At 38.5% G+C, this 288,358-nt stretch overlaps 3 protein-coding genes across 13 annotated transcripts in view; 2 read left to right on the top strand and 1 right to left on the bottom strand.

The window, feature by feature from the left end:
- Positions 1 to 63,690: 63,690 nt before the first annotated feature.
- On the bottom strand, positions 63,691 to 114,062 carry mettl25 (methyltransferase like 25). Its single transcript, XM_003221139.4, has 12 exons — positions 113,774 to 114,062; positions 108,395 to 108,553; positions 104,959 to 105,065; positions 100,011 to 100,649; positions 97,724 to 97,868; positions 90,687 to 90,781; positions 85,760 to 85,789; positions 83,478 to 83,551; positions 76,334 to 76,427; positions 71,910 to 71,984; positions 70,985 to 71,056; positions 63,691 to 66,232 (listed from the first exon to the last, which is right to left on the bottom strand). The coding sequence occupies exons 1-12, from the start codon at positions 114,060 to 114,062 to the stop codon at positions 66,119 to 66,121; spliced, it is 1,893 nt and encodes a 630-aa protein (XP_003221187.2). The 3' UTR covers positions 63,691 to 66,118.
- Positions 114,063 to 114,248: 186 nt separating this feature from the next.
- On the top strand, positions 114,249 to 176,432 carry ccdc59 (coiled-coil domain containing 59). 6 transcript variants are annotated; one of them, XR_010006768.1, is made up of 5 exons: positions 114,249 to 114,384; positions 119,073 to 119,295; positions 120,662 to 120,761; positions 163,463 to 166,260; positions 172,684 to 176,432. XR_010006768.1 is itself a non-coding variant. In XM_062982686.1 (4 exons), the coding sequence occupies exons 1-4, from the start codon at positions 114,249 to 114,251 to the stop codon at positions 163,523 to 163,525; spliced, it is 522 nt and encodes a 173-aa protein (XP_062838756.1). In that variant the 3' UTR covers positions 163,526 to 167,501. The 6 variants fall into 6 exon arrangements, 5 of the variants coding, with proteins under 5 accessions (XP_062838756.1, XP_062838759.1, XP_062838757.1 ...); XM_062982686.1 differs by lacking the exon at positions 172,684 to 176,432 and having other exon boundaries at positions 163,463 to 167,501; XM_062982689.1 differs by lacking the exons at positions 163,463 to 166,260; positions 172,684 to 176,432 and adding an exon at positions 137,695 to 138,265.
- A 44,707-nt stretch (positions 176,433 to 221,139) lies between these two features.
- Positions 221,140 to 288,358, top strand: part of ppfia2 (PTPRF interacting protein alpha 2) — a 341,653-nt gene continuing 274,434 nt past the window's right edge. For 3 of the 6 annotated variants that reach the window (XM_062982680.1, XM_062982675.1, XM_062982674.1), the window contains exons 1-2: positions 260,950 to 261,012; positions 269,210 to 269,460. In XM_062982680.1, the coding sequence (XP_062838750.1) occupies positions 269,212 to 269,460 (249 nt within the window). In that variant the 5' untranslated portion in view covers positions 260,950 to 261,012; positions 269,210 to 269,211. Of the gene's footprint in view, positions 221,160 to 257,276; positions 257,622 to 260,949; positions 261,013 to 269,209; positions 269,461 to 288,358 lie in introns of those variants that run through there. The other 3 variants (XM_062982678.1, XM_008110919.3, XM_062982677.1) reach the window with 3 other exon arrangements.

The following is a 288,358-nucleotide window of genomic DNA, read 5'->3' as shown; positions in this document are numbered from 1 at the left end:
TTATCCTTTTGGTTAGGGGTGGAGAAGTCATCCTGGTTTCTGTCTCCTAGATTTGAGATTTCATCTTGCCTACGATAAAAGTTTCAAATGTTCATAAATTCCTTTTTAAAATGCACTGAAATAAAATCCTCTCCTGCCTGCACCATTCATATTAGCACAGCTCTTTCCAGTTTGGAGAACGTTGCATCTGTTTGCCATATGGTGTCAATGAGGAGGCGGCTCTCAGGGGAAAAAGAGGTGATGATCCTAAATCAGTGGCACAAATGGAGTTGAAATCGCAGAGATCAAAATCCAAACTTTGAAGGGACGCTTATACAAAGGTTTGTTCCTCAATCAAGAAATCTATCAGGTGGAAATTCTCTCAACTTCAATAGCCCCTTTCATTCTGAATATGAAGAAAATATGCAGGTTTTGGTAAATTCTTATCAAAGACAAATAAGACCAAAATTCTCATCTATCTATAATTTCCTGGGGCTATTACCAAAATGCCAGTGTAGGACCGTTTGTTTATATAACATTTTTCTTTATCTGCTGTCTTCTCTCTGTCTAGAAAACATGTTATTCAGTGATGTTGCCAAGTTCACACACTATGCAACCACCAAACTGCTGATCTTCTCACTTATCACTTGAGAGACAATTTCAGGATATATGTCCTAAGTTTCCTTTCTATCTTTCTATTTTTTTTATTACTGTATTTTATTTTTGTTTGTTTTCAGTCCAAGACAGCTTACAACCACCAAACAGTTCTATTCATTAAGCCAGCTTCAAAACCATGGCCAAAAGAAAACTAAACCCATTCCTTGAAGTTCACTGACAGCATTTACTGCTTAAATAACACTGTAGCAATAAGAACAGCTTTTATAATACACCTTATTCTTATGTATTGCCAGTTCACAAAATGCATAATTATTGTCATACGGTATGTAGCACATAATGGGTTGGCATTCAGTATAGTTAGTGTAATATACAAGTGGGCATAAAAATTAAGATGCAGGTATCAAATCGGTAACTATAACAGGGCATGCTGATCTGTAATTCACTACAAACACAAAATAAGTGCTTCTAAAATCATAGGAACAATAATGTGTTTGCCACTGATAAAAGCCACCAACTAAAGCTTGAAATCTTCCACACTTTGCTGTAGGTAATTCTCACTGAATACAGTTCTGAAAAGGATACCATGGGAGCACAATGCATAACAATATGAAGAGTTGGTGAAAAAATATTTTGTCATTGGCTCTTTAACCATTAGGTTAAATTTATCTGGACATGTGTTTCTCTTGCGGACCATTCATGTATATGGCTCTGATTAAATCAAGTATTTATAGTCTGCATTTGAGTTTCAAAGCAATAATTTTACATTTTCCCCCTCCCCTGAAATTTAATCAAACAATTCAAAAGATGCCAGGGATTTACCTCTGAGACTTTATGCATGCAAAGCATGTGCTGGGATATGCTTTGGCAACTGTTCCCAATGATAAGTTATAGGTCTATAAGCTGGCCATTTATTTAGAGAAAAATATCAGGTGAAGGGGAGGAAATCCATGTTTCATTTCTGGAGCCTCGCTTTAAATCACAGAGGGTTTCGTAGGAATGAGGTTGCTCAAAAGCAATCATCTGAGGCCATCTTCGGGAGGTTTAGCAGCTGGCTTCCAGCCACAGTGTCATATATGTAAAAACTCATTCATTCTCAAGAGGGCTCAGCACCACAGCATTTCTTCATTCCTGCATGATTTACTCTGAAATAGGAAACCATTGTATCCAAGGCAAATCCATTTCACAATAATAAAATCCGTGCTGTGCCATTTAACTTTCTTGTTTCCTAGGGCCCCAACGAGAAAATGGATTTGGGCAAGCCACAATTTCCACAAGGAAAACAATTACAATGCAAACGAAGTTCAGAAAGAATCTGTGGATAGAATAAGTCTTATAATGGCTTCTTTCTAGGAAGGACCACTTCCTAATTTCGATCAGTCAGTGGAGCTAGAGGATAGCAGCAATACTAAACATGCTGGAGAAAAAGAAATCCAGGTTAGTCAAAAGCCTTTTAAATGCTGCAGTTTCTTCTTTTCGTGTCTGGCACACGCCACCTATGTATGAAAGACCATAATTCAAGAGCAAAGTACATGCTTTGGATATTTAAGATAGAGAAACAATTTCTACACCTCTGGATTAAAAACAAATTGACATGGCAAGCATTTATTTATCATATCAGAAGTGAACTGAAGGAACAAGTTTGCTATTGCCTTCTTATTAGGCTAAGAGAGTGTTATTTGCCCTAAGACATTCATTGGGTTTCCGTAGCAAAGCAGAGATTCGAATCCTTGACTAAGTATCCCAATTCAACATTCAGTAGAATATGCTGCCTTGGAATGTGGGAAGTCTTGAGGTGTTTAAACAGAGATTGGATGGCAATCTATAGGGTGTGTATTCCTGCATGATGGGACTGCATTTAATAGCCTTTATGTTCTTTTAAATTCTGTGATCTAAACCACTACATTCTGTCTCTTTCATAATGAGTCAAGAAAAGCCCTGTTATAATACCGTATATTGTACAGTCAGCATACTCTTCTGTAAAATAAAATAAAAAAGGTTTCATCTGTCAAAATACACATGTTTTGCTTTCATACTAATTGTAAGTACTAAGACAATCTGGATATGTCTCCCGACTGTAAGAAATGTGTGCAAGACATTTCCAGGGGCCAGAATTCCTCTGGGTACAAGCATAATTGTTTGTAACATTGTATAGGTCCAGAGGTTAGCAAAACCCATCCTAGGAAACGATTTGCAAAAGCAAAATTAAATTCCCCCTGCCTTGCTAAAACATGCTTGCTTTGCTTTCCCCCACCTTTTTAAACCATGATTCCTTAATCCTTCTTTTAGTCTAAAGGTAACCTATAATAAAAATGAGGCTGAACTCCAGATCCTGCCTTAAGATTAGTTTAGCTATCAGTTTACATGAGATCAGCTCATTATACCTTAAGAACAATCTCCACATGAAATCGCCATTCCTGGGAGGTTTCGTATTTCATAGGGCCACATTTTGCTCTGGTTTGTGTGGCCGGAAAAGATTTCTTTGATCACAGCTGCAGAAGGGAGGAAAAGAACCAGTAAATGTACAGTATCTGGTGTTTTTCTGTATCCCATTTAGACTGGCAAGCAGGAAACAAAGGGTGTGGCATAGCCATGGCCTAAGCAGCATGGTGGAGATAGATAGATAGATAGATAGATAGATAGATAGATAGATAGATAGATAGATAGATAGATATCTCCTTTTACAATTACTTTCACATATGTCTCTGGAGATTGAACCCAAAGTGGATGAAACATGTTCCTTAAAAAATTTATATATCTCTCTATTAGAAATCCTAATAGTCATGAATATGCTTCTGGTCTAACTCCTGCTGTGCAGCTCCTACATTCTGTAGCCTTACTGGCATGTTTATCTATCCAGTTTTCTTCATAATATTCTGCTGCCTTGTCAAGCTATGTATTTCAGCAATCTAAAGCTTTGAAGGATAAAGTGAAGTATATACAATTTTTCAGACAAAGAATACAAACGTGTTGCACTTCATGAATGAAGTGAACACTAAACAGCCATTCTCTGTTGCAAGACACATTGAAATCCACAATGAGGATTATTCTATTCGGAAATAAACAATGTGTCTTTTTGACAGAAAATGTAAATTACAAATTGGTGATTTAACACAGGCACACACAAACGCAAATGCATTTTGCAGTGTTCCTTAATGCATACGGTTTTGTTAGCAATTTCCATTCAATTATTGCATTTTGTATGTTTCATTTGATAAATATACTTTATAACCCCCTGCTATGAATACTCAAATATGATTGTGCTTTCATCTATTTATTGCAAGGGTGGGAATCATGCAGTCCTCCAGGTGTTGGACTGCAACTTGTCCCAGAGTCCTATTAAGGCATGGATCGTGAAATGTTTCCCATATGACCATGTGCATCAGTAACCTGGCCAGTTATTGTGATGTCCAAGAACATCCAAAGTGGTTTTACTGCCTGATATAAAAGTAGTGTCAAGCTGCATTAATTCTAGGTGTGGTGAACATACTCCATTTCACAAGGTGAAATAACCCATTTGTCCCATTGAAAAAAAGGCAGATTCTGCTTAACAATGCCCCCCCCACACACACACAATAAGAGTTATATATCTCCTAACATTTGTAATATACAGTTCCCGAGCTACAAGCATCCAACTTACCTATGGCTCCTAGTGATAAATATGGGAGGTGGCATTACCAGGTGGACCTTGGAGCAGGCATGCCAGCTATCTGCATGAAGTGATTCTTTGGCCGTATTTGAAAATATTTAAGCATTTATATGCACAGGTAAAAAAAAGTAAGTTGTTAAGACAAACATCTGTCCAAGTTGCATTCAAAGTAGAACATGTATTTTATTAGTTTTGGTTATTATGGTGTGATGTTAGAGCTATTGTGAGATTTTTACTGATGTTTGTATCCTCATTAGAAAGATTTTGGACTCCATCAGATGGTTTTGCTCCTCCATTTCTACACACTTCAAAGACAGTTCAAAGGCGGACTCCCACGGAGCCTAGCAAATGACACAGGACTGCTTCTGGTGGTTGCTCATCTCCCCAACGTGGGACTCCACCTCCGTAACATGTATAAATGGGAGAATTTCTAAGCCAGACACAAATCCACTCCACTGCATTTGCATAGAAATGTCTAAAATTGGATATCTGTCTATGGGATAGGAAGTGGTGAATTTCTCCGTTTCATGACATGCCCCTCCATGATCCTTCTTCTGTGCATTAATGGTTTAAATACAATGTGGGTCCCATTGAAAGAAATGTTTAAAAAAGGGTGCTTGTCTCCTCTAGAGTGAGGGGCTTGAGAGGTAAAGGATCTCATAGAAGTGATGCCTTAAGAACAATGCCTTGTCGCCTTTAAGCAGATGTTTGACCTAGAAGCTGGAGGAGATGATCCTATGTGATTGAGATAAGTAAATACTCTGTCTTCATGAAAGATGTACCCCATGAAACACCACACAAAGAAGAAGTTTCCCTCCACTTTCCCCCTTTGTGGGATGAAGCCCCAAATCTCACTTCCTATCTCTGAGACACAGGAAGTGAGAGTAAATCTACCCCTAGGAAGGGAAATTCACTCCTGTAAGAGTTATCATGGAAAAAAGGTGTCTCCACTGAAGCTTTATCACCAATCCCTGTTTCCATGACAACCCAAAAATTTCAAAATTCAGTTGTCACAGGAACAGAAAGTGGAGTAAAATCTTCCAAAGAGGAGCACACATAGTAAAACAAATATTACAGGGGTGTTAACCTTCCCTAATGCGATACAAAACTAAAAAATGACACTTAAAAATACACCTGTTTTGATTTACATACAAATTCAATTTGAAAACAGACCCATAAAACTTGTCTTGTTCATAACCTGGGGGCTGTCTGTAATGCAATAGAAGGGAGATGAGTTTATGTTTTTATTTGGAGAAATAAATATAAATGTTTAATGCCCTTCAGACTGTTAACTTGAGCAGCTAATTTCATTGATTTAGATTCGCCATTCTATCTTATTTATGGATTTTGAGCCATTCACGTAAAAGCAGTACAAGTTCCAGAATTAAAATGCATAGCAGAACAATATTTAAAACATCTTAAAATAAACATACAACATAGCAATTCCAGGACAAAAGTAGGACTATTCAAGATGCACAAACCTGCTCCTCCCATGCATCTTGAATAGTCCCACTTTTGTCCTGGAACTGCTATGTTGTATGCTTATTTTAAGATGTTTTAAATATTGTTCTGTTATGCATTTTAAGTCTGTAATTTGTACTGTTTTTGCTTGTATGCTTGTTCTCAGGGCTTCATCCCCATGTAAGCCACCCTGAGTCCCTTAGGGGAGATGGAGGCGGGTTATAAGAACTATATTATTATTATTATTATTATTATTATTATTATTATTATTATTATTTTATTATGACACAGCAAACAAGATAGATATGCTGGATTTCATATCACAAAATCACAAGTCGAACACTTCCCAAGTGTCTAGGACTGTGTGATGTATTTTCGGATGATCCGCGCAGATCCCAGTAGGGTGGCCTTTTGCAGTTGGCAGATCATGATTTTGTCAATGTCTATTGTTTCCAAATGCCGGCTGAGATCTTTTGGCACGGCACCCAATGTGCCAATCACCACCAGGACCACCTGCATTGGTTTCTGCCAGAGTCTTTGAAGTTCAATCTTGAGGTTGAGTTTTTCCTGTTGTTTTTCGTCAATGCGACTGTCACCTGGGATGGCGACATCAATGATCCAAACCTTTTTCTTTTCCACAACAGTGATGTCTGGTGTGTTGTGTTCCAGAACTTTGTCAGTCTGGATTCGGAAGTCCCACAGTATCTTTGCGTGCTTATTACTATTATTATTATTATTATTATTATTATTATTATTATTATTATTATTATTATTCATTCTTGATGTGTATCTGTGCACATGATCTATGTTGCTTGCAGGAATATTAATCCCATACTTTATAATTAAATAACATGTTTCTTTTAACACAACACATGTATGGTCAAACTAAATATTATATGCAATTTACACTTTTATTGATGACTGCAAAGCCACCTACAAAGATGATTCTTTTGCTGTAGTGCAAAATTTCCCTCTGCCATGTGCTCTCTAACTCTCCACCCCCTCAATTGAGACAGTGTATCATTTGAACCCCATCAGTCTTTTTCACCATTACTGATTTTTAATTTATAAAAACACCCCAGGAAGTTCTTTATATATAAAAATGTAACATCTAGCTTAGTCCTAATACAAAGCAAAGAGGGAGTTGGCTGGAATTAAATAAATTCATATGAAATGAAGTTCTGCATGTCAAACATATATATAAAGGAAACTGTAGTCCGCTGTCTGGAATTTGTGCAGGTGGAGAGAGGACACGGCTGCATGCGTGGTGTATGCATCATATCCTGTCTTTCATCATTTCTTGGCAGATACATTGTTCACTAAATGAAAAGGCTTTAGCAACAACTGAAATCTGTTTCTTCTCATCTCAATTCCCACTGAATACAGCGAGCTATCTCATTGCCCATCAGTCATCTATTTTCACTGGAGCTGGACTAGTAAAATCTCCATGATAAGGCAGATGTTAATAGATGGCTTCATTCCATAGTGAGTTTGTATTGCACTCTATCTGTCATCTGAATTTGAGCCCAGGAGCAGGGAAACAGTTGACTTTCATAGTTCCATTCATCTTGTGAAATAATAAAAATAAAAATCCAGTATTTCACCAAAGAATAAATGAAGCACGTCCATCTGGAATCCTCAAAAAATTTTCTTCATAGGAAAATTGGTTCAGTCTCTTGATCGTTTTGGTTTCCCTTTTCCAAACCTTATTTAGATAAACATAACAGAGGTAATTCAGGCAATATACAGGTGAAGTAAAATAACCAGCAGCATAAAAGGACCAGTGAAGTTGAGTTATGGAGAATAAATAGATCTTAAACACAGTAAAGCTGCTCACAGAATCAGAATTTGTCAGTGGCATATCTTAAAAGTTATATTTCAGTGGCATATGTGATCTACATGAGTGGGAATAATAAACACTACGTGTCTCAATTTGCAAGAGGTTGCTGCTTTTGCTGTGAGCCTTCAAGTAGTTTCTGACTTACGGAATTTTTTGGCAAAATTTGGTTAGAGGGGGCTTGCCTTGCCTCTCTCTGAGGCTGTAATTTGCCAACAGTTATCCAGTTGAGTTTCATGGCTGAGCAGGGATGTGAACTCTAGTCTCAAGAGTCATAGCCCAAACCACACCATGCTGGCTTTCACTTAGGCGACATTATTTTCAAAATATTTGTGAATCATATACTAGAAGCTTCTAACAAGATCACCATTCTTGTTTCCAGACTCACTTACTTGGAAGTCCTCAAGTCACAACCATGTGGGAATTGCTGCTTGAAATGTTTGGTTCCCCATGGGAAAAAAAAATATCCAATTTTCTCTACTCAGGATAGAAGAAGGAACAGATGGTTGTTCCAAGGTATAGTTAGCATGACATGAGCAAATTTTCTTTCACTCATCAAATTTACATCACTGTAGAAAGGGAGACACTGAAAACTGTTCACACCTAGAACTCATATATTTTCTGTACAGGCAATCTCCAAGTTACAAAGAAGATAGGTTCAATAGGTTTGTTCTTAAGTTGAATTTGTATGTAAGTTGGCTTGGAACAGGTACATTTTAAGTGTAACTCCAGCCATATATATCGGTTTTGGATACCATAGGGAAGGGTGGACAACCCTGTGGGGTTTGTTTTGCTGCCTGTGGCCCTGTTCAGAAGATTTCACCTCACTTTCTGCCTCTATGATAATTGGATTTTGAAAAATTTGGCTTGTTGTGGAAACAAGGATTGGTGAGAAAGCTCCAGTTGAGCCACCCTTTCACCATGATAACTCTTTTGGGAGTGAATTTCCTTTCTGAGAGGTAGATTTCTCTCATTTCCTATTGTCTCTGCCCATTCTTAACTATGAGTTGTTTGTATGTTGGATGTTTGTAACTTGGGGACTGTCTGTATTTGCATTCTATTGATAACACTGCCTGTTCCTTCCTAAACTCATTTCTAAATAGGCAAGTGAAGTTTCAAGTTGCTGCAGTGCTAGAAATTTAGGGACCAGATGAAAATATCACTTACGCTGAATTCTGATGTGTGTGTGAAAGCCTTCATTCCTCTCCTTTCCGCAACTACATCCTTAATCATAAGAAATCACTCCTTATGTTTTCACCTTACATTTCCCCATGGAGATATGCCTACATATAAACTAATTTGTCACAGTTTTCCCAAGACCTTGGACTACTAAATGGGGATATTGTAGATCAAGGAAGTAGAAAAGAGATTTTTGGATCACAACTTTCCAAGCTCTGTGGACTGACTGAGAATGAAGGAGGTAGAACATGCACCAGATGGCCCTGACAATACAATCTTTGCCTACACAACACTGTTTTGTCTTTCGAATGAAGCAGGCATCACTACTCCACGTGGGCAAAATTGTAGAAGTAAATAACATGAAACATCAACGTTTCAAATTGCCTTTCCCATAATTCCTGACCATTTGCTGATCCTGATGGGAGCCACATGGCCTACAACATCTCGAGAACAGCATTGCCAACCCTGGCATAGACAAATGCTACACACTCTCATTAAAGGAAAACACACGGGCCTGTTTCTGCTTTCTTAGGAAGTGATATGAACACAGTGCATACTGTGCTGGTTTTTGCTCTTACCAAATTAACATTTCCACATAAAAATTGTGTAATATCTCCCAGTTCCTTTAATTCAATTGATTTCCCAATTGTTTATGAAACTCTGTGTGTTTACTGTTTACCTTCCAGTATGCTAAGAGTCATTTTGTGTGACAATGCCAACAGCCAAGTTTCCCTATCTCCCTCCTCTCCCTCCCTCCCTCCCTCTCTCTCTTCTCCCATGTTGTCCTCTCCTTTGTGTGCTTGAACTGACTGCCAATCCAGAATACAAAAGCCATTTCATATGAGCTGTCCAGGTGAACATTTCTTACATGAATGTGCTCAATTGTGCACAAATGCCTAGTTTCAATGAATAACAAGAGCTTCTCAAACACTCTTGCAAACAGGACTCAGGAATACAAATATTTGATATATGGTAACAAGGATGAAGATGCCAAAGCTGCAACTGACATAAGCTGCAGTGGCTGACTTGAATTAAATGGACTGACGCCGACAGTTTCTGCCATTGCACAAACTGGCCCATCACATTTGCAAATACTCTTCTTCTCTCGTTGTGGGCTGCCAATATTTGTCCAGCTTTTGTGAGCAGCATTTTTTTCTAATTATTATTTCAAGAAAGGAATGCACATTTTTAATGCAGTTTGCTGGCAGATTATCTCAGAACCTTGGGAAACATTCTCATGTTTTTAATGAAGTGCAGCTTCAGTGCAAACATTTGGAACAAAGAAGATGCAAAAATAAATGCTGCTCAGACAAAAAATAAACTGTCCTACTTATCAAAGAGACATGCCTGTCTGGCTCACATTCATTTCACAGCAATTGCTTCCACTGAAGCTCCCCCCCCCCCCCCATTTAATCGCAAGTTGTCACAGAAGCTTAAAGAATTATCTGGAGCGGCTTTTGACTTGGTAATTTTGCGATCAATAGGCATATTGAGACATAGGAAAAATATCACACAAGATATCTCACAACCCATTTAAGTAAAGAATATGAGAACTTAGAAAATCCAAAGAAAGTAAACCCTTGAAGAATAACAGCAAGAAAATAATTTTTATAATCAGTGCACATTGGTTTGAGAATTAGTTCACTGTTGTTTTGCAAATAATCAACACTCACCAATAAAATTGTTTGTTCTTGTGTACCTTCAAGCCAATCGAAAGTGCTGGCTTTGGCCTATGAATCCCTAAATGATTATGGTCCAGATTACCTGTCCGAACGCATCTCCCTCTATGAGCCAGTTAGAGCACTAAGATAGGCTGGGGAGGCCCTGCTCTTGGTCCCACCACCCTCGCAGGTGCAATTGGCAGGGACAAGAGACAGGGCCTTCTCGGTGGTGGCCCCTAGGCTGTGGAACTCCCTTCCCAGTGAAATTAGATTGGCCCCCTCCCTCCTGGCATTTAGAAAACAACACAAACCTTGGCAATTCAAGCAAGCATTCGGGGAGTGAGTGCAACAATGAAGTGTTAAATGACATCCTCAGGATTAGTACAATGTTTAAAATGTTTTATGTTTATGTCTATGACTGATATTTTATAGTTTTATGATTTTAATCCACAGTGATGTTATTTTAAGATATGTGATATATTTCTACATTTATGTGAGGCATTGAATTTTGTCATTTACTACGTTGTAAACTGCTTTGAGTCCCCTCAGGGGTGAGAAAAGCCGTATAGAAATGTAACAAACAAGCAAACAAACAAACAAGCAAATTCATGGCCACCATATGAAAGCATTTACCAACACCTAAAGCATTACCAACCAACCAATCCAATAAGCCTTTAGCCTAAAGGCTTCTTGGATTAGTTAAAATAAGATGCAATCAAACTCTTAACTATTTACCTAAAGCTTTACACCATGCTGTCTTCTATATATAAACGTAGTACTTCAGAATTTTACTCCTTGTGCTTCCATGGTTGATTTAACCAGAGTCCATTGGACAGGTTTTGATAACATACTAGGGCCATTGGTAAAGAGCAGAAAAAGCCAAGTTGTCAAGACTTGGGCAATTTCATACAGTCCTTTAAACAGAATCAGGGTTCATGTAATTTCTGTGCTACAGCATCTGGAACACTATTGAGACAAAGTATGTAACAGCAATGATATTGAAACTAAAACCCCTAAAGGCACCAGGAATGAACTGGAAAAACCCTATTAAGTTTAGACAGTGACTTGAAGGCACAAATTCACACACGAGTGCTAGTGACAGTGGTGTTTTAAGCACCTTAAAGACACCAGCTCTCATGCGGACTTGGAAGTTAATCAGGATCACTCAACTTAATACTTGGATGATAGACCAACAACAACAGGTGACTTAAAGGCACGCACACAAGCACAATAGTGATAGTAGTGGTAATACATTGTTACAGCAAACATATTCCAGTGATATTTTTGCCATTCTGGAGTGAAAGTATTTGGATCAAGAAAACAAGTGGAGGAGATAATGGTGGTCTGTCGCAGGTGCTAGATTATATGATTCCAAATCTCTGTAGAAATGTTGTATTTTTAAAAAAATATCTTGGCTGGAATTACTCTGCTAATGCAAAGATTCAAAACGCTTTAGAAAATTACCGGTATCCCCTGATTTTAACTGCTATCCATATTTTCCTCTTTTTAGATCTACTGCAATTTGTATATGGTACTGCAATTTCTTCAATTGTGCACTGCTTTATCTTGGTCCAAATTACCATTGATTTCTTTCCTTAAGCAGGAAAAAATCAATTTCCCATTATATTTGTTAATCGGCCATGGCTGAGGTTAAAGAGTACTTGGTATTGCAAGCAAATCAGTTAATGATTATTTCGCATTTAGGATGGTGGATACTCTGTGTGTGTGTATGAGAGAGAGAGTGTGTTGGACCATAGACAGAGACAATTCAAATTTGATTTTTACAGCAGACTTATTTCAATTTAATATATGTCAAGTTGACTCAACCTGATCTGTCTTGGGGAAAAAAGGGAGGCGGCATTATTACATGAGGCTCATGTGTTATAGTTTGATTCTGCCTTAATACCAGTTTTGGATGGTAACTGCTTTGGTTATTTTGGTTGTTTTGGTTGCTTTGCATATGGCAAAGGTGATGAGGTTAGGAAAAGAGGCAGAGATTTCACTTTCAATGATGGGTCTTCTCTTGAGTTTCCACCTCTCCTCTCCCATCTTGTTATAATGAATAAACTCAATGCCTCTTCTTCTCCCCCAACCAAATCAAGTATTATCGGTTTTGCTTTTCAACAGTCCAGGAAGGAAGATGGGTGAAGTCATTAGACAAGCTCCTTTTGATCTGTAAATATTGTCCTCTCTTCTTGCCCTCATTTCATTTGTATTCACAAAAATATATATGCAGAAACAGTGATACGTTTGAGAGAACCAGAGAGGCTGGCAGAGCTTTAGTGCAGTGGATGAGGATGGGCAATCTTTTATTATGAACACACATACAGCCCAGGTTCTCAACTGGGACTTTGATTTTTTTTTCCTTTAGAGGTATTCCCCCAAAAAGTGCTTCTTGGTGTGTTTTTTAAAATAATTCATTTCAAGAGAATTGACTTCTACCCTCTCAATTTTGGATCACCCCAAAGGAGATGATTATACAGATCCCCTCACCCCCACCACCCAAAAAGCAGAAGGCTGGATAAATAAATGCCTTTTCAAACGAAGACGTTTTCATCTACATTTCTCTATATAAAAGAGGTGGGTGTGAGTTTCCATGCCTTACATTAAAGGAAACAATTCTAATCAGAAAGAGGGCAGATGAGAGCAACCTTCTGGGAAACAAAGCCAGATTAGGAAAAGGGACAGGGATAAGAGCTACTAGGTGGACTGTCCCCAATATTGTGTTTGCTAAGCTTGGAATCCTGGAAAGTTCCCCAAGGTGCAATAGGGAAAAGAACAATCTGGACTGCATAGGGTTTTTAGCAACAATGCTACTTTAGCTGAAGAACCTTGTGTGAAAAAGCCCATAATTAAAGCTATCCTACTTATTTTTATTTTTGTATGGTTTTGCTTTCTAAGGATGATTGTATATTCAGCCTCACTATTTTTCTGCCATCACCACAAAGGTCATTTCACTCAAGGTGCAACAGGGAAAAGAACAATCTGGACTGCATAGCATTTTTAGCAACAATGCTACTTTAGCGGAAGAACCTTGTGTGATAAAGCCCATAATTAAAGCTATCATGTTTATTTTTATTTTTGTATGGTTTTGCTTTCCAGGGATGATTGTATGTTCAGCCTCACTATTTTCCTGCTATCACCACAAAGGCCATTTCACCAAGTTTGCCATCTTTACCTTTCTTCCTGGCATAATTCAGAAGAATGACACTCAATTGTGTGGGAATGGATCAGACTGATGGAACCATATGTTTCAGTAACATAATAATAAATAAATAATTCACTTTATTTATATTCTGCTTTATCTCCTCAGAGGGACTCAGAGCAGATTAGTATACATATAAGGCAAACATTCAATACATTTTTAAACAGTGAACAATGACACACAAAAGACAGACAAAGGTAAAGGCTTCCCTTTTTCATCTCCGGTGTCTGGAGGCGATGCTCAACTCCGGCCATGAGGAGGTGCTCTTGTTTCATTTTTCCAAGCTGAAGAGCCTGGTTTTTGTCTGTAGACTTCTCTGATGTAACATGTATTTATTTAGACAATAGAAAGCTGATTTTGACTCAGAACAACTTGCTATCCAGACCTAGTGCTTTTAAAATCACCTTAAAAAACAGATCTATTTCATATGACAGAGCCCTCTCCTGTGCAGAAAACCCCAAAATGAAGAGAAACAATATGGCTAATTTTTTGCAGATGTTCATTCAGAAAGAAACAGTATTTCAAAGATTTTATTCCTGCTTTATTGTCAGTTTGGCCTTATTGGACTGAGAAATTTTACAACATTTTTACTCAGATAAATAAGTTCAAATATTCAGTACTTGCCTCTCTAGTCTATTATTCATGTCTTTCTCTGTACAACAAGCTATGACAGCAGTGGAGAAAGCTACATTTTAAAACTATAACTCCCAAAATCCCCCAAATCCTGGCTGGGCATCACAGGAGCTGTGGATAAAAAAATCTGTTTTTTGGATTTACACTCAAGAGCAACCGCAGACCAGGCTTCTTGATAGATTCACACAGATGTGGAGCAAATCCAATGCATGTCTCATGCTTCTGGGCAGGGGAGGAAGATAGTCACAAGGTTAATACAAGGCTGTGATTGTGGTGTAAATCATGGAAAGAGCAGTGCAGAAAGTTAACATAACTTTTCACTGCATAAAAGGTTAATATAGCAAAACAGCAGCTTCACAGCCCCGTGAGAAGCAAAAGATTGTGATTGCCCCATTAATCACACTTTTTACACTTCATCACATTCTAGTATAAAATATTGATCGATGGCACTCTCAATCACTCATGTTCCATAGTGCTAGTCAGGGGCCCATACAAATTTCTCACAGACTAAATGACCTCCATGCACTCACTCAGTTCTAGGAGTAACCCCTCTAAGTCATTGTCAGGGCACACTTGTGGGGTAAGAAGAAGACAGTTTTAGTGCTGCTGTTTCTGTTACATACACAAAGACAATCTGCCACTCATGTCACAAGCAGAACATGTATTTCATATATTTATCAAATGTCTAGAAAGGAAATGATGCTATGGCAAGGAGAAGCCTGCTTCACTGGAAGCAACAGAAAAATCACTGCACTGAAATATATCCTTGAGCCAAGGAGAAAGGATAATCTGTAGAAGCAATGGGGAATCTTTAAACTATAATTCCCACTGTCCCTTATCATTTGCCAACTAGATGGGGTTGATAAGAGCAGTGAGCCAAAACAGATAGAATGGAAAAGGTTCCCCACCCTTATCTATTCTAAAATGTTAACAATTTTTGCTGGCTTATGGATGCACACTATACAATATGGAATTGCTTGTTGACCTTTCTAGATATCCTACAAGTGAAATCTTATGCTTGGAAATTTGTGCTTTTATTTTATTATGGGCATAACAATTGAATTCCATATGATCTGTTCAATCCATTCTATACCTTCACAACAGAAGACATGTCACAAGTAGATAACAGACAGGTCAGCAAATATTGAGGAGTCTAAAACTCATCAGGATTCATGAACCTGGGTGCTTTTAAAGCTACACAAATGTTTCCTGCAGGAAGCACCATCTTTTTCTAATGGATGGAACAAGGTGATGAAGCCCCAAATATTTACAGAGTGAATCAGGTTAATAACAATTACCAGACCACTCAGAGGTACATGTCTGCCATTAATAATTCTGCCCCAATGCTATATTGTTCCCGCAGAGTTGAACATTGTGAATCCCCTTCCACCCAAAAAATCCAACAAATCCCCGACAGAGTTAACTAATGTTTACCGCATGGGAAGGAGGGATGGAATGTATTGTTTCCCTAAAACATGTTCCACATTGCTTTGAAAAAAATCATAAGCTGAATAACTCATTCTATAATCAATAGTGTCTTGGAATACAAATTGCAGCTTTCTCCCTTGCATTAGGAATGTGCCACCCAATTGCAGATGATAAGTGAGAGGAAAATCCAGGATAGTGAATTAAAGAACACATGCAAGGAACTGCTGGAACAAGCCAAAAATTGCATCATCTTCAATCATTCCCATTTCTCTATTCCATCCATAGACATGCAGAATCTACAACACCTTCATCTATATAGTTCCTTGTTACACATATCTTTATATCTTGATGGCTGCTCCAGGACTTTGGAACTTCCCCCTAGAGGGGTCAAGATGGCCTCATCCTTGTTTTTCTTCCTTTGGCAAGTCAAAACCATTTTGTGCCATCACAAAATCATTTTGTGCTATCAAACCAATTAACATTGGACTTTTAATGTTGTGCTGTCATGACATTAAATATAGCTGCAATATCGTTTTTAAAAATGCATTGTAATATTTTAATGTTTAATTTATTAACCTAAAATGCTATAAATGAAAAAAAAACCCACACTTGGTTAACTCTCAGATAAGTGTTACAAGACTGCACTCTTAAAACAGCTAAGTAAATAATTGGAATCAGAATCAATCATATAGCCATTTCTCAGACAGTGGAAAGGCAAGACATTTTTCTCTGTTTCTAGACAGAAGATGCCAATACTACATTGGAAAAAGATGGAGTTCAGAGCTGCTTTCTCTGACAGTTTATTAAGCTCAATGGGAGATTAGATTATCATATAGAAAAGGTTGATCCATGCGATATTCCCTATAGCTTTACATGTTAAAACATGGAACATTTCATTGGGACTATATATATATATATAGATAGAGAGAGAGAGAGAGAGAGAGAGAGAGAGAGAGAGAGAGAGAGAGAGAGAGGTAGTAAATGCACATAATTGTATCAGGGTGTAATTGTCATTCAAAATTGATTTATTTTATATGCTTGTTTCTTCTTTTGGTAATTAGAATGCCATGGTTATTTTGCAACCATTTATCTTCTTTGTTTTCTATTATTATGTGACATTTTTAAATCAATAATTATTCAAACTCATAGTGCTGGCTTTTTTTTTTCAGGGACACCAAAACAACCATGCCAAAGCTACAACAGATTTGGTGTGCAATTTTACTGAAAAACATTTGGTGTTGTTCTTTTGGAAGGAAAATAATATATAGTCAATTTCCATGTTCAATGTGGGAGTACCTATTTATGGGAGAACAAAAAGCCTCCCACAAATCCTGAGGCAGAACTTGGTAAACTAATTAATCAGACATTTAAAAATACGCATTGGTCTGAGTCATTTTTCACATCAATTTACACATAAAAATAAACCCCATTATCTACTTTTCTGTCTTTGGGATATACTACAACAGACATGAGAAACATATAAGGACAGTGCGTAAAATAACATTCATTAGTGTTGGAAAAATAAAGTATCTCCCATTATATTGTTCTAAAGCAGAGGTATGGACTCATCTAGCACTTTGCATGTTTTCGGACTACACTGGAGAGTGTTAAAGTTGCAATCCAACAATATCTGGTGAATCACACATTTTCTGTCTCTGCTCTCACTTATCATCAATTATAGATCCTAAGAGCAATTTCCAAGAAATTAGAGGCAATAGTCATTTTGTTGGATAAAGTTCAGATCTATTAAAATTTGTGTTGGAACACAAGTACAGCAGTTTCATTTTCAATGAAAAGTTGTTGTGAAAAGTGATCCAACTCCTCACTGAAGTAAGGAAATACACTAGCATATTAAAAGGTTATTGTGAATAGACTTGGATGTCCTGCTGATTATCATTGTAAGATAATCCAAAACCTGGGAAATAACTATCCAAACATGAAATAGACAATAAAATTACTAAGTTATTTTTCTTGTTCCAATTTGAAGACTATAATTTTTTTAGAAGCTGTCCCAGTTAACACGGAGCATCATTCTATGGAGAAGGGGCTTCCATCCAATATAAATTTATGACAGACCATGGGGAAGATAGATATCTCTGTGTTACAAAATTCAAGATGACACATAGTAATGCATGCATGGAGGCTGGTCCTCCTCTTTATTCATTTCAAAGATGTATATTTAATCCTTTATCAACATTTTATTTCAGGTTTTATCAAAAAGAAAGTAAAAAAAAGGAATGCATTCTGTGTGGGTAAGCACAAAGGAGATGCACAGAAAATCAGTAAAACAAATATGCAAAGACTAATGTTTAGTCAGAGAATATGCATAAATGAAAACTATAGGTTTATATTTCAAGTATTGTTTAATAACTAACTGATAGTGTTAACCTCAAGCATGGATTGGATAGCTGTGTGCATAAGTTAACTATAGAACATGTTGGGCTTGGTAGTTTAAGCTGAGTGGGAATGGCCTAACACCCACCAGGTCTCTGAACAAGTTGCTATTTCTCATGGTAGCTCATAAATTATAAAACACCTCAGTGAACAGGCAAGTTGTAGCAAAACCATGGATCCTTTTGTCACCCTCCTCCCACAGAAGTATCTGGCAGATGGATGGTATGGATACAATAGACAAAATGGGAAGACAAAAAGAAGCATGTAGCGGCTCTTTCTTTCTTGGTCTTGATCTTTCACTGTTAGAAACAATTTCAGATTTTACTATACAGCTCAGAACACTGAATAGTTATTTTCTTGGATTTCAAGTCGCAGAATTCATCCTGCCAGCATGGCCTCTGTCTACACCAAAAGTCCTAAAAGCACAAACCCCCTAGATGATTTAGGTCTCTTCCAGACAGGCCCTATATGTCAGAATCTGATCCCAGGTTTTATGCTTTAAACTGGATTATATGAGTCCCCAATGCCAGAACAGAAAACCTGGGATCAGATCCTGGGATATAGGGCCTGTCTGGGAGGGCCCTTAGACTTCAGTTCCCAGAATCCTTGACCATTGGCTATGTTAGCTGGGAGATGAAGGCCAAAGCATCTGGCAGAATGCCAGAGCTCCCTGTCAGTCGTCACCGCCCCCAGTTCCTTCAAGGTCAACCCAGTCACTTCAAGGATACCGTCCATCCATCTTGCCCTTGGTCGGCCTCTCTTCCTTTTTCCTTCCATTTCCCCCAGTATCGTGATCTTTTCCAAGCTTTCTTGTCTCCTCATGATGTGGCCAAAATACTTCAGCTTTGCCTCTAATATCCTTCCCTCCAGTGAGCAGCCGGGCATTATTTCCTGGAGGATGGACTGGTTGGATCTTCTTGCGGTCCAAGGCACTCTCAAGATTTTCCTCCAGCACCAGAGTTCCAAAGCATCTATCTTCCTTCACTCAGCCTTCCTTATGGTCTAGCTCTCGCATCCATTAAGACAGGGTGTGAGAAATCTAGCCCACCAGATATTATTGAACTGTAACTCCCAGATTGCCTCACTATTAGCTATGCCAAGTAGGCCTGTTGGGAGACAAAGACATAATATCTAGAAGAGATAGACCTTACTGACTCCTGCTATAGAAAACCATGTCAACATCCTCATCTATGTAAAACCAAGAGTTCCAATGACAAAGAAGGATAGCCCTAACAACAAGCTTTATCAGGAAAGTGATATGAGAGTTGGAGAAGTGGGAAGTGTTTTTGATTTTAACTCCTGAGATGGCAACTAAATTGGATCTAGAGTACCATCTAGGTCCCACCGCTCAGTAGTGAATAGCTTCAAGATTATATTAATTCATTTCAAAAGCAGCTTTCCAAGCTGATCCTGAGAGTAAACACTCTTGAACTCAGTGGAACTTTATTTCTGAATATGCTGTTTCTGTAAAATAGATGCCTGCGTTCTCTAGTCCGAATCCCTTCACTTTTTTTCCTCCAGATATTTTCCACTCAACAACTGCCATTAGCCACAATCATTAAGGTAGCATAATCAATGGCCAGGGATGGTGGGAATTCTCAATAAAAGCATCCAGAAAAACTCAAGTTGGGGAAGGCTTCCAGAAAAGCCAAAGGAATCTCTGTGTTCAATCTGAATAGCAGATACTACCCGTAGTCAATAGGCCTATTGCAATAGTGCTCTCTGTGTGTGCCTAAAAGCATCCAGGCCATCTCTCTTGGAAATAAGATGCTGGTATGTTCTTCTTCTCTTTAAGAATCAAGAATTCAGAATATAGACAAAGAAACATTAACCACGAAACAATTTCTTTCTACATCTGAGGCAATGCAGCTCAGATATTTCAGATGAAAAATAACAGCTGGAGTTACTGAATGCCATAATAAATTGACCCTTCTGTAGAGATTTCCAAGAGCTTTCTATCTGTCAGCATGAGGAAGGTGTATGTCAGTTAGCTGCACCCGGCGTGCATCTTTTATTAAGCTATCACATCACTTTACACTGTCAGGTGGAATTGTTAGGTTGAATTAACCTTGGAGCTGACTGTGATCTAAAATAGTATTAATTACACTGTGCTGATGTATATTGTTCCTTTGGTGTTCATAACTATAATTTTTTTCTTTCTTTGGCATGCATGTACATGTTTCCTTTTAAAGATGCAGGCTGGAATTAAACATCTCAGTTTATAGTTGTATAATATAACTGTATAGCTATATACAGTGTTTAAATGCTGAGTTTTATATAAATCACGCTATTTCAAAGATGTGATCTTTCTATAACAAGCTGTGTTTTCCTACCTATCCCACCCAGAGAGCTAAGTAAAGTTTCATCCTCTACTTGGAAGTGAAAACCAGAACTTGGTTAGGTTTACTTTGTTACATTCTCAGCCAAATGTGACCTCAATTGAAATGAAGTTACAACCCTTCCCCGCACCCCGGGTCTGGAAATTTCATTCTTGAGCTTGAACCAAGCTATCAGTCTGTGGTGTAGTGAGAATTTAAATGGGGATTCATGGGCTCAGATATCTAACATGGAGAACCTCAGATCAAGTATCAACACTAAAGAGTTTAGCTGGGGCTACTTTAGTGGACCTTGGATATCACGCAAGAGAGATTCTTGAATTATATCTATATCAATTGCAAAAATTTGAAGTAATGAGCTATCTGACTTCAACAGAACTGATCGTATCAGCAAAATTGTGGAAGGCATAATTATTATCACCTACAAAACTACACTCTCCAAAAGTTTCAGTTTATTAATGTCTCCACAAAAGCTATTATACGAAGTTCAAAATAATGAGTAAGTCGGGACAGACATTAAAGAAAATTGCATTATACTCTTCCTGACCAACTATGAATTTGTTCTTTGCCAGGATAGTTTCTGGGCAAAGTGACAGATGTCTTTGTCTTATAGAAGAGATTTGTGAACTCCAAGAAGCTATTAGAGAAATCAAGAAATTGCTGAGGCTACAATGAAGTCCACAATGTACGTACTATTAGAGTCATGAGGGTGACTGGTGTATAGCAATAGTAAGGAATCTCCACAGTATCTAAATAATATCAGGAAGCATACATGCAGAAATCTCATCCTAAACTATACCCATCTATGTCAATTACTAGAGGATTGTTTACATCAGCCCTAAAATCTGAAGTGGACCAGAAGTTGCTCCTAGATGTCCAAACAACATAGAAGAACTTCTAGTCTTTAATTCAGAGTAACTGGGGTGAACTGGTTTAACCCTGCATTAAGCAAAGTCAGGGAAAGTCCAGATATTTCCCCTATCCAGTCTTATCTTCATGTAGGCTAACCATGCCACTTTATTACTACAGTTGGTGGCTGGGTTGCTCCAAAGAGTTTCACTGAATTTATATGAATATTGCATCTGGCCTCAACATTTATTACTCTTTATTCTCTCTTCATCCAGCAGTAGACTAGAGCCTTTATGCTTGAAAGATTCCCACAGGTAAATGCTCTCATTGCAACTACTGACCAAACATTTATGGGCAACATTATTTTGCCCTTCGCCATTCTAAAAATGTAGGGAGTTGTAGTATGTCTTCCTCACCTTCTCCTTCCTCCTCAACACTTGACCCCAAATCCATAAGTGCTATCTCTTCAGCCTCCGGTTCTACTTCTTCCTCAGAAGCAGAAGAGTAGTCCACAACAACCGGCAGGGGATACAAGAAGGCTGATGAGAGGATAATTTATTTGTTTATCATGTCAGAAGTGAACCGAGGGTACAAGTTGTAATGTATTTGCAAACACAAACAAAGTTTTAAAAACTTTGCATTATACTAAATGTCCTTTGACCAGTAGCTGGTCACTTGGAGTGCCTCTGATGTTGCTGTAAGAAGGTCCTCCATTGCGCATGTGGCAGGGCTCAGACTGCACTGTAATAGGTGGTCTGTGGGAGGATATAAGCAATGCAGAAAAGAAGGGGAAGATGCATTTAGGCCAATCAGAGAAAAGAGCAGAAGTGATGGATTATCTGTATGGTTTGCCATGTGAGGAGCTGACCATTCAAAAAGACTGGACAGCTCCTGCAAAAATGACACTATTCAACATAGAATTTCTATTGCCCTATGAGGGAGTCTCCCCAACTTTCTGAGTATGAACTTGTATCTATTCAAAATGACATTTGTTTCATCAGCCCAAATCTCCTCCTGTAATCTCTAACATTTACAACTGGCTTTTTGGGTTGGATGTGAGGTAACAGACCAATGTGGTGGGAGGCATTTCACTTATGACACAGTCCTTAACTGATTGCCACTAGAACTGCTGTGAGTCCAGTTATCATTCTTTTACAAAACTTATTTATTTGCTACATCTTTCCCAACTGTTTGTAGGATCAGTATATACAGGGAAACTAGAATTGGAGGAGCTAAAGTTGGTGCATGCACTGATAACCTCAAGGTTGGTCTTTTCTTGTGCACTTTACATTGGGCTGCTTTTGTGCCAAGTTCATAAACTTCAGTTAGTTCAAACACAGCAGCCAGATTAGTTACAGGGACATCTAGAAGTGCTCAGGTGATCACTTGTGGCTGAGTATGACTGTCTTCCAAGGGTAGAGTCTTGGCATTGGGTCCATCGGTGACTATGGAGATCTATTCTGAATCCGTATGGTTTTTCACAATGAAGACATAGATTTCCAAATTGAAGACAGTCCTGACCTTCATCCTCTATTAGTACCTCTTCAAAATCTTACCATTTTTGGTAACAGCTGTCATCCAGTTAGAATACTTGAGGGCCAGAGCTTCCCAGTTCTCAGTGTTTATTCCACATTTTAAGGTTAGCTTTAAGCCTATCTTTCAATCCCTTTTGCTGTCCACCAATGTTCCGTTTTCCGTTATTAAATTGAGACTAAAGTAACTACTTTGGGAGATGGTGATCGGGCATGTGGACAACATGGCTGGTCCAGTGAAGTTGATGGCAGAAGATCATCGCTTCACTGCTGGTGGTATTTGTTTTGAATTTCTGACACCAGTGGTTCTCAACCTGTGGGCCGCGAGAATGAAAATCTGGTCCGTGAGCCTCCTTCCTCTTTATTTATTTATTTATTTATTTATTTATTAAATTATTTTTTTCTGCTCCTTTCCACAGAGCTGACCATTGCATTGGATAGACCACATCAGCTCTAGATTATTAAATATGGTATTCTAAGGGCAAGCAGATGGCAACTACTGGATGGCATATGTTCTTTATCAGAAACTAAAGCTGATGTTGTCTATCCAATGCAATTTTCTGAATCAGCACTCCAAATAACCAAACCAAATCTGAAGTTGATCAAAACTGATTCACAACCTTTTTGGTACTAATGTTGAAGACTGGTCCCTGGTCGAAGTGGTCCCTGGTCAAAGTGGGCCTTTGTCAAAGTGGTCCCTGGTCAAGTGTGCCCTAGTCAAAAAAAGGTTGGGAACTACTGACTTACACCAATCTTCCCATCTATATTATTCTCTATCTTCTCTTTCTTAAATATACACTTTGTTCTAGATATTTCATTCTATTGAAGGGCAAAGTAGTCTCTTCGATATGCATCACAATATATCAGGCTGGAGGGTCAAATGTACAAAACAACACTTTTAAATTATCTATTTTTCTTTGTACAGCCTATTTTTTTCTCAGTGAAATTTTGAACCAGCTGTATACTTTTATGTTATTCTGTGCTTTGATTATTCTGTTTGTTATAATTTAAAACCAATGAATATATTTATTAAAAATTATAATTCTCCAGTCCTGAATGATTTGCCTTCACCAGGCTATAGACTAGAAGTCTGTAACAGCCAATCAATCATTTTGTCTTAATCCCTGAACCTTCTGACCTGAAGATAGGGTATTCTGATTTGACAGATAGCTGTCCAAATTGTCCTGAAAATATAAGGAAGATTTCACATCTGGCTTTAGTGAAACTTGGAACTAGTTGTACTACTGAGAATTTTCCAATGCAACCTGATATCAAGGTAAAATATTTTGAAGCACAGTTTTACATACCTTATGTATGTCTTTTTGGAAGTAGAACTATTTCTTTGAAATGTTCACTTTCTCACAACAATAAATAGTAAAAAGATGAAAATGGTTCATATTACATGAATCTTTATTACAATAAATACTTGAAATTTCATAAAGTAATGTTAGCAATGTCTAAATAGAAACTAATTGTTTCAGGAATGTAATTACAGGAAATCAGAATGATGATATTGCTCCCCCAAGTAAGAATTCTGTCATTCACAGGAATTTCCCCTAATATTCTAAATTTCCAGTGTTATAGTAATTTAAAACTTTAGTGGGGCATTTAGAAATATAGTTTGAGTGGCCAAAAAAAAGGCAGGCAAAATTACCAAAGGAATTACCAATATGAACACAACAAATACAGGAGTTCTCAGTGTAAAATATTTATAGTGTTTAACTCTCTCTAGTAATAGAAATTTGGGGAATGGAAGAACATTTCATTTAGGAGTCAAAATTCTTATTTGGAGGGAGAAATGCCTTCACAACTACCACCACACCTCACCATTGCTGAATTCCAGATGACTTGTTTTTTATCAATTCTATTTAAACAGATTTAACTATGGCTATATGAGGCTTTCAAAAGTGAATGCAAGTATCACCCCATTACAGAATAAGAATAATTTTGCTTCAGACTTATGAACATGCATTGATTGGCAGCATATTGTTATAGCCCTCTTTATCAAGTGAGCATGCATTCAACAGCAGAATCTTATTTTTGCCAGCTAAAAAGAAATCAATACTTTTAATGGTTAAAAGGCTGTGTAAAAGATTGCACCTGGCATCATAGAATCAAAGGAAATAAGTCAACAACAGAATTATACAACAACCATTGCACATGATCTTATATTTCCAATAGTCATCCTTGATATCAAAACAATTGATAGAAGCCACAGCATTAATTTCTCTGAGACCAGTTCACCTGGCAACCGGTATTCATAAACCATTGTATTGATAAAAGGTAATAAAAGAACCTGTAAATTACAAACATGACCCAAAGAAGCTGGTACTTAAAAGACTGGATTTCTGGATTGTTTTCTTCATGCTGAACAGCCAAGCACTGTTATATTACTGTGTCATTGTTCACCATTATTCATGTGATAATACAAACAATTTTTGTTAAAATATCTTTTTAGTATTTCAGATTATATTAGTTTTACATGAAAATTGAAAGGTATCGAGATCTTCAATTTCCTAAGAAACCCTTGAAAATTGTGTTAGGACCATCAGCAAAAGACCTTTTTGGTTTTTGCACACTCAGAAATATTAAAAATCATTATCTATGAGAGGCTTTTTCTTGGCCATGCAGTTTTAATCCCCTAACACAATATGGATTGACCAAATGGCCAATGAATAAACAATTGTACCTTATAGCAGGGGTTATATCAAGAGTGCTAATTAGCCAAATTATTCCTGAGTGCATTGCTGCTGAAGCATTCAGGCAGTTATGGTGTGCTTCAAGATGTCTGAGTGATGAAGCTACCAAAGTTTTTTGTTGTTTTTTTAAAAAAAATAATTCTCACACCAGTCAACAGATCAGTGGATTTAAAGGGTAATGAATCACTAACCTTTAGGCCCTGCCAATCTGCTGCTTTAAGGTAGCAAAAATCACTTTTGGAAGACAGATTGTTTGCCTAGGCAATTTGCTTTTGCTGGCTCAAAGGACTGGAATGTTTGCCTGCATTTCTAAAGAGATGGAGAACAGATGAGGCAATCAAAATAAAGATAAGGTCATTGAGCACATAGCTTCCCTCTATGCCACCTCTTTTGAACACATTCACTATGTCAACATGCATGAAATACCAGAGATTACTTAAAAGAGCCTAAACACTGAAGATCTCATTTAGAATCCCATTCTATTAGGGTTGCCTTTGAAACAGGATTGGTCTCAGTCCAGTCCCAGAGCTTCTAAGAAGATGTCACATGTTCCTTACCAACCTGAGTTTCTTGGATAAAAGAACAATGGGATGAAGTTTCCCTGTCTTAAGAGATTCTGCACCCATGACACTTGACTGATGCTCTGACCTCTACGCTATAGACAGACAAAGGGTAAAAGATGGACAAACACTATTAAGACACCATTCTCTCCATACCAAATCTTCAGCTGAGATTTAGATTGAGTTTTTCACCTGAGGAACTTTCCACTGAGCCTTAAATAGAAAGTCAAACAGACCATTGGTGGTATATGTATTCCTCATTTTGAATGGAGAAAATTGGAACAGGTAAGGAAAGGCCCTTGAGCTAAGCCTAAGTTTCCTCTTTATTACATTTTCTTCTAATGATGGAAAAATCATACCAATACCTTGCACAAAACAGCACCCATACACAACTCCCTTGGCACTCATGAGGAACCCCACACACAACTGTTCTGAGTTGGCAGGGACTCCCAATGAATTCTTGGTTGTTCCACTTTTTGGCTGCTTTTAAAATGCCCTTGTTTCTCTCTCTTCCTCCACTTTGCCCTTTTGTCTTCAGTTTACTTCTATTGCTGCAAAATAAGTTCAAAGTTTGCAGTAAATTAATTCAGCAGATAAGAAAGAAGAGGAATATATTGACTGATAACAGTTGAGAAGCTGGATATGGATACAATCTTGTAGGTTTACCAGAAGGGAAGTTTTTCTGACAGTCTTGAAAACAACAGGCTTTACTATCTCATATCTCTGTTTTGAAAATTCAGCTGTTGTTTATGACATTTTAGGCCAATGACTTACTACTTGTCTCTTGACTAGATATTGTTCTCAGCATACATCTTTCACCTCTTTTCCTGAGGTTATTTCTGACTTGCAGGTAGATGGCTCACCTTCCTCAACTTCTGCTCACACACCCCTGGTTCCAGACAGCTGGTTTCTGCTATGTCTGTGATATAACACATGAAATATAAACAGTGGAGAATGGTGATTCCAATGTTAATTTTGCAGTGATGTTCTCCATCTTTTAATCTGAGCTATCCAGAGTGCTGAACTTTGTACCTAAAATAGCTTCAGCACCTTTGATAGTTCATTGAAATTCAAATTAAAACTATGTGTTGGCGCACTAAAATCAAAATTAGCAGCCTCCATTAAATAGAAAACAAGGATTCTACATGTAGGATTTCAATCGGATAAATATAGTTATCAAAAAGGTCAAGATGGTTTTGTGCAATTCAGTGATCAAACTAAGCTAAAAATGAACATATTTTCATATTTTGTTTAATGGGTGGCTATGTTGAGGCTCAGTAATTTTGGTTAGATCCCAGGACACTTCACCCCCCCCCCCCAGTTGCCTTATTCTATTTATTGTTGCTGTGTGCTTTCGAGTCATTTTTAATTTATGGTGGCCAACAATGGGGTTTTCTTGGCAAGATCTGTTCAGAGGCTGAGTGAGTGTGGGTTTCCATGATCAAGCAGGAATTCAAACCCTGTTCGCCTGGATTTTAGTCCAATGCTCAAACCACTAGACCATGCTGGCTAATTTCCAGTCATCAAGAAAAAATTTCTTCTTCTTCTGTACTTGCAATCATGCTAGAGAGGAGAATGAGAGCATGCACATATTATTTTTCTATTAGAAACCAACCAAACCACATCTATGTTTCTGTAGAAGTTTTCATTTCCTCTAGTCTGTGAAGAATGGACGTAAATAACTTAACAATGCATTTCAGAGAAAGATGTAAAATACATCTTCAGTTCAATTAGCTGGCATACTATACCTTGTGGCTACACATAGAGAGAGAATTTTAATTACTTGTATCTTCCCAGCCCCCTAATTTTTGTGCTATCATGCTCGACAAAGTTTTCTGGATAAACCCACAAAGCCATGCCACTTTTAGTAACATTTTAGTGGTCTAATAAGAGGTAATATATCCAACTGTACTTTTCGTTTTTACTTCTAAACAATATAACTATTTGAGTTTGTTTTTAAAATGTATCCAAATCTAAACACTTTCTTAATAAAAGATGTTGCTTGAATCACAGTGCCTCAGCTTTTAGAAATTAAGTATGGCATTCATTCAAGTATTTTGGCATTCTCAATTCCTGTTCCACAGAAAACATATTATTAATTAACACAGGAGAGAAAAGTGGGAGGAAACAGACAACCACAGATATGTTTAAAATTATGTCTGTCATGGAGTGAAAATAATAGAGAGGTTTTTGATTGGTTGTTATAATTTAATTTTGTTTATCTGTGATAATTTTTAATTCTGTTATAGTTGTGAATTTTCTTTTGGGAACTGGGGGTTGTTTATTTATCTTTGTTAGTACATTCTGGCATTGAATATTTGCCTTTTTTTTTGTTAGAAACCACCCTGAGTCCCTTTGGGGAGATAGGGCAGTATATAAAGTTGTGTATTATTACTATTATTATTTTGTCACTATTATAATACCAGAAATGAAGTTAATTTGTGGAATATTCGGGGCAGTCAAAAAAAGATTTCAATACTGTATAGTTAAATGTTGTAATCTGAGTTATTACAAATTGAAGTGGTAGTTGGCAATTTTGCTACAAATTTTCAAATATGCCAGAATATTAACTCAATTTTTGTTTGGCATCCTAGTTGTGAGTATGATGACAAAAGAAACTTAATTTCTTGTCACGGCAGAGGTCAGAATTCAATAGCAATCATGCAGTGACCAAACTCCCTCCAGCAGAACCCACTTCTTCTTTGCTATGGTTCTATCTTTGCCATTTTGTAGTGGATTAATTCAGTTTCACATGGGCTGAAATCATGTTGTTGTATCATTTAGATTGCAGCCAATGAATCAATTGGATGTATTCATATATTGACTCATCATTCAGCAATGGATTCAATGGATCTACTCTAATTGGAAAACATAAACTGGATTCCAGTCATAAAAGTTTTTTTTACCTTACTTATTTATTAAATGTATTTACCACCTATCTCCCAAAATGAGAGTTGAGGCAACTTACCATAATGTATAAAGATCAAACTAAAACATTAATTTACAAATGTTAAAACAGAATTAAACAAAAATGAATAAATGATTAAAAACAGTTACATGTATTTCAAAAATAATTTCCAATAAAGATGAAAGCACAACACTTTACATTGTTTATGCCTGTCTGGAAAAATACATCTTTGTATTCTTGAATGCATGGCTATTTGTCAGTTCTTAAAATACACCACTTTATTCATTGGGATTGCAGAAACAGTCTGCATACAATTCTCACTGAACAATGGGACAATAAGCGGGGACCTTTGCAAGCAGTACTTAATGTCATGTTCAGTATAAGGATGGGGTAAGAGCAGTGTTTCTTTAGCTATCTGAAGTGGAGGACCAGCAGAAGGGGGAAAGTTCCATCTATATGCCATAGATTGGCACAATATTTATGCACATTGACTACCAGTTTCTTTCCTGGAACTTTCCTTGAGCCTGCAGTCAATGGCCCAGATATTGGCAGTCAAAGGACTACCAATTGGAGTAGCACTGGTGTAGAAGAGGTCTTCTTAAACTTTTTCCACTCATGACCCCTTTCTAAGAAGAAATGCTTATGCAACATCAGTATATCGGTATATAAAATAGATATTAAAAATCAAACATTTACTGATAATAAATCATTTTGCAAGGCTTGCTAAACTGGCTGATTTTCTCTTTATGAAGTACAGGTAAAGCATTTTCTGAAGAATCCACTGTAAACACTCATATTATTGCTAATACTGTATATTCATGTAATTGTCTAAACTAGGTCAAAAAAGTTTACTGTTGCAATTTTTATCAGGACTCCAACATTGAATTAAGGGAACTCCATTTGCGGCCAGGATTCACAATTTAAGAAGCAGTGGTGTAGGGGACCATAGTATAACTATGTAAGCGCAGATTAACATTACACAAGCACAATGTAGGATCTTAGCTTATAGTTTCCCAGTTCGATCAAAACTACTCAGAAAAGGGTAACTTGTCCAACTTCAGTTTCATAATATTTGAATCAAAGATCACTCAATGAAGTAAATTTATGATGTAATGCAGACAAAATGGAATATCTCTTTTCACACCATGTTGCTAAACTATGGGATTTGCTACTGAAAGATGTAGGAGCAGCAACCAACCTGGATTGTTTAAAGAATATTCATCAAATGCATGCCTTTCATTAGATGGCTACATCTAACCAAAGCCAAAGATACAATGGTTAACAGTATCGGAAGATTAACATTCGGAATAATTTTTAAGCATTGTTGTTGCCAAATGTATAACATTTAAGGGGAACACTGTGTTTGAACGGAAGCAAACAAAAGGAAAAGCTTCCCGTCCAGATGTACTTCAAAAGGTTGTGATTTTCTCACAGTATAGGACAAAATTGATGTTAGCCACCCACCACACCATTTGTATGTTGTTCTCCTTTCACTCCTACCCTTCATCTGTGCTCCATATTTAGGGAATAATTTCTACAGAGATTCAATAGTTATTTTTCCTTCATCTGTATCCCATTCATTTAGACTGCACACATAGTAAAAAAACACAGCACATTCTCTGTAAGAGCATTGTATAAATATATCTCTTCTTTTATGTGAACATAATAAGGTATAGGAGAAACTTATACTCTGTGATAGACGTTGTCTAAGATTCTCACATTTGATTTCCAAATAGTTAGAATTTTCTGAAACCCCAACATCTGTTTGGTTTTGTTTTATAAAAAAGGAAGTTTTTAGCTCTTGCAATTTCAGAGAAAAGTATCAAAAAGTACTATTTGCCAAGCAGAAGTACACATGAAAACAAGTCAGTTTCCAAACTCTTTCTTCTACTCTTTGGTAAAGGAAAAATTGGAATGGAAAATGGTGATTCAAAGGATGACCTGATGCTAGTAGCTCTGACTCTGCCTTGCTTTGTGAGTTCAGGTGCAGGATATATAAAGAAACCAACGTTTGGAATAAATACCAAATACAGTTCTAAGTAAAAGGCAATGGTGTTTCTTATAGGATCTACATCTGGAAATAGATAGATAAGATTGGGATTCCATGTGCCTTGGAGTGAAAGAGTTCACACTGACAGCACAAGGAAATGAAATCATCCTGAGAATATCAGCCTGGGTAAGGATTAGACACAGAGAATGAGAGGAACATAGCTAGTGATGCTGTTTTACTATTATTTTCTCCAGTAGATGCATAAGTCTTAGTGTAGGTATGATTGCATCCTATATACAAGAGTGGGCAAGTCAGTAGTATATATTTACCCAAAAACCTTGGCTCTGGCAGTGACCAATCAAAAACCTCTGGGCAATTTACAAGAAGAACATAAGAACAGCAGCCTTCATAAATGTTTTTCTGTCTACAGTTCATGTTCATATACCATATATCCTGGCCATTTGCCTGTGGCACTGGCAGCTAATGTCTTTTATGCCAATGGAGTGGTGCTCTGAATTTTTGTCTAAATTTCACATTTCAGACTAAAAATCATAATGGATTCAAGACACCAGCTATCATTGAACTGTGGACTGTTTCATTCAGGTATTTTGCCTGAAAGTTAGGTGGGCGGAGCCCAGAAAAGTTATAAAGATGCTATATAAATAGATGCCTATTGAAGGTCGTCCAGCAATTTTTAGATCTCATCTATAGGAAGATGTTAGCTACTTTTCCTTTTGGATCCAGCCTGGAAAACACTCAATTCCATTTCATAGTCCCTCAAACATATAATTAGTTTAAAAACAAATGAGGTCTGATTCATGGCATCCTACAACAGATTTTAATCATTGACTTATGCTTCCATACATATAGTATTGTACTTACCCACTTTCCTAAAAATATTCCCCCTGGAAATGCCCACTTACCCACTTTCCTGAAAATATCTCCCCTGGAAATGTTTGTGGGCCTCTCTAGGTCCTCCAGCGATTGCATTATATGCTTCTGACTTAGGCATAGTCACACAATAGGACTTGTTCTTATCTGTGGTTTCAGGATAATAGGGAGTGTACTATACACACACATATCACTTGCAATTCAATAGATTGGGGGGGGGGTCTGCATAAATGTGTGCCCTAGCCTTGCAAATTGTTTTGAATATGCCCTGATATTGACTTTGATATATTATAAAGCAGAAGATAATGAACCAAATTTCAGAGCTTGGAAACCACTCTTCACAGTTCTTACTTGTAATAAATATCCTCAGAAAAGTGCTTATGGTACATGTTAGCATACTAAACAGAGCACCAACATGGGCATTACCTCTTACTGGCTCTGCAATTGTTTAGCTATAACAAGACTGATGTGCTCATTGAAAGTGTAATTGGATTACTTCTGTTTAAACTGACATTATGAATTCATCAATCGTGAAGTAGGTTGATGGGTATTCATTTTGGTAAATGCTATCATCCATTTGTTATATTAAAAGAAAAGATTTTATTTTGAAAGTGCTGCCTGCATCTTAGCATAATTTGTCATCATTAACAAATTACACTTTTGAAAGATAATATGTAAACTAGAGAGAATATTAATCCAGTCATGTTTAGTTTGGTTTATTGTCATGGGCATATTCAGAATGGATATTTAAATCATAACAGCAAAAAAGGTAATAGTAAACAGATGTTTTTGACAGAACAAACCAAAAGCATTTTGCCACAAGGCAGACTAGATCTGATGTGTCTTTAGCAGTGGGAAATATACTATTGAATTTTTCCCATAGCTGATGTAGTGTCATATGAATTCCCGAACAAGCCATGTGTGCTAGTGGACAAGATGGTGTCAAGCAACTGTATGTATAAATTACATATCCTCAGCTGTGTTTATATGTGTTTATCCAAATGCTAAGAAGAAAAGGATAAGGGTTTTTTTTTCTAAAAAAAGAATTTAACTTTAAAAAGTTAATATGATAATAAAATGTATCAAGATAGGCACCCACTTTTCTTGCTGTCTATGGGATTATAAAGTTAGTTTTTGTGGTCTTTTAAATTGATTACAAATTGCAGATATCAACTGATTGACATAAAATGAATTCACCAGCAAATCCTACATATTAGTTGCTTTAGCTTTTTTTAAAAAAAGTATTGTTGCAATTACTTCACCATTAAAAAAGCCTTAAAATCTAATTCAATTACATTTACAATGGAAGGTGGGAAGTAGCCATAAACCTTATGTTAACTTGCCATTTAAAGTGAAGTTAAATGCCTGCACTAAAAGCTTTGCAAAAACAAAGCTCGGAAATGTCATGAGTTTTTGAAAACTGAATTTCTCTCCTTTTTAAAATTAATTTTTCAAAAATGTAACTTAATTAAAGCAAACTGAAAAAATAAAAATACTAAAAAATGCAAATACAATCCCAGAACATTCCCTCTCCATAACTTCCCTAACCCATGTGTTAGTGTTTCAAGAAAATAAGCCATGTAATGTACTCTGGGCAATGCCTGCTGAAGCCCAAGAAACCCTGGAAAGTATGGATGTTGTAAGGAGATGAGGGAAGAGCAATTGCAGTGTAGTAGTTAGGGTATATGACTCTGGAGGCCAGGGTTTGACCCCCTCTTGGCTGTGGAAACCCACTGGATGGCCTTGGGCAAATTAACAGATAAACTCTATCCTCCTCTAAAAAATAAACAAATAAATAAAAGACATTTTAAAAACTCACTTCTTAACCAAAATATCAAAATATCTTCTGTTGCTTTCACGTTTTTGTCTCCATTATAATCCCATCTCCCTGCCCTCTCCTTTTCATTACCTTACTGATTCCTACATAAATCCTAGCTCTTAACCTTAGGGTTATGAACTTCAAAATTGGTTTTCTCTGATGTCCAGAAGACCACCTAGATCCAAAAAAAAAAAAGACATACACATTACTTTTTGGCCTACATGTGATCTATATCTTGCAAATTTACAACAACAAAGCAATAGGAGAAGTAATTTAACAATAATACCAGAGAACTAGCCTTTGGGACAAAGAACCTACTGGGAAATACACAATCTGTTAGTTCTTTGGCATTGTTTCTCCATTTCTTTTTCATTAAATTCATTAATAAGCTAATAGCTGTATAATTATATTCATGCAGCAATTCCCTTTTAGATAACTCATTTCAGTTAAAATAGATTAAACAAATTTCTGCTTTCATTTTAAAAGATCTCACTTAATTGCTTCTAACAAGGTTGTTCCTATCCCTGGAGTTGTACAAGCAAAAATCCATCGGTCCTCCTTCAACATAAGCATGGCTCAGAACTAGGCGTGTACTACTACTATGTTACTCCCATTAGTGGAATTAAATAATTGTCAATCAAGCAAGTTTTTTTCTCCCAATTGAGCTATTTTAAAACAAAACATTCTGAAAAATAAAAAGTGTTAAAGGAGGAGGGCTTTCCTATGGCCCTCCAGCAGAACATGGTAGAGTTAACTTTTTTACTATAGCTCCCAGTGGCTATGTTGGCTGGGAGGATTCTGGTTGTTATAATCCAAAAACATTTTTCCCCAAACCTTTTCCTGAAGTAAATGGGTTCAGAGTATGGCTTTTTGTGGATTACAACTGGCAGCTGCTAGGTGTAAGATTTTACAGTTTACTGTGGAAGGGATTTTGTGGTAATCTCTTCTTTCTCTTTTAATCTTGCTTACTTGAGAAAGAAAATCCCTGTAGATTTTACATAGGGTAAGGTAGACACGGGCATCTGAGTACTTGTATCTTTTATATAAACAGTACAGCTCAACAACTGAATGAGCATAGAAAGTTTGTTTTCAAGAACTGATGCAAAGTTATATGTAGAGTTACTTCCACTATTACAGAACAGACTGGATGCTGTGTCCTTTTGATCATTGTGACAAAAACAAAGTATAATCAGGACTGAGAACCAGAAGTCATTGCCTCCAGTCAATATTATTTATCACAGTAGTATGGTAGATTAGATTGGCATTACTGGATAGATAAGAGACTTCAAAAGAGAAAGAGTTTCATAATCCTTCTTGTACAGTAAGAGATCCCAAACAGCCTTTAAAAAACTAGGTTTTCTCTGACAAGAGCTGGTCATTGACCGTAATAAAGTGAACTTGAACTTGAACTTTGACAAGACTTCTACTTCTACTGTGAGACTTCTACTGTGTCTCTATGGACCTCACCAGACAGAAGTCCTCATTCCAGGGAAAAGCGGGGACATTTGTGGGGCAGCAGGGAAAATCTGGCAGGCAGTGGAGAAAACTGTCACTCCGTGCCCCACATACTTTCCTCATTTTTCTATGTGAACATGGGAAGCCTCCTATATTCTCATACCTGTGTTGTAGGATGTTTCCAGGACACTGGGAGGACAGAATCCTGCTGAAAGTAGCTGTGCATTTTCTGATGGGGTCCAGCAAGCTCCATACTCCCAGCATCCTGGAAGCATCCTAGGATACTGAAAAAGTCAAATGTGATGACGTCCTATAAGAACATGTTAATTGACAAATACCTTGGTCAAGAAAATATTGCCAAGACACAAAAGGTACTGACTAGGCAAAGTGGTTCTATACTAAAATTAATGTAGCTTGATACTACTTTAACTGCCAGGCCTGCATGCCATGGAATCCTGGGATTTGTAGTTTGGTGAGGCACCAGCACTCTTTGTCAGACAAGGCTAAAGACCTTGTAAAATGACACCTCCATGATTCCATGACATTGGGCCATGGCAGTTAAAGAGGTGTCAAACTGCATTAATTCTATACTGTAGATGCAGATGCCGAGACAAAATTTGCAACACCATTCTGGACTTTCAACCTAATAAAAGTAATGTTCTCTGTCTCTCTGTCTATCCCCATCCCTTCTTACACATAGTCTTTTGGAACCAAAGTACATACTATGCTAAACATACAAGCCTGAATCCTGCTGGTCACCAAAAGCTAGAGTTGACTTATTGAATCAATTATTGAATGAGGAGATAAAACCTACATAAGTCCCATTGATTTAACAGCATGCCCTCCAGTATGTCACAGATGAAAATCTGGACACGTGGAGCCAAACAACATCTGAGTGTAGTCGAGATGCCAAAAATTATTAATGAAGAAAAACAGATAGTTCATGCCCAAGCCTAGCAGAAAGGGCAATGTTCATTTCAAGCTCTCTCCTGCTGAATTAATTGAATGCAAACTACTTTTTTACTTTGAACTCAAGCTTGCAGCAATTAGTGTAAACTAAGTATAAAGCAGGGAAGTGGAAGGCAGAGAGAAAAACTGGGATATTGTAAAAGCAGCTGAAAAAGGTGGTTGACCAAGATCAATTGAGACTGCTCTTAATAAATCATAACAGTTGACGGGTTTGAAAGAGGTATACTCCAGTTGGGACTACAAATTAAAATCAGGATATTGTGTAGCTTGACATTACATTTCTTTGTAATTACAAGTCAATATGTGATTCTCTGGAATGTGGTGGCATCAGTTTATGTGATCTCATATCAAAGAAATCATTTCCTTTTAGTCCTTGTGTGTGTGTTTTTTTTAGCATGCAGATATGGGGGATGTGAGAAAAGCCAAGTTTCTTTCCAAGTCTCTTCTTTCCACACTTATTTTTAAGTCAAAAAGAAAGATTAACTGAGCAGCATGCTATATATTTAGTAATGCATGCCATTCAGTTCTCAAGCAGGCCACCAACCATTTCCCAATTGTTTCTATTGTGGTCCTGCTTTCACACACCCACTGCCCAACCAGGGAAAACTGGTTTTCAGTTCCCTCCCAAGTGACCAACATTCCAAGTAACATTAGATAAAGAACAGTGAACTAGAAAACCTACAATGAATTGATAATACAATAGAACAAAGTGTGTGCAATGTACATATTTTGCAAGCATGGCTTAACAGTAGTGGGTGAGAATAGAAACAGGACTGGGATAATTTGCCTGTACATCATGCTGAAGGCATTTTGGCCACCATGGCATGTATATGCATTTATATGTGTAATATGAATTGAAAACATGTGCGTAGGATTGTAAGATTATTATGATGGTGAAATTGTGCAATAAACTCTGCATTCCACATTCCAGATAAACACAATAAACATGAATTCCAGAAAATTAGGAACATGCTGTGTAGGGAAGTTGCAGAATCTCACTTGGAGGTCAAGAAGAGATGATGATCAAGCCTCACCCAAAGGGCAGCAGGGAAGAATGTTAATATTAAGGACAGTATCATCCAGTGATAGCTTAATGGTTCCTTTGACTTGAATGATTCTGTAATGGTAGCCACATTTCAAATATGAAGCATCTTAAAATGATACACTACTAGTATACTAGTATAGGGGGCAGAATATGTGGTCTGTCAATATGAAACAAAATTCAGACTTAGGCTGAGTCTACACTGCCCTATTGTGATGACTTATGGGCCATGTAGTCCCGTTCCTAGTACTGTTGTGACAGATGAGGAGGAAAACTTGGGTTTCCCACCGTTTCTGCCAGATTTGGAGCCTTTGCAGCTGCAGGATGTTTGTCCACAAGAAGTCAGCCAAACAAGCCTTGTGGAAAAATCTCCCCCATTTTCTCGCCGCCTTTATTATAATCAAGATAGGCACGCTCGGGAGGCGACTCGCCGAAGCGCCCGGATAGCTGCCAGACAATTAGATGATTAAGTCTATTTCCCTTGGGAAAGTTTAAGGAGTCTCGCATCTGGACAGTATAGGTTTCGGTTCTTGTTCCCCAGAGAAAGTGTGCTTTGGCGGGAAAACAAGATCCTATATAGATGTTGGCCACAAAGGATTCCTTGCGGAGTCAATTCGTCAGCTTCGGGAGTAGATTCTGTGTGGACTACGCTACTCCAGTTTCCAGGACCTTGCTCTCGTTCCAGCCCTGCCTTGTTCCCCGGACCTCGCCACGGATTTCGCCACGGACCCTGTTCTTGCTCCTCGCTTCTTGTTGCCTTGAATCAAGCCTCGTTTGCCAAGAATCTAGTTTGCTTCCTAGCCTTGCATTAAGCTCCATGGACTAAAGGACCTTGTCATCTCCCCTCACTTTGCTTGGCAAAGTGTGTGTTTCGGTTATTGGATTACAACTTTGGACCTTAATATTTCATATTGGACATTGTTTTCTTGGACTAATTTTGACCCTTCCTGAAAGGTCTACTTCTGAACTATTTTCTACACTTGCTTTTATTAACCTTATATATTTCCTCAATAAAGATATTAGATAGATTCTGGCCTCTGTGTATGGTTATTGGTGCTCTGCAGCCTGGGTCCTGACACCTATATCCCAGGATCTGATCACAGATTATCTTATTTGAACTGGATTAGATGAGTCTACATTGCCAGATAATCAGGGATAAGCAGAACGTGTGGATCAGATCCTGGGATATAGGGCAGTGTAGATCCAGCCATAGATTTGGCAGTGGAAGAGAATAGGTTTTTCTTGTATTGATCCATACCATAAGTAGCAGTTCACACTCTAAATTACATAAGGAGTATGCAATCGTTTCAGAAGAGGTAAGAGAAAAATCCATGGAAGGACTCTGATACTAGGGTTAAGCCAAAAGTGTCTACTAAAAGATCCATGAGTCTGTATCCCAAGATCCTCCCCATGGGAAAGAGCAGGCCATGAGATGTTGTGCCTTTTTGTAAGGTGCTCTGAGTCTCCTTTGGGGTGAGAAGGATGGGGTATAAATACAGTAAATAAATAAAATAAATAAATGAGATTGAGGTATTACCATCAACCAGAGCGAGGAAACTGACTATGCTGGAGAGCAGTGATGGATTCTTCAGGCTGCTCTTTCGCCGAGTTTCCAATGTATTACATTGTTGGACAATCAAAGTCATGCATGCCGTACCACTTGTCTTGGTTTCCTTAAAGTAGCATTGTTTCTCAGCTGTGTTAGGCGACATAAACCCATCATCATTGTTCAAGTTAAGAGTCAATTGTTAGTACAACCGGTTTTGACATGTGGACTGGAGATAAGGTGCCATTTTGTTCTTTGGCAATAAAATGACTTGCCCATGCTTCTTGTGGGCTCAGAACAATCATCCTACTTTAGCAGACCTGATTTATCAATTTAAAAAATGGCTTCCATTAGTTTTGTTTATCCAAGATAGATTTACTTGTATTAAAAGCTTTGCTGTAGTCATGAGCAGATGGCAATTTAGTAAGATAGCAAAAAGTGCTTTAAAAAGGGAGAGGGTTTCCATAGCTGATAAATGAATCACTAGCATTATTAAAATTATTAAAATATTCCATCCATTCTTATGTGTAGTGCTAAGAAAATATAATATATAATATTTATTGTAAAAAATATAATATATTAAGTATTACTACAAAGAGTAATAACTTGAACTAACAAGTTATTGAAATAGGCCCAGCCAGTAGCTGTGATTTTGTTTATCCACATCTGACAAAGTATATCCTCTCTAGGCAGTTTCTAGGACCTCCAGCATTACTCTATGACAGGCATGGACAAACTTCATCTCTCCATGTAAAAACCAGTAAGATTAACTGATTTTAATTGGCCTTCTCTAAGGCCCCTTCTCTAAGGATAATTCACATTATCTGATTTGAACTGGATTATATGAGTCTACATTGCCATATAATCCAGTTCAAAGCAGATAATCTAGATTTTATATGGCCGTGTAGATCCTGCCTGAGCATTCCTTGCCTAAGAAAACTCTGTGAAATTCATGAGGTTGCCATAAGTCGACAGGCAGCCTGACAGGCAACACATACTTGTATGAATGGACTACAAAGGAATCCCAGAACACTCTTTAAATCTCATTTGGATCACTATAAACCTCAGCCTTGCATTAAAGTTTTAAGACTGTTTTTTCATCTTGGGGACAAAAATAATTTCTTTCAAAATACATGAAAGGTGAAAGGTTTTAAGTAAAATAGCTTTTACCTACATATGATATCTAAATATATGTAAAAATCCATTTGAAGTCATTAAAAGCATCATTTAATAAAAAGCATCATTAAAATGTGATCATATTTTCCAACTAATGATGATAAAAAATTAACTGCCACTTATGACTAAGGCTCTTACATTATCTGGCTCAGTATCTCCATGTACACTTAATATTATTCCGTTTATTCTTGCTATGATTATCAGCATTACACCATAGTTATAAATTGCCATTAGAAACCTGCTAGGCTTGAGCAGGAAAGATAAAATCAAAACTACATCCCACACAGAAAATCAGAAGGAAAATGTGCATCCCATTCATTTAATGCTGAATGCAATTTAATGGTTTGGGGTAGAAAATTGTATTTCTTTCACAGTTTTATACAAATGAGTCATGTGCCTCTCCGGAGAGTATATTTCTTTGATACTAATATTTCCTGGGATATGGCAGGCATTCAATATAGGCTGGTGATCATGATAAAATAGACAAACTCATCAAAATATAACCACTGTTGGCAGGTGTAGTACCCTGATCCACAGTATGCCAAGCAGAATAATTATGGATGACAGTTTTAAAACCTTAAATTGCAGTCTTCAGAATGGCTTCTCTCCATTACTCACAGCAAAAACTGAAATTTTTTTGGGAGAAAAGGAAGAGTTTGACATTAATGTCAAATGTTTCTACCCAATATAAGCTGCGGAATTGTATATTTGTTATGTTATTATTTAATTCTTGTTGATCTGTGGTTACTTTTGATGTAGATGTGGTTTGTTTTGAGTTAGGGTGGGGTGGATTGTTTTGTCTCGGTCTAGTTTTTATGGTATTGAATATTTGCCTATATTTGTTGTTAACTGTCCTGAATCCCCTCAGGGAGATAGGGCAGGATATAAATAAAGTTTTATTATTATTTATTATTATATTAATAATTCCCGGAGAGAAATGTATGCAGTTAGTGACTGCATCACAAATAAAGGCTGGTTTCTATATAGCACAGTCGTTCCTTATGAGGAATTAAGTTGCAGCGATCCATTAACTAGGAGTCGCGATGGCGCACTGGGTTAAGCCGCTAAGCTACAGAATTTGCTGACCAGGAGGTCGGCGGTTCGAATCCGCAGGATGGGGTGAGCTCCCACTGTTAGTTTCAGCTTCTGCCAACCTATCAGTTTGAAAACATGCAAATGTGAGTAGATCTATAGATACCACTTTTGTGTGAAGGTAATGGCACTCCATAATAAAATAATAAATAATAAACTTTATTTTTATATCCCGCCCCATTTCCCCGAAGGGACTCGGGACGGCTCACAACAGGGACAAGCCCGAAACAACAACACAACATATTTGACAAAAACTTAAAACATTCCAACGATACACAAAATAATGCAGTCATGACGGCCACATGACCTAAGGGTGTCTACGGACAACGCCAGCTCTTCAGCTTAGAAATGGAGATGAGCACCACCTCCCAGAGTTGGACTCGACTAAACTTAATGTCAAGGGGAAATCTTTACCTTTACCTTTATTCATTAACTAGCCCACCAACTTATTGAAGAATGGCTGCAACCATACATACCCTGCTATTCCATGCTTGATAAAAAAAAACACGGGTGCAGAGAAAGGTCTGGCTATATCCTCCAGAGGTTTCTGCAGATGATGCTATTATCTTGTGTCTGATTATGCACACATAGCTAGATGCTCCTTTGCCCTCCTCTCCCCTAGCTTCCCATCAGGCATGGAATGGCCATGGAGAGAAGACGCAGTTGCTCTACAATAAACCATGGGGGAGCCTTGGATGGAGTAAGGAAATACTAAACTTGGCTCAATAAAAATATAAAGACATACACAAGCATACAAAAACTGCAAGTTGCTTCTGGTATGAGATAATTGGCCATCTGCAAGGACATTACCCAGGGGACGCCTGAATGTTTTGATGATTTTACCATCCTTGTGGGAGGTTTCTCTCATGTCCCCACATGGAACTGGAGCTGACAGAGGGTTGGATTCGAACTGGCAACCTTCAAGTCCCCGGGTTGTATTCAAACTGGCAACCTTCAGGTCAGCAACCCAACCTTCAAGTCAGCAGTCCTGCCAGCACAAGAGTTTAACCCACTGCGCCACCAGGGGCTCCTAACCAGATGACAAAAAGTGTTACTGACCACAGAATTCAGCATCCTGTTTCTCTTCCTTTTGTCTACCTTTTTAGTGTTTCAAGAAGATAAGCCTTGCAATGTACTCTGGGCAATGCCTGCTGAAGCCCAAGAAGCCCTGGAAGGTAAGGATATTGTCAGGAGATGTGGGGAGAGCAATTGTGGTGTAGTAGTTTGAGTATATGACTCTGGAGGCCAGGGTCCCTCTTGGCTGTGGAAACCCACTGGATGCCCTTGGGCAAATACCATTCTCTCAGTCTCACAGGAAGGCAAACCCACTTCTGAAAAATACGTAGCAACAAAAACCCATGAAAGGGTTGTTTTAGTGTTGCCATAAGACAGAAACTACATGGTGGCTCACAACAGCAACAAGGGGGAAATGGGGCCATATATGTGTTGTATTTCTCTCACCCATATATATTTGGAGATGGGTTACCCAGAATACCACTCAAGGCAGCTGGCTGTAAGCACACTGTATGCTGAATTATCTTCTCAGCACTTAAAATAATAGGAATACTGTAAATAACTTGAAGATGTGTAATTGCATTAGTGCAGATAGTGTCTCCACTGGTGCATAATTTAAGTTACTGTCAAAGACACATCAGTTTTCCACTCATTAGTGCTTAATTGTGTGTAACTGTAATCCACTGAAAGACACCTGTTTATGACATAAACCCTACTCTATATACATAAGACACTTATCTTTTTAAAAATGAAGACAAGAGGAGGAGATATTGTGGGCATGCTTAAATTGACATTTATGTGTGTCCCTCTTTAGAATTTCAAGCTGTATTATCTCCTGTGAACTCACGGAATAAATCAGGTTAACATCCCACCCCGTAATTGGGACCTTAAAATGGTTTTATTTGATTCACATTGTCCCAAGTGTGGGTATTCCTTGCCACAGTGCAGCAGATGTTAGCTCCAAGGCTTCTTGGGTGAGACAGATTGTCTAAATGCATACATAGAGAAAAATCATGTATGGTACAAATGAAGATAGTGATGATGATGATGATGATGATGATGATGATGATGATGATGATGATGATTCAATCTGGTTTCAGGCCTGGATATAGGATGGGAAACAGTTTGATAGCCTTGAAGGGGAAACTATGCTGGGAATTGGACAAGTTTCTGTTTGATCTGATAGAGCCCCCAACAACTCTCAGTATTTGTGTGGGGTTTTGGAACAGTGAACTCAGCATTAATATGATTTATTTTCAATTTACATACAGTATTCATAAAAAACAGTGAAACAAATCTATATACATGTATATATGCATGAACCAATACAATACTTCCTAATATCTATACAATATTCATATTTGATTTCCCATTCCTTGGATTGCAGACATTCATATATAATTTCATTCATCCTTTCTATTACAATGTTTTTCTATTCTTTTTTCTGGCCTGATATTTACAATTTACCTACACATATTCTAACAGAGCCCCTGGTGATGCAATGGGTTAAATCCTTGTACTAGCAGGACTACTGACCTCAAGGTTGGGTTGCTGACCTGAAGGTTGCCAGTTCGAATCCAGGAAGAGCACGGATGAGCTCCATCTGTCAGCTCCAACTTCCCATGTGGGGAGATGAGAGAAGCCTCCCACAAGGATCATAAAACATAAACATCTGGGCGTCCCCTGAGCAATGTCCTTGCAGACAGCCAATTCTGTCACACCAGAAGCGACTTGCAGTTTCTCAAGCAATCTGTAGAACTGGCTCAAGAAAAATCATAGTAATTGAATGGAGCAAGCTTGGCAGAAAGCTAGTCTCTCCATTCGTATTTTCAGGTTCTGCAAGGGTTAGCCATCAAATTGCTCCCCGAGGCAGCACCAGAATCCTTTTTAATCCGCTGGAAGTGACCATAAGAACTCAGAAAGCAACTCTTCCACCACATCTCTCTTTATGTATCTATCCATCTCTGCCTATCTATAATCTAATAATTCACAATATTTATACTTCACCCTTAAACTAAAAAGGCTTCTGTGGTAGGTTACAAATTAAAACAGCTCTTTACCTTCAGACATATAGTTTACCATATACTCATGTATCAGTTGAGGACAAGTTTTTGGGTCCAAAATGACAAGGAGGTCAAGATTTAAATCCCTCCACAGCCATGAGGTTGAATGACTTGATTTGGGCTTTTCATATCAGCTTTGGGCGTTCAGTGAGAAGATAACATGGAAGATGGAATATCATCCCAAACTTCATAGAATAAGGGAAATGTTAAAAGAACATTTCCTAAAAGATATAAGACAGTGGTTCTCTACCTGGGGTGCCCAGATGTTTTTTGGCCTGAAACTCCCAGAAATCCCAGCCAGTTTACCAGCTGTTAGGATTTCTGGGAGTTGAAGGCCAAAAACATCTCGGGACCTAGGTTGAGAACCACTGATGTTAAGAGGACGGAGAGCTCCTCAAGTCAAAGAGAAAGGAAAATCATGTTGCTCAAGCTGAAGTTTATTTGCATCAAGTTGGATTTTACCCTTAGGGCCCTTCCACACAGCCATATAACTCAGGATATCAAGGCAAATAATCCACAATATCTGCTTTGAACTGGGTTATCTGAGTTCACACTGCCATATAATCAATTTCAATGTGGATTTTATACAGCTGTGTGGAAGGGGCCTTAAGTCTTCAGAGAGGATAGAGAAATTCAGGAAGGTAGGGAAAGAGGGAGTGATTCCTCAGGAGAGAAACTTCTGTAGTTAATAATAGTTCTATTTCAGATTTCCAACTAAAACAACAGTATACATTTCTTAATGCCGATGTTTTCATTCCCCCCCCATCACCCATACTACTTTTCCAATTTTTTAATTTACAGAATATTGGGCATGGTAAATGGTGACCTCTACTGGCTTTCTTTTTTTAGCAATGTTAACTTCGGTCTTTTGTTCATTAAATCATAATTGTATTAACAAAATACCCCTTTTGGAAGTCAAATACTGACTAACATAAGTAAGAAACACCTTTGTATTTAGCCAGTTCCTACAGTGACAATAATACCTCCACCAAAATACTGTCACTCTAATGCATAATATGTATGCATACACGCGTGAAATCTCTAACAGTAGGAAAACTAATATTGACATATATATCAGTGAATGTCATGCCGGGTCAGTGTTCTGAAAAGTGATGTTGCCAAAAGTCATAATTACCTGTCTTGGAAAATGAATGCTGTCAAACGTAAACGCTTCAGTGTCTCAGAAACTGAGCATCATTTTACTAAGAAATTCTTCTGCATCTTGGAACATTACACAAAAAATGGTGCAAGCACAATCAGTATTCAGGAGACCAGATACTCAAAGTCAGTCACTTCATAATTGCCTGTGTAGATGTTCTTTGGCTTCTTATCTGATAAATTCACATTGAACGATACAAAACTAAAGCAACATAAATCTGTTTAAAACATTTATTAGAATGTGCTTTTACAGTATGAGGCAAAATAGTTTCGCTATGACAACAGGAAAAGAAGCAACTAATAGCTGGCTATAATATTTAACCTTTTTATACTTTTTGAAACACTTTGCTAATTGCTAATCTCAATATCAAAGGAAATCTAATTAAGTCACACATTTTAAAAAAATGAAATGTCTTGATGAAGTTCCTTTCCAATTTGTGTGTCTGTTTAGAAAGATATAGCCCATACCTGTAGTTTCAACTAAATACAGAAATATGTGCTTTGTCTCTTTAATGCCCACAGTGAACTTTCTAAGAGATTTCACATACTTGTAGTATTTATTCATGCACCTTCTATACAAAAACTCCTGAAAGAATGCTTTTAAAACTATCTATCAGCCAGTCAACTGTAGCTTAAAGTAGTCCTTGCTTTGGTAAATGAGAACCTTCACTAAACAGGGATGCCTAGACAACACTTTGAATGTGCAAAGTTTCACCTCTCTAAGTACATTAACAAGAATAACCTATTATCCAGAATGCTTATTAGTAAGCCATAATTAGTTCAGGGCTTTCCTAATGAGTCTTTGCTAGTGTTAGATTTAGGGCCTTTCAGACAAAGGTCCTTTGCCTTAGGAGCAAAGCTTCTTTCCCTTGAATCTTTCTGATACAAGTCAAAACAAACAATAACCAAGTCCATGTAGAAGAGAAGACCGAAGGGGTACTCCTACTTAATGAAAAATAAAGAGGAATTGCATTTGTTTAAAAATGTGTGTGTACATAAGGAGGCCTGTAGCGAGGGGAGGGGGTTTAGGGGTTCAACCCCCCCCAAAAACATTTTTCAGGTTATAAAAAAACCCTGGTTTACTCATGAATTTTAACTGGTTAACCAAATCCCCATGCTAAGTCTATGAGACGCAAAACTTTAAGAGTCCCTCCAGGCACTATCTCAAGCAGATATTGACAGGTTTGTAGCGGGGGGGGGGGGTGTTAGGGGTTCAACCCCCCCCCCCCCAATTTTCAAAACCCCTCCCGAAATTTTTTTCTGGCTACGGCCCTGTACATAAGATTGATGGATGGGATGAGTTACGTGCTGGGGAAGGAGACTGAAGGGAGGTGTGTCAAAGGGAATATATGGGTTAGTTGTTCTGCATGGTGTGAGCAGGGGCAGGATTGATGACAGCTATGGTCAGTCATTGCAGAACATATACAGTAGAGTCTCACTTATCCAACATAAATGGGCTGGCAGAATGTTGGATAAGCAAAAATATTGGATAATAAGGAGGGATTAAAGAAAAGCCTATTAAACATCAAATTATGTTATGCTTTTACAAATCAAACACCAAAACATCATGTTTTGCAATAAATCGACAGAAAAAGCAGTTCAATAAATGGTAACGTTATGTAGTAATTACTGTATTTACAAATTTAGCACCAAAACATCACAGTGTATTGAAAACATTGACTACAAAAACACTGGCTACTAATAAATTGACTACAAATAAAGATATAATTGTATAAAATGAACTTACAGTAACAACATTGTCAACATTAAATCCATAAAAAGTTCAGTCCTTGCTGCCTAGAGAAACAGCGGTGGATCCCGACAGGAGGCAGACAGCATTGGATAATCCAGAACGCTGGAAAAGCGAATGTTAGATAAGTGAGACTCTACTGTATATCATATAATCTCTACTGATTAGGTTTAGGAATCATGTGATTCTCCAAGCACTTCCAGTATTCTTCACCATTGGAAATGTTGGCTAGAGTTACTGAAAAATGAGAACTATATTGTAATGCCTCATTGGGATGGACCAATTCTATCTAGGATTAGTTGCAAGCTTCCATTCAAGGCATCTGCTTTGTCTATTCACAACGCTTCTGTCTCGCCTAGTTTGATTCTTTTTGTTCAAACAAATAAAAGAAAATATCCACACAGTGCTTCAAGAACTCTACAGCTTCTCTGGCATGACTAGATGGAAATTAAATGTAGACCTCAATGCAATCAACATACTGATAACATCTCAGCTCAACTTTCTGGATGACATCCCTGAGAGATTTTAGATAGATATTTAAAATCTTATAAAGTTATTTCAATAATTACAATGGTGTTGTTTGGAAAAAGCTTTTTAAAATTATTACAGCATCTAGACTCCCACTGAGAACAGTCATGCTAGCTGGGAAATTTTGAGTCCTGTAGTCCAAAAAAGGTGACTTTCCAACCATGGTTGATATGCTGTAAATGTGTTTATAAAAAAGTATTAGTGTAAAAAAAAACCTGTGGAAATTGTGGGGAGAAGAACAAGGCCCATAGAAATGCTGTTATTTCTGAGACTCCAAGCCCACCCTCTCTCTGCAGTTCATTATCTTCCACTATGAATGTAAGAATATGAAATGCCTAGCTATGGAAAAATGTACTATTCTATTTCTACTTTTATCACATAAAATTATTTTCCCATGAAAAGAAACAGAGGGAGAAGAATGATTCATTACTGAGAGAGTCTGCCTTCAAAATTCTAATTTAATCCTGCTTTATTTAGGTCAGATAGGACAATTTTCCATGTCATGATTTTTTATAATATGTCAGAATAGTATATATTGCAAATTAGTGCTAAAGTTCAAATACATTAAGACTGGCTGAAAGGGGATTTGTTTCACCTGCATAAAACATTCAGAAAACTCCCTACAAAAAGAAGTCGTATATCTTAAGTACTATACGAAACAAGTATTCTAACAGATACATCATGTGTTGTTGTGTAGTTCAGATAATGAAAGAATTAGATTCTGTTGAATGTGTGGAAAACTGAAACAAATTATGTCTTGGAACAGTAGAGACATTGTACATGGGGTCTCATGTGGTTAAAAAAAATCATGAATTTTATCCCAAAAGTTGCATTTTAGAAATAGGTTGTGTGTGTTGCTATTTTGCTCTTCCAAGAAAGCACAGCCCTAAAACTGACAAGCCCATGGAGTGTGCAAGAAACATCATACAGGGGCTTAAATGATTTCTTAAGCACATAATTTGTAGCCAAGGGTATTTTTTTATAAGAAAACCAAATTTTGGTTGAGAATATATAAGATTTTACCCTGTGGGAGTTAGTGTGGTACAATGATATAAATGTGGCACGTAGAAGGACTCAATTCAATCTCCCACTCAGCTTTCAAACTCTTGCATGACCTTGAGCCAGCATCTCTATATTATTGGTAAAAGGATGAAAACAGTAAGCAAGAAACCAAAACTTGAGCAGTCTTATTCCAGAAGTGCTTAACTATGGATTAATATTATGTGTGGAACGAGCTTTTGTCTCCTCCATTGGCTACAGGCACCATTTTTGTTCTCAGGAGGATGGGGTTGCTTACTTTTTGTTGTTGTTTATTTCCCTATCAAAATAAGGTAACATTTGTGTCTTTTTCACACAAAAAAGCACCCCAGTCGATTTTTCATCCACAAAGAGAAAAAAAATTGAAACCTCTGACCTACTTTCTCTTTTTCTTTACTTTTTAAAAGGTAACATTTTCTCTGTGTAAAAATGCAATACTGTCTCCTGAGAACTAGTGCCTAGTCTTAGCCTGGAAAAGGTGCCTACATTAAATGCTAATTGGCTTAATTAAGTGCAAGTCATAGCTCTAACAAAGCACTCCCTATCTCGTCAGCTTAGCCATTAAAAAGTGATTTGCATTTGCATTCTGAGCAATAGGTACTTAGTCTGTGAAAAGGACTAATGAACCATGGGTTTTGTGCTCGCAAATCAGGTACTGGTGGTATGCAGAGACAACACAGAACCCTGCACAAGGAGAAAAAAAAGATTTTGTGGTTGCTGGCATTTCCAAGAGGAGCATTTATTAGTCACCAACTTCTTATTAAACCTTGACTAATTTTTGACAAAATGCAATAACTGCAATTTCAAAGAAAACTATAGGAATTTTATTGTTACTGCATTTTTTGCTTAACATACTAATGCCGTTTGGAGACAACTCTGGGGAGCATCAATTTGTTTTATATCTTTACTTTCTTAGAAAACCAAACTTGTCAACTGACCATTTTTTTATCCCCCACATTTTATTCTAGAGTCTCCTAAAATGATTTACAATGGTAATTTAAATGGAATTAAAGAAGCTGATGTTGAGATTCAGAGTAGAAGTTCTTGGTGGGTCAACTCCTTTGTCATGCTAAGAGCATTCAGTATAATACAGGGAAGTGCTATTGCTTCTCCCCAGCATTTTAATGCAACTTCCATTATCCTCAACAATTCAGCCACTGGTCAAGGCTTATGAGAGTTGTAACCTCAAACAATTAGAAGGCCCAAAATTGCCTGTTCCTTTAGCATGTTAATAGGAAACTAATTCCCTTATTGTGGATTTATATGCAATCAAAATAGCGCCATTCATGTACAAAAGGTATATAGGCATGCATTGGTAAACCGTATGGTTTGTAGATCTCCAGCCATTTTAAAGGGAAAATCCCTAGAGGGTAATGATAGGAAGTTGACATAGACTAATGTAGACCAAGTGTGCTTTGTGTTTACAAGATGGTGGCTTGATTCCTGCAGGATATTGATATAGTAGGGCATCCCACAAGAGGGGATGTCTGTATGAAACTGTGGGCAAGCACAGTCCATGTTGTGAATGAGTCTTCTGAGGCTGTTAGTACTAATGGGGGATCAGGAGGGGAAGAAAGACGTCTTGCGAGGAAGGCTCACTGGAAGATTTACACAGGAAAAGGATCAGGGAAATACTTGAGGAATCCTGAGATGAGGATTCATTCGGGGATCTGGAAGGGGATCCTGAGGTGGGAAAGACTGTTGAAGATCCGGTGGTGGTGGAAGAGGTTGGCATGGACTGGACACGGGCTCTGGAGGATCTTGGGGAGGAAGCTGGGTCCATGGATGCTGAGGATGCAGGAGAAGCTTGGGCTCCTTCAGAAGCAGCCCCCACATGGTCTGCCTGGAGGAATGAGGGTAATTCCACAGGTGTGGACAGGGTTGGGTGTAGGCAGGGCGATTCTGGCTCTGATGAGGAACTTTGGACGCCTGATCCTAGGGCATTGGTTGTTTGGAGCTTGGATTCTGATGAGGAGTTTGGGACACTTGATCCTAAGGCGTTGGTTGTTTGGACGCCCAAGGAAACCTAAATAAATTAGGGGCTTTTGGCCATTGTTCTTTGCGTGTGGCAAGGTGTTGTTGGGCGCCATTGGGTTTCTTGTACGTGACTCCGAAGACTGGCTTGGGACTTTGCAACCGATGTAAGTTAATCTGGGTTATTCTATGACAGAGGGCTAGAACTGTGTGGGTTTTCTCTTGGACTGCATTGTTATTACTATTTTGCATTAGCTGCTGCTCGCCTCCGTCGTTTTGGCTCTTTGTGTTATCCTGCGATGTGGACCTTGCTGTGATGACTTCACCCTTTGGACCTTGGACCGGAACTCGACTTGGCATATCTCTTCGCTCTTAAACTCAGCTTGGCATCATTCCCGTGTTTGTGGCTGACTTCTGTTGCTGACCGCTGGCTTCACCTTCGACTCCGACACTGTTCTCCAATCCTGACTCCAGACCGGTTTGACTTCACTACGACGTTTCGTTCCCTTGACATCTGGCTTGGCTTTCGACTCCGCAGCAGCTTGTCGCTATTGCCTCAGCGTTTTCCAGCTTTGTTTGCCTGCGCCGTTTTTGGCGAAGAACTTTAGCCCGGTTTGGGCTTTCTCTTTAGTTTTGGGCTTTTTGCTGTACTTTTGGGTTTTGGGGAGGTTTTGAGCCTTTGGGATTTCTTGCCCTTGTTTGTTTTGCTGTTTTGACTCTGCTTTGCAATTCTGAGCTGTTTTCAAGCACTTTGGTTTTAATCCAGATTATATCTCCGGATAATCCGGATTATATTCCGGTTTACATTTTTGAGGTTTCTTTGCTCTGAACTGTTTAATCACACTGAAGTTAAAGTGTTGTTAGCTCTCTGGACTTTGTGCTGAGCTTTTTTGAGTTATTTTTGAATAAACTATATTTATCTAACTGGCTGGCGTCTGACCTTTGACAGTCCATTAGCCAATACTTTGTTAGTGATATGATCTGACACTTTCATCACTTGTCCCAGCTCATAGTTATGTTTTCTAAACTTGTTTCAATTTTGTTGTGCAATAGATGTACACAGAACCTTTTTTTCTGCCTTTCTGCTATACAGGGATTTCTTAATTCCCCCCTGAATCACTTGCTGGGGCCATTTGCCATTCTTCCTCCATGGTATAAATGGTGTAGTTACTTAGCAATATTCTAAATGTTATAGATTGTTTTATACATCAATACTATATTTCTATTTATCCTTCCCCTGCTAAAATTATTTCTTGATAGAAGATTTGACTAGTTCATCTTCCTATAAAAAAAGGTAAAGGTTTTCCCTGACGTTACGTCCAGTCATGTCTGACTCTGGGGGTTGGTGCTCATCTCCATTTCTAAGCCGAAGAGCCGGCATTGTCCATAGACACCTCCAAGGTCATGTGGCCGGCATGACTGCATGGAGCGTCGTTACCTTCTCGCCGGAACAGTACCTATTGATCTACTCACATTGGCATGTTTTCGAACTGCTAGGTTGGCAGGAGCTGGAGCTAACAGTGGCCGCTCACGCCGCTCCCGGGGTTTGAACCTGGGACCTTTTGGTCTCCAGCTCAGTGCTTTAACGCACTTCACTACCGGGGCTCCTATCTTCCCATATTAACTTTGAAAGCTGTAAACATATCTTTGGTGATCCTCTACTTACCTATCAGAAGTCACATGACCCCTGAGTATTTATAACACTTTAATTTAGCTTCATTAGTTTTTATGTATGGACTTTTAGCAATAATTCTACTGTAGCCCAATTAGGAGAAGTTTCTATCCACCAAAGGGGTAACAGCTTCCTGAGTAAGTCACTTGCTTTTTATCTAAATAGGGTAGTTTATACTCTGCTCCACTCCCACAATAATAATTCATGCCCTATTACTGCTATGGCTGAACAATGTCTTGAATGCCCACTATATATTAGTATACAAAGGGATCCTGTTGTACATTTCAGATTCTGAGAAAGAAGTTAGTAGCATAAGCTTTCATAAGACTTAATTCTACTTCATTGGGTGCATGGAGTGAAATGTTTAAGAGCAGACCTTTATAAGCGGGCTATGAGCAATTAAATGGCAAAATTTATAGGTATGGTGATGAAGTGACATGTGTGTGGCAAAGTCAGGAGAAAAGATTTTGCCTAATACTGATCCAGACTAACATAGTTATTAGGAATGTGTGACCCATTAAAAATGGTTCAAAAATATTACAAAACTGGGGGTGCTGGTGTTTTGTTTCTAAAGTGTTTCTAAAGTATAGTGAAAAATGTGTTACTTTAAGAAGATTAACAAAATTTCATTATTATTTTGTTGTACATAATTACAATAATTGGGGAAACTTACTTTCTCCCTCATTTTTACAGCTATTGGGGTGAAACTCTCTACAATGGTACAGCACATTTACCACTCTTAGCCCACCAAATTTCAGAACGTTTCACTTATCCTTGGATTTTTGGGGAATTTTCAAAGTTTTTATAGACAACATTTTTTAATAATAAAGAAAATGTTCCTAGTTTGAAAGTATTATTTCCTGTTTAATTGTGTAGTCCTTACTTTGAAAATAGTGGTCCTACTCCAGGAACTTTGATTTTGCGCCAAAAACTTTGTTAAATGGGTGGATTACGATGTTAAATTGGTGGACTGGAGACTACAGCAAAATGTGCTTTAACACAATGTCCCTCATGTAAAGACTAAGTTTTTGCAGTTTAATAAACTTTTGCCATGTTTTTATGAAAGAACCAATTAGGAAGTGACATTTATAACCCAGGATCAAAAATCATAATTTATTGGAACTCTGGCTGGTTACGGAGGGGCAAATCTCTCTGATGCTGAGCAATGCACTGCATTCTGTGAAATAAAGTTTAGGGCAGGGACTTTTGAACCCTCTGGCATAGGGCTCCTCCCTTTCCAAACAACATTTCCCAGAGTTCTGTGCTGTTCCCAGAAAACACTGCTCCCTCTTTTTTCCTTCTCCTAATAGTGAAGAGCCATTAATTTACAGAGGAAAGTCAAGGCAGGCACTAAGGCAGCTTTTTTGGCTCTGCTTTTTCAGCTTTACTTTCTTGCACTGAATATGAAACTGACTTTGGAAGCCTTTCGAGATTTACAAAACAAAAAAGTATGGGGTAACTTTTGATGCTTACATTTTTGGTGCAGGCCATGCCCACATATCATATATTGCATTGTAAGTACAAATTTAACTAATCTAATCCAAATTACGAGGACTAATAACTGGGGCGAGTTACAGGGAAAGATCAACTCCCTTGTTCAAGGAGCTCCACTGGCTGCCATTTATTTTCTGGTCCCAATTCAAGGTCCAGACCATCACCTATAAAGCCCTAAACGATTTGGGACCCACCTACCTTTGTGACTGTATCTCCTATCATAAACCTGCCTGATCCCTTCGATCATCAGGGGAGGCTTTCCTGTCGCCTCTCCCGATATCTCAGGCCCGCCTTGTGGGAACAAGGGAGAGGGCCTTCTCTGCTGTGGCCCCCCGATTGTGGAACTCACTGCCCACTGAGATTAGGCAAGCCCCCACATTAGCAGCCTTTAAGAAAGATTTGAAAACATGGCTCTTCCGTTGTGCTTCTGGAGAGTAATTACTGCATACATCCCTTCTGTTACTCTCCTCCAATATCTGTCCTCCAGATTGCACCACTACTTTATGACCGTTTTCTGCGGTTTATTCCTATTCCCTTTCTCACCTCGAGTTTTTAACCTAGTGTTCATGTGGCCCGCCCTTGGTTTTATTGTTCCATGGATTTTGCTTAATGTAGTGTACATTATCTTTTATTGTATTGTTTAATGTGTTATGATTTGTTGTTTTATTTATATTCTGTGATATTGTATTGTTCTGGGCATGGCCCCATGTAAGCCGCCCCGAGTCCCCGTTGGGGAGATGGTGGAGGGGTATAAATAAAGATTATTATTATTATTATTATTATTATTATTATTATTATTATTATTATTATTAAATATGCACACCTCTAATAGTTATATCTTTGAATTCTACCACTGTACTTAGAAATAAGCTCTACTTTTAAAATCTCTCTTATGTAAAGTGTATGCAGTGCTGTTCTCATTTGAAAACAATCCTGTTTTCAGAATAAATAAATCTACCATCTGTTGCTAAATTGACACAGCTATTAAAGGGCATGCTGCATGGAACACCCAAGAAAACTCTATATTAGGAAAAGTTGTAGTAAACATGCAATGTAACCCTCAGTATCTAAGGAAGGCATTAGGGTATTTCCCCCCTCGGTTATTAGATAACATAAAAACACAGTACATGTGTGAAGTTAGTAACCAACATTCATTAACTGTTAATGATTATAATCCTTATGCTTTCTCCCCACAATAAACAGTTGGTGTGGTCAGTGCTGACATTTTTCCCCAATGGCTGTCACCTGGTTTCCATTAATTATATTGGCCTTGCTATTGTTTTCTGCTCATTAGATTGAGTGTAGTTGTTTTTCCATAACATGTTTCAGTACATAGACATTCTGGGTCGGGCTATTTTTAAAGTATGTGGAAATATTTAGGCATCTTTGACAACTTCCCTGCATCTGCATCACTCTGCTTCTACCACATGACATTAAGTTACATTTATTGAAGTTACAATTATAGGTAGGCATACTCCTTCGCCCAATTTTTCATTGGCAGCATATCTTTTTTGTTTAAAAATAGAGTTACAGAAAGTATATGTTTCACTCTTTCATTCTAGAGAATTACCTGGAGTTGGATTAAATAAGACTGCAGTATTTCTGTAATTGGGCAATTTAACAACTATCTTGAACTCAGATGCAAGAGTTCTGACTGATGTAAAGAAATTCACTAAATGGGGGAGGAAATAAATTTGCAGTGGAGAAAGAAGATGTATTTATCCAATGAGCTCAACAATTCATGTGTGCATTACCATACATGTCCAGATTTAGCTGTTGCACTGAAAGGAATGAGGATTCGTTCAGGAAAAAAAAACACTTGTGCACATCCAACTGTACATAAAATGCTGTGTCAAGACAGCTAATTCTAAAACCTTTTAAAAATATATATTTAAAAAACCATTTTCCTTGGGGACTGTAGTTTCTTGTTTTTGTTCATTAAAATGAAAGTGACATTCCTCTTTAATCAAATCAGATCAGTTACAGCAGAAATGAAGAGTCAAAGACATACTGAATAAATGGAAGATTGATATGGATGGAATATAGTAGGAAAGGAAGAACATATGGTTGGCCATAGAAACAGAGAAGATAAAATTCTTAAGTAGATCATTTTGACCATCAGTGACCATTTTAAAAGGTGCTTGGAGCCACATACATGATTTCTTTGATTGTAATTTCAGTACCACCAACAGAATGTGTGTGTGTGTTTACTGTGTGTGCGTGTCTGTCTGTCTGTCTGTCTGTCTGTCTGTAAGATTTAAAATTAGTATAGGAGCTGTTGTAAAAAATCATTATGATTTATAGACCATGTGAAATCTTTACAAGTTGTGAAATATCACAATAGAGAATAAAAGTACAGAGGAAATGCAAACACTGTGCTTGTTTCAATAGACAGGTAGATACATTTCTGCATTGTTGTACATTCTGCTACAACATTCTAATCTTTCTGTGTTGACTTAATGCAGGCAGATGAACCTTAAAGATGATCACAGAAAGAAGCATAAGAAGCTATTGGCAGACATATCTCTTCCCAGTTACTTCCATCACGTGATAGCTTTATGTATTATGTATTATAATTGCTAAATGAATGATGATACTAGATTTGAAAGTAGATTTATCCTTGTATTATCATGAAATATAAAAGCAAGAAATGAAGGTACCATCACCAGGGACTTTGAGGGAAGGGGCAGTGTTTGATTTCCTTGCTGCCCCTTGCTAAGCTCCTGGGGACTCACTTTGGTTGCTTAGTGCTGCCAGACTCCATCTTGACCAGCCTCCATTTTGGCATCCTGGCATTTGTTTCTTCCGGCCATGGTCCTTGATTCACCTGGGCCCTCTCGAGTGAATGATGCCACCGCGATCCCAGTTTTGTGTCTCATTCCTCCCCTAATGGAACATCTGCTCCATTAAAACTATGTTTTAATCTGTTTTATTGTATTTATATGTTTTAACTGTTTTATAATTTGATATGTTATATTTATTATTGGTTGTATAATGCGGCATTGAATTTTGCCATAATCTGTAAGCCGCTCTGAGTCCCCTTCGGGGCTGAGAAGAGTGGGGTATAAATATAGCAAATAAATAAATCCCAAGAAAGGAATGAGGAAGGGCTATAGCCCACACTTATCATGAAAACATGTTCTACTTATAGGTAAAAGTCATAGGTCCAGGGCCTGTCTATATGGACAAAGAAAAACATAGCTGCCTTAACCCTGATACATGATACACAGCCCCTTTAGAGACTTCTTGCTCCACAGTTTGGTCTGTTGCTATGTTTTGCTACATGTCCACAATCTAGATCAAGGTGGCTTTGGGGAAAAGAGTTGGGACATATTGCTGAGTTGGTAAGCATCACCATTTTAAAAAATGTCCAATGCTACTTTTTCGAGTGTATGTTCTGTAACGTGCAGATTCTTTCAATTCTTTGTGAAAAACAGAATCTTTATTCAGGGTGGGGGTGAGAGTTGGTTAGATGGTTTACTCATATACAGAGGATCACCTCCCTCCCCTTTCGTTATAGTGACAATGGCATCTCCAGCTTCCCAGAAAGGCAGAGGAGAGAAGCATGCCATCATGGCCAAAGCTGGATAGGGAGCAGGCTTAAGCAATGGGGTGAGGGAGAGGGTAAACCTCTTACTCCTGATTAAACTATTCACTCCCGAGTAAACTCCTAAAACTCGTGCTGATTAAAATTTAGGATGTTAACAGTACTTCAGTTTCATCATAGTATAATTCAGATAGGTGTGGCACTAACAGGGTGAATTTGGAGGAACACTGAAATTGAATAATTTGAATTACAAGTAGGTTATCTTGGTGATATAGACAAGCTCTCAGGTCACCTCCACACAGCCCTTTAAGGAATTCAATTGGGTGCAGATTAAAGTCCACACACCACCTGCGAACACCCACATTTTCCTGGGGTATGTGTGTGTCCAGATGTCCTTCCCAATCTTCCATTAGGGCACCCAGACACCAACCCCCCCCCCCCCCCCCCCAGAAAAGCCTTAAAAACTAAAAATTACTTACCCGGCTACCATTACCTGCTGCAAGCCCTCTCCTGGCACATAGAAATTACACGCCAGGAGAAGGGGGAGAAGAGCAATACCTTTCCCTTTTTATGGTCTTTTAAAGGGTTTTAAAAGGGGGTGCGGGTTGTCTTGGGTTTTCCAAGCACCAGGAGCCCAGAAATCCGGAGACAGCTGTATGGATTGGGCCCAGATGTTGCACAACGCAATCCCCAGGCCCAATTCATACAGGGCCAACACCTGGAAAGCCCTGGATCATTCCACGTGTCAAATTAATTCGGCACAAAGCAGGGTTTTCCTGCTTTGTGCCAAATGAATTCACTTTTATCTCGGGCATCATTTGGAGGCCTCAGGTAAAAGCACAGGAACATGCACGTTTTGCAAGCTGTGTGGATGCGTCTTCCATCTCTGACATTTCAAGGCAGAGAATATTCGCTCTCTCAAACTCTGAAGAACTGCTGCTACTAGTCGGCATTGACCACACTGATTTAGATGGATTAGAGCTTTCACAGCTTTCTACAGGCTTTTTTAAAAAAGTGTCTTATTTGCCATCATCAGCATTTTAGTGAAAGCAAATTGAGCAAATGTCAAAAGGGAGCATGCATTAGAGCTCTTTCAAGACCCACCCCAGCCCTTTAAATGCAACCTGATCTGCCTACCTTGGCTTGAATAACACTATCAGTGAAATTATTCTATTATCCTGCTTCTCCATCTATGATATCTATGTTACAGAACTAGGTTGGCATAGAAACTGAGAATTACTTTGATTTCATATGCAACTCTCTAAGCTATTTAATGGAGAATGGAACATTGAAATGATGCTTCAGACTGACTGAAGAGAAAAAGGTCTCAGTGCTCACATATCCTAGGCTGCATTTTACCAAAAAAATACATACTAAACGGCTGAAATAAAGGGTCAGCATTTGGAAAACAAATACAGAATACCTTTGTGCACATCCTGCACTGAATTTATTAATGACAATAAAAATGCATCAATGTAATAGAGGTGTCCTAGTCGTGACACTCTGAAATGTTGTTTTTAGACATTTTTTCTAACATATGTCTCTAGTTCATGACTTTCAAATCTCAATGGAAACAGTTTTCAATGTAACAATCTTTCAAAAATATTTTCCATGGCAATCTCTTCTGAGCAATACCATCTAAAATGAAAATGTAAAATCAATCAAAATGTATGGCTCATATTCTACATTTATGAGTTATGGACTGAATTTTTGAAAAGTACATAAATGCATTTATTTAATGCATTTTCTTTTATAAACAATAACAACAATATATAGGATTATATTTCTAACCACTGACAACAGCAATTACTAAAGGTACAAAACACAGCACTGATTTAAACTGAGGCTCAGTTCTGTTTTATGTTTGATAATATGTCTGCTAGACACAGTACAAACAGTATGAAAAGAAGCCTGGCAAAAGGAAAAGAATTATTATTTTGAGTAGTAGAAGTTGTCTTTGAAAACCTGACTAAAACAGAGACTGAATTGTGAAGATTTTTTGTTGTAATCCACTAGTCCAAGGGTTTTTCTGAGTTCAATAGTTCAGTAGGTACCTTGCCGTTAAGTTACTACAAATTCAGTGATGCAAGCAGGACCATATCCAGGAAATAATCTTCTTCTAAGTGGTATATATTATCAATCATTAATGAAACCCACATCCATGTAGGAACAAGTTAAGCAAAAGCAACCTGTGTTAAGCATTTTAAACATCTGTGAACCTTCTTGATGACTTCAGTCCTTCAAAATTAAGGCAAGTGAATTCATGATTTATGGTGGAAAGACTCCTGTGAATTGTGGGCTTGTCAACTTTCATTCATTATTCCAAGAATATGCAAGGCCCTGGCCAACATAGATTTCCCATGTACATTTCAATTACTGTTCTCTATGATTTAATAAACCAGAAGGCATCGGCACTGCTCCTGCTGTTTTAAAATTTCCTCTCAAGGGTGTCTGACACTACTAAGTTATGCTCTGAGCAGGTGACTATTCTCTTTTCATCTTAGGCCTCTGTAGCAGTTGGCAGCTTGTGAATTAAGGCACTTTGAGCATCAGTCTAACCATCTGGGCTGTAGCCAAGTGGATTTATCATGTCTTGTTTTTCTTGATAAATTCCATGTAGAGCTCAAAAGCAGCTGTTCCTAACAACACCTTTATCAACATGAATGCAAACTGCACTATCTTGGATTTAAAGACTCCTCTTTAAAGAAGGGATTACTTCGTTCTTTGTTCATTATTTCCTGTCTATCTGAGATACTTGAAATTTGAAGTCTTCCAAACTGTGATATCTTGCATTAATTTATTACCCCACTATGCCTTTATTTTCTACATAGGAAGTAATATATGGCCAGATTTTCTGAAACAATAGCAAAGGCAACAATACTGTGTCTGCATGTGGGAGCTGTTGATGTGACTGAATGGCCTTCTATACAAGGAACAAAGAAGACATGATATTTCAGATATTGTAGGATTGCAACTCCCATTATCCATCAACAGTGGATATGGCTGATGGAAGTTGCAGCACAACAACATTGAGGTGCCCACTTGTTCTCGATCTTGCTTTATTAAAATAGTTATATGTATGATGATGATTGTCATTATACTCATTATTCTCAGGGAGAAGCCAAGTCTTCTTTCTAGCATGTGATTTTTATAAATGTGCAAGAAATTATGTTTTGAAGGGTAATTCATCATGATGCTTCCCGTCTGCTTTCAGAAGTAGTACAGCTCAGACATTAAAAAGTTTATCCGTGGTCTGAGCATGAAGCCTAACATACGACGTTTCACTTCGTGCTTATTACCTCCATGCAGTGCTTATGATCTGTTGACTGATGTGAAGCAAAATAGAAGCTCTCTACGTGTGGCCTGTTCACATATGCAAAACTTCACCTAATGCTTAGTATTTACACTCCCTACTCTTAGATCAGTAAGTGTTAGACAATGTCAAAGTTTCACTACAATTCGATGTCATGCTGATATGATATTGGCTTGTTAAGAATAGCATGTGATTTTCTGTCTCAGTTCACTTGAGATACAGCACTTGCTCCCTCTTTTACACCCAAAACAATCAATGTTATCCTATCGATTAGATTCCTCCCACTCACCTATTGCTACTAAATACTTCTGTAATAGCTTCACAGCACAATCTATGTGTGCCTACTCACAAGTATCAGAGATTGCATTATATGTTTGCAAAGTGTTTGAGAAGCTTTGATTGCTTTACTCTTGCAGCTTTAACTTTAGGCACAATATTGTGTTAACAAATTATCAGGATAGCCCTTAAAATGTAGAACAAGTTAAAAAGAATAAGATAAAGAAAACAATATAAATTAACTAACTCAAGATCACCATAAACTAAAATCTGTATTTTAGTAATATAATGCATTTTCAACCTGTTCGTTTTGATTGCCTTTGTTTCAGACAAGTCTGGGAACATTCAAGTGTATGAAGATACAGTTCCCAGAATTGGATATGGCCACCATCCTGTTATCATCTTCACCAGAGACCTCATCACATTGAGGCCAAGAAACCAGGGGACAGCCGGGGAAACAATGGGGCAGCATCACACTGAGTTCCCTTATCATTGGGGGTCGTGGTATCCCTTCCCATGATGTTTTCCTGCTGTCTCCCGCTTCTTCACCTTCTCCAGCTTTTTTCTATGAGGAGTCGAATACATGCTGCTGGCATGGAGCCGTGCCATATGATGGGCTTGGGGGAAGCGAGGAGATGACACTTCTCGGCCTCAATGGGATGAGGTCCTATGCCTCTTCCAATGCAGGAAAAAAAATCTTCTTACCAGTCAGTTACAGTGATGAAAGAGTTTCCATGCTCAGACTCAAAAACATTTCCTTTTCCAGTGTTGACCTGGGAAATAACTCCCTTCTCAAACAATCTGAGTAAAGATAATTGCATGTTCAAGCAGGGTAAATTCTTCATCATGAATTTTCCAAAGCCTTGACATTTATACATTTCTTTGTATAATCTGTTCTTTGTGACCTATAAAACTCTATCTGGCTAACGTCCATGCTATCTGAAGGATTACATCTTCCCAAATGAACCTATTCAAGTTCTAATATCTTCAGGGAGGCCATTTATCCATCTGACCACCCTGAAAGGGATTTTTTGTGGAAATGTAAGAGAGACCCTTCTTTGTGGCTGCTCCCAGGCTACACTTTTGTTCTGTTAATATGTTAAGACCTGTTAAATCTAATAGGCTTCTGGGACCTGTTTTACAGAGGACTTTATAAGTGTACTGTACTATATTTATCTTTCATGTTTCTAATATATATGGGTTTGATGGTTTTTAATCTTATGCATAGTTTAATTGCACTTTAAACATAACTATGTGGATGTTTCCTTTTATATGTGTTTTTACTAGAATTTGTTTTATTTTCTAAGTCACCTGGATTTTCAGTTCTAAAAAACACTCCAGCTATAGCATTTAATGCCTGATTTCAGGCTACTGCTATCTTGACATTCTCCTGAATAAGAGATATGGCAAGGAACAGAAAGCGAATAATCCTCACCTCTTATGGCAACAGTCACTGTTGCGGCTTACTTAGTTTTTAAGCTTGGATAAGCATGCACATTTTTCCTCATGGTTCACTACTTCTAACTTTTTTTTAAAAAAAATCAAAAAGTTTCCAGCGACACAGAAGGATTGTTAAAACCTCAAGCTGAGCAAGTTTCTTAGCATCAGTATAATTTAATCTTTATTATGCATACATTACCTATAATTATCTGTATTTGATCAAGCATTTGTAAAGAAACATATTATTTTACACTATTATTCATTTTTAGCAAATGGTCATTTATATACATGTTAATATTTTGCAATCATATTGCATTTATATTAGTTGTTACAATTGATCTCAACATGTCGTTATGAAAATGAAATAAACCCAATTTTACAACCCAATTTTTATAATACTGAGAGAATTCCTGATCTGCCCCTTTAAAAAATGATCTGACTTGCAACAGAACTCAATCATTTATTCCTTACTGAACTGACAGAATATGTACAGGTCTAGTGAAATCACATTTAAAATAAACACATCAACAAATCAATTCCTATCCCTCTAGCCCAGTAGTTCTCAACCTGTGGGTCCCCAGGTGTTTTGGCCTACAACTCCCAGAAATCCCAGCCAGTTTACCAACTGGGTGATTTCTGGGAGCTGACGGCCGAAAACATCTGGGGACCCACAGTTTGAGAACCACTGCTCTAGCCAATAACATCAATAATGAACTACTGGTTACAAAATCTAATGAAACTTTTCAGCTTTGCCGTTGGACTACATTTTTTGTATTGCACCCTTAATGTGAACTTTCAATATGCTCTGATTGTTAACATGTGGAATATGCCATAAAAGCCACAAGGCTGATTTATAAGGTTCAAAATTCTTCAGGAAGAGGACCTCTGTGAAAAGAACTGCATAAAGGACACTGGACCTGGTCAATCTGTGCCACCAGTACAGGAAGAAGAAAGCCTTTAGGTGATAATATACAACACCAAGTCTCCTATCTTCTGTCTTTCACAGTTCATTGCATTTTTTTTTGCTTCTTTCTCCTTGACACTATATTTCTAATTTATTTCACTTTCCACAACATGATTGGGTAGGTAGATAGACTGCAAGCTGTTACAGTCAGCATTGCTGGCTTGGGATATCCACTGTACAATTTCTGGTGCAACTGTATTAGTAGAGATTTTATTTTTATTGACATTGTATCAGATCTGGGCCACAGTATGAGGCAGTGTAATCATGAGGTCAATACCATGTTTCCCAATAGTTCACGGATTCACAGAAACCTTCATTTGAATGCACTGTAACCTGAAAACAATGGGGTCAAATAAGGTCAAATGGTACTTTCTACACATGGCCGCTCCATGTGAAAGATTTAAGTGTATGAGCAATCATTCGCTGAGATCTTGCTAAATGAAAGTCCTTGTGATTAATTCTTTTCAGCAGGAGTTATATTAGAAGTATTCCCAGCAAATTTATGTGTATTTTTTCTGTCTGTCTGTATATGAAATCCTCTATTACAAGATAAATGATCACACAAATACATTTTATTCATTTACTATCCAACAGCACTGACCTAAATCCAGGCTGTCCAGCAGCACTGACCTAAATCCAGTTGTTAGCCCCCAGTAAAGTATACCTACTGAATCAATGCTATTTATTTAACTATCGACTTATCACATTTACACTGTAGGCCTGTACCAATTAGTACTAACATTTGGATATAACTTTTCTTGTTGCTACTCTCCTATTCATTACTGGAGCAGTACAGAAAGGCTAACTACAGCTGTTTTTAGGAACAATTTTCTCCCCAAAGCAAAGGGGGGAGGGGGAGGAAGTGGATGAAATTGTGCTTTTAAAAAAAGAATATTACACAGTGTATCCCCATGTATTCAAAAGGTAAACTACTGATCCCCGACATTTTCAGAAAGCGCCCTTCACTCTTTCTCAGGAGAGTTAAAAAAGGTGAATGGATGCAACATTAGTCCTAGGGAGTAGTGTAATTACAAATGTGCGCTTTAGATGTCTTTATTGAGAATGTCTGAAAGATCATTCATACAAATATGTTATGAAAAAAAAATTTAAAATATAAAATATAATATAAAACTTTAAAATCTTCTATACACTTAATAAAAGTGAAAAATGTGTATATGTGTATGTGGAGGAGGTGTCCACTTGCACAAACAGCCTCCCACCTCCACAAACAGCTATAGTTCTCACTGAGCAGGAGACACCCATAGCTTTCCCTCCACTGACATGCATGATATAGTGACCAACATGATCATGTAGCCCAAACCCTGCCAGTGTCCTCCACCGGGTCCCCAAGGTAGTATAATATAAAAACATCAGATATTATTTCTACCACTTTGAGTTACCCCCTTAGTTCTTCAAGGTAACATATTCACAAATTAAATTTAAAAACCCAAACAGGCATACCGTTGTTAATGAAGCCTCTGACAAAGCAGCTTCCTTTTATAAAGTTTTTTTTTTTTTTTTTACCAGAGCCCAGTCCAGCATCCCTTTTCTTACTTTCTGTCTGGTGGAAATTCATTGTTTCTGTGCTAAAACATGTTGAACAGGTCTTCTTTCCATGTTATTTCTACTTCTGGTACCAAAGTTTCTGTTAAAGAAGCAAATCCCAGGAACACATCTCCATCGTTAACTGAGCTATACCCATGTTACACCATTACATCTGATTAAATTATTATATAGTGCATTTTAAACACTGGTCAATCAATATGGGTGTATTCAGTGAAGAGAAAAACTGGAGAACTTAGGTCTTCAAGAGTTATGTTTTAGTGTATACAAACATACATGAACACAAACACTTTGCAGGCTGCTAATATATACCACTGTGGAAGGGGAGCATATACCAAAAAACTGGGGCTTGGCCATAGCTCCCTAACAAATATAAATACTTTGGGGAAAATTATTGTTGCAACTAAGTGTTAAACTTGTCCTTGTTAGCTACATATAATTCAATTTTCACAAAAACCCTATGAGGTATGGATATGTAAGGAGAAGATCAAATAGCAATGAAGCACTAATAACTATTTACTAGGCAAACAACCCGAGGCGGCATTAAGTAAGTAGGCACTGACTCTGATGAGAAGCAAAGAATGAGGATGAGACAACAGATTCCCTGACCATGTGCAACTCTTTTAAGCATGGACAGGCAACTACACAGGAGTCAGGGGACAATTTCTCCCAAACTGCCACATGGGCCACACCAATAGTGCTCTATTTTCTATTGTCTTCAGATTCCTTTAGAAATGGTGAAACTTTAAGGATTTCTGTGAAAATAGAAATTTTAGGAATACTTCTATAGCTTTTGGGAATTTTCTGAGCATCATTCAGGCAAAAATGCCCTCAAATTGTGCTGAAACTTAAAAAAAAGTTGAGGGTTTTTTTTTGGGGGGGGGGGCTTTGGGATTGCAAAAATGAGATTTGATGGCTGGAAGGAAGGAAATTATCCAACTTTCTGCTAGCCCATACTTATACTGGTTATAATTATTAAACAGTGCCACTAAAGAAGTTGCCAAGAGTAATTTCTGGGGATAAAGTGGTTGGGGGAGATTAATCTGAACAAAATGTGTGAGAAAAGGCTAAATAGAAACAGACACAGCTAACTTAACATTTTTAATTGGGAGATCTGTTTATGGACAATCTGTAATATGTGTTTTCTGGCCTACAGTTTGCTTATTTTTCATAGAGAAATGAAGCATCCCCATGACATATAAAGCTAGGATAAAGTTTCACGTTTCCTGTTTTATTAATAATTTAGAATAATCAGGCATACAAAATAGATTTATTTTATTTTTCTAATGATGAATTTATCATAAATATACCAAACATTTAAAAAAAGCAACAGATTTTAAAAATAATTTTAGAACAACTGTAGAAAACAAACTGAACTCAAAATACAACAGTAATACCAGTTACGAAGTCTGGATCAATTTAGCCGTTTGCTTGCATGTGAAACGCCCGTTTCTTCAGAGACACAACTGCATAGCATCTGGGGGATTTTATGGGATCAAAAAGCTTTACCAGTCCAGACCAGGCAATGTTGTCCTGTAAAATGATATTTGATCAAACTATATCAAGAAGACATTTGACTTTGAAAACTCAGATATAGCAATACATTCATATTTAAGACATTAAACAAATTCTGTAATGCCAACTATGAACAACAGTTAATCCCCCAGTATCGTTTCCCAGGCACTTTTAGTGCTAATAACTACAGTTTTAAATCCTTTGCTTTTAAAAAGACCTTTATCTTATCTTGACCATTTTATTGTGAATTCACAACACAATCCACATGAAGAATTTTTTGTTCATCCTTGTTAATCCATCAGACCAAGAATTTACCAGATGTCTACAGAAGTCAAACATTTTTCTCATTGTCCAGCTTTACAAGCTTTTGTTGGGCTACTATCAGGAGCTGGTGTGTGTGTGTGTGTGTGTGTGTGTGTGTGTGTGACATAAGGATAAGGAGTTCACAGTAGCACCTTCTATGAACAAGGTAGGCAGGTATATGTTTGACTAATACATTAGAGGTGTATTATTTCATGCTTTCCTTCTTAAAAATCCCTTTCCTTTTAAAAAATCTTGAATATTGCTGTGAAGTTCAGCAGTAGAAAATGCTTTGTATTGTGTGGGATCTCTTTCTCACAGGTCCACATGTGTTGCACTTCATGAGTTTTTTTAAAAAAACCAAAATGATAGAAGAAGAATCAGAACTCTGGGTCTGCTCACAAATCCTGCATCTTAAAAAAGGTCCCTGGCACCGTAGGTATAATTTAAAACTTGTTGGCTCTTGGGGGAAAAGCTACATCATTATTTAGATATCTCAGCACTCTCTCTAAAAATAGCCACTAAAAGCAAAACCATACTTTTATTAGAAATCAGTCGTTCCAAGTAGTACACTGTAGACTAAATTAAAAAAAATTAAAATATTAGGATAAAAATCTTCAAAGTACTTGTTCGTAGGGAAAAAAAGCCCAGAGCAGTTCACATGGATGCTTTCCTAATACGAAAAAGATTGCAAAACATCAACCACAGTCCAAAGTTAGGGCTGTAAAACCATAGTGCCCATGTATATATGTATGCTCACATGCACGTGTGCATGGAAACACAAACAAAAACAAAATCTTTTATTAATACAAAACAGTCTTCATTGTTCATCCCTTCTTTCATTATGTGCAAAATGTTCAGCCTTCTTACATAAATTTCACTGCACATTTAAAACTGAAGTACTATTTACAGGTGGTCCAGGTTGAAGAACTAGAAAAATGGATTTACTACTAATGTGGTAATGCCTAACCACTGGCCATATTTAAACCATTAACGGATCCTATTAAGAAGCAACAATTTAGCCCATGGGATGACAGCTACTTTGTTCCTTGCTTTGGGCAAGTGGAAAATAAACCCCACAGTGAAGTTTTTCGCTAATCATGGTTTCCTGTTTTTTTCTGAACTAGAAAACTATAGCTTCCATCTTCAGAAGAAGTCATCATATTAAATATTTGGCTTGTTTAGAGGCCACTAACTAGAGTCACCTGGACAAATGAAAAACTAAGGTTAATAAAGGCTTTCTGGTTTGTGCAAAAGGAAGAGTGAAGCAACTGCTTGCACCTGTAAGTGCTTCTTCATCAATACAATGCACTGGCAGTCCCTGAGTTACAAATATTTGATTTCCATACAACTCCAAGATACAAATGGAGGTGAGACAGTAGGAACAGAGAGGAAAACTACCCTTAGGAAATTCACTCCTGTAAGATTTATCATGAGGAAAGGTGTCTCCATGAAAGCTTTATCACCAATCCTTGTTTCTACGACAAGCTAACATTTTCAAAATCCAATTGTCACAAGGTAAGAAAATGAGGTGAAATCTACTGATCTGGGATACAGACAGGAAAACAAACATGATAGGGATGTCAACCCTTCCCTATACTATCCAAAACTACAAAAACGAGTTACCTTTAAAAATATACCTGTTCTGACTTATATACAAACACAACTTAAGAACAAACCTACACATCCTCTCTTGTTGTACAAGTGATGGGGACATGTGCAGAAAGCTTTCTCTTTCCATTTAACAACTGGAAATCTCTCCTGTCCACAGTATTAAAGTAGAAAGGCTGCAAGGACAGATAGCATTGATCTCCATACACAGGAGTCTCCTGCATGTATCTAAAGTGAACCTTGTCTCCACTTCCATGGCAAGTTCCATTACAGTACAACAACCATCTGTTTTCAGAATCAAGATAAAAAAGTGTAGAGACAGTTTTCCTTCTCTTCTCCAAACAAATCTACTCCCTATTGTTCTTCCTTCACTGGAGCAGCGCCCCCCCCCCCCCCCCGCCTCCAGTCTGCTTCTATGGTTGGCTTCAAGAACACAAAACGAAAAGAATGCTTCCCCTCGTTTTTTTTTTTTGGGGGGGGGGGAAGAAGAGAATGAAAGAAACAAGGTGCAAGTGAGGCTTGACAAAGGAGAAATGATACAAAGTCAGAGACACAAAGAAGAACAAGCAGTTTTGATACTGCCTCATGCCTTCTCCTTCTAGTCAATTAAGGCATCAAAACAAAACAAAGCAACTACAGTAGAATCTCACTTATCCAACCTTCACTCATCCAATGTTTTGTATTATCCAACACTGTCTGCCTTTTAGCAGTCAATGTTTTTGTAGTCAATATTTTCAATGTATTGCGATGTTTTGGTGATAAATTTGTAAATACAGTAATTACTACATAACGTTACTATGTATTGAACTGCTTTTTCTGTCGATTTGTTGTAAAACACGATGTTTTGGTGTTTAATTTGTAAAAATCATAACGTAATTTGACATTTAATAGGCTTTTCCTTAATCCCTCCTTATTGTCCAACATTCTGCCGGCCCGTTTGTGTTGGATAAGCAAGACTCTGCTGTACCTGCAAAGAGAATCAAGTGGCAGTATTTTCTTGCCTAGGAAGAAATACATTTTCAATGTAAGGGCTAAATGTGCAGGGCTACAAAGGGTTGTTTTTAAAGCAATTTCTGCTGAATTCCAAGAAAAGGTTAGTGCTGGGGGAATAGAGATTGAAAGGGAAAAGTGGCTCTGCACCTGGAGAGGTAGAGAAACTATATACCAGAATAACTATATTATCAACTGTAGCAGAGTGTGTGTGAGAGAAAGAGTGAAAATAGTGAGGTAAGCACCCCCAACTATCACTCCACAAATCAAAGCAAAGAAAAGGGGGAGAAAACCCTTGAATTTACTACTTAGAAAACAGGTAAGTTACAAAAAAAATCTGTTTCTTTTGGTTGCTTAATGTAGCTGCTGTAACACAACAAGGTCTGTCTGAATTTCTGCTGGTTTTTTTTCTTTTTGGTTTTTGCTTGCATAGTCTATGACTTTCTTGTCCCAGACAGTTGATGAGGGTTTTTCTGAAGCCAAGGTTATGTAGCTGTGGTGACTACATGAACCTGTAGCTCCATGCAGCTCTTACTAATGGCCATATATTTGGAGTGTTTCCAAAAGGTGCCAAATTCATGTGAACAAATTGTACACGAATCGAAAAAAATGCTGAAGATGTGCATTCTTTTGCTATAAAATGCAATTTTCCAAGCCCTGTACCAAAGTGATTTGATACATTTTGATAGTTTTGATCTCTACATAATATTCTACTCCCAGCCAACAATGTGCTGCTACCTATAACTCATTTCTCAATATTCTTTTTTTGATTTGATGCCTTTTGGAACCCCACAGTGTCATGTTGTTGCAGGAAACTGCATGAGGGCTGATGAACATATATGATGGAAGTTATGAAATGACCTATGAGCGATATCACCAAACATCTTCCTTCTAAAGATTATAATGGGTAATCATTTGCTAGAGCACAGAATGGAAAAGTACCCTTTTGCTCAAGTATACAGATGTCACTCTTCTTTGGATGCTACATAAGTGAAGCAGTTGTAGTCATGGAAAAATTCTCAGGAATTACGGAGCACTGCCACAGTGATAGGACTATTGTCTATATATCTAAGAAAAACTGATTTAAGGAACTGACATGCTACTTCTGCAGGCTATATAGCATCCAGTTATGTGGTTAATGCAGAGGGTGAAGTTGCAAAATGATGTTGCCAAGTCACCATTCTGGATACCATGCATGACTTCTGTTTGAGTGGCGACATCATAACCCTAGCTGCACAAGTGGGGGATATATGTAACATCTAGAATCACGGTACAACTATGCTGCTAGAAGTAACATGTATTCTGAGTGAAACATTTCCACATTAGTATATTAGTATGTGTGGCACAACAGAGACTGGTTGAATGAACCAGTGTCAAAAAGTATGCTATTTATCCCTAAACTCACTCATAATTATTTTTGCAGCAGACAACTCCATTTTGAACCTAATACCCGAGATGATTTTTATGAAAATTATCCCAGATAATCCACAATGTGCATGGATTTTAAAAATATGAATACAACACCTGACACTAACAGTAGCATGCACCAAGTAAAAACTGTTCAGCAGAGCAACTATTAACAATTAAAATATCCACTTAGGCAATGCTTTTTCTTTATTATTAGTAATTTACTAAGCAATTAAGAAAAGATAAAAACATAACTGCCACAGATTGTGCCAAAGCAAAAACAGTTGCGAGGCAATGTTTGGAGTGACTGATTGAACATCTAAAAGTTTGGCAAATATGTGAAAACCACATGGTTTGTTCTTTTTTCAATACGAAAAATATTTACTCTGCTGCTATTTTAGTAATTCAAAGAGGCCCAATATGGTTCATAAAACTACTCCTGCAGGTCATATGTCTAATTACCTGTTCCTGAAGGTAACAGAGACGATCTAGAAGGATCAGTACTTCTATGCAAGGTCCCAGGACAACTTTCAGCTGAAAGAATTAAATGCCAACTTAGCTAACAAATATTTATTATATATTTTATTTTTTTCAATGGGATTTTCATTATTTTAAAGGCAATATGAGCAGCTATTCAGCTCCAATGATAAAAGTAGGCATTTTCAAAACAGGATTTGGCCATGATGAATTAATAGACATTCAAAATACAAAAGCATATAAATTGTGTTACTAATATACTCTTACCTAACTAAAATCCTTTGCCTCCTAATAAGTTTTCAAAATAGTCCTCAGTACTGTGCCTGTGTTACCAAACAGATTTTTTAAAAACTCATTTCTTACCAAAATAATTAAAGGCCAAGTTCTCTTGAGAAAATGCAGTACAACTCCTACTTTGCCAATTCTATTCTGCCGGACATCTTTGGAATATCAGTGCAGTAAAGATCAAAGCTTGTCAAATGTATTAGGCATGGCATCAATTGATTTCGTAGCTTTGAGGTATAACTCAGCATAAAAAAAAAACTTCAAGTGGCAGGAATCTCATTAAAAGGAGAACCAACAATGAAATGTACTAAAAGGAATGCACAGAGACTAATATGGGTTCAAAAGGAAACTGGCGTTTTTCACATTTATTATACTTCAAAAAGAATATCCATATGTTCTTGTTATTGTTTTACTGACACCTAATATATTTTTGGAAGAGAGCATGCTCCCTGTTAAGGGGCGACTTTCCCCCCCCCATTATTCTATGGTATCATAACACAAATGGATCCACCCTATTGTAAAGTTTCATACAAATCAACTGTAGCCTAGTGTAAACCTAAAAAACAACTTTCTCCAGCCCGGAAAACTCACAGCAACCCAACTTCTCCAATACTGTTATTTTTACCATATTAAAAGCTTCCATCTCATTCATTCTGTGCTTGTATTTTTCAAAGTACTCCATTACGCGGCTGTCTGAAATCTGCAATAGGAAGAAAATTGATGACAGCAATTAAAGCTTACCTGAAGCAGATGCTAACATTATTTTCTCTAATTAAGAATACTTCAGAACCAAGAAAAATTTCATTTTACAATCAATATTTTTCTAACCTGCTATAATGACTTTCCTCTGCTACTCTTCTGCTTTCCAGGTTGTTTATGCCTGAGTTACCTGCAATACGCCTTACACAATACTGTAGAATTGTAACTATACCTAGATTTTTAAAAGATGAAAATACCTCTAAGTCTGCCATTCTGAACATACCTACACTATGGAACATATCCCACTAAATTCTGTGGGGTGTCAATTTGGAGTTAACAAATATGACAAGTTCTGTAAGTTTCTGTCAAAATCTGATAAAAGAACAAGCTTGGAAGCTTTGAGTTGGATCCATATGGGCTCTTCTACTAACAGAAAGAGACTTGGATCCAATTATTTCAACAGATGAGTCTAGTATTCATGTAAAGCAGAATTTTAAGGAGCACCAAACTGGAATGAAGATATTGGAAAAAATGGACCCTCAGTGTCTGCATGTGTGGTGTATTCCAGACATCTTTCTATTGTATAATTGTGATCCACAAAATTAACATTAAAAAAGAACTGAGGAAAGGAAAAGGAATATGTTAGCCTAGTTAAGACATAAATATTAAAACATGTTTTGACAACCATGAAGCAGCTTGTTTTATTTTCAACTTCTGTTCATACTTTCTAGTTCTGCTTTCATAGAAAAACTATTGTTTGCATACAACATAGTTTGCATAACTTCAGACATTATCATATAACAATAATTTGGTGAATTATCATATGCTAAAACCAAGAATAGAGAGCACAAATCAGACGGTGCAAAGAAAAGGAGATTGGGTGTTTGAAGCCAATTTGTAATATTGAAATCATTGGGATTTTTAAATTCTGCCTGAAGGAGGCAAAGGAGAAAATCAAGGTAAGTAACTTTTCCTGAAACTCTTATATACGTATCTTATTTCATATGCAAAATACAAATAAAAGGTATATACTGTAGGCTATCTTCATTAAGGCTACACTGTACAAATGCTCACATGAAAGGGGTCAACTCTCCCTGACACTGATGAAATGCCTTTAATGAAATCCCATACATATTTGACTGGGAACCCTTATCGGCAGACTTCTACCACTTCTTCCAGCACCTTATTAATGTAGGGGCTTTCCTGTTTGCTTATATTAAGTTGAAGTCTGGTTTGTTAGGTGATTTCTGTAGATATTACTGCTATTAAAACTCTTTGTCAGATTAAACTGGAATTTGGCACTGGCATCATGTAGATTACATTTTGGTTTATATATAAAATACAGCTAGCTTTGCAGCAGAGCAGAAATATACATTTTAACACAGCTACCATATTGGCCTTTCATAATCCCCTTGAAGTACACATGCTGATCTATATCTGTTTTGTAACAATTGGCTGTTGAATATTCTTATTGAAGTTTTTATTACAGATGAGATTACCTATTTACATTATAATTCAAGTTAACAAGATATGGACTGCTGAACCCCAAATGTGGGCAAGCTTGAAACTTCAGAATAAATGTTACTGATCTTGACAATATCTACTTCTGGATAAATACATGAAAGATTCTGCTACTCATATCTGAGAGCTTTGTTGATACAAATGGAAACTCTCAAATCTGCAAATCTATTGCTGGTTCATCAATTTTGGTAAGGCACATGGCAGATTGTGTTTTCTGAAATATATGACAGAACCTCTGCCTATACAAAAGAGAATTATTCTAAATAGCTACATGTACTTCTCTATCTTTGCTAAAGGTGAAGTTAGTTACTCATGTGTCCTGTAATGGCAACTTTGAAAGAAGTGACTGCAAATAAATCCTTGTGGATTTACTCAATTACTTGAATGCTCTTTTTTAGATTTGCAGTGTAATGGCCCAGGAGCTTCTATGGTTAACGTGTCAGACACTGATATCGCAGAGAACAAGTATCTTGCAAAAGGAGGACATCACTCCAAATTCTAGAGAATGGGTCACTTGAGGAGGCCTCCAAAGGATTGGAGGGCTTCCAATAGCTAGTATTACTTTTAAACTTAAAGGTGCCCCCAAACCAGAGATCAAAATTTGAAAATAAGATGTAGTTTTTTTAAAGGGCAGGGACAGAGTTAACAGCATGAGGAGGCAACTTCATATTTGCTTTTAGTTTAACAAGACTCGTTCTTGCATTTTTTATATAAAAAAAATAAATTCAGAACAGTTTGAAACAATAAATTATGTTAAAACAATATGAAATGCAGAGGCACATCTCTGTCCACTAAAGTTTCATTTAGCTACCATGAGTAATAGATGTTAATTCATACAAACATGATGCTATGGTGGAAAAGGCTGTCCAGAAGCCATTTTAGTTCTCCCACAAAAATCTGCAGACCATACCTCAACCTGTGATGCTCAATCTTACAACACTAAGCAGGGGGTTTAATATTTATTTACTTACTGGCTTAGGCACCTGACGATGCCTGGTTTAGGTCTTTTGTAAAGATAACTATTATAAATAGTCTTTGTTTGGTTTTGGATTTAATTGATGGACCCAATGGAACATTCATAAGGATATGGGTAAACTACTGTTATCATCTGTCATTGTTCCTGCCAGTATTTCAAGTTGGTCGTGATGGGTATATGTGCCAAATCTGATACAGATCCATCATTGGTGGGATTCACAGTGCTACCTGGATGTTGGGTGAACTGTAACTCCTATAATCCCAGACCAATCCCCCACCCCCAAAAAAACCCCTCCAGTATTTTCTGTTGATCATGGGGGAGGGGGGAGAGTGGGTCTGTGTGCCAAATTCAGTCCAGATCTGTCACTGCTGGGAGTCTCAAGACGCTTCCAGAAAGCACCAAAACGCAGAATTAATATGCTGGATAAAGAAACCCAGGACCACAGAGAAGGTCCCCATAAAGACCTGCCATCCTCACAGCCCTTCTGTGTCTTGGGATAAAATCTCCTGGGTTTTTTTTTAATTCTCAATTATGCACTGATGTGAATATCCTAATAAAAACATGGAGAGACTCCTATGTGTGCATAAAAACATCAGCATATAACATTAGGAATTTCTTTGAAAGCTGCTGAATTTCCCTCTTTCCACAATTGCTTATTCACGATCTATTTAATATTTTAAAGGTTAAAATAAACACTTTAAGAGACCTCTAATGGCTCTCTACTTCTTCTCTCTTGAAACCAGCCGGCTCTCTGTGGGATCAGCTGTTTCAGGCTTTTAAAAATCTCCACGGACGGGAAGCAAACTCCACAGAGGGTAAAGAGGGAAATCCTGAACTACACATGACTGCCGGGCTACACAGTCATGGGAAAATTCACTTTTTTCACCCGGAACTGGGATAAAGCAGGACCTTTTTGTATCAGGTTGAGAGCACATTTAGCACAAACATCCCCCTTTAGCCTGTTATCTCCTGTTTCTTTTGTCCTGTGTGGAAGGTCTCTTAGTGCTCTCTGGAAGTGCGAACTGTCTTGGAAATCACACACACACATAACCACCCACCCACATGTATACAAACAAATTTACACTATAAATAATATATAGATAGATTTCATTTCTATGCTGCCTTTTTGCCAAAAGTGGGAACCAAGGTAGCCAAAAACAATAAATTAAAACAATTTAACAATACAATACAAATTTTAAAATAATTTCTGAAACTCATATTAATTAGCATAAAATCATTTAAAAGACATGCAAATATTAAAAAAATAAATAAAACACCCATCATAATAAGAAATTTCCCTGTCCACATAAGAGCCTACTTAAACAGAAATGTCTTTGCCTGATGGTAAAAGGAAAGCAGAGAGGGTGTCAGTCTAGTCTTCCACATAAGGCAATTTCAGAGGGTGGGAGCAGCCACTGAACTGCATTACAGAACATATTTTGACATCAATAATACTATTGACTTGACATTGAAGATACTCTTCAGCTAATACAGGTCCAATACGAAAATAACCTCAAATTAAATTGGTTTCTCTACAGATTACGACAGTTCCGTTTATGTTTGCTGTTTTGCATCTGCTTTAAATTAAACAATTTTACAAGCGGATAACTTTTTCAAAAATATTTATTATAGATAATGAAACAATTGTAGGAAGATACTAATCTTTTTCAAAACAATATTCAGCTCGCAGTAATTTGGCATTGGTCTGTAACTTACATTTACAATAGACCTGAATTTCATTATCCAAAAAACAGAATTGGATTTCAAAAGAACCATCTAGCAAACAAAGGAATCATCTAGCAAACAACACATCTGAATTAATAAATGAGAAATACATATAATTGTCAGCTTACCTTTGACTCATCAAGTTCAAGCTTTTTTAAAGATTTCCTGACATAATCCAGGAAGGAAGATGTTTTGGAATATACTTTTCCAATATTACGATCACTGAAACAATAAAAAAATATTTATTTTGTTGTATTAAGAGGCTGCTTATTGTAACTCCCCAAAGAACACACACACACACATCAACCATAGGCATCCATGTAACATCTAAATCAAAAAATAATATTTTTATTACTTCAATATGCAGTGTTCCCTCACTTATCGCTGGGGTTAGGTTCCAGGACCACCCACAATTTATTTATTTACTACATTTATATCCTGCTCTTCTCACCCCGAAGGGGACTCAGAGCAGCTTACAAATCAAACGAACATATAATGTATTATTAGCATAGCACAATATAAGCATTAAATTACTATATTGTACTATATCATTATATGGTAATATTAGTAATATTACATTTAATATATAATATATAGTTAATATTATTATATTGTATTAGTAGTATAATATTGTATTCCATTATAATATTATTATCAATATTATATATATATATATATACAATATATTATATATTTATAAATTATATATATATGTATATAAAATTAGCATAGCATGTTGCTATGGCACAGGAGACAAGATGGAACTATCTTCCTGGCTCTCACGTTGGTATAATGTCTTCCTGGCCCCCCATTCTTCACTCTGACCCCAGAGTGGCAGTTATTCCTTGGGGGGAGGGGCTCCCAACTGATGACACAGGATACAGGTTGGTATGATGTCTTCCTGGCCCCCTGGCAATAAGTGAAAATCCGCAAAGTAGGGACACTATATTTATTTTAATATTTATACATTATTTTAGTTAGTTATACAGTTTTAAGTCTTTATCAACCAATTGTGTGCTGATAAGTCACCTCCTTCTCCTCCCGTTGCCGCTTGGGCTTCTTTTCTCTCCCTTTGGCTTCTCATCCCTCCTTTCCTTAGGCTGTAAATTGTATTTTTTTAAGATTTATAATACTCTTTTAGAGTCTATTGAAAAACCATAAAATAGTGAATCTGCAAAAAGTGAACTGCAAAGTAGTGAGGGAACACTGTAATTACTTTCAGAAAAAGGGAAGGTTTTGCTATATTTGCTTAACTCAGTGTCTTTTTTTTGTTCTATTATACTCCATGTATCCTTTCTACTTACGTTTTTCCAGTTTCCTTTGTGTATTTAAAATAATGTTATAGTTATATTGGACCATATCCAATGGAATTGTAGGAGAGACCTATCTATATAGAGGGTACTTATATGGGCCCCTAAACACAGCATAAGCTTCATCTGAAAGGATACTATAGTGTGTTTTGGAGCTCTGGTGACGAATAATCTTGATGTTGCCACCTTAGTCCTTTGTTACTAAGGAGTCATTCAACCTTACTGCCCTTTCAACTAATATCTTAAGGGAGCTGTGGCGGTGCAGTAGGTTAAACCGTTGTGCCGGCCGAACTGCTGACCTGAAGGTCGGAAGCGCCCCCTGGGCAAGGCCGATTCTCTCACACCAGAAATGGCTTGCAGTATGTTCTCAATTCACTTCTGACACAAATAAAAAACCTAGTATCTTGTCACTTAATCTCACTTTGCTTGGGAAGAATTGGGAAGCAAGTGTTTTAGATCTTCTAGTGTAGAGAAGCTGCTATTTGTCCTTGCTGACCTTAAATTAGTTAATTATTAGGAAGAAATCTTACCAGACAAGTTATATGGTTATAACCATTTAAAAGCCTATAAAATGTAAGGATTCCCTGTGTTCACCTATTCACTAATCTAATCGAGATAAACAATATTTAAGTTATGGGCTCCACTCTGGCTTCAAGTTGTTTCTGACTTATGGTGACCCTAGGGTGAACTTATAATGGCAAGGCTTCTTCAACAGGGAATTGCCTTTGCCTAAATTGCCCAAGGTTACGCTGTGGGTTCTCACTGCAGACCAAGTGTTTGAACCCTGGTTTCCAGAGTCCAGTTATCAAACCACTACACCACACTGGCTTTCTCATAGTATGCATCATTACTTATTCCTTCATTTAACTTTGCCTGCTTTTCAAGCAGACACTGCATGCGCTGTCTTCATTCCAAAAAGCTAGGTTTGCCAACTTTAGTGCAGAAAAAGCACCATGTAATTCACTAGCTTCTTGCCATGAATTGATTTAATGGGAAGAGACTTGAAAGTGTGAGCTAGTTTGCAACAGAATATACCAAGACAGATGATGATGATTATTATTATTACTATTTATACCCCACTTTATCTCCCCCAAATGGGGCTCAAAGCAGCTTAACACAAAAGCATCAGTATAACCATTTAAAATATACTAATATACGAACATTAAAATAGGATAAAATATAAACAATATTTTAAAATTTCCAATTAAAATCATTAAAACAAATTCAGTCAAAAACCACAGCACCCCCTGAAGTGATCTTTAGAAACTTAATCTTTAAAAGCCTGTATAAATATAAAGGTTTTAGACTGCTGCTGTAAGGACAGCAAGGAGGGGGCCATTTCGGCATCTCTGGACAGGGTGTTCCGGAGTTGAGGGGTAGCCATGGAAAAAGCCTGTTCTCTCAGTCCCACCAATCATGTTTAAGGTGGAGGTGGAATTGAGAGAAGAGCTCTCTTGAAGATCTCAGGGCCTGGGCAGGTTTGTACAAGTGGATGCAGTCAGCCAAATTGTCCTGTTTTGTCTTTCAAGAACAGCCTTAAGACACTGTGGTAAGTAAATGAAAACTGCTTTACTTCAGCAAAACATAAAGTACAGTACACTCAGTGAAATAATGCAAAAGAAAGCCAGGAAGCCTTGCTTCAGACAAAGAAACAGGCATAAATCCAGATGCAGACTTGGAACAGGCACACAGAGAGTAAAGGCATTAGAGTCAGTTTGTTACCAGCAAGAGTTGGCTGCACCTGCTTCGGCTTTTATAGCCCTGGGTCCCCACACAGCAGCTAGGGCAGTTCCTAATTACGCAGCTGCATTTCTGGCAGCTAATCTAGCTGAACGACGTCTCTGCTCTGTTTCCTTTCACCTCTCCTGGAATGAGGGTACTAGCAAAGTCTCATCCTGATGGATCCAGATGGATTCTTGAGGTCTCTTGGGGATCTTCCTGTCATGGAGGCTGACGATCCTGTCGATGCTTTGGTAGATCGCTACAATAGCGAGATGTCCAGGGCAATTGACATGATCGCCCCCGAACGTCCCCTCTCATTGCGAAGAGTCACTTCGGCTCCCTGGTTCACGGAGGAGCTGGCAGTGATGAAGCGCTCGAGGAGGGGACTAGAGTGCCACTGGCGGAAAACTCGTAGCGTTTCTGACCGAGCACGGGCTAGAGCCGCTATTAGGGCCTACTCCGCGGCTTTGCGGGCAGCCAGGAAGACCTTCACGACTGCCCGCATAGCGTCTGCAACTAACAGACCATCGGAGTTGTTTCGGGTCGTCGGGGAGCTCCTTCACCCTCCTGAGGGGGGAGGGGCACCCGAAGACTCGGCAACTCGGTGCAGCGAGTTCGCGCACCACTTTGCAGACAAAGTCGCTCAGACTCGCTTCGACTTGGATGCTAGTTTTGTTGCAGTGCCAAAAGAGGTAACTGAGGCACCTGTCTGTTCGAACTTGTGGGATTCGTTTCAGCTTGTTCGCCCGGATGACGTGGACAGGATCCTTGGGGCGGTGAGAGCGACCACTTGCTCTGCAGACCCTTGCCCCTCGTGGCTAATTAAATCGGCCAGAGGAGGGTTGGTAGAGTGGTTTGTGATGATAATTAATGCCTCTTTGGATCAAGGCAAATTTCCATCTGTCCTCAAACAGGCCATAGTGAGGCCTATATTGAAGAAGGCCTCCCTTGATTCGGCCATTCTAAACAACTACAGACCAATCTCGAACCTCCCTTTCTTGGGCAAGGTCCTGGAGCGGGTGGTTGCCTCGCAGCTCCAGGGTTTCCTGGATGACACCGATTTTCTGGACCCATCGCAGTCTGGCTTTAGACCTGGGCACAGTACTGAGACGGCTTTGGTCGCCTTGGTGGATGACCTCCGCAGGGAGCTGGACAGGGGGAGTGTGACCCTGCTGGTTCTCTTGGACATCTCAGCGGCTTTCGATACCATCGACCATGGTATCCTTCTGGGACGGCTCTCCGGGATGGGCCTTGGGGGCATGGCTCTGTCGTGGCTTCAGTCCTTCCTGGAGGGCCGTTCCCAGTTGGTGAAGCTGGGGGACACCTGCTCAGACCCCTGGCCTTTGACCTGTGGGGTCCCGCAAGGTTCCATTCTGTCCCCCATGCTTTTTAACATCTACATGAAACCGCTGGGAGAGGTCATCTGGAGTTTTGGAGTTCGGTGCCATCTCTACGCAGATGACACTCAACTCTACTACTCCTTTCCATCGAACTCCAAGGAAGCCCCCCAGATACTGAACCAGTGCTTGGCAGCTGTGATGGGCTGGATGAGGGCGAATAAGCTGAAGCTTAATCCCGACAAGACAGAGGTCCTCCAGGTCAGTCGTATGTCCGATCGGGGTATTGGGTGGCTACCTGTGCTTGACGGGGTCGCACTCCCCCTGAAGGTGCAGGTCCGCAGTTTGGGGGTCCTCCTGGACTCAGCACTGACACTTGATGCTCAGGTGTCGGCCGTGGCCGGGAGGGCCTTTGCACAATTAAAACTTGTGCGCCAACTGCGACCTTACCTCGTGAAGTCTGATCTGACCACGGTGGTCCATGCCTTAGTTACCTCTAGACTGGACTATTGCAATGCACTCTACGTGGGGCTGCCCTTGAAGACGGCCCGGAAACTCCAACTAGTTCAACGTTCGGCAGCCTTGCTTCTAACTGGAGCAAATTATAGGGAGCGGTCAACCCTCCTGCTTAAGGAGCTCCACTGGCTGCCGTTCACCTTCCGGACCCAATTCAAGGTGCACGTGATCACCTACAAAGCCCTGAACGGTTTGGGACCCTCCTACCTTAGGGATCGCCTCTCCCCCTACGAACCTGCACGATCTCTTCGTTCGTCGGGGGAGGCCCTCCTCTCGCTCCCACCTCCGTCACAAGCACGGTTGGTGGGGACGAGAGAGAGGGCCTTCTCCGTGGTGGCCCCCCGGCTCTGGAACTCGCTCCCCAGGGAAATCAGGCAAGCCCCCACCCTGGTAGCATTCAGAAAGAGCTTGAAAACCTGGCTCTTTACTCAAGCCTTTAGATAAAGATTGCTCATCCAGAAGCAATCTGAATCTGTGACCATTCTTGTACCGGTTTGCACCTTTTACCTTTGTCAACTCGATATAGACACAGGGTCTATTCCCATCCCAATTTGCGCTTCCAGAATTTGCAGCACTTTATCAGTCACCTTGTGTCTACAATATTTATATGGTGCACTTTACCCAGTCTACTTTTACAATCTCTCAGTTTTAATTCATGTTTTTATTAGTTCTTGTTTTTTATTGGCTAATGTTTTATTTTTATTTTTTTATTTTTTTTATTGTGCAAGTTGTTGTCTATTGCTGTGTTTTATACTGCTACTGTTTTTATTCGGGCTTGGCCCCATGTAAGCCGCCCTGAGTCCCCTTCGGGGAGATAGAGGCGGGGTATAAAAATAAAGTTATTATTATTATTATTATTATTATCCTCAGACTCCAACTCACCCTCACATTCATGACCACTTTCCTGCTCCCCTTCCTCTTCTGAAGAAGAGGAATCCCTAACACAAATAGCCTGGACTCTCAACCCAAACTGTCTAGGGCTTTAAAGGTCATAATCAGAACTTTGAATTGTGCCCGAAAACAGATTGGCAGCCAGTGGAGCTTCTGCAACAGGGGGGTTGCCTATTCCCTGTAGCCAGCCCCAGTTAGTAACCTGGCTGCAATTCTTTGGACCAACTAAAGTTTCCATGCACTCTTCAGAGGCAGCCCCTCATAGAGAGTGTTACAGTAAGCCAGATGGGATGTAACTAAGTCATATACCACTGTGGCCAGATCTGACTTCTCAAGGAAGGGGTGCAGTTGGTGCACAAGTTTTAATTGTGCAAAGGCCCTCCTGGCCACTGCTGATACCTGGACCTCCAAGTTCAATGACAAGTCCAGGACAACCCTCAAACTTTGAACCTGTGTCTTTGGGGGGGGGTGTAACCTCATCCAACACAGGCAGTATACTTATTCCTGGGTCTGTCTTCCACCTGACCAGGAGCACCTCTGTCTTGTCGGGATCAAGTTTCAAATTGTTAGCCCTAATCCAGTCCACTACTAATGACAGGCATTGGGTCAGGACAGCTTTCTTGGTCTTAGGTGGAAAGGAATATTAGAGCTGGGTGTCATCCACATATATGTGGCACCATATTCCAAAATTCCTATGATCTCTCCCAGCAGTTTCATGTATATGTAAACAGCATGGGGGTCAAAACGGAACCATGAGGAACCCCACAGGTTAACAGCCAGGAGTTCGAACAGGAGTCTCCCAGCACCACCTTCTGGGTATGGCCTCCAGAAAGGATCGGAGCAACTGCAAAACATTGCCTCCCAGTCCCATCCCAAAGATGGCCCAGGAGGATACAATGGTCAATGATATTGAAAGCCGCTGAAAGATCCAAGAGAACCAACAGGGACACACTCCCCCTATCTAGATCCTTTTGCAGGTCATCCACCAAGGTGACCAAAGCTATCTCTGTTCCATAGCCAGGCCTGAAACCAGATTGAAATGGATCTAGATAACCCGTTTTATCCAGAAATCCTTGGATTTGGGAGGCTGCCACATGCTCCAGAACCTTGCTCAGAAATGGAAGGCTGATCGTTGTCCATAGTGTTGAGATGGCTTTTTAAATAGAGGCAAGTTGGAACTTTGCCTTGTTCCAAGGCAGCATTGACCACCACCTTCACCCACTCTGCCAGTCCCCCTCTGGCCTGTTTGACCAGCCAGGAAGGACAAAGATCTAGAATACATGTGGTAGCTCTCACTTCTCTAAGGATCCTGTCCACATCTTCAGGCTGCACCAATTGAAAAGTATCAATCAACACTGAAGAATAATAATAATAAAAAAACACTTTAAGCCAACTGGGATATTAAATGTTTGCTGCACATTACTTTCACTGATATCATGAATAAAAAGAGGGAAGGTTGTCTTTCCTTAATGATATGTGAAGTTATAACATACTACCTTCTTTTGACTCCATATTCTTCTACTACAATAACCTGCAGTACAGCTCGATAAAACAATGATTCAGTAGGCAGCTGCAAGGAATCAACAACAAGAAGTTTAACTGTATGCAGATACCACAACCAGAACAGTAAAAATAATTGGCTGTCTTTAACTAATTACTAGTTACTGTACATTCCTCCTAATGTTGCTAGCAAGTTTCCTATTTCCATGTTAAATTGTTGTTCTTTAGAAACATAATGATATAACCATAATTACTGGAAAAAACAAAATTCAACAAAAAACATTGAGAGGAACTGAGAAAAGAGAAAGCTATAAAGACCTACAGGCAAAAGTAGTCCCTGTTATGTGTTTTACAGCATAAATGTACTCATTTAGTATAATATTTTTCAAATGTTAGAGGCAAAACATTTTTGAAAAGAATTTTATGAGCTCCCTTCCACTTACTTCACAAGAACTTAAAAACAATGTAATTTTTCAAGGACTTCTTGCTGTTAAGAATGACCAATTATTCAATCAATGATCATCTTCCACCTCTGAAAATGTACGGCAAATTAATCCCTTATGTAATCTTCTGCATCAATGAGCTGACTGACATGTAAATACACTGACATGTAAATCTGATGGGCTAAGCAACCATGTCCTTTGTCTATATATACCATAGAGGTTGGTATGTGGCACAGCAATTACTTGAAGTAGCCACAGAAAGAATTTTGATGGGGATTTGTAAACAAAGAATATTGAGAGTCCTGCCAAAACCAAACATTTGCAATAAATTAAAAGGAAATCCTTGCTGTACTCTCCCCCTTTTATATCTTTATTTCTGTAGGACCTACAGAATATTGTAGGTAATATTGACCTACTTAATATTGAGACAAATATTCCCAGATTGTTCATTGGTTCATTTTGGCAAGATTTTAGATCTGACCACTATGTTCCTGGTTAAATGGCAGAAAATTATTTTTATGATGCACAATATGGCTTTACTTTCTCCCAATATTGGGCTATAAACTGAGAAATAACATTTCAGCAACTAGCAAGTCTTGTGGAAAGATCTGAACTTGCAGCGATGAGAAAACACAGCTACCCAACTATAAAAATGAAAAGAGAAGGGTGTGCTTTCTTCTTTTAAAATGTAGTTTTATGGACTCTGATTACATTACTCAGAAAGCACGCAAGATGAAGGGAAAAAAATCCATCTTGTAAGATGCCCAACTAAGGAAAAAATCACTTTATTCTAGGGAGCAACAGAAATCCATTCACCTCTGAACACAAACAGCCAAATCCCCTCTAACATACCCCAAACATGTGCATTTATGTGAAAAAAGCTGCAACTTGAAGCAACTCAAACTTGAGTGATGGAAGTTGAGTGCCTAAAACAGGGCTTCTGCTTGCTTTTTCCATGTGCTATGGATCAACTAAAACAGGCAACTGGAAGAATCTACTTCATACTTCATTATATGGTAACAATGAAATGTGACTCATGTATTTCATGAATTTTATATCCTATTTTCAGGCTTCCACAATCATAAAGCGATTTTCTGTACATCTTGTGTTCTTTACAAAGTCATGCTGTATATTTTAGGGAATGAAGTGGAGGTCCATGGCAGTCACTGACTGACACAAGAAAGACTTGTGTCTGCAACAGTCAATGGAAGCAAGATCACTATAGGGACAGAAAGCTCAAAAAGGCCATTCATCCGGTTTAAGTCGTATCCAAACAAACTCTTGGAAAAAACAGAAGTGAATTGAACATGGATTCCAACTAGGTCACATACTTTAATGAGATTTTCTTTGCTAGATTCTCAGAAGAAGAAAATTACCATGTTTTCACTAATATATCTTTAGACTCAGAAAATGTGTTTTTATTTTCAATTTACAGGTGGAACTACAAAAACATACTTTACAACAAGCTCCAATGCAGTTATTCAGTAGCATCCAATAATTTCTCTTCTTTAAAGAAAGCTATGACAATAAATAAAGTTAAGACTGAACTGAAAGATATGCAGAGTACTTTTAATGTATGCTCTTTCTATTTCAGTCACTGTTAATTAGCTGAAGAAAATTACATTTTATCTTTGCTTCACGAAGAGCAGAAAACAGAAGTGTAATTTCATGGTGTTGATGCAGAATATCAATCTGCCTCAGATGCAAGCTTTACTATTGCCCAACTCTTTGATTCCAGCAAACCACAAGTTCAGCACAAGGTCATGCATTCAAAGTATTCAAAGAGAGAAGACTGGCTTTGTCATTAGAAGGGTTAAATACACAACATTACTCACCATTTGGCCAACTGCAACTCGCTCCAAAGCCTTTAAACAGAAAAGAAAGAGTATTGTGAGGTTTGTATACAGAGTTCATAAAGAAAAGAATAACCCATTAACAGATGATGTGATATAAAAATATGTCTGTTGGCTGAAATGTGTTATCATCACCACATGTTATTTAAGACTGCAATCTAGAATGTACAATTATAATGAAATGTATATATCTACTTCTGCAAAGAAATAAAATAATACTAGACTGTATATTTTGAAGTATATTTTCTCAATCTAATAACCAGTGTTGGTCTCCAGTGAGTTTCTAGTTCACATTCAATAATGTACATAAAATTGAAAATGTAGGCCTTCACACAAAACACAATCTCAGCAGTGTATTTATTAATAAAATAATACGGGGGAGGAGATGGAATGATAGTAAATTGTTACTTATATTTGCAAACCTTGAAGACCCATAAGTGCTGCTGCTATTGTTTTGTTTAAACAGAAGTGTGATCTAGACTGAAATACTAGGTTGGTTTTAACCATTTCTAGAGTTAATCTTTGAAATGCTTTGGGTTTTTATTTCTTAGATTCAAGGTTCCTGTTTCTTTTTTAAAAAAAATAATTACTGTATATACTTGAGTATAAGCCGACCTGAATATAAGCTGAGGCACCTAATTTTGCCACAAAAAACTGGGAAAACTTATTGACTCGAGTATAAGCCGAGGGTGGGAAATGCGACAGATACTGGTAAATTTCAAAATAAAAAATAGATACTGTAACGGAAAACATTATTTTAATGGGAGATGGGGCGGGGTATAAAAATAATGTTGGTTTAATAGTAAAGGTAGGCAGGAGTTAGCTACTTCTGATTGGCTGTGTGTCGCCATGGTAACGTAACTACTGCTGTAGAAATGTAACTATTTGGAGACGCTAGCAAGAAAGGGGCAGAGCTAGCCGAAAGGACAAAGGAAGGAACTTTTTAGAGGTTAGTTCAGTTCAGGTTCTAGCTAGGGAGCTAGAAGGAAGACTTCTGTATGTTGAGGTTCTAGCTAGGGAGCTAGAAGGAAGACTTCTGTATGTTGAGGTTCTAGCTAGGGAGCTAGAAGGAAGACTTCTGTATGTTGAGGTTCTAGCTAGGGAGCTAGAAGGAAGACTTCTGTATGTTGAGGTTCTAGCTAGGGAGCTAGAAGGAAGACTTCTGTATGTTGAGGTTCTAGCTAGGGAGCTAGAAGGAAGACTTCTGTATGTTGAGGTTCTAGCTAGGGAGCTAGAAGGAAGACTTCTGTATGTTGAGGTTCTAGCTAGGGAGCTAGAAGGAAGACTTCTGTATGTTGAGGTTCTAGCTAGGGAGCTAGAAGGAAGACTTCTGTATGTTGAGGTTCTAGCTAGGGAGCTAGAAGGAAGACTTCTGTATGTTGAGGTTCTAGCTAGGGAGCTAGAAGGAAGACATCTGTATGTTGAGGTTCTAGCTAGGGAGCTAGAAGGAAAACTTCTGTATGTTGAGGTTCTAGCTAGGGAGCTAGAAGGAATACTTCTGTATGTTGAGGTTCTAGCTAGGAAGCTAGAAGGAAGACTTCTGTATGTTGAGGTTCTAGCTAGGGAGCTAGAAGGAAGACATCTGTATGTTGAGGTTCTAGCTAGGGAGCTAGAAGGAAGACTTCTGTATGTTGAGGTTCTAGCTAGGGAGCTAGATGGAAGACATCTGTGTTTCAGTTTTCTAGCCAGTGAGCTAGAAGGAAGATATGTGTGTTCATGTTATGGCTTCAAATGTTATATTGAAGTAATAAGAGACTAATTTAAGTCTGGTTCTCAGTTAGGTAGAACTGAGAGGAATAAGGAGTCTGTTGAGACCAGGTTTCAGTCAATTTGACTATAGTGAAGAGTAACTTTGAGTTTTAAGTGCCCAACTAGTCAGAAAGGCTGTGGAGAAATATATTTCTGAAAGGAAAGATAGTGCCTCAACAAGTTGAACTAAGTTTAAGTGTTTGGAAAGTTATATATCTATCAACAGCTTTGTGTAACCAAGTGAGTGCAAGACAATATATGTTATAACACCCAAGTGGAACTGAAAAAAAGAACCTTTGTAACAAGATATGCTTTATGTGCCAAAGAACTTATAAATAAACATTTCTTTGTTTTCAATAAAGATAATGTCTTTGAGCTGTGAACTGCACTACACAGAGTCTGCCAGGATTCGTCCCTCATTCTCTCCTCAGTATCACATCACCTCACATGCACTGGCCTTTCCTAATATCCAAGACAGCCTTCTTAATATAGCCCTTGCAATATCCAAGATGGCTCACTGCTACAGAATCTTGGGAGGTGTAGTTTGGTATGGTAGCATTATTTGGCTGAGAAAGCTAAGCTGTAAGAGTTAAAATCCAATAATTTATCCTCCCTACAGAATCTATCTTATATGCACTTTTAACTATGATTTATTTGCTATTTTATTGGGTTGTGTTTTTATGATTGTATATGGCATTGAATATTTGCCTTTCCATTTGGAAGCTGCCCTGAGTCCTTTCGGGGAGAGATGGCAGGTTAGACATAAAATATAATAATAATAATAATAATAATAATAATAATAATAATAATAATAATAATAATACCTGGAGAGCTGAAGTTTGCCCATACCTGTTCTATACTGCACTTTCCAGACCTTTCCCATCACAATTTGCTATTGAGCTTGATGCACGATTAAGACATTATTTCCAGCTTACTGAATTTGGCTGTATATGTTGTGGCTGAGGGGGCAAAAATTACCTTACAGCCATCTTGTGTAACTTCCAAAACCCAACGCTTGAGAACATTTTGCACTATAGTCAGATATTTCCAAGGTCGTACACAAAGGGCTTGGCTAATATACCCTTTTTGAGATGGATCTAAATCAGGCATGGGCAAACTTTGCTGACCAAAAGAAAACCTTGTTTTGGGGGCCACTGGAAATGTAATCCCAAAAACAGTCTGGGATGTGATGGGGCAAAATCATTGCTGTGTCCATGCAGGTATTGTCATGTTGTGGTTGTATATGTATACTATGTTTTAACTGTATATTGACCATGTTTTTAACAAGGACATCAATAAGAACAGAGTGGGCCAATATGATTTGGGGGGGGGGGTGCAGCCCTCTCTTCATAGTGAAACATGGAGAACTAAAATGCAAGATAAGCAAAACCCATCAGAATGCATTTTTGTGGAATTATGAAAGTTAAAACAAAGGACGAACATGTCAAGGGGCCACAGACAGAAGTATATAAGAGGATCAGATGAAGATTAAATAAGCATTTAATTCAAAGAGAAGATGTGTGTTACAAGACTAGGATAGCACTGCAGCCAGGAACAGCAGAGCAGCTCTAATACTCTGATCAGCTTAACACTTGGCAGACGCTGCCAGCCCATTTTCATTCATAGATAGCATCTGTCAAAATATAACAAATCACATAGATTTAAATTGAGAGGAGAGTGATGGATTAACAAAGTAGCCTCCCAATGTAAATATTCTTAGAATTCTAAATGCATATCAAGACAGCAAGGTTGGAAATAACAAAACATTCCATTTAAAGGTATCTGGTTAAAAACAAACGTTTTAACTTTGCAAATAGACAGGCTATTTTGTCCCATGAGCTTAGGATGATCAGAAGATACTTGCAAAATCAATGAGAAGACTGGGCAGAAATGAACTTGCCTTCTTTTAGGCCCCTTCTACATTGTTGAATAAAATCCCACATTTTCTGCTTTGAACTGGCATATATGGCAGTGTGGACTCAGATAACCCATTTCAAAGAAGATATTGTGGGATTTTCTGCCTTGATATTCTGGGTTATATGGCTGTATGGAAGGGCCCTTAGACCATGGCAAGGAATTAGCCTTTATCTGATTTAATCTAACTAATCTGTGGTCAAAATTTAATTATTTCTTACCCATAACAGTATCAGAATATGAGTAGCTGGATTATGAAAATTGATTGAAAGTGAGCATTAATACACCATTAATAACATAATCTCAAAGCAGCAGTGGAACTCATGAAGCCTTCAACCATGTTGTTGGACTGCAGCTGCCAACATTCCTTCCAACTGGTTATCCAGACCTGGGGTCGCTGAGCATATAGTCAACATTATCTAGATCAGGGGTCCTCAAACTTTTAAAGCAGAGGGCCGGTCCACAATCCTTCAGACTGTTGAGGGGCCAAATTATCATTTGAAAAAAAAATCCAACAAATTCCTATGCACACTGCAAATGTCTTATTTGTAATGCAAAACAACAACAACAACAACAATGAAAGAACAATACAATATTTAAAAATGAAAACAATTTTAACCAACATAAGCCTATCAGGATTTCAATGGGAAGTGTGAGCCTGCTTCTAGCCAATGAGATAGTCAAGTTAATTAGGATTGTTGTTGTTGTTGTGTGCGTTCAAGTCATATCAGACTTTGAGCGAGCCTAAGTCAAAAATTATTTATTTATTCATTTACTACATTTATTTACTACATTTATATCCCGCCCTTCTCACCCTGAAGGGGACTCAGAGAAGCTGTATGTACATAGAATATATTATATTATTAACAAAGCACAATATTAGCATTATATATCATCATATTAAACTATACCACTATACTGTAGTATTATATGTAATATATAACATATTATTAATATTATTATATGGTATTATTAGTACAGTATTATATTGTATAACATGATATTATCAATATTATATGTATATACAATATATTATATTATTAAAACTGATATAAAAATATTATATTATAAAACTGAGGGCAGGGGCCAGGTAAATGACCTTGGAGGGCCGCATCCGGCCCCCAGGCCTTAGTTTGGGAACCCCTGATCTAGATGGTCAAATGATGACCATCTCTGCTTATTAGTGTATTTAGGACACAATTCTAGGTTTGCAAATGAAAAGGAAAGAGGTTTGAGGAAACTGTACCAAACAGGCTGCCATTCTGGCGTTACGTCCACAGAACCAACCTTCTTCTTTTAAATATTGGCACAAGGGGAAACCCCATACTCTATGAGTACCATCTGCAGAGAAAAGAACAATGTGCAATTTTTTTGGAAAAAATTAAATCACTTGGGACAACAAAACATTACAACTTTCTAAAATGTTATTAGGCTTAATACTACAAAAGAACAGTATGGAAAAATGTTTTATCTGACAAAAAGCATTTGTCTAAGGGACTGCACTGTATTGGAAACAATTATCAACATTGTTTAATATACAGTTTACAATATTGTTTCAACACATTAGCAGGCAGCTGTGACTTAATACATTACGGTGTTTTTGCGTTCTTAACACACTTATGGATCAAGCCCAAACATTCCTGGCAGCCATTTAAAGAGAACCATATTGAAGAGACCAATCAGTAAACATCAAACAAACACTAAAAGTTTGTTTCAATTTAATCGCCTTTATAAAATCAAATGTACTTAGTTTTTTCCTAGACTCTTAAATCCTATCGCTTGTCTGCGCTGCAATAAAATACCTTTTCTAACATTGTCACCTCAAAGACTTTCAAATAACAGAGAAAATGCTAGATTGTAACTCAAGAACTGTCTGGGAAATGGACTTCTACAAATGGATGCTGCAACATCTGTTCCTCTCCCCTGCTTCTTTATCATTTTTCACAGGTTTAATTCTAAGTTAGAAATCAAAGAATATCTTCAATATAAGATTGATTGCAAGATATAATAATCACTGATGAAAGAAACACTAACATTAACATTTCCTTCCTTAGTGAGTACAGGAGTACAGGAAAATCTCTATTATAGTAGTACCCCATGCCAATGTTTCTGAACAAAATCAAATGAGTTAAAAGGCCATCTATACCATGGAACATCCAATTTAGAGGCAGTGACCCTGATTTCAACTGATTTCATTTTTGGTTTATGTTTTTTTCCACAAAAGTCAAACTACATGTTTGTGGTGAATACAAATGGAGTGAAGCATCCTTTTAAAACTTCATTTTTAAAATATTTGTAGCAGAGAGTCTGTATGTACAACTTCTTTCTATGGCTCCCTCTACACTGCCATATAGTCCAGATCATCAAAGCAGATAACCCATATTATCCACTTTGAACTGGATTATATGAGTCTGCAATGCCATATAATCCAGCTCAAAGCAGATAATCTGGATTTTATCTGGTAGTGTAGAAGGGGCCTAAGGGCCCTTCTGAACAGGACCTATATTCCAGGATCTGATCCCAGATTTTCTATTTATCCCAGATTATATGGCAGTGCGGACTCATATAATCCAGTTTAAAGCAGAAAACGTGGGATCAGTTACTGGGATAGAGGGCCTTCCCCAGGTCCTTTCCCCCTTGCATTCCTTGCTTCTAAACCCCTGTTTCCCTCCCACTGCTCAGGGGATGCTTTTATTGTGCTTTCCTTGCATGGAAGAAGAGAGTGGACAGCATGGCCTCTGGAGTTTCTGCTATTATTATTATTATTATTATTGATTGGCCATCTGTTGGGAGTGTTTTGGTTTGTGCTTTTCCTGCATGGCAGAAGGGTGTTGGATTAGATGGTCCCTTGAGTTGTCCACTGAAATACTGTTAAATTTATGTTGGTTAAAATTATTCTTCATTTTAAACTTTCTTTCTTTCTTTTTTGTACTACAAACGAGAGATGTGCAGTGTGCCTAGGAATTTGTTCATGTATTTTTCAAGAAGTTCACACAAACACTCTACATCCATCTGCCACTGGCCTGGCCCATCTGTCAAATTTTATGTGGCCCCTGTGTCCAAAAGTTTGCCCATGTCATTCATATATATATATATATATATATATATATATATATATATATATATATATATATACACACACACACACACACACACACACACACACACACACACACACATATTATATTTAATATATTGTATATAATATATATATATATATACACACACACACACACACACACACACACACACACACACACATTTCTTTGGGCTACACAAGAAACTTTTCCTTCAAAAAGGACTCTGCATTTGAAAAAGTTTGAGAATTCCTGGATTAGGGTAATAGTTCCAATAGCACTCTGTCCATCCCACAAATTGGGATGCTCTTTGGAAAGCTGAGCCAATCTGGTTTTGTTTTTTTGTTTTTTTTTTTGTTGTTTTTTTAAAGGGGAGTCATGACTAATTGATATAGAAGAGGAATGGAACTGATTAGCCACACCAAAATGTGCAAAATACATTATGCTACCATTTAATGTTCAGCTGGTTTCTTCATCAGGCAAAGATGTTGAAAACCATACTGGAGAAGAAAAGTGACAGTCTTGACATCACTATTCTGTGTCTTGTTTGAGATGTTTGCTCACGCTGGTATTTAAGTTGGCCTTGAGAGAGGACTGATGCAGGTAAAAGCCATATCTATTTCTCAGTCACAAGGCGATTGATGACAAGGGCAGGCAAAGCCAGACAATATAATTTATTTCTCCATTAAGAGCAACCAAGTAACTTTAACTGAAGTCTGGGCCATCTCTGAACTATGCAAGCCTGAAAGCTATTCTACAAGTTGATTATAGTGAGTCTCATTCTTTGCACTGTTACATATAGAAATACGTTTAGGAACTATAACAGGTAAAAACTTTTCAATAAAATTCAAATTCAGCTTTGTTGGAGGTTAAAAAGTTTTAGAGAATAAATCTGAGATAGAAAGTAGCAACAGTATGTTTCTTTTTTCTCATTACCTCATTTATGTCAAGAGGGTTGTGTGCCCATGGAAAACATGTCTGGAATATTGTGCTTTTGTATAATGCCAAAATTAGGTCATAAAAATAATTCATATCTTTCTAAAACAAAGTCTCACTGCCTTTTACAAAGCAATAAACACATAAATAAATCGTGGTCACAAGCTAATTACAATGCAAATCAATACGCTGGCCACAATACCCAAGGGAGAGGCAACTTTTAAAGTATTAGTTCAATATATATTGACATTTACAAATTTAACATTCAGGAAACCTTCTGAAAATAGATTTTTATGGAATAACAGAAAATTATAAAATCTCCTTTAGTCTATAGCTCACAAATGATACATTAATGAGTTTTAAAGTGCCACACTACTTGTTATTATTGAACGAAGACTGTCAACATGCATATTTATTAAAATGATACCAATCAAGAATAACTCAAAATGACTCACAATATTTTTCTTAAGGAATCAATACAAACCAAAAAAAGTAAGTAATCATTTTAGGGAGGAAAAATCCTATGTATGGCCTAGTACCTACATCAATTGTTTCAAGATCTAATCTGCATGTAAATCCATACAAAACTACTTACTGCTTCCTATATTGGAGTTGATTAATAAATGCATATAATTCAAAGAATGTGATGCAAAGGGTTGAATGTTGAACTAGGACACTAGGATACAAGAGTTCAAATCCTTGCTTAGTCATGGAAATGCAGAGGGTAATCTTGAACAAGTCACACACTCTCAGCCTCAGAGGAAGGCAAAGGAAAACCCTTTCTTGCTAAAAAAACCCTATGATAAGTTTGCTCTTAGGATCATCATAAGTCAAAAATAACTTCAATGCACACAACACATTTCCATATGCCTCCAAAATTAATAGTAGTTTGAAACTTTGTAAAAAGTAAATATTCAGCAGCAAATATGTGCAATTTGGAGTAAAAAGAAACTGCAAAATATTAGTTTGTATTCAACATGAAGTCCAGTATTCATGATCTAAAAACATACATAAGTAAATCAGTAAGTTCTAAGATATTTTCCATCTTGTCAATACAAAACCATTGCAGATGAAAATAAAAATGCTGTCACTGGTCTTGGAGAAACATTTCTTATCTCATTTTCAAAGTTAGCCAAAATTTCATTTTAGCTTGCAGCCCAGTTGATTTTTTTCATATATTAAAGTCCCATTGTGCATAGATGTATCCAGACTTTTTATTCACCATAAGAATGTTTAACAACAACAAGAAGAAGAATTGAAAGCATATTCAGACTTCATTTCTAATCACTTCTGGGAAATGATGGAATGCCTCAAGGCAAAACATGAAATTTGTGCAAAACCTGCCAAAATATATACAATTGACTGAAGATCATATGCAGCTGCCAGTGTAAATTACCCAAGGCCTGCCAAAAACATCAAAAACCTCTGTATTAATCATAAACTTATTAGCAGGGATGCAGGCCATAGATAAATAGTGAAGGAAAATCACATGGAACCTATATCTCATAAGCATCTGAATCCACAAGGAAGGCAATGACATTTATAAGTTGTTTAATTATAAAGATTACTAAACTGGGGTAACTACCCAAAATTGTGTTTATGCTTGAGTTGTCCATGGTATATTAGTGACAAAGTTTTAATCTTCATGCAAAAAGAGCAAAAACCTTGCATTAAGTGACCTCTCAAGTATTTTCTTTTTTTGGGGACTGAAATTCACTGTTGGGTACTAAAAATGGTCCATGTCCACAGGAGTGTTTATGGGTGCAAAATCAAAAATATCCCACAATACCCTTAATGCCCAAAAGCTAGAAATCACACATTCACAGGAATATTGTTTATTTTGATTAGCTATCACCCATTCCCTCTGGTCCTTTAGCAAAAATAAACAAGCAACAAACACAGCACAATTTAAAAAAATGTTACCACTGTTATCTTCAATTCAAAATACAGAAAAGCTTGTATCAAAGTTTAAAACTAAGGAAAGATAATTTATTCTGAAAGAAAACAGCTGATATTAATTGTACAAAGACCTAATATTATCATGGGGCACTTTTAAACACTGGAAACAAAAGTTTTCGCCAAGGGAAATGCACCTCCAGCTTGTGCCCTAAACATGAGAACAAAAGAAAATTGAGGATGGCCGTTTTTCTGGGAAGGGGAGGATGTCATCTTTTAATGCTCAATAGTGAAAAGGGCAGTTCAGGGGAGTTCTGTGCCTCAAGCTATTGCATATGGCACCAAGAGGACACTTCACCTTTCCCTGGTCTACTGAATCACTGTTATAGATACACTTGTTGAGATAATCGTTATTTTTCATATTTAACTATATCTCTACAAAGTTGTTTTCTACTAATTTGCCCAAAACAGGAAGAAATGGATTGGCATGTTATATTCCTGGATTCTCTCACCCACAGAACTAGTGCTGTGATGGATGCTTCACAGTTCTCTGGTAAAAAGGCCAACTTTAAAGACGTTGCTTGTTAAAAGATCAGCAATTTAACAACGGAGATATTGGACCAGGTTATTTGTTTAATTTTAATTTCTTAACAAGATCTAGAATGATATATCATAGTAAACAGGGGAGCACACAATCAAGTACAGTTCCCATTGCTCATTGGAGAACAAATGAGTTAATATGGGTTCTTACACCTTTTCATAGCATGACCGAAATATTTCCATTTAAGCAACAAAGGGAAACCATTCTGCTTTTTGTGCTTCAAAGGGGAAATAACACAGATTAAAACCACAATTTTTAGTTTCTTCTATATATTTTTTTCAATAAAAGAATCTAAGTTTAATTCGTCACTTAGTGGGGGAGACTATCAGAGAAACACAAAACTGTCAGTGAAATTTAGTAAGACAATGGTTTCAACATTTGTGTTGGTTAAAAACATCTGTTATATCCTTTAACACCATGTGTCAGATATTTCACGAATTCATTCACACACTACAGCCTTGTTTCCCCATATAGCTTTATTTAGAGATGGTATGGAAATGAATTCAAGTACTTTGATCTTTTCTTTGGATAAATTGCCATGGCACCAAAGGGGTTGTTTTTTCTACCAATATTATGGGGGACAGAAAAATAAATTCATTGCACTAAGAGGATCAGACAGAGAACATTCATGTTCTCCAAGATACACCATCAATAAAGAAAGGTTTAGGCTCTTTGTATGTCCACAGAACACAAGTGAGCCCCTTTAAATAAGTAAAGAACTCTAATGTAAAGTGAAGCATGTTGAATTTGACTAAAATCAATGGGCTTGAGTGTGTTCAACACTGTTGGACTGTGGCCAGGGAATCTTTCAAAAAAGTATCTCCATGCACTTACGCAAACTTTTGTCTTTTATCTGTTTTTGTCACAATATATTAACAAAGCTAGACCTACAAAATGTGTATGCATGATTGTCTACACTCCACATTAATCAAAACAAAGATGTAGCCCCCATCTACACTGCTATATAATGAAGTTACATAAAGTAAATTATCTGCATTGGACTGTATTATATCGGTCTACACTGCAATATAATGCAGATAAATGCAGTTAAAACTGCATTCTGAAACTGATTTATACGGCAGTGTAGATGGGCCTTTAGAAATAAAAGCAAAAGTAGTTTTTCCATATCTTAGTAATGAATAATTTTTGCAGTAAATTGCAAGACAATTCTGAATACATTAAGACCCCTATTAAGCATCTAGAATGAAGTCTTATAAAATTATGAACTCCATTATTCAATATTTATGTTATCTACAAACTATTTATACCTTTGCACATGTGCATATATGAACTCATTTCCCAATGGAGTAAATCAGTTTGCTTATTCATTTTTGCAGTCACGTGAACTTAAAACAATTCCTTTAAATTTAAGTTATTTTTATGAAGAAAGGGTTGTAAACAGCACTATAATGATGTACAACTTTCTGTATTATAAATTAGGGAGCATGTAATATAAACATGTAATGTTTATATCAGATATTCCCCTGTACAAGAATGGAAATATAATGATGAACAAAACACATATTTTGTATATAGAGGTAGAATAAAAACAACTGCTTTTGTAGCCACATTAAAGCATTTTATATTAATAAGCCTATGATCAGAAAATATCATATGAAAAGAGAGACAAAACAGAAAAGCCACAGAGCATTCAGAAGTTGAGTTCCCTTCAAAAATAATTAAACCAGTGAGAAAGGAGCCAGCAAGGAGAACAAAAATTATTTATTAATTAGAACACATTTTAAACCAAAAAAAAAAACTTGATTAAGGTACCTTTCTCAATTTCATGTTCTTCTGATAGCAGATGGTAGCAGCAACCCACACTACAAACTGCCTTGATTTCAGGCTTAGCATTAAAAAGCCGTAGGGTGCTTGGTGCAAGATCACCACAAGTATGAAGGCCCACAAGCATACAGTCCTGGAACAAAGACAAAAATGCATGTTCTGAACTGAGCAATCAATACGATAGACACTCTAAGAGAAAAATACAATCATATGCAAAATATACTGTAGCAATTTTGGACAGAGGTCAACAAATGATGATCTGTGTGTAAATTCTAGCCTTAAGTGCATGATACAGCAGAATTCATTGGCAATGTTGCTACTTCTGCACCAAATATAGAGGAAAATAGAGAATTATAGTAGTAGGGAACAACTTGGTGGGACAGGATGGTGATGGAACATCAACCACAGAGGCCGAGATGGAAGGATGATCAACTCCTAATATAGTATGTAGGAATGGGACTTTGACTAGCAAAAGCTAGTCCAATGACAGCTATGGAAAACCAACCAGAACAACTAAGCAACTAAATAGCAACTAACAAAAACATAAAAATACTGTATTATTCTAAGTTTATCTCTATGTAAATTGTTATTGTCATCCAAGTTTCCAATTTTAAAATGGTAATTTTAATTAGAAAATTAATCAGATTTAGGAGCATCTACATTATGGAATTAATGCAGGTTGATAACACTTTAACTTCCATTGCTCAATGCTATGGGATCCTGGGATTTATAGTTTTACCTCTTTTTTAACCTTCTCTGCCCACGAGTCCTGGTGCCTCAGCAAACCACAACTCCAAGGATTCCATAGCATTGAGCCATGGCAGTTAAAGTAGTGTCATCCTGAACAAATTTCACAATGTAGATGCATTCTTAGAAGAGACAAGGAAGTGGGGAGTCATTGAAAATTGCCCTTATCCTGTTTTCTTAGAAAAGTCCATTCAAGGCTCATTCATGAAATGCTGATCTTTCAACATAGTAACTTTCAATATATTCTTGTATTTTTATGTGATGTGAAGGATTTGTGTAAGAGGAATAAGAAGCTGAGTTGTATATAAATCTTTCCAACATTTTGTACCTTCAACATGTATGACTGATTTATAGACTTAACTTCTGAAGTGTGCTGTAGTCTCCAACAACAAGAAAAGTTTATTTTCATCATCGGCATTTCTCCATGTTTTTGAATTTTTAAACCCTGGAACTTCAGATTGGTACAGAAATGTAAAACTAGATTTTGTTTAGTTTTATTATGTCAAAGCTCAGTTCCATTCATACTCTTTTCCTCTACTTACTTTTGATTTTAAGTTCCAGTTTGGAATCTATTTTTGCTTTTATTGGCCTTACATGCTCTATAAACGGAAAATGTTGTAAAGTAATTACAAATGTAAAATAAGGTTTAATATTATAACATCTGTATTATCATATAACATAAGAAGTTATTTAAAAATAGTGGTCACCAAGGGCATTGTAAATAAACTACTGAATTAATTGGGGATGTCAAAATGTTTCTGAATTTAAAGTAATGGTACTTCATATAGGCATGACTTTCTATACAAGGAAAAATGATTACATTTGTCACAGGGTGAAAATGTAAAAAAAATTTTAAAGAACTGGATGGTAAAATGAATTATATCTAAAACACACAACAACAGCAGGAATAGTGTTTGCTCAAACTTGGAAATAGACTGAAGAATCAGTTATTGAAGAAAAGATTGCTAAAGTTGCTGAGTTAGGCTGAATTACCAAATTAACATGGATTCTAAAGGATATGCCAACTGAAGACTTTCTGAAAGATTGGAAACCATTTATTAAGTCTTAGAGAAATAAGAAATCTGATACTATAATCTGCAGTTATGGTTCTTAGGCATTACTAGGATTATTAAATTGGGTCCAATGTAATGATAGAATAACATACTTTTTTAGGAATTGAGGAGTTAGAGCCCTGCCATGCTTTAGTCATATGTTTCTTTTTTATTTCCTCTCTTTTCTTTTTCTGATTTTTTTATGAATTTATTTTAGCTGTAAAAATAAACAAACAAGCAAACCTATGGCCATAAAATAGCAATTATGAATCAAACTCCACCTGGCTAAAATTGTATTTCTGATTGGTATTTCTGAAATCACAACAATGCTGTCACTGTATTCTAGACTCCACACTGTATATTTCCCTTACGTTAAAAAAGAATACTACATTATTGATTTGTGAATTTTAGCTTACATTCTAGCAACAACAACAAAAGGGGGGTTGATTAAAATATTATGTATCCAACAAAATAACCTCCAGATCTTGAACAATATCGCGGAGTTCTGTGTTTGCCGTGATGTATGAAGTTAATGGAGAATATACATTGGCTTCTTTTGACCTGCTTGCTTTGGCTTTAAGGGAAGCCATTTTTCTCCGTTCTTTCTCCTCTTCACAGAGCTCCCTGCAATTACTTCTGGGTGAAGAGTCAGCTTCTACGGCATCAGCAGGCAGAATATTAAGAAACACATTTTCTGGAGTGTTGCTCTCATCAGACTGCAGCTGGGCCCCAGAATGAAGTTCATACTGTTTGTTAGTAATACATATATTAGAGTCTGTGAAAACATCAGCTGTTTGAGAAAGAATGGAATCTGGAGCAGCCACCTGGGCCTGACTTTGAAGACTGTTATTAGTACTTAAGAGATTTTCACTGCTATTTGCTTTACATTTCTCTTTATCTTGCTCTGGCCTTTCCTTTTTCTCTTCCAGTACGTGGCCTCTGACATTGGCTCTTGCCCTTCTTTGATAGGCTGTCCAGTGTTTCTTCAATTTCCTGTTTCTTTCATTAGCTCCATGGGTGTTTGTATTTGAGGAATCAATTCCATAAACCTTCAAACCATACTGCAGTGACAGGAAGGAGCTCAGGTAGCCTTTACCAGAGCCCAGGTCAATAACCTAGAGACAACAAGAAGATTTGTTAAAATAGTGCACAGTGGTACAAGCAACAAAAAAGTGGAAACCCATCATAAAATAATTACAAAATCAACTATAGTTGCATAATTTGAAGCAAATTATCTCCAAAATTTGACAGCCTTATTTGAATAATCAGCTCTCATATGAACAAAACTCCTCCATCTATCTGCGTGTGGGAACACTACGTGTATGCATACCTCAGTTTATTAAACCAAGATTGTTCAAATGAAGATTGTCCACAGGAAGACAATTCAAAATAATCAGAAATATAAAAATTCTATTATAAAATAAGCATCTAGCATGCCATTCCCCCAATCTAATATAATAAAAGCCATCAGCTGCCATGCATAAGTAACGTATCCCCTGGCCGATGAAAAACACCATAAATGGGCCTTGAGATTCTTCCACGATGAGAAGAAGTCAGCAAACAAACTGGCAAGATCCTGAATTCAAACAAGTCCCAGGCATTTATACAGCACATTTTAGCTGTTCTAGTGCTACACACATTAATTCACAATGTAGGACAGCAATAAAATCATACATATTACTGCAGTTAGCCCTTACGTTACTACCAACTCTCTAGTCTTGCCCTCTACATTATCTACGTTTTTTGAGAAGAGAGAAAAATAACTCTTTCTTGGTTGAACTCTTGTTGAATGAATATCAGTTTAAAAGATTATTTTATTCCTGCCTTCATATATTACCTGACCTCAGGGTTTCAAGAACCTTAGCAACCAAGCCTGTGGCTCTAGGAAACGGAATTCATTTTTAGGAAGTGCATTTGCATCTATATATATATCCTGCTTTTATTGAGATGCATTAATAATCTGTCCTTGTCATAGTCAAATCTTTAATGTCATTATAATCAATCAAAGTGAATTAAAACCTGCTGCATAAGCAGTACAGATATTTTTTCCAGTTATTATGACACTGCACATTGCATACACATTTTGGGAAGAGATTAATCCAACTAACGTTTGGTCTAGCTTCCACTCATGCTGTACAAAGTCACTCAGAGATGTCATAGGTCTCCAAGACATATATGCATACATATGAACATGTTTTAAAATGCTTTTTTAACAGGTGTACTTTTGAATACAACAATGTTCTGAGTCAAGTACAAAAAATAACTGTAGTCTGGAAAACTTATGAGAACAATTTTAGATAAAAGTATTAAAATTGTATTGCTAATCAATACATTTGATTCCAAAAGAAGAATATTTTTTAAAAAAAAACAGAACCAAAAACAGAAAACTGACTCATAGTTTCATATATTAAATGTTTGTCTTGTTCCACCAGAAACATCTGGTTTATCTTTAAAAAGATTTCAGAAGATACACACACAGCTGTGGTTGTGTGCTTTCAATACAGACACCTCTTATTTTTTTTTCTTTTTAAAAATTCTTTCTCAGCTATATGAATTCCATATCATCTAGTTTCCAGCTAGAACAAAGAAAAAGAATCCATGAACTGATTCCCAACCACTGAAGGGTGAAAGCACTATATATGAATATAATTTTAAATCTCTGTTCCTCCACCACTTCCATTGTTATTTCAAGATGCTGTTTATCACTCCTGGGATGAAACACGATAATTGCTTGTACTCTACTGACCTCTAGCGTCTGTCAATGTGCCAGCAATATTTTGGCACTTCTATATACTTTTTAATCAATGAAAAAAGTATATATGCTTTTACAGACATTTAATTAACATTTATGTTCCCTTTGAAAGAGCAATGAAAGTCATGCTATTCACACTGAAATAAAACATACTGGGGAAAAACTGCTCCCTACTGCAGAACCACTGACTCAACTTGGAAGGGCAACATAAATATAAACAATGAAAACGACTGTTCCAAAGCATAATGAAATCTTTACTGAGTTTAGTCCAATTACAGTTCTTGTAAGTAACAAGGCAAAAACACTTCAAGAGGAAGTCAGAATTAAGACATTAGTTCTAAAACAGCTGTTCAATTAATATTAAAAGGCCAAATGTTTTTTAAAAGGTTTTCTTTTAACAGTTTTAAAGCTATTGTAATTTAGATTTACAATATTGTATATTATACAAATGAATATACACAGTTTAATCAACAAAATATACATTTTAATAACAACTGAAAACAAACAAGCATAAACATTGGCTGAGCAGTAGGAAACAGAATGGTGCTGGCAGTTTGTGCAGAATCTGCATTGGCCTTTCACTGCATTTGGCTGCACCACTCCCTGCTTTTCAGATCTTCTGGCATGCACTATCCTTCAGTATGGACCAGCTGGTACAAATAATAGAAAATACTTCCTTATTCTGGCCTGTTTACAAGCTGAACAGGCCTACAATGACCTCAGTGCATCTAGGTTTTCCTTTCAATCTTTCCCATCTGTGGCTGAATGTTTAACTATGCTTTGTACTTCTTGTTTTCCTATAAACTTCTATCTCTTTCTAAGAGACCAATTCCTAGCCAGTTTGGCAATCTGACATTCTGAGACTGCCACTGCAAACAGATATCCAAGCATCTTATCTTCTGATTATTTTGCTCAGTGTATTGCCAAGCACTTATTTTCCAAGAGTCATGGAGGTGGCTGTTGAAAAGGAGCCTCAGACAATATGCTTCTGAGGTCAGCCTTTGCACAGAACTAGGGAATGCCTGATTAAGAGGAAGAGCTTACTTCCAGTCTGATATATATATATATATATATATATATATATATATATATATATATATATATATTCCCCCAAGTGATGCTTGCATGCAGATGCAATTTACTCATGTCATCTGATTTGGTTAACCAGTTATTCTCTTAAGTGAATAAGCCAATACTATAAAACACCTTTTCACCCCTCAGCTTGTTCCAGGTGGTAGGCTTTTCTTATTGTGATAGGCTTTTTCCTGCCAAGGATTTGCTCCTTAATGTTACTGTTCCCCATCATTTCAGATTCAATTGCATTTTAATGCATTTTATTGCATTTTGTGATACTGTAATGTTGGAAGTTCATAAGCCATCATGAGTAGTGCACAGGAAGCAGATCTATTTTATATGAATAAAAATTCACATGAAATGTTAATATGGATTTACATGAATAAACAGCTTCTCCCCACTAGACAGGCTTGGCTTTTTTGCAACAAATATACTGTGAGGTTGCTCCATTTTAGCACTGTCATAAACCTAGTATCCAACAATGATAAAGAGACTAATGGAGATGCTGGCCTATGAACCATGACAGGAACAAATACTAATGGACTGAGGTGACTGATAACTATGGCTATACAAAGGTCTCTCAATTCAGTTTAGAGTCTAATTCAGTTTTCTGAATAAGTCTGATTCAGTATGGATTAATTCAGATATAACGGAATATATAGCCATTTATATTGTTGGTCTTCCTATTGACAATGCATAAGAACCTTACAATGTTTAATATGTGTTGGGGTCAGTATGTCCCAATACATCTACATGAAATTTTAAGATATGGCAGACTCCACAAAGAGGATTAACCCTGCCAAATTGCAAGTGGGTACCTTCACTGGGTCTGTACTAGGTGAACATTACATCTTCCAGGATCCTGGACAGAGCCAAAGGAGCTAACATTTTCTGAGGAGGATTTCTGAGCAGTTGATGTTGTTCTTGAACCTGACTGAACTGTTTTGACATTCTGAGGAATATAGCAGCTGGTTCAAGATTCAAACAATCGCTTTTCAAAATAATATATATTTTTTATTTTCTTTGATTTTATCACAGAACAGAATTAATCTCCACACCATAGCACTTTCTGCCATTCATTATAAATTGTAGGAAGAGGGAAGGAAGGTTTCAGATTTTTATAAACTGAAATCTCTTTAAAATGCCCTGCAGATTTGAGATCCAAAAGCCTGTCTATCCTTCCCTATCAACTTTCTAGAAATTTGAAATCATCATCAGAGGCCCCATTACATATGCTACTGACCGTTTGCTGTTTTGCTATTTATGGCTAATTGTTATACTTGCATATTTTAATTCTAAAGTAAATGTTTATATTTTAATAAATTTAAATAATAAATAATTTGCCCATAGAATATTGTTATTGGCACAACATAAATAAATGTGGTAAACAAATATGTTTGCACTTCTAAAGTACTGGTTTTCAATACTCACACTGTTTAGTCAAACCTATATTCTCTGTAGAGGACTGAATCTAGACTTAAGTTTCTACTGACAGTCCTACAAAGAGAACCAAGTATTCCACAAATCTTGACCATCAACAGGACTTAAATAGTAAGAGCTTTTGAGAAGACGCAATATTGAATTGTAGGAATTCCTACCTGGCTTAAGCCACAATATTTTGCTATGCCATAAACTAATTCTGACATCAATTGAACTTCATGTGACTTCTTATTATTCATGAATTCATCTGTTTTCATCTCTGTACCTAATCAAAATGAGAAAAAATAAATTTAAAAGTCTTTGAACTTCAGGATTTACAAGCTAAATGTAACAACACGGCCACAATTTAGTTCTCTCAAAAATTGGTATCTATCAATCTTTTGCAATAATAATCAAATTTACTTTGTACAAGTTTATTTTTTAATAAAGATACAATGTATTCACTGAATTAAAAATAGGCAGGAAAACTATATCACAAATCTGAAAAAAAATCATTTAAAGTGTCATTGAAAGGTAAACAGTATATTTAATAGCCTTTTACTAAATATATTGTCTCATTTACATTTATATAAGCATCTCTTAACAAAGTATGGTTTATAGTTTTAAAATGTGAGCTTTGCGTTTCTAAAGGGGCTCAATTTTCCATGTAAGGTGATCTAGATATAGGATCTTCTTAACTGAGAATATGCTAGTTCAGCAAATATATTTGTATTGATGGTGCTGAAAATCAATGAATTAACGTCGTCATTATGCAACTGTCTTATTTCCATGAGATCGCTCCGTTTCTCACAGAAGAGAAACAATATAATATTTAGACATGTCTACACTTCTTTCAGTTAGTCTGATCTCATTCCATCAGTTAAACCATTTGGACAAAAGGTTCTACTAAATTTTTGTGCAAAAGCTGCCTGAATGTATAATTGTCTATATAAAATAGAAACTGTCTACAGAGCAGCATAAGACACTAACAAGAACACTGGCATAGAAACTAGGGATGTTATGGGAAGCCAATTCTCAATTTTCAGTTTGGACTCTGCAGCTATCAAGAGTCTGTATAAACTGGAAATTCAAAACAACTAGTAGCCCTACATGTGCTGACTGTTGCAGGAAAAAGGTCTCAGCAATTATATTTGCAAGACACCAGACACTTTGCAGTCTTTCCTGTAGGAAGAATCCCCTCCTTGCACTTCATACATTACTACCATCTGCCAAGTTCCTAATTACCAGGCTATAACTTAATAAGAACATGCTGGGAATAATTGCCAAAAAGTTTTGCTTCCTTAAAAGTTGAGAACTGGATTGTGGTCAGAAGTATCTTAAAATTTCCATGTGAAAGTCCAAAAGGCGTGTACTTTTGAACATCTGGTAGTATATATAAGACCTGTTAGCACATATAAACATTCTATCAAGTGACAAATGAGTAGACCGCTCAAGGTCAAGCCAGTCACGTCAAGGATACCATCCATCCATCTTGCCCTCGGTCGGGCCCCTCTTCCTTTTTCCTTCCATTTTCCGCAGCACTATTGTCTTCTCCAAGCTTTCCTGTCTTCTCATTATGTGGCCAAAGTACTTCAGCTTTGCCTCTCATATCCTTCCCTCCAGTGAGCAGTCGGACATTATTTCCTGGAGTATGGACTGGTTGGATCTTCTTGCAGTGCAAGGCACTCTCAGAATTTTCCTCCAACATCACAGTTCAAAAGCGTCTATCTTCCTTCACTCAACCTTTCTTATGGTCCAGCTTTCACATCCATTGCTTTTACTATGCAGACCTTCATTGACAGTGTGATGTCTCTACCCTTCACTATTTTATTGAGTTTGGTCATTGCTCTCCTCCCAAGAAGTAAACTTCTTCTGATTTCCTGGCTGCAGTCTGCGTCTGCAGTAATCTTTGTGCCTAGAAATACAAAGTCTGTCTCTGCCTCCATGTTCTCTCCCTCTATTTGCCAGTTATCAATCAGTCAGGTTGCCATAATCTTGTTTTTCTTGATGTTTAACTGCAACCCAGCTTTTGCAGTTTCCTCTTTAACCTTAGTTATAAGACTCCTCAGCTCTTCCTTGTTTTCAGCCATCAAAGTAGTATCATCTGCATATCTAAGGTTGTTAATGTTTCTTCTAGCAATTTTAACTCTAGCCTTGGATTCAGCAAGCCCCGCACGTTGCATGATGTGTTCTGCATACAAGTTGAACAGGTAGGGTGAGAGTATACAGCCCTGCTGTACTCCTTTCCCAATCTTGAACCAGTCTGTTGTTCTGTGGTCTGTTTTTACTGTTGCTACTTGCTCGTTATATAGATTCTTCAGGAAACAGTCAAGATGACTTGGTATCCCCATACCACTGGAGGAGGTTCCACTGATATTATAGCCGAAATAAACAATAACAGTAAAATTCAGAAATTGATATATGTTTCTGCTGAGAAATCATAGGTTTGTTCCACACCAAGGTATTTTGTTCCTATTCAATTCAAGGAAACTTTAAGTAATTACTAAGATTTCAAATTGATTCAAAAGAACCTAAGTTCAACTAATAAAGTTTGGATCCAGCCTTTAATCTTTAAATTACTTTAAGCAATATGAATTTATTCTTGAAGGAGGCAGTTTCAAACATGCTTTGATTGCAGAAACTTCACAAATATTTAAGGACTCTAAACTGACTCTGAATTTTCACAAGACTTTTGCTCTTAGGGTACACCAATGTAGAGATAAGTTAATTTTTTAAAGAAATATATATATTTCTGTTCATGGAAGACTAGAAATGGGCAATATGTTTCAAGCTACTTTGGTTATTTCTAAAGCAGGCAGTGTAGATCTTCAAAGTAAACTCCCAGGCATATTTTCCCTTATCATAGGAAAAATCACATAAAAAAACACATGAAAGAGAATTTTCAAAACAGTACATTTGGATGTTGTAACATTCCTCTCCATGTGTGAGTTATCTTTTTTTTAAAAAAAAATCAGACTTGTTGAAGAACATTCCTCAACAGCTAACAGATGTGTTTTTGGAGGAAAGTATCTAGCAAAGTCTGTTAAGCATTCACACTTTAAAGGTCCCAGGGATCATATGAAAAGAACATATTACAATTCTGAAGTTTAGTGTTTGCCTCTCCAGTAAGTGCTAGCAATTTCAATCTACTGAGTGAGTCTTCTTTTAATATTAAATGCAAAAAATGTGTTTTGAAACAGTTTTGTTCTTATGTATAATTTCTAGTTATATTAGAAGTGTGTGTCTCATTTTTAAAGACTATCTCTACTGGGAAAGCTTTAACATGTTAAGATAGGAAGAAAGTAAGCAGCTGCAGAAAAGTCAATTAGTTCCTTGTTAAAAAACAGTTAAAAATGACAGTGAAGATGCAAGTGAGAACATAGAGAAAAGCATCATTACATATGACAGTATTATGGCCCACAGTCCAGACCATATGACAAAGTGGGGCAGTTGTCAAAGTGTGGCTTTGACTGCTTTCATTTTTTGAACAAAAGAGGAAACGTTAACAGTAAAAGAGAAAAGGAAAAAAGAACTAAGGAATATCACATGCAAAAATGACTAGTAAAAAGGAGGCTTTAAGGAACTATAAAAAGATGTTCCAAGATTATAACTTACCAGATTCTGGCTGCTGTTTCCTGTTCAGAATTTCAAGCATCTGTTCCAATGGGATACATACTCCAAGGTTTGGCATAGAGTAACACTTAGCGGCTAAAGCAAAAGCTTGCACATTAATCAACCTCTGAGATTTTTCACAAAAAATGTTGTAAAACTCACCTGAGAAGAAAAAGAAAAAGATGTTGAATTCAAGATGACTAGAAATCAATACTGTATTGTTGAAGCCTTTATATCCAAACTAAGTCACAAACAGAAGAAAATATTGAGGACTTCAGATCTATAAGATTTTCCGCAAAGTTAGGAAACAAAAGTTCTATTTTTACATTTGGTTTGTGCTCATTTCCTTGTTAGAGAAAAAAAAACCAGTCTGCCTTCTGCATTTATTATTCACAGGTTTGAGTAATGTTTTCTCTATGAATTTCTAGGTCCTCCAGCATGACTCTGTGCTCAACTTCCATCATAGAGATGTGCTGGAGGATCTTGAGACTCTTAAACAGGACACTTCTCTAGCCATCTGTTGGTCCTTCAATGGAATTCTAGATAAACATCCAGCAGAAATTGACCACAGAGTTGATCTAGAGGACCCAAAGATTTTGAGAGATGTTCTCTTGTTAAAAAATAGTGATTGTTTAATGCAGTTTGTCCACTTCTGCAGGGGTCCTGTGGAGGTCTAGCAAATGTGGATGTAATTCACCTCCAAATCGGAGAAGCCTGTCCTGATTCATCAGTAAATTTTACTCTTCTAGTTTACATTGCATGTCAGAGACGTGTTTCTTCTTGAATTAGCATAGAAGAGCTAGGGAAATCAGAGTCCTCATGAACACTTCCATATGTTGAATTAAGATACAGAGAGCTTCTTGTGGCCACACAGGCCATCCCCATCTAACTTGTGAGTGCAATCTCTGCTCTTGTTTGATGGACATCTACTGGACATTGCACAAATGACGTCTCCACTCATAGATATGTGTTGTGAATATCTTCTCACAAAAATGTAGTTGATGGTCAGCATGTTGCGTCTGGTTCTGGTTCTTGTGGTGTCCCCTCCACAAGTTACTTTGTAAGTAGGAAAGAAATCTCAGGGGAATTGACTTTCTTAACCCTGGTTAAGCTATCAAATATATCACCAGTGCTTAACAAATTTTGCTTTTGTAGACATGACATAGATTTTAACTTAAAACTGTGTCATATGGGATATAGATTTTAAAAGATCTTTCTGCTTTAGAACCAAAGTGTCTCTATCTTATTTTACAACTCTCATTTTGATGCCATTCCTTGTAGATAAAATAGATAAAATACAAACAAGAGAAAAGGAAAGTGATTTTTTTCATGTCAGGAGCGACTTGAGAAACTGCAAGTCGCTTCTAGTGTGGGAGAATTGGCCATCTGCAAGGACATTGCCCAGGGGATGCCTGGATATTTGATGTTTTACCATCCTGTGGGAGGCTTCTCTCATCCCCCTGCATGGGGAACTGGAGCTGACAAGACGGGAGCTCACCCCGCTCCCCGGATTCGAACTGCCGACCTTTCAGTCAGCAGTCCTGCCGGCACAAGGGTTTAACCAGGGTCCCCATGGAGGAAAGTGATGAAGTCTGTTAACATGTTAGCAGCCTAACAGTTTTCACCCATCTTTATAAAGTAGCCGCTTCAGCACCAAATCCAATATACCTGCATTGCAACTAACAACTGTATGACTGAACTACTGCAATTAGTTTTTCTCTTTGGTGACTTAACATTGTTTCAGTGACATCTGGAACCAACATGATGAATCTGTATACCTATATGATATACCTCCTTAAATTTGGAGTTTTGTATTTTGGGTTAAGGTTTGACTTTGTTTCCTTTTCCAACTGTGATGTATCTTATGGACTGGAATTTTGAACTGGAACTAGATTTAGACACTTGAAACTCAGACTAGTGGAAACTGACTTTCCCACTCCTCCTTTCTCACCAGGTCCTGCTCCCGTCTCCAGAAAATGCTACGCTAAAGTTAGGGAGGAAAATACCGAGAGTGGCTTGGACTGTAAGAAAACCCAACCAATCCATACTCTAGGAAATAATGGCCGACTGCTCACTCGAGGGTAGGATATTAGAGGCAAAGATAAAGTACTTTGGCCACATAATGAGAAGACAGGAAAGCTTGAAGAAGAGAATGATGCTGGGGTAGCTCTGGTGTGGGAGGTCCATGAGGTCATGAAGTGACTGAAAGAATAAATAACAATAAAGTTAGGGAAACTTGCTGCAAAGCTTAGGGGGAAAACACACCTTTCTGAATTACAGGTCCCCAAATCTAGCCATGAAAACTAATTGTTTGTGGTGTGTGCAGTATTATAGGACCTATGGTTAAATAAAGTAACATTCCCATGTCTGTTCTGCTGAATGTGAAAGTTGTGGAATAGCAGTAAGATCAGAGCCCTGAAAAACCATGTGGAGGAAATGTCATTTACAAACCATTTAACTAGCACCTTTAATCCTCTGTGTAGCATTTTCAGAGGGTAGGAAGGGCTCCTAGATTGAGGAGCAGGGAGGGAAATCTCTTTCCACCCACCCTCTTGCATGTACCTACAGTGACACCAAACACACGATTTATGGTTCTGTGTCAACACTAACTGTATAAGCTGTAGTCACTTCCCATTCTCTTTCCTGTATTATGTTATACAAATGCCACTTCAGTTTACCCCTGAAGGCCCAGGTTCGCAGCTTGGGAGTTCTCCTGGACTCATTGCTGAGCCTGGAACCCCAGGTTTCAGCAGCGGACAGGAGAGCCTTTGCACAATTAAAACTTGAGGGCCAGTTGTGCCCGTACCTTGGGAAATCAGACTTGGCCACAGTGGTCCACATCTGGTTACATCTCGCATACACTACTGCAACACACTCTACGTAGGGTTGTCTCTGAAGACTGTTCGGAAGCTTCAGGCAGTCAAACGGGTGGCAGCCAGATTGTTAACTGGAACGGCATACAGGGTACATACAACGCCCCTGTTACGTCAGCTCCACTGGCTGCCAATTTGCTTCCGAGCACAATTCAATATGCTGCTTTAACCTATAAATCCCTAAATGGTTCCAGTCCGGCTTACCTGTCTGAACGCATCTCCCTTTATGATTCGGTGCAATTGTTAAGGACCTTCTGTGAAGGTCCTGCTCTTGGTCCTGCCCCCATTGCCGGCAAAATTGCCGGGGACAAGAGACAGGGCCTTCTCGGTGGTGGCCCTGCGGCTGTGGAACTCCTTCCCTAGTGACATTAGAACAGCGCCCTTGCTCTTAAGATTCAGGAAGAATCTTAAAACCTATCTATTTAAGCAAGCCTTTGGGGATTAATATGGTCCATAAGTATGACAGAAGAACGGTGAGGCAATTTGTTCAATGTTTACAAAGCTCAGTTAGTGCTAGACCTTTTGATATGTTTTAATCGTTTGAAAGACAATTTTAATTAATATGGATATTTTTTATAGTTTTATAATACTGTGTTTTACTGATATTGTTACTGTCTAAATCTGGTATTGAATTATTGAAAAGACATTGACATCTCTGGCCCATCCCCTATTCGGATATCAGCCAGCACATCAATGCCTTAAATAAAGAAGTAGTTCTCTAAGATCTACAGAGATACTCGCAGGAACACTGCAGCAAGCAAGAGTCCAAAAGTGGCAGGCTGAACCCAAAACCACAATCAGGGGCTGACACCAGATGAGAAACTCCCTCCAGGGCACACAGAAGACTGGGTGACTTGGAAGGCACTGAACAGACTGTGCTCAGGCACCATGAGATGCAGAACCAACCTTAAGAAATGGGGCTACAAAGTGCAGTCCATGACATGTGACTATGCAGAAGAGAAAACCACAGACCACCTACTACAATGCAGTCATGCACAATGGAGGACCTTCTTACAGCAACACCACAGGCACTCCAAGTGGCCAGCTACTGGTGAAAGGACATTTAGTATAATGCCAAGTTTTTTAAAACTTTGTTTTCAAATACATTACAACTTGTACCCTCAGTTCGCTTCTGACACAATAAATATTGCCAGAGTTTGTAAGATACCCTGAGTCCCCTTTGGGGGTGAGAATGGCAGGGTATAAGTACAGTAAAGAAAGTCTGTACTTGTTCTATGAAGCAGTTCATATACTGAACATGTGGCAATGTCATGCTTCAATGGAAAATAAAGGAATGCATCAGTAAATTGTTCTTCACATTTCAATGGTGAATATCAACAGAGTACAGCAGTAGTTCTCAATCTGTGGGTCCCCAGATGTTTTCGCCTTTAATTCCCAGAAATCCTAAACTTGCTGGGATTTCTGGGAGTTGTAGGCCAAAATACCTGGTGACCCACAGGTTGAGAACCACTGGAGTACAGTGTAAATTAGGCATGCTTGGAATAGTGGGAGTTGAAGTCCAAAACACCTGGAGGGCCGAAGTTTGTCCATGCCTGGTGTAAACAGTCATCAGGACCACTAGCCGCCACCATCCTTATTTCTCACATATATATGTGTGTATGTATGAACATATGTGCACACATGTATGAGCTGGGCATAGAAACAACAGGGTGTAACTCTTCTATTCCCTGGCCATCACCCCCTGTTTGGCAAAACCAGGCCCTCCCTCCCTTCCCTTCTAATAGTCTATTCCAGGGGTCCTCAAACTTTTGAAGTAAAGGGCCGGTCCACAATCCTTCAGACTGTTGTGGGGCCGAATTATCATTTGAAAAAAATACAAATTCCTATGTATACTGCACACGTCTTATTTGTAGTGAAGCAACAACAACAACAACAACAACAATGAAAGAACAATACAATATTTAAAAATGAAAACAATTTTAACCAACATAAACCTATCAGGATTTCAATGGAAAGTGTGGGCCTGCTACTGGCCAATGAAATAGTCAAGTTAATTAGGATTGTTGTTGTTGTGTGACTTCAAGTCATTTCAGACTTTGGCCGAGCCTAAGTCTAAAATTAATTATTTATTTACTGCATTTATTTACTACATTTATATCCCGCCCTTCTCACCCCGAAGGGGACTCAGAGCAGCTATATGTACATACAATATATTATATTATTAGCATAGCACAATATTAGCATTATATAATTCTATATTGAACTATACCACTATACGATTATATGTTATGTAATATATAACATATAATTAATATTATTATATGGTATTATTAGTAGTATTATATTGTATAACATAATATTATTATCAATATTATATGTATATACAATATATTATTAAAACTAATACAAAAATATTATATTATAAAACTGAGGGCGGGGCCAGGTAAATGACCTTGGAGGGCCGCATCTGGCCCCCAGGCCTTAGTTTGGGGACCCCTGGTCTATTCCTTCAGCATCCTTCCTTCCTGAAGATCCTAAGGGGTCTTACCGGCGGGCTCCTCCAGAGGGCGCTGCTCCGGCGCCTCTTCCAGGAGCCTCCGAAGCCTGTCTCCGCTCAGCGCCTCCAGCACCGTCTCCGGGGGAAGCGCCACCATCTTCTCCCACAGGCCTCGCGTGTAAAAGTCCACCGTGTGAGCCAGGCACAGCGGCAGGGCCCGGCGCAGGAACCGAGCCACGGCCCGTATCCGAGCGGCCACCCTCTCGGCTGACGGCTCCGGAGGCAGCAGGCAGGGCTCCTCCTCCAAAAGGCCCGATGAAGAAGCCTCGGCAGCCGACATCGCCCCGGCTGAAGGGAAACCAAGGTTCGGCGATCAATTGGCGCTGCCTGTTACCGAGTTTTATCGCCACGCATGCGCCGTATCCGCCTCAGGCAAAATGAATCGAAATAGACTGTGAGGGCGCTCTATTGGTGACGCGAAAGGTACGCGACGAAGCTGGGAGAAGAGAGGCTGGCTTCCAGGCTCATGGCGCCGGTGACGAAAAAGAGTGTTTCTTCGGGTTGGAAAGGAAATGGAGAGTCGGAAAAGCCGAAGGCGCGTTTGGGCCAGAAGAGGCCGTGGAGGAGGGACCCTCGTCAAGTAAAAGGGAGCGTCCAGGAGGGTAAGAACGGCAGGAAGGAGAGAGGGGAAGCAAGGGCCTCACTGTGGGTCTACACTACAGAATCAGCACAGTCTGACACTAGCTTAATGCAATGGAATGGTGGGATATGTGGCTTGATGAGGCACTAGCACTCTTCGGCAGAGAAGGCTAAAAACCTAGGGAAACGACTACAAGTAATAATACTAATATTGGACTAGGCTAATCTATCTATATATATAAATGAGTGATGGCATCACGGCGACCCACAAAACAACAAAACTACAGGCCCCCCAACCTCGAAATTTGACTTAGAAGGCTAAGCTCTGCCCACTTGGTCTAGCAACCCACTCAGCCCAGTGTTAATAAAAGAATAAAAAATAAAATAAATACAAATAATACAATAAAAATAATTAAAAACACTAAAAAATTAATACAATAAAATACTATAACAAAACAACTAAAAATAATACAACAAAATAATAAAATATAATAAATAAAAAAGATAAGTTACAATAAAATTAATTAAAAAATACAAATTACGTCAAATAAAAATTCCACAACAACTTTTAACCAATACCACCACCACTTTGCCACAGCAACGCGTGGCTGGGCACAGCTAGTATCTATATATATAAAAGAGTGATGGCATCAGGGCAGCGGACAAAACAACAAAACTACAGGCCCCCCAACCTCAACATTTGACCACACAACCCATCATCCACGGCTCTAGGTTGATACAACAAAAAGAAAAGAAAAATAAAGTCCTAATTAGAGGGAGAGGAATAATTGTTTTTATCCAATTGCTGTCCGTTACAAAACTAAGTTCCACCCACTTGGTCTCCTAGCAACCCACTCAGCCCAAGGGACAGGCACAAGACTTTGGAGAGACCCCTAAGGGCCATCCAGCCCAACCCTTTCTACTATGCAATGTATAAATACTATACAATGTATAAATACTATACAATACTACACAGGGACATAGACCCATTCTACCCTCACCACTTCGCAGTACACAAACAACCAAATGCATACTAAACATAAGGACAACCATACAACAGACATTCAATACCACCACTACCTCAACAAGTTCTCACCAACACCACCAGACAACGCCACAGCAAAGCGTGGCCGGGCATAGCTAGTATACATATAACATTGATAATAATATACAATAATAGGTACTAATAATATTGTAATATAATAAGACTAATGCCCCCTATTTGGAACAGTAAAATACAGAGATTGCTGCAGGTAAAAACAGTAAAATTCAATTTCAGTCTTGTAAAGTGCTTGATAAAAAATCTGAAGGTCTCATATATGTAAGGAATCAAAATATGGTCAAAGGCTTCTCGGAAAAGCTATGTCTTCAATTGTGTGCGGAAGGCTTGGAGGGTGGGGGCTAGCCTAATCTCCCTCAGAAGGGCATTCTAAAGCCAGGGGGCCACCACTGAAAAGGCCCTCTCTCTCATCCCCACCAGCCACACTTGAGACGGAAGTGGGAATGAGAGGAGGACCCGAAGTGTATAGGGCTTTATAGGTAATAACTTGCACTTTGAATTGGGTCCAGAAAGTCAGCAGCAGCCAGTGGAGCTGCTTTAGGGGCATGGTGTTCTCCCTATAACCAGCTGCAGTTAGTAATCTGCACTAACTGCAGTTTCCAAGCCATCTCCAAAGGCAGCCCCATGTAGAGTGCATTGCAGTAGTCCATTCTAGATGTAACTAAGGCATGGACCACCGTGGCCAAGTCAGGCTTTTTGAAGTATGGTTGCAGTTGGTGCATAAGTTTTAATTGTGCGAAGGCCCTCCCAGCCACCGCTGACACTGAGCTTCAAGTGTCAATGCTGAATCCAGGAGGACCCCCAAACTGTGGACCTGTGTCTTAAGTGGGAGTGTGAGTCTCCACATGGAGAGATAAAGTGGGATATAAATAAATAAATAAAAACTCTTGTGATACTAGAGCATCACGCCATGGCAATTAAAATGGTATCAAGCTGCATTAATTCTACAGCATATATGCACCCCTCACCATGCAGATTGTTTGCTTTATTTCTTTTTGTTGTTATGTGTTCCTTACTGAACTGTTTTGGCTGTAGGTTAAATCCAATTGTTAATCCCCACAGAGATGAGACCCGTGGAAGTTGGCAAGCTATGAAAGTATTTTGGACTTGCAGTTGGATTTAGGCAAATATGCACAGACCTTTTGATGTCACATAAAATGTTTTGTCATACTTTGGGATTCCTTTTTTTGTGGGAATTAATCCCTCTGTGTTCACAGTAGGCATTTTGTTCTTTCTCTCGCTCTCTCATGCTGTATAGGTTGAGCATCCCTTATCTGGAAATCCCAAATCCTTCAAAATAGTCCATATGGATGTTTGAGATGAGGCCACCCACAAACAAAAATATTAAAAATATTTACATACATTTTCCTCTCAGGCTATATGAAATATAACAAAATCTCAATAATAATAAACTTTATAATTTGTATACCACCCTATCTCCCCAAAGGGACTCAGGGCGGTTTCCAACATATAAGGCAAACATTCAGTTGCAGGAAAGAAAACCGTACAGACAATACATTGAAATAGACACATTCAACAATATAACACAACCTAATTGACTTAACAAACAAAATATCATCCTAAAATTCCAAAAACGCGTTAAAACACACTAAAAGTAAAAATAGGTTTGTTTTTTTTAAAAAAAAACCATTTCATTGTAGCTACATCAGAAAAAGGTTCAACAAACCAATGGCCAAGATTACAAGATGAATGTGGCCAACTATAAAAGAGCTGTGCCAGGGATGGTGCAACATCTTGTTACGCACAAAATCTTAAACTTTTAGCCCCAGTTATTTTGAATAAGCGCTGCTCAACTTGTATTCGTAAGTGTAACCTAAAATCCACATGCAATCAAAAACAGGAAGACAGATTTCAGGTTTGTTGGACAACAGATTCGGGGCAGCTTACAACATAAATAATACAATAGAGTGCAATACAGTAAGATACGTAGAACGGAATAAACAATAATACACCCAGTCAATATAAAACAAAATACAGCACAAACACTATGATATTATATTGTGATATGCTACTGTGATGTTTTAACATTTTTTTCTGACAATAGTACAGCTTTGCTGTGCATTGTGAAATGTCCCCTCCCTGCCATTTCTGCCCCTTTCTCTTCTCTTTCAAAGGCAAAAATTGAAGGAAAACTGGAAACGTTTGGATCCCAAAAGAGTTGGCCTTAGTCAGGATGAGATAGTGGACAGGAGAGAAAAAGTGTCTCCATGAGACCTGGTATTGCCTACTCCTGATATAGAATTCTAGGGCTGGAAGAGACCCCAAGGGCCATCCAGTCCAACCCCCTGCCATGCAAGAAAGCACAATCAAACCACTCCCGATAGACAGCCTCTGCAGAAAAGCCTTCAGAGAAGGAGATTCCACCACACTCCAAGCCATCCTGTGCCACTCTCCCACAGCTCTTATTCTCAGGAAATTCTTCCTAATCTTTTCAGTCAAATCTCTTTCCCTGCCATTTGAACTCATGTCTCCCTTGTGCTCTGGTCTCTAGAGCAGCAGAAAGTCAGTTTTCTCCCTCCCCCCTTTGAAATCTTGACACATGGTTCTCATGTTCCCTCTCTACCTTCTCTTCTCCCAGCTAAACATCTCCCAGGAGGAAATGAGGATGGAAAAGGAGAAGGGAGGGAGGGAGGAAAGACAAAAGGGATGGAAGGAAGGGGAAAGTGAGAGTGAAGGATGGAGGGAGGAAAGAGGGAAGGAAGGAAAGACAAAGGGTGAAGGGGAAGGAAGGGGGAAGGAGGAAGGGAAGAGAGAAGGAAGGATCGGATGGTGAGAAAGAGAGAAGGCCTGAGAAAAGAGTCCAAGGGACCACATCCACTACCCGGGCCTGGGTTTGCCCATAGCTGATTTAGAACCATTTCTCCTTGAGAGCAAGCAGAATGTTGGATTATCACTATAAAAACTTAATTTGTGTTACCCATTATACCCCAGTTTGCTTGATGTAACAGTATTTGTTTCAGTCATAATATTGACAGATGTCCTTGAAACTCTTTTCATACTACAAAACTGGGTTCGGAAAAGATGTTAGGCAGTATTAACATTTTATTAACATTTATGCTGTAATCTTTTTCTTTGGAGTAAATTAGATTTACCTGCCATAGATAAATGTTTTTCAGTAAAGATTCTTCTTTAATTCGCCTGTCTAATTGCTGCAATACTACTAATAATACAGCTATCTTTATTGGCTTGACAGCTACAAAGTAGTATTATTTCAAACTAATGTATTACAAGTAATATTATCTGGATAGAAGCCCCTGGTGGCGCAATGGGTTAAACCCTTGTGCCAGCAGCACTGCTGACTTGAAGGTTGGGTTGTTGACCTGAAGGTTTTTGGTTCAAATCCGGGGAGAGCACAGTTGCGCAACCTCTGTCAGCTCCAACTCCTCATGCGGGGACATGAGAGAAGCCTCCCACAAGGATGGTAAAAAACATCAGACATCTAGGTGTCCCCTGGGCAACGTCCTTGCAGACAGCCAGTTCTCTCATACCAGAAGCAACTTGCAGTTTTTCAAGTCGCTCCTGACATGAAAAAAAAATTCATACAGTAACTTGGGGAGGCAGCAATATTCACAAAAAGTTGTATTTGTTTAATAACATGTTTCTTCACATTAAATACTCTGATGTCTTTAGGTAAAGGCTTTGCTTATTGGAGAAAACAAAAGATCCGACATGATTATAAGAAATTACTAAAAAAGGAAAGCAATGTAAATTCCAAGAAGATTGAGTACACAGAAGATTACCCAGAACACTTGAAGCATCTTTATTTAGCCGAAGAAGAAATGCTTAAGAAACAACAGAAACCTAGAAAAATTAGTGAAGGTATACAGGAAGGAAAGGACTCTATAACACCAAAGTAAGAAAAGTTTTATAGCTGCTATTTTACTATGATTCCTTTTACGTGCAAACATAATTTGTTTTTGTAACTGGTGAAAATTATTCCTTCAGTATAGAAATGAAGGCAGTTTTCTTTCTTAATGTTAATTTTTATCTTGTAAAATATTTTTTCTTGTGAACCTTGCCCATGGTGTTTTGAGATTGTATAAAGTAGACTTCTCCTTATTATAGTGTTTTAAGTGATTTTAAGTGACTTGTATATTTACATCTATTTTAATACTTGTATGTTGTGAATTTTAAATTACATTTTGTATGTTGTGAGCCACTTTATGACTCATTTAAGAGACAAAAGCATAATAATAATAATAATAATAATAATAATAATAATATACATATTCAACCTGTTCACATATAACAATATACTGTTTGTTTTAATCATAGCCTGTTGCTTACACAACAGATAAACAAACAAATCACAAATTGTCTTTTAAAAAAAAAAATCCTATCCCTTTTATCAAATCTTTGTTTCAGTGTGGGTATCTAGAAGAAAGGTCATGTCTGTTGGTTTAGCAAGACAGAACTGATGGCAACAGCAAACCATAGAGTTAATTTATGGTGTGTTTTTTCTGGTTAATTAACCAGCACACCATGGATTGTAAAGCAAATATTGCCCCAGACAGTTTTAAAGTCTTGATGGTTCCATTTTTAATTTAAGAAAAATGTCTTAACTGGTTAAGAAACAGTCAGCTGTCAAGTTTCAAAGGGATCCATGTGTCTAACTCAGGTTTTAAAATTAAACTAATAAGAGAGAAGAATTTTTAAAAAGAAAGGAAAGCCTGCTTGTTTATCTTAACAGTCTTAAGATAAATTGATTGTTCAGAAGTAACAATTTACTTTCAAGTCAATCTGTTTAGGATTACATTTTATGTTTATCCCAGCTGAGTAAAACCTATTTGTTTTTTTAGATAGTAGTTTTCTGCTATCTAAAATGAGCTTTCAAAATTCAATCTTCTGTTAGAATGTGTGTTATTTAAAGTGTTACCTTAGGTTTGTTTTTTTCCCTTGCTACTTGTTTGCGTGTTCAAACATCAATTGTTCAGAACAATAAAGACAGAACAGTAAACTGACAGATCACTTTGGCCTTTTTATATGAAATCCAAAATGTGCTGGCAGTGGAAACCCGTAGCTTCCGATGCTACTCCCCTAAAATATTATAATAGTAAGAAGAGGTACTCATTGTTTGTCAAATTCCTACTGCCACTGCTGTTGTCTAAGTGGTTAAAGAACTATATCTTCATTATGTTTTTGTCATTTCATAAATGCTGTCAATTAGCAAGCAGTACTGATACACTCAATTTAATCACCAGTGTGCTTGTCTAATCCAGATTCAGTAGAGTTGGGAGACAATTAAAAATAAAAACAGCAAACCAGAAAGCAAAAGAAGATTATGAGAAGATAAAGGCAGAGCGAGATCGGAAAAAAGAGGTATGGAAACTTTTATGCTGAATCTTTTTGACACAGTCTTAACTTTAACTGAAATAGGTAGCACTATGGAATACTTAATGGACAGAGCAGTGGCTATCATTGCCTGCCCCCTCACATGCAGCTTGATCATGTCAACCAACTCCTTTATATAGTAATGTTATGAGGGATATTATGTTCTATAATCTCTATTTTCTGACCTTGGTATAACTCCAGAATTACAGTGTATATTCTCAGAATAGATTTCTGAAGAAGATAAAAAATATAACACTATCTGCACAGCATTGGGAAGAAGCAAAACATCCAGCAACATTTATCTATTCAAAAAATACAGAAGATGGATATGAGAATCAAAGCAAAATTACGATATATAGTTGTGTATAAGTGGCCTCATGTATAAGTTGAGAACAAGTTTTGGAGTCAAAATTAGATTTTTATATGATCCATCGATATGTTGTGGGCCATTCCATGGCGAAGAGAATGCATCTGCACTGCTTTTCACTCAGGCACTCCAAGAGGCCAGAAGGGATGCCTCAGTGGAGAGGATGGAAGGAGTCATTGCTTCTTTTAGGGTTCTCCTGGAACAGATTAAGCTCTGGCTTTTCACCATTCTACTCAAAGATGGTAAAAAGTTGGCAAAAGTTAAACTACAGCACTTTCATTGAGCTGTGGATAGGTTGACCAGGCTTTTGGTTTTTGACTAATTTTTTTTTTACTTATTAATAAGTATAAACAGCAAGGTTTTTTTCTAATAAGAAGGCCAATTGAAAGTGGACTTTGTTAGATAGGATGACAGAACAGAAAAGGTTATCTACCATTCCAAAAGAAAGATATATTGTGCCAAGTGATGATGTGATCATCTGATAATACCTCTGCTTGGAAGTGGTGGGTGAGACCAGATAGATTTGGCATAAAAATAACAACTGTATGAGAAAGTGGTTTGCCTTCAAAAACTAAGCAAAACTATCCAAGAGGGAGGACGAGACCTGGAAGATAGAGGGAAGGCACATCTAAGTCTATCCCTAGGGTGGTGAATCCACTCTTGATTTTAATCCAAACTTCCAATGAGTGATCCAAGATGCTCACCCTGTCCTCAAAATGTACTCACTACCTTGAAAAGTGCCTTCAAATAAAGTTGATAATTTATGGGAGTGTGCCACAAAGCAGCCAATATAGGCCTACTGGGTCTCCCTCCTTCAGGGCCTAAGTAAGGGGCCTCATAACTTAACTAGACAGGGACACATTTGTCCTAAATCCAGAGCTGCATCCAGTCCTCATCTAACTGGCCTGTATGTGCAGGTGTAAAGGAAAAACATGACCTTACACTATTCATTTGTTAATAGGGTTTATTGCCTCCCATGGAACATTTTTAAGGGCAGACAAATCTTTTTTAGTTATGCAACAAGTGATCTGATTTTAGAATGTTCAGGGAAAGAAAAAAGACTGCAATAGTAACCTGTAATAGCATCAACATTGTTGCTTCAGTCTTACAATTTCTTCTTACCACTATCAGCCATTACAGGTAAAGTGAACCAAAAACAAAAATATGAAGCTTTTGTGTAACATTTACATGTTCTTATACAGACTCTCCGGAACGTTCAGCTTCCTTTACAAAACCATGACTTTCAAAGTTTGTTTTTGTTTTGTTTTCATTTCATATTTATGACTGCATATCCAGTAATCTTATAGCTTGACCTATCCATATTTATTCCTTGATTCTGTCTACTAGGACTGGTTCATGGAAATATGTGTTGGATTACAACCTAACTGTATGAAAAAGGAATAACTCAAAAGTTGGAGAAGGCATTTAAAATGCTAGCAATAATTCTTTCTATAATATATGATGGTAGAGCACATACTATTGTTAGATTTTTAACTATCGACCCTTAAAGTGATTGGGAGAAAGAATTTCCCTTTCCCAGCAGTAGGATTAAGCTGAAAGAGCTGGGTAGAGTTAAGTCATTTTTTATGTTTGTTCTAGCATGCAGATTTCTAAAATAAATTTATAGAACAAGTCATTTTTAAAATATGAATCACTATTCTAAAAAGTAGCATAGTGGTAAGAGACATCTGCTACCCATTTACAGAAAATTTTACTGCAATCTACAAACAGATTCAAATATAACAATTATTCAGTGCGTATTGATTATGGTATTTCTTTGGTTAGTCGATTCCTCTTCTGCATCCTTATGAATGAACATTCATTAGTACTAGTGGCTCGTTTAATACTTTCAATTTTTTTTCAGGCAGCCAGACAAAGGAAGGAAGAAAGAGAGAAAGCACAGGAACTCTACAAAAAGAAGAAAATGGAAGTTTATAAAATATTAAGTAAAAGAACCAAAAAAGGACAGCCAAATCTAAACATACAAATGGAGTATCTCCTTCAGAAAATACAGCAAAACCCATGATCTTTTGATTATCATTTTTTTACAGATGCAAAGATATTTTGATATTTTATTCTTCCTGTAAGTGCCTCCTCCTTTACTTTTGGAATATATCTTTTGTTAATTTTGTTAAATTATGACTCAAAGATTAGAATAAACCTCCTGGCAAACTGCTTTCGTATTTTAATTTGTTCATCTGCCATTTGATGTTTTAAATTAAAACATCTTTCTTTAGATCTTACTTTTGGGAGTCAGCTAAAATGTCCAGGTTCTTATTTCTCAGTTGTGTAGTCAAATCCACATTTTCTTATGCAGTAAGTTTTATTCTCTCAGAGTAAGGGATTTTTTTAATTCGCTCAGAGTAAGGGATTTTAGAGGGTCGACAGCAAAATGTAAATGATATGAGTGGTTTTTTTTCAGCACCAAGGATTACACACATGATTAGTTGGACTGTTGCATCAAATATTAATGTTCACTTAAATGTTATTAACTTCTTATTATGTGCCTTCCAGCTTACAGCAACTCTAAGGCTAACTTACAATATGGTTTTATTGGCATGATTTGTTAAGTGGGAGTAGTGACATTGCCTCTCAGAATGTGACTTACATAAGTCTCCCCATGATTTTGATGGCTGAGCTAGGAGGGCCTAAAGGCACCCAATCCCATCTGATCTTGGAAGATCAGGGTCACGTTGGGTTAGTATTTTGATGGGAGACTTAGCTTAGATTACTGGTTGAGAAGTGAGTCCATATATCCAGATGCTGTAAAACTGAGGGTCCCAAGTTGTCTGGTTTTTGGTAGTAGATATAATGGGTCTAGTCATGGCACTTGAGATATGTCCATTTCAGTTTGATGCGTCAGTTGAGATTTCTATGATTGTGTGTCCTTCTGATATTTATCAGTGGGATCTCTAGGTAGGATTCTTTAAAACACGGTGTTTTCCATGGTCCATCTCAGTCTGCAATCTGACTTATTCATGATGATGACTGCTCTTAAGCACAAACTTTTCTTAATATAATCAAAGAAACCGAAGATGTGGTACCTTTAAATAAAATTGTGTTAACTTCATGGATTGTGGTTCCTTACTGAAAAAAAAATCAAGCAAAACTTGGAAAGGCTATCATTTTTGAGCAACAATTTCCAGAATCCCCTAGCTGGCATAGGATTCTTAGAGTTGCTCTCTGTAAAAGATTATCTAATCTCTGCACTCAGGTATTTTACTTGTATACTGCAAGCACAGCCAATAAATAACTAATTTTCAGAAGTATAATTTACACGTCCATAATTCCTTGCAATATATCTCCTGGTGTAATTATCCTGTTGCAGAAAAGTAGGGCTGACATAGATTTTACATCTTTATTCTTGTTTTAAATGATTCATGTGATCTAATTGGTTTCAGAGATTTCTGGTTTTTATCCTTTGTTGAGGAAACCCCACTGGGTGGAGGCATGGAGCTGAATTTGAGCAGGATAAAATAATGTGCGTACAAAAGTTCAACAGAACTGATAACAGCCAGACCTCAATAGATCCAATGCTATTTTAAGGCACAATGAGGTTTAAGGACTTGCAATTTAACAAAATTGCCTGGAGAAGTATCAGACACTGGCTGAAAACTAAAATTATCTTAGTACAAAAGGGCTTTCCTTCCCTCCCTTCCTTTCACAGCCTCCCACCCTCCTCCAAAGCATAATATAGAGGGTTTTGTAGCTCTCCAGCAGGATTTTTAAGGCTGAGCAAATAACTGCAGAAAGAAGGGGAAATTATTCCTTTCCTTCTATGGAACATCTCTATGAGATCCTACTTAATAATTTCAATTTTAAGTTCTTCATGTTCTTAAACAAAATGGCTCAATCATAAGGCCTGTAGTGCAAGGCTGTGGGCAATTCATTCTATCCATGTGATCAATTCCTTTGGAAATGATATGTTGTTCAATTTAAAGCTTTACATTGAATTGTTTTGCCATGCAAGATTCTTTCATGGGTGCAACCATGGTCTCCCCCATCAGACAGTAGCAAGTGACAGATTTTTTAAAAAAGCAAACAATGAAGAACTCATTTGGCAGAGAAAAAGTGGGGTACAAATACATAGAAGAAGAGTAGCAAGGAGGAGGAGGAAAATAGCTGGGACATGTGAGATTATCTTATTTTTTCTGCTCAGCCTATCCTCTAGCAGGCAAAATTGTTGGGCTCTAAAACTTGGTAGACTTGCATCAAAAATTGGTGGTATAATGAACCAAGTGAGAGTAATACTTACTTAAGAGTTTGCATGTGTCGAAGTAATTTACTCCTCTTATTAGTTACAATGTTTAAAAAACGGAAAAACACCCACTTACCATTGTTTGTCACTGTGTTAGAAAAAGTAGCTCATTAGCTTACTTGTTACTTGTTGCCATGTTTGTTACTTTTCATGATTTTCCTGAGAGAAAATAAAATTTGTATCAAGAAAATAGCATAAACTAGCAGATAGTACTTTCACTAAAAAAGGAGGCTCCCCTCTTCAGAAAGCTCTCTCTCACATACGAAGAACGACAGAGAACAGAACAGAAACAACCATGTTCCCCTTCCTCATGTTTGATTTAAGTTTAGAATGCTGAGGTTGAGCAGTTGTTTTTCACTATTCTTACAGTTAATTTAGAGTTCGAAAGTAATCCTCCAACAGAAAAATGTCAGTATTCCTTGACCATGTGAAATGTAACTTCCACAAATCTGATGTAATTAATTCCAAAAAGTATCCATTCAGATGTGTGTGCATGACATTTACCAGCAGAGGTCTTGGTCATTTCTCTATTTATATGTGCTGCCTAGAGTATGATGCGTAAGACCAGCTTTTATTTATTAATTACACTTTGCTTCACTTTTTCTCCAAGGAGCTCAAGCTTGCTTGTGATCCGCTTTGTTGTAATTTGTTTGTATGTTTCTCTGGCATTGGCATTGAATGTTTGTCATATATATTGGAAGCCACTTTGAGTTCCTGTGGGGAGATAGGGTGATCTACAAATAAAGATGATGATGATGATGATGATGATGATGGTTATTATTATTATTATTATTATTATTGTACACCTAATCCCAATCTCATCCTCAAAGCAACCCCTGTGAGAAGAAAATGACTGAATTAAGATCATGTAATAGATGCCATGATTCAGTGGTAACTTGGACCTAGACCTCCACAACATCAACACTTTAACCACCAGAAGACAATAGCCTGTGTGTTTTAAACAACTGTTTTTCCTTCATTTTATTTTACCCACATTCCATTTCATACTGAATATAGATACCTATCTGTTTATCCGATTATTTTCTATGCTTGATGGAATGGCTAGCTGTGTCCCACTCAATCTTCTATCACAGTACGCATTCTAAGTCATTTGGGCTTTTTTATATATAAATACATACGAAACAGGATATAATAACAAGATTGGTTTAGGATTGCGGGCAAATATTACACTAGATTATTCAACAGCACTGTGCTTTCAGGAACCATCTTGTGTAAGATGGCTTCTAATATATCTGAGTGTTATTAGATGGGAAGTGTGATAAATGGGGTATTGCCTTTAAATCAAATGCTATTGATGGCTGAGCTGTATGAGCCATTGTCTGTTTGCAATTGTGAAGCTGTTTCTGAGCTCTTTCCAGCGCTTTGTTGCTGAGCAACAGCATTTGTCCTCTCCAGTTAAGCATTTGTAGCATGTATGGATGGATTAAAAATAAGAATGGCATGTCATGAAAGCCACTCTACTCCACTGTTCTTAACTATTCCCAACAAAGCAAAATGACTTGTGTGACAAAAGCATATTGCAACCTGACAAGAAATAAACTACAAAACCAAGAAAGTGGAGAGTCTGGTCCATGCAAAGTTTAATGGACCAGGAAGGGGGGGCGCGGGCTTCCAGCTGACAAGTGAAAACAACTCATTTTAAAATTTATGCCTGCTCAGATGTTACTAATGTGAACATGGCAAGAATATGACAGATGTGGACAACTTCATAGAGACCAGTATTCACCCCCAAGAACTTGCTGTGGGCTGCATTGCTCCTGAAAACATGCAAGATTGGCTATCCAAAAAACATAACAGTGGGAAGTGACTAGAAAACAAATCTAGCAGGTGAGAAGGCTTTGAGGGGCGCTTTGTGCAAAAACCACAATAGAAGTAGGAGGCTCTCAGGAAAAGAAATGTTCAGAAAGAACCTGAGGGTGTTAAAATGACCTTGGGGAATTGAGTGAAGTCTTCACAGATTTTGTCCTCTCCTGTCCTCAGCTGTGTAAATATAGAAAGGCATTACTCTTCCATTATCAAAAAATATTTAGTATCCTAAAGGGGAAGGACAGTCTCAGTTTATATGTTTATCTGAAAGTATATGAAGGTGATATATAAAACTTGGCAAAATCTGTTTCTCTTCCCTCCGTACCCCCTTCAGACCAAAAAAAGACAACATCTTGTCTTATGCAAGTCCCCCGCAGTAGTGGTAATTCACCTATTAAAGAGATCACAATGTCTTCTTGCATTAATTTAAATCTCTCTCCCCCCCCCCCCCGCCCCGTGTGGTTGGGACCATATAAGTGACTCCCTGAAATTCACCATGTTTTGTTCCCTAATAAAATTTCCCTTCAGTCTCCAAATTATGTATATTGAATTAACTTAAAAGTAATTTGAGTATTTAGAAAAATGTTATAGGTATCAAAAAGAAATACAAGAGAAAGGACAAAATGATCCAGGGTAGTAAATGTGACCCAGGAAATGTAAACACAGTAAATGTAAAGGTTTAAGGGTGAATTGTTTTCAATGTCTCACTCTTTGCAATGCTAGAAATTTGGGGAAGGAAAATTTCATTGACAGTGCAGAATTCTTATTTGGGGGCAATGCCCACATTCTTCCTCCCCTTGGTCTACAGGATGGAAAAGGGGCTGTGCTTTTAGCATGAAGTAATGAAACATTTCCTAGAGACTGACACATTAGGGAATAGCCTTCTCTGCTCATGAAAAGCCTAGTTCACTTAGCATGTGAGTAGAAACAACCTCACAATCAAAAACTGCTTCCCATGACAGATTCTTTCACAGCATATGAAGGGCTAAAAAGTGCTGCAGCACCTCCAAGGATGGTGCCAAATACATATCCCTGAAGTTTTGTTGCACAAACAATCCATGAACCAAGCTGCTATGCCACATATTGCTTGCATTTGAGCTTTTTAAAAGCCCTATGTTTTCCTGAGCTGACATGAAATAACTTATAATGTGTATTCTGACCCATTATTGGACATACATTTTGGAGAACCACTATGGAGTTTATTGTTATATTTTGTACTTTTGAATTTAAATAAAGGTTTTGTGAAATATTAGATGTTGATGGCCCTTCTACTCCTCTTTAGCTCCACATATAGCTAGGTTGGAGCAGCAGCCATAGCTCAAGGGTAGAGCATATTCTTGAGGTCTGTAGAAAGATATGAGTTTAATTTCACACTTTTTCAGTATGAGGTACTGCAGGTCTTTGCCAGAAGCTACAAATCGTGTTACCATCATTCAGATTAGACACAAAAAACCTGGTACGCTGTAGCTTCAATTAATCCTAATCCCAAGTATTTGCATTGTTAATCCATTTATCAAACCATCTAACCATTTGTTTACGAGAATGGAAACCAAGATGGAGGTCTTGAGAAGTACATACAAAAATACAGTAAATCCAAAACCTAAAACATCATATTTTTAAAATTGCAGCACCCAGAATCCCCTAGCCATTAGCTATGATAGCTGGGGATTCTGTGAGTTCTCATCTTCAGAAGAGCTGAAACAATTTGAAACACGACTGTTATATATTTGAGTCAAATGCATAAAGGTCAATATAGTGACAATGTTGTTTTTCTTGAATGGTAGCCATACTCAGTACTGAATTGTGTCTCAGTTTTGAAGCTGGAGAACTTCTAAGATACAAATAAGTTGTGATGTATCATAGATTGGATCTTAAGAAAACAAGAAGGTTGCTTTGTATTGTTTCTTTCTGTGTGTAAACATGCCAGGTGAGCAAAACTCATAGTGCATGCATGTATAAATAAACTTTTCATAATTAAGCCCACGAGAATGTACAAAAATAGAAATAATAGGAAAAGCATGAGCGAAGCAATTAGTAAGCTATTATTCTTGCATCTCACTTGATGCTCTTAAGGCAAAACTGGCCTCTGCCTACATGCTTCTAAGCATGTATGTCAGATTTAATTTATTAATGAAAGAGCATTAGAGGTATGCTGTACGTTTCCGGTTTTCAGCTTCACAATGGAAGCTTTAGGCTGCTGCTCACCATAACAATGGGGCTGCATTTGCTTTGAAAGTTAGGCCAATGAAATCTCAGCAACTCTCATAAAAAATAAAGCAGAGAGATCCAAGGATGTTTCTAGCACATGAGGTCTGACAACACCAGGGAAGAGGCAAAGGACAAATTAATATGAGCATCTCTTATGCTGACATCATCTTGGAATATGATTTATTTATTCATTTCTTCTGCAATGCTTAAGAACTGCCTAATGTTCAGTTTAAACAATAAATAGATTAAGGATGAGCAAGGACAAGAGGAAGGTCCTTTCCCTTTTTACCCCACAAATAACAGGGAATAGTTTTACAGGATAAACAGATAAAAGCCATGCAAACATGTATCTCAAGGTCAGAGCCGAAATCACTCCACCTGCTTCAGTGAAAACAGCAGTTGCAGCAACAACACTACCAGCCTCCTCTGCAGGAAGGAAGAGGCTGACAAAGCAAAGAAAAAGCACATTAGCTAGCCTTGGGATTCGTTATGCATTGTAATAAGTGGAAGATGGATATAACACATGTGATAAAGTACATATTTCCAAAGAGAGCAGCATGTTTTTGAAACTAGTATGTAGAATATTAGCTAGCATTGTTTCAGGAGCTGGTTGCAAATACAGAATTATGTGTAATGAATGCTTTCCTCCATAACAATGCATCTTCACTGTAGAATTAATTAAGTTTGACACCACTTTAACTGTCATGGTTAAATGTTGTAGTTTGGTGGCTCCAGCACTCTTTGGCAAAGAAGGCTGAAGACCTGGTAAAACTACAACTCCAATGATTCCATAGCTCTGAGCCATAGCTGATGAGGTGGTGTCAAACTGCATTATTTCTACAATGTAAATGCACCCCAAATCACTAGGTTTAATTAACTAAGTGTATGCAAGTTAAACTAATTTAACTAAGTGAAATTCATCTTGTAACACAGATAAGGTTATGTTAAATTAATGTAAATCAGTAGTGTAAATAAGTAAATATTTCTTTCTGTAACTGTTTTAACTATTTTGTCTGGTTTGGTTTTCTAGTCAATGTTTTATATCATTGTAGTGTTTTAAAGTAACTTAAACTGTACTGCATTTTAAAAAATGTGCATGTCTGAAAAAGTGTACACTAGTAAGATATGGACAAGAATGCTTTCATGAATGGGGAAAATGCACAGAACAGTCTATATATATAGCACATTTTTCTAAAAATGGAAAATCACAAAATATCTTTGTAAGATTACAAATTGAAAATCTGATCATAGCCATCTGATAAAGGTTGAATATTTCACAATCTGAATTCCTCCAACATTGTTCCCATGGTTGGTTGAAACAGTGCCACTTTTGCTTTCTGATGGTTCAGTGTACACAGATGTTATTTAATGAATATTATTATTTAGAGGTTAGAAAATTACTTTCAAGCTATGTGTATAAGGTGTATATGATTTTGTGTTTAAACCTGGTTCCCATCTGCAAAATATCTCACTATGCATGCAAATACTGATATTCCAAAATCTTGGGAGAAATCCAAAATCCAAAACAATTCTGACCGTAAGCATTTTGGATACAGGATGCTCAACCTGTTTGAGCCAAGAATAGAATAAGATTGCAGGAGGAACGAGAAGAAATTTGCCTGCAGTGCAAATGGCACCTTCAGGAGGTTAGCTTAGTTGCAAAAACAGTCGCCTCTCAAATATCCATCCCATACAACTATTCTTAAGTAGCGTAGGATATTTCATTCAGTGATGTACAGCACATTTATTTTTGTTCTGAATCTCTGATTGTTTTATATGTCACATTTGATTGACTAGCTTAGTATCCCAACTGTTTATAGTTACATAAGATTAAGAGATTTAATATAGAACAAGTTAACGTTAGACGCAATAGATGTATCTAGAATTATTTTATTGCTCTTGTAGTGAAAAAAAATGCTTGCTACAATTCTTCTTGCAGAATGAATATGGAAATATTAGCTCTGGGATGCATTAAATCTAGGAATTTAATACTGATTGTCACCTGCTGTAAGGTAGATTTATCTACCTGGAAGAGTGGAGTAAGGTATTTCCTTGCAAACCTTAAGTGCTTGTATACTTAGAAGGATGAGGTTTAGAAGCCAATCCCTACACAGTGGTTTTCAGTGTATGGGTCCCCAGAAATCCCAGCCAGTTTACCAGCTGTTAGGATTTGTGGGAGTTGAAGGCCAAAACATCTGCGGACCCACAGGTTGAGAACCACTGCAAAGGAATAGCTTAGGGAGCTAGATATTTTCAGCTTGGAGATAATAAGACTGAGAGGGGACAAGATAGCCATGTTTAAATATTTGAATAATCTCATATTGAGGAGGGGGCAAGCTTATTTTCTGGAGACCAGAACATGGAGCAATGGATTCCAACTGCAGGAAAAACTATTCCACCCAAGCATCAGGAAAAACTTCCTGAGGGCAAGAGTTGTTCAATAATGGAATACACTGCCTCAAAGTGGGAGGGAGTCTCCTCTGGACTTTTCTGGCCATCTGTCAGGGGTGCTTTGATTGTGCTGTATGACAGGGAATTGGACTGGATAGCACTTGTGGTCTCTTCCAGCTCTATGATTCTATGATTCCATCACTATCGTCACAAAAGGAGACATCAGATGGTTCAGTAGATTGGGTTTTTTTTCATCCAAATGTACACCCAATCTCCTTATCATAACTAACCTTCTTCAAAATCCTCATAGGCCCCAAAGCTATTGGACTTTGGAAATAACTGTGTTCTGGAGCAAAAGTGTTTTGGATCAAATAGTTTCAAAGGCTGTAATAAAAATTAATAATAATAATAAAAACTTCATTTGTAGACCACCCTATCTCTCCAAAGGGAATCATGACAGTTTCCAACACATATGGCAAACATTCATTGCCAACAAAGAGACAGCAAATTATATCAAATCAGGACACATCAAACAATATAAAACAGCCTAACTGTGAACTTAATACCAAATAAAAATTAACCAAAAAATAAAACTAGACTACCCTAATAGACATAGTCACATAATATAACTTTAAGGTAAAGGTTTTCCCTTGACGTTAAGTCCAGTCATGTCTGACTCTGGGGGTTGGTGGTGCTCACCTCCATTTCTAAGCCGAAGAGTCGGCGTTGTCCGCAGACACCTCCAAGGTTATGTGGCCGGCATGACTGCATGGAGCGCTGTTACCTTCCCACCGGAGCGGTACCTATTGATCTCACATTGGCATGTTTTCGAACTGCTAGGTTGGCAGAAGCTGGAGCTAACAGCGGCTGCTCACGCCGCTCCCGGGGTTTGAACCTGGGACCTTTCGATCTCCAGCTCAGTGCTCGCCACTGGGGTTTTACACCAAATAAAAATCTTTTAAAAAGCTCAGACTTTATTATGAGGTAAGATGGTTTCCAACAACTAACAGGCAATGATCAATTCCAATTCTAGACATGATTTAATATATCTAGTTGATATCTGTCGAGATGTATTAGTCTTCCTCCTCTCCGTACACTAGAGTGCATAGATGTGTTTTTAGCAACTTTTAAATGGCAAGTTGAGAGGGAGCAGTTTTTAGTTCTTTTGGGAGGGAGTTCCAGAGGCAGAGAGCAATCGTGGAGAAGGCTCCCTCTTTCGTTCCCACCAGCCGTGCTTGAGACGGGAGTGGGATTGGGAGCAGGGCCTCCTCCACAGATTGCAGTGCTCGAGCCAGTTTGTAAACAGAGATGCAGTTTTACAAATAGTCTGTGTGTGTGATGTTGTATGTAGGTATAGCTCTGTCACTGATTCATTCATCCTTGGCGGGTTATTTGCAAAAATAAGATAATTCTTCCTCAGAAGACTCCAGAATTGGGTCTGGGAAGTATCATTTACCCATGCTCCTTATTAGTGTTCTTTTTCCCTCCCTGAGCAATGTCTCAAGAGCTGGGTGCAAAACAAAGTACTGTAGTTTCTTTGATTTTCATTTTTCTGATTAATGTCAGCTGATTACTGACACCATCTGTAGCCAAACATAGTCTTCAGAAACCAAAGAACAACCAATTGAAATACTGCTGGAATGAGATAGGGAGTATAAATTACCTAGTATTTCTTTATTACTACCCTGTTAGTGCACAAGGCTACACAGTCTTCTTAAATAAGAATTATTCTTTTTTTGAATAAGAACTAAACCCAGTTTTTAGACCCAACTAGAATAGGCCAGCTCAATCAACAGAACTTCTTTACATGCTGATGTTTCAAGTTACTATTGTTTTTAACTTGTCTATTCTTATTCTGTGTAACAAATGGATTTAGATCTCTATTTTTCAAGAACACAACAAAATTTATCTGTATTCTGATAGATAAAGCAGAAAGACACAAAGTCTGGTTATATGTAAGATCACAATGGCATCATGTTCTCCCATTGCAAACGTTATTAAAATATTGGCCACAGACCTTGTTTTCTTGTAATATTGCTAAGGTTCGATCTCAGGTGCCTTCTTGTTGCAAAGCTGGAGAATCCCTTGCCATTTCAGTTTAATCAGGTATTGTTTATCTTTGCCATAGAAAAGAAGAAGAAAAACTGTTGTGCAGCTTCTGAAATGGATGGTCTTGGGACATTCTTTTACTAAACCTTTGAAAAGCCATTAATATACTACCAGTGTTTATTGTTTAACTCTTTTATGGAATAGTTTCCTCTTTCAGATTCTTGGAAGGGTTTTGCTCCACCAGACTCATGGGAAAAGTCCAAATCAAATATTGATTTTGAAAGAAGGCCAATGTCCAGAAGAAGCCATGTCCTATTTTACTACATCTTTGCTAAACCTGGATAACAAAATATTCATGGCAATATTGGCCAATGATTAGCAATTACTTTGCTCGAGATCAGTCTGGTTTCCATCGAGGTCATCATATTTAAGATACAATAAGATATCTCTTGCATGTTGTGCATTACAGTTGGAAATGTGAAACCTGGTGCTTTGCAACTGCATCTTTTCATACTGAAAAAAGCATTCAACAAATGAAACTAATCCTATTTTTTCCAAGTTTGTTTATTTATGGATATGGGAGATACATTTTTAAAATGAAATTTGTACTAATATTTGAACTAGAAATAAATAAGGGGGGAAATTAAGATCTCCAGTTTAAATACTGTATAAATTATAACTATACACAATTAGGCTACAGAAATTTCTAAAGATACCTACTAATTAAAGCATCAAGGTATCATAATTGCCCACAAATTATCTAATTAATCAAATTATAATATGCTCCCTTAATCAAATCCATTAAACAAATGCTGAACAATTGAGCAATTCAATATACCTTGGCTGCAGTACATAGCCTTAGTTTAAAAAATGATAATTTTACCTAAATTAAGCTTTCTTTTTAAAACCATAGTTATTTCACTTCCTAAAGTAATGTTTTCTCTGTTGCAGAAAATACAAAATGAAATTGTGAATAGGCATAAATATCTAAGGTTGGATCTATACTGCCCTGTTTCCCAGGATCTGGCCCCTGATTATGTGCTTATCCTATATTTTCTGGCAGTGTAGACTCATATAATCCAGTTCAAAAGAGATAATCTGGAATCATCCTGGTATATAGGGAGGTGTATATCCAGCTTCATGAGTTGGGAACAACAACAATAAATAACTTTATTTTTATACCCTGCCACCATCTCCCAGAAGGGTCTCGGGGCAGCTTACATATGAGACAAAATGCCCATAGACACAAATACAAAACAATTCATCAAAGCAAAACATAATTAAAATAAAACATAGTTAAAAATAGTTAACTGTAGTCCAAAAATCAACTTTTCCAACTTTTCCTCAAGCTCGTAGAATTTACCTTTAGCAAAAAAAAAAAAAAATCTATTCTGTCAAGCTCTTTATCTGAAGTTACCTTCCTTGTAATTTATACCCATTAATTCTAGACTTGCCTACTGGTTCTTTGTGTGTATTGTTGTTACTTGCTGTTTTCTCAATAATTATTGCCATTGAATTTCCCTCCTACATAACAGTTAAAACATCTCTTTTTCTAACATTACTTGTTAATGAGAAGAAATGTAGTTTTAAATTCATTTAACTGCCTCCAGATTGATTTTATTTCTACTTTCTAAGCATTAAATGAAAACTAGCTTCTGTTTCAAAGTATAATAAATAAAATACCTGAAGGACATAACCCTCAAAACATTAATTTGCACAAATCCTAATTAAATTGTTAAGGAACAAGTGCCTAGATAAGTCTTCTCCCAAACCTGTCCCTTGTGCCAAGATATGTTAAACTATGACTCCCATCATTTCGGTGTTCGCCATGGTGAAGAGAGTAAAGCCCAACATATCTGAATGATTCCAGATTTGGAATATCTTCCTTGGGTATCTCAACAACAATTGAAATGATTAAACTATGACAAAGAAGTGTATTACTTCCTAAAAAGATACTTTCCTTCTTGTATATCTGTCCCAGAGATTTACTACCTCATCACACTGGTTAAAATAAGTGTCTTAGGATGCTTAGACCCTTCTTTGGAAACGGAGCACCACAGCAGCCATCACACAACATCATGTGACTTCTGGCTGTGGCTTCACCCCCAACTGAGGTGGAAGAATCCTTGGATGCTACTCCCCAAACACAAGAGCCTTCCCATGTCTTCTGCCCTGTTTGGGCGACGTTTCCCCAGTGTGTTCGGGGAAGTGTTGCTGCTCGGGAGGTGTACGCGGGATAAAGAAGTAGCCCCTCGTGCCTGCCGTTTCACCACACCCACTGACTAAATGGCACGGGGAAAGCTCCCCCATGGGATGAGGTCGTGAGGTCCTCTGTGAGATGGCTACTCCAGCCAACCGGAAACCAATTGGCAACCGTCACCCAGAAGACCTATTCATCAGTGGCCCAAGACTCTGGAATGATCTGCAAGAAGAGAGTCAACAGCTAAATGACAGCTCAATCTGTTGGAATTGAAGACCTATCTCTTCCAGCTGGCCTACCCAATCAATTTTAATTATGAAGTTTAAGCTAACGTCCTGTATTTACTGTATTATAATGTATGTTTTGTGTATTTTAATATACCATATGCATTTCATAGAAATACATTTTAATATATATATATATATATATATATATATTACATAATGTTATATGAAGATGTGTTTTTAGCTATGCTGTTTCCCCCCTCGAGCCAAAAGAGAGGCAGGTAAGAAATAAGATTATTGTTGTTGCTATTGTTGTTGATGATGATGATGATGATAATAATAATAATAATAATAATAATAATAATATGCATTGGAAGGATTTTAAGGATTATACCAATGCTCTATTGCTCTTCTATTGATCATGTTATTCAAACCTTTTTTGTGTTTGTAACAACATTGAGGCTGCAATCAAACATGCTTCCAAGTGAGCTCCATAGGAAATAGTGGTCTGAGACAGTGCTATTTGATGCAGAGGCCCGGCAGGATTTTATTTTTCATCAATTTGAATTATATTTGTGCACATTGAATACAACTATTTCTTTCCTGGAATCTTGCTATTGACTGTCAACCAATGGCACCCAGACTGGCATTGGGCCACAGACCACCACTTTGAGTAGCATTGTACTAAAAGACAGATCACTGTACATTCCTTATTTTAATTTCTTGTTTAAAATCCAAACCTCCTACAGGTCCAGATAGCTAATTTCATGGTACTCTGACTCTTGGTGTTCTTTTAATAACTTTTTTCATATATTGCAGTTTAAAATGTTCTCCCTTTATATGGTGGAAGCACAGCTGGGAAAATAATAGATTTTTATCAAGTATCCTGGCTGCTCCAAAGTGGGAGTAGTTCTCTCTTAATCCTCTTGTAAGTGGAAAGGAAAATATACAACTGGCTGTTTATCACAGAGATGAGAGGACCCCTTGAAGACAGGCATCTCATATAAGGTGGCACAATTGATTACGGGATTGTAGCTTAAAAGGTAAGCAGCTCACAGGAAAGGTGGAGAGGAGTCAAGGCAATGGAAGTGATTTTCATCTGAAACTTCAAAGCAGCATCAGTAAACACACAATTTGAGCAATATTGGGGTAAGAAGCTTGACAGATACTAAACATTTTAAAGACACCATTCAAGATAAAGCTTAAATTTTCCTAACTCATTTGTGCACTAACATCAATGGGAGAAAAAAATCAAGATTAATTCTTCCCACTGTCCTAGTCACAATAACACTTGGGGCCAACCTTGTTTTCTGATTTTGAGGTTTCTTCTTGGCCCCATTTTATTTATTTGTTTGTTTGTTTGTTTGTTTAATTTATATACCGCTCTTTTCCCCCAGGGAGAACCATTCTGATCTTTGAAGGATTTTTTTGTGTGTATATGTGTCAGGAGTGACTTGAGAAACTGCAAGTCGCTTCTGGTGTGAGAGAATTGAAAGGAGACGCCTGGATATTTTGAAGCTTTAACCATTTTCATGTCCTCGCATGGAGCTAGAGCTGATATACGGAGCTCATCCATGCTCTCTCCGGAATGGATTCGAACCGGCAACCTTCAGGTCAGCAACCCAACCTTCAAGTCATCAGTCCTGGTGGCACAAGAGTTTAATGCACTGCGCCACCGGGGGCTCCAGTGATATGCTGCAATGATGAAGGAGGTATGCTGCAATAATACCATAGATTAACTCAGTATGCAGTGATGTTTGCTAGTTTTTTTTTTCCTCCAGATCAGAAATGTTAAAACTGTGTTGGTGGAATCTGTGAGCTCTACAGAGATGTCACATCAGGAGCTTGGAAAACATTAGATGTTCAACTCCTTCTGCCTCTGTAAGCTTTGCATTCATCATCCAGTCCTTTTTGTGCATGTTCTATGACTTTGATGTTGATTGGATAAAGAAAAAGTCTGAAATGGTTTTTCATTTACCATAATTCTTTGGCACTTCCATCTATATCCCTGACATTTTTCAGCTCACTCCTACATTATATGTTGTTTTCATACAAATTGCCACTTGGCCAATAACAGAAAAAGGGGGAGCAAATCACATCCCCTCTCCCCAAATTTGAATACATCCCATTCTTCCCCAAAGCTCTGTATTAATGCTTCTGAAAAATTGTGGGTTATCTAGGTTATTTTTATTCTGAATGTCATTTGCAGAATAACTGCTCACAAAATCTTTGAGGGGATAGATTTGTGCTCTTTTTAAGGAAAACTGTCAACTCTAAATGCTGTTCTTGCACAAATTCTGCTACCTCCTTTTGCTCCTTTCAAATGGGATGACTACACCTGTAAATTTCATCTAAATTTGCCAAGAAATTAAAAAGTTATTGCCAAGCTCCTTTTAAAAAAATCACTAGTTAAAGGTTAGGGAGTCCAAAACTTTTTAAGCCTATTTGTTTTGAAATCTGCCAAGCAGAATCCCCTCATAATAGTAAAAACACCAGTCAATGTCATAAATTCTTTCCAATAGATAATAAAACATCAATAGTGATTTGTTGAATTTCAGTAGTGGATGGAGGCAATCTGGCTACTTTCTTGTTCAGAGCAAGGGAATGGATGGAAGGAAGTCCAAATCTTTTTTTCAGCACTCTTGTTGGCTGAATTATCTGAATTTAAACAAGTCATTGGGTGGCACAAAGATTAGGGTTCAGTCATTCAGCAAAAATTGGGCTATTTTCCAAGTTTGAGACCTGGTCACATAATCAATGCAGATGCTGCTGTATTTGATTCAAAAGCTTTTCCATTGGAACCATGTTCTCAATAGCAGTTTGGTGGTAGCAAGTCATTTACTCAGTTATTCCTAGCACTGCTTTGCAGCTTTGCCATAACAGTCTAGCTGATTTTATTTCCCCCAAGTGAATGACGTCATTTGCAGCAGGAGGAGGGGGAAGCAATGCACTCCTTAGCAAACGTTGCTAAGTGATAGACTTGGTCCCACAGAGGGAGCCAAAGAAGATTGTATGTGTATTTCAGTGGTGCTTTATGAAATACCAAGAAAACACCCAGAGAGTTACAGATCTAATTCATGCTGTGTTCTCGGTGAGAAAATTACTGCTTTGCAATAAATACATAACTGCTACAAAATGCAGGCTTGCAGGCCTGGCTTAACCTGAATGGTATGATTGATGTGCTTTTTTTTTCTTTTGGCATTCACAGCTGTATTAGTCTACATGAACATTTATATCACAATCCATTTTGTCTTACAACTTGTATGTTGTCCCCTACCTTTTGTGGGTTCCTGCCTTTTCAAGATGTATGGCTGTGTAATGTTTAGCATTTGGTTTAACATTTGTCCATGGTCAGATCCAATGGCTTTGTTGTGAAGCTAACCTTCATTAAGGTTTGTTTGGCATTCACAAAATTGGTATGATAAAGCTAAAGGGCACAACAGAACTTGACAAAGGAGTAGTAAGGTTGGAAAAGTAGCAATAAACTGACAAAAAAATGGAAACTGGTGACAATGGAAAAGTTTAAAGAAGAAGCTGGTCTGATGGAGTAATTTAGTTCGGCTGTATAAGAAAAAGGACAAAGTCGCACCACACCACCATTACATGTAATGAAGCTGATTAGACTGAAAACACTGGCCAACACATATTTTGGTTCCTCAAATGTTGATGATAATAATAATAATAATAATAATAATAATAATAATAATAATAATAACAACAACAACTTTATTTTTCTAACATGCCTCCATCTTTCCGCAGGGACTTGGGGTGGCTAACACGGGGCCAAGCCCAAAAAACAAGTAATGAGCAAAATAAAATACATGTAAAAACAGCATCTTCAAACAGATAAAACACATTAAAATCAGGGTAATAGAATATAATAACAATAAAAAACATTAAGAAATAAAATGATAACATGAAAGGACCACCATTTAGTAACAAAGTGCATAAAATGGGAGGGCGGTCTAGGCAAAAGTACAAAGATATATATTGCCATTTGGGAGCGTAAATGGACAAAGTGCTAAACATTTTCTAAGAGAATTGGAGTGAGGTAGGAATTCAAGTTAGTTCCAACACAGAGCAGCATAAAGTGCGAAATATAGTGATTTCGTTTAAGTGAGTTTTAATCGTAGGGACTAAATTATTCAAAAGTGCACTGGAAGAGCCAGGTTTTTAACTCCTTTTAAAAAAAACATTAGATCTGTTACTGGGTATATTAGACCTGCTGATTCCAAAGACAACACCAGTGTTTCCCTATCAGCTTCAGTTTTTGAGATAAAGAACATAATGCTGTGTACCAGTCACCCATAGAAAATAATGATAACCATATCTAATAAGCTAGATAGAGCTGATGCAGTCTATCCAAAGCACCTTTATGAATTAGTGCTCCAAATAACCCCAGGAACAGGCCTAAAAACCAAAACCCCGATAATTGCTTTTTGGTTGGACTTTGTAATTTAATACTTCAGTACAGTATTGAAAACTGGACAGTATCCCTCATCAAGGAAGTATGCAAACTTAGGGAATGCATGCAGGTCTGCAATACTCTGCCAGTACTTTCTACCTCTCACGTTTCTTCAGACAAAAGGCCACAACCCCAAGTCCTCTGTTTTCATGGGTTACCTCTGGGGACAGGTGGAGCATTTGTTTTTTTCTAGCACCATCTTTGTACACTGTGCTTTACAAGTAAATGAACAACAAAACAACTTCCTGCCTCAGACTTATAATCTAATTAAGACATGACATAAAAGGGGATGGCAGTGGGGACAGGTTTAAGTTCAGAGTCTTCTTCACTCCCTCTGAGATCAGGGCAATGGCAGTTGGGGTGAAGGGAAAGTCTTTAATCTGCTTCTGGGGCGAGGCATGACAAATTCTCTTGTTTTTGTGGGGTCAGCTCCAGGCAAAAGCAAGAGACAAGTCTGCATGCAAAATTCATGTCATCCAGGAGCCTTCAAAGTGTACCTTTGCAAAAAGGTAATAGATATAAATCAAATGTTGTAATTTGGAAAGACACAAGCAGGAAAATATTGTTCTTTCTATGTACATGTGGGTTTGGATGACAAACTGAAAACAACTGTATTTGCTGCTTTAATGCTAAACATTTAATGACATGACCAGGCCCTTCTCCAGTGACATGATCATGGGTCATTTCTAAGGCCATCGCCAGTAACCCAAAATGTCAGCCACGGCAGAAAAGACGAATCCCTAATTTGTAGGTTATCTACTATCTTTATAGTAGCAGGTAAGGCAGTCAAATGGATTTCCCCAGAAATAATATGTCGTTGTGTGCTATTTCTTCTGTAATGAAGGAGTGCTTTTGGGATAGTTTATTCTCAAATTTACAAAAGCCCTGGAAGACAAAGATTTGCCATCCTAGGTCCCATACTGGGAGAAAGACAGGAGAATAACTAAATTAACAGAATGAATGTATATTCACATATGTGCATATGGGTAATATAAGGTAGGATAGAAATAAAGCTAATACAGTACAAATTCTATCCATATGCTGTGGCTGCACCTATTCTTGTTCTGCCTTCTTGCTCCAGAACCTTTTTCATGTTGTTCATAAATTGTGAAATATTTTCCTAGATTTCTCTCTGACATGGTGATATAGTACATGTGCTCATCATGATACTTCCTTTAGTCATACCCCTGAAAAGAATCCAACAATGCACACAGCAATGATCAAGCAGACAAGGGACAGCATTTACAGCTCTAATGACCTCATCAGAAAGCCCAGGCAAAGCATCCCACTTCACCAGGCTTCTGCAAGGAAAGAGGGAGCAGTGGGGTGAATCTGTCACCCCATGCGCAGTTCCCTCTCCCTGACACTTTATCACATGGAGAAAGTGTTGCCCTCACAGGGAGGATCCGTGATGGCTCCATTGGAGCCAGAACAACACGGAAAGCCTCCGGTGTGGGCTGAAAGCACCCAGTGATGCTTTCACGTCGGTTGGGAGCGGGGCCTCCTTTGGAAGTCACACAATGTTGTGTGATGGGCATACAGACGGGGTGAAAGTGTCCTAGGACACTGATTTCACTCCATCTGTTGAGGTCATTTATTTATTTATTTATATATTTGCTACATTTATATGCCGCCCTTCTCACCCCGAAGGGGACTCAGAGCGGCTTACAAATTAAATGTACATACAATATTATATTAGCATAGTACAATACTGGTAATAAAATTACTATCTTGTACTGTATCAATATATTGTAATATTATTAGTATTATTATTATTATTATTAGTAGTAGTAGTAGAAGTCATAAGATAATGGAGGAAAAAAAAGGAGGGTAGACAGAGGCAGGGGTCCAGATGTTTTTGGCCTTCAACTCCCAGAAATCCTAACAGCTGGTAAACTGGCTGGGATTTCTGGGAATTGTAGGCCAAAAACATCCGGGGACCCAGGTGGAGAACCACTGCATTAAAGCCTGCAGCGAATTCACTGGCCCACTGACAACAGTGGCACTGATTCCTTTGACTGATCCGGCAAAATTCTTCATATATTTTTGTATGGAGGTAAGGATTTCAAGATACAGAATACTTTTTTTTCCTTTTTGCTGGATGGCTAGGATATTATCTGTCACATTTTGCAACTCTAAAGGAACAGAATTACATGTTGTGATATATCTGTTATAGCAGAAAGAACTTCTGTTAAAGGGTAGGGGAAATTAAAAGATCAAATTGCCTATTTGATCATGGTTAAAGGAGATACTCCCAGGCTGTCCTCAGAAATCTTCATTAACAAGTGAAGTTAAGCTTTATGGACTAATTTTCAATGTTTTTTCCCCCTCTCCACAAAACTTGTTTTTACTTTATGGCCACAGTAAAATAATAATATCTTTGCATCTGTTAGCATCCAATGGGACAAGTGCCTGCTGTTTTCTAATTGATGAATCTCAACATCAGCAGGTATTCCTGGAGTGAATGTTTGAATTATCTCTGGGTATGTGTTAAATTCTTGAAGAAATCATTCTCATCCAAATGGGATTTGTCAGACAATGGCAACAATTTCAAAGGTAGATTATCGTTTCTTCTTTCATTGTTAAAATTGAGTCAATTCCTTAACAAGCAAGATTGTAATAGAGCACTTGTTTCCCACACCCATCTCAAGTAAATACAAATCTATTTCATGGATGAATTTACTTCACAGCAGTCCCTAAAAATCTTTCTTCATTCTGCTGGAATGTTTTTAATTTCCTAATTTATGACACACTAAAAATCCTGTTTACTTTGTACTGGGGGAACAATTTCATCTGTTCAGACACTTAACACCATTAATTAAGCAATAATGCATATAGCCATGAACATTAGAATCAGATAAACACATCTTCCTGCTTTAATTATCTGACAGGAAGAGTATTTTGCAGGCAAAATATAAAACTACTTGTCAATTGGCTTCATTGTTGTTACCAATTAGGCCTAGTGATAGCATTAAACATAGACATCACATATAGCACCCAAAATCAAACAAAACAGTGAGAACACTTAGGGTATGCTGTGATTGGAAAGATACCCACTTGAATCAAAGGGATTTATTTAAAAATTATTTGTTACTAACAGAGACTCATGATGTACTACATTTCTGTGCTGGTGGGATTGCATGCTCCTGTGAGACAAGAGATCATGCTAACAGTTGTCTCCCAAATAAGTTTTTGCTGAGAAGCCACACTAAACACCTACCGAGTAATAGGAGTTGTAGGGAGCGTGACATTGGCAGAGGATCTCTCAGAGACAACAGCACTGACACCATAGCTAGAATGGGTTAGTACTTCGTAAAAGGAGACAGAGTCACAACTTTTTGAATATCTTTTATTAAGAAAATCCTATGATGGGAGAATCCAAAATGATATACAAGAAAGAGATTCAGGTCAGAATACACTCAGTGAATTACCATGGAATCTCAGAGTAGAAGCATAAACAGTACTGTAGAGTCAAGCTGAAATTGACGTTCACCTATTGACTTGCTCACAGCTGACAAGAAAGTACAAAGCTGCACAAGCATATTATTTTAACTGTGAACTTTTAATAGTATTGATATTTAGTTCTGTTTAATGTTTGTATATTTGTATATCTTAAATTGTATTGAAATAATTTTAATGTAAGCTGCTTTGAGTCTCCTTTGTGGACAGAAAAAGCAGCGTATAAAGGAAGAGGAGGAGAGCAGTAGCAGCAGCTGCAACAACAACAACAACAACAGTCTGTGAGAAACATCTATCAGGGAAAGTTAAACACACAAAAACAAGAAATGGAATGAATACACTGTAATGAGGAAAACAACTTTAACGATCAGAACTGGGATATTTTGAGTCGGAAATGAAAATTTAAGAAGAAATGTCATTCAGGAGTAAGTGAAGTAATCAATTTAACTGTATTCTGCATCTTACATGGTTTGCAAAATCATGAAATCCATGGGGTCACTATACGTTGACATGACATGTGACTTCAAGGCATATAAACACTCATACATACAGGAAGGATGTCTCCACTCAGTGTGGTGGTGGGGAAATATCCATATTTCACACCTTTGCTCATTCTCTGTTGTTTAGTGACAATGCGATGAGTATTAGGAAGAGAATGTGTTTTGTACCACAGGTCAGGCGAATCTATATTTTTCTTAAAACAAGAGAAAACAACTATATGTTTCCTTACAAGAAAACTGATTATTTTCTTTTAAAGCAACAGTAATTGCTAGTAATACCTAGTTATGCAGGAACTGAGATATTAAATGTACTCACAACTTGCAGGCGTATGGCATGGGCCCTGGATCTGGCATGCTTATCCCCGCCCCCCAAACTTAAAAAAATAACTGATCTCTGTAAATTCAACTCCTCTCTGAATGTATGTATATGTTTGAAAAATTGTGGAAGTCAACCGAAAATAAATATTTGATCCTATTAAAAATATGACATGCAACATTGTGCTAGTTCTATAGTCAGAAACCAGAATATGAGGCTAAAATAAAAGGAGCAGAGAGCAACGAGAAAAACAGAACAGCTTTAAGAAATGAAAGCAGTCAGCACACATCTCAGTCTTTGTGTAGCTGGTGGGTGGTTTGTTGTGCAAAAGGTTAACAGGTTTTTCCAACCTAAGCTTTCACAGAACCATTAATGACAACAGCAGTTTTGCCATTGACTTCAAAAGAGTGTGCACTGAATTTCAACAGCCTCCCTAGAACTACACAGAAATTTGATAAGATTGTAGCATTTTTGCTGATGGTGGAGGATCGTCACCACATACCATGAACTGACCTTGAAAAGTGAAGTAGGTTTAGGCAGTGGATTCCAGAAAAAGATACCATAGGTATCTCACAAAACTACAGATTTCAGAATTCTATAGCATTGAGCCATAGTAGTTAATGTGGTACAACCTATGATAATTCTGCAGTGGGGATACGAATGTTTTCGAATTGCTAGGTTGGTAGAAGCTGGGGCTAACAGCAGGAGCTCATCCTACTCCCCGGATTCAAACCACTGACCTTTTGGTCAGCAAGTTCAGCAGTGCAGTGGTTTAACCCACTGTGCCACCGGGAGCTCCTAGTAATACATTACTAATGACTAAAATTATTTGGTATTTGTGAATAACAAATAATGGCTATGGTTTTCTTTTTTAAAAAAATCACTAATGCCAATACAAGTTTATAAATTTCACATTTTGGTAGAGAAGAGATTATTTCCCAGCTGGCTTTCTTTCATTTCCTAGCACAACTGGTTTAGTTATAGGCATGATTTCCACTGCCCACCTTGTGTTTTAATGTATATTTTAAATAAAAATATATAGGGTAGGGGAGTAAGTTTTAGTTAAGTAGCCACACTGAAAATGAATCCCTTTTCATCTCTCAGGAAAAGTTTATACACTTTTTTGACATTCATTCTTTGTATTAAATTGTGTTGAAAAATTGACATCCAAATAACTTTATGAGCATGCAGTGGGTACACTGGACAGTATTTATTTCCCATTATGTATTTGACATATTTCACTTCGCAGCCATTAACAATGACATCTTAAAAACTGAACGGTGCATTGCGGAAGTGGTTACATGACACTAATTGGGCATGCCTAGAAACCAATTCTGGCTTCTCCTATCCTGTGAGCTCAGAAATCTGCTCTTATTGCATTTGGAATTCTCAAATGCACCCACTGAATCTGACCTACTCACTGCTCGATGATTAAACAGTATCTCTGGTATTAGCATTTGAATTCTATCTAAAATGTGGCACACCCTCTGTTTTGCATTGGCTGAAGGAAGGCTGTAAGCATCAATTGGGCATAGGGCAAATTGTGCCACTGGAGAATCCCCCTCTAATCCTTCAATAGACGCTGAACTATAAAAGGAAATCTGATTCAATTGACTTCTTGATATCTCCAGAAGCTAGAGCTGTTGGGGAAATTTTAGATCCTAATCTCAGAAGTATGTTTCTTGTCATTAATTTGTTGTTTCTGGAATCCCTTAAGAAAGACTGTTGTATGAAGTAGAATTCTGAAAGCTCATGAACAACTGCATGAATTATTATCCTGAGCCTCACAGGGACACACAAGCAAAGCAAAGAGGAAACTTGAAACAGATCTGTTTGAATATGGAATAAAAGGCATGTAAAAATGAGATGCCATGCATTTTTCTTTCTCTCTTTTCACAGTGCAAATGATACTGTATCTCTTCGCATAGTTCTGTTGATCTGAAGTCATGTAAAACACTTAGGAGCCCCAGTGGCGCAATGGGTTAAACCCTTGTTCTGGCAGTACTGCTGACTTGAAGGTTGAGTTGCTGACCTGAAGGTTGCTGGTTCGAATCCAACCTGGGGAGCTCTTTCTGTCAGCTCCAGTTCCATGAGGGGACATGAGAGAAGCCTCCCACAAGGATGGTAAAGACATCAAAACATCTGGACAACATCCTTGCAGACAGCCAATTTTCTCACACCAGAAGCAGCTTGCAGTTTCTCAAGTTGCTCCTGACATGAAAAAAAAATGTCAAACACTGTGTTACATTTTACTTATGGGTGCATCTACTTGTAGAATTAATGCAGCTGAACAACACTTTAACTGCCATGACAACAGTATTTGGTGGGGCACTAGCAACCTTTGGCAGAGTTGATGAAAAACCTTGTAAAACTACAACTTCTAGGATCCCATAACATTGAGCTATAGCGGTTAAAGTGTCAAACTGCACTAGTTCTATAGTGTAGATGCAGCTGGTGGCACAGTGCGTTAAAGTGCTGAGCTGCTGAACTTGTGGACCAAAAGGTCCCAGGTTCAAATCCCAGGAGCGGAATGAGCGCCTGCTATTAGCCCCAGCTCCTGCCAACCTAGCAGTTCGAAAACATGCAAATATGAGTAGATCAATAGGTACCGCTCTGGCAGGAAGGTAATGGCACTGTCATGCCGGCCACATGACCTAGAGATGTCTATGGACAACGCCGGCTCTTCAGCTTAGAAATGGATATGAGCACCAACCCCCAGAGCCGGTCACGACTGGACTTAACGTCAGGGGAAACCTTTACCTTTTATACCCACATTCTGGTTTGGCTGCTGTTCATTGCCTGGATATGCTTTGCATGAAAAGAGGTACAAAGTTATTTTAGAACTAACAATAAACCAACAAGATGTTTTCAGAAAAAGAGGGAGAGAGACTCTCACTCTGTGACATATCTGTCTCTTAGAATGACTGGATATCTGTATTTAATGTGCTCCCTTAATAAGATCTAATTTTGGAGATTTGTATTTTCCATCTAGGATAAATATTAAGATTAGATGTATTATTAAATTAGCAGCACTGTAGATTAGCATTCCCCTCTTTATTAAAACACTCATTAGAACTATTAAAGAATTAAATGTTATTGTTAGTAGCACCTCAATGCACGTAATAAAAATGGATGCACATCACACACATCTCGAGCACAGCATCATAAAATAGTAGAAACGCAGTATATCTAACTGGAGAAATATTACTGTAGTGGTTTTAGAAAAGATAATACAGATAACCAAAATATCTAAGCCTGCCACTACCTCTCTAGTATCATGACAAATTAAATGAGAAAATTATTCATTTCAAAGTTTTAAACTTCTAATCTGTTGTTCATCAAAGTTCCTAAGGATAATTATATGGGCTTCCAATTATATTCTCAATATGCTCCCCCCCCCCCCCCCCGCTTCTCGGTTTAGAAATAAACCAAAATTGTATATGTTGAATCATTTCTGCTCTCTCAAAATTTACTGACTTGTTTGAGTAAACTTGAGGTGAAAGTCCCCATTAAAACGTACCTCTAATCTTTCACAAATAGGATGGCAGAGTCTTGTCTGTATAACATATGCACATATCCAGCACATTGTTTACTACACAGTGGAATAATTGTCCCCCATTGTGTCCCAAAGGAATGTCTTTCTGGCTACTTTCTTCCACATATAATTGCACTGTTGGAGAAACATAATATTCTAGTTTGATCCTTGACATCTCCAATTATAAAGGATCTCAAACATCAGAAGTGAGAAAAAACTCAAATTTAGAAAAGATATTTACTGTAGACTTTGTAGATCTGTTGACAACCAAAACAGGCAAACATACTGACATTAATAGGCTTAATTTCATAGCTTCATATTTATTATCTCAACCCAAATCCATCTATCTGCAGTTCAGTATCTAAACTGAAAGGTTTTGAACCCAACTAGTGACAAGGCAAGTACTACAACAGATACCATATCAATAACAACAATAGTTACAGTGAAAAAATATATAACAAACCATCCATATTCAGGTGGAATTCACATATATCTATTAGTAGACATTCTCTGAAACAGTGCAATGCTTATAATTCTGCATATTATCCTCTCTTCCCTTCTATAGAATGCATTTGTTATGAAGATCTGATGAGTGTAGAATTCAACCATCCTGCCAACAGCAGCATTTAAATGTTTCCTGTAAACTGCTTATTTCCACAAAATATTCTTGAAAGGTTTATACATGCAAGTTCCTTCACATCTGCATTAGTGACAGCAGTGTAGAATAGACAATTTAAATATAATGCACTCCATAAACGTGTGACAAAAATGTGGAAGTTTCTGTAGATTTTTAAAAGATGGATAGAAAAAAGAATGATAAATAAAAACCCAGTGGGTTGCTGTGAGTTTTCCAGGCTATATGACCATGTTCCAGAAGCATTCTCTCCTGACGTTTCACCCACATCTATGGCAGGCATCCTCAGAGGTTGTGAGAAAAGATATTTCAACTCAACATTTGCAACAAAGTCCTTCCTTGTGGCATATGTGATGGGCAGGTTCAGTGGGTAGGTGTATTACAATGTATTGATTCTATATTTTTTAAAAAGCGGGACAAGGCTCTTGAACTTGATAATAGGGATTTAAGTAGGCATAGTTTGACGTGTAGGCTTTACCTGCTGAAAACTATTTATTCAGGATAACAGGTTTTCTCCTTCATGTATTAACTGTAGCCTCTACAGACCTGAATGTTTATTTCTCGTTGACGGAATAGGGAGGGTATTATGCATTCTGGTGCACTCCAGAACATTGAACTGAGATTTATGTTCATCACACATGCTGCTGCTTCTATGTTGGGAATAGAGGGAAGGTTTTCTGGATTCTCTTTCTAGAGTCAACTTGTATAACAGGTGGTCAGCTATGCTATTTTGGCTGCCAGGCATTTGATCATTCCTCTGTTCTGATGATCCCAAACAAATAGAAGAAACTGGGGGCCTAGATCTGATGGGATGGGGCTGTATGGATCAGTCTGTATGTATCAGACATATTCTAAATTGTGCAGATTTGTTTTGTTTTCCATTTATTCTGCCGTACCCAGATGGCTGCTTTAAATTTATGTGCTTGGTTTTGCCTTTTAATCAGTAATTTGTGTCTTCTTGTGCTATTTATAATATATGCTAATAAGCTTTTTTGCAGCATAATATCTTCACCCTGCTTTCATACTAGTACTAATAGCCATGAGCAGATGATTAACTGGAGGGGGCAGAATGTATCTGAATTACATTTTAATTAATTAGGTCTTTCTTTACATGAGAGTGACTGAAGTCTCACCTGTTGCAGCCTCTATGGAATTGACTGTTTCCTTCACTTTTAGCACTTATTTCTATAACTGCAGACTTTGACAAATACGGATCATTATGAAGGATGAAAATATGAATTATTTATTTCTTTTGAAGGATAATCAATACCTATTTAGCCCATTATCACTACAACTAACGATGTAATCAAATGAAAACACAAACTGTTTTCTATCACTTAGAGTAGAATTGGGAAAGCTGGTTTTGGGGTAGAGCTCCCAGAACTTTGATTTTAAAAAGCCTTTTCAAGCTTTGTTTTTTATATATCTAGAAAGGAAACCAATGTGAGCCGCTATGGCCTGAAGTATATGTCCTCTGGGATCTCCATGTTTTTAAAGCTAGCAATCCAGTTTTTTCAGCTTCAGCCAGCAGTGGCATTGAGGGTTCTTTTTATCTTTACAATCTCATGCTAGCTCGTCATTGCCATGATAGTGCTGCCTAGTCCTATCAGTCAGCTTGCTCAGTGACTTAAGTGGGCACAATGTGTCATACAGCTAAAATTGTCAGCCACAAGGGAAAGAAAAGCCCCAGCTAGTTGGCATGATTTCTAAGGACATAATAACCTTCTAGTCTCACTTCAGATAATCAAAACAACAACAACAACAACAACAACCTATTTTTGGAGAAAGGTAAGCAGACAATCACTGAGTTAAAAATAAAGTACATGGTTATGAAAGACTTTATGCTAGAAGCCAGCCCAATGGGATAATGATATATGGATAGGTTGTTCCTGAAATCCTACAGCATTATATTACCAGTGGCCACATGTCATCAAAAAATAAAATAAAACCAGCATAAAAAAAACCAGAGAGCCATAAAAACCCAATATGAAACCAGCATAAAAATAATCATAAAACTGTCATCCATCTTAAAATGAGGGAAATTATTCATACACTAAGAACACCCATTACAAACCTAATAAGCACACATACAGAAATGACTAAACACTAAACTTTTCTGAAATAATTTCAGATCTGAAATTCAGTCCTCACTTGACTGTCATTGTTTCTGTTCTGGCATGCTGTTTGTCCAGTAGCAGCTTGTAACTCCAATATTAAGGAAGTGGTGAATATGCAACAAGTTGTTGCCCAAGCTTTAAAGGAGATATCCAAGGTGCTGAACACTGCCTCTCAAATAGCTTTAGCACCCTGGACAACTTCTTTACACTTCAACCTTAATTCTGAATCTGATTCACTGTCTCATTGAAATCAGACCACAGCCACCAATATGTTAGTCAGCATGAGGTGAAGAAGAGAAAGAACAAGCTTACCTCTTCTGCTATGTTTAGTTCTATTACTACATAGATGATAGAAAGGAAGCAAAGAGAGGGTTGTAAGTTCGGAGCACAGAGTTTTGGGGCAATAAATTCTTTATTTCTGTGTACCTCTGAGATTGCATCACACCCAAGCCTCGTCAAAGTCCTGCAGCCATCTAATTTAGTTACACCTTATAATTTTAATTTTCTGGAAACAGAAATATACCTGAAATCTTTTGCTTTGAAGTGGAGGTCAGAGACCTGAAGCTATTTAAATAAGAACTTAACTATTACTGTGACTCATCTTGCAAACTGAAAAATATCTGTGAGGAGATGGTGTACATTTTTTTGTGGTATGGCAACCAATTGATTTTCTGTGGCTTTGTAGGTGGATGTTGTGTGTGTGCAGGGCCATAGCCAGAAAAAAAAATTGTTTTTTTTTAATTTCAGGGGGGGGGGGGTTGAACCCCTAAACCCACCCCCACCCTTGGCTACAGACCTGTCAATATCTGCTTGAAATAGTGCCAGGAGGGACTCTTAATTTTTTGTGTCTCATAGACTTAGCAGTTAAACCAGTTAAAATTCATGAGTAAACCAGGTATTTTTTTTAACCTGATAATTTTCAGGTTGAACCCCTAACACCCCCCCCCCCCCCGGGCTACAGCCCTGTGTGTGCGCCTTGGAATTCTCAGAATGTTTTTCTATTGCCTTCCTCTGAAATACAGCCTATAGTAGCTGGTATTCTTGGCAGTCCCCATCTAAGTATTATCCAGGCTTGACACTGCTCAACATCTAAGATCAGATAGGTTCTGATGTCTCCATAGTATTTAAGCTTGTCAGATGCTGCCCAACATGAATAGACAAAACCAGATGTCAGTAACTTATGAAAACAAATGGAATTTCTTCCAAAAGGTCATGAGATGTTTGACACATTGTCACACTATTGCTCTAATCAATGTTGTCTTCTACAGAAAAAGAGATAAATAAGGCACTATCTTTCAAATGTTGCTGCTAAGTGGAGTAGTGGAATAAGATGTTTTAAATGTACTAGTTGAACGAATGGCATTCACTTTCTCCCTCTCCCCCATCCTTGTAATTTATTCAGGAATGTTTGAGTACATTTATATCACACCAACTTCCTCGTATACATTTACACTCATGATTAATTCAAGCTTTGGATAGAGTTCTGAGATATTTTCCAGGCAACCATGCCAAGGGAGTTACACAAAACAGGTGTTTGTTTTTCTCTATGTTTCCTTCCCTCTACATACATAAACACTAGGTTTTCTCTATCATAATCTGAGTGTGGAGATGCTAATTATTGTAATTTTCTGGGCAAAGTAGGTACGCCTAGACTAGCTTGATAAGCATTTCATAACACCGTTTTTGCTGGGTTAATTAATCTGCTTTTACATAACACAGTTTAATTAACTTCCACTAAACTCATAAGAGGCTTATACTGCAATCCTATATACCAGGAACATGTGGCCCTTCAGATGTTGTCAGACTGCACCTCCTATCATGCCTCACAATTAGCTACATTGGCAAGAGCTGAAGCAAGTTGCAATCTAACAATATATTCTCCAGCCTTGCTACATCCCCTCTGTTCTGTTTCTCCTTAGGACTCTCTTTTTAAGAGCAACAGAGCCTCGTCATCATAGTTACATCTGGTGATGCAGGAATTGGCCTGCAATAATAATAATGAACAGCAGGTTTTTATTGTTGACACATTGCTCAGCTAGCTCACTGTAATTGCTGTCTGGTCTTGAAGGACTTTATATGACATTCTGCTTGCAGATGTAAAACAATGAATTGTCTTGAAACAATGAAGGAATAATTACAAAGTACTCAGAAATACATTACTGTGTATTCATATGTTGACAAGGTGCTGTGTGATGGGATGAGATTGTAATCTCGTAGGTACATGATGTCAACCACCAGAAAGCATGTTTGTCTTCTTAAAATGTATAGTAAGGCTTATTATAAAATCAAAAAATATTAGACTTTGGAGGGACCAGATGAGCCATCCAGTCCAACACCCTGCCATGCAGGAAAAACACAAAGTACTCCTGACAGATGGCCATCCAGCCTCTATTTAAAAGCTTATCAATCATGAAGTGAGAAAATTCTTGTTCATGCTTTCTGTAGTGAACTCTTCCCTTGCCCCCAACATCCTAAATCATTTAACTTCTAACAACTTAGCCTTAGCACAGCTGAAATAAAAAAAAACAAAGAAAAGTGTTTACCATAAAATGATTTCAAATTAGCAGTCTTCTCAAACTTGAGTTATCAAATTTGATATTCACAAAATTGCAGTTGGGGGTTCTGGTAAGGTCTTTCCAATACTGTCTGGTAGACATGTTGTATATTGTTCCATACTCACTATTGATGAGATATTTCAAAGAAACTCTACTGGGTTTCTCTTGGATAAGAAACCACTGGTGATTTGGTGCCATTAGTTAACTTATCACAGGTTTGTTGGTCAGTTGCTTAGGCTTCCTCCCTCTTGCAAAAAGATCCAAGTGATATCAACATCTGTATGTGCAGTGGTTTGAATATTGGATTGGGTTCTGGAATACCAGCATTTTAATGCCTTTCCAGCCACGGAAAATCACTAGGTGACACTAAGCAATTTTTTTAGTGTAAAGAATAAAGCAATGGCAAACCTCCTCTAAACAAATCTTACTAAGAAGCCCCTTTGTTAGATTTGTCATAAATCAGTTAAAAAGTAAAAAAGACAAAACTTTATTTAAAGCTTCAGAGCTCATTTTGCTGTAGATATTTGCAACTAAACCATGTTCCTCCCCTCTTTTATTCTACTTCTAGCTCTTTATGATATGGAAAATTGTAAATACCAGATTGAGCATAAACATAAACTTTAAAGTGAGGTAAAGGGTTTTATAGATGTTTAAACAAAAGGAATGTAGTTTCATAATTTTTCTTGATTATTATTCTTTTTGTGAAACACATAGCGTAAAAAAAAAAGCAGGAGAAACTGAATATAGGATGACACCAAACTTTCAGTTTGGGCTCAGACTGTACATGACAATGTCAGTCTATGTTTTCAGACCTGAGGCTGCCCCAAATACACAGGAGACAGCAAAGGGGTCATGTGGAGTAGATTGCAGTCCTATGCTGTTCTGACCCTCCAGTATCTGAGCCTGCCTGATGAAAAGTTATGTAAGGAGACAAACCCCAGGGAGATAAACTATAGAGTGGCAAGAGGGTTGAGTGAACTCTGTAAATGCAACTCTTTTTTTTCTTCAAATCCAACTATGTACATGCACCAGTCCTCTATGTGTTTTATGAAAGATCCGGGTTTAATGATAAGATCTATCTCCAGTGACTGTTCAGGGATTACTTGGATTCAGTCTAGAGCCTAGTGTAATGATTAATTTAAGCAGGCCATGATCTCTTCTGACCAATTCAAAATCAAATTGTCCTGTTTCAAAATCTGAAACCAAATTGAGATTCTGAAATTAGCATCTTTGGCTTTCCTATGGCATTGCATTAGTTGCTAAAGCAGAGTGTTGTCCCCCCGGATTTCCCCCCCCCCCACAAATACATTAAATTTGGAGATGTAGGAATGAGATCCTACATGAGGAACATGAGGAATGAGGAACTCCCTGCTAAAACTCACCCGCAATGGCACAATAGGTTAAACCCTTGTGTTGCTGGACTGCTGACTGAGAGGTTGGTGGTTTGAATCCAGGGAGAAGAGGTGAGCTCCCTCTGGCAGCTCCAGCTCCCCACGTGGGGATATGAGAGAAGCCTCCCACAAGGATGGTAAAACATCAAACTTCTGGTCATCCCCTGGGAAATATCCTTGTGACTTGCAGTTTCTCAAGTCGCTCCTGACATGAAAAAAACCTCTGCTAGTTAAGAAAATTGAATAATAGGCTGTTTGTACTATGAAATGATTACTGCAATTGACATTATTCTACCTGTGCTTATAATAAATAATAACTCTCTGCTAATGAATTTACAGCTTTGTAAGGGATGGAAGCTGATCATTTTCCCCACTGTTTTTCCTGGTTATAAAAAAAAAATAGCAAATTTGAACGCAATCTTTATTTCCAGCCACCAGGAAAAGTAACGGTTATACCTTACCATACTGTTGCTGGCCATCGAGCACCTGAAGCTGAAAAAGGCTACTCCTCCTTTCCTCTAGTTTAAGGCTGATCCTTTATCCACAGATGCTCATGAGAAATGCCGTTGGCACCTCTATTTCTGTTGTGTACCTAGGGGGCCATTGCAGAAGGAGATGCTGAATGCGGCCTTCTACAATATTAAAATAAATCAATATGGCAAGGGACCAGGGAATACACTGGTGTATGTCACTAAAAAGATACTGATTGTGGTAGTATGTTTGAGTGCTGGACTAAGACCCTAGATACCAGGATTTAAACCCCCACTCAGTCTTGGAAACCCACTGACCTTGGGTGAGTCACACTCTCTCAGTCTCAGATGAAGGCAAGGGCAAACCTCCTCCCAACAAATCTTGCCATGAAAACGCCATGATAGGGTGGCCTTTGGGTTGCCATAAGCTGGAAACAATGTGAAAACACACCACCTCCACCACCATCACCAAAAGAGTAAAATCTAAACAAAAATGAAAGAAACATCATTTAGCCTGTTTGTTTAATATTTGACCACAACAAATGTGCACTATATGAGCGGTTTCCTTCCCAGTTTTTATTATAATTTGCATAGAGATTTTTCTCTTCTTCCACAGAAAAGAAAATGCAACCTTTTGCTTTGGGTTGACACCTTATTGTCTTGTTCTTCAAACAGATGTATGTTTTCTTCCTCTTAAATCCCTTGACATGCCCTTTTAAAAACAATTTATCTCTTGTATCTGTTTCTCATTTTTGAGAAAGCTAGGCATTTTTTTTCCCCAGATGAACAGAAAAATGGACATTTTAGATGGCAAGAAAGCATCTCATTATCTTTTTCAGTTTTCACTGCTAGGTAGCTTCATTTTTCTTTTTGTCTTTGGAAATATACCACATGAGCCAGCTACACATTTACTTGAACAGCATAAACCATATGAACTGCCTTGTTAGATCAGAGCAAAGGCACATCTTTCTCCAATAGTTGTGTCTCTGAGAGTGCTCATAACAAGGTCAGAGGAATAATTCCACTCTTGTCGCCAGGATTTCAAAATGCTAGATAAATTGCCCTCACTCTGGAGGCTTCATTTTAAATAGGGCTTGGGGCAGGGACACAATTTTTTAGACTACAGCCTTCAGAACCACACAGTTAAAACCAGCAACTTTTCCAATCTGTGAATCTGGCCTGATAGTTCTTGATTGCAACAAATTTGTTTATACCTTTATGGAAAAGGCTATTCCTCGCCATCACCATTTCTGGAGCCAATCATTTCAAACTAAGCAGTTCTGTTTGTCACTTCTATTGGCCACAACACAACACTTCTGTACTAATTTTCTATGCTTAAATTTCAATTAAGGGGAGCTGAAGCAAAACAAGAAAATCAAGAAGTAGTATCTCTCCTTTCAGAGGTAACACTGTGTAACTTTCCACTATGCAGACAAAACAGTCTCACACTCCATCCATCCATCCACCTTTTCTCCCAATTCCAAGACAGATTGACTCCCATTATCTCAGTATACCAGTTAATTTTCATCAATTACTTTTCTATCCTGTCTTTCTTCCCATAATGTAAGGCAGCATTGATGGCTTTCCTCACCCTTAGTTTATTTTCACAACAACCCTTCAAAGAAAATCAAGCTAAGAGGAACTGACTCAAACCCACCCTGCAAGTTTTGTGGGTCAGTGTGATAAGAAACTTAATCTCCCAAGACTTAGGATACATCTGCACTGTAGATTGAATGCATTTTGACACAACTTTAACTGCCATAGCTCAATGCTACAATAATGAAATGTTGTAGTTTTACAAGGTCTTTAGTTTTCTCTGCCAAAGAATGCTGGTGCCTCACCAAACTACAAATTCCATGCTTCAGTTATGGGAGGGGGGTGGGTATTCTTATTTAGCAGGCAATGTTCCCTGAGAGAAGAGTAAAATATCTACTCCTGCAGTGTGCAGAAGCAACACTCCAATGTTTGATGAGTAGATATTCGCTATATGTTAGCTGTAACTCAATTCCTTTTGAGCTTAACTGGAACCATCACAGTAACAGAAAGGGGAAGATTTTCAGAGAACAATATATAGTTTTATATAGCTATCCCTGTTGGAATGAAGAACCATTGGGGGTAGCCCGGTTTTGAACAGGCAAGATTCAACTGTCATGATGTGCATCTGCTTCAGAATTTGCCATTATTGATGACTGACAAGCAGATAGCTCAAGTGTTCTTCTTGTTTTTGATCTTACCTAGCATCCTCCTCCTTTTAATGAAAGAGGAAAAATCCTTTTTTCAAATCCCCTTTCTTTTGGAATCTACAATTTCATAGCTTATATGTTTATTTTCCACAGAAAGAGGAAATTCTTTCTTGCATTAATAAATTATTGTAAGCGAGATTGAATTTAGGCAATTTATGAAGCAATGCCTTGAACAGTTGCAAATTAGTCATTTTGACTTTTCACATTTAAGGTTTTTATTTCCCCCTAAGCTGCACAGCAAAAAACCCCCACATAAAACCAGTGAGCATCAAGTGACCTTTGGAAGGAAACCAACAAAACATTAACAGTTTGAGCTGTATGTTGAATGCAGGCTATTTTCATTTTTTTCATAATCTTTTGATTATGCTCAGTGATATCTAAAAATATATTAGGAATCCATCTCAAATATTAGAAAACATGTTCCTGTGTAAAATGGTATATTGCCATTTTGTGAGGCATGGTTACTATGCCCTAAGCATTATTCTCTCACAAGCAGAACTGTTTTACCTTTATTTGCAAAGGCAATGATCAAAACAGGATCAACTGAACTCGGGTATGCTTCTGGAATGACTCTCCAAATGGAAAGATTCATTGCTCAACTGTAGAATGCATTTGCCATAATTCTACAGCAACTTGATAGAGCAAAATGTTCCACAAATGGTACCTCCTCTTCCCCTTCCCTATATTTTAATCCAAACTCTCAGCTTCTGGGGCATGATCTAAGAACCATTTAATGAGGAATGTCAGGAAGCACCAAAGAAGCTTTCACAACTGGAAGTATGTATGAGTCATCTTCTGGATTACCTGCAAAAACATAGTCAGATATCATGGCATGGGGCATGCTCCAGAAATGGCACATAGGCTAAATGTGTAGAGGCTTATTGTACAAAGATGTACTGAATATCCTTTTGCACATTTATTGCACAGTTTATGCCATCAACAGGTAAGAAGAAATGTTGAAGAGTGGAACAGATGTTGGTGGTCTCTCATTCTTTGGAGGCATTTAAATAGAAGTTGCATTGACGTCTTTCAGGAATATTTTAATGGTGTTTTCCTGCATTGCAGGGTTTAATTAGATGGGTCTTTTGACTCCTTCCAACTCTAAAAATCTTCCCTTTCTGCTCGCATGCTGTGCACGGGGGCAGGCATTAGATGGCATCTGGGTGCAAGCTGAGAAGGAGGAAGAACTATCACCCTCCCAGAGGGCCATAGAATTTCCTTTCTCCTGGCAACAAAGCAGCAGCCCAAATGATCTTGTTGAAAGAGATATCCAGGTTCAAGTAGACATTTCTTCCTACCACAATAAGAAAAGTCGATATGCTAGTATAATGCAAGGTTACACCAGCATATGCTATCAACAGGATCCCAGTCGATATTTGCAGACGTTTTACACAAGCAATGCTAGCCCTTGAAAGAAGGTAGATGAGTATAATATTTCTCATATATATTTTTTAAGGATGGGATCCCATGTGCGTGTTACCTCTCCCAGAACTCATTTTTGCTCGACAGAAGCCTTGACCCCTTGCCATTCCATTGCTTGTGGATAGTGAGAGGGATCAGAGAAGCACCTAATTATGTTCCCATATCAAATGCAAAATAAGGACTTCTTCCACCAAGACCTACTGGGGTTTTCAAGAGATCTCAATGGATGATGTCATTGGTCTATGTCTAATTCTAGGTACACAGCTAGTGCTTTTCTGACCTCCACCAGCAAATGAATGGTCGGGAAGGGATGTTAATGTAATGGGGTGAATAGTATATGGAGGGGGGGATGCTGAATATCACAAAGAATGAAAGAAAATGCTGACTCCTGGAACAACAACAAAAGACATACAGAAATGTAAGGTAGACTATGTCAGTAATGGGATGTCAGCCATAAAATGTGCATTTTAGTCTCAGCCACATTTTATTCTTTGGAGGTTTTGTAAAATTAAAAGCAGTAGGTAAATCTGACAGACAAATGTATGTGGTAAGCATCAAGAATAACGACTTGGGGGGCATGTAAGAGAAGGAGCCAATGCATCATAGTCTGGGAGCTGGAGACATATTATAGATCAGCACTCTCATTATTGTTTCTAGCTTCAGTCAGATCCTAGCATTGTCTGAGAGTTGCGCTATGTAAAACCTTGTACCTTTTTTAACCCCATCATCTGCAGACTGGTTTGGGCTGTGCATAAAGGCCTACAGATGGTTGGGAAGTAGGCTTGGACCTGAATCAGTTTGACTAAAAGTAATTTGTAATATTCAGTGTTCCGTTTCATGTAATCTCCTGAAAACAGAACAAGGAGGAGAGAACGGAAAAGCTCGGCAAAATAGATCAAAAGTGCTGGATTTATCAACTACTGGAGAGGATGGAGTTATATCTGCATTATACCTGAGGCAGGGATTTGCCACAAGGCTCCTGGAGAAGATCCTGCAGTGTCGTTTCTTCCTCCTTGGCAGTGGAAAAGTTTCCTAGGCTCCTCCGCCAGAGAGGGCTCTGCTGGGAACTTGCTTTCCCAGCAGCACTTGAATGGGATGGACATTAAGAACAAAGGATGCCCCCAGGCAAGAGGCGAAAACCTTTCCAATGCTAATTAGGGTGATTAACTGAAACATTAATGCTGGCTTCCCAATGACAAAGGATTCTTGCCACACCCTGGACTCTACACAGATATATATTCTTTCCTTTCCTTACTTAGTTTATCCATACCTCACAACCCCTGATGATGCCTGCCATAGATGTGGGCGAAATGTCAGGAGAGAATACTTCTGGAACATGGCCACACAGCCCGAAAGACATACAACAACCCAGTCTCTGAGTTTCTCTCAGAGCATGATGGGAGTTGAAGTTTTTTTCTCTGTGTGTGTTTCTCAGCCAATAAAAGGCCTGATTGTGTCCATGCTTTGATTGGCTGAGAATTGACACAACCGGCAATTAAAATTCCCAGAACCTTCTTTTGCAGTTTGTCTTATTTTAAATTTATTTATTTATTTATTTACAGTATTTATATTCCGCCCTTCTCACCCCGAAGGGGACTCAGGGCGGATTACAATGAACACATATATGGCAAACATTCAATGCCAACAGACAAACAACATACAGTAGACAGACTCAGAGGCATTTTTTAAAACATTTTTCCAGCTTCACGATTCCGGCCACAGGGGGAGCTGTTGCTTCACTGTCCAGTAGTGGCTGTACTTCCTCATTCCTTTCCTCGTGTTTTGCTGGCAGTTTTATGGTGTTGTAAATTAGTTAAATTAGCCTCCCACATAAAGCGTCCCTAAATTTCCCTAATTGACAGATGCAACTGTCTTTCGGGGCTGCATAGGTCAACAGCAAGCCAGGGCTATTAATGGTCGGAGGCTTAACCCGACCCGGGCTTCGAACTCATGACCTCTCAGTCAGTAGTGATTTATTGCAACTGGTTACTAGCCAGCGGCGCCACAATCTAAAAATCAGTAGATTGGTGAATTATTCTAAAACTTGGCAGACCTGCAGTTGTAAATGGAGTCTAAAACTTAGGTACGTTTCATGCAGATAGGCTTTAAAATGATAGAGGATTGAAATTTCCCATTGTAGCCAATGGGCCAAATCTTTGCCAAATGAAAATGGCAACATTCCTCCCGATTTGAGTAATTTCCCAGTAAACAGAACGAGAGGTTAGCTGAAAATGGACCCCAAAATGGCATGCCTTTTGGCCAAATTGCACACCTCTATTGGGAAGTACTTTATAGCATCGCATATTGATAATGGCATCAGGGAACTCCATGATGAGATCAATGAGTGTGTAAGTCAGTTGGGTTATGCTTAATAATCAGGAAAGTAGGGTTTAAACACATGAAAAAACATTCTGTTTCATAAAACATTATTACTAATGGACTTTTAGCAAAAGGTTTTACACTTCAGCTGGAATAATATCACCATCTGTGGGGTGGAAATTGTTTTCTTAATCACTCTTTCTGCTACTATCAACCTATTTTTATTACAAAAGCTTTTCCAAGTATGACACATGAATGCTGGACACTTGCAATAACATCTGCTAAAGAGGAAGAGATAATAATATAAATGGGAAAAGCCTACTTTTCTTATTTTTATTGAGCCCAATTATATGTATTTATAGCCTGGCGCTTAATGTTTGCTTTTTTGGCTGAAGCAGCCCTGTACTTCTGCTGTGATATAACCTTTTCTCTCCCCTCTCTAGTCTTCACCAAGCTCCTTCTAAACATAAACCAAGGTTGTTTCACCAATTCTCCTCCACCTCTCTTTTGTAAAAGGACTGGAATCTTGCATCATTGTGAGATCAGAGAACTCTGACCAAACCTATGCGGATATCTGTTGCATGAGACTTGTAATTGACTTTTTTATAACAAGTCCAACTTTCAATGAGAAAATATTGCAAAGCATTTATTGAAGGTAACATGCTAACAACATGCTAGCAGCTGTCCACTACACAATTCTCCCCATCTTTTCTCTGCAGTCTTCCACAGAGCCTGAAAATCTGCTTCTGTATCACATTCCTTTAGTTATTTAAGGCAATCTACCATATCACATTCCAATATTTTCTTCTCCAGGTTAAACATACTCAGTTCCCTAAGTTTCCAGAAGTTTTACTATCTTGGCCACCCTCATCCAGACTATTCTAGCTTGTCTGTATCCTTCTTGAACTGTGGTGTTTGGAACTGTACTTAGTATTCCAGGAAAGGTCTAAGCAAAGTGGAATAGAGTGCAACTATCACAACCCTTGATCTGGATACTATACTACGGTATAAGCAGCCTAGAACTGCATGTGAAGTGCACATAGGTGGTCACTGATTATGTATATAACTGAACATTAGTGTGTGTGTATGTGTGTGTGTATATATATATATATATATATATAGAGAGAGAGAGAGAGAGAGAGAGAGAGAGAGAGAGAGAGAGTACTGCTACTTAGTTTTTGCCTCTTTCTAGAGGGAGTGTTTTTGCCTTGTTTAATATTTTACTTTAAAAATGACAAAATAATGTCAGTAAACAGATGTAGGACTTTTTCATTTTATTAGTTTTTGCCCAGCTCTCCAAACTACCAAGGCCATTTTGAATTCTGATCTCATCCTATTGAGTATTAGCTATTCTACCTAATTTGATAAGCATATTGCGGGAGCCACTCATTCCTGATATTGGTTGGTAAGTATCAGATCAACATATGAACTACCCATCTTTCGCATTTATGTATCCAAAGGGTTCCTAGCTAATAGAATCCCAGTAATTGTAACCTAGTTACAATGCAAAAACTAAAAGCTTTTATATTCTACTTCATTTAGCTACCCTGAAAGTATCCCCAGCTGTTCTCTTTTTTTTTGTCTATGTATAATGTGCAGCATTCAGTCATAATCACTGTGAAGGTTTTTCAGTATCTTCTACTGATTACAGCCTTCTTGCCTTAATTCCTTACTCTCTATTGTTGTTATGTTCTCATTCCTCTGCCTCATATTCTTTCTTTATTCTTCTTGCTTCTAAGGTACTTATCAGCTTCACTACTTTGCTTGGCTTAGTCTATGTCCCTTCATCTCAACTGAACTGATAGCTTCCCCTTCACTTAAAGAAGATGTGCTGCAAACTGCTTTGTTTTCCAATAAACTGAACATTCTAAATTGTAACATCCACTTGGCAGTGAACATCAAAAACATCATTGCTATTCATACAATACAATATCGTGGAGCCTCCGGTGGAGTAGTGGATTAAAGCCTCATGACTTGAAGGTTGGGTTGCTGACCTGAAGGCTGCCAGGTTCGAATCCCACCAGGGGAGAGCTCCATGTGGGGACATGAGAGAAGCCTCCCACAAGGATGGTAAAAACATCAAAACATCCAGGCGTCCCCTGGGCAACGTCCTTGCAGACGGCCAATTCTCTCACTCCAGAAGCGACTCAAGTTGCTCCTGACACGGAAAAAAATATATAATATCTACGAACACGAGGAAGTGTGTCCTGCTTAAGACCAGCATTTACAACAGAGAATACTACCATTATGACTACAAAGTATCCAAAGACATTTGTAAGCAAAGTTCAAGTGGGCTGAAACAACTCAAAGACCAGCACAGAGAAATAAGTTTTCTGACGGGGCAGATAGAAGACAGGTCTTTGGGTTACAAAAGCTACATTTCAATTAAATCACAAAATTCAGAGTATAGGGTTGTGTGTTTTTGAGGGGCCAAAGCACTCTTCTATCCTTCTTTTATCCCAAGGTCTCAAGTTTATAATTTTACCACCATGGAGCTTTGCAAAGGTTTCTCAAGGCAATGAAATACCAAGGTATTCTTTCTCTGCTTTAGACGTGCAAATTGAAGTCAAGCATTATAATGGTTATAAAAGGAGCCTGTGAGATATTGTGTGACCAGATTCAACTTAGAGTAATGTATTTGCAATGCCATGGCAACTACAAAAGTACGTTTCAGAAGTACCTTATGTAGCTTTTAGTACACAATATGCACCAAGGTTCCGTAAAGTAATGAAACAGTAAGTCCTGTGGGTGAAGGACACAAAAATGGAATGCAGTGCCTAAACTTATAATAAACACTAATCTAGGTGCTTTTTAAGAAATGACAAGAAGGGAAGACTGTTTTTGTGAAGTTCTATTTTTGTTTCAGTTTTTGAAGTTAATGAGAAGGGAAGAAAACCACATTCCTTCCTCATATTTCCAGGAGGAACTGTGGGTGAATATCTGGTTAGAAATGTTAACAGTTTTCATTACCATTAAAAAATGACTGTATATTAAGTATTTGGTATCAAAATGCAGATTGTAGATTTGCCCATCTCTTCATTATGTTTGGAAGCAACAGATTGGATGTACACTTGGTTTGTGGTCTAGCAAGTGCACCAATCTGTATGAGGGATTATACCTCAAGCATGAGATATAGATTCCTAATAGGTTTATCATTTTTGGGAAAAATTACAGTGAATTTGTAAAACTACCATTATTTTTTTAATAAAGCCAAACCAAAAAGAAAGAACAAACACAACAGGATAGGGAGATTGATTATAAAAACTCATGGTAAGACAAGTTTACCATTGTTACAATAGGGCAGCAAGTATCATATTTTCAAACATACATGCATACTTACCGATACATTTGTGGGAAAATATGCACATTTTCTGTGCCTTCACTCATCAAAATAACTCATGTTGATGAATTCCACCCACCCAACTTGATTAAATTCTGAGTTGATTCATTCTCATGTGGTACATACCTACACATATTGAGCTTTGCTACATGGACAAAAGAATAGATATGGTTCTATTTTGTATAATGTTTTATTATGAACAAATTGTTAGTGAGAGGAGAGGCAACAACTATTTTTAGATGCTCCTTCACCTTGGATTTCTGCAGATGTGAACTCTTCTTTGTTCATTAGCCTATAATAATCCACAGTATTAGTCCCAGAAATAAACCAAGGACTGTATCTTCTAAATGAAAGGGTAGGAAAATCGTGATTCTGCAGATGTTGCTGGATGATAACTCGCATTATCCCTAGGAGTAGCCCATGTTATCTTGGACATGTGAATTAGAGTCCCACCTTGAAAGGCCATGGATTTTCTGCCTCTGATTCAATAAAAAAATTAAAACACAGTTCTTCACCACTTTAAAAAAATATGCCTGGAACCAGTATTGCTGATTTTGGGAGCTGGAGTTATGCATTCCTCTTCCTGATTATGCATTCCTCTTCCTGATTAATTTATTAGGAGGATTTTTTTAAAAAAAATACAATCCTTTTGGTTACAGTGAGCCATGAAAATCTCATGTATGCTCAAAAATCTTTATTTCAGAAGGCTAAAATATAGAAAGATAGCACTTGGCTTTTGCATGTCCTCTCACCTGCCATTTTCCTCCCTTTGATGCACCCGCTGGGAAAATTTCTAAGGGCACCTAAGTGAATGCTAATGTAGTCATTAATCCTTGGCAGGAAATATTCTGTCTCATGTTGCCTTCTTTAACAGGAAGGTGTAAACCTTTTTGTGGGACTTCTGTTTCCAAGTTATTTGTTGCAAATCAGCATCTTCATAGGCTTTATCCAATCACCAACTGAAAATTAATGACATAATGTTTCTCCTATCTGCCTTGTGTCAATGGAACATTAATCAATGTAGTTAATCCCCCTCCCTCCTACAGCCCCTCTATGCACCTTTAGCATTTGTTAAAGAAGGCTGGAACAACTACTGGTACACACTGTTTCTGTTACAGAAAATTTGAGTACAATGGACAGAGGGGAGTCCCCAGGCATTGAATACCCAAATATACCATTGAGGAGTGTGGAGGAAGGGTAATATTTTTTCATCTTTTTTGTCAAATTGCTCACAAAACATTGCCTACACCATTAACTTCAGTGCTTAAACAGGATCCTTACCACTTCAAACTTGCATGATTTCATTTGGTTTTTGACTTGCAAATAACATAATCCACCAAAACTGACATCAGAATCAGACTCCCTAGGTTAAACTCCATAAGAAAAATGTAAGTTTCAATACAATTTATAATGTTTCTAGGTATATAACAACTATGATAATTTGTGCTTGCTTTAAAAAGTTTATATTTTAATTTCTCCTCAACTATCGAGTATTTCTTGAATAATCAGGTACCAGATTAAAGGTACTGGGGGGGGGGGGGGGTGATAGTGGTACATAATACATTTTTGTCTGCACAATACTGATTTACTAACAGATTAAACTAAACCTTTAGATTATTTATACAAAAATTAAAATTTGTTAAAAGAATTAAAAGAGTTAAAAGAAATAATATAAATAAGAACAATTAAGGTGAAATTTTAATGAAAAAGAGCTGGAGGAGAAGACAAAAAGAACATGGAATAATACAGAAAATATAAGAAGATTTGACTATTCGGTTTTTTAATTAGATGACAATACTATTCCTCTTTTTGTTATAAAGGATATATGGAATTTGTAACCTTTTTAACACTTTAATGTCTGTAAGGGTAATAAAAAGGTAAAGGTAAAGTTTTCCCCTGACCTTAAGTCCAGTCATGTCTGACTCTGGGGGGTTGGTGCTCATCTCCATTTCTAAGCCAAAGAGCCGGCGTTGTCCATAGACATCTCCAAGATCATGTGGCCGGCATGACTGCATGGAGCACCGTTACCTTCTTGCCGGAGCGGTACCTATTGATCTACTCACATTGCCATGTTTTCAAACTGCTAGGTTGGCAGAAGCTGGAGCTAACTGCTCACGCCGCTCCCGAGGTTTGAACCTGGGACCTTTCGGTCTTCAAGTTCAGCAGCTCAGCGCTTTAACACACTTCGCCACCGGGGTAATAGAGATGAAGAATTAGATGTAACAACTATAATTTTGTACAATGTCTTTCCCTCCATCCCCTCAACCTCCCTATTCCATGGTGGCATACTAGATATTTGTAAAGAGTTAACCTACTAACAATAACTCCATTACTCCTACCCTCCTTTTCTCCCCCTTTTTACTCAACTGCTCAATTTCCTGCTTTTATGTGAAAAAAAATCTGGAAATATTAAATAAAATATTATAAAATATATAGAATGAGTCATAGAATTTAAATTATTGTGTGTTATGAACTTACTCTTCATGATTTGCTAAAAAAATTTAAAAAATGTTTCAACCACACCTCCTTTTTCTGGCTATGTGTCTGCTTTCATACAATATAATTCTTGTATTTATTTACAGCATACCTCACAATTAGAGGTTTATTTTTCCCCATTCATTCACTTGACAGGATAACAAGTGACTTTTTAGATTCTTTGAACAATGCTGCGAATATTTTAAGAACAAAATCAGTTTTGATTAGAACTTCCTGCTCTATGAATAAAATTTATGTCACATTCCCTTAGACCCTGACAGTGTCAACATGACAATTTTTGTAATGTGGTTCACAAGATATTTTCTCTGTCATGTCCCATTTGGCAAAACAGGCAACCCTGAAATCCTCCAAAGATAAATGACTGATACCCTTCCAAGCCTAAAGGGTGCAACAATGATTAGTATGACAGATGTGTTTTTTGAGGTCAGGAAAATACTCTGCAGAGTACATTTTTCCTCAAGTCTGTCGAGGTTAACAAAGCAGAACAGAGAAAATTGTAGCCCTATTGAAATCTTTCCTGTTGGCCAGCCTTTAGACCAAGTAGCCATGACTAGTCAGACAACAGTAATAAATATTTCCAAATTTAGGGTTATGGCTTTCTCCTTATGCTTTAAAAATCTTAGAATTCTATCAAGTTTGAACGTAAGATTCTGCAAGTGATTGGCTGTTTGCCTACATTCATAATTTACGTTTTTATTCACCTGTTTCTGTGTGTTCTGTTCAGGGCCGGCCCCACTATTGAGGCCCCTGACGCCGCCGCCTCGGGCGCAGGCCCGGGGGGGCGCCGTCAGGCTGGGCGGGAGGCGGGGCACCGCCCTGACGGTGCCCCGCCTCCCGCCCAGTGCGCCCTGGCCCGTCTGGCCTTTCCTAGCTGGCCAGACTGCAGCGGAGGTCCCTGCAGGCCGCAATCGCGGCCTGCAGGGACCTCCGCTGCAGTCTGGCCTGCTACAAAAGGCCAGACGGGCGAGCGGGAGTAGCGTGGGAGGCGGGGCCAGCTCTGACGCCGCTCCCCCCCCCCGCCCAGCGTGCCTTGGCCCTGCCTCCCACGCAGCGTGGGAGGCGGGGCCAAGGCACGCTGGGCGGGGGGGGGGGAGCGGCGTCAGAGCTGGCCCCGCCTCCCACGCTACCCCCGCTCGCCCGTCTGGCCATTTCTAGCAGGCCAGACTTCAGCGGAGGTTTCTCCAGGCCGCGATTGCGGCCTGGAGGAACCTCCGCTGAAGTCTGGCCTGCTACAAAAGGCCAGACGGGCGAGCGGGGGTAGCGTGGGAGGCGGGGCCAGCGCTGGCCCCGCCCCCCCGCCCAGCGTGCCCTGGCCCCGCCTCCCACGTTGCGTGGGAGGCAGGGCCAAGGCACGCTGGGCGGGGGGGGGGGGAGCGGCGTCAGAGCTGGCCCCGCCTCCCACGCTACCCCCGCTCGCCCGTCTGGCCATTTCTAGCAGGCCAGACTTCAGCGGAGGTTTCTCCAGGCCGCGATTGCGGCCTGGAGGAACCTCCGCTGAAGTCTGGCCTGCTACAAAAGGCCAGACGGGCGAGCGGGGGTAGCGTGGGAGGCGGGGCCAACTCTGGCCCCGCCCCCCCGCCCAGCGTGCCCTGGCCCCTCCTCCCACGCTGCGTGGGAGGCGGGGCCAGGGCACGCTGGGCGGGGGCGGGGCCAACTCTGGCCCCGCCCCCCTCACTATTCGCCCTGGCCCCGCCTCCCACGCAGCGTGGGAGGCAGGGCCAGGGCACGCTGGGCGGGGCCATGGCGCCGGTGGCGGGGGCGCTTCTCAGCACCCCCGCTTCACATCAAAAAATATCTCCGGCCGGCCCTGGTTCTGTTATAACAGTTGCTATGGCTACACTCTAATCTCACACTGCAGATATTGACACTGTTAGGCATAGGACAAAGTTACGGTATTGCTGATGAACCCTTTGACATACATTTCTCCTTTCCATCTATGCAAAATACCACTGTTAAATCATGGCCAATAGACCTACAGACCTGCCCATATTACTCAATTATGAAGACATTGACAGTCATTTCCACAGTAAATCAGATTGCTGTGATTTGCATAGCTCACTCTTTATTACTTTTATGATATCATTCTCCTTAATTGCCCAAGTCAGCTCAGTTTTAGCTTCATCCAAACTAGGGTGAGCACAGGGTATCTCTCCCCCTCCCCATTCCATTCATTGGATATCATCCAATTTTAAGTATTGGGGTTTGATTTCTATAGTCTGTCACCAAACATAAAGTGTTATTTAGGTTTTCAGGTGTGCATTTGGGATTAATTAAATCATGGCTGGCATCCTCTTAGTGTGACATAATGAAGCCAAACCTGTACCACCATAACTCATTTCTTTGTTATTTCAGAGGTCAGATTTTTGTTCTTAATGCACAAGGATCAAAAGCCACCCAATCTAGCTTTTCAACAGTTGCCTCCACTTTCTGGAACTCCCTTCCATAGCTTGCTCAGCTGGCACCTTCTGGCTTTGCTTTCTACAGGGCCCCTAAAGCTCTCCAAAGATGTATCCAGTTAAAGAAAGACAGCTGGACATATCTGTTTTCTTCTCCAATCCCACTCTGTGCTAATATGGAAATGACCAACTTGGGAGGGTATAGCAAAGAAAGGTAGGATTGGGGAATTACACTAGGAGATGTACTGTAACTATAAGAGGAGATCTTTTGTTGCAGGATATCACCCCATGTTTGGCAGGAGGTGGCTTTCTAGTGACATGACAGGCCCATCTCTACCATGTACACAAACCTACAACTTCTCCTATTACAGTGTTTCTCAACCTGTGGGTCCCCAAATGTTTTGGCCTTCAGCTCCCAGAAATCCTAACAGCTGGTAAACTGGATGGGATTTCTGAGAGTTGTGGGCCAAAACACCTGGGGACCCACAGGTTGAGAACCACTGTCCTATTAGAACATGTGATGTCCTCATGCATACAACCTTGTGAGAAATGTTGAGAACCGGAGGACATGTGAGACAAGGTTTTCAATTAGTTCCCATATGAGTGAAAGTTTCCTACACATCATCTAATGATGTATACATGATGTATACAGTAGAGATGAAGTCTGATGCCTTTGTACTGTGACCCGTGTATTCTTTGAATTGCAAGCTGACATCCAGTAAGATATTGATCTTACTGGATGTGAACTTGCAATCAAATTATTACTATGGAGTATACATTGTTTGGATTCTAAATTAATTTATATTGAAACTAGTTTTAAATGTTTCAAGCTGTTTTGGATATTGTTTCATCTCTTATGCATCACGTTAAGAGCTACACGCTCATGAGCTGAGAGGCAATAAACACTTTTCAGAAACACTATAATCATGAATATATTAACATGTCTGGGACTGGTCCTTTTAAAACCTTGTGACTGGATCCCACCCAAAAAGAAAAAGAAAATGTCTCTCTACTCTTTTTCCAATAATGGGATTGTTTTACCTCCTATGCCTTTGGAGCACCCTAACCACTTGACCTATCTACAATGAAATTTGCACAGCATAGAAATTTCTCAATTGGAAATGTTATCCCCCTAATTCACCCTCTATTTATATCCAAGACCCTTATTCCTGATGTTTATGCAATTGCCCTTTTCTCCAAGGGCATACACCCCTGAACTTTCAGCCTCTTGTCTATCCTTGATTAAGAGGTCTGAAAAGTGAGACTAATAACTTGGCCTTTGTACATAGCAACCTCTCTTGCTCATTTTTGCTAATGATAGGTTAACTATGAATTAGCATCTTAAAAAAGATACCCAGTGCAGTTCACTGGCAACGAATACTGTTCATTTGGAAGTATAACATCCAGCAGCAGCAAACCTTAGACTTGGGGATAAACCTTCTGTCTTTTCTTAAGGATCCACACTGGCAATTTGCCAGTCTTCTCTTGTTTTTTAGGAGGCTAAATGTCAAATTGATTGCAAGAGAGTTGGATTCTCTTGCATTTTAAAATATCAGTACTCAATTTGATGAAACTGCTCAGTGAGAAACGTTCCTGCTTAAAACATGCATTTATTTATACATAGAGACATACCCTTCTACTGTAACTAATAATGATTAACCTTCATACATGTAGTGGCTTGAACATTGTTCTAGGATTGTGAAAGACTAGGATTGAAATCCCTACTGATCCATGGAAACCCAGTGAAAGACCTTGTGCCCCTCCTCCTCTCCGAGGACACATTCCTTAAGCCCCTGAAAAGGAATTTGGACTAAAAATTATAAATAACATAGCCAGGAAGATATCATAGGGGGCAAGGGGGCAATGCCCCCCCCCCAAAAAAACAGCCTATAGATTGCAGTTCTCCTCACAACACATCAAACTATTTCCAATTTTATCTGCAGTTCCTCTCAAAATAGTGACAGGAATTGCCAGTATGTCGCTTCTCATTACCATTTTGAGATGGACTACAGAGGAAAACTGGGATATTTAACAGCAGTATGAAATTTTAGACCACATGTGGAGATGGAATGGGGACATTTCCATGTGTTTTCATGCTTTAGAGGTGGGCTTTTAAAGTGGCTTTTTAAAAGGGGAGGGGGCTTCAAAATTGCAGGGGTGAAAGGGGAGGGACAATTTTAACAGAAAGTGAATTTTCACTTCCAATTTTTATTGTGGAAAACCTTGGGACTAAAACAGGCACCCAAGCTACGAAAATGGCAAACAATGACCAGTCATGTCCCTGGGGCCTTGTCAGCTACTACATCCCACTAGAGTGGACCCATTAAATCAAGGTGAGCTGAGAAAGCATGCACTTAAATGCTACTATTTCAGTGGATCCATTTTAGTTAGGACTAGCAACTGGAATTAGGCTAAGGTCACATAGGCCTATGATGATCCATATTTGATATGCCTCATGCCTGCAGAAAGGAGCCCTATAACCAGCAAATATGATCCATAAGATGTTTGCTGCTCCAGGTTCTGCAAACCTGAGGGTTGTCAAGCTTCCAACAGGCTACAAAATATGATGGCGCTTCTGCTGGAATGGCATGAGTTCCAGTTTCCCTTTGTTTGGCTTCTTTGCCCATAGTTTTAGAGCAGTTACTTTTATGTTAGTTTATAAGGGTGAAGTTAAGGGAAACTCTTCTTGTTTTGTGTCACCCATTTTATTTGCTCTTTTTTTCTGAAGAAACAGACGTGTCTTCAGTCAGTCCCAGAGTTCCAGGCTTTGACAAGCCATCTCAAGTCAATACCTCAACCAGTTACCTTAATTGATTACCTCAACCAGTTACCTCAACCAGTATCTTTCACCAACCAACAGTTAAAAAGCAACTGGTTATCACCTTTGGGTAAAAGGTATCTCAGAGGCCTCTACACCAGAGACTGAGAACAAGGAAAATTGTCGTCTATTCTCCTCAGGAAAACAGTCATCTATTCTCTTCAGGAAAGCTGTTATCTATTCTCCTCAGGAAAGCTGTCATCTTCAACTCCTCAGAAACATCCATGTCTGGAAACTTCAGAATCATTAAGTTATCTTTCAAGTTTTAAATATGAACTCTGTTGTGGGGAAACCAAGTTAGTGTCTGGGTGGAATTAAACCCAAGTCCTGTTAATAAATCATTATCATTTCACTAAAAGCAACAGTGTGGGCATTAATTCTTTGGGGTTCCTTGTTCTTAAAGAAGTCCAGCATCCCCCAAGCTGACAGAAAGTTTAGACATGTTAACGCCAAAGTTACCTTAACAGCAGCTTAACAGAACAAACATAATGCTGTACTTAATAGCTTCCCTAGAAAATCTGCATAAATTTCTACTCATATCAGCCTCTATCATGTTCTGGGGATCGTAATTATCCTTTACCCCTCATTCATTCTGGTGTAGCTCTGCTTAATACCTTTGCATGTTTCCCCTCAGCTTCTTTAATCATCCTCAGCCATATCTCTCCTTTTGTCTTCTTGGCATGGGACCAATTCTCACTTCCTGCCAAGTGCCATAGATACTACAAAATGCTTGTCCTGCAGTTGTAACTTTGTTACTTGATATAGGCAGCAGCAGAGCTTGCTTTGAACAGCTTTCTATAAATAGAATAGGGATGCTGTAATAGCTAGCCTACTGCTTCTGCCAGACAGATTTTCTCTCTCCTGATTGGAATCCTGAAGTGACTTCTCCAGCAAGCAGTCATTTTAGGGTACTTGATTAGTATTTTACATTGTTCCAAACAATGATATACTGTACTTATGAATGTACATTTTATCCTTATATTGTTCAATAATTTTTCCCATGTCATACCATGACTCTCAAATTGTTATATCAAATTTATTTTCTTTTGTGTTTTAACTTGATTGCGGAAATTTTGAAGCATGCTTTCTGTTGCAAATATTTTTCTGGAGTAGAGGAAATTATATTTTGCAAATAATTTGTTTATGCATGCATATGTAAGTGAAGTATGAAGAGATATATCCACACAAATAAATACATATATCCTTCTATTCTAAACAGAAGCAGGAGCAATAACATTACTTAGCAATTCTACAAGTTAAATATCTTTCAAAGTGATGATGTTTTGAGGTTTCTTGGTGTGCATGCCATCTGTGCCCCCTGAACTACATTGCAGTGTGACTTCAACAAAGAGCAGCTTCATGGTTTATTAATATCTATTTTGTAACCCACCCACCTTCAAATTGGCCATAAGAAAGCCACACTTGATGTGGCCTGCCCACAAGAGATAAAAAGAATTTGGAAGATTAAACAGAATCCTTGCAAGAGCAGACTTACTGAATTCCAGGGAATTTGCTATATTATTACTTAGGTGTTGTTACAGACCAAGCTGATTTTGTCACCAATATTAAGGCCAAAAAAATATACCCTTCAAATGAGCCTCTGTCTTTTCTGGATTTCATTTCTGTTTCTTCATCTTCATCCAGTCTATTGTGGATGCCAGGCACTACTTTGTAAGCCAAAAGGTTCACTTGCAATTTAATGGATACAGTTGGCTATCATCAGAATATTGTCATCAACAAAAAGCAGCCTCTTCTAGTAGGTTTGTGTGCACATGGAAAGTGCAGGAAACAAAATAGAACTCTAAGGGACTACACAAACCAGTAGTCACAGAGTTGAACAGGAGTTACCCAGCAACACTTTCTGGCCTTATCTCTCCAGGCTCGAACAAAGCACTGAAAAACAATGCCTCCTAGTCCTATTCCAGGAAAATGTCCTAGAAGGTTGCTATGGTTAATGGTGTCAAAGGACCCTGAGAAGTCCAACAGGGCCAACAGAAACTTCTGCTCAGTCTCAGTGTAGGTATCAACTAAACTTACAAAGGCCGTCTCTGTCCCATCATCAGTTATGAAACCAGATTGAAATGGACCAAGATAATCAATGAAACTCTAAAACTTGCATGTTACCACATGTTCCACTACCTTGTTCAAAAATGGAATGTTGGACACTGGACAATAATTATCCAGTACAGAAGTATCTGCTTTAATAGAGCTTTAATAGAGTATCTGCTTTAATAGAGCTTTAATAGAGTCCTTACAACCGCCTTCTTAAGGTATTCTGGAACCCTCCTTGTGATGAAGAATTAGTAACTCCATTCATCAAATTGGCTAGTATGCTTCTGGACTGTTTAAAAAACCAAGAAGAGGAAGATCTAGCATGGAACACAGAAATGAATTCATGACATAAAGGAAATTTCTAGCTATTTTAACAAAGTCGCATCCTCAAGGCACAGTGATCAGATAGTCACTCATAAAATACTCCTAGGATTGCAAGATGGACCTATTCCCCACTTCTTCCCCATTTCCCTTCTTGCATGTTTTCCACAGAAAAGACATTGTTTTGGCTTCTTGCCCTTTCCAAAGTTTTATCCCTAAATAAATCATTAAATGGGATAGGTTTCAGCTCCATAAACTGCACTGAGAAGCTCACTTCATCTGAAGAAGTAGCTAAACTAGTCAAAAAGACAGTTGTGTTGCTCCAACTACAGCCAAGTGTAGTCTACATTCCTGTGATAAAACCTGCTGTGCTTTATGCATTTGTTCCCCTCCCCACGAAAGCCTGAAGCTTTGATACAACATGACATGCATAATAAGCTACCAAATTTTCATAGGTGAGAAACCAAGATGCAAATATAATGCTCTATTCCTGCAAATGCTGTACTCATCTTGTAATAAAAAATTCCCAGATGATTTGATATTACCGTATTTAATTAAAATATAAACTGTAGAACACAACATAAAGATTATAATATATAATTCAAAAAGTTATATGTATTAGAAAAAAAATCTAATGCCAAGCAAAATGCCCATTCAAATGTGAACAAAAAGAGGAGAATGCCTGCATTTCTATCCACACTGAACACTGAGCAGATGTAACAGCAAATAACCTCCTAGCAAGTGCACTGTCTAATATAATCAGAATAACAGGAAGCCAAAGACTCCAACTAGACCTGGGATGATGTCATATCTAAGGTCTCTGTTTTGATTGGATTACATAAAGGAAGCCCTATCAGCATCTTTGCTTTTACTGGACAGCTGATAGGGTTGGGCAGAGCTAGGAAGAGAATATAAGAAGCCAAGAGGCAGTAGCAATCAAAATCTCTGCATGCATTTAGACCTCACTCTGGTTTCAATTGTGTGCTTTTGAATTCTTCTTCCATTATTTTTAGTTATAACATTTTAATTGCATTTAATCAATTTAAGCCACATTGAGTCTCCTCAAAGTAATAAAGTGGGGAATAATAATAATAATTTTATAAGGCAATCCATTTAATGATTTTAATGATTGTTTTTACTGATGTTGATGTTTTTTACTGGGATAATTTTTTTATTGCTTTGTTACTGTTATTTGTTTGTTTTATAGGGCCAGGCCCCATGTAAGCCACGCCAAGTCCCTTCGGGGAGATGGGGTGGGGTATAAAAATAAAGTTGTTGTTGTTGTTGTTATTATTATTATTATTATTATTATTATTATTATTATTATTTGTTTGTTTTAATATTATTTCTAGAACCTTGTTGGTGACATGCATTAGTGTAATCTCAAAATATGTTTGAATAATTATGTTTTGGTTGTAGCAGATTGGGACATCTACCACCTCCTTCCACAAAGAACACTCAGGAGATCCAGAAGGAGGATGTTATCTTCATTAGCCCAATGGCAGGCACACAGTTAGATAACATATGGCCAATCCTGTCTGTCTACCATTGGCCACTACATGGCTAAAGTGTGTGCCCAGGCAGCACAAAGCTAGGTGGCACACCCAGAAAACTGGAGGAGGAGTGGGATTATGTCTGGTAGAACTTTATGCTCCATCAGATTCTTGCATGTATTTTCTGTATTTGGTTTTTCTAAATTATACTGCAATGTTTTCAGTATTTCTAAGGCAAAATGGACTATATCTCAAAAGGAGTCTCAGGAGAAGATATTTTAATCCAAGCACCTGAGCTCCAACTTTTTACAAAAATCTGTTCTTTACCCAATTTTCTAGATGAGGCAGGGGAGCTGTCCAGCACTATGAACAAGATTGAGTGATGAACAGTAGAGTAGCCATCCAAGAGATTCTAGAACTAAGAGCTAGCCCATCTATGTGTACCACTTATAACTTCTTGAACAAAATAAATAGTTCTCATGATTGGCCCTATTATTTTCCCCACACTTCCTAAATTAAGAGTTCATTTACCCTCTGGATCTTGTCCGATCTTTCCACTGTTCTGAAATCTGACTCAAGTTTTGTTTTGTTTTTTTGCCACATCTAGGTACTAGAATCTCATGAGTGATGATTGGGTTGTGGAATTGGAAAAATGACCACTAATGATGCATCAGTTTCCAAAGTTCTTCCATTTTCTATCTGAATCTTTTTCTGTGATATGGTTTCAAGGTGTCATTCAGGGTATTCTAGTTTTGCATGGTTTGGGTATATTCTAGGACCTTATTCCTGAACTTTTCTCTTGAGGGTAATAGATACTTTACATAGAAATCATATGACATAACACAGGCTACAATTCATGACCTTACTCCTAAATATGTCAATAGTATATTCATAAATGAGAAAGACTTATCCAAGATATCAGAAGAGAAGTCAGCAAGCAAGACAAGAATTTGGAGATATACCTGAGACTCCACATATCTGTAGCACATTTTTAATAACTGCAAACAGAATTACATCATAGAGTCCCTATATTGGATACTAATATAGTGCAATGTATGTGAATTATTACAATTATCTTTATATGAACCTGGTAGATAACTATGATCAAATGGGGAGAGGCTTCTCTCTGTCCCATCACCCATTCAAGCGCTTTTGGTGGGAACATGGGAAGGGCCTTTTTGGTGGCTGCTCCCAGACTGTAGAACTCACTCCTAAGAGAGACCAGGATGGCCCCATCCCTACTGGTGTTCCACAAGAGGCATTGATCTTAAACAGGAAATGAAGATACAGAACCAAAGAAAAGAACTCCTAACTCGGAGTTCCCAAGACTGGCAACTTAACCCATGAAAATAGAACATTGATCTCACGATCAACATTATCTCAAAAAGCTTAAGCATTCTAATTCTTAACCATGACATCACTCTTTCTCACACCTGGGTTCCCTTTGCCTATTTTTCAGCCTCTGAGAATAATGAATTTGTCTCTGTTTCACATTATCTCTTCATAACTGTAATCACTGAGTTATAGGCAGAGCTCCTGACTCGTCCACATTCCTTTCAGAGTCAATCCCTGGCAGATTCTCATGAGAACCACTTTGTGTTTTCCTAACAACAGATCTAACTGAAACATTCCCATCATCAGAAGTAACAGGCTCAGAAGTAAAAACTTCACACTCCACCAAAAAAGTCCCCCTCTTCACCCCCAGAGACTTCACAGGCCTCAACATCCAGTTTGCTACCAGGTGGAATTTAAAGTGCTGGTTGTCACATTTAAAGCCCTAAATGGTTGTATGGCCATGTTCCAGAAGCATTCCAGAAGAGATAGGTTTTACGTGGTTTTTAAATTCTAACAGCTCATTTAGCTGTTTGAGTTCTTCCAGCAGGTCTTTTGGCAGCCGATTAAAAGGTTCTCTGGGTGGTGGTTGCCAGTTGGGTTCTGGCTGGTTGGAGCAGATACCCCTCTGAGGATCTCAGTGTTAGGGGCAGATTTATGGGAGAAAGTGATCCTTTAGGTAACCTGGATCCAAACCATGTCTACATATGTTATTAATAGAATGCTACTCATTGTTGTCTAATATTCTGTTGTAAGGGGTAGCATATAAACATCTTACCCCTTTAATGCTACTGGAAAAATTATGTCCCAACATTAAAATGTGTTAAATATCATGTATGTTCACTCAAGCAAAGTGGGTATAGAAGTTAGCAAACTTACTTCACCTTTAACATTGTCAAAACATATAGAATTCAGATTATCCATGCCTCCCTCCACACGCATACACTCTTTGTGGTTTTATCCTTAGCAGCTAACACAGATTGTATCTGGGACTAAAGAGAAAGAGCATTGCCTTTTGAACATTGTAATGAAGTCATTTAAATCCCCATGCTGTTCTGCAATTTACACAGTACTATTTTCTGCATGCAAAGTGGGTGAGCAATTAAACAGGTATCTGGAATCTTTGCTCCAATCTAATTGTAGACAAAGACTGCATCTGAGCAAAGAGAGAGATTTCTGCAAATTAAAAAATTACAAAATAGTGGAAGTATGGGGTTACAAGGGCATGTGAAAGTATGATCACGGGAATACATTTCAATACAATTGTGCAATTGATGACAGTTGTGATATCAAAGGTTCTCAACTCAGTTTGTATCCATTAGCAAAGACAGTCCAATAAAGTCCTATATCTTTATAGTACTCTGATTCCACTTCATGGCCCCTTTCAATGGCTTTCTGGGATTTGTACTTTAGGGAGGGGAATTTAGATTTATCAGGCAGAGAGCTCTTGTGCCTATGTAGGATTAGGCTTCACTACTTTGTTTCTTGAAGTATGTTTTTAACCAACTCTATGTTATTGGGCAGTAATAGAGAAGAAAATAATTCTTCCACCCTAGTACCAATAATGACCCATAAGTTTAGCTAAGGTTTTATCACATTAGATAGGAATCTGATTTCTCCCGTGCCAAATCTAGTCACTCAATTGACAGTTTGAGGCAAGTGGCTTTTCTGACTTAAAACTGTTTATCTGTTTCCTTCCAAGGGCACATAAATAATACATACATAGCAATCTTTTGAGGGATAATAATAATATAATTCAGATGGATTTTAAATTCAGAAAGCTCATTTAGGTGTCTGATCTCTTCCAGCAGGTCGTTCCACAGTTGTGGGATAGCTGATGAAAAGGTCCTCTGGGTGACAGTCGCCAGAGGAACTCACTGTTCAGGGCAGATAGTACAGGCAGATAACCTGGCCCAAACCATGTAGGGTTTTAAAGGACAACACCAACACTTTGTACTTTGGCCAGAAACTAACTGGCAGCCAATGGAGTGACTTTAGTATGGATGTAATATGCTCACTCCTGAATGTTCCTGTAACAAATTTGACTGCCATATTTTGAACCAACTGGAGTTTCCAAACTTGGTACAAAGGTAGCCCAATGTAAAGCACATTGCAGAAGCCCAACCATAGGGTTACCAATGTATGTGCTACCATTTTTAGGTCCTCCAAATTTAGAAAGAGCACAGCTGGCATATAAACTGAAGCTGGTATTAAGAGGCAGAAGCATCATTTTCTTCATACTGTACTCATTCCAGCCTTCTTCCCTCTCTTGCTCTCTCTCTCCCTTTCTCTCTCTTTATGAAGCCAAACATACAGGAATAAAAACGACACAAAATCAACAAACCCAAAGTTCCTCAATGTGGGCAATAACAAAACAGGCAGCAATCTCTCAAAGTGGACAAGAGCACGAGGCACAAGGCACAGGGGCACAGTGGCTGCTCCCTTGAAGCCTTAAAGCCCTGTACTCTCGCATTAGCGCTAGCTCTTAATTCAAATGCTGAGTTTATGTCAAAGCAAAACTTGGGCCAAGAGACAACTCTTAACTCAAAGCACTCTTAAGTAGGGACACTCTTAAGTAGAGGTTTCACTGTACTCTCAACTACGTATCCTGCTCTGAAGCTGGTTTGAAATGGGCCAGGGAAGTGTGTGTCATCCAAGACTGTCTGGCTCAGGATGGGGAGGAATAAAGAGTGAAGCAGGCTGTCCTTTATGGTCTGTTTAATCTTCTCATTTTATCCCCCTGGGTATTCTAATAAATCCCAGCATTATTTAATAGGGTGATCTATAACAAGCTTAAAGGACAATTGACAATGATTTGCTGCCCTGGAATCAACTTTAATGAACTGCCAGAAAAGAGTTCTTAAGAAGCACTTCAATGTTACTAGGCACAAAAACTGGAGAGAAAAATGGAACCCTGTTTGTTATCAGCTGTACATTTCAATCTATCCACTTATATGAATATGGCATTCTTCAAGGAAGTTGTCCTGTTTTCTAACAAAATATGAGCTTGGATGTAGCTCTCATGTCAAAGAATATAATTTCTGAAAGAGTGAGCAGAATAAATGAAAGGGAATTCAATTACTCATCCCCAATCCCATTTATTGAAGATATGCTCTTGTTTGTTGGAAAGGAGATGACAGAATGCACAGAAAGAGAAAGGTATTTCTTTATTGACCTATAAGCATTCAGTCAATTTAGTGGCCAAACATAGCATTCCCTTTAAAGGATGTGTGTCTTTGTCTGCAGAAATCACAAGAACCATGGATCCCACACATTGGACCATTCAGTGTGCCTAATATTTTCCCCATGAGCAAATAAAGGAAAGTTTGTCTTCAGACAGCAATGCTGAGTTCTGTTCCCCTATCCCTTTGTTTTGTTTCTGTTTTTATTTTTGTCTTAGTGGGCTTGTGCATCCTGTGGTAGATTCCAAGGGATACAATTGTCTCAGAGCTTGCCAACAACTGCCTTCAAAGCTACTTTCTAAGTAGTTTCCAGGCAGTTGGGCACTGGTAATAGTAGAATAATGGTGCCAGGACTCACAAGATAGGAGCACAGAGACTTCTTGCTTAGCAGCTGTGAAATCTTCTGCTATTCCTGTTAGGTCTTTCTCTTCCCTTGGCTGCAATCCTCATAAATATTGAGGGACTATTAAGACCCATTAGATTTACAAAACTCTTAGTGGAGATGAGACCTTTTAGAATTTGTTTGTGGATCTGAATCTTGGCATATCTATCTGAAATTTTGGATTCCCTATGGCAATGTGGCTTGGAGTACTGTCATGATGAGCTCTTTCATTTCAAATTACTATGTCAGTCAAATCAGCCATGAAAAGAATACTAAACAGAATGCTTTGGAGATTAATACATGCATCTTTTAAACAATAAGGACAGGGAATGTTATGCAAAGAATAATGAAATTGTTATTTATGGATGGGGGGTGGGCGGAGATGATGTGTTGCTGTCTTAAACACATGTGCCTTTAAATCTTTTTATGATGTTCTCTTGATACAAGATGACACAGCCTCAATGACTGACATCTCCAGAGGATCTATAATAACAAAGCAACAAAAGAACTCTGACATGTGCTCCAGAAAGCAATTGCTATTCCACCACCACAGATTGTATAGAACACTAGGCACAACCAGTATGACAGGACCTGTGTTGGTGCCTTATCTTCATATTTCTTTCTTTCATTTTGTGAGGAGCTTTCTGTAGCTGAGATACTACAGGAGAGCGCTGGTTTGCATTCATAATAGCCAGTCACTGGATTGCTTGTTTTTGATATTTAGTGGCCTTGAAGCGCAATGTTGCATCTCACTGGGTATCTGTAGGCAAATAGCAACTGCTGACCCTTATGCACTTTATAGGGTTGTGAAGATAAAATAGAATCAGAATTGTAGATATTCATCCACTAGGAGAAATAAGAATAATTACTATTCAGAATGTCAGAGGACTAACTATGATCACTGACACAACAGTAAAATTTTTCGCAGCAGAGTCCTGTCCCCTCAGTACTTTATTTAAATAGATTTTAGGTGCTTTCACCAACTGTTTTCTTCACCAAATCCTTCAACGTGTGCTGTGCCATGTAATATTTATACTTTTTCTGCCTAGGAATTCAACTTGATTAATCTCTTTATGTAATTCTTTCAAAATTATTTGCAACCATTTCATATTGTTCTATAATATTATAATATTTTGCCTGATTTCATACTGCTTCAGTGTTTGAACTTGGTAGCATTTCTCTTTTTTCTCAATTCTATGTTAGTAGACCAGTTTTTCACACCAAACAATATATGTTCAAAGTAAAATGCATTATTAGAGTAAGCTATCACAAGTTAGCAGCTGCATTTTTAAAGTAAGCTGGAATTATTAAGGTAACTTATCATAGGCAGAGTCATTTTTTGACAAAGGCAACAAATGAAGCTAACAGTCCACAAACTATCTGCTAACCAACAGCTTTAGCAATACTTGAGTGAAAGCCCCTTTAGCATCAATGGGATACAATTAATGCTGGTTTTACATCAAATTTCTCCAGTGGAAAGAAAGTAATTTCACTTCCCCTTTTTCTCAATGGCCTAGTCTTCATTGCCAGCAGGATCATGTGTCAATAACAGTTCTACTGTCATTTTACCATGACCCCTGCATTTCAGTGTGTTCAGAGGTAAGTTCCAAACTGCTTGACAAAGCACCAGGATGCACAATTTTGTATGGGAAAAAGCCATAACTTACAGCTGTGAATGGAATTAAACATGTGGGTCCCAGATCTAGGTATTGATCATCTGTTGATCGATGAGCCTGATATTTTTGGTCAGAAAAAAATAGCTGGTATCCTTTTCAGTCATTATAATTTTGTAAAGCTGCCTTATTACGTTTCTATGACCTATTCTATGCAACAATCTGAAATCACCCCCAAATGCTTACTTTTTCAGCAGTGTTCCCCTCCCTGCTAAATGTGGCTATTTCAGTGTTGCCAGAGAAAAGGGAAGAAAGTAGCAATGCACCCTGCTCGCTTTGATACCAAAACTCTGGATTAGTGAACTCAGGGTGCTTAGGGAACACCTGCCCAACATAACATTTCCTCAGACCTTTAGGACACAGAGCTCAGAGAGCAACTAAATACTTACGTTTTTTAAATCACTGTATCTGTTTTGTGATCGTTTCTTATCCCTTAGTAGAGTTTTCCAATGAAGACATATTTCCAAGTGATTGTTTGATTATCCATTCCTCAACATTGCTGGTCAAGCACAATTTACTGCAAAACAAAGCATCTTATCATTTCATCCTTGCCTTTGATAAGAGGCCATCTTAAACATGACCCTTGCATACTGCAGGAGTTCACCAGCTGATTCTTGGTTGAGAGATAAGAGAAGGTCTATATCCGTGGTTCTCAACCTGGGATCCCCAGTTGTTTTTGGCCTACAACTCCCAGAAAACCCAACCAGTTTACCATCTGTTAGTATTTCTGAGAGGTGAAGGCCAAGAACATCTGAGAGGTAAAGGCCATTTCTGAGAGGTGAAGGCCAAGAAGGCCAAGTTTGAGAAGCACTGGTCTATATTATCTCTATGGCATGAAGTGCTGTCATACCTGAAAACTGTGAAAAACTCAGAACCATAAACTGTGGAACAAAGAAATAGTTGGCACTGCAGGAGGAAGAGAATGCTAAAGATATAGGATATAATAAAATTACTGAGAAGACAGGTCTCAGGACCAGTACAAGATTGCTACATAAGCCAATGGGGAAAATGACAAACTTTTCAATTCCACAAACAGAAGTTAATTGTTATAGTTGAGATCTGGCGTTGGGAGAAGCAACCAGAGAACAAGTAAAATGAACTAGGGTGTTTCCAGGCGTTCTCCAGTAGTTGTAAACAACACTGATAATGCACATCTGCAGTTGTGCATTATGAATAAGTAGTCGCAGAATGAGAAGCAACAGAATCTCCTAACCAACATGTCCAACAACTTTTCCAAACTCTACTTAAGAAACAAAAACATAGAGCCCAAAAAAACTCACAGCAACCCAAAAACAAATCAAATAATATAAATATACCCAACTTTCTAAACTTGGGTGCATCTTCAAGGATATCACCACTTACCCTGTTTTTGGTGTATAGTGTGTTACTGCACACTTTAAAATCTTAGGTAATTCATGAGCATCTGGATGCACTGCTGCATTTCATGACCCGTCAGCACTTCCTTCCTTCCCTTGTTGAAGAGTTCATAATTTATCCACGTTAATTTATTTCATTATCATTCTTGTCATGCAGAATCGCCCATCAGATGCAGAGTTTGCTCAAAATTTCCTATCAAGTTTCCTAATAATTTTGAATTTATTGGACATTGGCAGAAAACAGCAGTTTTTAAAAACTGACTTGAAGTTTCGAGCTCAACTCACTTGAAGTATTTTAGACTACCAGTTTATTTTAGCATCTGTTAGCAGTGCACACCTTTTAAAGACTTTGAAATCTAGTATAAAGGATAGCTGAGCATCGTAAGTTGTGCTGACTTATAGAAGAAGCCATATATTCTTCATCACTTTTAACTGCCATGACTCAATGCTATGGAATCCTGGGATTTGTAGTTTAGTGAGACACCAGCACTCTTGGGCAGAGAATGCTACAGATTTTCTAAAATAACAGCTCCCATGGTTCCATAGCATTGAATCATGTCAGTGAACATGGTGCCAAACTGCATTAATTCTATACTGTAGATACACACCTAGAATACAGGCATTATCGTAACTCTCGGCATCTTGTCAGACTGATTTATATGTTGAGCAATCTAGACAAAGGATACTCAAGTGTTCTGGAAGAAAAAGAATAAACATGGACATACAGAGGTAGGCAAAAATCTTCATTTACCACTCACTCAGCCAGCGTTCTTTGTTTATGGTTATAATTCCATATGTATTTTCATCTCCCATTGGGATGCTACTTAATACCTAATGGTCCAGAATTATATTTACTACAGAGTAAATGTTTGTATTTCCCAGTGACAATTTCTAATGTATGCTTGCAGCATGCTATAATGTTACCATGGGAAATCTTTCATGTAAGGCTTATTCAATGAAATGAATGCATAAGAAAATCAAAGCAAAAATTGTAGCCACATTTCTTGATAAAGACAGACATTTGCAAGTGCATTTCGCCATTATATTCTATCTTTATTCTTTTAAAGTATTAAAAGCATTTGTTCTTGTAATGGTGTGCACTGTAGGAAAAGAAAGAGTTAGAGGTGTTTTTGTATTTTATCAACATGTGAATGCAGCTGACAAAAACAAATGTTTTCAGGAACAATCCTCTGAGGTCTGTCAGAAAAGACTGAATGAGGCCAATTCAACATAGTCCTCCTCACCCATGCCAGGTCACTCAAACTAGTCAGTGGCATTTTATGACTGAAAACGCCAAGAGCATGAGACAGTTCTAACCGAACTGGGACAGATGTTTGTCACTTCTCTTTAGTTAATATTCTTCCCACTAACTGAAGCTGTTAAGAATTCTATCTGCAATACCTGCATGCTGAGCAAAAGGCTTAGTGCCTGTGAGCTTTCATGTGGCTAGCATTTTTTATTGTATATATTTTGGGATGAATTGCTTTTGAATGCAATTTGTGGCATAGTTAGTAGAAACGAATGGCCTGTTAGTTGGAAACCAAAGAAACCCATTCACTGTGGTGATATTTATTAATTGCTAGATTCACTTGTTGAAAAAAAAATGTTCTCCAACAATTCTCATGCACATCACATCTCTGCCCTGCTGCCACCAAGTCTCCCGGAGTCCATCACATGATGCAGGGCAACTTCAGGAGTGGCTCCGTGGACTCTTACTGCAAAATGAGTTCAAAGTACAAATGTAGTTTGCACCCAAGTCAGGGAAGGGAGAAGAAGGGATTGGAATTTTGCACTTATTAGTAAACTTTAGCAACAGGAAACTGCTGCAGCTTCTTCTAACTTGTGTCTTCTTCCTCATTAATACTTTTGCAGTTGTAACTACATGCTGGTGTTGCTTGGCCATACAAGTTTCTGTTTTTGTCTGTGAAATGTTGGAAGGCATCCTGTCATGTGGGCAACATTCCATGTATGGGCATGGCCTTGCATTGGTAGGTATGGCCAGTATAAGTTGTTTTCCCAAAGTTTATGTGTTTATGTGCCCAATTTGTTCCCATATTTGAACCTCCAAGGTAAATGAAACTATTTAGCCAGGCCTACTATTACAAATGACTAGTTGTTATCATTTGACCATGGCTGTAGCCAATTGGGGGGGGGAGGGTTAGGGGCTCAACGCCCCCCGCCCAAATTTTTCAAGTTTTTTTTAACTGGTTTACTCATTAATTTTAACTTGTTAACCAAATCCCCTGAATGTCCACTGAACCTTATCGATGGAGCCTGATTTCAAAATTATTTTGCATTATGGAACTATTCTTCATGATTCACTAAAAAAAAGTTTCAAACTACCCCCCCCCCCCCACATTTTTTTTCTGGCTATTTGGCCAGAATCCTGATGCAATTATTATAGTGTTAATCTGCCTATTGGCAGAGACCAGGATCACTACAGACACTTCTTGTTTTCACTTTCTTTCCTCACTTCTGTCCTTCTTCCTCTTTATTCATTCATGCAGTCCTGACTTCTTTTTCTATCTTCTAACCACATAATGAAGTACCATGCCAACCAAAAAATATTGGTGGCAACTTTGATCATCATGGTACATAAGTGGTATAGCTTCCAATAGTTTCCAGATCTCCCTGTTCTGGGAAGTTATACATTGTATTAAAATCACTTGGAGTAACATGAGCACATAAATCAATAGTAGTAATAAAATTAAGTGGAGGAAGATAATTGTTAGTTATCTCAAGTTGTATCCCAATGGTTTTAAAACAAAAGTGTTGGGGGACGGGAGGAATCTTCATTTTGATTACTGAAATTTTCCACAGGAAAAAAAACATAATCCTAGAGAAGATTTACAATACTTTAGCATAGGATTACAGACTTAGAATTTCTCAAGAGAATTTGTTCTATCTATCTAGACACAACTGACAATTGCTTTCTGTCATGCTCTAGAAGTTAATTTAATTTGTAATCCTAGAACTGTCACCCACTGCTGATGTTATGAATGGCAGCCTAATTGAATTGTCAGAAACTGTAAGGTGTGGTTTTTATTTCATTACAGCTTGGTCCCATTGTTTATATTTTTCCTTTACATTATGTTTATATGTCTGCCATATAAAAATGATGCTCCATTTGTTTGGTACTGACTCAATGAACTCTTGCACACAAAGCTTATGCCACAACAAATGTGTGAGACTTTAAAGAGAGTGGGCAAGGCATGACCTTGGTCCTACAAGTTGCCCTTGAAGTTGTTTTTGTGACCGTCAGGTCCTTCAAACTTCCTGGATCACCTTTTTATGCTCATAAAAAGAGTAGATTGAGCCCTATCATATCCTATAATTACAGCACTATAATTCCACTTTAACTACATACCATGGTTGCATTATATAAAAAATTGAAATTTTTGTTACAATTCTCAGAGAATTCCTCTGATATCATACCATAATACAAACCACAATGATTCCATAGGATGAAGCTATGACAGTTATAGTGGGATTATATAATTGTAATTGTGTAGTGTGTAAGCAGCACCCCTAGAAGAATTTGGGAGTGCTAATTTACCTTTTAACTAAATTCCAGGACCCTTGTGATATTTAACATTCAAAATACATATTTTTATTTTTCGATATTTAAGTTGCTACTAGACTGTTTCATGTTCTCATTACAGACTGAAACAGCTACACTTCTGAGAACAAGAAAATTTCCTTAATGGTACGATAACTGGGAGTCATCTCAGTTTATGTCTCTGTTACCCTACTTGCGCAAAGCAGTGTTATCTCAAAGAAAGGGGCTTGGCATGGAATAACTGGGAACCAAGCCATGAGTTTGTGAATCACTGATGTCCTCCAGTGTTACATTGCTCATGTGAATACAGGCAGTCCCCGAGTTACAAACATCTGACTTACAAACTACTCATAGTTAAGAATGGGAGTGAGACAACAGGAAGCAAGAGAAATCTAGCCCTGAGAAAGGAAATTCACTCCTAAAAGAGTTATCATGGGGAAAAGGCATCTTCACTGAAGCTTCCACAACAAGCCAATTTTTTCAAAATCCAATTATCAAAAATTGTAGTGAGTCTGGCTTTCATGACTCAGATAATCAAAACAGAGGAACAGCTGGAACTTCTAAAACAAGTGGGAATCACAATCCAGTCTTTAGATGTTCTTGGACTACAGTTCCAGGTAGCCATAGATCAATTCAGGGCCCTCCCAGACAAATTAAGAACAAACCTACAAAACCTAACTTGTTCATAATTTGGGGACTCCCTGAATACTACTTGGATGTGCTATGTTATTCCTGTAATTTAGCCATCTGACAGATTATGTGGGCAGACTCTCAGAGACAATGATATCAGGTTTTTAAAAGTGGAACAGACTTCTTCTGTTCTTCAGTGCACTCCATTCTTCCAGGCTTCCTCACTAAAACAAAATAGATTTGATTCAATTATTATTATTTAGCCCAGATGGTTGTAATGTGATTAGCAATTTAATTTTGAAAATCAGGCTAATTACATTTCCTCTTGCCAATTTCACCCATTCTGTGTTACTTTCTGAAATGCTCCATTTTTCCTGGCTGTTAAAGCTTAAAGAAAGGTATTTGGGGGAAAGCATTGGGGCTCTTTGAGGGGAAGAACAAGATGATAACATCATCATTGGATTTTCCTTGTGAGTAAACATAATGGATCTTTTAAGATACAGAGTGATTTACAACTCTTATCTAATTCACTGTCACTGTGTATGAAGACAAAGTAAAATCAAGACTAACAAGTGACCAAATTGGGTCATGAACGCAAATACAGAAGAACATAGTTTAACAATTAATATTTTTGGACCACATAGCTATTTTCTTAATTCATAACATGAAGAAATGAGTGGGAAGAAATTGCCAAAATGAATCACACAAGTGACAGAAATGCCGTTGGCATAACTTACTATTTTGGTTTTTTAAAAGCCTGTTTTAATCTGTAGTGACTCTGGCTTTCATGACTCAGATAATCAAAACAGAGGAACAGCTGGAACTTCTAAAACAAGTGGGAATTACAATCCAGTCTTTAGATGTTCTTGGACTACAGTTCCAGGTAGCCATAGATCAATTCAGGGCCCTCCCAGACAGGCCCCAAAATGTGGGGCCTGTCAGGCTTTTACTGGAGACGTCCAAATGAAGCCTCTGGTAAAAGCGAATTAATTCAGGTAAACCCTTCTTTCACCTGAATTAATTTGATACCTCATTAGATCTGAACCTTCCTGAAAGGTGCGGGTCTAATGGGGTATTGGGCCTGTGGGGACTCACCCATGGGTAGTTCCAGGACTACCTGCAACCACCTGGGCGTGAGTCCCCATTTCCCATCTCACTTTTTTGGGCTTCTAAAACCCTGGAAGAGTGAGATGATATTCACCCCCCTCCCCAACCCCCCTCCCTCAAACCCCTTAAAAGAAGAAATAACTTACTGGGCCACCATTATAGTATCACTGGAGTTCTGGCACATAGAAATGATGTGCCAGGAGATGGAGGGGGGGAGGGAGGAGCAAATCTGCTCCTGCCTCCTTGTATTCTTTTAAGAGCTTGGGGGGGGGGGGGGTTGGGTGGCCCCATGCTCCACCAGGAAAGCCCATTTTTGGGAGGGTGGCATGGAAACTTAAACCCACACCGAAGCAGAGTGCTGTGAGAATGCTGCAAAGAATGCTGTGAGTTGCAGTTTAGGGCTCCATGATTCCAGCTCTAATCATAATTATCTGGGGGAAATCTGTACACTGTCAATCCTTCACATTCACTGGGATTAGTAGAACAGCCCCCACCCCCTCACCCCAAAGTGGAAAAACTATAAATATCTCTATATCATCCCAAACTCTTAATACTCTTAGGCCATATTTAACACATGCACAAAAAAGAACAGTACATATATTTTATTCATTTATGAGTTACTTTTAAAAGCTTTTTTAACATGTATATTTTCTAGTCTACATGCGTCATCTGCTATTTTTCACAGCAGGCCACAAAACTAAAAAAACCCAACCTATTTAATTATTGATGTTAAACTCGTGAATAATCAAATCCATAAAAGTTAAGCCTGCAAAAATGTGTACTTTTGACTCTTCCTAATACTTATTATCTGATTTATTTTATCATTGCCAGTTAGTATGCAAGTATGAGAGTTGTAGGGCTACATTTAGAGAGACTCTCAGGACCTTGATCAGGGTAGACAGTTCAATCTCAGAAATTTTGCTTATCTCTTAGCCTGACAACATTTCAACACATAGAATATCAAATTGCTTCTAAGCCAACATTATCCAGTTGGGGCTCATTTTTAAAAACGCCTATGCCTTTTAAAGGATGGTTGCCTAAATTGCCTACAGGTACTAGATCATGTATGATCTTAAAAACTAAGCAGGGTCAGCCCTAATTCATATTTGGATGGAAGATCACCAATAAATGTATTTATTTACAGTATTTGTATTCCGCCCTTTTCACCCCGAAGGGGACTCAGGGCAGATCACAATGTACACATATATGATAAGCATTCAATGCCATTAGACAAACAACACACAGAAAGACACAGAGGCTAATTAACTTCCCAGCTTCTGGCTTTGAGAGGGTATGCTTGATTCCGGCCACAGGAGGAGCTGCTGCTTCATCATCCACTGTGACAATGAGTCCTTTTTGATGGAGTACTTCCTCATCCGGTGTTGTAAATCAGTTAAATTAGCCTCCCCACATAAGCAGTCCCTAAAATTTCCTACTTGACAGATGCAACTGTCTTTCGGGTTGCTTAGGTCAACAACGAGCAGGGCTATTTTTTATTTTAATTGTCAGGTGCTCACTCCAACACGGGCTGGCCTTGAACTCATGACCTCTTGGTCATAGTGATTTATTGCAGCTGGCTACTAACAAGCCTGTGTCACAGCCTGTAGGTAGTATAGGCTGTATTTCAGAGGAAGAAACGGAGGGAAAACTCAAGAAATTGATTGGGTTACCATAAGTTGACAGGCGAGTTGAAGGTACATTCATACACAGAAATACATAGCAGCTATATTATGGTACACATAAGTAATGCAGAATATCATTAGTCACATAGGTCTGGGAATCAAGCTGTCAAGAACTGAAATTTACTCTCCCTCCAGGAGGCAAAAGTGTGGGGAGAAGTTGGAAAAGATATCGATCTTGAACTGAGTATGAGGCAGCAGTATGTCAAAGAAGGTTATGAAAACACACATTGATTTGAAGTTGGGCACAGGAAATACCTGATACATCAGCTTTCCTATGGTGTTTTTTTTAGTTATTTGAGAGTATCACAAACATATTAAGAGAACCTACTTAGCTCATACTAATTAGTGTAAAAACCATATAACTTAATTTCTGGAAAAAAAATATATTGTCTGCAAATATACATCCATCTGAATTCAAGATGATAGCATTTAAAGCCTTAAACAATTGTGCAATACCTTCTCCTTGGAGAACCTATTGGCATCAACCTTGGGATTACTTTGGCACCAAATCAAAACTTGGTTTTCATCAAAATCTTTGGGCCCTTGGTTTTATCCAGATTATATATATGTTTTGGTTGAATATTTTAAATTGTTTCAACTGGTTTAAAATTGTCTACTTTTATGTGATGAATGGTTTAATATATATATTAGACTTTTAAAAGTATTCTGATTATTTATGGTTTTAAATTGATTTTATTGTAAACTGCCTGTGGGATTTTCAGATATAGGATGAAATATAAATATTTTAATACACAAACAAGTATAGATATGAATATTTCATGGCTAATTTTGCAAAACACTTATAAAGCAAGCAGATGGACAGTTCTAGCCCATTTCCTTCAGGCCCTGTGCCTGCTTGAGCGTTGAGACAAACCTCTGCTTATGTAACAGGAGATACAGCTGTTGTCTCTGGGTTTTACTAGTGTTGCCATACAATGTTTAATTATTTTCTTTGAACAGTCAACTTAGTATCAAGTAAAAGATATCTGAACCATATTACATTGTTCATCGTAGTAGAATTAGGATCTCATCACTTTGAGGTCAGTAAGCTGGGCGGCAGCAGGGGGATTTGCCATGCAACGTGGCAAAGTGTGTGAGCAGTGGAGGAACCTTTGTCCCATGTCCCACATCATCCACTGCGCCACATACTTTATCCCATGCAGGAGTTGTCACCCAGCTTCTCCTCCATTCTTCTGCATGAGAACATGGAAAGCCTGCAGTGTTCTCTGGGAAGCATCCTAGCATGCTGTTAAGGCACTTTCTCTTTGGAGCCCCACTGGAAGTAGAATTACATTGTGTGATGGATCTGGTGGGCTGGGAGTGTCCAGGAATGCTTCCCAAAGACTGTGTGCTGAAGTGGTTAGTGAATTCAAATTGGACCTTAATGTATTTGTTCATACCAACTAGAAGAGACTCGTTGATTCTGTTTTAATGTTGCAAGACAACTTGTGTCCTAGTACTTTGGGGGAAGTTAGATTCAAATAAAATAAAAAAATAATGTAATAAGTGTACACTTGCCATTAAACAATTGATCCACTGGACATACTCTTGCTAGGAACAACATTTGGATTCAAGCCATGATGTTTTCCTAAAAATAAATGCTGGACTCAAATCTAAATCTACTGGCAGGTTGTTGGAGTTTGCAGTATTTGTTTCTCTCCTCTTCTCTTCTTCCTCCTTCACCACCCTTCTCTCTCCCCCTCTCAGAGCTATGGTGCAACTGTGATTTGTCATTTTGCACTAAAACACTCTAAATATAAGGGGAAAAATACGGGGAAGAGAACCATTTGTCCTTCACGACTTAGGAATAAATTAGCAAGCCTGCTTTTTCTTTAAAAATCTCTGCAAACTGCCTTCCAAAAGAATGGAACAAATAAACATAAAGGTAGCAACAACTGGCAAAATTCAAGGACCTATATATCCTATGAATGTTTGCTTCCTTAGACCAATTTGGAAGAACCCAATTTCTTGGAATGGACACTAACTTTCCATGCTAGCTTTGTCTTATTTGATAATGTGTATTAAATGCCACAAGAACCAGCATCATGTGGATGAGAATTGAATGATAAGTCTTGAACTCAGGGATTGAATCCCTGCTCAGTCATGAAAATGAAGGTCCCTTCTACACAGCTGAATAAAATCCCATATTATCTGCTTTGAACTGGAATATATGGCAGTGTGGACTCTGATAATCCAGTTCAAAGCAGATATTGTGGGATTTTCTGCCTTGATATTCTGGGTAATATGACATATGGAAGGGCCCTAAGTAATCTTGGTCAAGTATCATTGTCTCAGGCTCAGAGGAAGACAAAGGAAAATGCTTTCTAAAAATATCTTGCAAATCAGAAAAGAAATAATAAACCCATAAATCAGAAATGAGTTGAGGGCACACGACAGCAGCTTTTAAATGCTGCTGAACTAATAACGCCATATAGTAATTTTGACAATGGGAAAGAACCTGTTTTTGGCATCCTGCTCTTTTATATATGTTTTTAAAAGATGTCTCATTTGGAAAAGTTAACCTATGTAAATAACACTTCCCACTGTAAAGTTATGTGTTAAAGACCTCGATTGAAATAGTGACTAAAAATCTAATTAGAGAAAATATGCAAAATTACTTTTGAAAGAAAGGTTAAAGAATCTCACTATCTTGCTATTAGAGCAGTAAGCATATTCCAAATGGAATTGACATCTCGTTTAAAATTAGCTACAGGAAGCAAGAACTTTGCAAACTGCAAAAAATCTCATTATTCTTTGTCATAATGTTAAGAAGTAAAGAAGGTAACCAAGCTTAGCTTTAAATAAAGCTAATGGAAATGTTGTGTTCTGCTTCTGGAAACTTATCTATTGAATACAGAGGTGAGAGTGCACAAATTGGGAACGCTAATTACTATCATCAATTTCATGGAACAATTCTACTACCTGTATCCTTTTGCTATAGCTGCAACTCTGAGATTACTTACCTGGAAGTAAGGAAACCTGAAATTAATGCAATTTAGTCTGGAATAACCATGCATATAATCAAGCAAACACTCATGTGTCAGCATTACTTAATGGCAGGGCTAAAAATTCCCAAAAGAAAAATAGCTAGCTATTAAATACAGCATTTGATATAACATATGAAGTGGCTTTATACCATGTGAGGCCATTAATATTGTTTTATTTATTTGTTTGTTTTATATTCTGCCTTTCTCTCAACATGGGATTCAAGGCAGCTTGCAACATCTAAAATCTTGTCATAGAATTAGAAGGATCTGTTGAAAGATTAATAAACATCAAAGTGCATTCAAAACAAAACAAGTATAAAAATACAACAAATCACATTAAAAGGCCCTAGTGCTGTAAGGTTAATATATGAATATTATAAATAAATATTAAATAAAATAGCATTTGTCTCCTAAAAGAACAGAGAGGCTGCTTAGGAGCAACCATTTAGAAGGATTTCTGTCAAGAAGAGTGAATCCCATGGCTAGCGTTTGAATGGAAGACCACCAATGTAAACCAGGTACTGCTGGCTATGGCTACATTTCAGAGGAAGAAACTAGCAAAACCATCTCTGAGCATTCCTTGCTTATGAAAACACTATGAGTTTGCCATAAGTTGACAAGTTTTGCTCACACACTGATGATAAGTGGTCCCGCTTCTACTAATATTTTCACTTTGAGGGCTCAAGTGGTACAGTCACCAGGAATCATAACTACACAATTAATATGAAGCCTATATGTGTGATCTTCACATTATTGACAGCACCGACTAAAAGAGTCTATGCAAGTACGTGGAGGTTTTCATCTTTTTCATATCATGAAGATTGTTTGGCAGAAGGGTATAAGGATGGGTTGGTCATAAGCTTATATATTAGGCTGGCCTTAATACATAATTTCTCAGCTCACATCTTCATGCAATGAACTTCTGCCAGGTAAAAAAATCTTCTGCATTTCACAGATATATCAAATTTATCTCCTTTAAATAGAAAAAGCAGTTGATTGTTTTCCCATAATAATGTGATCATTTTCCTTACCTTTATTTTATTTTTCTGATACTAATAACAGACAAGATTGAGGATCACATACACTTGAATGTAGAAGACTATTCAGAAGCACAGTCCTATCATCATCATTGCTGATCACTTGAGTATGAGTATGATTGTCTTCCAAGTGTCTTGGAGGTGGGCCATAGGTGACTGTAGAGACCTATTCTTGACCTGTATGTTCTTCCACAGTGTGGACATTGATTTTCAAGTGGAAGGCAGTTCCAGTCGGAGTTTGCTTGATGTGCCTTCCTCTTGACATGTTTCTCCCTTTCACCCTCCATTCGTGCCTCTTCGAATTCCACAGCACTGTTGGTAACAGATGACCTCCAGTTAAAGTACTCAAGGGCTAGAGCTTCCCGGTTCTTAGTGTTTATGTCACAGTTTTTAAGATTGGCTTTAGGCCCATCTTTAAATCTCTTTTCCTTCCCATCAACATTCCGTTTTCAATTCTTGAGCTGGGAGTATAGTAACTGCTATGGGAAGTGGCGATCAGGCATTCAGACAATGTAGCCAGTCCAGCAGAGTTGATGACAGAGGATCATTGCTTCAATGCTAGTGGTCTTTGCTTCCTCCAGCATGCTGAAATTTGTCCACCTGTCTTCCCAAGAGATTTGCAGGACATTTTAGAGGCAATGCTGATGAAATTGTTCCAGAAGTTGAGTGTGACGTCTGTAGATGGTCCACATTTTGCAGGTGTATAGCAGGGTTGGGAGGACAAAGGCTTTATAAACAAGCATATTGGTCTCCCTATGAATGTCCCAATTCTCAAACACTCCCTGCTTAATTAGGAAAAATGCTGCATTCGTAGAGCTCAAATGGTATTGTATTTCAGTGTAAATGTTGACCTTTGTGGAGAAATGGCTGCCAAGGTAGCAGAAATGGACAATATTTTCTAACATTACACCATTAAGCTGTATTTCTGGCATTGCAAAGGGATTCGCTGGTGCCTGCTGAAAGAGCACTTTGGTTTTCTCGAAGTCCAGTGAGAGGCCAAGTTTTTCGTATGTTTCTGCAAATGTGTTTAGAGTGGCTTGTAGGTCTTCTGCATGAGTACAGATTACATTATCATCAGCATATTGGAGTTCTATAAAGGATGTTGTTATGGTCTTGGTTTTGGCGTTCAGTTTGCTGAGTCCTATATATGCCTGGTTACTTAGGTTGTAATGTTATTATATACACTGAAACCTATATTCCTAGGTCAGTGTTCACATGATTTAGGCTAAAAATAATTTAGTTTGAAGAACACTAAATATAAAACTCAAACTGGATGTGGAAGAAATTGTAAGACATAAGATTTAGATGAATGAGATTGTTTATGTGAAATAGTAATAAATTAACAATGAAATTTGAAAAGAAAATGTGAAAGATAGATGTTTCTATAACACCTTTTTCATTAAAACATACTGTAAAATAAAAATTGCAGAAGTAAATGAATGTGGAGGTGCACAGTATACAATCCTTCGATATCTCCTATAAAATGCAAGGTAAAACCTGGCATGAACTCATCACCCCATTGATATGGAGTGCATTGCCCAGACTCCTTTCCCTTTTTAAACTGCCTGGACTATGGTTCAGTTTGTCACCCAAGAAAGCCACAGGACTGGATGGTCTTCCCCCTTCTAGTTTTTGTGAACTGTAGCTGTACTCACCTGGCAGGGCCGGCCGGAGATATTTTTAAATGTTAAGCGGGGGTGTTAATGGCACAGATATGCCATTTTGCCCTTAGTTTGTCAACTAAGGGCAAAATGGCATATCTGTTTTCAGCGGTTTGGCGCGGGCGCGGGGATTGAAGCCCCGCGCGGCCGCGCCAACACCGGAGGCGTCGGTGGCGCTACGGGCCGCTGTCGACGCCTCGACAGCGCCCCTAGCGGCCAGCGCCCGAGGCGGCCGCGTCAGCGGCCTCGTATAATCAACCGGCCCTGTCACCTGGGCACTTACCAGCTGTTGTACATTTTCATTCTGTGCTTTTTGTGTTTGAAGAAACAACCCAAAAAAGAGCTAAAATTGTTCCTTTTATTTCTATTTTTTATATTATTTTCAGGCCAAAATTATCTCGCAAATACCCTGTGGTGTAGTTAGTATATTTCTTTTTTAAAATCCTTCCATACTTTTTTAAAAAGTCAAATAAAATAGCCATCTCTTGATAGAAATGAAACAATATAAATGGAATTAAACTGATAAGCAGCTAGCAACTGAAATAATCTAGGTAGAAGAGACAGAATTAATGCATCAAAGGCATTCACATTGCAACAAACATTCATAAGACACACAGGGGAACTCAGTGTTGGGAATGATCCAAGTTAATCCTAATTGTATTTGTTTTTTATTTGACCACTTAAATCACTAATCCTTCTGCAACATGAATGCTTTTTCAATTAACGTATTTGTGGGTTGCTGAGCCATAAATTTTCTAACTTGTATTTCTGTTTATTGTACTATTTCCACAACTGACAATGATATTTGAGTTTAATCTTGTTCTATACATCATCATCAGCCCATCATTTACCTGGAATGGCCTAGGTTTCCAATATTATAGATATCTTTGAGCTTCAATTCTTCTTAAGGTCATTTACACATTTATAGCAGAAAGCACCTGATACTTGATGATGGTTTGTACTGAATTTTCTCTCACTTCCTTGACCTTGGACCCCACTTTTTAATGAGGTGATTACTAGTGCCTGCGAACTAGTGATTACATCCACTGCCATATAATTATTACTGTGCAACAAGTATCTGAAAAGTTGTTATTGGGTTGCCTTTTCCCCACAGACTGTAAAGATGAGAATTGTGCAGCCCATAGATGTTTTTGAACCCAGATATTTGACAGTTATCTATGCTTACTAAGGACTGCAATATGCCAGCCTCCATGGTGAAACGGGGCAGCAGTGGGGCAATCCTGGTGCCCCAGCCAGCAGCAGAAATTGTATACTGCATAACAGTCCTCTACTTAACCGAAATATTTTACAATCCATCACTTGGATTATTCTACAAGAACATCTCATTTCATGCAGCTATTCACCACTTTCTTAAGAACTGCCAAAGGAATAAAATTGCTAAATGTACTACATTTTATTGTTAGTGCTGGGGCAAAAGAATGTATTCAAGGCAACAACTCCCAAGTGTCATAAACATGGGATCTGCAAAGAAAAAATACACTTTAATTATTTTTAATGAGGATTTATTGTCAAAAATCATACAAGCAAGTAGCTATATTAATAATTTCTGAGGAAGTCTGGTAATAAACATCATTGGAGATACATGTATTATTCCCAATGCAAGGAAAACCCTTTCATCAACTGATCTTTATAATAGCTATGGGAATTATGGCAACTGCCACCCCATTATTTAATCTCCAGCTACCACACTTTTTGCTATGAATTTATATTTTAATAGTCACAATTTCTGTAGTAGTGTGTGCTGCATTTGAAAGGAAAGTATTTATTAATTTCACCAAGACTGAAGTGAAATGTTTAAAGGAGATCCAGAAAAACAACAACAACAATGCACCAAGCAACTACATTTGTTGTTAATAGCCCTCAAGTTGACTTTGAGTTATGGTGACCCAATGAATGAGACCTCCAAGTCACACAATAACTTCCGCTCTGGTCTTGCATATGCAGAGACATGTCTTTTGTGACTGAGTCTATCCATTTGTAATTTGGTCTTCTTTTTTTCCTACTACCTTTGACCTTACCAAGCTTTGTTGTCTTTTCTATGAGTCTCATGATATGATCAGAGTATGATAATCTCAGGGCCCTTCTACACTGCCATATAATCCAGCTCAAAGCATATTTATTTATTTATTTATTTATTTATTTACTTACAGTATTTATATTCCGCCCTTCTCACCTCGAAGGGGACTCAGGGCGGATTACAATGAACACATATATAGCAAACATTCAATGCCAACAGACAAACAACATATATAGACAGACACAGAGGCATTTAACATTTTTTTCCAGCTTCACGATTCCGGCCACAGGGGGAGCTGTTGCTTCACTGTCCAGTAGTGGCTGTACTTTCTCATTCCATTCCTCGTGTTTTGCTGGCAGTTTTATGATGTTGTAAATTAGTTAAATTAGCCTCCCGCATAAAGCGTACCTAAATTTCCCTAAGTGACAGATGCAACTGTCTTTCGGGGCTGCATAGGTCAACAGCAAGCCAGGCTATTTAATGGTTGGGGGCTTAACCCGACCCGGGCTTCTAACTCATGACCTCTCGGTCAGTAGTGATTTATTGCAGCTGGTTACTAGCCAGCTGCGTCAAATCCATATAAGATAGGGCCTCGGTTAAGTCATCTGGTCGTTTAGGAAGAGTTCAGACTTGATTTGAAATATGGTGCTGTAGAAGAGTTCTAGAGTTTCCATGGCTTACCAAAAAGATTGATAAATGGGTCCTAAGTTCAGGACCTATTTGAGACATTTAGGAAGTCAAATGACAGTTGTTGACTTTCAGTCCCAGACAACAAAATTAGGGTACTTTTGACATCCAGATGTCTTGGATTACACTTTCCACATGGTCTCACTACTGGTCAGGCTTTGATAAAAATATCTGGAGAGCCTAATGTGCTTTATCATAGAAAGTGCTAAAGGCATAGTTACTTTGGGATCATCCATGGGTCACAATGCAAACTTTTGTCCATGAAAACTAGGCACTAAACTCCAATCTCATAGCATATGAGGTCATTTCTGGGGATCAACCCTAGCAATATTGTAATTTGTTTGTAATTTATATCAGTTATATTTGTATGCTTCTATTTCTGTGATAACAATAAAGCTGTGGACATTGTTCTCCCCACCACTTTAACAAGGATCCTGTGAGGTAGGTCAGCCTAAGTGTGGACTGTTTAGTGTGGACAAGACTCTGGATATCTTAAGTTCTAATCTAACATTCTTATCAGACACTACACTTTCTCCCAATAGTTAGAAAGAAGAAGCAATATGGGATGAATGAGTGATTCAGGACCTCTTCACATAGGTTGCCAGAATTGCTATACATCATGGCAAATATGATGTGGGGGTTTGGGAAACCTGTTGTTCCATGCCCCGCATCGCTCAACTCGATGGTCACCACATCCCATGAGGGAAGCATTGGCTGTCTGTCTTCACCCCATTGTCTCAAAGACAACACAGGAAACCTCCTGTGTTGTCACAGTGGCAGCATACGACATATCTTCTACAGTTTTACGATGGAGCCCCAACAGAAGTAATTCAATGTCAGAAATATTGAAAATTAACAGTGTATTTTTAATTACAAAAAATGATGTACAGGCACTGAAAGAGTTAAAATGATGCAATGACTAAGCAAAACCAGTAGGATAATATAAGTAGGTGTGCCTGTGAGTTAGTTGCACTTCCTGTGTGAAGACTTCCTTCTGTGTGAAGAATTCCTCGGATGTAAAGAGTGCTGTGTTTAACTGCTCCAAGAAGAGAGCTGCTTCAGTTTGAAGATTGCTATCTACATGAGAGAGAAGCCCAGAGTGAAGGCAAGAAGCTGAAGCAAAGATATAACAAGGAAATATAAAGAATTTTGTTTATGTTATGGAAACCTTGTTTTTGTAAATAGTACAACCGTATTATTTTTCTACTAGAAAAGCCTCATAAAGAAAATAACAATCCTTTTGTGTTTTTATTTGTTCTTATACTGACTACTGGTTCTGGGTCACTTTGCTGCTGCTAAATAAGCTACTCTGCTGTATACCTTTATGGTGTGCTATTAAGCCCATTCACCAAGCAATTTGATAGGAGCCAGTGGGCTCTGTCATAAAGCTATAGAAGATCCGGTGCATGCCACCAAAAGTAAGCCCGTCTGATGATGTCATCAGTCATCCTGGTTTTGTCTGGAAGGAAATGCATATATCTAACCAGGGTGGACATAAAAATTATACACACATCTGGATGACCTGTGAGAAATGCATACGTTTTCAGTACTGAGAAGGTGAATGCCAAAACATTATATAACCAATTATCTTGGCTTTGTGATGATATCACTGTAAGCAAAGGCAATCAAGAGTTGACATAGTAGGTCAATCACATAAGTGTGTCAAAGCAATTACAGATAATGCAAATATTAGAGAACTGTCACCTGCAATAAAAAAATTTATTTCTGTCTCTTTGTCTGGGAGGCTATCACCTAGCTGTCTACCTTCCTGTGTCTGCATTGCTTTAAACCTGTGGTACTGAGATATTTGCAATAATAATAATAATAACTTTATTTTTATATACCGCCTCCATCTCCCTGAAGGCATTTATAGTAACTAGAATTTAGGGGTGTGAAACCTGTGGTTCTTTTATTTATTTGTTTATTTATTAAAAGATGCATTATTTATTTGATTAAAATAGATCCAGGGACAGCAATATTGTTAGTATTTGACACGAGGTTCTGCAAAAATAAGTGTGGCTATCACAAAAAGAGGGGTCCAAAAAGTGAGAAGTATTCTCAGGAGCAAGAAGCCTTGAGATTCGGTCCAAATACTTTCACTTTCAGATCTGGTAATATACAATAAGTATTCAATCTTTCACTCCTAGATTCTTTCACTGCTGGAACAACATGGGTTCTTATCTGTAACCCAGTTGTCTGGTGATGAGGCTTTTTAATACTTATTTAATTTATATCCCATGTTTCTCCCAGTATGGATTTAGAGCAAAACATTCATGAACAAAAACAAATATGTTCAGTTCCACTCTTCTTTATAGACAACCTTTTAGTCCAATGTATGCCATGTTGGTAAAAAGGTGAATAAATCAATGAATAAATAAAGAGGAATATAATAGTGTGCCACTATCACAAGTGATGTTCAATTATTCTTAGGGGTGAAGGACTTGGATTGTTACTGTTGCCAATCCAGTTCTTCTTAGCTTTGCAGTGTGTGTTTCCCAAAAGGCAGAAACAGAACTACACAAGCACATGATAGCAGGCTTCGTATCGGCACATCAAAAAACTATACATATGGAAACCTTGGCCACAAGGATATTAAATACTGTTTTTTCAGTTCTGTAAGATTTTTTTTAGAAATTGCTCTCAACTAAGCAACTTCCACAAGAACAGAAAGTGAAAAGGTTTCAAGAGAAATGAGAGGTAACACTTCATGCACTGGCTACTCCCTGCTTTTTGAGATTTTATTCCTTTTGATTTTCTACAGAATAGTCAACCTTTAAACAATGCAGTCCATGTGTGCCAGTTTCCCTGACTTCATGCTACAGATGTTCAGTGAGCAATCAAGGACAGTAAAACCAGATAAAACAGAATAATTGGTTATGCTCTAATTAGATTTCACTGTGTGTTTTATGCTTAATGAAATGCTCTTGATAGAGATTAGACTTTGCTTGCTCACTACAAGATTTGGAGATGGGTCTGCCACTGTTTAAATTTTTGTTAAAAGCATTTTCACACCAGGTTTGTAAATGAGGGTTCTGCAAGACATATTTTATTTGCACTGATGCTAAATCAGAGATACATGTGTGATGGTTGTCTGTTTGTCTGTAATAAAAAATATGTTGCTCACTACACCAGACATCGCGTGCTGTCTAATGAGACCAAAGCAAAGGACACAGTAAGACTTTGGACCTTGTCTATCAGCTTCTGTTAACTAACTTTGGATTTTTATAAACTAGATTAGACCAAATTTAAACTTTCCACTTGAGTTTAAGTTTTAGTATATGTTATGGACTCAAACATTAACATTATATTACTTTTAAATTTTAAATTAAATTAACATTTGCAATTTCAAAACATTTTTTTAAAGAGTATAGGCCATGAAAACCTTTGAAAATACATCTTTCAACTTTCTTTAGTGGTTTTGCCTGTTTTATTTGTTTGGATCCCCTAACTGTATTTCTAAATTTTGTAAAGACATGATTTTTTTTTAGAGACATAACCTTTTGGAAAACCAGAATCTCTGCAGCCATTTGGAAGCTCGGCCCTTTTTGCAGATCAGTTGGCATTCACAGTATTTGGAATAATCATAACCTTTTTGTAAAGTATGACCTTCCTGAGAAGAGGTAAAAACTCATTTCTCCTTAGTGGTAAATATCCACTTGTATTCATCCACTTGCACCTCATGCAAGGTTTCTCAGCTGTTAGACTGATATACCTGGTTTTCTTTTTGAACTGTTAGGAACAAAGACATGCCAATGTATAAAATATATAGCAGATCTTCAGAAGTGTTATTTCAGTTGCCTGCCATACTCTCCCTACTTCCTATCTCTCCCATAAAATATATTGCTTTTAATATATTTTAATATATTGCTCTCAAGAGACCAAAACATAAGTAGTCTTTGTTAAAAGTTAACATAGTTGATTTACTTACAAAACTTCATGTATTCAGCATACATGTACATTGCTTATTGGTTCAAAGTTTAAACAATCTGTTCTCTAAAACTGTTCTTTGTTACATCCAGCCTAACACTCTCTTCGGTCTCTTTGGTCTAATATATTACTGAGCATTGACTCAATAAAGATTGACTAATATACACTGCAGCATACTGACAGACTGACTTCTAAACTGTACTGCTTCTGAGGTAAACACACACAGTACTGTACTATTCTGTGGTAAAACAGCTTTCAAAATGGAGTCTCAGTCTGAGTAGTCTGAGATCTGGTCACATGGTCTGTAGTCCCTCCCACAACCTCAAACAACATAGAGTTAAGGGAAAAACTGCATACCAATATATACATACAATACAGTAAGCAATCCCAATTATATACATAACAAAAAACCAGTTTAGGAGGCTTGTAGAAGCTTGCTATTTCAAACACTAAATGTTCAACAGAAATTTTAGAAATTATAGAAATTTGAGAACTGAAGAAAAATTTAATGGGTGGTCATTGGAATCTCCCAGAAACAGAGTGCTACAAGGCTTCCTTTTTGGACAAGGAATTTGCTTGATCAACAACAGAAGTCTTACCATTACTCTGCTTTATGCTCTGATGCCTCATTTGATCCCTCAGATCTAACTTCCTAGCACAAATCTTTATTCTGCTCTTATATCAGTTCTGGCAATAAAAGAAAATATTTCCTTAATTCTGTGCTCAAGACTTCCTAGATGACTTTGATGGGAAGAGACTTATAGGAAACAATTGTGGAGTCCATTATGCCTGGACATTCATAGTGAGTGCCGGGATAATACACAGGGCAGTAGTTTAATATTATGAAAGTTGAAGAACTTTCATCACTCTTTCTTAGCCTTACCTACCTCTCCGGAAGCAAAGAATAATATATGTTGCCTTGAGCTCATTCATAGAAACACAGAATGTAGCCACAACAAATATATAGTGACTGCCACATTTTAAGTATCATCACATGTAACTCCCCTCCCATGGTGCACTAACATATTATCTTGGACTCTACCTAGTAGCCGCAGTTTCTTTTGTCAGTAAATCTAAGAGTTCATTCTTTTGTGGAATTAGTTCAAAGGGAAAATTACTAAAGGTTGCTTTAGAAACCCAATTAGAAGCATTCAGCAGCATCAGTATTTTGATTCATGAATTATATTTATGCACATGACCCCTCATCCAACGAGTATTCTGTATGCAGGTCTCTTTGGCTGGATCAGGATATTAGTATTATTATTATCCTACATTCATGCAATCTGTTTTCAAAAAAAAAGATCGAAGGACAAAGAAATTGATTTTTAGACAGATCCACCTATGCTTCAATATGCATTGGGGCTTGTAGGTTTCAGCAGTTTGTTCCACAGGACTGCACTGAAAAATATCAAATGTACAGTTTAAATTGTTATTGGACCTTTGCCATCCATTTCAGTGGAATCAGAATTTCTCTCTTTATATTTATCTAATACATTCCAGACCAATTGATTCTAATACGCTTTATTAACCCTGAATCAATTCACCCATTATAGTGCTGCAGTTTTATCTAGTCCAAAGAGAAATGTGTTGAGAAGAACAGGAGCAAGAATGTTTGTCTAATACAGTCCTGTAAATTGTGCTTTGGAAGAAATTGTGGCAGGAAATATGTGCACCTTGTGTCAGAAAATGATGCATATTTTATTTAATATACCATATCTTGGAGCCTCCGGTAGCGTAGCAGGTTAAACCACTGAGCTGCTGAACTTGCTGACCGAAAGTTGGGCGGTTTGAATCTGGGGAGTGGGGTGAGCTCTCATGGTTAGCCCTAGCTTCTGCCAACTTAGCAGTTCAAAATGTGCAAATATGATTAGATCAACAGGTACTGCTCCAACGGAAAGATAACGATGCTTCATGCAGTCATGCAGGCCACATGGCCTTGGAGGTGTCTACGGACAACATTGGCTCTTCAGCTTAGAAATGGAGATGAGCACCAACCCCCAGAGTCGGACTAGACTAGACTTAATGAAAGGGGAAGATCTAACCTATACTATATCTGGATCTTGCTTTAGGTGAGATGCATTAGGTAAAGGTAAAGGTTTCCCCTAACGTTAAGTCCAGTCGTGTCCGACTCTGGGGGTTGGTGCTCATCTCCATTTCTAAGCCGAAGAGCTGGTGTTGTCCGTAGACACCTCCAAGGTCATGTGGCCGGCATGACTGCATGGAATGCCATTACCTTCCCACCGGAGCAGTACCTATTGATCTACTCACATTTGCATGTTTTCGAACTGCTAGGTTGGCAGAAGCTGGAGCTAACAGCGGGCGCTCACTCCGCTCCCCGGATTTGAACCTGGGACCTTTCGGTCTGCAAGTTCAGCAGCTCAGCACTTTAACACACTGAGCACCGGAGGCATTAGATCCTCCAAAGCTGAAAGTTGCTGGGTATGGCTTCACTCTGTGCAACATTATGTTCTAGAGCAGGGCTTCTTGAATTTTTTCACCCAAGAAATTTTTGCACGACCTCAGTTATATAGGTATATGAAATGGGGATTAAAATAAAATATTGGCTGACAATAAATAATTAAGGAATTTATTTTAAAACAACTCCTTGGTATACATTTAATTTTTCCATTTATTAAAGAGGAAAGCCAATTTGCATATTAATGAGAAGTAAATCTTGCTTGAATAGTTGATACTGCTTAGTTTGCAGTTTCAAGTGTCAGAATATACTCCGTTGGCTCTCCTTTTTCTCCTGGGTTCATGTAAATGTTTAAAACAGCCACTAGGTGGCAAGCTACACACATTTTCATGACTCTCAGGCCAGTTCCACACAGCAGAAAAGTCCATGCAGAACAGTGTTTAAAAAACCCAGGATGGGGTGTCTAAATGTCCTCCTGGTACCTTCTGGGAGAATGCTCAGACCCCTAACCTCCCTCACAAAAAGACTTAAAAAATAAAATTACGTACCTAGCCACCATTAAACTGTTGCCAGAGCTCTCCTGGCTCTGCACCAGGAGAAGGGGGGGAGTAAATAGCTCATCACTCCCCTCCCCTAGAGCATCATTTCTAGGAGTTGGGGAGGAAGTTGGTGCCCTCAAGGTTTTCAGGGCTGACTCCGCCCGGAAAACCTGAAATGGCTGTGTTGACTGACCCCTTGGTAGTACCAGGACTACCAAGGGATCCATCCCCACAAAGCCCATACTGCATTTAGACCCGGGTCTAATGCTATATTAAAATTAATTCAGGATGAGGCAGGGTTTTCATGCTTTGTCCTGAATTAATTCAGTTTTACAGAGACATCATATTAAAGCCTCCGGTAAAATCATAGGTGCTCCTGTATTATGGGCCCTGTGTGGAAGAGGTCTCAGATTTGGCCAGGGGGCTCAAAATGTGGCTGTGATCCACCGTTTAAGAAGCATAGGTCTAGATGGCCTTTTGGGTTACTCTCCATACTTAATGGAACATGCTGTTTGGAGCGTGATAGACTCTCCTTTTTCGGAGGTCTTCAGAGGTTAAGTGGGCATCTTTAAGGATAAGGGACACTCAATCTGTAATGGAGTTGTCATGGGTTGGAGTTGACTTGAAAGCATATGACAACAGTCATTTGTGCATGGCATATATAAAATGGAACAATACATTTGCTGCATAATTTAAAAACCAAACACTACACCCAGATTCTATACATGTAGACATCTGATAAGGATTCTGTTAGAATTTTAGCTATGTTCAATGCCACCAGCATGAGGTTACTGTCTACAAGATTTTTATTACTATTAATTAGCTATGCCGAGGTTTAAATATTTTATGGAGGATTGTCTCTGGACATCATCAGAACAACTTGCTTACATTCACTTGCACTTTCCCACATCGATTGGAAAAATATTTACCTTTTAAATCTTCACTTATAACTACCAATATGTGTACATTATATGAACATCTTATTTCTATATTAAAATATTTATATCCTTTCTCTATACAGATATCTCCAGGAGGCATACAATAAAACCAATCTAATAAATTTAAAATAAATATGTAAAAATAATAAAAAATAATTTTAAAAGCCTAAAACACATTAAAGAAGTTGATATGTTTAAAAGACAAATTGAAACCCTTAAAATAATTTAAAGTAATTTAACACTGTAAATACAAGGATTTGTGTAAAGCCAATTAGGCTCCAAAAGCTTTAGTCAATAACCATGTTTTCATTTGGCAGAAGAATTGCATTGGAATTGTAATACGTGAAATACATTATCATGCTTGATATTTACCCTCAGTACAAGAACTTGACTGGATTAAAAGGACAAGTACCGTATTTACTAGAGTCCAATGTGCCATTGAATATAATGTGCACCTCAGTTTTCAAAACTCTGAAACCAAAAAAAAAAAAGAATTTGCTGCCAAATCAAATGTGCAGCAGCAAAAAGTGTGCTCTTTGTAATTTGGCCAAGAAAAAGATCTGAAAGATGTGCTTAGAATTCCTTTATTATAAACAATTGTGTTATAATCCCAAACAATGGAAAAGAAAACCTTGGGATGAATCTATGCTGTAGAATGAATCCACTTTAATTGCCTTGGTTCAATGCTATGGAATCCTGTACTTTGACAAGGTTTTGAGCCTTCTCTGCCAAATAATGCTGGTGCTTCACTAAACTGCAAATCCCAGGATTGCATAGCATTTAGGCCTGGCCATTTAATTAGAGATTATGTCCTTCAAAGAGTTAATGCAGTTTGATATCACTTTAGCTGCCATGGCTCAATGCTATGGAATCCTCTCTTTGATAGAGGGCTAAAATTACTTTATTCACATGCATGACAGAAAAAGCATTTAAAAAGCAGAACATTCATGGATGTGTAGCAAAAAATAATGGACAGGCTTGGAACCCAGGCCACCCTTAACTATGAGGTAACTACCAGGGGAAATCTGTGCCCAGTTATAGCAATCTCCTATTGTGTATGAGGCATTAATGGGGTCACTGCAACACTAATAAAAACCAGGAAGCCAAGACAGTATTGCTCTCTCTGTGAGACATATTCATAGATGGGTTTCAGCTTTATGGTCGCTATGTGGTCTATGCACTATATGGTCTATATGAAGATACATGAACTTGTTAACATGGTTAATTATATTTATGATCTGTATAGCATTTGCATCTGCCCTTTAGAGCTGTGCACAGATACATTTTTCAAAACAGGCTTCAGATGATTTGACATTTTTGACTGCTGGATTGCCTATAATGGCATGGGTGGAATGGCCATGGTTTTTTTGTCTGCAACACAACTACTGAAAATTGTTGCTTTCAGTTTCTTTCGGCTACACGTGGAGCATGGGGAGGCAGCCGCGTGTGCACGGAGTTTCCCTGTGATGCTGTGAGTCCTGCTGCCAGCCTGAGCCAATCAGAAGAAAAAAGCCACTCACGGGCTTGCTAGCTCCGTGTCATCGCTTGTGGACTCAATTCCAATCTTTTCCATCGGCAATTTAATTTAATTTAATTAGTTTTATATCTTTCATTCCTTGTTTTTTTTAACTATTTCGCTAGGGTAGTGAGAGTGGGTGTGGGTTTGGGAGGCTGTGAAAGGGAATTTTTGGGGGGTGTTTATTTAAATATTGTGGTAGTTTACTGAAGGCAGGGGATAGCTTGACTCCCTTGAGAATTCAATTCCTCCCCAGTCCTATCTCTTGCTTCTCTTTTCTGCACCTTCCTTCCACACACACAAAACACTTTTTAAAAATTACCAAAAAGCACTTTCTTCTTCTGCTCACCTTTTTGACTGGCTCTCTCATTTATTGCCCTCCCCTGTCTTACCTTCTGGCTCACGTACTCCTGTACCAGTTTACCTGGCTTGTGTGTGCATGTGTGTCCTCTGGCTTGTGTACTCCTGCACCAGTCTAGCACTACAGCCTTTCCCAAAAACAATTATTTATAAAAATTAAAAATATATATTTTAAAAGCCCCTGTACGTTGTTTGTTGTTCCTCTTTAACTATCTTGTATTCTTCTTGTAGCTTCTGTTGCACATGCTCCTTCTCTCACACAAAAAGCCTGACCCTATCCCCAAAATATAAAAAGGTGTTACACACACACACACACACATGTATATACACAAACACAAGTCAAGTGGGCAGGCTTTCAGGGGAGTGAAAGCCAGAGGGAGCGGTACTCCATTTCAATCAGATCCTCATGTGGGATACCTTTCTATGGTTTTAAAGGAGATTTTATGCCTAGAAAGTTTAAGAATTTCCTAAAAATCAGTGAATGAACCCAACATTCTGAAACTTGGGGGCTAACAATCGTAAATGTGTCCTCCAATGTGGCCATTTTTGTCCTGGTCGTACTAAAAATGATGGAAAGGGATGCCTCCAAAGCCCCCCCCCCCATTGCCGCAAATGGGTTGGATCTTCCTGAAGTGAAAATGTATCTTCCAGCTGCCAGATCAAAAAACTACATTTTATTTATTTATTTATTTACAGTATTTCTATTCTGCCCTTCTCACCCCAAAGGGGACTCATGGCGGATCACATTGTACACATATAAGGCAAACATTCAGAGACAGAGACAGACGCAGAGGCAATTTAAACCTTCTCCAGCTTCCAGCTTCCAGCGGGTATGCTTGATTCCGGCCACAGGGGGAGCAGCTGCTTCATCATCCACGCGACTGCACTTCTTCATTCCAACAGCGGCTGGATGATTTTTTTATGGTGTCATAAATTAGTCTCCCCACATATAAGTGGTACCTAAATTTCCTACTTGATAGATGCAACTATCTTTCGGGTTGCATAAATTTACATTTTGCCCTCCTGAATTTGGGCAGCTTCCGAAAAAAGGATTTGGAGCAGCTGAAAATCAGACACCGAAAACAGCATGGGGTTTACCTGAATTGCACAAATCTACTGTCCATGCATAGCATTTGCAACTGCAATGCACTTTGCGTGCATTGCAGCATTTTGGCAATTCTTGCCAAATAGAGATAGGATTTATAGAGTCTTCTAAATGTGTCCAGCATTATAAACTGTTGGTTATACTGACTAAGGCTGTTGGAAGACACCCTCTGCTCACATTTGAGGGCTATGCAATTCCAGCCCCTTTCTTACAACAATCCTGTGTGCAGTTTTAGATGGTACAGAGGATGAAAGGGAGCATGATTTGTTTAAGACCATGAGTTCATGACAGAGGCAATATTTGAAGCAGAAATTTGCGATTTAGTTTCTTAGCAACTACACTTCAGAGGCTCTCATGTGAATGCAAATACTGTAACAGCAATCCAAGCAAATGGGTAAGTAAGAGGCATATTGTCCCAAAAATACTCCATTTTTCAGAACAAGACTGTTACTCTTTTTCATTTAAAAATGTCCTTTTGTATTCAGTTACAGTTTGTGAGTAAAACACTAATTTCCTGAACATTTTTTCTATATATTGTAGTTGGTATAGATCTTCAAGTCAACTGTGATTTATAGTAACCCTATCATAGGGTTTTCTTGGCAAGATTTATTATTCAGAAGTGGTTTACTATTCTCTGAGGCTAAGAGTGTGTGACTTTCCTAAGTCACACACTCTCAGCCTCAGACAATAGGGTATTCTGAAGAGCAGGATTCCTACCAGCAAGATCCCTACCAGACAGACATTTGAGTTATAATGTCAGAACAATTCTGAACGTGCTAGAGGTAGCAGAGAGTGACCCCAATAAATATCTGATATTATTCTTCCTGTATACGGAACAATCATGTTAGCTGGGGTTTCTTGACGAAAGTTTTGGCAGGCCACCATTTTAAAAAAGCAGTGGGGGAAATATACTTTGAGCAAAATGCTAAGCTAAAAATAAATAGACAATTGACCAGAGATAAGAAGAAACCTGGAAAACTGTCAGAAGCTACCATTAACATGGCTGGGCAGGGTAGCAATAATCAAGATGATAATCAAGATGATGATACTACCCAAAATGATTTTTTAAAATTTCAGAATATGCCCATCATTAAAGGGACCAAAATCCTTAATCTATGGGAAAGGGACATCATGAAATTTTCTTGGGCAGAGAAAAAAGCTAGAATTGCGTACAATAAATTAATTGATGCCAAAGAGAGAGGGGGACTAAATTTACCCGACTTAAAAACCTACTACAAATCTGTTTGTATGAGCCTATTAGGGTTATTCACAGACAATATAGAGCAGCCAGGAAGAGAAAATTGCCAGTACAGCTTCACGGGTGCACGTATAACAATTGCCAAATATTGGAAAGGTGAAAAAATGCTAAGCATTAAATATTGGAGGAACAAACTGTGGAATTATACACAGATGGCCAAGATTTCTAGTACTTTCAAACATGAAAGCCATGAAGTCTTTGGAAGAAACTGGAAGCTGTCTATAGCATATATGACAGGAGAATTGAGAAAATAAAAACAAGAGAAATCTATTGAGCTAGAATCATAGAGGGATAAATAAAATGAGCATAAACTCCACTGATGGAAGTCAAGATGGCCAGTGCGCTGGGGGTGGGATGAGGGATAACTGCAATGTGGGTGATGGGTTGTCTATGTTATGATTGAGCCTCATGGCTCTGTTACTGACAGACGTGGGCGTAAGACTCCTCGAGAGTCAGATACTCTCGAGGAGCGAGAAAGAAAAAGACTGCGAGACATTTTTGCAGCACCGTCTGACGAAGAGTCTTTTGAGGGGTTTACGGAGAGAATGGAGGAGGGGCTGGTTAGCTCGGAGGAGGATGAGATGGATTGGACTCGGGTAAGGGAGGAATTGGGTGCCACTGGTCATGATGGGATAGAAGATGAATGGGGACTTTCAGGATTAGACCCATGGCTTAGCTGGAGGGATGGGACGGGATCCACAGCTGGAGATGCTGTGGGGCGTAGTCAGAGGTGTTCCAGCTCTGATGAGGAAAGTGATGAGGAAACGCCCGGGTTAAGGAGGACAGCTGACAGTGATGAGGATTTGTAACTGGCATAAAATGGGGCTTGGGAGCAATTGCAAATTGCGTTGGGCAAGGTAATCTGGACAAACGCTTGGGATCTGTGTGGGACGCTTTCCTGAAGACTGGTGTGTTTTCCTGTGCTGAGACGTAAGTTGTTTTTGGAATTCAGGGTCAGACGGCGGGAGGAATTGTGTGGGCATTTGTTTGTGCAAACCTGTGCTTACTCTTATTAGCTTGACCTTCCGTCGTCTTCTTGACGGACGCCATCTCCTGCTTTGAAAACTCGGATTGAACTGACCACGGCTTGCCTTCCCCCTTCTGGACTTGGAAACTACAAACGTCTACTTCTGGCTTTGAACCACGGAAAGGAACTGGGTCTACTCTTCTGCTACAATCCTTGGCTGATCTGTTCGTGTTGGAAATCCTGTCTGCTGTGTGTGTGGGAGCGACGCAAGTTCCTCTAAGCACAGTGTTGGCAGCAGAGAGGAATCTGCTGCCAATTAGTTGCATTCTTTTGTATCTTTTGTTCCTCGGCTTTTGTTTTGTTTACCCTCAGGCTGAAGCAAGCAGTTTGTTTTTACCCGGATTAAACTTCGGTTTAATCCGGTTTATCTTTTGTACGTTTTTTCCTTGTCCCTTTTTTGCTCCTAAAGGCTAAAATTGCCTGGCCCTTGTGTTTTACGGGCATTTTTTGAGTTCTGTAATTAAATAAACTCTGTTATCTTGAACCTTGTGGCGTTCTGTCCTTGACAGATTGCCCAACGCCATAAAAAGTTTATTGCAGCAATAAACCCGTCAGGAAGACGATGGATGAGTTAAGAGCCAAATTTGACCAATTACAAACGGCTTTTACCGTTAGCCAAGCTGCTCATGCTGTGAAAGGACATGTTTTGACTCCTGAACGCTTTGATGGGACCAGGTGCAAGTTGCTAACCTTTTTGGCACAAGTGGAGCTTTATTTTTCCCAGCTCAGTGCTCATGCTTTTCCTACAGACACTAGCAAGGTGGCATTTATTTTGAGTTTGTTGACCGGTCCCGCAGGACAATGGGCCACTAATTTAATTTTGGGAAATGACCCAGTCAAAGACAATTTGGATAATTTCAAAAAGTTATTAATTGACACTTTTGGGGATCCTCTCCGCACGGAGAATGCTGGGTGGGCTCTGTATCGGTTGAAACAGGGAAAGGGGACTGTTTTGGATTACTTAAATAAGTTTAACTTGTATCGCCACCAGCTGGATTGGGGGGAAAATGCATTCATGCTTTTATTTACTGCCGGGTTAAGTGATATGCTCCAGGATGAATTAGCACGCTTGGAGCCGGCTGAAAATTGGGATGCCTTAGTAGCTAAGGTGCTGCGTTTGGACGCAAGGTTCGAGGCTCGTAGACACTCGAAAGCAATGTGTGCGCCACCCATGCATATTACCAGGGCACCTGTGGTGATGGGGGAAGAGCCTATGGAGCTTGGGGTCTTTAAAAAGCTGTCTACAGAGGAAAAGAGCCGTAGGAGGCAGCTGGGTTTGTGTTTGTACTGTGGGAATGCGGGGCATTTTGCCAAAACCTGTAATGTGAAACCTTCCCAGCTTTCGGGAAAAGGCCAGCCCTAGTGCGACGTGAGTCCAACGCACTAGGGCTCCTCAAGCAGTCAACTGAGGGGAGGAAGCATGTTTTCATACCCATTACATTATCTGTTGGGGGAAGGGAACTTGTTTCTACTTTGGCACTGCTGGACTCAGGGGCTACGGTCTCTTATGTAGATATTGAGTTTGCTAGGAAGCATGGCATTCCTAGAGTGCGCAAAGCATGCGACGTGTGGGTGGAAGGAGCAGATGGGAGACTGCTGGAGACTGGGGTGGTTAACCATGAAACCTCAGCAGTAATGTGGGAGGTGCAGGGAGTAACGGGAACGTTTGTGTGGGATATTACGAGCTTGCCTAGATATGACGTGATCCTGGGGATGGATTGGCTAGCTGTAGTAAATCCACAAGTAGATTGGGCGACACGTAAAGTAACCTTAAAGGGGCAGGACGGTTGCATTCTGAATGTTACTCAATCTGATATGGAGGGAGTGCCTGCTGAGTATGGGGAGTTCTCTGATGTGTTTTGTAAAAGAGAAGCGGACAAATTACCACCGCACAGGCCATATGATTGCGCCATCAAGTTAGCAGAAGGTGCGAAATTGCCAGCAGGAAGGCTGTATGCCTTGACTGTACCGGAAAGGCAGGCTTTGCGGGAGTTTCTAGATGAAAATTTAGCCAAGGGGTTTATTCGCCCATCTAGTTCACCAACTGCGGCACCAGTATTTTTTGTAGCCAAAAAGACTGGGGAACTTAGGCTGGTCTGCGACTATCGGATCCTAAACAAATACACCATTCGGGATAGGTACCCGCTACCTTTAATCTCGGAACTATTATCAAGGGTGCAAGGGGCTAAGGTCTTTACCAAGCTTGATCTGCGGGGGGCATATAACTTAATCCGTATACGGGAAGGGGATGAATGGAAGACGGCATTTAACACGTGTTTCAGATGCCACGAGTTCCGAGTCATGCCTTTCGGACTTTGCAATGCTCCCGCGGTCTTCCAGAGGTTCATGAACGATGTGTTCAGGGATCTAATTGACCAATTTTTAGTGATTTATTTGGATGATATCTTGATTTTTTCTAAGGACGAGAAAGAACATCGTCAACATGTCAAGCAGGTTCTGCACCGTCTGCGGGCTAATGGGCTTTTCGCCAAGGCTTCCAAGTGCGTCTTTCATGTGCCTGAAGTGGAGTTCCTAGGTCATGTAGTGTCAGGTAGGGAACTTAAAATGGACCCACATAAGGTTGACGCCGTCAACTCATGGCAGGAGCTTAAGACTAAGAAGGATGTACAAAGATTCTTAGGTTTCGCTAACTACTATCGGGAGTTTATTCCGAACTTTGCAAAGCTCACGGTACCTTTGACGCAGCTCCTGCGTAAGAAACAGCCATTTGTGTGGGGGCGGGAAGCTCACGATGCGTTTCTACAACTTAAGTCTAGTTTTCAATCGGATAACATACTAACACATCCTGATGTTGACAAACCGTTCGTGGTAGAAGCGGACGCTTCTAGCTACGCGTTGGGGGCTGTATTGTCTCAGAAGGATTCCTCAGGGACCTTGCGTCCCTGTGGATTTTACTCGCGGCAACTAACACCCTTCGAGCAGAACTATACCATATGGGAGAAGGAGTTGTTGGCGATTAAGGTGGCGTTTGAGGTGTGGCGGCACTGGCTTGAAGGGGCACGGCACCAGATCGTGGTCAGATCTGATCACAAGAACTTAGAACACTTGCAAACAGCAAAGAAGTTAAACCAGCGTCAAATCCGATGGGCTTTGTTTTTCTCCAGGTTTAACTTCAAGGTGCAGTTCGTGGAGGGGAAGGCAAACTTGCGGGCCGATGCTTTATCCCGCAAGCCGGAGTTTAAGACCAATGAGCAGGTAGTATGTCAGACCATCTTGCCTACTGCCTCTCTATGTGTTGTAGATAATGAGCTCGGGTTACATGACCAGATCCTTGAGGCTCAGAGGGATGATGTGTGGACTCAGGAACAACTGATGTTGCTATCAGCAGGTAACCGTACAATACTGCCGCATCTACAGGATCAAGACGGAGTATTGGTACGCAGGGGGCAGGTTTACGTACCAGTGGGGGCCCTCAGGTTGGAGGTGATTAGAGCCCACCATGACGAACCCATGGCTGGGCACTTTGGCAGGTTCAAGACCGTACAGCTTATCACCAGGAGCTACTGGTGGCCAAAGATGCGGCAAGACATTTTGCGCTTTTGTGACAGCTGCGCTGTTTGCCAGCAGAGTAAGACGCCTGTTGGGCGCCCTAGAGGGTTGTTGTCGTCTCTACCTGTTCCAGAGAGGCCATGGCAAATCATTTCCATGGATTTTATTTCGGATTTACCTAAGTCTGGGGGTTATACTTGTATTTGGGTGGTGGTGGATTTATTTAGCAAACTGGCTCATTTTATTCCTTGTTCAACCATTCCGGCGGCCCCTACGTTGGCCTTACTATTTACTAAGCACATCTATCGTTTGCACGGAGCACCCGAGGTGATTATTTCAGATAGGGCTCCGCAATTTGTGTCACGCTTTTGGAAACACTTCCATGAGTGCTTAGGGACTAAGTTAAACGTTTCTTCAGCTTTTCATCCACAAACGGATGGACAGTCTGAACGGGTTAATGGGCTCTTAGAGCAGTACTTGCGTTGTTTTTGCTTGGATCAACCCACGGCTTGGGTGAAGTGGTTACCGGTGGCTGAGTTCGCTTACAACAATGCGGTGCACGCGTCTAGTCAGCATACGCCATTTGAGCTAACTTATGGTTTTCACCCACGGGGAGGTGTGGCGCCGTCGACCAATGTGGTCTCTTCGGACCCTGTGTACCGCTCTTCGGAAATGGCTGCATTGCATGATGTTGCCCGTCGCTTACTGTTGGAAGCTAAGGCAACGCAAAAGACTCAGGCTGACCGCCACAGGCAGGCAGGGGAGGAGTTGGAAGAAGGGGATTTGGTGTGGTTATCTTCCAAACATATTAAACAGGCTGGGGGAAAGTTTGCGCCTCGGTATTTGGGTCCCTTTCCTATCGTTAAAAAGATTTCTTCCGTTGCATTTCGTTTGCGTTTACCGTCTAGTTTAAAGGTCCATCCAGTCTTCCATCGTTCGCTGTTGAAACTAGATACCTCTAGTCGTCGTGGTGCTATAGCGGAGGGTATCACTGCCACTTCTCCGCCATCGGGGGAGGAGGCCTTTGTGAGAGGGGATAGTGTTATGATTGAGCCTCATGGCTCTGTTACTGACAGACGTGGGCGTAAGACTCCTCGAGAGTCAGATACTCTCGAGGAGCGAGAAAGAAAAAGACTGCGAGACATTTTTGCAGCACCGTCTGACGAAGAGTCTTTTGAGGGGTTTACGGAGAGAATGGAGGAGGGGCTGGTTAGCTCGGAGGAGGATGAGATGGATTGGACTCAGGTAAGGGAGGAATTGGGTGCCACTGGTCATGATGGGATAGAAGATGAATGGGGACTTTCAGGATTAGACCCATGGCTTAGCTGGAGGGATGGGATGGGATCCACAGCTGGAGATGCTGTGGGGCGTAGTCAGAGGTGTTCCAGCTCTGATGAGGAAAGTGATGAGGAAACGCCCGGGTTAAGGAGGACAGCTGACAGTGATGAGGATTTGTAACTGGCATAAAATGGGGCTTGGGAGCAATTGCAAATTGCGTTGGGCAAGGTAATCTGGACAAACGCTTGGGATCTGTGTGGGACGCTTTCCTGAAGACTGGTGTGTTTTCCTGTGCTGAGACGTAAGTTGTTTTTGGAATTCAGGGTCAGACGGCGGGAGGAATTGTGTGGGCATTTGTTTGTGCAAACCTGTGCTTACTCTTATTAGCTTGACCTTCCGTCGTCTTCTTGACGGACGCCATCTCCTGCTTTGAAAACTCGGATTGAACTGACCACGGCTTGCCTTCCCCCTTCTGGACTTGGAAACTACAAACGTCTACTTCTGGCTTTGAACCACGGAAAGGAACTGGGTCTACTCTTCTGCTACAATCCTTGGCTGATCTGTTCGTGTTGGAAATCCTGTCTGCTGTGTGTGTGGGAGCGACGCAAGTTCCTCTAAGCACAGTGTTGGCAGCAGAGAGGAATCTGCTGCCAATTAGTTGCATTCTTTTGTATCTTTTGTTCCTCGGCTTTTGTTTTGTTTACCCTCAGGCTGAAGCAAGCAGTTTGTTTTTACCCGGATTAAACTTCGGTTTAATCCGGTTTATCTTTTGTACGTTTTTTCCTTGTCCCTTTTTTGCTCCTAAAGGCTAAAATTGCCTGGCCCTTGTGTTTTACGGGCATTTTTTGAGTTCTGTAATTAAATAAACTCTGTTATCTTGAACCTTGTGGCGTTCTGTCCTTGACAGTCTATGTATGTGTATGTGTAAATGTTTGTATATGTGTATTGTAGGTGTATTATAAGATTAAAATAAATAAATAAATTTAAAACAAAACAGCAGGTTCTCCATGGCTGAACAGGAAATTCAATTCTTGGCCTCTCAGCATTCCACTTCAACATTGAAACCAATACACTATGCTGGGTTTCATAGCTATGTATACTTTTTGAAAAATTCTCCAGTTTCATGTAACATACATTATTTTGTTTTTAGAAATGTAAACAATACATGTGAATGTTCTTCCAATTACAATGTAATATGTTGCATGTCCTCAGAACTAAGGCCTACCAGGTGTAGTTATTCCATAGTAAATGTAAAATGCAACCTTGATGGCTCTTCATCTTTGTACTACAAAATCTAACCTGATGCTTCACTCTGTATTCCCTTTGGACCTTCCTTAACTTTAAATACTAATTAATTGCAAACAATACTGAATAAATAACATTGTAATTGAACTTACTGGTTTCCATACTTTCAAATTAGAAGCTCTAGGGTATAATTATATGAATGACTGCTGCGAGTGGTGGCTGATTTGCTGTCAAAATGCATTGCCTATGTTATCATCTAACAAAATGTGGCAGGTGCTGAGGGTAAAAGCTTTTATAAAGCATTACACCAGGGGACAGAGTTAAGGTGACTTAATTTAAGTCCCCAAAATCCCAATGACAAATCCTAGGACTGATGGGTTCAACAGTGAGAGTTTAAAGGTAAGAGGGACAGAGAAAGACATGAAAACTTAAAAGGAACTGCAATCAACTTAAGAGAAGGCCAGATGAAAAATGGAGCCTCTTTCCTTTCACAGTATTTCCCAGTGTCTGAAAATACTTTAACTTTTCCCAGAGCTGGAAGTAAATTGTTAGAAATAGTTTCTGATTAATAATCCTTTCTCCAATAATAATACTATATCTATCCCACATATTCATGTATAAGTCTAGAAATTTTAATCAACAAACTGACTAAAAAGACAACCTCACAACCTCTCAGGATGCCTGCCATAGATGTGGGCGAAACATCGGGAGAGAATACTTCTAGAACATGGCCATACAGCCTAGAAAACATACAACAACCCTGACTAAAAAGAACTTGGGTCAATGTATCCATGTGTCAAAGAGCATACATTAACAGCTCAAGGTCAAGCCAATAGTCCATCAGAGATGCAAACAGAATAGCACAAGAGAGTCAAATGTCTGTTCCAGGGTTGTGAGCCAATTGCCAGAGTTTCCAGAATCTAAAGTTGGATCAGAATTCATAAACCAAGGTCCAAGGTAAGTCCAGAGTTCAGGAAACACTAGAGATCAAGAGACCAGGGTTGTAAGACATTGTAGCCAGCAACCAAGTACCAGTCTTCAGTTCCTTAAACCCTAAGCCCAAAGGTCTTACCTGTTGCTGGCTGTCTTCTCGGGTTATCTCAATGACTTAAGCAGCTAAGACCTTTCTTTTCACAAGTCCACAAAAGCTGGAACAGTTAACTCTTCCTCAGCCAGCTAAGAGGAACTCACTTGCACATGTTCAGCAGACTGAGTAGTAGCTCCTTCCATGGATATTTCTTCAGAGCTTGGCTGAGGGAGCTTCTGAGCATTGCTTGGATCCAGCTCTATTGCTGAGCCTTCCACCAGCATCTCCTCATCCACACTTCCCAAGCTATTCACGACATCATGGGTCAATGTAGGTACTTATAAAAAAGGAAGCATTCCTTTCTCTGAGTAGAGTGGTGAAAGATGAAAGCTTAGTCTGTCCATGGAGAACATAAGAAATGCACCAATACCTCTACCGTCTCCACCACAGCACCACTTCTAGCCTTTTTGAATACCTGGGTGGGGAAAATGCAGTGTCATCCAGGGTCGGCTATGCCCCTGAGATTTTTTTCAAGACATACTGTTGCAGCTTTAAGGTTATCATCTTGAATACTGTATCTTTCTTACCTTTAATAATTGTGTTGAACAGAGAATTTCAGCAGGTGTTGCTTGTCAAGCATCCAGTTACAAGCGACACCTGCTGAAATTCCTTCTACTCAACCATTAAAGGTATAGCAGCCTTCTGCAATTTTGGTTCTAGAAATATTACTCTGAATGCTGGGACAGCCTTTTAACAGATCTCCAACCTTGTGAGAGTTCTCAGCTCAGCACAACTTTGAAACACACATTGTATTTTCCACATTTATGCAAAAGAGTTCTTTAGCTAAGCAGGCACAAAAGGACAAGCCAATTGATGGAACAGGTACAAACAACCCAGCCAGTGCTATTGTTTTTTTTTTTTTTAGTAACTTGTGCTAGCAAATTTTATCACAATTTTGAATTTGAGGCATTAACAAAAGCTTGCATTCTTCTACAGGTGAGCTATCTGTGCCTAGAGGTTCTAACAGATCTTCACACTCAGGTAAGAGGGATAAGTCCTACGGCTCTCTGCAAGCATAAGCAAGAATGTTGTATTTTTGTGGCTTTACCAACTAAGGGGTCCTTCCACACAGCCATATAACCCAGAATGTCAAGGCAGAATTACCCACATTATCTGCTTTGAACTGGAATATCTGAATCCACACTGCCATATATCCCAGTTCAAAGCAGATAATATGGGATTTTATCCAGCTGTGTGGAAAGGGCCAAGGTCACTCTATCTCTGCAGAATGTACTAGGAAAGCATCATGAACTGTCTTTACTATCCATTACCAAATTAATGTTCTTGAGTTCTAAGAAGTTTTTACTTTTGATTTGCTCTAAGCTTAGATGAAGGTAACCTGGATAATATTATACACAACATGAAATCAAGAAGTCTTCAAATGCATGGTGAACTGCTTTGTAATTATTTGTTCTACTGTAGTAATCCTTGCATTTCAGGATCATGTAAATATGTTGTCGAAGGCTTTCATGGCCAGGATCACAGGGTTGTTGTATGTCTTTCGGGCTGTGTGGCCATGTTCCAGAAGCATTCTCTCCTGACGTTTCGCCCACATCTATGGCAGGCATCCTCAGAGGTTGTGAGATACCTCACAACCTCTGAGGATGCCTGCCATAGATGTGGGCGAAACGTCAGGAGAGAATGCTTCTGGAACATGGCCACACAGCCCGAAAGACATACAACAACCCCATCATGTAAATAGTTCATGTCCTATGTAAGAATTGGCAGTGTTTTTGTTGTTCTATGTTTTCATGTTAATCTCCTTTTTAAAAACTTTTTTCTTAAAGTAGGGAACTATTCAAAACACAAAAATCTATATAAATTATTAATAGGCATTATTCCCATAAGATGCAATATGTCTTAAACTAGTTATATCAGCTAAACTAGTCCTATGGTACAAACTGCTCTACAGTTCACACATTATGAAGGCATTGATCATTGAAAGGGGTTCCTTATAGTGCTTGAGGCTTCCACATTTGTACGAGCCTTGATAGGTTAATGACACTGTCCTCTACATGTCAGATGTCAATGTGGGAGGATACTGGCACTGATGTTCATTAGATGTGATCCAACTGAAGGTGAAAGAGCAATATTGACAAATGTGTTCTTGTGTCTTCCAGCATGACACTGGCTATTAACCTCTTTGATAGCCAGATGAAATCATGTTAGCATTATGAACTGTGGTGTGCATGAGTGAAAACATGTGTATGGGCTGTACTAATGCAGAGCTGAACAGGAGGTAGTAAGAAAACAAATATGAGAAGGGCTTCATTTATGCCCATCAAAGAGGTTTGGGAGCTATCATCTCCAGACACACATGAACACAAACAGAATTATGTGCCTTCAAGTAATTTCAATTGATGACAATCCTAAGATAACTATCATGGCTTTGGGAGTTTGTTTGTTTGTTTGTTTTTCTGCAAGAATTGTTCAAAGGAGATTTGCCTTTGCCTTCCACCAAGGCTGAAAAAGTGTAATTTGTCCAAGGTCAACTCATGAATTTTTGTGGCTGAGCAAGGATTCAAACCCTGGTCTTCAGAGTCAGTGCGATGCTCAAACCACTACCCCACATTGGTTCTATGCATACACATTGTTTGAATGCTGTCACATATCAGCCTGTGTGAATGGTGAATGCCCTCAGTCCTAAGGTGTATCTTGTTTGAAACAAAAATAGAATTATCTGTTCCAGAATGAAACAGTACAGCAGCTACATCTCTCAGTAGCTCCAGTAATTCTTGAATCACTAGGCTATGTTGGTGAAATTCATGAAGCGGCTACTCCTTACTTGAAAATCTATATATTTATTGTGTTGTCAAAGGCTTTCATGACCAGGATCACAGGGTTGTTGTATGTTTTCTGGGCTGTATGGCCATGTTTCAGAAGTATTCTCTCCTGACGTTTCGCCCACATCTATGGTAGGCATCCTCAGAGGTTGTGAGGTATGGAGAAAACTCTGGAGAAATTCTGGAGAAAACTCCAGAATACTTCTGGAACATGGCCATACAGCCCGGAAAACATACAACAACCCTATATATTTATTGAATGTTATTACAGCCATACTCTGTGGTTAAATATAAATTGAAACTATCTGTCGAAATCCCTGCAATGCTGGTTGGTGGACAAAACAAGATTTTTGGTGGGAGTGAAAGAATGGGTGCATATCTGATAATGAACACCTTAAGAATTTATTTGGACTTGGACTTTTTATCTTGTGCTGTAATTCTAAACTCAGCCCATGAATAAAGATGGGAACCATTTCTACTGTCACCAAATGCTGTAGTGGCTCATGGCAACAATTTGTTCATCACAGAAGAAATCATGACCAGAAAGAAGTTAGAAAACTGCAGATGTTGCCAGCTGGCTACAAACTCCTCCATACCTCTAAGCCAATCATAATGCTGGACCCAGCCTTCACTCAGAGCACAGCCTCCGGGACTCAGTTGGCATCCATACAATCCCAATTATAAGGTAAATTTGCTCGTTCATTTTAGGTTGTAATAGACTTTTGCATTAGACATCAAGACCATTTTATGTTCCACCTCCACCCCAATTGGTTGTAATAACACACTGAGAGCAACCAGAAATAACATCATGACATTTTCATTCACCAGCTGAAAAATGGACATTCAAACATGAAGTGATGCATGTTGCTGCCCAAACAACACAGAAAGAATGCCAAGGGTTACCAGCTGATGGAAAAAACCAGCTAAAAAAACTATCCCACCAACACCAATGCCAGCATCGACCAATTTGACTTGCCACCCTTAGTCTTGCCATTAGGAGCCAAGAACTTACAAGCTGTCTCAAGAACCGCCATGTAGGCATCTGCTGTTTTCAGGAGACACATTAGAAAGGTTCTAAGTCAAGAGATCTCAGAGATGGATATAAACTAATCTTCCATGGAACATCAGATCAAAATGGATCTGTATCAGATCGGCATCACTGTCAGCGAGAATCTCAGAGATTATGTTACTGTTGTAGACCACATCTCAGATTGCTTGATGGCTGTCAACAAATCATGAGATATGCCATTGCAGCTGATCTGATTATTGCAAATGCACAATTCCATAAAAGGAAATCACACCTTGTTACTTACTGTAGCTGCGGTCAAGAAACTCAGATTGATTCCTGGATGCTATGTCGGAATGTCGTCAGTCATACCTACTGACCACATTGCTGTGCAGTACCATCTGCTCGTTATGGACCTCAGAATAAACTGCTCCAAAATAGTCAAACCTATGACCGACACCCAGCACATTAAGTGGTGGAAATTGAGGGTGCTAGGACCCACCATCATCGCTTCTTTGATATTCTGTCTTACAACATGCACTGACTCAACCAATGAAGAAGATTGGAGGCACACACTAAAAACCACAAAGATGTCAGCTGCAAGCACCTTGGGAAACATAACTCCCGGCAAGACTAAAATTGATAAAGCCATCTGGTGGTGGAGTGAGGAAGTGCAAACGGAGATCCAAGAAAAGAAGTTGAAATACAAGCGTTGGCTGAAGACTCAGAAGGCCCAGGATCATGAGGCCTACCTTTTAGCAATGTGAGACATGAAGAAATCTGTCTCCATGGCAAAGGCAAACTACGACAAGAAGCTCTATGAAAACGTGAATACTAAGGAAGGTGAGAAGTCCATATTCCAGTTAGCCAAGGCACGAAATCGATCCACTCAAGATGTTGGACATATCAGTACTAACAAGTCTCTGAATGGCACCATCCTCCGGTGCCCTGCCGATGTCTTGGAGAGGTGGTGACAGCACTTCAATATCATTTCTAACTAAAAGTTCCCACATCCATCTATCAAATCTGCAGCCATCATAGAGGAACCTGTCCCACAAATTACATTGGACAAAGTCAAGCAAGCTATTGCAAAAATGAAGTCAAATGAAGGTACTGGTCCAGATGACTTGCCTGCTGATGTCTGGAAGCTGTTGGGAGATCAAGGCTGTGAGTGGCTCGCTGAGCTTTTCAACAGAATCATCACCGAGGGAAAGATGCCAGACATCTGGCAGACAAGTGTGACTGTGCCCATCTGGAAGAGGAAAGGAAATGTTGCTAACTGTTCCTCCTATAGACCAATCTGCTTGTTCTGTCATACTATGAAGAACATCAAGCATATTTTAGATAATTGGTTGAGAGATATCATCATGATGACAGCAAATCAGGGGAGTGGGACCATCGGCGTAATTCATGCCACCAGACTTTTGATTGAACAACATCGGGAGAAGAACTGTAACATCGACACCACATTTCTAGATGTTAAGAAGGCATTTGACCGGGTTCCACATGATCTTATATGGATGGCGTTGAGATCACAAAGAGTACTGGAAGAATACATACAATGGACGAAGGGAGATGTTGACAAGCTGGAAAGTGTCCAGAGGAGGGCGACTAAAATGATCAAAGGTCTGGAGAACAAGCCCTATGAGGAGCGGATTAAAGAGCTGGGCATGTTTAGCCTGCAGAAGAGAAGGCTGAGAGGAGACATGATAGCCATGTACAAATACATGAAGGGAAGTCATAGGGAGGAGGGAGCAAGCTTGTTTTCTGCTGCCCTGCAGACTAGGGCGCGGAACAATGGCTTCAAACTACAGGAAAGGAGATTCCACCCGAACATCAGGAAGAACTTCCTCACTGTGAGAGCTGTTCGACAGTGGAACTCTCTCCCCCGGGCTGTGGTGGAGGCTCCTTCTTTGGAGGCTTTTAAGCAGAGGCTGGATGGCCATCTGTCGGGGGTGCTTTGAATGTGATTTCCTGCTTCCTAGCAAGGGGTTGGACTGGATGGCCCATGAGGTCTCTTCCAACTCTACTATTTTATGATTCTATGATTCTATTCTGTACGCGAATCTGACAAGTGTGGTAAGATACATGGCAGGAATCAGCCCTTCCCTGTTTGAGTTGGAGTCCATCAAGGATCGGCTCTGTCACAGTTGCTGTTCATACTATGCATGGACACAATCACCAGAGACATACAAAAACTGCATCCTTGGACACTACCATATGCCGTTATTGTTATGTTAGCCACCGAGTTGTGGGTAGAGTTACAGACTCAAGTGTAAGTGTGGAAAAATCATCTGCAATATTTCTGATTATGGCTCAACATCTCAAAAACTGAGTACATGGAATGTGACCAATGGTAGAGAATAGCTCCATCAATATCAATGGCATTGACCTCAACAAAGTGACCAGCTTTAAATACCTCAGCTCAAAGATTACCTCTATCAGTGACATACTGTCGGATGTACATGGGCATATAACTGCCACATGGTTGAAGTGGAGAGCAATGACAGGCGTAATGTGTGATAAGAAGATGCCAATTCACCTAAAATCGAAAATCAACAGGACGGTGGTGAGACCAGTCGCTCTATATGCCACTGAGTGCTGGCTAATCACTAAGGCTGTTGAGCAAACTCTGCACACTATGGAAATGCAGATGTTCAGGTGTTACCCTGAAAGACAGGATTCCAAATGATACAGTGAGTGCCATCTTTGGAGTTGCTCCGATAGCCGAGGAAATGAAGGAATCCCATCTGAAATGGTTTGGACATTTGCAACAAAGTTCCATGACTAAAATCACGCTGGGTATGGAAGTTGCAGGTGACAGGCCGAGTGGCAAACCTAAAATGCGCTTGTTCTACCATTTGAAATGCGAGATGGCTGAAGCAAGAATCACAATGAGAAATGTGGCCAATAGGAACAAGTTGAGAAGAAGAAGCAAACAAGCAGACCCTGCAAATTTATGGGACAAACGCTAGGAAGAAGAAGGAGAAGGAGAAGGAGAAGGAGAAGGAGAAGAAGCAACAACAACAACAACAACAACAACAACAACAACATGTTTGGAGGTGGGGAAGTAATGGGAGAGAAACAGGTTCATCCTGCCACTTTTTCAGCAGTTTAGGCAATTAAAGTGGGGGGAGGTAATTCTTAGTACTAAAATATTTGGAAATTGGAAAGCTTGAAGGTTGCTCTGGAGGCTTGGAAGCTGCAATATTGGGATTATGGATGCATGCATCCTACTTTCCCCATCAATGTTTCAGATGTAAGATAGCATAATAAGATGTCATTTCCCTGTCATTTCACTGTAGGAAAGATACCTGAAATACATGAGATGACAGTATTTAATTTGCTACTGCCCACAAAAGGCTTCTGTAAGCAGATTTTATTCTGGCACAAAATTTTACTCACGTAAGGAATATAATATACCTTTTTGATCCACAGCCTACTCACCAATCAATTTTAAATACAACTGTGGTGACTCTCTTTCAGTCTTTTTTTAAAAAAAATCATGATGCTTGAAAGCAGGAGCAGTTGGTAGCAAAATGCATGCTAAGATCCAATCAGCTTCTTAGCTTCTGTCAAGACAGCCTGATTAATGGTTTTGTTTATTTTCGACTTCATTTTTCTGCTGTCACTTCACACTGAAGTCTGATTTTATTTGATACTCTTCTACTGAGTGTAAAAGAGGATGGGAAAGTTCTCTCTTTCTCTTCCTTCCATTATTTGACTTTGATATCACATCAGTTAGATGAGTAGTTCTTTTGTGCAGAATAGTGTACATTGTCCAGAATAATGTACATTTTGGGATGATCCAAAACATTATCCAACTATAACTATTGGAATAAGATCAAAATTAGTATTCTGAAAGACAGGAAGAGATTCAAGTAAAATCCCCAACTACCCCTATAAGGTTTTAGCTGAAGTGGCATATTTTGGAAGTAATTTGCAAAATCACTGGATTCTAGAAAAAAAAATCTTTCTTCCAGGAGCTATGGCTGACATAAATGCTCTTAGACACCAACCACTGTAAATATGTTACTAACAAAGGCTTTGCAGTGCTTCCTAGCTTGGAACACTTTCTAACTGGATTAGGTCTGCTAAGGAGTGAATGACAAATCAGGAAGTCTTCAATTTGAACCTGAGTTTACTATGTGACCTTAACCAAACCACAATATTGTAGGCTTAATCTGCAGTATACAGTTTGATGATAATGATGTATTTTATATTGTAAGGATTACAACTAGATAATGCATGAGGGTGCTTTGAACACTTAAAAGTCCTATATAAAAGTTAAGTCCTAAACATTATGACTGGAGAGAATATTACTAATAGGAATAATAGTTATTGTACAATCCCTATGTGTGTGTGTGTGTGTGTGTGTGTGTGTATTCCCGGGTACTCCGAAGCAGAACACTCATTTCCTTAATAAGCTTTAAATCAGTGGTTTGAATACATTTTGACTGAGCTATATTTGGGCTAATGAGCTCTTCATTTTGGGTGAAAAGATGTCATGTAGATAGCTGGGCTGCAACAACACTATCCCATTAGAAACCATTGACTCTGACTTCCATGTCACTTTCTTTCATTATGTGAGCCATGGCTGTGCTTGGAATGTCATCATCATCACCACCACCATCACCACCACCACTAGTAGTAAATATTTTTCATAGAATGATCCATCCACCTGCTTGTCCTCTAATCCTGAGCCCGTCTCAGTCCCTGCTTCTGCTGTGGAAAGTCTGTCCATGAGTAACTGAGCTACAGAACTGTCTTATGGAACTGTCAGATTTTTAATGTCAACAAGATGTGAAAGAGTGAAGGAAAATGACTCCAAATGTACAACTTTACCTGGATTGCCTACAGTATTTATTATTTATTTACAGTATTTATATTCCACCCTTCTCACCCCGAAGGGAACTCAGGGCATATCACAATGCACATATACATGGCAAACATTCAATACCATTAGACATACCACATATATAGACAGACACAGAGGCAATTTAATATTTCTAGCTTCCGGCATCATGAGGGTATGCTTGATTCCAGCCACAGGGGGAGCTGCTGCTTCACCGTCCACTTGTGACATTGAATCCTTGATGGAGTAGTTCCTCATTCTTCCACATGCTGCTGGAAAGTTTTATGGTGTTGTATATTAGTTAAATTAGCCTCTCCGCATAAAGCGGTACCTAAATTTCCTACTCGACAGATGTAACTGACTTTCGAGCTGCATAGGTCAACAGCGAGTTGGACTATTAATGGTCGGGAGCTCACTTCAACCCAGGCTGGCTTCGAACTCATGACCTCTCAGTCAGTAGTGATTTATTACCGCTGGCTACAAACCAGCTGTGCCACAGCCCAGTTCTACAGTAGTCTCTACTATCAATGATTCTGTGAGAAGGAACATAGGAGTGGAAGTTAAGGTGGCTTCTAGCTCTTATTTCAGCTCACCCACTTTGCCCTGAGTGTTTACATTGCATTATATCAATTGTTGTTCTTCTTTGAGGAGCTCAGTTGAGAAGGTGGGGACACATTAATAAAACAAAAGAAAATGAGAAAATGAGAGGAAGACATGTAGTCAGGGTGGTCCGAGAGAAGGCCTTACTGATACTGTTATGTTTATCCATATCATGATCTGATCACCATGCTCAATATATCCCATATGCATGGGGGTATTGGGATAACGATACGAAAGTTTTGCTAGGGTAGATCTTCATTCACTCAGATTCAGCCCCCCCCCCCCCCCCGAATCAAAATCCTGGCTATGGGCCTGATGGGAGGCTTCCAATTGTTTTTAGTTAGATGAAATAAGGTGGTAAAGATAACAATTCTCATACAGTAAGTTAATATTGGCAAGTTTTAGCAAAGTGGTTCAAGTGGGATACATTAGAAGGTTAGTTAATACACTAAATTTTCTAATAGATATATCTTTAGTCTACAGTTTTCCAAATTTCCCTGTTAGTATGGCCAGTGGTTTCCAAATTCTGGAACATTCTTTCTGTTTCCTTTATATTCCATTTGGATAAAAGAAGCAGCAAAGATTTTTCTCACTGCAAGTATGGATGTTATCATTATTCCAGAGACATCCTTTATCTACATCTTGATGGTTTTCCATCCTCTCTGCAGTCTTTCATCTGCTCAAATCAAACAAAATCCCAGCAGGTGGTCATTTTTTTAAAAAACCCATTGCTCAAGCATCCTGGAAAATCAGTAGGGGGAAATCACAAGAAACCATCCAACAATGAATATATTTCAATTATACTACTGTTTGATGCAGACATATTTCATTTGGAGTACAAAGACTGAGCGCTTTTTTAAAGCAGCTAGTTTAATCAAAAAGACTTTGCACATCTTTCATTCTCACTGAAGGAAACCAGCCATTTACTGGAAAGGATCAAACTGTTTAGCCGTAGCATTGCAAGACATTCATAATATAAGAGCTGTCAATACACTGGAGCTGAAGACAGATGTCAGGAAACAGAAAAAAAGCTCAAATATTGCCGTTCATAGCAGAGGAAAAGCAGGGTGGCAAAATTTCCTTCTATACAATCATGCACACTCACAAATAATATCACAAAAGTATGCATCCTTATACATATAGTTCTGTTTTTGTTTCAAATATATGTTGTAGCATAAAATACTGTAATACAAAACACTGAGGTACATATCAGCTGAGAGGAAAGCCTGAGAACAGATCTGACTATTATGGATCTGCAGCATTTCTCTATTCCATACTGGGAGGGATGCCAACATGCTGAAAGGAAAGGACTTTCCCCTCCAGCATGTTGGCATTCCTCCCAGTACTGAAAGAAAAAAAAAAGTTAGGTAGCGCTATACATCATGAAAGAATTCCCAGAGTGTTTCCTCATTCCAATACCAGGTATCCTCATGATACGTGAATCTCTGAATTCCAAAAGTCAGCTTAGGTCTACAAGACTTTTTATAGGAAAGTGGCCTTTCATCAAACCTTAAATGTATGTGTAGGAGGTTAAAATGGTCTATACGTCCCATAAACCTGCCAAGTCAATGATTGGTCAATATAGGGGCTATTTTTAGTGATTCTAAATTTGTTTCAGGCCATTATGAGCTCTCCCCCTGAAACATATGATCAGTTCCAATTTTGAGGAAAAAAAAGTGAAGTTGAAATAAATAAAGCCAAATAATGCAATATAACTAACAGGAGCCTACTAGGGACGTGGTGTTCATTTTCTAACTGCCTCTCTCTTTTTAAAGATGGAGGAATGAGATTATCAGGGGAATGGTCTTCAAATTATAGAAGTCCACCACATAGGTAGTGATGTTTCCTGCCAATAAAAATGGTACAGGTCGGGCTTGACTCAACACTTCTGAGGCTTCTGAGTTACATTGACTTTGGACTGCAAAGCTTTCCAAGTTATCCTAGAAATCATCACAGAGAAGTATCAATGTGAAAATTCTAATTATGGGGACCTACTTCTAGATCAGCAGTTCTTCTTAATCTTGAAGTAAGCCCCATGACAGCATGCTGATGTCATCCCTAAATCATCAAGTGCCAGGAATTTGTTGAAATAGCGGGTGGATAGGCAGGGACAAGTGTTCCAGCTATGTTCTAATAAATACTGTTTTGTATCATTGTAGATACCAGCTTTCCTCTTATATTTGATTTTGACCTGATAAATATTGTGGGTTTTTCCTATCCTTCTCAATGCTGCCTTTGTTCTATGTAAAATGTTCTGTACAGTCCAAATTCCACCCAGGCAGTTTTAAAGTGCTGCTTCATTCAAACATATTAAGTATGAATCTTGAAATCTGGAATCCCTTCCAGACCTCACTTGTGTGTTCCCAGAAGTCCTGATTTTTAACAGAAACTCTGTGTTTGACTGTATTATACAATACGGATATAAATTCACTGCTTCATGTATCAACATGTATTAGAAATATAGAAAAATAAGTCATTTGAATCATCTTCTAGGCTTCACTACACTTAAAAGCAAAGAAAGCAAATTTCTCTGCAACTTTGAAATATAACTTGGGAAAGAACAGAATGTTAATTGGGCATCACAGCAGGAGATACTCATTAATATCCTTAGGTTTTATTATATGTGTTGGGTTTAAAAAAAAAATTAAACTGAGAAGTCTAAAATTATCCAGATGCCTAATCACTTCTTACATTTGGCAGCTAAGATTCCTGCTGATCTATAATGACTTTTGAGAAGGGCGAAAAACATTAATGTATACAGAATTCTTAATCAATTTAAATTTTTACTTTGCTAACCAATGGCAGAATCACAAAAAATTTCCATCATATTCTAAGACAGGTGAAATCTGTTTAATATTGTACAATCTGAGTTGACTAATTTTCAAATGTGCTCCTAACTTAATATAGAAAGTGTGTGAGTTATTTATTTAATCTATTAAGCTACATAAATCTCATTTATTGCTGTGCTGTTTGCCACTTAGAAACAAAGGATTGAGCACTCAAGAAGAAATCAACAATATGTGAATAGTGGTCCAGTACAGGTTTCCTGTTGCACTAGTAAGCTTTCTGTCAGAGGCAGGAAACTACAAGCATTTTCAAAATGTAACATTTACACAGCAATGCAGAATTTTCCTGTCTAGTTGAGCATCAGAGAGCCAGTGTGATGTAGTGGTATGAGCATTAGAGACCAGAAATCAACTCCCCACTTATCCATATTATCCACTGGATGACCTTGGGTCAATCACACACCCTCGGCTCTAGAAAACTCCATGATAGACTTATTTTAGAGTTACCATGAGTCTGAAATAATCACATGACAACATCATCATGAGAAGATTACTCCTCTGTCACTTTAGAGTACTACTTGCAGCCCTTGAAGAATTTGCTCTATTGGAGTCTTTGCTACATGCCATCTTCTTATATACAATATGTGCTGATATAGCTGACTTTTTCTCAGGTCCTATCACAACCATTATCTACTTGGAATGGCTCATACTTAAAGGAAGGGATGAGGATTAGCAGGCAGAAACTCCAAAACTTCAGCCATGGCAGGGAGAGTTGAAAATGAGAGTCAGTGTGATATGGTGGTTGGAGGGATGCAAAGAATAATTAAAAATATACAAAATCTATTATGATCACAGCTTCTAATAATAATCCTATCTATTTGCTCACCCTGTTTAAAATTAAGATGATTGTGGAGGAGGACATTTTTTCCAGTTTAACCGCCACATGTTCCATCTTATGAAATTGTTTTATTGGTATATTAGTTACTTCAACTTTCCTTTCATGAATTCAAGGTGGTGTGCACAGCTCTCCTCCTTCTGATGTCATCCTCACAACACTCTTATGTGATGTGCCAGGCTTACAGAAAGTGACTAGTTCAAAATGAGAATAGTGGTGCGATGGCAACTTGAATCTTCATGGTTTAGTGGAGCCTTAAATCTAAGCCCTAATCCCAAAACCCTGATGATTACATCATTCCAATGAAGAGTTATGAAGAAGCAGAAAACTTGTTCATAATTTGACAACGTTATGGTTGCCCCCTATAAAAACCTTACCATAAGATGGTTTTTACATTGTGCTGTGTAATCGTAATAAACAGATTAATACCATATTCAAGTTGCATGGGCTGACAATTATATATAAAAGAAAATACATGGGGGAAGGAATACTGTATTTTTTAGATTTTCAGAAAACCCAAGTTTGAGCTGTCACTGATTAGGGAATATCAGAAGTCAAAAGGAGTAAATCTATCGGGCTTAAGTAAAAACAAAGTCCTTGTCCAAGACTTCTTGGAAATGTCACTACTGACAAGATAGTTACAGTAAATGGGTTACAGTAAACAAGGCTATTCTTCTGGTAAGTTGTGTCCTTACATAAAAATGAATCACAATCCTACACCAATCTGACCTAGGCTGACTGCAGAAGGGTCTCCTTTGTTGTTATTGGATATCACACATAACCATGGAAACAGAAAGGCAACCCTTCACAAACAAAATGACAATGATTGATATGTAGTGTTCACCAGAGAACTAAGCTAAAAGGTTTAAATCCTGGTTGACTAACACAGGAATAATCTAAAAGAACCAAATCAAACTACTCTTCATTCTGAGGTTCACTGTTGACTGAAAGCAGTATGTGACATTTTTATTTGGATTGGTTTATAGTTAAGTTCTTTTTAGCGCTTATAGCAGGCATGAGCAAACTTAACCCCCCCAGATGTTTTGGACTTCAACTCCTGTCCAAAACCCCTGTGCCAAAGTTTGCCCATGCCCAGTTTATAAGTATTTAATATGTTGCCTTTGCCCAATTTGAATATGAATGTTGAATCACTCCTACTTGAGGAACAGGCTAAAAATAAAAATAATGAAAATAATTATTCAACCCTTGTGAATTTTCTGTTTCAAATCCTTCTGGCTTTATTGATTATAATGAACATTTTTCCCACTATGCTGAATTATACTGGTCATTTTGATTTTTTTTTTTAAAAAAAGCTTCTGGCATTTTTTTACCTTAAAAGCAATGGACCGAGCCATAGCATAAAGCAAGCTGTCATCACTTGGCATTTCTTTGTGTTTACACCAATTGTTAAAGATGGAATTTATGTTACCTCTGTCATGTTATCACAAATTATCTGCAGGAGCTGTCTAAAGTGGATAATTGTCTTCCATTTAATAGAGGGTCCACACACTGTTTGTTTTTATCTTCTGACAATTGAGTGAGCAAATATATAAGAAGCTACTTCAAAGCTGTGAAAAACATATTTTGGTTTTACCCGGCTTATTGGTAATGGTACGCCTACATATTTTGGCTCTGTTCTCCTGGCAACTAATTTGGGGGTGAGGGGAATGGTTTAACATAACAAATTAGTCAGCCAAAGTCATAACAGAAAAAAAATCCATCTCATTATAATGCCATCTTGTTACTCTAGTAAAAAAAACCTGAATCTGATATTCTGCTTCTAACAAAAATAGTACAATAAGGAAAAGAGAAATAATTTAATTATTGTTCAGTATTATATAACTCTCAAGGTTAATTGTTAGACACAGTGCATCTTGAACCAGAGACTCCCATATTTATGAGCCTTGGCAGTGTATTTCTGAGAAATCAAATATGTACAAAAACCACGAAAGCTTTTTAAAATATGAAGTATCCATGCCCATTACAATAAGCCAGATAGAACACCTTCAGTGCCCCATAAACCCAATTTCATAGCATTCCTGGTATTAAAATAATAATTTTGGAATCAAAAGAAGGGCATGGAAGCTGGCAGGAGCTGGGTGATTTTTAAAAAGCACTATAGGCACATTATATTCAATACAAAAGAAGGGGCCTTATCCAGTGCCTATCACATTCTGCAGAAATTAAATGAATATTGGAACTAGATGAGTCATGCAGTTTGCTCATGTTTTTTTTTAATCTACAAAGCATTTTAGAGTATCAGTCTAAATGGCACATCCACACATTTTGTTTGAGTTTACTGGACTTTGTGACTGAGAAGTGGCAATGTTGATTCACAGAAGGCATTACAAATTGAATATAGTTGAACTCGTATTTTGGGTCAGGACCTACAGTTTAAGAAGCTCTGCTCTATAGTATTGATAAATGGAGTGGTATTACTGTTCAGAGTAATATCACTGAAACATGTGTCCTCTGCTTGAAAATCCACAGATCTTGCTATTAGGAACTCTTATATAAATTATCTCTGTGAAAATCAGGCACCAGCTGTTCAGTCAGAAAGGGGAAATTTCTGGGTGACAGGAAAAAATACTGTTACCTTGGAAGGATGAAGTAGCTGGCAGACTCAAGCAGCTGAACGAATAGTTTCACCTGAAGCTTGACACCATTTAACTTGTGTGATAGACATATTTGACTGATTAAAAGCTATCCACTGTACTCAAAGTGCTGTATAGAATTTGGAATAAAAGCTTACTAAATTCCACACCTCTATTTTGCTGCCAAGCCCTCTGTAGTCACTTCTGGTTGATTTTCAGGGATTTCCACTTTCTGCTACACCACAGCTTAACCCATTTGGCAGACTCTCCTGATCTTATATGCAGGATGAAGAGAGAACTGAAGGGGCTGCTGAGGTCTATTTTTGCCAGTTCAGGCACACATATCTATACAATCCTGGGTTTTCTGCTGCAAGCTACCAAAAAGCTTGCAGAGCTTCTCCAGAGCTGAATTGAAGAAAGAAAGGAAAAAAGAATTTCTGTTTTCTAATCCTGCACTTTTTTCCTGCCTGGATGCTTTCAAATGAATGTATTTCTGGATCCACCCACCAACCAACAAAGCAACTGAAGTGTTTCCACGCACACAGTGATTTTCAGAACAACAGTAGCAGCCTTTCTCGTCTGGAAGAACATGACTAGAGTATCAGACTAGCAAGTATGACAAGATGATGATGGCAATGATAGTGATGATGACAATGGCAACAACTACAATGATTGTATCCAGAGGCATCTTGTAGCACTTTAGAGAGCAACTGAGAGAATGAGGTTGGTAGCACAAGCTTTCGTAGATTAAGTCTACTTCCTCGGTGCATGGAGTGAAATGCCTAGGAACATGTATCAGAGGAAGTAAACTTAGGCTCCTTCCACACAGCTGAATAAAAACTGGAATATATAGCAGTGTGGACTCAGATAACCCAGTTCAAAACAGATAGTGTGAGATTTTCTGCCTTGACAGTCTGGGTTATATGGCTATGTGGAAGGGCCCTTAGTCTACAAAAGCTCATGCTACCAACTTCATTCTCTGAGTTAGTTTGTAAGATACTACAAGATCATTTGCACATTCATATTACAAGCTGTCACAGCTATGGGCCCTTCCACGCAGCCATATAACCCAGAATATCAAGGCAGGTAATCCACAATATCTGCTTTGAACTGGGTTATCTGAGCCCATACTGCTATATAATCCAGTTCAATGTGAATTTTGTACAGCTGTTTAGAAGGGGCCTTTGTCTTTGAGAACTACACTGAATATAATTGTTTATTCAGTGTCAGGTCTCTCATACAGAAATACGCATAAACATAAAAATCCTACTATTAAGAACTCACAATTTAAACTTCTGCAAAGAGGAAGGAAAGATGATACGAAAGAATATGCAAAGTAGGGGTACATGGGAAGAATGCAGATTGGATTCACAATACATTATGTTTAGTGTCGACCTACAAGACTTAGGTTAGTCATGAATAACTCTTGCACTGTCATCTATTTATATTTAATGCTAGATCTAATCCGATTCTGTTTGACTCAGTTACACAGTTTACTGCATAAACTGAGTTTTAATAGGGGGTGATAATTAAATTCCATGCTACAAGACATACCAAAAGTAACTGTGGAGGATATCAGGAATCCTTGTTTTTGCATTTTGAGTAGAAGCCTTGGGAAGGTATGGTATTGATACCAGGGTGTGCCTCAAGGAGAGATGTAATCCTCTAAGCTGCTGTCCTGTCTTTGGACCTCCTACACACCGCGGGGAATCCAGTAGCATCTCAACATGCTCAACATGTTTGTTTAGGTTTCAAGAGGAAAGTTTGAGCCTAAAAGAAAGAAAGAATAATGTTGTTTAAGGAGACGGGTGGCAGTGGAACTTGCTGATCTAAGTTCACAAATAAGTATATGGCTATATGATGTTGAACAGATGGAAGCTGTAGTAAAACTATGGGAGTCCCTGAAGGCAAGGGAGAGCTGTTTGCCCTATATGTGCAGCTGAAAACAGGCAAAAGAATGTTATATACTGATATTGCAGACAGAATGATAAGACACAATAATACTTCTCCTGTGTAAATATGGGATTGATTACTTTTCTGGATATTACATTGTAATTATATGTAATATAAGCCCAATTTCTATCAGAAACCTACTACTTCCATGCCTTCAGCATCTACCCAGAACATACACTACAACAGCATCTGTCCCTATTTGTGGATTTACAGAGAAAACAATAGAACACTCTTATTTGGCACCTATCACTGCAGCTAAAATGACTTAGATATGAATGAACTACACTGTGTTGTCGAGGCTTTCGTTTTTTGGGCTGTATGGTCATGTTCCAGAAGCATTCTCTCCTGATGTTTCACCCACATCTATGGCAGGCAACATGGTCATACAGCCTGGAAAACTCTCAGCAACCCAATGAACTACATTCTTTATGCCCAACATACACACTAGAAAACAAAAATACAGATCTAGTGCTTCTACAAAATGAACTGGTAACTTTATCTTTCTAATTTGGCAATAATACAGTAAGAGAAGATAACAACAACACCTATAATTAGCAGAGATTAGCAACAAGGATTCACTTGCTCATCTTTTCATTTGCCATATGCTATCCTCTGTCAGCCATGTTCCTCTACAACAGTCCAGATTTTGCACCAAGGAATAAATGGACAGAAATCATATGTCACAAACTGTAATAGTCAAAAAGGAATGGGGAAGGATTTCAGCCTTTGAAGTAGTTGTTGCTATTTTTATGTACCTTCAAATCATTTCTGACTTATGGCAACCCTAAGGAGAAGCTATCATGGGATTTTCTTGGCAAGATCTGTTCAGGGAGTTGCTCTTGCCATCCTCAGGCTGAAAGCATGTGAATTGTTCAAGATTACCTAGTGGCATTCCATAGCTAAGTGGACATCCAAACCCTGGTCTCCAGGGAGTCCTACTCCAATGCTCAAACCACTGCACCACATTGATTCTAGCTCCCCAAGAAACTCTGTCATTTATCTTAAAATGGCTATTCTTGAACAAAGTAGCTTTGAATGGAAAAAACCAAATAGTTGAAATATAATTAATCAAGAGGTCGGATTTATCCCCAGGGCTTGAATTAGAATAATGCTTTTCGTTAAAAAAAAATTGCATTACCTGTGTTAATTAGTTTACTCTGCAATAAGATGTTTGTATTATCAGCAGAAACTGCATAGTGAATAGCCACTGTTAAGATAATTGTCACTGTCTGTACTTTCTGCATTTCATTTCCCTCTGACCTCAGTGTTGACTCCTTCCCCAACTGTGTGTGTGTTTGTGTGTGAATCTATAACTCAGAGTAACACGCTATGCATATGATTAAACAGCAAGTAATTACTAGTTTACTAATTTTTGAAATGTTGCCAAACTTTTCCCCTTCTGCAGCACACTAACACAGATAGTTTTCTGGAGGTTTTGATCAAATTTTAACTCAGTCTTTTAGTTTTCCAGGAACATGGCAGATTACAATATAAAAATGAAGTAATGGCCATGCTATATACATCCTCCACCAGGTATAGCAAGAAAGTTTCCTTTTTTATTTGAGTGCAAATGCGAAAAGTCCAAGAAACTCTGCCTAGGGCCAGTCCTACCATTAGGCCTACTGTGGTGCCTGTTCCAAAGCAGAAAACTTTTAGGATTATGGAAGGGGCAGCAAACACTAAATTATCTGTTACAGCTAGGTATGGGGAGAAGTGATTCAAAGATTGTCACATGTGTGAAAAGCATGTCACAGGCGTCGGTGCACAGAGAGGTTCTATTTGTATTCTAACCAATGTAGTTCATGTAGGAAAAATGTCTTTGGCTAGCCCTGTATCTACCTCTTGACTGTCAAGAAATGTTATTTTAGTTTTTAAATCCTGGTTCTGGGATCTCAAGCTATGGGACTCATCTAGTTAGTGAATCTGGTTTAGTTGAATCCCAGTTCTGAGGGGGAGAAAGTGGAATATAGATGATGATGATGATGATGATGATGATGATGATGATGATGATGATGAAGATGATGACAGTGCTGGCAGTGGTGGTGGTGACGATGTAACAGAAGGAGTGAACAAGAATACACAAAATCATAGAAAGCAAAGGTGCACCTTTGAAAGACAACAGACAGTGTCTGTCCTATATTAGTAGAATACATACTGAGGTTTTATTTATAGTTCTGGTCATTTATCCAAAAAGTAAATTAAACACAATGAATGAGAAAGTGCAGACAATGTAATATACTGACTTTAATTGAAACCATTGGCTTGTTCATTTAACACTCACATAAATTACACTCATATTTGATGACGTAGGACAGGAAATTACTGGTGAGATGTGAACAGTTAATTAATGATGGAAGTGGGTTTTTTAATTGTGCTGCGTTTCAGGTTTCCATGTGTTTCTATTAATCTGCTACATAAATAAAACTAACATCTTGCTTCATGAAGGTTACACTTTATATTGAATCAACAACACCAAGGATGTTGAATGGAATGGAAAACCAAGGAAAGGGGTTGCCTTTTCCATTTATAATACTGTGATTCTTTTTCTGATTATACCTTGTATTTTGAATGTGTGAGACTACATTCCATTCATTCTAGAACAAATGTGAAGGCCTCCAGATTCATCAGGCAATCAGTCTGAACCACACAGGGAAGCACATGAACACAGTGAGCAAAGAGATGCCATCTTCTCCTGCCATAGCTTGTCTTTCTAGCAGCCTATGCACTGTTTTTGTGGGATTCATCAGCTGGCTAGTTGCCTGCTTTGAGACAAGGGTGCTCTCTCTGACAGATATTGACACTTCAGGCTTCACTTATAGCCCTAAGGAGTGTATTCAGCCAGGCTTCTATTGCTCTTCTGACATTCAACTTAAGTTTGCCTTTCCACCCTCCTCCATTTGAAACAGGCTGCGTGGGAACTGATATTCATTTCTGCATTTCCTGTTAATAGCAGTTTGTTTAGTTCAGCTATCTTTTCCTCTTTATTTTATGTTATTATTTATTTAACGTCTCACTGTTCTCCAAGTATAGACACCAAGGCAGTTATAAAGTTATATATTATATATTTTTCTATCTTTTTATATTTTATTTCCAAAATATATACACTTTAATACAGAAAGAACAAGAAATAGAACCAATATATGCTGACCTAGGCAAAAAATGTTGGAAGCGTAATGTACATTGACCAATGGGAAAGAACTTGGAAAGGCATGGCGGACTTTACATGTTCTAGCAGTATTAAATAAAATTGTTATAAAGCCCACTATAGTTGGTATTTAACCCTGCAGATGCTAGCTAAAATATATAGTTGGTATTGACCCCCACAGATGCTAGCTAAAATATATAAAACCAATAAAGACTTATGCTGTGAGAAAGAGAAATGTACACTATATCATATGTTATGGAACTGTAAAAGAGTTAAGAATTGGAAGATAAGTAAAGGTAAAGGTTTTCCCCTGACATTAAGTCCAGTCGTGTCCAACTCTGGGGGTTGGTGTTCATCTCCATTTCTAACCCGAAGAGCCGGCGTTGTCCGTAGCCAAGGTCATGTGGCTGGCATGACTGCATGGAGCGCTTTTACCTATTGATCTACTCACATTTGCATGTTCTTGAACTGCTAGGTTGGCAGAAGCTGGGGCTAACAGCAGGAGCTCACTCCGCTCCCCGGATTCAAACCACCAGCCTTTTAGTTAACAAGTTCAGTAGCTCAGCGGTTTAATCTGCTACGCCACTGGGGCTCCTCCATAATACAATTAATAGTATTTTACAAGTAGACTTAGAATTTACACTGCAACTGTATTTTTTCACCATGATAGATGTACAAATCAATAAACCTACAAGGAGAATAATCTTGTATATGACTAAAAAAGCAAGAATAGTATTGGCAGAAAAGTGGAAAATATCTGAAGCACCTTCCATCTATAATTGGCAACTTAAATTAAGAGAAGCCATGGAAACTGACAAATTAACTAGAATAATGAAGTGGAGCAAGGTGCGGAAAGAATGGGAGAAAGTAGAGAAATATATTAAGGAATAAGTAGTCTATGTAAATATAAATAAATATTAGGTATTTAAGTTTCACTTTTTACTAAATGGAACACTAGAAGATTTAGGAAGAACCTCTGCCTCAAAGGGAGGAAAGGAAGTAGTGTCTCTGTATTTATTGTGTTGTCGAAGGCTTTCATGGCCAGAATCACTGGATTGCTGTGAGTTTTCTGGGCTGTATGTCCATGTTCCAGAAGCATTATTTCCTGATGTTTCACCCACATCTATGGAAGGCATCTTCAGAGGTTGTGTGGTTTGTATTTATTTTTTATTTGGATTATGTTATGCTTTCTTAGTTTGTGTGTGTGTTTTCTTCTTTGTATTTTATGTTTTGTATGTTTTTGTCTTTTTTTTTTCAATAAAAATATTACAAAAATACAGTGATATATTTTCTGCTTATCTAGTCACCACTTTGGCAATGTGGCATTGGTGCCGACTCCATCAATCAGTCTATCAACTTTCTACAATCAAAGATGAATCATAAAAATGCCAATTCTTTTAAAAAATCCTTAATGTTAGACAGAAGACAAGGAAGAAAAGGGAGGTTAAGAAGACAGAAAAGAATCATAATAATTTCATATCCTTTTAAACATCATGATTTCCTTCCAGAAAATCCAAGGTTTTGTATTTTGGTGAAGTAGTGTATCTGTTAATGCGGTAGTTTGGGGAGGGCTTTCTAGTGGTATTAAATTACTATAGCTGTGTTTTATAAATATATTCTGATCTCATAGGATAGTCTAATAGCAAACACGTTCTGCAAAGAAGTGTTCTTATATAGCCAAATTGAGACCATCTATTCCCAAGACAGTAGTATCAGCAGGCTTGGGCAGATGCCAAGGTTTGCAGAAGTACAAAAGAAATTATGTATCTATAGGAAGAAATCTTAAGAAAAGTGGAGAAAACAACCAAATAAACATATTCAGTTTCTTCATAATGTTATTGAGGGGTGTAGGAATAGTACTAGAGTGGAAAGGGGTATAGTTGGCATCATGAACAGAACAACTCATTTTGTATTTCAACCTTGTTTAATGCATTTCATTTGCGATTTAATACATTTAAAAATGTAATTAATAGAATGTGATTTCTTTACTGGGATTCATCTATAGGTGATTACGTCCAGCATCACAAACTATGTAGTTATTAACACTATATCTGAGCCTTCAGAAAAATTCACAGCTATTTTAATTGCAAACATTTCCAAGACAGAGCAATGGAGAGGGTAAGCGTTTTTGAGACCATTCTCTGAAATGGCTGCTTGTTCCTGTGCATGAAGCTGGACTAAATTACAAAGAATTCCACTGATGCAGAATTGTAACAGTACTTCTCAAACAAAAGACTACACAGCCCGAAAATTAAAAGTGTGGGTGAAAGAAGGAAACATTCCCTTTAATTTTCTTCTCTGTGGCATAAAGTTAATGAAAATTGGCAGCTCAAAGCCCAAGAACAAAGAGACACACTTAAGACCATTGAAATCAGTGGCTTCACATACACCTACTCTGTTTTATACTTTGACCCATGCATTTGTATTCTTTGCTGTTTGCAGGAAAGATAAAGGTGTTAAATTTCTGGAAGCGTTTAATCATGGAGAAAATTGTCCTATCCCCATTCCCCCATTTTTAGAGAAGAAATGTGTTATTTTGGGGGGTTAGGTTTTTGTAAACGGGGGGGGGGGGGGAGAGAGAGAGATTAGTCTCCAACAGCTTTGGTCACAAGGACTTGGAGGTCCTCCAGCTCCCCATACTCTTGAACTGAAGTAGGACATGGCTATTTGTCACAATGAATTGCTGAAGAAGGTCTTGGCAGGTATACGTCTCTTTCATGTTCTGAGGATGGCAAATCCTCCACAGGAGCATGAAAACAAGCCTGCAAGGTAGATAAAGCCACTTGATGAGGTGCAGGATTAAACACAGATACCTAAAGACCAGACTCTAATGTGGGCAAATGCAAGCTTTCCAGATGTTGATGGACCACAAATCCTAGAAGCCCTAGTCAACATAACTGATGATGAGAAATCAAAGGATTTGGAGTCCAACAACATCTGCTCACATTAGCTGTTAAGTTTGTCTTTCCATGTGTGTGACTATAATGTTTGAAGTATTTCTGTATATTTTTTCAAAAAGTTGTGATCTCATGGACTACACAGTCTGAAAATGAAAGCTGTGGAATGGAAGAAGCAAACATACCCCCTCCCCCATTATTACCAGCCAGCATAGTCAATTGCCTGAGCATGATGGAATTTGTACACATAAAAAGGCGCCAGTCTGGGAAATCTGGGGATGGTATATATGATAGAGTCTGCAAATACTCAGATAGATAGACCTGGGCTAGAGAAGGTTGTACTGAAATATTTGGCCATGAATCACAAGCTAGAGTCAAGCCATTTTTATTGCTTGAGGAGATAAGAAGAGATCATTTGTTCGCTTTGGGGAATCTTCCCTCTTGCCTCACATGGTCTTTTTAATAAAGCAAAGAAACAGAAGTCTTCCATTCAGCATTTATAATGATGCCTAACCTAATTCCAAAGTTATTACAAAAGTAATTATAAAGTTATAGATGACTGTTATTACTGCTTTGGTCTGTTGCTCCTAATGACTTCCTCAGATAAGCAGCCCAATCCTATCTAATGCATTTACTTGAAAGTAAATCTTGATAGTTTCAGAACTAACTTCTGAATATGGGGATTAGGATCATAGCAGAAGCCCACTTTGGATATGAGGCTAGATGAACAGCTATCTAATAAAGAGCTTGACAAGAATTCTCCAATGTTCTCCAAGAAGTCAGGAAATAATTTTTTTGTGTCAGGAGTGACTTGAGAAGCTACAAGTTGCTTCTGGTGTGAGAGAATTGGTGGTCTGCAAGGATGTTGCCCAGGGGACGCCCAGGTGTTTAATGTTTTACCATCCTTGTGGGAGGCTTCTCTCATGTCCCTGCATGGAGCTGGAGCTGACAGAGAGAGTTCATCTGCTCTCTCCCTGGGTTGGATTTGAACCGGCAACCTTCAGGTAAGCAACCCAACTTTCAAGTCTGCCAGCACAAGGATTTAACCCATTGCGCCACTGGGGGCTTCAGGAAATAACTAAAAAATCTGGAATGATTAAGCATGATTAAGAAACTTCCAGATGCTGAAAGCATCCAAATACATTCATTTATTTATTTGAAACTAACAGAAGTGCAATCAAACATATACACTGTCTTGAAATGGCATGTCCCGGGTGAGTGAACACACACAGCAGGATGACCTTCACATCAGAATCCTTGAGGTGTTCGATCTTGAGGAGTTCCTTCCACTACAAATTAACCTGATGCACACCTCCTGGACCAATACAAAATATCATTTCAATTTTTCTCCTCTCTGAAATCTGCAATGCAGTTCTTGGCTCATAAAAATAGCAAAATGCAGATGGAATATTTGTGCTTAAACATTCACCAAAAGATGCGTACTTTGAGGGAAACATGAGTTTCAAATGATTTGTTGCTGTTATGTGACATGTTATCTCTGTCTTTTGGCAATCTTAACATGGGATTTTCTTTGCAAGATTTGTTCAAAAGGTGGGTTGACTTTTGGTTCTTCTAAGTTTGAGAGAATGTGACTTGCCCAAGGTCCACCATTGATTTCCATACGTGAGCAGGGAATCAACCCTATTTTCCAGAATACTAGTCTGATGCTCCAACCAATACATCACATTGACTCCTTCAGAATGAGTGAATGAATGACTTGTAAGAAAATATGTTGGAACACATCATTAAATATGCATGCACATTTTCTTGCATATCTGTTAAATCATAAATCAATACATAACTCAATGGAGCATGAGTTATAATGAATGGAAATCAATTGATTCATGCATACACATTGAATGGTGTGTGTGTGTGTGTGTGTGTGTGTGTGTGTGTGTGTGTATATATATATATATAGCTAATATGTGTGTAGTCTTCATGTTCACAGGGGTCTCTTTCAGAGATCAGAAACACAGCTCCATGATCACACACAGAGAGCCTTTTATGCAAATACTTTAAACAAATGTAAACCTTATGTACACTTTAAATTGAATATGGAGAGTTAATGCAGGGCTGGTTGCAAATCCACTCTCGCACCTGCATGCACATTTGCACATACACATAAACATTCATTCTTGATAAGACTGCAAAACAGAAGGCAGATCATGGGAAAGTTATTTTCAGACTACATTCTTCATCATTTCCCACCTAACATAGCCATAGGGGAATTCTGAAAATGGTAGTCTAAAAAGTAACTTTTATAAAGCTCCAGCTTTGAAGAGCCCCTGCTGTCTTCTGATGTGCTGCTACCTCTGTCAATCTGGCCACATCTTTTACTGTCCCACAATGTTCCAGAATCATATTACATTAGGACCTTTATGGGAAATATAAAAGATGGTCTGATCCTACTCAGAGACACTATTGAGGGTTAGAAAACAAAAACAGAGGATGGATCTACACTGGGGCTCCATCTTAAGCCCTTGTAGGTGCATCTGCACTGTAGAATTACAGTTTGACACCTCTTCAGCTGCAATGCCTAAATGCTAAGAGGGTTTCGGACAAGCATCAGTAGAGCGGCTCTCTAAGGACATTGGGGCCCCAGCTTTTTGACAGGTTGTGACTCTGACCTTGAGGGGAAAGGCTACTGCAGTGGTTCTCAACCTGGGATTCCCAGATGTTTTTAGCCTACAACTCCCAGAAATCCCAGCCAGTTTACGAGCTGTTAGGATTTCTGGGAGCTGAAGGCCAAAAACATCTGGAGACCCACAGGATGAGAACCACTGGGCTACTGTATAGTTTGTTCTTACGTAAAGAGAAAGAGCATGGGACTATTATATTGTAATTTATGGGAGACTTGCTCATAGATAGAAGAGTATATAATCATAGAATAACAGAGTTAGAAGATACCATATGGGTCATCTAGTCCAACCCCCTGCCACACAGGAAAAACACAATCAAAGTACCCCTGACAGATGACCATCCAGCCTCTGTTTAAAAGCTAAAGGTATAGAGCTAAAGGAACCTCATTTGCTGATAATATAACCAGGAAACAAAGAAGATGTAATGGAAGATGAATATTTTCTTCCTGAGATTCTAACTGAAGTCAAGAAAATGATTTTTCCCCAAATATATTTACAAATTGCCTAGCTACCCCCTGCATTAAAAAGGATACACACAAAGGGATTTTGCCTATGTGTTGATATCACTGGCCATTTCTCTATAGGGAATATTGTCTGCCAATAACTTTCAGATAAATACTCATTTGTAATGTTTATCCATTTTTTCTATACTTTTCCAACTGTATATCAGCTTTCCAACTGGACAGTTTTATGTCCAGAATCATGCTTTAAAAAACAAGGAAACCTTAAGTATGAGTCATTGTAATTTACTTCCAAACAGAACTGCTAGTAATGACTTTGTATATGATAAAAAGGGAAACAACATATTTATATACTTGCCTACTGGGAAATTAGGTAGGATGACCTTGTCATGCCATGTTGCATCATGATAAGGCTTTGTGCCAAGTAGTACCACTAGAACAACAAACGTATGCAATATTTTAGAAGTGGCTAAATGATGAATAGAGGCAGGTTGTACTAAGTTGTGGCATTTAATATCAAACTGATCACTCATATGTAGAATGAGGCATTTCTTTACAAGATAACTTTGGCAGGGAAAGAATCAAACAGTTTTGAAAAGGCACTGACCATAGTGAAACGTTAAGGAGTTAAGAACCATTCAGAAACTGTCCAAAAAAGAGAAAGACAAAAGATGTGTCCATCATGACCCTTTGCCATCAGTTTATTGCTATCCCAAATTCTATTGAAACTTGGCAGAGTTGCATTCGAAAAGGCCACATCAGCCAGAATATAGCCTGCAAAACTTTAAAGTCTGGTTCATCTTTGCTAAAGGTTGCCGTTGTTGTTGCTATGTGCCTTCAAATTGTTTATGACTTATGGTGACCCTAAGGCAGCATTTTCCTGACAAGATTTGTTCTGAAAGGGTTTGCTTTTGTATGAGGCTGAGAAAGTGTGAATTGCTCAATGTCACCCAATAAATGTCCATTGCTGAGAAAGGATTTGAACCCTGATATTACTCCAGTGTTCAAACACTACACTAATCTAGCTCTGTAAAAGATCATTCTAGCTTTTATTGCTGGATTCTCTTTGATCAAAAGATTGAAGTAATGGATTGCTGTTCTTCCAAACATAACAGAAGAGCTGTGATTTTCCAGGTGTTTTGTAGTATTGATCCCATATTTACTTACCGTTAGCTGTGATGGCTTAGATTGGTTGGAGTTATCAGTAGAAGCAGCTGGTGGTTACTTGATGCATTGGCCTGAAATTGAAAGGAACTATCCAAGGTGCTGAAGCTATTCTGGTGCTAGGGTTCAGTTGCTTGGATCTATCTTTTTCAAAATTTAGCCTAAGGGTGCATCTACACCAGTGGTTCTCAGCCTGTGTCTCCCCAATTATTTTTACCTTCAACTCTCAGAAATCCTAACAGCTAACGGCTGGGATTTCTGGGAGATGTAGGCCAAAACACCTGGTGACCCACAGGTTGAGAACCACTGAGCCACACTGTACAATTAATGCAGTTTGACACCAATTTAAATGTCACAGCTCACTGCAATGGAATCACAGGAGTTGTAGTTTTGAAAGGTCTTTCTTCTTCACTGCCACAAAGCCCCTGTCCCTCACCAAACTACAAATTCCATCCTTCCATAGCATTGAGCCATGGCAGTTAAAGTGGTGTCCAACTACATTACTTGTAGTGTAGATGCATCCTAAAATGAGAAGGAAGTACACCTCCACCAACTTGGAAAACACCAGCAGCCAGTGATTATAGTCTCCCAATTTTTTTTAAACCCTCTGAGCACAATGTACTATTCACTCATTTTATCTCAAGGGTTCGTGTTAGTGTTGATGACCTCAGGACCACTTTATCCTAGCAAACTCCTATGCTTCTATTTTGGCTAAAATAGCTGATGGCCCAAAGTGAGCTTTGTGCCTGAGTAGGGATGTGGTCAAGGTTTTCGATACTGCCAGCCCAGTACAAGGAGGACCTTCCCTGTCCTCAGCAGAAATACTCAGTTAGTGCTCTCTTTATGGCATGCAGTTCTGCTGAGTGGAAAGCTGCCATTTTTGCAAGTACTCTGAAAAATAGGAAGTTGCATGCCAAAAACACATGATTTGATGACAATGCAGCATTAAAATAATCTGTTAAAAGTAATTAGGCTAAGCAGTAGGCATTTCCTAGTAAGCATACGCAGCAAAAGCACCCAAGATAGCTTGAACCAAATTCTTCTGTCCTGTCACTGCTGGCCCTAACATGATCACCTGTATGGTGTGGTTAGGGCAAGAAGTAGAATCTTAGGGTTTTTACACTATATATTTGTAGCACTATGATTCCAGTCCGATTATCATGGCTACAACCTAGGATTTGGGGAGGCACTAGAGTTCTCTGACCTCAAATTCTAAATACCCTGTTTCTAAACCCAGGATTCCCTAGTATATGACTGTGGCAGTTAAATTAGAATCATAGTTCAATACCGTTGGTGTGTGGTGTAAAAGATCCCAAGACTGCAGTTGTTTAGATGTTGCATTGAACTGAATGTGTATTTGAATGTATGAGTTTTAATAATATTATATTTTATCTCTGTGTTTTATCTCTGTTGTACCCAGCCTAGAGCTGTGAGGAGGGCCGGGTAGCATATTATTATTATTGTCATTGCTGAATGGGATTTACTAAACTAGCTAAACTCATGTTTCTGTGTTTTAATCTTTGTTATGTGTATTTAAATATATGTATTTCTTCAAAATACATTTTAATATGTGTAATTTAAATAATGTTTTATGAATATGTGTTTTATAAATTTGTTGTGCTGTGCCTCGAGCCATGAGGAGAGGTGAGTAAGAAATAAAATAACAACAACAATATTTGTGTTTCAGTCCTGAAACATGACTGCTGCTCAGAATTAATGGATGAGTGTGTTGTCGAAGGCTTTCATGGCCAGAATCACTGGGTTGCTGTGAGTTTTCTGGGATGTATGGCCATGTTCCAGAAGCAGTCTCTCCTGGTGTTTCACCCACATCCTCTGAGGATGCCTGCCAAAGATGTGGGTGAAACGTCAGGAGAGACAGCTTCTGGAACATGGCTATAAAAGGCAAAGGTAAATGTTTCCCCTGACATTAAGTCTAGTCATGTCTGACTCTGAGGGTTGGTGCCCATCTCCATTTCTAAGCCGAAGAGCCGTCGTTGTCTGTAGACACCTCCTAGGTCATGTGGCTAGCATGACTGCATGGAGCGCCATTATCTTCCTGCAGAAGCAGTACCTATTGATATACTCACATTTGCATGTTTTCAAACTGCTAGGTTGGCAGAAGCTGGGGCTAATAGCGGAAGCTCACTCCACTCCCTGGATTCAAACCACCAACCTTTCAATCAGCAGGTTCAGCAGCTCAGCAGTTTAACCTGCTGCACCACTGGGGCTCCATGGCCAGACAGCGGCAACCCAGTAAATGGATGAACTTATTCCCAGATAAAGTATGGATTTGAAGAGCAAATGTAACCAAAGCTAACACAAAAGAAAAGTGTGATGCAGGGGGATATTCTATATGAAACTATGGGTGCATCTACAGTGTTGAATTAATGCAGTTTCACACCACCGTAGCTCAAACAGCCATAGCTCGATGCTACGGAGTCCTGGGAGCTGTCCTTTTACAAGGCTTTCTCTGCCAAAGAGTGCTGGTTCCTCACCAAATTACAACTGCATTGAGCCAGGATAAGTCAGAGTGGTGTCAAACTGTATTAATTCTAGATGCACTTAAAGAGCAGAATGGGAGGGGGGAAAAGAAAGGAGGAAATTGCCATGGCGCTTGGCTGGCGAATGCTGCTTCTTGCCTTCCCTCTAATAACAACATCTCTTGCACTATGTTGTCCTATGGGAGGGCAAGGCAGAGAATGAAAGGCCAGGCGAGCTGTGGAAACGCAGCAGCAGCAGCATCTGGGGAACTGACTGAACTGTATCTGTGCGTGAGGCAGAGAGGAGCGACGCGATTACTTCAGAATTTATTTAAAGGTTGGGGGAAACCACTGCTGCTGCTTCCAGGGGAAACCCCGACTAAGAGAGAAGAGATTAGAGAAGGCCAAAAGCGCGGGAGAAACACGCCTCCTCGCGCCTGATGCTTCTGCTGGGTTTATAGAGAGCTTTTGGCCTTCAAGGCACAGGGATAGAAAGCTGGCATAGGGTATTTCCTATATCAGGACAACCTAGGCCAGCTGTCTAGCAGACTTTCTGTTCTGGTTTGTCATTTGCAAACCATAGGTAAAGGTAAAGGTTTTTCCCTGACATTAAGTCTAGTTGTGTCCAACTCTTGGGGTTGGTGCTCATCTCCATTCTAAGCCAAAGAGCTGGCATTGTCCGAAGACACCTCCAAGGTCATGTGGCCGGCATGACTGCATGGAGCACCGTTACCTTCCCGCTGGAGCGGTACCTATTGATCTACTCATGTTTGCATGTTTTAGAACTGCTAGGTTGGCAGAAGCTGGGGCTAACAGTGAGAGCTCACCCCACTCCCTGGATTCAAACTGCCGACCTTTCGGTCAGCAAGTTCAACAGCTAAGTGGTTTACTCCGCTGCGCAAGCAGAAACGCAGCTATACAAGCTAAATTATTTGAGTGTTTGGACTAAGACTTTAGAACGCCCACTGAAACCTGCTGAATGGCTTTGGTCAACTAGTCACACTCTCTCAACCTCAGAGAAGGCCAATGGCAAAACCCTTCTGAACAATTTCTCTCAAGAAAACCCCCTGATAGGTTTGTTTCAAGGTTGTCATAAATCAGAAATGACTTGACGGTACTCAACAGCATCTTAGAAGAGTCCTAGGAGAGGAGTAATTCAATGGCTCTAACAATAAGCCATTAATACTAAATTATTCTTTATATAAAAGTGGAATGGTGTTTTTTATGCATTTACTGTATTTATATACCCCTTTTCTCACCCCTGTTGGGGACTCAAAGCAGTTTACAATGAAATATTGGCAAAATTCAATGCCTAACATGTATGTAAAACCAAATCATAAAAGCTAAACAAGAAACATATAACTATGTGTTAAAATCAAAGACCATTAAACATATGATACAACAACATTTCAACATTAAAATCACATGACCCAAAATTGTAGACCGGGGCCATTCCAATTATCAATTGCACATATTCCTTATTTATTTCTTGCACTGCATTACTTTACTAGCCAAAAACTTGGTCCCACAGCCATGTCTTTTTTTTTTTCTGAAGGCCAACAGGGAGGGCGCTGATCTAATCACACTGGAGAGAGAGTTCCAGAGCCGAGGAGCCACCACTGAGAATGCCCTGTATCTCGTCCCCACCAACCGCACTTGCGAAGGAGGTGGGACCAAGAGCAGGGCCGCCCCAGAAGATCTTAACCTCCTTGAGGATACTCAAAATGATACATGAAAGCAGTTCTTGGTCCACTAATGATAGGAGGGCCATTTAGGATGGTGGGTAAAGCCCTTATCCTTGGCCACCCTCCACTCTGGTTTCATTCCACCAAATACAGGGCAACATAGGGTGCAGCAACACTGCAGAATTAACACAGTTTGACACCCTTCAACTGCCGTGGGTCAATGCAATGGAGTTGCGAGAGGCATGGTTTAACAAGGGCTTTAGCCTTTTTTGACAAAGTGTGCTGGTGTCTCACCAACTACAACTCCCTTGCATTCTATGGCCTTGAGCCATGTGGTGTAAAACTGCATTAATTCTACAGTGCAGATTTACCCATAGCCTTAGTAGAGAGTCAGCAGTACCATTGAACTCAATGGGGCTTATTTCTGGGTAGACATGTGCTAGGGTGATACTTCTGAGCAGCAAAGAAAGTGATTAAAAAGTCTGTGGAGATTCCGGACACACATGTCTAAGGAAATGTCGGCACCTTGGACAGATTGCGAGAGATGGATGAATGCTTCATCCTTTGAAAGAGATATTTTAAAAGACCACTATATCTATTTCTCTTTTTTAAATTTTATTCTTAAAACCACACAGTGTTGAGATACTAAAAGAACTGGGGCTGTTTTCATCTGGATAGATCGGGGAAAGAAGAGGCTGTTCCAGCTGTCACTCTGCAAAGTTTAATTCCAAGAAAAGCGAAATCCCTTCTTCCTCGCCATCCCCCTTCTTAATCCGGTGACTTCCCAACCCAGGAGAGAGAGAGAAACAGACACACTTATACATATACTTCCCTTCTGTACACGCCCTTAACACTTTATAATGTGGACTTTTTTTAAAAAAAGAAGGTAGACACCATTAACAGAATGAAATATTCCACCAGGAGAGAATAGCCATGATGTGATATGAGAAATATGTTGTCGAAGGCTTTCATGGCCGGAATCACTGGGATGCTGTGAGTTTTCTGGGCTGTATGGCCATGTTCCAGAAGTATTCTTTCCTGATGTTTCACCCACATTTATATGGCAGGCATCCTCAGAAGTTGGGAGGTTTGTTGGAAACTAGGCGAGTGTGGTTTACATATCTGTGGAAGGTCCAGGGTGGGAGAAAGAATCATTGTCTGTTGGAGGCAAGTGTGAATGTTGTAATTAATCACCTTGATTAGCACTTAATGGCCTTGCAGTTTCAAGGCCTTGCTTATTCCTGCCTGGGGGAATTCTTTGTTGGGAGGTGTTAGCTGGCACTAATTGTTTCCTGTCTGGAATTTCCCTGTTTTCAGAGTGTTGTTCTTTATTTACTGTCCTGATTTTAGAGTTTTTTTAAATACTGGTAGCCAGATTTTGTTCATTTTCATAGTTTCCTCCTGTCTGTTGAAATTGTCTACATGCTTGTGGATTTCAGTGACTTCTCTGCGTAGTATGACATGGTGGTTGTTAGAGTGGTTCAGCATTTCTGTATCCTCAAATAATATGCTGTGTCCAGGTTGGTTCACTGGAGCAGCATACAGGGAGCATACCACCCCCTGTTGCATCAGCTCCACTGGCTGCCAATCTGCTACCGAGCACAATTCAAACTGCTGGCTTTAGCTTATAAAGCTCTAAACAGTTCCGGCCCAGCTTACTTGTCTGAACGTATCTCCCGCTACGACCCACCTTGTAGTTTAAGATCTCCCGGGGAGGCCCTGCTCTCGATCCCACCACCTTTGCAAGAGCGACTGGTGAGGACGAAAAACAGGGCCTTCTCAGTGGTGCCCCCCGTCTATGGAACACCCTCCCTAATGAGATGAGGCAGACTCCCTCGCTCCTGTCCTTTCGTAAAAAACCCAATACTTGGTTATGGGACCAGGCCTTTAAGCATTAGATGCAGCATTAACGGTAAAATGAATTTGTGATGAATAATGGACAGACCTGGATCACGACTCAGAATGTGCCTTTGAATGTATATTTATATGGATGTTTTAATGTTATTTATTTTAATTGTAATTGTTTTTATACACTATGTTTTATACTAGTTTGTTCAGCATTAAATGATTGCTGATGGCTAATTGTAAGGCCGCCTTGAGTTCCCTCTCGGGGTGTGTGTGGATGTGTGTGTGTGAGAGAGAGAAGGGCGGCATAATATAAATGCTTGCAATAAATAAATAAATAAATAAAATCATCAAGTGCTCTGCTTCGGCTGACTTCTCTGGTTGAGTTAGTCTGCAATGCCTTTCATGTTCCTTGATTCGTATTTGGGCAATACTGTGTTTGTCCACAGCTACAGGGTATACAGTAGACTCCTGCAAAAGTGAAAGGATAGCTCTTGTACTTTGCTGAATTGTTGGATTTCCTTAGTGGGTCTGTAGATAGTTTATAGGTTGTGTTTCTTCATCTATGTGGTCAGTGATTCCCTTGATGTATATATAGAGTCTCACTTATCCAAGCTAAACGGGCTGGCAGAACCATGGATAAGCGAATATCGTGGATAATAAGGAGGGATTAAGGAAAAGCCTATTAAACATCAAATTAGGTTATGATTTTACAAATTAAGCACCAAACATCATGTTATACAACAAATTTGACAGAAAAGGTAGTTCAATACGCAGTAATGTTATGTTGTAATTACTGTATTTACGAATTATGCACCAAAATATCATGATATATTGAAAACATTGACTACAAAAATGCCTTGGATAATGCAGAAGCTTGGATAAGCGAGTCTTGGATAAGTGAGATGCTACTGTATTGCAGTTGAAGATAGTAGTTGTAACTCTGAATTGTTATTATAACAGTCATTCTGCAATGGAAACGTCTCTCCTTAGCCTCCCTGCTATTGCCTGTATACCTTTTGGGAGACACACGCTGGCCCCTTCCACACAGCTGAGTAAAATCCCACATTTTCTGGTTTGAACTGGAATATATGGCCATGTGGACTCAGATAGCCCAGTTCAAAGCAGATATTGAGGGATTTTCTGCCTTGATATTCTGGGTTATATGGCTGTGTGGAAGGGCCCTTGGTCTGTTTGTGTGTGCATATACAGTAGAGTCTCACTTATCCAACGTTCTGGATTATCCAACGCATTTTTGTAGTCAATGTTTTCAATACATCATGATATTTTGGTACTAAATTTGTAAATACAGTAATTACAACATAACATTACTGCGTATTGAACTACTTTTTCTGTCAAATTTGTTGTATAACATGTTTTGTTGCTTAATTTGTAAAATCATATCCTAATTTGATGTGTAATAGGCTTTTCCTTAATTCCTCCTTATTATCCAACATATTTGCTTATCTAATGTTCTGCTGGCTCGTTTATGTTGGATAAGTGAGATGTAGTTGTAACTACTGTAGTTGTAACTCTGAATTGTTATTATAACAGTCATTCTGCAATGGAAACATCTCTCCTTAGCCTCCCTGCTATTGCCTGTACAGTATACCTTTTGGGAGACACATGCTGGCCCCTTCCACACAGCTGAGTAAAATCCCACATTTTTTGCTTTGAACTGGCCATGTGGACTCAGATAACACAGTTGTGGCGCAAGCTGGTGAGCAGCCAGCTGCAGCCAGCTGAGACCAATCACTCTGATGAAGAGGTCATGAGTTTGAGGCCAGCTCGGAGCCTGCATTTGTATTTGTCTTTGTTCTATGTCAAGGCATTGAATGTTTGCCTTATATCTGTAATGTGATCCGTCCTGAGTCCCCTTTGGGCTGAGAAGGGCGGAATATAAATACTGTAAATAAATAAATAAATAAATAAATATTGTGGGATTTTCTGCCTTGATATTCTGGGTTATATGGCTGTGTGGAAGGGCCCTTAGTCTGTCTCTGTGTGTGCATATACAGTAGAGTCTCACTTATCCAACATTCGCTTATCCAACGTTCTGGATTATCCAATGCATTTTTGTAGTCAATGTTTTCAATACATCTTGATATTTTGGTGCTAAATTCGTCAATACAGTAATTACTACATAGCATTACTGCGTATTGAACTCCCTCCCCAGACATCCGGCAGGCTCCATCCCTTCTGGGGTTCAGAAAGAAGCTGAAGACCTGGCTATGTAAGCAAACCTTTAAAGAATAAGTCTTTACTGGCTTCGACTTGGTCTGGAATAAAGGTTTTTGTACAAGGTCTGGTGGATAAATGGCATAAGCACTATTTTAAATTTTGTATACTGTATATTATAATTGTTTTAACTGTTTTAATGTTTATTTTATTGTACTATGGTGTATTGGCATAAATTGCCAGTCTGTAAGGCGCCCTGAGTCCCTGCGGGTGAGAAGGGCGGGGTAGAAATGATAGAAATAAATAAATAAATAAATATTGAACTACAGTAGAGTCTCACTTATCCAACATTCGCTTATCCAACGTTCTGGATTATCCAACGCATTTTTGTAGTCAATGTTTTCAATGCATCGTGATATTTTGATGCTAAATTCGTAAATACAGTAATTACTACATAGCATTACTGTGTATTGAACTATTTTTTGTCAAATTTGTTGTACAACATGATGTTTTGGTGCTTAATTTCTAAAATCATAACCTAATTTGAAGTTTAATAGGCTTTTCCTTAATCCCTCCTTATTATCCAACATATTCACTTATCCAACATTCTGCCGGCCAGTTTATGTTGGATAAGTACATTGACTACTGTACTTTTTCTGTCAAATTTGTTGTTAAACATGATGTTTTGATGCTTAATTTGTAAAATTATAACCTAATTTGATGTTTAATAGGCTTTTCCTTAATCTCTACTTATTATCCAACATGTTCACTTATCCAACATTCTGCCGGCCCGTTTATGTTGGATAAGTGAGACTCTACTGTACTTTTTCTGTCAAATTTGTTGTTAAACATGATGTTTTGGTGCTTAATTTGTAAAATCATAACCTAATTTGATGTTTCATAGGCTTTTCTTTAATCCCTCCTTATTATCCAACATATTCGCTTACCCAATGTTCTGCCTGCCCGTTTATGTTGGATAAGTGAGACTCTACTGTACTGTGTGTGTGTATCAACGGAGTGTGATACGGCTTTCAAAAGGGCTGCTGGAGCTTTAAGAGCTGCCTCTCTCTCCCCCTCTGCTCCTTCTCGCAATGGTCTCAACCAAGCTCTGCTTCTCAAAGCAAGAAAAAAAATGTAATATGCCATTTTCCTCATGGACGTTCCCCGCTTTCGGCTGCCGAGGAGCTGAGGGGAGAAAATGCTGAGGCGCCGGCCAGGACGAGCCGCTCCTCCTGCTGCTGCTCTTCCTCCCTCCGGGCGAGAGGGGTTGGCCGGGCTTTTTCGGGGGGCTCCTCGTGCTCCCGAGGCTTCTTTTTGGGGCGGGAGAGGCGGCGTCTCCTCCGAGGCGAGCTGAGCAGCGCCCAGTGGTGAGAGAGAGAGTGTGTGAGCCAAGGCGCCCATCCATCCCCTGGAAGCAGCAAGCGGACGGCTGCGGCTTCACCCATTCCCTTGAAGAGGCGAGAAGACCACGCTTGAGGTATCTCTTCGCCGCCTGCCTTGGTGGGGATGGAGCGGTGCAAGCCGGCTTCTCTGGGGACGGGAGGATGGCGCCAACTTCTGGAGGGCAACGGATGGGGCTGGGTGCCTGTGCCCGGGCTGCCGGGAAACGTTGTGGGATCCGAAGGGTTTCCTTTTCCTAAAACAGAAAGGTGATATCACAGCGGTGGAGGAAAGGCAGGGAGGCGGGAGGGCAGGAGTTAACTAGGAGGGGAAAGATGCGGGCAGACAATGGCACGGATTTTCCTGCTGGAATTGCTCTCGGCGGGTGAAGTGAGGTGTAGCTGACAGCAGCTGGAAAAGAGGGGTGGGATGGCGGAGGGGGGGCGGCGGCGCTGCCAGAACAGCAGGCGATCTCCCTCTTTGCAAATGCGGCTTTGAAGGGCGGGAGGAGAGCCATGCTCCTCGGTTGAGGCACAGGAAAGGCGGCGAGTGACTCCCCTGAAGTAAGTCCTGGTGCCACGGCGTGGTGGCCCCAAGAGGGCACACTCTCTGGCCTTGGGAGGCGTCTCCTGCGCCTTCCGCACATGCTGGTGGGGAGGGCGAGGTTTTAGGGTGGGTCAAAGGAGAACACAGGGGAAAGTAAGCGCAGGGGCAGGAGCAATCCCATCCACATGGACACCCTTCTGCTCCGAAACCAGGAGGCTTCAAGGTGAACTGCGTCTGAATGGCTGCCTGATCAAAGCAGCCCTTTGTTGAGCTGCTGTCAAGGGTTGGTCTTGCAAGGTTCTTCCCATCTTCTGTGTCTGAAAATTTTGGAGAGCAACAGCAGCCAGGAAGAAATGGGACTGACTTGTGGAGCAGAATTAATGGTGCTGGTCTCAATTCAGGACTTTTTAAAAACCTGGAGCATTTGGGAGAAGACAGAGAGAAGATAGTGGGTGGGGTCAAAGGGGGAAAAATGAAAATTAGCTTTGACTTTGGTGTACTTCTCAGCAAAGTTTTGGGTTTAGTTCCACTTCTCAGTGGATGTGATTTAGAGCACAGGTGGAAAAAGTGTGGGACTCCAGTTACTGTGAGAGCTGTTCAGCAGTGGAACTCTCTGCCTTGGAGTGTGGTGGAGGCTCCTTCTTTGGAAGCTTTTAAGCAGAGGCTGGATTGCCATCTGTCAGGGGTGCTTTGAATGCGATTTTCCTGCTTCTTGGCAGGGGGTTGGACTGGATGGCCCACAGTCTCATCCAACTCTATGATTCTATGATTCTCAGCCACTGGCAATATGGGATTGGGTTGATGGGAGTTGGGGTGTAATAATAATAACTTAATTTTTACATCCCTCCACCATAATAACTTTATTTTTATATCCCGCCACCATCTCCCCGAAGGGACTCGGGATGGCTTACATAGGGACCAAGCCCAATATACAGCAAAAGTTACAGGAAATGAAAAACATAATGACAATTAATATAATATGAACGATTGAATTAAAACAATTAAAAACAGCAGAATATAAAAACATCGTAAAAGTCTATCAAAACCAACCTCATCAACCAGTAAACCAATAATATGGTTTGCATGATAAGATTTGAGAGGGCAGGGCAAGGACTTGTGCAAAATGCAAAGGACAGGGTCGGGGGTGTGGGTAAAGTGCTAAATAAACCTTAACAGTAAATTAGGGTTGGGCATTCATAATCGGGGACTAGCTGTCATTCAAAGCACAGTGAAACATGCAGGTTTTAAGATCAAGCTAAAATAAGATATACCTTGTCTTCTGCCCATCTGAAAAAACAAAAATCGCAGTCTATAATCATGTGTTGTCTGGAATGGAATGAATGTATAAAATTATGTACTTGTACCTTTATTCCAATAACCATGATCTATGAAAGTTGCTTTAATTCCAGATGAGTTAGACATTTGGAATTCTATATTGGGTCACAGAACATAATGATGTAAGTACTAAGAGTACTACTTAAATTGTAATTACCAATGGCACTAAAAGTGTATGTCAGGGGTCCTCAAACTTTTTAAGCCGAGGGCCGGTCCACAATCCTTCAGACTGTTAAGGGGCCGGATTATCATTTGAAAAAAAATACAAACAAATTTCGATGCACACTACATATGACTTATTTGTAGTGCAAAAACAACAACAAGAACAAGAACAATGAAAGAACAATACAATATTTAAAAATAAAAACAATTTTAACCAACATAAATTTATCAGGATTTCAATGGGAAGTGTGGTCCTGCTTCTGGCCAATGAGATAGTCAAGTTAATTAGCGTGGTTGTTGTTGTTGTTGTGTGCCTTCAAGTCATTTCAGAAATTTATTTACTGCATTTATTTACTACATTTGTATCACACCCTTCTCACCTCAAAGGGGACTCAGAGTGGCTTACAAATTATATGTACATACAATATATTATATTATTAGCATAGCACAATATTAGCATTATATATTACTATATTGAACTATACCACTATACTGTAATATTATTAGTAATATTATATGTAATATAGAATATATAATTAATATTATATAGTATTATTATTAGTGTTATATTGTATTACATTATAATATTATTATCAATATTATATGTGAGGGCGGGGGCCAGGTAAATGACCTCGGAGGGCCGCATCCGGCCCCCGGGCCTTAGTTTGGGGACCCCTGGTGTATGTGAATGTTTTAGTAAAAAGTGCAATTTGTTCATTAAAATAACTTTTACACCAAAATGTAATTCCAAATTGCACTTTCATATAACTAATAGTGGGAGACTGTATACTGACAAAGGAGTCATAGCTCATTGATGCAACACATGTATGGTCAACAGCACTGCTTTTAAAACTGTGGGTCTTGACCCCAAATGGGGGCTTCTGAGTTCACTGTTGGGGTAATGAAAAATTTGGCAACAGGAAAGGGTTTCAGAACACCACCTGGACATTAACACAAATCTGTTAACAACAATGTGCAGGGTTTACAATGAACTCTGCAGAAAATGCTTCAGCTGTACTCCACAAGCCTATTTAGCAAGTCTTGCTATGCTGGTTTATTGCCAGTAAATGTTTACTTTTATGTTGGACAGAAAGGGATTGAGAGTGTAAAACGCCCAGGTTTATATAATATTTCAGGTGCAATTACAACCAAAGAATTCAGTGTTTCTGGTGTGAGAACAAATACTTTTGAAAAGACATGTTACTGTTATTCATTGCTCATTACTGCCATTATTACATTTTCATTCCATGTTTTGCAAAATGAAAAAGTGTCTTTGGTGGGATGATTAGGACCACTAATGTAGAAAAGTTGAAATATTTGCTGTGAAAATGGGGCTTGTTTTGAGTTTCATCCTTACCTCCATGTCTCTTTCTAATATACAGTGTTCCCTCACTTATCACGGAGTTACGTTCCAGGACCACCCGCAATAAGTGAAAATCCGCGAAGTAGGGACGCTATATTAATTTTAATATTTATACATTATTTTAGTAGTTATACACTATTTTAAGTCTTTATCAACCAATCGTATGTTGATAAATCGCCTCCTTCTCCTCCCATTGCCCCTTGGACTCTTTTTCTCTCCCTTTGGCTTCTTCTTCCTCCCTTCCTTAGGCTGTAAATTGTAATTTTTTATGATTTATAATAGTCTTAGAGTTGAAAAACTGCAAAACAGCAAATCCACGAAAAGTGAACTGCGAAGGAGTGAGGGAACATTGCACTTCAATCCACTTCCCTCCCACATTAATAATAAAAATAATAATTTTATGTATATCCCGCCCCATCTCCCCAAGGGAACATGGAGTGGCTTACAACAGTGTAAATAACACAACAATAATAAAAATAAAAATGATGATAATAAAACAATAAACCAATAGCCAATTTAAATATAATCAACACAAGTAACTAAGCAATCCATAAAATTGAAAAAGTGAAAAAACATTCAGTTTTTTAATTCCCATTTTCAACAATTTTGTGACCATTAAGCATGCTCAGTCTCAAATTGTGTGTGTCTCTTTTTTTTTTTTGCATAATTCTCCCCTTCATTCCAGCCCTATATTTTACTAAACATGCTGATATTTCCTTCTTGTCCATAGATGAGCCATTTTGACTACACAAGGATCCTCAATCAGCAGTCTTCAAATTTGCTATTATTGTATACGCGATCATAACCATTGATTTTGTCTGACATAAAGTTCACAACAAGACATTAATGCTTGGTTACTGCTATTTATAATAGTGTCAATACCTCCAGAAATGACACAGCTGACACAGGAGAAACCATGGAGTGGGAGACCTTAGATTTAAATTCTTACCTTTTAAATGTTGCACTGTAAAAGGAATCCAGTCAAATTGAACCATATCATCTAAATTTTAAGCTTGATTCAGGATCACTGAACTTGCAATCCAAAGCATAAGTTCTGTGGCTTCCAAAGGCTAAACATTTTGCTTGAGACATTACCTCCATGAGATTGGCAATCAATCAAAATTAATTGGAGTGGAATAGATGCTCATATGACAGACTAGAATTCCTATGATTTGTTCATTTGTGACCTACTGCAAATGCTCAACCTGTATGTCATATCACAATGAGTTTCTTAGTGACTTATTTTGTAATTTAATTTGCCAGCACCAAAAGGAAAAAGAATGCCACAGAAAAGAACAAAAACACACATTTTTTTAAAAAAAAATCAGCATTAAAATCCAAGCAGCACCATTAAAATAGTTTTTGTACCAATTAAGTTATGAGTTTTATACTTCATTATTTCAGTCTATCATAAAGTAGAGATGCTGTACTTGGTAGGCTTTGATACAGACATATTTCATCAGTTAAGTTAAAGGTAAAGGTTTTCCTCTGACATTAAGTCTAGTCATGTCTGACTCCGGGGGTTGGTGCTCATCTCCATTTCGAAGCCACAGAGCCAGTGTTATCCATAGACACCTCCAAGGTCATGTGACCGACATGACTGCCTGGAGTGCTGTTACCTTCCTTCCAGAGCGGTACCTATTTATCTACTCACATTTGCATGTTTTAAAACTGCAAGGTTGGTAGAAGCTGGGCTAACAGCGGGAGCTCACCCCACACCCTGAATTCGAACCACCAACTTTTCAGCAAGTTCAGCAGCTCAGCGGTTTAACCCTCTGCACCATTGGGGGTTCCATACCTATTTATTAAAAGTATTTATTACGCCAAAATCAGTAGCTAAGAAGTTTATTTTTGAAAATCTCTGTAGCAGAGGAAAAACTGTCAGTGTGTGTATTATTGGACAGACACACTTTCATCTTTCTTATATGTCTAAAAATGTCTTCATATGTCTTCATTGTGAAACAGTTTCTTGTGTGAAGAGCCTGCTAAAAGCATTTACCTCCCCCCGCCACAAATATGTTCATTGTAAAACATTTTCTTGTGAGAAAATCCTAATAAGCATGTATCTTTCTCCCCCACAATGATTTAAGCTGTAATGAAATAAGCTACTATATTTAGATTTTTAATCATTCAGGAATGACTACATCAAATTGCAGGGGGTACTTTAAAACTACAGTCCAAATATAGCAGAACTCATTTGTTTTATGGGTGTGGAAGTGTAAATATTTGTTTTGAAAGGATTTTTGGAGGTTCACATAAGTTATTCCTCATTTAAAAGTGATATTTCTGCTCAAAGGTGAATTTAGGAAACTCTGGCAATATGTTATGGGGCCATGAAGCCCAAACTGACAGAAACAGGTTGTTTGGGACGAGGGCACTTCAGGATTTCAAGAAATAAAAATAACCTTTGTGGAGAAAACAAAGGCTCTAGAATTCTTCCCAAATAGCCAAATTACACCCTGAATGGACTGATCTAAAATATCTCACTGCCCAAGTGGAGTAGTAAACAACATCACAAATCAAGGCACATATCAGCCAAAGCCAGCTAAATTAATTTGGTGCATGAGGTAACAAAAATCCCTAATTCACAAATTAACTACTTGTTGCTTTTCCATAACACCAGTCATTTCTCTCCCCAACCTCAGTGTAGCTGCTTCACTCTGCCTAATGGTAGGACTGGCTCTTCCGACAATGAAAGTGAGCATAAAAAGTTATGGTGTATTCTAGAAAAAAAGCATGGCTGGCTGGAATACTTAAAAGGGGCACTATTATAGGTCATTGTAGTAAAACACATTTAAACATATGCCCTGACTACAATAATATTCTTTTACTCCATCAATTGACACACTGTTTAGTGTTTTCTTTCTTTTAATGGGGAAGAAAGGGGAGAAATTTGATAGAAACCTGTGTGGATCAGAGTCCATGTGGTTTTCCTAATAACTGTAGTTCTGACATCAAAATTATTTTAGAGGGATACGTGGCTGGAGGAGGCAGGGTGAATTCAATAGATAAGTGGACCTCAGTGATTAGAACCGTGAGCCTTTCCCAAGTTTCATTGGCATATAATTCCCATTCTTAACCTATATTTTATCCAGTGTCATTGCTGTTAATTAACTTGCTTTCCCTTTCTGATTCAAGTCTGCATGACTGTCTAGAACAGTGGTTCCCAATCTTTTTTTGACCGGGGACCACTTTGACCTGGGACCATTCTCCAACTTTAGTAACAAAAGGGTTACGAATCAGTTTTTAGTCAACTTTAGATTTGGTTTGGTTATTTGGGGTGCTGACTTAGAAAATTGCATTGGATAGACCACATCCTCTCTAGTTTCTGATACAGAACAGATGACATCCAGTAGTCGCCATCTGCTCGCCCACAGAAAACCATATTTAGTAATCTAGAGCTGATGTGGTCTACCCAGTGCAATTTTCTGAATCAGCCTAAATAATCCCAGGAACAGGCCTAAAAATGAAGTTAAGGTGCCCCCACTTCCAGGTGCCACATGGAAAGGCTTGGCTCAGGGGGAGGGAGGAAGAGGAGAAGCAGCAGTCAAGGAGGCTTGTTATCGTGCCTTTCGTGGATAGTCAGCCTCTTCTCTCCCGACATTCCTATTGCCTCAGCACTATAAGAGGGTTTTGCAAGACCAGTCACTCTCATTGCACCGGTGTAGCAACAGTGTAGCAATGGTGAGGCCATGGACCACATTTTACTTCTTGGAAACCACTGGTGGTTCACGGACCTCAGGTTGGGAACCACTGGTCTAGAAGGAGAAGGAGAGGTGAGGGAGGAGTTAGCCTTTTCTTTTCACTTCTGAGGACCATGGTTAGATTCCAAGATCAAAAGGGATCTGGTATTGAGGAGGCCTGGTGAACAGGGACAAAGGCATCTGGAGAATAGCAGTGTAGTGCCAACCAAGACAGACTAAACAGAAATGACTGCAGATTTTTTCAGCTGATGTCATACTTTAACTTCCAAAATCCTTAAACAATGCCAATTCTGGTTGGGGTTTCTGATACACAAACACACATACACAGATTGACAGCCACTGATCTGCAGATGGAGGAGCAGGGGCCATTACTATCATCACACCCTCATTGACTGCTGTTCTCAGTGTAAGTAGAAGTGTAAGATACCACATCACTTTTTATTTCAGGAACTGAAACACATACACCAGCTTTCATGTTTTGGGAGGATTGTTGGGGAAGTAGGAGCATATGTTTATGGTGGTTGCATATTCTTTTTTGATCACTTTTAATCATTTAGAGTCTGGGCATAAATTTTATATTGATATTATATTTATAGAGATATGTAGCATTTTTGTTAAACGTATGTTTTTCAGTGATCCCAGTCAGAATTTGGGGCCCTACCATTATGGGGATCATAGTAGGTGATGCTAACCTTTGAATTCAAAAGCTTAGTTAACAATCTAAGACATAGTTGAAGAATATGTGGTCCTCTGGTTGTTTTTGGATTGTAACTCTCATCACCCCTCGTCAGCATAAAGGGTGATGTGAATTGCAGTTCAACAACATCTGGAACACCAAAGGCTCTCCATCTCTCGTCTAAAATTTAGATTCAACATGGGGCAAATCTATTAATATATATTATGTAAAGTTATAGTTTTTCAGCAGTTTATCATGTGAGCTGTTTTACACATAGCCTACACACATAGGTTGTTGGCCATTGTAGCTGTGTTTGTAACTCTTGCACAGACCATTGCTGCATCTAAATCAGGCCCAGTGCTGTATTTCCTGTTCATGAACATCAAGGGAACTTTGCCTCGATGCTGGGTCCTTTGGGAGCTCTCACCTGTCATATACAACACTTAGGACCATTGATAGAGTGGCATATTTCAGAAGAAAACAATTATTTGATGCGTATGAGATTACAACCATAGCAAACATTTTCATAGTCATGTAGATGGAAAAGTGATAAAAGATTTTCAGTCATAGTCTCCTATCCTCCTCTATTTATATATGCATACATGCATATCTACATATATGTGTGTTGTGGGTAGGAATAGAACAAAACACATTTGACTGTAATCTTTTAACTCGGATGTCTTAAGCTCTGAGTATGGAAAATGTCAAAGTAACTACTGCTGCTTTTCATTGATTAATGCCCTGGCATACCTTGAGAAGTCCAATCATATATTACTGCAGGATAGTTACCACAGTATCTCTGCTCATATTACAATCTATGCCCCACTGGCATACAGTGGACATACAGATTAATATAATGGAATTTGGAAACTTACTTTCAAAAAGAAAGTAGTTATAATACCATTGTCCTCATAATAGGTAGTGACCTTTACTGTTGATTGTAAAAGAAACTCAACCCTTTCTTCCTTTCCCACATTAAGTTTTAGAGATTTCACAGTAGCATTCAAGCTTCTGTATAAAATGGCAGTCTTTAAGGTATGAAAGGAATAGCACACTGAGGACTAATTCCAGCTGCTAGTGTATATCTACTGAATCCATTGCTGAAATATACGTCAATATTTTGTATACAGTGTTCCCTCACTTATCGCTGGGGTTAGGTTCCAGGACCATCCGCAATAAGTGAAAATCCGCAAAGTAGGGATACTATATTTATTTCAATACTTATACATTATTTTAGTAGTTATACACTATTTCAAGTCTTTATCAACCAATCGTGTGTTGATAAATCGCCTCCTTCTCCTCCTGTTGCCGCTTGGGCTCCTTTTCTCTCCCTTTGGCTTCTCCTTCCTCCCTTCCTTAGGCTGTAAATTGTAATTTTTTATGATTTATAATAGTCTTTTAGAGTTTATTGAAAAACCACAAAACAGCGAATCCACGAAAGGTGAACCGCGAAGTAGTGAGGGAACACGGTATCCCATTACTTTGATGGGCCTACCACTAGTAGATCCAAGAACTGGTTATAGGCCTATTTGTATAGCCCTCCTCTATTATTTTCCTTTGATTATAGCTTTAATAACCATCTTCTTAAAGTCTTAACAGAAGTGGAAGGGGTGAAAACATTTCAAACAAATATTTCTGATTCAATTTAGTGTGTTGACAAGTTTTCAACAGTCTTATTCTGGTAGTGCAAATAGTATTGTGCTTGTGAACACCTACCCCTAGGTTATGCACAAGCGAGGTTCCAACATATTTTCTGGTTGTGCAAGTTGTTACACAGATGTCTAAGGATCACAAGAAAGAAACTGTGTGACGACTGTCACATCTAGAAAAGTCCACTAACACACTGGATTTAAGCCAATTTATGTAAATACCCCATTACAATGTTCTAGTTGAGACTTCTTTACAGACATCTTACAGAATTTCATTTTAAGCACCTTCATGTCAAGGTTTAGAGAGCCTAAGCAAGATTATGAATATCCAAACTATTCGAGAAGTGAAAATAAACAGAGGTTATTATGTTCATTTTCATTTCCCCAATGATGTTGTAATGTTAATCTTCTTAACTAGCACAGAATTGCTAAGAAACTAGCTAGAAAATGTTTATTGAGAAATATCCAGCATCATTCTAGATTTGCGAAATTATCTTGTATTGCATAGTATTGGGCATTGTAAGAAATATTATAATAGCTGTGACATCAGTTGATTTTCTAAAAGCCATGCTAAAGGTAGGCTATAACAATCTTTGAACAAATTAGCTTCGTGGAAATGTATTTCTGTCTTCCTTGCCACCTAATTTGAAGTAGAAATAATATAGCAGGCATTTAACCTTGATACTGGAAGATCTTGCTTAAGCGGAGAGATATCTCAAGCTCAGGCCAAAATGATAGTTTTCTTGTCTTCAAGTTTTGTGTTGACTTATGGCAACCCCATGGATTTAATAGAATTTTCTTATGCAGGGAATACTCAGATGTAGTTTTGCCAGTTCCTTCCTCTGAAATATAGATAGATTACAACACCTTGTATTCCTTGGCATTCTCCCATCCTAGTGCTAACCAGGGATGACCATGCTTAGATTCCAAGATCAAAAGGGATCTGGTGGGCTTTAGGGTATGACTGAATGCCAAATGATATTTTAAGTAAGTACTGTGTTGTTTAACATTATTTTATCTTCTACTGAAAGAGAACATGCATAACTCCAATTTGAAATGATATTGCTATTCATGGATAGCTGAGGGTGAAATCTGTCTATAAATAACCTGAATGCTTTTGGTAATCCCAACGAAATTAGACCCATTCATTCAATGGTAGATTGGGTAATCCTTGTAGTTTGTCCCTTTTATCTTCTTCACTCCCCCTCATATCCAAGGCTTCAAAAGAAAAAAAATGGTATTGGTTGAGGATTCCCCCCCCCCCCCTTTAATTGTGGGAGAGGAGTAAATTTCAGGGGGAAAAAACTCTGCAGGGAGGGCTGAAAGTAAAAACCTCCCTTATCTTTACATGGTGAATCCTATGCAGATGCAGGCTCTTCATTGAAACTGAAAAAGAAATAGCTCATAAATGACATATTATATATTTAATATATTGCATTACTTCTTGTAGTTGAGTTTCTTCTGGGTTCATGGTTGAATTTGAGCTCTGCTATATACAAGTGTTAGAGAGAGCTATCCTTGGCAATTAATGGTAGCTATGAACATCTATATAGACATGAGGAAGATGACATACAGGATACTGAGGGGGTGGATAAAGGTCAGATAAAAGACGCCAATTTTAAAAAGGAAATCTTTTGACATGATTTCAAAGGACACTGTCTCTGTCAATCTGCTGATGAGACTTTAAACATGTATCTCTTCTGAAACAGAAACACTGTAGGAGCCATGGAACGATGCATTACTTCTTCCTTTTATGTGGCTGCCAATCAGATTTTGGCCTAATAGTCTCTCTCTCTCTCTCTCTCTCTCTCTCTCTCTATGTATGTATATATATATATATATATATATATATATATATATATAATCTGAAGAAAACATCTGCATAGTAACATGGGGACAGTTTTTTAAAGTTTCTTTAACTAGGTGAAGCAGTTGTGGTCTTTCAGAGGTTATTAGATTGTAAGTCCTATGATAATTCACAATTGATTATACTGCTTTGTGCAGTGATTCTCAACCTGAGGTCCCCAGATGTTTTTGGCTTTCAACTCCCAGAAATCCTAACAGTTGGTAAACTGTCTGGGATTTCTGGGAATTGTAGGTCAAAATAATCCAGGGACCCCAGGTTGAGAACCACTGACCTAAAGGATGACATTCCCCTAACATTATTCTCAATTATCTATTTATTGTGAACAGAATGCTTATGTACTTAAAGACTTCTTACCTCCTGTCTTTATTTTTCTTTCTTTGAAGAAATGATGTGCGAAGTGATGCCAACGATAAACGAGGACACCCCAATGAGTCAAAGGGGGTCCCAGAGCAGTGGGTCTGACTCAGATTCTCACTTTGAGCAGCTCATGGTGAATATGCTGGATGAAAGAGACCGTCTTCTCGACACACTCCGAGAGACACAAGAGAGTCTGTCCCTGGCACAGCAACGTCTTCAGGATGTCATTTATGACCGAGACTCTCTCCAGAGACAACTCAATTCTGCATTGCCCCAGGTATGTTGGGTGTGAATGCATGCTCTTTAATTTTAGCTCACATGTCTTTTTTGCTATCATGAATCTCAGGTAATTATATATATATATATCCCTAAAAGATCCGATCCTGCCTCTAGTGAAAGTAGTTTTAGAACATGTTTTATACAGTTTGACCATCAGACCTAATAGTGCTCAATTCTATTTGGTCATTTCAGTAAAAAATGAAAGAAAGCCATTGAACATTCAGAATTCAGCCTAAAAATATTATAATCTTGATCCAGAACTCTAGCTCTTGAATGTGCTGATGCAGCTACTATATGCTTAAGTAGGTCTTGCATCTCTTTGAATGCATGGAGCTTCGTAAGTAGGATGGGATTCCATATAAGATCACCCCTGCAATACTACTGGATTTGAGCCAACTCCTATGCTAAGTTTTTCCTAAAATGGAGGGGCTCCAATATTCATTTATTCCACAAATTATTTTTAAAAGATGAAAACTTCTTTATGATAATTTTCATTACATTGTCAGGTCTCATTGTGGCATGCAATATAAATTCAATACAATCAAATTTAAAGCAATTTTAAAATACAAATTGACTGGAGCAAACTATGTATACTTTAATGGAAATAATGTTTTTATATACGCTTTGGTACAGGATAAGTGAATCCATGGCTATGTTAACACATCACTGTAACACAGAGTTGGTGTTACAGGTGGACTGGTTAGTTTTGTAGCTGTTGCCTAGTAAAAGTCTAACAACCATATCTTATTTTTCCCACTTCTAGTGTATTTGTGTCTCTGCATTGACTACTGAGGAAACAAGCCAGTGATATAATAAGTTCTTGTTTAAATAAGCCATAGTTTTGAAACTAACAATAAACCATGGCTTTAATCATGGTTGTTGCTGGCTCGCAAACTGTGAGTAGCTTGAGATCAAACAACAAGCACAAACAGCAACTTGACTTAGCCATACAAACCTGGACAAAATGCCAAGCCATTGCCCCAGCCTAAAGGTCGAGGCCGAGTGTAGTACTTTTTCATGAGGAAAAAGCAGAGGCTAGAACAGCCATGGGCAAACCTTTGTGCCTTGTGTCCCAGCAAGGGGGGCTGGGCCAGGAGGAAGGCAGGCACGTGCTGGGTGGGGTGGGCCTAGGAGGGGGAGGGCCAAAAAAAGGCAGGGCAGAGCCTGGGTCATCCTCAGCTTGTTCTCCCGACATAATATCGGGGCTGCTCACCCCATCATTATGCTGGGAGAAAGGCATGACATGCAGCAAATGCCCTGATCCTCCCTCCCAATCCTCCTCCCCGATCTTCAGGCTGTCATCTTGGCATTATGCCAGGAGGAGGGTGAGACAAGCAGTAGCTGAGAGTTCTCTGGAGGGCTCTCAGCAATCATGTGCCTTCCTCAAGCCATCCTGGCTTAAGGATGGGGCTGATCACACCATTCTTATGCCGGGAGGAGGGAAAGACTCACAGTGGCTGAGAATGCTCCAGAGGGCTCTCAGCTGCTGCATGCCTTCCTCATCTTTTTTGGGATAAGGATGCAGTGGGCCAACATGTCCTTATGTGAAGAGGACAAGGAAAATAAGGAGGGCCTGAAGTAAACACCCAGGGGGCCATTTTCAGCCCCTGGGCCTGGGCTAGAATATGACTCATGTGTGAGGATGCTTATGGAATTATTTTTGTGTATTTGTGTGGGGTATCAAGAACTTCTGAAATCTGCTAGAACCGATATGGAGCAATTATAGAATATAGTGAGCAACAGGGATACTTGTACTGAAAACTTCTGAACAAATAATTTGGGAGACACTGAATGTTGTCTTCTACAAGTCTCACAACTCCTCATTTCATTCAAGCAGGAGGAACTGAAAGTGTGTTTCACAGATGAGAGAAGGGAAATAGGATTAGCACAATGAACATAATCCTTGAACCCAGGGACAGCAAAAATTAGCCCTCGAAGCATATATGAGTAATGTTTTGTTGAAGGCTTTCGTATCCAGAATCACTGGATTGCTGTGAGTTTTTTGGGCTGTATGACCAAGTTCCAGTTTCATTTTTTCCTGATGTTTTGCCTGCATCTGTGGCAAGCATCCTCAGAGGTTTGTTCACTTGTTATATGAGTAAATGAATTTAGGCTTCTGGTCTATAGTGTGCAATGAAGTTGCTTACTAAGGCAGGGACCAATATATAATCCCAGTGTGGGAATTATGTGTCCCACTGAAGTGTCCAGTTGAGCTTCTGGTCCATTAGATTCCTCCTGAATCTCCAGCTTCCCTATCCCATAAATATTCAGTAGAACAATGACTAAATTCCACCCTCTTAAGGCCCCGATTAGTTAATGGAAGACCATTTTCACCTTTGCCCCCACACCTGTTTTTACCCCAAAATAACCTTCAATCAAAAGAGACTATACCTTATGATCAGTTCTAGTTTTGAAAAAAAAACAACAACAGATATGGCTCATAAAAGTCTGGGAAATGCTAGATTTTGGCAGGTGTAGCTTCCGATTAGCAGTGACTGTCCTTAACTATATAAAGGATATTCAGTCACATATAATTACAACACATACTACCTATGATGAATGAAAGTGATATAAAATACCAGTTTCAGGCATGAGGAACAGAAAGGGTATTTTTCTAACAAGAACTGTGATCAGGATCCTTGAGAACCCAAGAACAGCCAAATGTAGGTCCCAAAACATGTGAGTGACTGATACTGTTAATTAAAAAGAAAGCAGAAAGTATATTCTACTTTTCCCATGGGGGGAAACTGTTTACAAATGCAGTGTTGAAAATTTGTCTAAATTGTAATAATTGCTGGAAGCAGACAAATTCTTATGTGATAACAGTTCATTAAAAGAATGGCTGTGTTCTACAGTTGAAAAGTGGACTGAACACGTGCTGTATGCCTTAGCAGAGCAGATCAGCCCTTCCCTTCCTCTTCTAAGTGATTGTCTTTCATCCTCACCTTGCCAGAAAAAAATAGACTTCAATATTCTTGCCATGTGCATTTGAGGTGTTTCTTGTGCTTTCTAGGTAGTAGTTATATAGGTCCTGCACAAAATAAAGCACATTAAAATGCAGTCTTGCTAAAAGTGAGTCTATTAAATGCACTTTCCTCTTGATAAAGAACACATATTAATTTGATCCTCAGTATGCAGGATCCTGAGAAATGAGTTGATTTTCTTGTGTAGATGGATGTTTTGAAAAAGGAATAGGTGCAGAGAACTATTACTAAAATTGAGAAACAAGAGACCGTGGGATATCTTGTGGCTGAGATACTCTTAGTGGCCAAATGAAAAAGAAAAGTGACATGGGGCAGTGAAAAGAGTAATTTTGAAAACCTGTAGCTCTTGAAAGGTAGCACAAATTGACACAATAATGATATCAGTTCAAATTCTATGTTATATCACCTTTAGTGAACTTAGCCCCAATATGTTATAAAGTTTCCTTTAAATTAGAAATATTTCTATAGAGCTTATAAAACAACAGTAAAATATGTGAAGGGTGGAATTAGTGAAACCAAATGAAGAAGTGAATGTAAATACAATAAAATTATACATAAATTAAAAGGCTTCTTAACATAAAACAACTAAATCAATAGGTACGTTTTATTGATTAGCCCATCGGCCATATCAAAACACTTGACAAACACATTTTACACATACATATGCAGCATGTCAATAAATAAAAATGTCAGTAAAGTAACACATACAAGAGATAATTATATCATATAATTATCATTATATCATGTAACTGAATATATACAATAGTCCAAAGGCATCAGATGATTATCACAAAATACATTTGAATTAAATATAAGGATTAAAGTCCATAATACAAATAAAAATTAATCTTCTAACCATTTACAATTAACTAGTATTGTGCTGGTACAGCTGTACCAGAACCTTCTATTTTACTTTCTTGCTGCAAATGTTTGCAGCCATAGGACAGGCCACCTGTCAATCACCATTAAGTTTGGTTCCGCCCCCTGTTCAGGGCTCTGGGAGGGAAGGAGCCATTTTTAAGTTAGTCTCTCTTGGGAAGCTCAGCTGTAGGACATACACCAGCTCGTCCCGTAAAAGGCTTCCTATTTCAAGACCTCCAGGGATAAAGACCACCAGGGTTAAAGACCACCGGGGATAAAGAGCACCAAGGTTAAAGAACCCCAGGGATATTGACTGTCCAGGATACGACAACAGCACAGAAACATCTACAAGCCATTGGCTGGTAGGTCCACTCAACAACCAGACGCACTTGGAGTTGGCAGTGGGTCCCAGACTAGCTAGGCCCAGATAACAGATAGCTTGGGAGGGGTTATAAGAGGGTTTTCACAGTTATTCAAAGCCTATCGCCTGTCCTGTGGGACAAGACTCCTTGAAGATTTATTATTTGTTCGTCAATAAAGACTTTGTTATTTCTTTAAAGACTTCAAGGCCATCTTTTCAGGAAAATTCCTCAACTACCCTTCTTTAGGCCCCTGGCTTCCCGCTGGGCGTAAAGCATATGTCCTACATAACAGACAGTCAGTCACAGGCCCAGCGCGTGACAGAACAAGTATGCTGAAATGTTGGACAAGTTTTTCTAAAAAGTTATACTTGTAACATAGTGAGACGTTAAACTTTAGTAAAGGGCTATAATTTTGATAAAGTTGTAAACTGCAAAATCAAATATTTATCTTGAAAACACAAGCCCTTTAACAATTGGAATGAGAAGTAGTATAAACTCATATTATGAAGAACTGTAACTATAATGAATATTTAAAAAGATAAACGTGGTTTACTGATGAAGTGTAATTCTAATAACACATTTTACTGAATAGTGTAATACTAATTATTAGTATACAGTTGCCTCCATAATTGCCTGTTGTATACCATGTGTGATTTACTTGCATTTTCTCTGAACTTAGCAATATTGGTGTATGGTTTTATCATCCAAAAATGCAAGCTTTGCTTTTCTCCATAATAGTAATACCATTTTTTAAAAAATGTAAAAGAAACGGGAACAAATTAAATTTGATCAATCTGGTAGCACATGGTAAGTACACCTACTCAAATTACTCCACGTGCAGGGCTATGTTATTGGTGTTAACATTTAATCATTGTGCTAGAATCTTAAAAGATGAATGTTGGAGGAAACATTTAAATGCTGTATAATAATAAATATAATTATAATGTGTCTCCCTGAGTAACATTTTTTTTAAAAAACATGGAATGTTAATAACATTAATATAATAAGTATAATAATAATAATATTTCCCAGAAAAACATTGAAGATAAGAACATTAGAAAAGCAATGCTAGATTAGGTTCAAGGCTCAAAGTTGACTATAGGAAATCCACAAGGTACTGAAGGAACAAAACCCTTGTGGCTACCAGGGCCTGTAATTTGATTTCTGTTCTTGGCATTTTTGCTTTTCTCTTCTCACTATTTTATATTTTTTTAAACTGGATTATGTTAGAATTTTGGAGAGCAGATGATTGAAGTCATCTGAAGACATGGTTTGTAGTGCATGAATATTTTTTAATCTTAAAAGGGCTGCAAGACCCCTCCACACCTCCTTCCCCTATTTTTGTATTTTATCCTGAAACATAAAATGTTGGTACATTACACCTACTTGATACTGAAAGAGGTGAACGTCACTATTTCTTTTCAAAGATTCACTGGGAAAAATTCACATATCCTTACATTTAATCCTATCAAGACAAAATAGCTACATTGCATAACAGTGATTACTTTTGTGTAATGCTTTTCTCATTCAACACACAAATTTGCATTTTAGACATGTAAGCAGTGCATAACTAAAATCTGTATTAAAAGTCAGCTCTTTTAAAAAAACCAAGTGAAATATTAACTCTTTTTATAGCAGTAGATTGTGATAGTGGTTGGAAAATGGTTCCAAACTTTGGAATACTTTTCTATTATTATTATTAATAATAATATTTATTATTATAAATAACATAATTTTATTTCTTACCTGCCTCTTCTTGTGGCTTGAGATGGGATACTGAATGATTAAAGCACATAAACATTGTAAAAATACCACAAGTACACATATTAAAATGTATTTCCATAAAAGACGCATATTAAAACGTATTTCTGTAAAATACCCCAAATATCACTTGATTACTAGATTATTTTTCAAAAGACCAAAATCCTGGTTGAAAGAGGCAAATCCCCATAAAGGCCCAATTTATATTAAAATGTATTACATTCTCTTGATCAGTAAGTATGATATGAAACCAGATATGAAAACAGTTGAAAAAGGAAATGGGCAGAGTAAGGACAGATTCTGATCACATTGTGGAGCTGTGTGAATTAGCATCAGGAAGGAATTGTGGAAAGGATATAGCCCACACCTAGGCTTTAGGGAGCAATGTAGAAAGTATATGCTATCTCTGCGTAATGGATAGAAAGGGCAGGTCCTGATAGGGTTTCTACTGCAGTGAACCAGGGCAAGACGAAGTTAGAGTTAATAATAAGAACTGGCAGAATGAGTCCATGGAAGTACATCAGAATGGCTGAAAGTATATGAATCTCTTAGAGCAAAGCAGCTGCTGTGAATGAACCAGTAGGATTGAGATAGTGAACCAGGACTCAATGACCTGTGTAAGCAATCTGCAAATGAATCTTGTAGCACTTTTGAGACTGAGATAACTAAGTTGGTAGTATAAGATTTCATAGACAAAGGGTACATGTACATTGACCCGTTATCCTGAAGGGGATGGGGAAACAGCTCCATGGCAGCTGCATGATGCACAGAGCTAATTTGGGTTAATACAAACCAAAACTATTAAACACAGACTTGAACTCTGTTAACAACACTGCAAACCTTGGGCCTGTGAAAGCAGTTGGACTAGTGCTGAGACTGAATTGGCCACCACTGTTTACACAGCTGCCCCATATTCCCTGGGCTCAGACAGGGATATGGGCCACAGTGGTTAGTGGTTGTCACATGCTTAGTGTACTTTGCTTGCCACCTGTAGTGTCATCAGTTGGAGTACCAGATTGATTAGGAAAGGGAGAGGAGAGAAAGGGGTATTTTCTCCACTTCCTCCTCTCTTTACCTGCATTTGCTTTGATACCCTAGCTGATGTCACTTCCGGTGGAGAGCAATGGATTAGCCACTGGACAGTCAGGAGCTGGTGGTCAAAACCATTCTGGGGTCAATCTGTAATCCGACAATCTGGATCAGTCCCAGGAAAAAGTGTCAATGCAGAATCATCCTAAGTTACTTCCTCGGAGCTTAGACTGAAGTGCCTAGGAACAAACACTTATAGGCAAAACTAGCTTTGCCCGGCCACGCGTTGCTGTGGCTTATGGGAATCCTTTGTTGGCCAGGTGGAATAGAGGTGAATAGCCTTGCAGTCTCAAAGCCTGGCCGTTTTCTGGAATAGCTGGAGCTGTTTGTTGTATGAACGTAGAGGCATCGATGAGGGGTTGTGCTGCCAAGTTTAGTGTTTCTGGGATGTGTAGTTTTGTTTTGTTGTTTTGTTGTTTTGTCCTAGGCCGAAATTTCATTACCCTTTTATATATATAGATGTGTATGTGTAATAGCCATAGAAATACAAAACTTGTGGGTAAGGTGATGAGGTGACAAATTCAGTAGGGGGGATAAAGACAGGAAAGAAAATGCTGCCTAAAGGCAAGATGAGATGGAGGAAGCTACTGGATTGTATTGCAATGTTGGTTGAGAACCATAAAGGGGAAGTGATACATTGACCATGAGGCTGGAATGTTAGGAAACTGTCTCTGTTCAACCCACTGCTAATATACAAGCTTTATTCAATGCAGGAAGGATGATTAAAAGAGCTGGAGAGTATTGTAAAAAGAAGGTTCATTTAAACAGCTATCCCTTATAAAATAGTTCTGAAGTTATTGTAGCATGGCAGCAGCTTGTACTACATTTACAAACAAGGATCAGAGTTTAGAAAAGTTACTTTTGTCAGACTGGTGATAGCAGTTTGCAGAAGCATGCCAATATCCTATTAAGAGATATTTCAGACCCTTTTCGTATAGTGTGACCCTGAACTCAAAAATCTACATGAATCAGTTGTGGCTTTCAATAGAAAAAAAGGTTCATTCACTTTAGTTCAACAATGGTACAAAACAAATCAGAGTAGTTGATTTCATCACAGTATAACAACAAGCTTTGTTTTATACAGTAAGCAGAAAACACACCCTACTAAGCCATGACAATTGCTTTACTGCAGTAAGAAAATGGTTCAGATCCTTGCTATTACTTAGCAAAAAGCCTTTAGTAAGCTGTTAGTAATGACAACCTTTTGGGTTCCTATCACAACATCCAGGTGCTGGTCCCAGCTGACTCGAATGATAAATTAGGCTGAGTTTCATCAGCATATTGAAATCATCCCAACCCAAGTCTTTTTCTGATAGTAATTTCATATAGACATTTAGGGTGTGTATGAATATGTATATGTATGTATATAACATCTATTTTGCGAAATGGGATTCAAAGCAACATAGAAAAGCATGATAGTAGCCATGATAGGATCTTGTGGTATGGGGCTGGAGAGGAATCCATTAATGACACTTTCTGGAACTCGCCCCATAGATAGAAATGGAACAACTATAACAATCCCATCCAATGGAGCCTCGTCATCACTGGCGGCTTCTAATCTCACCAGAACTCCCTCCCCAGTGAGATTAGATCAGCCCCCTTTTCTCCTTGTGTTCAGAAAACAACTCAAAGTCTTACTATGCAAGCAGATGTTCAGCTAGGGATAGTACTATTGAAGCAGCTATATGACAACCACGGGTTTAGTGCAATGTCTAAAATGTCCAATATGTTTTATATCCATGTTTGATGTGTTTTTTGTTTAGTTTTAATGGTTTTAATGCATAGTTATATAGTATTGATTTAGATATGTTATATATTGCATATATGTGTGTGTGTGTGTGTTTGGCATTGAATTTTTGCCATTTACTATGTTGTACACCCCGGTGGCGAAGTGTGTTAAAGCACTGAGCTGCTGAACTTGCAGACCGAAAGGTCCCAGGTTCAAACCCTGGGAGCGGCGGGAGCGGCTGCTGTTAGCTCCAGCTTCTGCAAACCTAGCAGTTCGAAAACATGCCAATGTGAGTAGATCAATAGGTACCGCTCCGGTGGAAAGGTAACGGCACTCCATCCAGTCATGCCGGCCACATGACCTTGAGGTGTCTATGGACAATGCCGGCTCTTTGGCTTAGAAATGGAGATGAGCACCAACCCCCAGAGTCAGACATGACTGGACTTAACGTCAGGGGAAATCTTTACCTTTACCCTACACAGTTTTGAGTACCCCCAGATGTGAGAAAAGTGGTATAGAAATGCAGTAACTAACTAACAAAATGAAGTTCAACAGAGACAAATGCAAGATACTTCACTTAGGCAGAAAAAATGAAATGCAAAGATACAGAATGGGGGACGATGCCTGGCTCGACAGCAATACATGTGAAAAAGATCTTGGAGTCCTCGTGGACAACAAATTAAACATGAGCCTGCAATGTGATGCAGCAGTGAAAAGCGCCAATGGGATTCTGGCCTGCATAGGGGTATAGTGTTTAGATCCAGGGAAGTCATGCTACCCCTCTATTCTGCCTTGGTCAGGCCACACCTGGAATACTGTGTCCAATTCTGGGCACCGCAGATGAAGGGAGATGTTGACAAGCTGGAAAGCGTCCAGAGGAGGGTGACTAAAATGATCAAGGGTCTTGAGAACAAGCCCTATGAGGACCGGCTTAAAGAGCTGGGTATGTTTAGCCTGCAGAAGTGAAGGCTGAGAGGAGACATGATAGTCATATACAAATATGTGAGGGGAAGTCATAGGGAAGAGGGAGCAAACTTGTTTGCTGCTGCCCTGGAGACTAGGACGCGGAACAATGGCTTCAAACTACAGGAAAGGCGATTCCATCTGAACATCAGGAAGAACTTCCTGACTGTGAGAGCTGTTCGGCAGTGGAACTCTCTACTCCGGACTGTGGTGGAGGCTCCTTCCTTGGAGGCTTTTAAGCAGAGGCTGGATGGCCATCTGTCGGGGGTGCTTTGAATGAGATTGTCCTGCTTCTTGCAGGGGGTTGGACTGGATGGCCTGTGAGGTCTCTTCCAACTCTACGATTCTATGATTCTAAGTAAGTTAGTTCAGAATCCTTCAGCTAGCATGGCTAGCACCATGGGATTCTGGGAGCTGTAGTCAAAATATTAACCTTTCCAAGTTTGATCTAATTTACACTGCTGATGGAATCCTGTGTTTAATATTGCACTGCGGTATTTTAATCTGAAGTAAGCAGTGTTACAGTTAGGGTACTGCCATTTAGTATTTAATAAATACAATAAGAATAATATTACCCCAATTGAGACAAATTTGGTACTTGCGCTTATTCTCAGGAGTCCCATATAATGTCAGATTAAGCAAGCACTTGAACTTTAGCAGGGATGGAAACAGAGATCTTGATCTATCCAGCTTCATATTCAGTTGATTACAAAAATCTGTTTTTAACCTTACTTATGTAATGTGTGTAATAGCAAATGTTCTGCCATTACAGATATAGCAGAGGAGCTGCTGTGAATATAAATGACTAATTTAAAAATTATATATGGTTTTTTTATTTGAAATCACTTACTAAAGGATAGATATGATCTGTGGAAATGTATTTAGTTGTGGTACATACATATTCAGAAGTAGATAACTAAGGAAGGTTTTTTTGTCTGCTGGCAGAATTGGTCTTGTCTGAAATCACTTAGTGTTGTACTTTTAAAATTCCAACTTTTTGTTTGCTTAAATATTTATTTGTTTACAAGCTACTGTTTCTACACACTTCAAAGACAAAATCCTACAGTTTTCATCAAATGATGCACGATCCATTCTGTGGTTGCTCATGGGATTCTATCTTCACAGCATGTGGAAATGGGTGGATTTTAATGATGGGCAGGAATTGACTGTACTCATCTCCCTGTGATTAGAGACACTTGGGTAATAGGTATTTTTCTGTGGGATGGGAAATGGCGTATTTGCCTATTTTCAGTTCATTTTGTAACATTTCAGCACAGCATACATGTGGGTGGTCTTTACATGCCCCTCAGTGCTCCTTCTGCTGCCATTACTCTTCGGATACAGAAAAGGACTGGTAAATAATTCTATCTTCCTTTTTGTTGGTGTTGCTGTAACTGTGAAATTTCAAACTCTTGAAATCCTGCAATAGTACATTTAAAAAACCACCCAGTGACATGGGCACTCCGCAGATGATGGAATGGGAGGAGACAGCAGCCATTTCTTCCCATTCTGTCATCCACAGAGTACCCACGTCTGTTTTTTATTTTTTTTTAAATTGTGTAGTTGCAAAATTTCAAAAGGTTTGCAATTTTGCTGTTACAGCAACATTATTTTTATAAAAAGGAGGATAGATGTTGATGAGGAATTATGTTCGTGCTTTAACTAGAAATGGACAGAGGTTCATTCTGTGTGATGTGGGTGTTTTTCTATCTTCTTTCAAAATGGAACACCACAGAACATGACGGGAAGAAGATGATTCCTCCTGCTTTCCCTCTCTTGTATGATGGGGTCCTTAAAAATGCAAGATCAAAATTCTAATGAGTATCATATTCTAATGCCAACCTTGAGAATCACTACACTGTCTTTCATTCTGTGACTTTGAAGCCTGGCAATTTTGCTAGCAAATAGTAAACATTTATATTATGCTTTGGCCATTTAGGTTACAGTGGCCCAGATTGATTTCAAGTACATGTATGGCATATAATTCTTAACATATTTACTCAGAAGTGACTTCTATAGGACTTATTATCTAATAAACATCTGTAGGATTTCATTTCTCAAAGTTTTACAGGGATTCAGTTCCAAGAAGGTTAGTACTGATTGATTGCCTGGTTACACTATTTTTACATTTATAAATACAAGTAGTCCCCAAGTTACAAACATCTGACTTATAAATAATTCATAGTTAAGAATAGGGGTGAAGCAACAGGAAATGAGAAAAATCAACCCTTCAGAAAGGAAATTCACTCCTCAAACAGTTATTATGGGGGAAAGGGATCTCCACTGAAGCTTTATCACCAATCTTGTTTCCACAGCAAACCAAATGATTCAAAATCTAATTATCACAGGGACAGAAAGTGAGATGAAATCTTTTGAACAGGGGCACAGACAGAAAAACAAACATCACAAGGGTGTTACCCTGTGCTATCCAAAGCATGTGTGTGTGTGTGTGTGTGTATATGTATATAACACACACATATACTTACTGTATATATGGCTGAAATTAAATTTTTAAAATGTACCTGTTCCGACTGACAAACACATTATCTTGTTTGTAACTTGGGAACTTCCTGTATCTACAATGAAATGACTCCAGAATATTAAGTTATACATTTTAGGAGAGATTGTGATTGACCTGAGTGAAAGTTAAAACCAACAAGTTCATCGGTTGTATAAACTGGTAGTCTGCTCTAGAGTTCATTTGTGAATCTTTCATAGTTTTGCTTTCTTATCAATGCTGAGAACTTCTTTGAAAGATACACAAAAATCTGTAAAACTCAGAAAGATTGAAAAATACTATGATTTAATCACTATCTAGCTTTGCTTTCTCTTTATGAACTACCACTTTGCACACTTAACTTGGAAATAGATTTTATTGGTTTTATATGAAAATGACACCCAAATGTGAATTTTTAGATCTCTATTGTGGATAAAGATGTAATTGAAAGACTTCCTCCATTATGCTCCCTCTATTTCTGACTTTCCATTTCCATTTATTGTAATAGGCTTTTAAGTGGTACAATATAGACTCCTACAGTCTTTTTTATGATGATGACGGTAGCTGAGATACCCCATGGTTATGTTGCTGGCCCTTAGTATCTTCAGAGCTTCATAGAAACAGAGGTATAATTAAAACATTATCATCTTTTTGGAATATTGCCAAAGTTATTTATCTGGGTCAACGCTCTGCATGATATTGTCTACCTCATATCGAGCTTTGGAGGGGGAATTCCCTCCCTCCTTCTCCCAAGCTCCATAGCATCATTTTCAAGTGACCTGGAGCTCAGGGAAGTCCTGCCTTGGTAGGGAAGCTTTTTCTCTATTTTAAGGGCTAAATGGGGGGGGGGGGCAGTGAGGGGAGGCTGGCATTGCCATCCCACCTCCCCCAGGCTGCCTAAGCCAAGGGAATATGGAATGGCTGTGGGGATGCCTCCTGGGATTGTGTCTGGCAATCCCAGGAGGGAATACTCCTAGCACCCATACCTACAAAGATTCCTGGAAAATTTGGAAGATTTATTCCGGATTAAAATGGATTACCCTGGAGTGTTATCTGAATGCTGCAGGTTACTCTGTTTCCTATGCCACACTATATGGCAGTGTAAATGAGGCCTCTGTTATGGCAGCCTAGATCCATAGCAGTAATATGTGCTTCTAGCATCTCATTCTGCCATGGCTGTTGCTGGGAACCTGCACTTTGTGACATTTCCTTGCAAGAAAGGCCTACCTGTCTCTTTTTATTGTAAATTCAGGCTTAAGTGGGAGAAGGGGATGGAAGAGTAACATAAAAAATGGAAGAAAATGTAATAACGGTGCCCTATTGAACCAGTACATGCAATTTGATCAATATTAAGTGTTAATTGGGTTGCACTAAGAACATTCATGATAGTCTTACATTTTTGTGATTACTATCGAGCACTAAGGATTTGCTGATTCAGGGAAGTGAAATGCAATCTGGGAAGAAAATAATTAGGTTCTTTAATAAGAGAGAAGTCGTATTTTCATTGGCCTACCCTGCTTTTCTCATCGGTTGTTTTTTTCTTCACACTTGCTGTGTTCCTTCAGTCACCATGCATGAAAACATAAAAATCTTATAACATCAATTGGATATTGGAACAAATTAACAATAAATCTGGGCACATCTGCAACATAAAACACTATCACTCTTTAAAAAGTATGTAGGTCCTGAATACCCCAAAAGAACCAAATCCAATCTGATCTTGGAAGCAAAGCAGAACATGATATGGTGTAAATTTATTTCAATCTATGGTAATTATATCACAGTCAGAAGCTTAGACCAGTGGTAGAGAACTGGCTTAGTCCTACAGGTTTGATTGACCTAGACCTAAAAATTGATTAATTAAAATCTTACTTCAGAGTTAAAAATAACGTTAACGAATTCCCTATGTCACTATGATGAAATCCTGGTTTCTAATTGCTTGGTAGAATGGAAAGAGACACAGCTGTGGTTTAAGTTGTTTGTTTATGGGGGCAGTTTATGAAACTACTTTTTGCAGGCATTCCTTTACAAAATAAAAAAAATTGAATTGTACCTACGTGATCAACCCATTGTTCTCTGTGTGGAGAGAACAGGGCTGTGCATAGAAATTGTCAAAGGAGAAGAACCAGCGTTAGGATAGAGAGCAGTAGTTTTAGTTTTTCTTTGTGCCCTGATGTTAGAATAAACATGCCACATATTAAACCTTCTGTAGCCACCAAATGCATGACTGTGTATATATTTATACATGCCTTGGAATCATGGGTGCTCTCTTTGATTAGGCTATCTCTAGTTTATGTACATTTCTTTCTGAAAAGTTGTGCCTCCAGTAAAATAATATGAACTGTCTTCTTGAATACAGTAGAAGAAAATCCTAGGGGGTACTAAGCAGAAATATCTAGTCAAAATTGTTTGTGGCAAGATTGCTCACAGCAGGAACAGTGTGTTCCAGTCTCCACTTGTAATTTTGCTTCATAAACATCCTTTCTGTAATTTTTAACTTGCACCAGACAAATGTGCACATAAACTATTTGATGGCTCATTATCTCAAAACTTGTAAAGACACATGGCATAAATCAAGATAACAATAAATCTAGACTGGTCAATGGCATGGTGCTTGTTGTCTCTGAGGACAGAGCAGAAAGAAACCACAAGGATAAATGTGAGTTATTTTTGTTGTTGAATGCCTGCAAAGCATTTTTTACTTATGGGAATCATAAGATAAGCCTGTCAGGGGGTTTTCTTGGCAAGATTTTACAATATTCAGATAGAATTAGTTATTGCCTTCCTCTGAGGTTGAGAGTGCGTGGCTTACCTAAGGTTACCCAGGGGGCTCTATGGCCAAGTAGGGACTTAAATCCTGATCTCCAGAGTCCAACATTCAAACCATTAAACCTGCTGGCTCTATAATTCAGCACCTTGGCATAATATAAGGGGGAATGTTAAGTAATGAAGTAACAAAAGGAACCTTTATCTGTGATGAATGGCTTGAGCAAAAAAAAAAAAAAAAAGGGGGGGGGGAAGGAGGGAAGGGAAGTACAAATTCTCTTTTAAAATAGCTTTGGCGCAAAAGTCTAAAATTTGCTCAGACAACTGTGCTTCATAGGAAACCGAATATTTCTCATTCTGCAATTTTTTGCATGCATGTGTGGGGAAAAGCCATATTGAACTCAAGTACTGTTAAATAAGAGTTAAAATGGAGTATCCGAGCAACATCTGGAGGGCCACACTTTCTTCTTTGCTCTTTCTATAGTCAACATATAGTATTGTAAATGGAAAAAAACTTTTTTTTCATTTGTCACATTTTAGATTGAACCATTTTTTAAAAACCCTGTAAGCTAGTAACAATTTGCTCCAGAACCGCTAATTTTGCAGGCAACGTCTTTGTGAAACTATCAAATCTAAAAGAAATCCTAGAGGTTGTGACAGAAGAATTACCACAGCTCGTCAGTCACTTGAATTCATTTGACAAAAATTATTTGTACAAATTAAAATTTAAAAATTATACCAGTACAGGACACCAGTATTAGAATAGAACGTTAGAGTTTTTAACAGTTGAAATTATTAAAAGAAACCAGTTCAATGGTCCTAAATCTTCTTAAAACATGGTGTACACCCCCATCCCCCTATTAAAACATGTGTGCTCAAATATTTGTTGTTGAAGCTAAGATCACAGTACATAAAACCCTAGCATACGTTATTTACAAATAATTAAATGCATTAATTCATATCTGCAAATATATACAAATAGAAATTGCCAGTGCCAAGATGAATGTTAACAACCAGTTTTAATATTTTTTGTTTTAAAAGAAACAAAATTTACACAAACATACACATATATTTGCATATTTGAAACAAAGCATCTATTTCACAATATTTAGCATGTTCTTTAATATATTAATTCAAAAGATGCCAAGGAATGTTAAGTGATCTAAAAATAACAAGAACAAATTGGTTATGTCTTCTGTTTCTTAATAAAACTGTCCTAGACTTTAGAAATGTTGCTAAAGAGACTTATAGAGAGAGCAAGAATGGCTTCACACTGCTAGAGGAACCCTGCTGGGATGTGAAGAAATCAGGGATCTGGGATGCATACCTGGCCTTTGTGTGTACCTCCTCATGGCCTTTTTTTTCGTGTCAGGAGCAACCCGAGTTGCTTCTGGAGTGAGAGAATTGGCCGTCTGCAAGGACGTTGCCCAGGGGCGCCCAGATGTTTTGATGTTTTACCATCCTTGTGGGAGGCTTCTCTCATGTCCCCTCATGGAGCTGGAGCTGATAGAGGGAGCTCATCCACGCTCTCCCCGGGTGGGATTCGAACCTGGACGCCTTCAGGTCAGCAACCCAACCTTCAAGTCACAAGGCTTTTATCCCCTAGGCCACCGGAGGCTCCATGCCCTCATGGGCTACTAATGCCCTAAATCAAATTATTAGGTTTATACAGACTAAACCATTCAATCAATGGAACTATGTGAAGGGGTTGACTTGACATGTTCTCACTAGTCTACTCTGATTGTTGTACTCTAAACACTTTAATGTATTTAGGCCTTTGCGTAGGCTTGAGGGGAACGCAAATGCAAGGAGTAGGAACACAAGCCATTAGGGAATGGAACATGAATGACCTCAGAGCAAGTTTGGAGCAACAAAGGGAAGAAATGGAGCAAACATCTGACTCAGCTCATCATCAAATCAGGATTTCATTTCATAATACAACCTGAAAGAGACAAATAGAAAGAAGAGAAAACAATAGTTATTCACTTCTGCATGCATCTTTTCACATGCATGGAAGAAGAGGTGAAGCTGACAATGCTGGGAACAGGGGTGTAAATCTAACTGCTACTTTCAAGTAGAGCCACCCCATTGTGGATTTGAATAAGTGTGGATTTACCATCCAGTAATTGATTTAATAGGTCTTCTCTAGTTGGGACTAACAGTTGAATTTAGACAAAGGGAGGGAGTGTGAGAGTATGAGTAGAAGGAAAATGTTGATAAATGGAATCTCTACACTGTAGAATTAAGGCAGATTGGCACCGCTTTAGCTGCCATAGCCCAAAGCTATGAAATCCTGGAATTTGTGAGGCACCAGCACACTTTGGCAGAGTGGGCTAAAGATCTAGTAAAACTACAATTCCCGTGATTCTATACCATTGAACCATGGCAATTAAAGTGATGTCTAACTGCATTAATTCTAGAGCGAAGAATTCTACAAGGAGCTTGGGAAAAAGATTGGAATGTCAGGAAAATGAAAGTTTAGCGGGATATGAATGTACAAAATGTCACCTAACACCTCACCATTGCTATGGACTTGGTGTGAGAAAGGATGGCTACAAACTGAACCAAACACAAGAGGATGGCTATTTTATATATGGGATACAATTTTACTATGTCATATTATATAATGAGACTTGAGCAGTCACTTATTTTGGTATCCATGCAGGTCCTAGGATCAAACCCCAGTGAATATCAAGGGGCCACTGTAACAGATGCATAATATTCTTATTCACTTCCATTTATTTGCATATAGTTCTATGAAAATTTGAAAACACAATATTAATTAAAAGCAGCATGAGAATACACGGTAAACCCTCATTTAATCCATAAAAATGCCATACATTATATGAAAGTAACACTTTCAAAGTCAGAATCACCTCAGCAGGCAAGAGTATTCCAATTGTTGGGGGGGGGGACCCTTTTGATGTAAATTACTGCAGGTAAGGACTGTTAATTTGTCATATTTACTCATCTGTCTTGTGCATATAATAATAAAATTACAGTATCATTGGATTCTTTTTCTCATACTGTGCTTTATAAAATCCTTTACAGAGGACAGCAAATAGGAAAGTGCATTGCAGGAGGAGGGGACAGTAAATAACAATTTACACAAGATCTTCAACCTTCTACTTCTTAGCCTATTATGTAAAACAAACATATATTATATGCCATGATGGAAATGTTTTTCTAAGGTTAAGAGTCCACTGTGCAAACCATAGTTGGGTTAGTGGCATAAAATTTCCAATTCTGAAGATTTTCTCATATTCTAAAAATAACTTTCAAAAACCATGGTAGAACCTATGTGGGCACACATTTTCTAGTGGCCTAGGTATAGCATCAATAAATAAGTATTTTTAAAGATGCTGGGAGTGAGGTTACATAAAAAAGAAAAATTTCCAGATTGGTCATATTTCATATACTATGTGTATAAATTGCAATTATTTCCAATGAGCAAATCCATTTTTTCTCTTAAAAAAAGCTCTGAAAATTAAAGAGCCATTTGGAAAGAGCTATTAGGTTATCTATAAAATGACCTTTTATACATTCTCAATAGATAATTATAACTTTTTTTCTATTCCTCCTCTATCTTCCAATCTTAAATACTTATGTATATTTTCTAGGGTTCCCTTTTTCCTTCTTACTGAACCATTTGAGGCTCCCTATTGGAATCTTAAGTACTGAAGTGGCTTTTTATGTTTCTACATTACAATAGTTTTTTGCAGAATGTTTTATTCTTCAAGTATGTTTTGACAGGCTATTCTGCTATTAATGAGTATGACGCATTGACACATGGCCAAATGCTGCAAAAACTCACTCCATGCGTATTTTGCAGTGGTGGGGCTTTTTTGGTTTAATATGCTATATGTAGTGTGCATATTTTCCCT

Source organism: Anolis carolinensis, chromosome 5 (genome assembly GCF_035594765.1).
Source record: "Anolis carolinensis isolate JA03-04 chromosome 5, rAnoCar3.1.pri, whole genome shotgun sequence".
Lineage (NCBI taxonomy): Eukaryota > Metazoa > Chordata > Lepidosauria > Squamata > Dactyloidae > Anolis > Anolis carolinensis.
Note: the sequence above shows the minus strand (reverse complement) of the source record. Positions and strands in the feature narration are given on the sequence as shown.

What these genes read in the sequence shown, in the direction of transcription:
- ccdc59 (XM_062982685.1), top strand. Translation starts at nt 114,249, where the DNA reads ATGGCGCCGGTGACGAAAAAGAGTGTTTCTTCGGGTTGGAAAGGAAAT. An exon ending in AAAAGGGAGCGTCCAGGAGG is followed by an intron (nt 114,385 to 119,072) that starts GTAAGAACGGCA and finishes TGATGTCTTTAG; the next exon opens with GTAAAGGCTTTGCTTATTGG. An exon ending in AAGGACTCTATAACACCAAA is followed by an intron (nt 119,296 to 120,661) that starts GTAAGAAAAGTT and finishes TGTCTAATCCAG; the next exon opens with ATTCAGTAGAGTTGGGAGAC.
- mettl25 (XM_003221139.4), bottom strand. Translation starts at nt 114,062, where the DNA reads ATGTCGGCTGCCGAGGCTTCTTCATCGGGCCTTTTGGAGGAGGAGCCC. An exon ending in GAAACAGCAGCCAGAATCTG is followed by an intron (nt 105,066 to 108,394) that starts GTAAGTTATAAT and finishes CATTTTGATTAG; the next exon opens with GTACAGAGATGAAAACAGAT. An exon ending in TCTGTTACCTTCAGGAACAG is followed by an intron (nt 66,233 to 70,984) that starts GTAATTAGACAT and finishes ATCATTTTACAG; the next exon opens with GACAACATTGCCTGGTCTGG.